At 40.7% G+C, this 288,358-nt stretch overlaps 3 protein-coding genes and 1 long non-coding RNA gene across 17 annotated transcripts in view; all 4 read left to right on the forward strand.

The window, feature by feature from the left end:
- The first annotated feature begins 17,097 nt into the window (after positions 1-17,097).
- On the forward strand, positions 17,098-47,697 carry LOC118168072 (uncharacterized protein C11orf24-like). 13 transcript variants are annotated; one of them, XM_035328169.1, is made up of 8 exons: positions 17,098-17,206; positions 18,248-18,458; positions 21,245-21,290; positions 25,481-25,571; positions 33,442-33,603; positions 40,253-40,504; positions 44,630-44,746; positions 45,870-47,697. In XM_035328169.1, the coding sequence occupies exons 6-8, from the start codon at positions 40,348-40,350 to the stop codon at positions 47,033-47,035; spliced, it is 1,440 nt and encodes a 479-aa protein (XP_035184060.1). In that variant the 5' UTR covers positions 17,098-17,206; positions 18,248-18,458; positions 21,245-21,290; positions 25,481-25,571; positions 33,442-33,603; positions 40,253-40,347; the 3' UTR covers positions 47,036-47,697. The 13 variants fall into 13 exon arrangements, with proteins under 13 accessions (XP_035184060.1, XP_035184061.1, XP_035184054.1 ...); XM_035328170.1 differs by having other exon boundaries at positions 33,473-33,603; XM_035328163.1 differs by lacking the exon at positions 33,442-33,603.
- A 17,911-nt stretch (positions 47,698-65,608) lies between these two features.
- Positions 65,609-83,111, forward strand: LOC118167743. Its single transcript, XR_004751251.1, has 3 exons — positions 65,609-65,685; positions 74,689-74,852; positions 82,404-83,111. It is a non-coding gene; the product is annotated as an uncharacterized LOC118167743 (long non-coding RNA).
- A 2,023-nt stretch (positions 83,112-85,134) lies between these two features.
- LRP5 (LDL receptor related protein 5) lies at positions 85,135-233,128 on the forward strand. 2 transcript variants are annotated; one of them, XM_035327505.1, is made up of 23 exons: positions 85,135-85,397; positions 119,960-120,356; positions 132,257-132,454; positions 137,146-137,342; positions 139,359-139,490; positions 157,238-157,634; positions 158,236-158,407; positions 196,612-196,828; positions 197,007-197,296; positions 199,293-199,519; positions 199,888-200,072; positions 203,226-203,549; positions 205,682-205,884; positions 208,056-208,267; positions 210,131-210,321; positions 214,618-214,827; positions 216,846-216,971; positions 218,827-219,063; positions 219,781-219,891; positions 222,515-222,760; positions 225,215-225,354; positions 228,149-228,246; positions 228,925-233,128. In XM_035327505.1, exons 1-23 carry the CDS (start codon positions 85,307-85,309, stop codon positions 229,184-229,186), a joined length of 4,863 nt encoding a protein of 1,620 aa, XP_035183396.1. In that variant the 5' UTR covers positions 85,135-85,306; the 3' UTR covers positions 229,187-233,128. The 2 variants fall into 2 exon arrangements, with proteins under 2 accessions (XP_035183396.1, XP_035183398.1); XM_035327507.1 differs by having other exon boundaries at positions 85,206-85,397; positions 222,515-222,751.
- A 29,317-nt stretch (positions 233,129-262,445) lies between these two features.
- Positions 262,446-288,358, forward strand: part of MUC2 (mucin 2, oligomeric mucus/gel-forming) — a 67,229-nt gene continuing 41,316 nt past the window's right edge. Inside the window, exons 1-30 of the mRNA XM_035327571.1 lie at positions 262,446-262,515; positions 264,094-264,358; positions 266,382-266,496; positions 266,917-267,007; positions 267,399-267,508; positions 267,741-267,957; positions 268,412-268,537; positions 269,071-269,188; positions 269,507-269,645; positions 270,320-270,430; positions 270,763-270,832; positions 272,684-272,821; positions 273,693-273,857; positions 274,422-274,516; positions 275,279-275,405; positions 276,059-276,314; positions 277,222-277,274; positions 277,565-277,674; positions 278,161-278,312; positions 278,768-278,906; positions 279,490-279,600; positions 279,950-280,129; positions 281,122-281,361; positions 282,050-282,206; positions 283,317-283,445; positions 284,859-285,006; positions 285,928-285,971; positions 286,553-286,813; positions 287,188-287,208; positions 287,603-288,076. Of these exons, the coding sequence (XP_035183462.1) occupies positions 262,446-262,515; positions 264,094-264,358; positions 266,382-266,496; positions 266,917-267,007; positions 267,399-267,508; positions 267,741-267,957; positions 268,412-268,537; positions 269,071-269,188; positions 269,507-269,645; positions 270,320-270,430; positions 270,763-270,832; positions 272,684-272,821; positions 273,693-273,857; positions 274,422-274,516; positions 275,279-275,405; positions 276,059-276,314; positions 277,222-277,274; positions 277,565-277,674; positions 278,161-278,312; positions 278,768-278,906; positions 279,490-279,600; positions 279,950-280,129; positions 281,122-281,361; positions 282,050-282,206; positions 283,317-283,445; positions 284,859-285,006; positions 285,928-285,971; positions 286,553-286,813; positions 287,188-287,208; positions 287,603-288,076 (4,432 nt within the window). The remainder of the gene's footprint in view (positions 262,516-264,093; positions 264,359-266,381; positions 266,497-266,916; positions 267,008-267,398; positions 267,509-267,740; positions 267,958-268,411; positions 268,538-269,070; positions 269,189-269,506; positions 269,646-270,319; positions 270,431-270,762; positions 270,833-272,683; positions 272,822-273,692; positions 273,858-274,421; positions 274,517-275,278; positions 275,406-276,058; positions 276,315-277,221; positions 277,275-277,564; positions 277,675-278,160; positions 278,313-278,767; positions 278,907-279,489; positions 279,601-279,949; positions 280,130-281,121; positions 281,362-282,049; positions 282,207-283,316; positions 283,446-284,858; positions 285,007-285,927; positions 285,972-286,552; positions 286,814-287,187; positions 287,209-287,602; positions 288,077-288,358) is intronic.

Below are 288,358 nucleotides of genomic sequence, written 5' to 3' on the forward strand. Positions count from 1 at the left end.
CCCCTTCTGCCTCCCATTTCCTTCTAACACTCTTTAAAATCTTGCAGACTCATTTATTTTCTCCCACGTGATCCTGGCAGAGACTTCCCTGCTCTCTATTTGGCTGAGGTCTGAGTGGACCCTGCACTCACCTGTCCTGCACCAGCCCTCCTTATGGTGCCAGGTGGACTTCTTCTGTCTGCAGTGCAACCTAATTTAACCATATTTGCAGCTGCTTGGTATGCTGGGCTGTACAAAACCACATCGGTGTGCAGTGGGACACATTTGATTCACATATTATTCAGCTCTAAGGCTCGTAATTCCACCAGTGGGGTCCTGCAGCAATGAATCAGTCTCTGACACAGAGGGACACCTTGCCTGCAAACTTAAGAGTAAGACGTGAATTCGTCAGGTTTGGGTATTTATATGCATATATATGTATATATAAACCAGCTAGGACTTTAGTTATTAGTTTCCAGCAAGTGGTCACATTTAAAAGGAAAAGGAGACATTTTGCCACTGATTGTAGTAATTATAAAATGAGAGAGTGATGCAGGTTTAGAGGTCCTGGTTGTTTTCTAGGAGGCAGAGAGCTAACTCTCCCTCTCATGTGTGAATACAGAACAGTCTGCAGTGAAAAAAAAAAGCAAAACCACGTTACTCTGCATATTATTCACCCATGAGGTACCTTTGTTTATGTAGAGATTACGAGCAGTAAATTGTCCTTCATAATCCCAGCAGCGAACGCTGCAGCTTAAGCTTTGTCGAAGGTTGTCTTTTGCTGTGGTTATTTCCATCAGAGAAAAAAAAAAAAAAACTGCTTAAGAGGGAGTGTGATTACCTGTGACACAGCACTAAGATGGATGGCTCCAGGAGCAACCGATTACACCTGAGAAAACTCTGCAGGCTCGAGATAAAGCGAAATAAGGGAATCTCTGACCTTGTGTGTTTTGTGCATTTTTCTGTCAGCCGATGCTAAATGCACATTAGTGAACAGCAAAGAGGGAAGAGGCTGGCTGGCAAAGGTCAGGACTCCCACTGATCTGGCTGTGCCCTTGCCTGCAAGTTTGACAGTGTTGTTGGAGCCCTTCGAGCCCTTCTGTTTCCCTTTGGCAGCCGCTGAGATCCAGCCCCGAGGAAGAGACCTTGCTAGCTGAGCTAGAACACGGTCGTATTGTAATGCTGCTGACTCAGCTAGTTTACAAGGGTCAGCTTTGAACCCAACCTACCTGCTAATTTTCCTTCGATGTCTGGGGAGTTGGAGCATGGGGACAGACCATCTGTCACGCCCGAATCAGAAGACATACTTTAAAAGTTTGCTCGGAAATTAAAATATTCGTAGGCTAGGGGTCAAACCTCGGACTCTCTTACACTTGAGTAACCCCATATGGATTGGCATTGGCAGGAACCAGCAACCTCTAGGGCACGCAGACGTGCTGCATTACACATCTGAAATGCATGGCCATGCATGAAGATTGCCAGAGTCAGGCAGAAACAGCTGCAAAAAGCAGCACCAGGTTTTGATGGAATACGTGCTGACTCCCACCGGAGCAGAAACAACACCCATGGGGAGGAGGGAGGGCTGCCCTTCAGGTGACCTAGCTTCCTATGGTCAAATGACCGCTTTTCCTGCCAGCTTTTGGCAAAAAGAGAAAAGCTTTTTGGCCTCAGCAAAGCAAGGCCGCAAAACCTAGGCCCCAGGGGCACCCGCAGGGATTTCACATGCTGGGATGAAGCGATCGGGACATGAGCTGCATGGGGGGAGAAAACATTTCTGAGAGCACACCAGAATTTGTCCGCCACTTGGATTTGGGGCTTCTAGCCCTGCTCTTACACTGCAAGTCCAGGAATTGTCAAGCTGTGGGGTGGTTCCCAAGAGACATTTGTGTGCTGATTTTTTTTTTTTTTCTAATATAGGTCTTGGATGTCCACAAGGGGGTTAATTAGGGATCAAATCACTGTTCTGCACAACCTACAATAGTTGCTGGATGCAGAGAGCAATAAAAGTCTTAGCTCTGCTGTGACTTGGTCATGAAGGACTGCTGCTTTATGTGGTGGTGGTAGGAAAATGTGGCTGGGAGGAGGTGTTTTACAAGACAGGTGAGAGCCTGGCTGGAGATTTCAATAAGCCTTAGAGGTCTGGAAGGGGCTGGGGGATGTGATGATATTCATACTAAGGGTAGCTTCCCTATGGGGCTGCTGAAGCGTGGGGAGCAGTGTCTGGTTGCACTGCCTGGAGGTACAGCGGGGCTCAATCTAGCCTGAATTTGCTGCTTTTTGTTTAGGCCTGTGGAAGGCCTTGTGTCTCTTTACTTCCCTTTCAGATGTGTTCATTTGCCTAATGCTGTGTCTTCCAACTGGCCTTGGATTGATCAATGCTAAGCAGTATAAAATACTAAGTTTTCCTCCCCTAAAATGTAGCTCTCTGCTGGTTACTGTGGGTTACAGGATACAACCTGACTTGTTCTTAGACTTTTTTTTCTCTACCCTTAAGGATCATAAATCTGTATTACTGCTAGTAGGTGACAGCTGAGATATCTAAAGACTTTTTGATTAAGGAGCTGGAAACCCACACCCCCAAAGCCCAACTGCATGACTGCAAAATAGTGGAGTTGACAAAGCTGCAGATGAGTCAGGCCCAAAGCAGCTGGGTTAATTTCCAAACGCTCCTCTCCTGCAATTCCTCCTCCTTTATATCTAAGGTTCCTGGCTGCCTTGATGAGAGTGATTTTGATTAATGGTAGAGAGCCCTGTGAGAAGACAAAATCAGTGCTGAACCCTAGAGGTATAAAGAAACAAATGCTGTTTTTTTCTGAGGTTTTTATTTATTCCAGCAGTGTTATGGTGGAAGAAAAGCTAGGGTAGGAGGGCTGGTTCTGGTGACTCCTGGAGCAACAGGCATCCCTGCTGGCATCTGGTCAGGCAGCCTCTTACCTTCTTTTTCTGTGAAGAGGGGAAGGTTTGACTCAGGATTTTTTTTTTTCCTCTCTTTTTCTCTCTCTCTCTCTCTTTTTTTTTTTTTTTAACAAATCTGTATCTCCAAGTTGGCTCCTGCAGTCTTCAACAAGAGGTAACTTCAATGAAACTTTTCAAATTTTACTATTTTGTGGGGATTCCCTTTTGTTGCATCACGGTTATATGTTTTGTGCCTCCTCTTTCTCAGTGGGGGGTACCAAAATCGTTCTTCCTTATTGACTCAGCTCATAGGAGTGTTAGAGAATAAGAGCTTTGTGTCCCACAGGCCCCATGTGTACTGGAGGGTAGGACTATAAACCTAACTTCCCGAGGAAGTCAGAGCAGCAAATATATAGCTGAGGATTAAAAGGGAGTACTTGGAATGAGAACATCTGTGTGAGCCTGCTTTGATGGGGAGGTGCAAGCTGCTTGGAGAGGCCTGGTGGATGGTGCTCATGCCATAGTAACTTAGGAGGACCTGTGAGACAAAATGATGCCCGGACTAGCTCATTCTCCCGTCTTCTATTCACAGTGCTTGAATGTGTCTCAGTGCTGGTAGAGGAAGAGAAGCAGTAAAATAGCTCGTCAGTGTGGACAATGCTCCTTTCCCTTCAGAAGATCAGACCGCCTCCTCACCTATAGGTCTAGCCTAGGAGTTTCTTTTCCCTTATCCCTCTGTGTACTGAACAAACCCTTGGACCTTCACCAATGCAACTGTGCTCTGCCCTGCTGCACCTCCCTGCCAGGAGCTGGTCTAGCCAGCCACAGCCCCATTTGTGCCCTGCTGATATTATTGCACAGACAGTGCTGCTGTTCCTCTCAGCTTCCCCAAAACCATGCTGGGAGCCTGTGATCCCAAGGCCTTCTTCTCTTGGGGCTCTGCCACCTGTGTTGAGAATGCCTCCAGTCCCGGGAATAAATGGTATGTGCATGTGATCCTTCTATAGGGAGTATATCACCTGCAGTATGCATGCAGGCAAAACTGAGATACAGGAAAAGCAACGTTACCAGTCTGTCTAGGGGAGCAGGGTCCAATGGCACTCATGCACCTCCACATTCAGACAGGTAACCCTCAGAGAATGCAGTGACATACAGCTCAAATTAAACTTAATGTGAACCAAAAAGAAAAAAGAGCAGCTTGGCTACACAAATCATTGGCAAAATGAAACCAGTTTGAAAGCCCAGCTGGGAAAATATGGCCAATAACAATTTTAATTCTCATGTGATGAGTAATGTCTCCTGGCACCTAGCAAGCAGTTGACATCAAGCTAGCAGAAGTCAGAAAGGACACTAAATAATGCCATGTTCTGCCATGACGTCAGCGGGTGATAATTCTGGAGCCTGCAAGTAGACATCAGAAGACTAAAGATAATAACTCACCCTTTCTGGTACTCCATGGGTGGGCGACTGGGGAGCTGGTCTTGGCAGCAGGGGATGCTGCCCAGTCGTGCAGTGTGACTGAAATCCCCGGGTAGTGAGAATTGTACAGTCAGCTGAGTGGAGACTTATTTGGGAATCAGATGGTTTAGGTTTATCTGGCCATCCATGGCAACAGACTGTTTTTGTTGGCTAATAGGCTCTACAACCCTTTTAAAACATTTACCTTTGTTATCGAATGTGCTAATCAGCTGAACTTCAAGTCTCCAACCTGAAGGAGGATCTTGCTGTGAAAATTCTCTCTCTTGGTAGTCCTGTGGTAGAGGTGAGATGGTGGGAAGTTGGGAGAAGTACAGAGAAGAGAGATGAGGCACAGTGAAGTGGCTCCAACATGCTTTAATTGAGCTGTGCTCATGCGTTGTGTCTGTGTTGAGTGCCTGTTTTCTGACAGCCAGGCATGTCTGAGGTATCTCAAACTGGCAGCTGAAGTCTTTCATCCTTTTGAAATGCTTGGCATGAAAGGTGAGTGGGAGATGATAAAAAGATGTCTGTAGCAGCTTTGGGAACCAATCTCGGATCTGCTGAGTCTTGAGTTGGTGTGGTGGGCAAAAATTATACCATTTGGCTGATTTCTGGAAATATTACGGGATTTACTGTGGCTGCTGTAAAGACAAGCCCACCCATGGGCCTGAGAAGGCCACAGACAATCCCCAAAACCTTGCACACAGGCAGTTATGCTCACACACAACACGGAGCAGAGCTACTTGATTGAATTTGAGTTTTAGTCCAAGTCCTGTGCATTGCTGAGGGTGTTGTGTGATAGATATTGGTATCTACTGCATCCTTTTCTCATGGTATAAAATTACACCTGAATGCAGCATTACACCATTTCAGCACTGCTGGGGCTGCAAGAAGCCTGGCGTGCTAAAGGTACACTAAGGAAAACAGTGGCTAGATTAGAGGTTGTGGGAATCTCACCATTGGGTATCCATCGCTCTGCCCTTCCCACTGCTTTCAGGGTGAAGGTAGCTTGATAAGGAAAAAAGGAAAGACCCCCAGAGTCAGAACTGCATCGTATCAGATTTATGCCCAGAACTGCTGTCTCCCAGTGGTGCTGCTTGCAAAAGATCAGCCTTCAGCAGTTGGTTGAGGTTTTGAACTGAGATCATCTCTGAATCACAACTGCTGCTCTTGCAGACTTGTAAAGGAAGGTGCATCACGGTAGTAAGCACAAGACCTGAGCAATACCTTTCTTTGTGGAAGATACTCAGTGAGCAAAGTGTTTTCCTGGTCTCTTTTAGAGACTTTTGCCCTTTCAAAAGGAAGGCTGCAATGAATACGATTCTGTGAAATGTACTTATTTCTTTGAAGGGTGCTAGCTCTCTCTTGCAGGAACTCCAACTTGCCTTTCTCATTCTGCTCTCTAGTCTATTAAACCAGAAATCATATGTAGGAAGTTAAAAACTGCAGGAAGTTAAAAACTACTAAAAATGGTTGGCAATCTATTAAAAAAAACAAGAGTTTTATCTAGCATTTTTGGTAATTGTGCAAACTTTGTGGAGTATTTTCTAACTTGCTTGGTTTGCTTAAGGTTTGATGTGGCTTGAGTGATGTACTGAAAAAAACAATTGCTGCACTTAGTCATTAATGAGTGAAGGGCTGTGTATCTCATTCTGCTAACATGCCAGCATAGACAGATTTTTTTCAGTGTGTTATGTTGTTACTCAACACATTGTGCAACCACTTGGGGTTTAGAAGGACTGCACCCAGTACCTTATTAATTCAAATAGCATGGTGCCAGCCCTGGATCAAGGGGAACTAAGGACCTCATGCAGTTTCAGTGGTTTGTTTGCATTGTTTTCTATGCCAGCAGCTGTGAACATTCTGTATGGACAAAATTAGTGATGTAATTTGCACTTTTTTTTTTCTGATGATCAAAAGACCAGAGAAGAAGTGGCATTTGTCCATGTTGCTTCATACTGATAGAGGAAAGAAGCCTTCAAGTATATTTGTTTTCTTAAGGGGTTTTCTTTCCTGATGTGATTATGCATTTTTTCCCGTGCTTTTGCAATATCACAGATGTCAGGTCCTCTCTTATTTCTCACTGTTGATGGAATACTTGGAAAGTACCAAAGAGGGGACTAACGTACAGATATGACTCAAGTCTCTAAACGTGATTGCCAGTTGCCAGCCCTGAATAATTCCCAGGTTCCTCTTCCTGTGCTCTCCCTATAGACACCTCTAGGATATACAGACCTTTGATATGAGCCCCCACGCCAGCAGCACCACCTGCTCCCACCTTACCTGCTGCCCTTTCTCTTGGCATGAAATGTCTAGCTAGTTACTGGCCCCAAGGACCTAACAGCTGCTGAACTGGATTATTAACCACAAGGAGAGGAGCTAGAGAAATAGAGACTAGTCACTTATGTGTATTTTTTCCCCTTCAACTGGGGAAAAGTCATGAGGTTAAAATGCAAGAAAACCTTTGTTTAAATTGTTGGGTTTGTGTCCTGTCTCTTCATCGCTTTAAGGTAATCAATCTACACAGCTTCTGCCAGTCCAAAGCTAGTTCTTAGTAGCTGATAAGGAGTTGTTCCTCTATACCAACAGAGAATACAGCTCTCTACAGCTGGTTAGCATCCTTTATAAAACAAGAATAGAACACACTGTAAATTTTGATCATAGATCGTGGCAGTGCTATACATGAATGACAAAATCATATCTGTAATCAATCACATATCAATCCATCTCAAAGTTGTATTAGCTGTTTTTGCTATGTCTTTTGCAAGGCTCTTTGTGTTCAGCTTGTACTTTATCACATCCACCACATCCCTGTCCAAGACACATCCAGTGCCTTTCTCCCCTCCACTTCAAACCACCTCTTGTCAGCTTGGGACAAAATCCTATATTTCTTGGTGTTTGTCCTTCCCTGTGATTGTATTGGAAAGCATTTGGATTGAATAGACCCATGGCCAAGTAACCCAGCCCATGCCATATGACTGATGGTTGTAGATACTCCCCTATAGCCTGTAAGGGGTAGAAGCACTGTTGGTGTACTGTACTGCTCTGGGCACAATTGTTAGATATTATAGTGAGATTATTATTATTACCCTCCTTTACACTCCTCTCTATCCTCTTTCTTCTTCCTAAAAACAGATTTAATTTGAGAACCACAATGTTCCCATGGACCTGGGAATATTTAGATTATTTATTAATCTAAACTAATAAATTTAATTTCTTAATAAAGATTTTTATTCTTAATAAAGAAAATTAAGAAATAAATTCTTAATAAAGAAAATTTAATTATTAATAAAGAATATTTGTTAGGGAACCATTCAACAGCTTCTGCTTAAACTCTTATTTCCTAAACTCTTCTTTCCCCTCCCCTCCTCATACCTGAACTCTTAATTCTCCCATTTGTGGTTTCCCTCTCTCCTCTAGCAAATACCTTTTGTGTAAGCCAATGTCATTTCTCAAGAGTGAGCCTGTACTACAGAAGCTTCCACGCTTCTGATTTAGGACATAAAAATTATGATAAGGATCTGCCTGGAGCACCGGACAGGAAGGTTTAGCTGTGGCAGAGATCGGTGGTCTCCAAAGCATGGTGAGCATACCCAGAGATATGCAAGATGATCCGCTGGAGTGCAGGAAGAAAATGTTAGAACTTCAGTAGTACACGTATATAATGTATAAACAAATAAATACTCATACTGGGGAGTGCATGCATTTTTTTTATGCTGATAAGGCTATGCAATCAAAAAAGATTGGAAGTGACTGGTCTATATTATTACAGCATGCCTCCCCTTCCAGGAGGGTTTTGCCTAGAGGGTTTTATCTCCATGCTGCCAGTCCAAGGAGCCCATGGGACCAGCAATTTCAAGTGTACTTTAAACCTGGATATGAACAGAAAGAGCACAGAGACAGGAGGGCCCCGCATGAATAAAGATATGACCAGAGAGAGACCTCTGATGGTCTGGTTTCTGCATATATGCAAGCTAGAAGCTATTATTTGGCCTGTGGACAAGCAAAACTCCAGGAGTTGGCATGAGTTTGCCAAGTGTTTGTTGTTTTCTATTTTGAAGGGGGTCCTATGATGTCCTCAACGCAGAGGCTGGCAGATGGTGCTCTCTCATAGAATGAATGTGTATTTAGGACTGTTTTCCAGTATAAGAACATACATTTTAGTGGCATTTAGAAAGCAACACTGAGTCTGCATATAAAAGGCAACAGATATTTTGTCCTATTAATATGGATGCTTGTATACTTTATAGTTTGCTGTTGTGTTAGACAGTACTTCTACATTCACTTTTAGTCTGTCATCTTAAAGAGAATAAAGCATGTGAGGCCAAAGAAGGCAAATGTTTGTCCAGTGATGATTTAGGGACATGGATGCATTTCTGTATGTATTTTAGGGAGTTTTTCCTAATGCTGTCTAGGTGTGTGGTTACAGGTTGGGAGAATAACGTAGCAGGTATGGTGTGCGGGCCTTCTACAGCTGAAAGCATCTTTTTGCTGTGTTTGTCATGTCTGGACGATGGCTTGAACATCTGAGCACCTTTTACAGACTGTGAGGAGCTTCATAAGCTGTGCACAACCCATTACTGCCACCCACACTGATGTGTGTTGCAAATGTGCAACAGTTTGTGGGGCCATGAGCAAGGCTCCCCTGTCCCCTCCTTCCCATCAGACACACAGCCTCATGTTTCTTAGGAGCTGCTTTGCCATGGGGGACACTGCCACTCTGGCAAGTGACACCCCACGGTGTCCCCTGAGATGTGGGGACATTGCTGCTGAGCCTGGTACCAGTGAGCAGTGCCAGCTCCCGGGCTGTGGGGTCATGGCAGAGGGGTGCATGTCTCCAAGACCCTTGCTGGCCAGGGTGGGCTCTGTGGAGCTCTGAAGGGGCAGTGCTGTGGCTGGGAGCCACAGACAAGGCCCTTATCTGTGCGACCTGGAAATCAACTGTGATGTTCTGGCAAAAAAGCCGAAACAACCTGAAATGTTAACCTGACCGTGACTGTCTGCTACCTACAAAATACAGGTGGGGCCCTGCTGTGAAGCCTGCCTCGATGGCTTGGCAGCAGGGCAGCACTGAAGTTGTCCAGCAGGCGCTGTGAAGTTGTTCTCCATCCCCTGCACTTTCTTCCTGCATCCAGCACCTCTTCCTGCCTCTGCGTGCTTAGGTTTCTCTGTCTCTGTATTGCCATCTACCGGTGAGATTTCCAAGAGACCACCGAAGATGACCCATGAGGACCACACCAACCTCCGGTGACCCACCTGAAGGTCCCTGCCTGCTGGCCGAGGTGGCAACGAGGTGGAAGGTCCTTGCAGCTGCCCTGAGGGGACAGTCAAGGCAGCAGAGGCCATGGGCAAACAGAAGTCTCTTGGTGGCTAGCTAGTCACTAGTCGAGCGGCTAGCTGGGAGGGATCTGAGGTGGCCTGCTGTAGCTGTCCTAGCCTGAAAGCCCAGGAGCACAGCCACGGAGCAGTGAGTCCAGCTGACTGATGGTGCTGAGGGCAGCTGGAAGGATGCGGTGAGCCTGGAGCAGCAGCTCGGTGTCACCTCGTCTGTCACTCGTGCAAAGGGCCACAAGGCTGTGTGCGTACAGGAGTGTGTGAGGGAGGCTCAGGCCCAGCATGGAGCGCATAGGGCACTGCAGCTTTTCTGCATGGTGGCAGGGCATGTTCTCCATCAGCAGATGCTACTGCGAAGGCAAACGCCCCTCAGTCAGTTGCTGAGCATGCTTGTGGTGTGTGAGGTGTCTCGTGTGTGACTGAACACTGTTGTTCTGCTCCTGGAATGGGGCTGAGTGTAAAAGAAGACCAAAGAAAGCCTGAAGTGGTCTGCGTGAATGTCAGTGTCAGGGCTTTAGGGATTGAGTTCAAATCTGCCCCTCCCTTAAGTTTTATTCTGCAGTAAGGACATTGCTGTTGTCAAAGTGGCATGAAGGCTGGCTTCTATCAAAAATGTTAATTTTGGCAGACATGAATGCAATAGGTTAAAAAACAGTTTAAAACAGGCTCTAATAGTAGTAGTTTTTTTTAAAAAAAAAAAAAAAAAAGTAGAAGAAGAAGCTTTAACCATTCTGTTTCCTTACAGGCTCGTGGAAGGGGAGTATGTCCCTCAGCCACTTTTGGATGTGGAAATACCCTTGTTTAGCCTGCTTTCCTATCAGTCCAGCTCTTAAAGGGTGTTCCGGCAACCTTCTTCCACCACCCCACTCCTTCTTTGACCCTTTTGGCAGTCCTGGGATTTCCTGGGTGGAGGTTGGGAAACCAACAGGGCCTCGGCAGGCCAGAGAGGAAAGTCTGTTAGGGCACCTAGCATGGCCCTCTGTAATTGCTTCCTCCTGCTGCCCTTTCCCCTGCCAGCCCCAGGGTAGTTTCTGAATCTCTCCTTGACTGGGATATATCCCCCACGTGCCAGGGGAAAATCCATAATCAGCTCAGTTAATGTTAAACAGACTGTTATTTGGGAAAGTAATCACCAGAAAGTATGTTACTGGTTAACCGCCCTCTCTTGCACTGGCTCTACCTGATCTCAGGAGAAGGGGAATAATGGCATTGTGCAATGCTGTTCTCCATCTTCTGCTGACACTACATTGCCCCCCATTTAAAAAGAGGCAAACATTCATGCTGTTGTGTTGTCATTAGAGCAGCTACCCTAGTCTTCCTCTGGTACTTCCACTGCTTAGAATGCACGTGATTTGTCTGGGTTGATTTTTCTTTAAAAACACACACAAACAAGTACTGACTCTGGCTTGTTAATGTAGTATCTCTTTCAACCTAGGAAAGCCTCAGAGCTTGTCTGAATTCAGTCAAAAGGTTTATATTAAAATCACTCATTTCTTTAGCACAACAAACCAAACACATTTATGCTCCACATGTAGTTAATTTGTGCAAATTTCTGTCCACCTCATGTTTTAATATAAAAGCTATAAACCCTGGGGTGGAACGATGCTGGGAAGAATGGTGTCTGGCAAAAATGCCACTAGACACGAGACTGAGAGCAGCACTGCCAGGCATTGCTGTAATAATTTTTGTTTTTATGTAAGTAGCTACAGAGTCTTCATTCTGTGCCTAAGGCCAGACTGCTGATGGTTCAATGGAGGCTACTGTTAAGGCAGTGTGCAGAAAGAAAACAATTCAAAATTCATCAGCAAATGCATTGTCTGCACACACTTAGACTGGAAAAAGCAAAAACTCTACAGCATTGTTTACAGAGCATTCAGCCAGTCCAGCTTCAGCAGCACATAATCTTCAGGTGTTCTTGGCATGGGATCAAGGTCCTGTTTTGTGGTGTGAGGAGGAGGGAGGGCGAGTAGGTTTGAAGCAGGAAACAGCTTCACTTGAATACACTGCACTCAAAATCAGCTGTGGTGCAGTGTGCTATTTGACTGGGGAGGCAGCATTTAAGCTAGATTTCTTATCGTGACTGACCTCTTCAAGCAGGACAAACCCAGCTTTCAGCACAAAAGATACAGGCTTAAATTCCAAGTTACAATTTTTAAGCATTCTTTAATCCCACCAAGCCAAAACTCTTCCCCAGCATGGCTCTAAGCAAAGATGAGTTTTGGTGACTATTCTCATCACTCTTTTTTCTTCTGGCTGGAGGTTACCTGTTCTCTGACACCCCTCTCAGCAACCTACTTTTTGGGCGTTTGGATTTTTGCTTATTATGCTCTTCCAGTCTCCCTTTCTGAAGGGATTGCCTCTTGTTCCACAAAACACCCTTTGCATCAGCCTGGGCTGTCCTTCAACAAAGGAAGCAGCTAGTGCAAAGCATTCTGGCATGACTCAGAAATCCTTATGGATGAGCTAAACACAGGAGAGCAGAAACCAGGTCAACAGGAGTTCTCAAGAAAATTTAGCTATACCTCCAGCATCTCTCTTCTGATCTGTTTCTCTCCCAACCCTTCTACTTCAGTGTATGGCCATACCAGCATCAGAAAGAGAGGTGTGCTTAAAATCCTCATGCAGATAAGGCAGGTTGTATTGGCTAGTTAAAGCATGTTTTGCTTTCCTTTAGGGAAAATTTATCAGTTAACATATGGAGAATATGTCCTTTCTCCTTCTCCCCTGCTATCGGTGAGGACAAAGCCTGTCTGCTTTGGGATGGAGTCTTAGGAGGGAGGACCAGCTCTTGTTCTGTGTGCATAGTACCCATCACAAGCATTCCACAGCTGTTCACCAAGAAGATTACAAAGCAGAAGTGGAAAACACCATGTGCTTCCCCTTTGTGGTGATGTTGGAGTCACTGCCATGAGAAATCCAAATGCTGGAACAACCAAGAAAGTCATATTTGAACCCTTGGGAATATGAATCAAATTATAGTGCAAGTTCCAGTTCTGGTTTGTGTGTGTGTATATATATATGCTATATATTCATATATCCCTTCCAACTCAGGATATTCTGTTCCTATGATATATCCATATATATGATGTACAGCACACCAATGGTGTGTAGCTGCCGACTGCAGCGCAGGATGAGCTGCAGCAGTGCTGCCACCCAGTCCTTGTACAGCATGATGCCTGCCATGGGTGAACAATGCATTTGTACTCACCTAAGAGACTTTCCAGGTTACTGTGTGATAGCAGGGTAAGGTGACAGGACTGTCACTAGAAACTTCTGCCTTGTGCCATAGCCCAGAAGCTATGCTGGACCAAGCCAACCACCAAGTTAAAGGTCTGGTCATATCATGGGCTCCCTGAACCTCATGTTAACAGTTTGCAGGCACCCTCAGTCTGCCCTACGTCTTGCACGGTCCATGGCAATCTTCAACCCAGGCTCCCTATGCCCTTGGCCCATATTTTCTCTTCAGCTCTATGAAGGGTGATGAGCCTAGTAAGGATCTGCAAGCAGAGGCAATGCTAGCCAGTAATGAGCATAGAAGGTTACAGCAAATTGTGCCATGGTATCAGGTATGATACTTGTCTGATAATGCACTGCTAGACATATCTTCCATGTTGCTGCTTAGCTGCGAGGGTTAATGTATGTTTTGACTTGTGCTTCAGGGGTTCCTATGGCTTCAGAGAGGCAGGATCAGAGGCAGAGCATGGCATCCATTTTTCATGATGAAGCTGCGGTAACACAATGCCAGTGGGATAACTGTGTCTGAAGAGAACTGGAGCATCCTGATGGGTTGTGAGTAATCTTATATCTGTAGTAATGTTCAGTGGATGCACAGAACCAATCTTTTTTAGCTGTTTGCACATATTTAATTCATTATAATAACTCAAAATGCAACCACTTTGATGCTCTGTCCCTGTGACCAATTCTTTAATTGGGTTAACATTGCTACAAACATGGTATTACATGAGAGTCTTGGCTTTAAAATAAGTTTATGAAGAGCACTTTGAATTTTAAGTATGACATCTGGCTTTTAGGTGACTACTGTCAATGGCTGGAATACCCCGTACTCTGATATGGGGAGTTTAGCTCACTGAAATTGAGATTTGCTTATCTGCATTTCCACTTCTAGGGACATGTGTTCCACATTTCCTTGCATACACCAAATCCATTTTAAAATGATAGTCAAAATCCTTATGCAGTGCCTTGATTGAGGAAGCTAGAAGGTTCAGAAAAGACTCATAATTGCAACATCTGCCAAGACTCACAATTCGGTGGGACTGAATTCAGAGCTGTGCAAAATGCAAGACCAGAAAGGAACTGTGGCCAAATTCCTTCACAACTGTCATGCCAAAATGAGCTATTGTACAGTTGGCTGAGGCATTAGTCTTGATGGAGAACAAAGGCTCTCCTTCCCCAACTAAAATGGCCTTTGTGTCAGCCCAGGGTTCCTCACTAGGAAAATTCAGACTCCTCCAAGAGTGTGCTGCCTCAGTTCTTTGGTGCAATAGGGCATATTCCAACATTGAAATTTTGGAGAGTGTAATTCTTAAGTAATGAGTTTCCTTATCATTTAATTTATTTTAATAAAATAGCTCTGAAGAACCAGCATGGGCTTTTTTTCCCCACAATGTAATTTTTAATAGTAATTTATTCAGCCTAGCAGATGCCAACATGCAAACTATGCAAAGAGCAAATCTCTTCCTCCAAGTGTAAATATTTACTGATCATAGTCAATGGTATTTAGTACTCTGCAAACATATTGTCAACAGTTCCATCCAGACTCTTCCCTAATTGCAGCTTGAGAGTTGGCAGAGGCATGTCCTCTGTGAAAAGATGGCTACAGGAAGGGAATAAAAAAAAAAAAAAGAAAAAAGAAAAAAAATAAATAATAATAATTTAAACAGATAGCAGGCTAAATAGGTTCTTGGCTTAATTTGATTGGAGTTATACCAGAGGTGAATATGGCCCAGCACAAGTTAAACTCTGGTGCAGAAGCCACACAGAGAGTTGGAAGTATGATCCTTGTGCCTCTAGAGGGACTACTCTCCCCCAGCAGACCATGGGCCTTTTCTTGGCACTGCTCTAAAAGGGACTTTACAGTGTAGAGTAGGCAGGTTCAACCTTCCACCTGTTTGAAGGGATGTAGTTCCACTCCTTAGATGTAGAAAGAGATGAAGGACTATTCTTTGTATTGCCTCAACTGGCTAAGTTTATTTGAGCGGTCCTAAAGAGCAAATATTTGCTATCCCAACCACCATCTGTTCTGGAAAGGAGACTTTATTTTTAAACACAGACCTGCCTTTGTTCTCTAGCTGTCAGCACAAAACCCTGCATGGGTTAATGTCTGGAACAGAGCTCGACTATACTGGATCCACTTCTGCTTAAATTAATATCCTAAAATCTCCTTTACTGCACCTCCAGCCCAATCCCCTTTGATGCCATTTCATCACATCCCATAATCTCTACTCTCCCAACAACCTCAAATAAATACAAACCAACTGAAAGATAAACAGTGGCTTAGACCTCATTTATATTCTGTGAAAGCCTCCTATTGCCTGCATGTCTTAGCACCCCAGCTTTTCACACAAGGTGTGTAAAGTTGCAAAGATCTCTAAACACCTTTCAAAACGATGTCCTCTGGGAGCCTGAACAGCAGACGTTCCCTGTGCATCACAGGGAGAGAGGTGAGCAGGGCACGTTCGTGACATCACGTTCTCTTTGTTTGGGTGATCACGGCTTTACTTTACTACCTTTATTTTCCCATTCCACATCTGGGCTTCTCCACGTGCATTTTCATTTATTTTTTGTCTCCCGAGACTGCTTCAGAAATGTGCTTGTTCCTCACCATGCCAACCCAAGGGGTGTGCGCCCTCCTGCCTCACATTATTTGCTCCATCTTTGCACTTGGTCCTGTCAGATAATCTTTTCTACAACACGCAGTCCTCCCCCCCTTTTTCAACCATCTCTTCTAATTCTCCTGAATAGCAGAGCTTCTTCCTCCCTTTCTCCTTCTCTGGAAAGGAGTGGAGGGAGCATTTCAGTAGATGTCAGTATCTTACATGAAAGATGGAATGATACATCTACACAACAGATGCAGGCAGACCCGCTTTAAATTGAGTCCTTAATGTGGAGCTCTGTCTGGCTCTGCATTTTGTCTACTTTTAATTATCTGATGGACTAGGGTATAAATTCCTCCCCCTCACTGCTCGTTTCTAAAAGCAAATTTCTGCATTCTAAAATTACATCAGCATGTGTGAATTATGTCAGCATCGCTTTCATCTATGGCCAGATGAGCAGTAGCAGCTGAGATCCTACTTGAGGTAGCAAAAGCTCCTGTTTCACCTGTTCAATGCCACAATCACTATATAAAGCATCTCACAACATGGGCTATGCCTGTGCGCGCAGTGCTGTCACCGGCACTGTTTTTTTTTTTTTTGTTTTTTTTTTTGAAGACTTCTCTGGGCCATCTGGAAATAACCCAAAGGTGCTGAATGTGTGCTTGATCTAAAATGGGTGCTTACGGCTTAAAGGAAGTTCTGCTCCTTCTGTCGTTTTGTGGAGCTGGCTGCATGTTGCAGAATGCTGCCCCGACAGACCTATTGAATATGTACCCGTACGTACTGGTACATACTGCAGTGCGTAAATGCTTCAAAGTCCCACTGCTGCGAGGGTTTCCCAGATAACACACCAGAGCAGCTGCTGACTGGGGCTCTGCAAACCTTTGGCGTTGACGGAAACACTAAAAACAGCAAAATAACCGTTGATTATTGCAGGACGCGTGTCACTGAGTTGTGGGTAACAAGGAGCTGTTAGCCTGAGTGGTTTTCTACCTGGTTTTTCCTTTCCGAGACAGCTGTGGAGGTCTCACACAACCAGCCCAGCCGCCCTTCCTTTACTCAACACAAACCCTCCTGTAACGTTTGCTTGCAGAAAGTGTGCGGAAGGCGTATTGGTAATGAATTTAGTACCCCGAAAGACGCTCCTGCGGCCACCCCCGGCTCGCAGCAGGAGTCTTCACGCTGTGGAAGGAAATTGCCCCTCTGGCTGCAACTCCTCAGCCAAGAGCCGGCCAGGGGACGAGCCTGACCTCCAGAAAACAGACAGATCGCAACGTGCGCTGCGCATCGGCGGGTAATTTACAGATGTTAACTGCAAAGGGGCGTCTGTGGCCCTGCCCGGTGCGCAAACAGGAGCCGGGCGGGAGGTGACACGACGCTCACGCAGAAGGCGGAGGGAAATGGCCACCCCCCTCTAGGCCCCTCCGCCCTCCGCTGGGCCCAGCCCCCGCGCAACGCCATTTCCGCCCTCCCCTCGCCGTTTCCGGGGTGACCGGAGAGGAGGGGGGCGTGACCGGCGGCGTGGCCTAGGCGGGGCGAGGCGGGGCGAGGCGGGGCGATCTGCGGGCGGGCCAATGGGGAGCGGAGATGGGCGGGAGGGGCGGGGTGAGGCGGCGGCACGTGGCGGGGCGCGGCGCCGCCCGGTTCCGCTCATGCCCCGCGGGGGCCGCGCCGGTACCGGGCGTGCGGCTGCCGCCTGCGCCGGGGTAAGCGCCCCGCTGCGGGCTGACAGCGCCGGGACGGACGGAGGAGGCTCGGTGCGGGCACGGGAGAGCGGAGCGGGGCCTGGCGGGGCACCGGGAGGGGGCGGGCAGCCGTACCGGGAGGGCTCTGCCGGGTCGTCGTGTTCTCCCCGCCACCTCCCCCTCCTCCCCCAAGCTCCCCGTCGCCCCCGGTCCCGGTTCCCCCCTCCTCTACCCTCCCCGGTCTGACCCCCCTCCCCTCTCTTGGTCCCGGTTCTCCTATCCTATTACCCTCCCCGGTCCCGGCTCCTCCCCCCAGCCCTTGTCCCGGTCCCGTTCCCAGCTCCGGAGGGTAACGGGGAGCAGCCGGTGCCGCTGCACGCCCCATACCGGAGGTGACCAGCCCCCCCGTGATCCCCAGGAGACCTGTGCTTTTTTTTTTTTTTCTTTTTTTTTTTTTTTTTGGGGGGGGGAGGAGGTGTTGGGAATAGCCCCCCACGGTGCCCGGGGCTTGTCCGGTGGGCTTTGTGGCAGGGGTGTCTGTCGTGGGGCTGGGGTCTGAAGTTGTGCGGCGGAGAAATCGTGGTGTGGGAGGAGCGCCGTGTTGGTAGCGCGTGTTGAATAACCCTAACTGCACCCCAGGGCTACCCGCGGCGTTCTGTGCAGCTCCTTTTATTTCCCTATGGACCCCTTCAAAGACACGGGGTCTGGGGCACTTCCTGGTGGTGTCACAGACACGCACAAAAGTCTGGTGTCTGATAAATGATGGAGGCTGCATGAAATACACGTTGCCTTTGTAAATGACATTACGCTTCACGTGGAGGAGTGAAATATTTTTCATCCTGTGCCCCGTTACTTACCCCAAGTAAATGTTTTCAGTAGGTTTAACTGTACCCTGGGCAATGTTAGCATGCTGCCACAAGACAGGAAAACAAATCCTGTTCTTTGACCAGGCTCTTAAACACAGCATCCTCTGGGGACATCCTGTTCCAGTGGTTCTTGCCCTGGTGGGTTTAGTGAATCTCTTAACTCGCCTCTCTGCTGTCTTCAAACTTTGTCTTGTAGGACTGGCAAAGAAAAATTCTGTTTCAGGATCCTATTGAGTAAGGTGCTTTGGCATCCCGTGCATTAGCTGAATGAATCCCTGCCAGGCTTGGTCATGCGACAGCACTCCTGCTTCCTGATAAAGTGAGTTAACCGACTGCTTGTTTAAGGAGCCACCATAGGAACACTGACCCTCCCTGCCTGGAGCTAATCTGTGGCCTTGCCGATCGAGGTGAACTCCCTGATACTGAGTATTTGGTGCCCTTTAGGCCTTTGAGGGTTTGTGGCTGATCAGTAGCTTTGAAAACTGGGATCTAAGATGCATGTTGAAGTCTCTCTCTCTCAAAAGTGCATGTATTTCTGTATCTTACTTACCTATCATAATCATCCACTAACATATATGTTAATGCAGTCCATTACATGGCAACAGGTAACTTGGAAGGGATCTGTCCATTTTTATTATCGTTCATGTCTATAATAGGTTGCTGTGCATGTTTGTTGCTTGGTTCTAGTTTAAGTACTTTATATGCTTGTATATGCACGTGTCCTTTTTTGTAACTTCTTGGGGAAAAGTTTGGACGACGTGCCTCTTAATGTGTAGCTGCAGACATCTTTATTTTTTTTTTGTTTGTTTGTTTTAGCTCTAAATTCCCTGCTGGGTTTATACAATCATCTGCCAGAAAACAGGCCTTGCATCTGGCTATCTGCTACTGAAATTCTAATTGGAACCTCTGTGCAACCTGTAGCCTCGGCCTCCTAAATGGAGTCTCCTGGTGCAGACTTTTCAGAGGCGATAGAAAGAATTTGCAAGCGAAATTTCAAGCTTCAGTGTTGAAAAATGCCTGTGCTGAAGGCCTTATAACTTACTTAAAGGCTCTGGCTGCATACCCTGGATTTTTAATGTAGTAGCTGACTTTTCAGGGTATGTGACTGACTAAATTTTCAAGGGATAACAGGATGTTAAGGAATGGAGACGTCTGTTTTAAGCAGTGTGTGCTGGAAACATCCAAAACTTTGCCTGAAGAAACTGCAGAATTGATTTGAGTCGAGTTTCTTGTCTTGCTTTGTTTTTTTTTTGAAGGCTTGGGTAAAACTTTTTGAGGCTTTTAGTGCACGATTCCACTGACAGCTCGTTGTGCTCTGACGCATAGCATTAACCTAGCATGTGTTCTGGGTAGCGTTATCTATGCTTGAACCACAGTTTTATAAATCAAAAGCACCATAAAGCAGGTCCAGCCGGAGTTTATGCCAGCATGTTGAAGTGAAAAATGATGAGGAAGCAGGAGGAATGAACTTGTTACTCAGCTGTGCACCCACAAACCAGATGAGCGGGTGCGTTGTCATTGCTGCTTTGTCCTGGTTGATGTGTGTGCTCTAGGCTTGGAGTGGTGCTATGCTGTTCAGAGAGTTGCACAGATGGGTGGGTGCCTTGCACGTGTTTCTTTCCTGGTCCTGATCTCCATACGGAGATCTTTGACATGGCCTGCGTGGGTGTGGGGAAGAGCCACGCTCAAATCCGTCTGCTCTGACCTGTTTCTGGCTTGGAGGCCTGCTTTTGGAGCTGGACCCCACACGTAAGCATGTTCAGACACTGCTTGTGTCTGGTTTAATTTATCCTTCCCCTTTAATTGGTACTTTACATTTGATACACGCTCCTAATAGCAAGAACAATTATGCAATAGGAAAGCTGAAGGAAAAAGCAGACAATTCACCAGTGCTTGCGTGCAGATCCTCAGCTGCAGTGAATTGTTACAGCTGCCTTGCAGAGCAGTGGCAATCCATACCAGCTGACTGTTTGTCCTTTGAAGTGCTTAAATTAAGATCAGATGCCTTTCTGAAAGATGTTCATGCTATTAACACGTAGCTGGTGCAAAGTTCATTTATGTGGTAGGTGAGGTAACTCCCCTCTGCAGGGGAATTGCTGGATGAAAATCCATGGTTTATGCTGCACAGGAAGCTGAACTGGGGGGTTCTTTGTGGCTTTTTAATTTTTTTTCCCTCCTACCCTTAAGATCTGTGACTCTCTAAACCACAAAAATGGAGTCAAGGGGAGGTAATTCTGTTGGAGAAATCTGACTCAATACTGTGTGGGTAGTGTGTGGGGGCAAATGTTGATGTTCATGTCTTTTAGCCAGGCTGCCAGGACTGAGAAGCCAGTGTGTTTTGTCTTCTGGTGCTGAGATGGGACACTGACTCACCAGCTGAAGGACTGGGAAAGCAATGTACTTCTGCTGGATGCTTTCTGATGCTGTGTGCTCTTTGCTTAGTGAGGTTGCTTCCCTTCCTGGCTTCCAGCTTGTCCTTTGTCATACCTGTACTGTCAGTGTTATCCAGTAAATTTGGATCTTGAATTACTCCCAAAGAGCTGTTGACCTTCTTGACTGGGAAGCCATGAAGTCCTCTGAAATAAACTGCTGTATTCCTTGAGCCAGTTCTGGACTCCTTGCAGTCTGCAAGCATTCATTCCGTCTCTGTGAATTCGAATCAGAGAAATTCATGGAGCTTGTGAATCTGGCAAGTTTGACAGCTGGGGTGTAAGGATGTTGCTGGAGCTGCAGGGACAGTAGTGATGCTGAAAATGAATGCAGGCAGAAGCTCAAGTGTGCTTTGGAAATGTCATTCACAGTTCCTCTAGTTCTTGCTGCTGGCAATCCAAGAAGGTTGTCACAGAGGTAAGGCCCCAGGGTGCCTGCAGTAGGTTGTCCTTTCCTGGATTGGGAACTGTCTCCTTGCAGCGTGGTGCAGGGTCCCCCTCTTGCAGGGATGTGAGGGTTTCAGGGTGACTTTTTCTTTGATTTATGACCTCAGGTCTTGGCTGTATCATCAGTGTGCCTTTCACTAGCCAGAACATGGCTTTCCAGTGAAGCGCTGCGACTTCAGGTTTCTGAATCTCTGCTCCCAGTCCCTGCAGTGCTGTTGTTTGGTGGCACAGTGGGCTGGGTTACAACAAAATATCTGCCTTCAAAACACTCCTCTCTTCTTTTCCTTCTTTCCATTACTGTGTGTTCCTGTGAACAGTTAATCCAGGCTCTACCAACGTGAGCAAGCGACAAGAACTGTGGAAGTAAGTGGGTTTTACGGCTCAGCGAAACCACCCGCTTGCCTCGCTGGTGAGAGAGGGGTGAAGGCTTAGCTGCTTGTGCTGTCTGGATTCCTTGTTGCTTCAGGTCTGTAGGCTTATTTGTGGAAACCCTGCATGTAGCTGATGGCTCTGCTGTGTCGTTACCCTGATTATCACTGAAATGAGGTTTCCTCCAGTCAGTTTCGAATGTCAGTCAGTGTAGGTGCCAATGCTTCTGGCAGTCTTCCACTACCTTTGTTTTTTCTCTGCTGTTGTGGGCTTTGCCTCCAGGATCAGATCTTGAATTCCAGCGCTGAGGAGCTGAAGTGTCGCTGTGGTGACACTGAGCTGCTGCTGCATGTCATCAGAGGGGACTGGGCTGGAACAGGCTCCTGTGGCACAGCTCTGGCCACCCCTGCGGGGACTGCCTTGCCGTGGTGGGAGAGCTCGTCTCACTTTGCGTAACGTGCTGTCTCTGTGACAAAAGACAGCCCGAGCCCAGGTTTTCCATCATGTCCTTTCCTCCAAGTTCAAGTGATAACTTGCCAACTGTTAGGAAAGCGCACTGGGGCACTTGCTAATTTTTCTTGTAGGTAAAGGTGGTGTGAAGGAAGGAGCTGAGGGCCGAGCACCAGCAGCGTGGATTCTCAGCTTGGTCCTTGTGCTGAAGAGCTGAGCAAGTCAGGTCACTTCATCTTTTCAGCAAAATTCTTCCTTCATTCCCTAGCCATACAGATAGGCCTGTGTCTGCTTTAACATATTTGAGATTGGGGTTATTCTTTGTGCACGCAGGCAGAGTTGGGCAGAAAGAGGCTGTAGGCCTCGCTGAGTCCTTTCAGTAGATTCCTGTGTAGTATGAAGAACAACCACAAACGTTTGCCTTGCTGGGTAGGTGGGAGACACATCCTTGCACCAGTGGAGAGGAGGAAATGGAGGAAAGATCATTGGGATTGCCTTCCCTAAGCGCCAGCAGAATTGGTGCTCAGCCTGGACAACTGCTGTATGCAGTAGTTCGGCAAAACACTCGAGCATGCACTCCAGACAGAGGAGGTGCAAGGGTTTTAAGTTTACTTTTTTAAAAAATATGTAGGGAGAAAAACAATTTGGTGAAATGGATGAATATTCTTGTTGAATTTTTGCACATATATTTGTGCTGGGTTTATGTTTATTGAGCTTGGGGAGAATTTGCACCACTTTAACTAAATCTGTATTTAAATCCACTTAAGTTAAACTCCCAATACAACTTGTATGTGGAGACCATGCTGAAATCTCATTAATTTTAATAGGATTAAGCATGTTCTTTTGGTGAGTCTTCTCTTTCTTTGTCTGGCTTCTCTGTATTAAAAAGCAGGATAAACCTCTCTGCTCATCCATCTCTTTGTGCGAGTGCTTTGACAGTCTCAGGGATATGGCTATGGTTGCATACAGTAATTTTTCATGCATTTTTTTCTGAGCTTTCAGCTGTAGTCCTTCTGTATCCAGGCTTTTATTAGCTTTTGCTTCCCCTAAAGGCACCAAAACTTCTAACAGAAAGTCATATTTAAGTGTTCACCTGGTAAGTTTCTACCCTCAAAATGATCTGTTTTTTCGTGCCATCTGGACAGATCTGAAACTGGTGTGGAACAAGTCCATCAGGAGAGGGAGAACTGGTTGAAGTTAGCAGGAACTGTGTGTGTCCAGATATGCTAGGACAAAATTTGTACCAATTTGTGAACTGGGAATATGCTGAAGAATGGGGAATAAAAGACCTAATGCTATGAATGCAAACAGGTTGAAGGGAAATATGGGGGATCTATTTAAAATCAAGTAAGCCATTAATTGGAAAGGAGACTGTAATGCATTTGTGCTACCTGCTTACTCTTCCTTTCCTCACTTCGCAATGTACATTTTCCTCTGAATCTAACTCTTGACTATTTTTTATCTGTATAAGTATGTAAAGAACATTATAAGAACACTCCCTTTCCCTCTCTTCAGAACAGACAAACTCTGCAGCAGGTATTTCTGCTCGTTCCTGGAATGCCCTTGATGACACTTTGTATGTATATGCTCTCATACGAAAAGTAGATCCAGGCACGAAGCTGGATGTGAAAAGACTGGATTGATTTTCGTTTCCAGGTCTGACCACTTCCTCCTATAGCTATAGGATCTACAGAAGACTCTTCGGTCTTCTCATGCCTCCTGTTCCGCCCAGTGAGATAAGGGAGGCCTGGTCTGTCTTACCTCCACTGCGCTCTTTTGAACTGATGCCCTGTTACTTTATGGACTGATGTATGTTACAAAGGTTAAGCTGCTGTATGTGTGTCAGCAAAGCTGCGTGCAAACTATTGACATCATCTGCTTGTCCTTTTGCTGGAAGAGTTAAACACTTTCCCCCTCTGACAGAAGTTACAGTGGCAGGAGCGCTTACACTTTGGTTCCTATATCTAATCAAAAAGGAGAGCATGTTGGAAAATGTCATGGAATATTTTTTTTTTCTTTTCCCAAACAACAAACAGGAGATTTACTTATTGGGCAAGTTAAGGATGGGAGTGTCTGATGGCCGAGAAGCATCCAGTGATAAGGTCAAATTCCCATTGTCAGAGCAAAGAGCATCCCTATGTACTTCCTAAATCTCTACAGTCTTCAGGATGCTAGTCTAATTGTTAATAAACAGAAAATTTTTCTGTAAACTTTTTAATGCCTTTCTCAGCTGTGCTGATCCAGGGCTTTTCCTTCTGAGACCAATTTTCTCTAAGGTTATGTCCTCTTGTTTCTAAAACTGTCCCAGCTGATCTACGAAAATAGTGTTGTCACTAGGATTTCACAATAATTTATGTGAATCTTCTTGCCTGTTTCTGTCACTCTTGGATCTGAAGAGGCTTTAATAAAGGAACTCTCTTACCCCATAAATAGTGAGCAGGTCAAGAGCCCTTGGAGCATTTCTGCGTGGCAGCTGGTTGCATGACACGATCTCCCCTTGCGTAGGGATGCCTCAGGTTAAACTTGCTGCATCCCTTATTCCTTGCTAGATTCCATACCACAACAGATCCTTGGTAAGTGATTAATAGCTTGCTAAACTTTGCAGGCTTTGCTAAGGTTATATCTTTGTGCACATCTAATCCTTAGACATAAACCATCAAACAAGCCTGGGAGTAGGAGTGGATACAGCCACATGGAGGCTCCTTACCTCTTAATCAAGTGCATTTTGCAGTCTTGAATCTCGTCACTGTCTTATTTACAGTTAACCTTAGATTGCAGTGCATCAATAAATACATGGCTGCTTCTCTCATATGAGTAAGGTGTATAGTTTTATCCACAACACCATCCTCAGAAGGAATATCTGAATGAAAGAATTTTAGAATAAAATAGAAAATGCTTGGCAGGGGAGAAGTTTTTCTTGCAGCTTCAGGTTTCGATAGTGTTAGCAAGCTGTTCTTTCTGTGTTGTGTGTTCTGCGCTTGGTCTCTGACCCCTTTGAAACTGGAAACAGATGTAATGCAGACTGTGGAGTGGGCAAGTAAGTGGTCCTCTGGGAGCTGACTGAGAACTGCAAATCCTTGTGCTAAATGAGCTCTTAGCTTATTACATGTCTTGGGGCAAATCCATTTATTTGCGGAGCAGTATTGAAATCAGCAGAGGTTCCTTCTGGATTTGAAGTACGTGTTCAAAAATTGTGATTAATGAGGTATATCCCACAGTGCACTCAAGCATTTGCATTTACAGTTGCTGCTGCTCAACATACAGTGAGTGCCATCCAGTGAACATATTTCATATGTCCAATGGCAATGATTCACCTTTGTAAAGGATATCTGGGTGAAGGAGAGAATTTGTGAAACAAAATTTATGCACAAATTTATTTTAGTAATTTAGTAGACATGTAAGAGATGGTGCAGGTGGTTTTAAAACCACAGGTGGTTTTAATGTGCCTGTGTCTGTACGTTATCTCTGTTGCCACCCTGATAGCAAGGTTGAGGTGAAGAAACTGAACGAACAAAGATGTTAGAACTGAGTGTAAACAGTTTCCTTTCCCTCTTGGCAAACTAATGTACAAATCCTGTTGTTAGATACAAATAAAAGATATTAGCATGAATGCTATCAGGAAATTTGACTGTTTCCAACACTGTACTTCTGCCCCTGTAAATGCTTCTGTTACAGTAGCTTGGAAAGAGTTTGTAATGCCAGCTTAAAGCTAACAGTTTTTTTTCTTTAAACAGTTCCAGTGAAATGCTGCATGCCCTTGACCTGTTGTTAGTACATCTGCTTTGCTCCTGCTGAAGACATCAATGGCTGAAGTCCTGTGTACAGGTGAGCGCTTGCAAAAAGGTCCTGTGTTCACTTCTGATCTTTGCCCTGCAGAGGTCCAGTGCAGAGCGAGGGCTCTGTTGTTAATGACTTGGTTCACTTTTTCTCTTGTCTCTAGGGAAGTTATTGCCACAGGGATACGGAGGAAATGTGCAGCAGCTCTAAGAATCAAAGACTAAATGGTGGGCATGCAGTTGAAGTGGTTACAGTTTCTTTGATGTTATAGTCATTAGTATGTGGAAAGAGTTTCCTATCTTTGCCTATCAGTGCTAGAGGATTTGGTAAGCAAGTTTGGAAACCTAATTCTTTCCGAGATGGTTGTTACAAAAAATAAGGTGCGAACATCTAATCCTCACTGTAGGATTCTCTTTCTGCTATGTTATCTGCTTGGGCAGATTTACCTGATAATACAATTCTAGGCAATTGAAATCTAAGTGCACTCCTGTAAAGTGGCTTGGATGCTGCAGAAACTAAGTGCTGCAAAATAAACTTGATTTTTTTTTTTTTTTTTGGTGGAGAAGCTGCTGGAGACAATCACTTCTTTCTAGGACAGAGGAAACCTTTAATTTCTCCATACCTGTGAAGATCCTAGCACTGAAGGCAAGAAGTACTGGTTACTTGACCATTCAGTTACATACCAGCTCTCAGGAACACGAGTTGTTATAAAAGCTTTGTTAAATCCTCCCGTGGATGCTTGCATACTTAACTCTAGATGCAGCTGGCAGGGCTGGTGGTGTTTCCTTGCCCTGCTAGAGCTCACGTGTCTCTGGCATCACTGCTCTGAACTGGGACCCTGAATGTGGGGTGGAGCCTCTTCTGATGGAGAACCCCTGGTGCTTTATGAAGTCTTCATGGTTACTGACATTAGGATAATTTATGTACTTCCTGCAAATGATAAGAGGTCTGATACAACACTGTCATTTCCCTCCTAAATGGCCAGAATAATTATCACCTGAATTGTTTCTTCATTCCTGCTCTGCAGGTGAATCCATTTCTTGAAGGCAAATTTAACTCCCTCAGGGTGTAGTTAAATAGCATTTTGGCATGCTGTTTGCCCTTTGCAGAAAGGTGGTTTGAGAGGAACAGAGGCTGTGTCTGACCCAGATGGTTTGCGGTAACTTCACGTGGCATTTGAGTGGTGTTTGCCTGAGCAGGGTCTGGCACAGGGGGTAGAGGACAGGAAGAAGAGAAGAGAGTTTCACAATATGGCTTTGTCATCAAGCTTAGAGATGAGTTTTTAGGTTAGTTCACGCTTTGGCTGAATGCACCACTTATGCAAATATTTTCTTGTTGATGGCTAAGGGTCATCGCTCTCTTTAGGTGCAGGCTAGCCATGCTACAGTAACAGGATATGCAACTTGGTCACAGCTTCTGGTTTCAAAGATGTTTTCTCAGTGTCACAGTTTGATTCTTGTCCAGCCCTTTCTGCATTGAAAGAAAATTCACCTTTTTTAGTACCTTGACAGGTTTTTGTAGGGTTTGATCCTTGTTAAGATTTGATGTTGAGATTTGCTCTGTTGGTTCATTTCACGTAAGCCTAAAGACAGGTTTGTGTGTGAAAGGCCAAAATACATCTTTTAAAGAAGTTAAGTGTCAGAGCTCAGTCTAGCTCGTTGTAGTACGGTTTGAGTTAGTTCTGCATGCTGGGCACAGGGCTGACTTTTGTTTGTTCATACATTAACTTTGGAATGACAGAAGAGAGCTGCAAGAGCCTGAGGGCTGTTGCCCCACAGGCAGTGGAACTGTTCCCTCTGTTTCTTCTTTGTTTATGCTTGGAAGTTCTGAGATTCACGCTGCTGAAGCCTGATGCCCTCCAGTTGCTGACAAAGGTGAGAAGTTGGTATTGGTTGTTACTTTCCTTCATAGGGCCTTGGCCCAACAATATTTTAAGGCTCAGGGAACCAACATTATCTTCCTCTTCGCCTTCTGGTGGTGAGGATTGGCATCAACATTACCAGGAACAAGCTGGGAATTTGCTTTCAGCTTCTTACTAAGACAGCCACAGCCTTCCACAAAGGACCATTTTCCCTCAAATACTGAGAAGAGATGAGGGTTCTGCAGTGAACTGACCCACAGCAGAGAGGGAACCTGAAAACAAGGCTGCTGGCCCTCTGACCCATGCATTCACTTAAAAGATGCCTCCAGAGTTTTCTCTGATCTCCTCTGCAAACTTCAAGGTTTCTGGATGATTTAAGAAGCAAACATGCTTCATAGGTATAGACAGTTATCTTCGTCTTGGGATATAATATCTTAAAAGAATAGTGATAGGTTTTTGAAGCAATTCCTTACCAGATTGGGAAGAAAGCCCAAAATAACTTGCTTATGAGGAGTGAGTGAAAGCATCCCTCCCACCCTGCAAGATAAAAGTTCTGACCATTGGGAAGGGCTTATCTTTTCATGGCTGTAGCTGTTCCTTCTGCCAGGGCAAACGTTATCACTCTGAGGTTCCTGTCCTTCTGCATGGATGACTTTGTTGTGTATGGGGCAGATCCTGGTTTACCACAAATCACATTGTACTGAATCAAGGAAATCTGAGCTGGTGCCAGTTCACTTTGTGCACTTGCCTCTCAACCTGCCCAGTTTACTGGTGTGATTCAGGGCTGCTTCATGCGTAGCTAAACAGCCTTTAGCAGGAGCAAGAGCTGCCAAGAGGGCAAGGGTGGGTTTATGGGTGGAGGCCCCAGCTCCAGCTGATAGACTGTCCATCCTGTTTGGTGGACTTGTCTGATGTGTAGTTCTGAGGATCCTAAACTTGCTTTGAGGGAGTAGGCTGAAAAAGTGCTGTTTCCTGGTGTTGGCTGCCTGTGTCCCCACTCATCAGCATTTACAGCCTCTTCTCATTCCAGGTTTGCAAAGACTCTAGCAGCAAACTGGATTTGGAGCAAAAGGTGGTGTTTGGTCAGCAGGAAGTACATGTCAATTAGAGTGTGAATTGCTTAATTCTTGACATGCCTTTTGTTTTGTGTTTGACTTCATTAAGCCACAGCCTGCTCCGCTTTTTGATTCCCGACCTTTGGGGGAATTACAGATGGTATCAGACTGGTTTGTATTGGATTAGGCTGGAGCTGAATTCTCCAAAAAATGCTGTTCAGTGTATTGAAGAGAGTGGTAAGAGTTACTACTTGTAGTGTGGCTTTCACAGACTTGTCCTTATCCTTGTTTTTGTTGTCCATGCTTGGACAGCCTCCCCCAGGGCAGTCTCTTGACTCAGGTGATCAGTGTATGCTGACCTCATTTTTGGACTGTGGTGGGCTATTCTTGTTATTCTTTTGGCATTTCTAGTCCAGTGTTCCCCTCATTACAGGTTAAGAATATTTTTGGCATAAAGTCAATAGCCAGGAGTTTCTAATGGGTTCAGTCTGTGCTGCTGCTCTTAGGACGCAACTGGAGAAGTAAGACTAACTGCTTGCTTTTGTTTTGAGCCAAGGTGTTCCAAGTTGAGGGAAGACTTGTAGCTTTGTTTTTCAAAGCAGAAATCTCTAATAAGTGAAAGGCAAAGTACCACTCAAAGGGATGTTATTCTAATAGGCGTGCAATAGTGTTGAAAATCTAGTTGAAATCTGTGTTCAGGTATGTATCATATCTCAGCCTGCTAGGTCTCTCCGTGTTTGGAAGTGAAGGGAGAAAGTAACAGCCAGTGGCAATCTCCAGGAGTCCATAGGATAAGGTTAGAAACGTGTAACATATTGAAATACTTAGCAGAGCTTCACTAAAGTCTGTGTGGGTTCGTTTAGGAAAAAGTTTGAGACATCTCTTCCAGCTGTGTTTTGCAATTGCAATTTTCCTGCTGTAAAATGTAAATTGATAAAAAGCATCTATGTTGATGAAATCCATTTGAACTGTGTTTGTCTTGGTGATTGTTTTTATGAAGATCAGACCCTCTTCTCTGGTTCTACGAAGGAGGAGGAAAAAAAGGAAGTGGACATTCTCTAAAGCTGCAGAGTTCTACTCTGTTGAGGCAAAATTTCTAAGTAATGGGAGTATCTAATTTGATCAAATAGGGTAGGTGGGAGGATAAAGCAGACCTGGTATTCAGGTCACTCTGTGAAATGGTTTTGGGGTCCTTGTTAGCAGCATCATAGGCGGATCTTCTCTATCAAGCTCAGAAGTGTTCAGAAAAACTTGTTGCTGCCTGTGCAGTCCCTTTTCTGTGAATGAAATACACTTTGTACAGAGACACTTGAACTGGGAAAGCTTTGAGGAGCTCAGTCCAAGGTTATATTACTTAGTTAATCAGTGTCAGGAATCAAAACTTAAATAGGTTCCTCTGAAACTGAAAAGGGGGAATGCGGAATGAGGTGAGTGAGCACATCAGTTGCCATGTAGGTGCCCTGCTCCCAGCCTTTGTTTCCAGCTGAGTGGTGCTGAGCTGGGCTGTACTTCTACAAGTGCTGTCTGGACAGCCACAGAAATCAGTGAGTAAGGAGAGGGAAGGATGTATTAATCACCTGTATGTTCAGATGACTGCCAGGTTTAAGTTAAGGTTGGTGTATGACTTCCAGAAGACTTCTGTTGGCTAGGAACCTCCCATGGGGAAGGCCAGCAAGGATTAGGAGAGCTGCTATTGAATTTGATTCTCCCATTGTTTAGAAAAATAGATGTGGCTAATCTTCTGCACACTCTATGCCTGGTGATTTCCACATCTTTTAAGCTGTCAAACTCAGAAAGCAGTGAGGCCTGTGGCCAGCAACCTTTATTTGTTATTGCTATGAATGTCTTCCTGGCTTGGAGATTTGGGGACGAATCCTCTGATTTGTGTCAACGTATATAAATGGTGAAAAGCTCCCCTGTGTCATGTCAGACTGGTTTGTGATAATCTGGAATGTGTGATAATGTGTTTTTGCTGCATCCCACCTGGCAGCCCTTCTGTATAAAGCTATCTTTGTCTTTTAACTAGAGTTTTATAGCTTAAAAAGATGACTCCTACATTATAGAGATTTTTGAGTTGTTTTGCTTTTCATAATAACTTACAGTGGAGGCAGGGTTTTTGAATTAAATCTTTTGATTTAACTCTGCATATTTGAGGATTTGTGCAAAGATCCTGCATCCTTAGAGAAAAGATCCAAAAATGCTCTCCTTAAACCCAATTCCTCTAGTGTTGAGCAAAAGTTCCCCTTCAGTCATTGTACTGGGACCACGCTCTGACCATTGCCATGCTGCCTGAACTTCTCTTCCTGAGCTCTCCGTGGTGTTGCCTTACGCCTTTGTAATGTAGGGTGCCATCACTTCTGAGCATGGTCCTGCTCAAAACCATGCACAGTCTTAAATTCCTGAGCAAATCTGCAGACCCTTGTGTTCTGGGTAGAGGTGTTCTTTGTTTCTAAATGCGTAAAATTAGCATTACAGCTACCTGAACCTACAGAAGAGCATAATGATTTCTCAAAAATATCTGAAGTGGAAGATGACACTGAAGCTCTTAGCTTCAGTGAAGTTTAACCTGACCCCTATTGCTAGCAAATTGTTGACTTGTAAAAATTCTGCAGGGCCAGGAGGTAGGAGAGTGACCAGGCATCTAACACGTTTGTGGTTTTATTTGTTCGAAACGTAACACCTGGTTAACTGTACCTTCAGGCTGAAATGCCTTCTTATGTCTCTCAGCTCCGGACTTGGGAGTTTCAAATTTAATAGCACCTCAGAGCAGTTCTGAGTGTGCGTGCTGTGTTTTAACATGGGAGTGCTGCTTCTGGCTTCCAGTGCCATCTATCAGGAAGCACAAAGCACTTGTACTGCAAAGTAAATGCTTCTCTAGGTACTTAGAGCCCAAAAACATGAGCTTGCCTCCTACCTGTGTAGAAGGTTATTTGATCTGTATTAGCCTGGTGGCTGCAGAGTTCTGGGGTGATTTCTTTTTGGGTGGTGGTGAAAGCTGTTTAATTTGAAACATGTAGTAGCAGATGCCCTGTGTACAGTCTCCTGTTCCAATGAGACAGCAGTCTTTGGTATCATTTTTTGGGTACAGATTATACTAGGGAAGGTTGCAGTTTGGCCATAGCACACATTTTTATTCCTTGGAAGAATTTGTGTTGACAGATTTATTGTCCAGACCCAGCTTTATGCAGTTAGCATTTGGCAGTTCATTTTTCTTTATATTAAAATGGGATTGTTTCAGATATTCCAAAACAAGCCATATTTTCACAAATGAAACAGCTGTCCAGTCCCTTTTCACAGGAAAAGTCCTGCAGAGTAGTAGTTCTCACCATCTGAAATGCAGAACTTGGCAGTGAATGTGGACGAGGAAGGACGATAGGTGGTGGTAGGTGGGGAAATTCCTGGTTCTTAGGCTTTAACATTTGTTTTGTCAGAGGTAATCTGTGATGGGCATAAAGCCTTAACAGTGCCAGCTTGGGCTTTCCTCATAAGTTAGGTAAGAACTGTGTGAGCTGCCCCATGCTCAGAGGAAGAAGTGGGGAGTGCAGGTGAGGAACTGAGGCAGAGAAAGACAGAGGCAGTCAGTGATGTAAGAGATGAGTCAAGCTGATAACACTCAAAACAAAACTAACCAGAACAGAACAACCACAAAAACCACCAGGGCTCTGTCTGCCCAAGATCGCGAGTCAGTTGTGCTGCCTTGCTTCCACGGGAAGCTGGAAGTGGAGAAGGAACCTGAGCTCTGGTTTTGTCAGCTGTCAGACATGGGCTGTAACCACAAAAACTTCCTTCCCCTCTGCGTTGCTTGTGGGGAAAGGAGTGTTGGGTGAGTCGCTGAAAATCTCGAACCTAAAGAATATAGCCCTTTATCTGTGTGAATGAGGTCTGCCATTCCGAGTCTCTGATTAATCTGCCAGTTGCATGGAAATGTCTCTGTTCCTTGTGGAACATGGTAGCTGCTGGCCTTGCACAGATGCTTCTCCCTGTTGCTGCTCCCAGTGAGCTCCGCAGAGCACAGCCTGTGGGGTACAACATTGTTTGTCAGTGTGGAGCCTGAAGGGCTTCATGCTTGGGAAATTTTCACATGTCAGCCAAGTCCCAGTTTAATCACAGAGCTTCTCGGCGAATCTTGGAGTTCCACCCCTCTTAGAGAGTCTTTAAAATGTTTGTTTTAATTATGTAGAACATTTTGGAAGTCTCATTAAACATTTGGCCATTTACAAGCAAAGTAATAGATTTTCTTGCAGGGAGTAATAAGTGGCAGCTGGACAAATACTGTAGCAGCTGCAGACTTCTTTTAAAGATCACCATTTCCACGCCAGTCTTCAGAGGTTGCAGCAGCTCAAGCAGCCTTGTCAGAGGCTGTCTGCTCAGTGGCTGTGGTTTATCCCTTGCTTTCTAGCTTAACATCCATCTAAGTTGGTCAGACGTGAATCTGGAGGGGTGTTGGTGACTCTGAACAAGGATGCTCTGTTCTTTTGAGTTTATTGTTTGCAACTGTTGGCATCTTCGGGCTCGTTCCCTGGAGCTTGCAAATGTTACTGCAAATGCTGCGGTTGCCTTTGCTGTGGGCTGTGTGCCATGCAGGTTGGTGAGGGATTCAGCCATCCATGGGGACTACACCACAGACTGACTGGGGGGGCTTATATTTAGGGGCAGAGAGGATGTATAGTCTTGTGACTGCTTAATTAATTTTCTTTCACATAGTGGTTTGCCCTTAAGAGTCCAGTATGGAGGAGTCTTTGTGGACTCATGCAAAAAAAAAAAAAAGTATATATTCTACAAAGCCATTTTTGTGGACGTGTGTAGGGAGAAACATCAGAAGAGCAGCAGCAGACCCTACTGATGTCTAACACTGTCCTACCAGCTGCAGTAAGGAGTGCCTGCTAACATAGCCAGCTGTGTGCTGTTATGCTCTGAAGAAGCTGTGTAATAGGAGAAGGAATATAAATGACATTCTTCCGGGCTTGAGCTGGCAATGTTTGCTCTTTGCATCGTATTTCAGAGGACGTGTAACTTGTGTCCTGGTGTTGCAGCATCAACATCAAGCATCAAGAGTATGCTCCTCTTCGTGGGAGTGTCTGGTTCCCTGGAGGTGCAGGGAGATGTTTGCCTACCAACCTTTTTTGCAGAAATTACTTCTTGGAACAAAAAGATGCTATTTTAGGTAAGCCTTGTAGAAAACAAGCAGTTCTTATGCATCTCTCTCCTCTCCTTGTGGCGTGCTACTAGAAATCTTGTGAGCCACTCAGGGTAGTGAAGGGTGCTTGGTACCAGCAGGGGCCTTGAGTGTGCTTCTGGGCTCATGTCAATGCCGGGTGTTGATCAGAGTCAGCTTGTTGGCCCCAAGCCTAGCCTGGCCTATGTATCCATGACTGATTTTTAGGCACAATTTTCTTCAAAACTCCCTCAGTGTAGAATTTTGCCCATCCCACCTCAGTCACCCTCCCAGTGGAGCATTTTGTTAATACTGGAGAAATGATGGGGGCACGGAGATTCTGTCCTGGAGCAGCGAGCAGACCTTTGACCAACGCGGCCTTTTCTAAGGAAGTGGGGAGCTTCACGTGTCCTGTGAAGTACAGTTACAGGAACTGTGCCCAGAGCAGGGATCCCCTCCCCAGTCATCAGTGATGCATTTGCTGCCCTGTAATCCATAACACTGTCTGCTTCACCACCTCTGGTCAGCTCTGTCTGTGTTCATGGCATGTGACATTTTGTAGAAACACCTTTGTAATCGGTCGTTAACTTTCCTTGGAGCCTAAAGGAAGTTGGTGGCTTTAAAGCCGCTGTTCAGAGCGTGGTGTGACTTCATCTGGCCATGCGCTGCTGACCACGGGTGGTGACGCAACAGGAGATGCAGGGGAGAACATTTTAACAGTGGCTTTGAACCCACAGTTCAAGCTGTATTTACTTGCTCTGGGGCAGGTTCTTTGCATAATGTAGTTAAATCATTCTCAAATGATCTAAAGGGCCAGCTATTTTTTCTCCAGCACAGTAAGAAAGCGTTGTTGTTCCTGCACATTCTCAACCTGCTTTGGGGCTGTTATAATTCATGTGTGACAGACACTGTTACAGATACAAATCATGACCAAAGTGCAGTTTTGCTGGGATAAGTAGCTTCCTGCCATTATTCTCATCCCTTTTTCTTGCCTGACTGATGCAAATGCGATTCAGAAATCAGCCTCATTTACTTCGGTGCTGCCCCTTCTGTCACCAAACCTGTACGTGTGCGCCATTTCCGAGAGAAACTTGGAAAGCTAAATGCTCCTGAAGATTGCAGCACAGATTCTTCTGCCTCCTGTGTTCTGGCCTCAATTGACAAAACGAGATGTGCAAAGCCTGGTTTAATTCTGGTTTCCAAAGAGTGAAATATAGCACTTGTTTTGAGAGCTGATGTCACATGAAATATTTAGCAGCAATTGCAAGTCGAAACCAGGCCTTATGTCTTTTCAATTTAATGGGAGAAATAGCGCTGTTATTTATGGTATGCATTCCACCCTTGTCTTCCCTGCTTTGTTGTTACCCTGAGCACCCCATGATCCTGTGCTGTGTCCTCATGTTATTTCCCTGAAGGACAAGGAGTCTTGTTCAGTTGCTTTCAGCTCTGGCCCAGCCTGTGGGAGCACGAACTGCACGGATATCTTTCTGGCAGTGAATAAGACACCACAGTACCTGCAGTTCAGTGTGCTGGGTGCTGTGGCCTTTCTCTGGATTCCTCTGTAGCAAGACTGTACTGTAGGCTGCTTTGTGCCTTCCTACCCAGAAGGATGCTAAATCTCAAGGTTTCCTTTCCACCCTCTGTCAGAAACAGGCAGAGATGCTCCGAGGGAATGGAAAACGACTTATTTGCAGCTCTCTGACCTCATTTCATGTTATTACAAGTTTTGGAGCAGTGTCTGCTGACTCTTTGACAGCTCAAGGGAGCACGTGTTGCCCTAAATGACTTGCTTTGTTTGCGTACTTGACACCTCTGATTTCTAACAGCCCCTCTCCCTTGTTCCATGTTTTTTTCTAGCTCTGCCTCTCTCCTTTTGTCATGCTGGGCTCCACCTGTGTCCAGTCACTGCATGCACCTTGCAGCTGCTTAACCAGGAGCATCTGAGGCTGGGATGGCATGGAGATGAAGGATTATATTCCAAAGGCTTTGCTCTGCTCTTGCAACATCATGCCCAATCAAGTAGATGTTGTTTGAAACAATACTTAGATTTTTTTTTCCGGATTCCTTGGCTTCAACTACAGGGAAATCAGCGAGAAGGGAGGAACACTTCTGAAACCCAGCAGGCAGTGCCTTCTGGTTGTGTGTGTACATTGCAAAGTCATCAGTCATTCAGTTGTTGACTCAAAGTTATTCTGGTTTTCCAGCGTGCTTGTTCCCCGCTGAGTTATAGCCACAGATGGTAAAAGTAAACTTTGCACTTCTCAGAGTGTAGTCTTTTCCCAGATTTTATTCGCTCACCGGCTTTTGTGGTTTAGTTTGACTTTTAATTTCCTTGGAGATGCTTTACATATGGAAAAGGTAGTGCTCAGTGTGAATTTTGCTCTGATTTCTCAAAATTGCTTCCAATAGGAATGCTAGTGTTCATCTCTTCCTTCACGTTGTCTCTGACTATACCAGAGAATGGTTTCATCTAGGGAGCAGCATGACCTGGAGGGGAAGCTTTAGCTAGTACTTTTCTGGGATGTAGCTGTGTGGGGTGAATGCTCCGTGGAGTTTGTAGGAGTGCAAATGGAGCCATATGGGACTGGTTAGAAGCGTGAGGGGAAGGGGGAAGTAAGGCCTATTGTTTGTAATTATAAAAGGCAGTGGTTATGGTGGGAAAAATGATCTGTAAGTAATTGTGATTGCTGCTATGGATGTATGAGATTGTGCAAAGGTAAAAGAGGCAAAAACACCCCCAACAACGCACTGGCTGGAGGTTCTGATACTTGATACAGCATCCCAAGTGTCATCTGGACCGCATTTAAGGTATGACTGTGTCTGATTATCTCCTTGCTGGCATCAGGGCGTCATGTAGAAAACGGCATTGTGTTCTGCAAGAGGATTATGGTTGTGGTACTGGTACTCACTTAAGCACTTCAGTTAGAAGGTGCCTTGCCTGTAGCTTTCTTTTGAGAGCTTGTGTCAAGGTGTTGACTTGGATGCCACCTCTTCCAGAGGTCATTCAGACCTGAATGAAGTTCAGCATGAATCTTGGTGACAGGAGAGTGCTAGTAAGCCATGCTCATTGTAGCAGAGCTCACAGCATGAGATTTTGGAGGGTAGGGTAGATCACCACAGGGCCCGGGGTGGCTTTGCACTTGCTTTGCTGCAGCCTGAGCTGTTGAACCTCTCACTTGAGCAAGTACAGGGTGTGCTTTTGCCAAGCACTGGATGCAGCACTTAAGGGGACAGCTGTATTGTTTGAGGTCTGAGATGCATCGTGTGTCTTTGAAAGCCTCCGTGATGGTGTCTCCTTGTTCTCTGCGTGTTTTGAGAACACCAAACATGGTCCAAATTCAGTTCTGCAGCTGGAACCCTCTGTGGTAGGTCACCATTGTGAACCAAACCCTCTGTACCACTCACAAAGTGCTCTTGAGAGCTTTGGGCTATTGCTCATTAGCTTTGGGTCTTGCAGAGCAGGGAGGGTTCAGCTTAATGCTCATGTTTTCATAACGAGCATCAGTTGGCCCCTGAGGAGACTGTGCTTACTGAGAGGGAAAGGGGAACTGCACTGAAGGCAGGCGTTTCTCACGCCTGAGCTTGATCTGTCCTCTGTTACTGGTGCTGGCCTGATCCAAAGGCATTGTACCAGTGGATGAGTTCCTGGGTCAAGGCTGGGAGTCATGCAGTGTTAACTGTGAAATGCTGCTCTATCTGCATTTTGGAAATGTAATGGGAGATTTATTCTTTTGGAATTGCTTACTGTGATTAAAAAATATTGCTAAGTGATATATCTATAATAACGAGAGAGCTTTCTGTATTTGTATTCATTTCTATTCCAATTATTTGTATAAAAAAAAGTAAATGCATACATTTATTGCACAGCCAGTTCATTCCTGTTGACACTTTGGGCTATAAAATATAATTTATTGTGTTTTTACATTGAGAAGTTTACTGCAGACATAAACAGGACTCTTTAAAATGTAAACCTTACCCTTTTGAAGATCTGTATTTTTTTCCTGTGGGCCAGGTACTGCTTGCTGAATCTGCCTGTGAACTTAAACAAAAAACCCTGTGGTTGTTTCTGCCTAGCATTGACAAATAGTGCTCTGAGTATCTTGATAAAGTACCTACAGTGTCTGTGAGGGAACCCCAGATTGCCTGCTTTAAGTTGAAGGATTCAGAGTTTAAAGCAACCTTTTTCTGGCTGTCAGCTATAGAGATCTGTTTGCTCTTGGAAAACATCTCTTGCAGGAAGAGTATTTTACATCTTCCCTTTTTCCTCCCTGTCAGCTGGAGCTTTCTATGGTTAAACTATGTGGAAGTGCCTTGCAATTCAGAGCAGTGGGGTAACTATTGAAGTTACCTTGGTGGAGTAACACAAATTGTTTCCCCTTTCAGATTCCCAGACTCAGACTTCTGAAAATGTGGAACTGCTTTCCCAAACTGCAGATGTCAGCATGCTGTGTTGCAGGGTGCTGCAGTTGTGCATCACCCAGGGCTTCTCTCCTGTGCTGATTCTGTTTCAAGTCCTTCTAGCTCACCCTTGGAAAAGCTGGAGAGCCCTTGGCCGAGCTGGGGCTGGCTGTAAAGCCAGTGCATTCCCTGGCAGGCAGGACTAGATGGGGCTGGTGAGCTGCCTTTCCCCACCAAGCTTCTCAGAAATAGTTCCAGCTGCCAGCTGGGGCTACCCAGGCCTGAACTTCTGTCTGGAGTGAGAAACCCACTCACACAAAGCAGCTGTGCTGCTGTGTGCCTTTACTCCGAGGAGAGAGCCTCGGAGCAGTGTGTGAGCTTAGTGCAAATCCTCTGCCATCCGTTCCTTTGGGGCACTCCCTGTTCTCTGCTATAGAGATCCTCCATCTATTTTCAACAAACAAAATAGCTCCTTTTTCACTGGGAGAAATAGAAGGTAGACAAGAAGAGGGTTTGGGGGAGCAAGTGGAGCTTCCTTGGGGAAGTCGTAGGGTGCCTAGGGATGCTGAATTTGATACACTGCAACTTTCTGTCAAGCTTTGTCCCTAACCTTTTGATAGTCCGTTGAAGACCTGTATGTTGTGTGTGTGTGTCCTTTGTGAAATCTGGGGGAGCAGTTTATATTTCAGCTTTTTCCAGGCAGGGGAGTTTTGAGTTTAAATGTCTGCTACCGTGTTCAGGTCTTCAGAAAGTAGAGTAAGGAGAAAACTTGGAAACAAGTTCCATTGAGAGAAGTTTCATTGGGGTATCAAGATGTCACAATCTGGGTGTAAGAGTAAATATTATCTTAGAGGCATTTTTCCCCAATAAAGACTAACTCAAATTCTAAAATTCATACAAGTAGCTGGGAGTAGGGTTCAGAGCTCAAGGCAAACCTTGCAGGAATGGCTAAGTCAGGCCTGTAGCCTGCTTCCGATGACCATTGGATATTTTTCACTATGCTATTTATACTGTTCACGCATGCTGCTCATTCCCTGAGCTGTGAACAGTGAATGTCTTCAAATGCAGCAGTCATGTAGGCCTCTGAGATGTAAGGCATAGTTAAATCTCACCACTCTTTGAAGGCCATTACGTTTCTCTTCATAACTGCACGATGAGAGCTAAAGCTTGCTTCAACAATGAGGAAGAGTTGCTCTTAAAAGCTATTTAGGGAAGAGGACGATGCTTAGTCTGGTTGAGGCTGGATTGTTTGGAAGTACCTGTTCATACAAAACTTAAGGAAAATCTTGGAAACAATAGGGTAAATCTAGATAGAAGCTGGTGATCGGCTCTGAAGTCAACAGGAGTTCCTCCAGTGACTGTCAGGGTGAGAGCTCATCCATGGAGACAGAAGTCTCTTCTGTGCATTGGGAGTGAAGAAAAGGCTTTGCCTATTTATTGTTTTATGTGGGGAAATGAAAGCTTACTGTGGGTGTGGATCTTCTTCACTAACAGCTGATGTCTGTGTAGCGCTTTGGAAGATGTGAATTATTGGCTCGTGCTTGTTTTGAATTAACATTTTTGACAATCGGCAGGGAAATTGAAGCAGGAATGAACCAAACCTGATTCTTGGTTTTCACTGACTTGGTTTAAAGGCAGGGCGTCCTGGGTATAGTCCAGGGCTGCCTATATTACCATTATTGTCATCATTATCATATAGATGCTTATAGTATCAGTGTCCTCAAGTTGGTCAAAACGCTTCTGCTGAGCCTGGGGACAACACAAAGGGTTCCAGGATGAGCCAAAAGGCATCGTGTCTGTGTTGCTGTGGGCTTTGAGTTTGGCTTTGTCTGACAGCAGTCAGATAAACTCCTCCAGCTGAAGTCAGAACAAGAGGCGGCAGGCCTCTTCCTGTTCTTGATGCTGATCTTGACTGCAAATGATAAATTCCACATTTTTCTTTAAAACTTTGCCTTGCAACTTTAGGGAAAATAAAGGAATAAAGAAAGTATAACCCACCACTTGCAGCTTTTGAGTTGAGTTGTTTTCTGTTGGTGTCTGAGAAAAAGAGAGCACAGTACTGTTTCCAAAGAAAGACACTGAATTTGGGAATAGGCTTTTTTCTTTCTGCCTCTGCTTCATTATCAGTATGTTAATACTGGTAGTGATACTTGCCTGCCTTATGCACATATTATTGTCATTCTTACTGATAGGAGTGTATTTAGTAAAACACTTCAAGTGTAGCCTTTTGATATAAATCAATCACTTTCTTTTTTTGTAGGTATGTTGCAGTGGATCTGAAGGTGATACAAGGAAGCATTCTACCGTGCTACAGGCTCCTTGAAAGAGAAGCCTCCCGGCAAGGCAACCCTGAAGATGTGGACTGCCATTGTATTCTTCCTGCTGATTTCCTTCTGTATATGTGAAAGCAGATTTCCTGTCCTGAAAGGAAGAGGAGTCCGTGTAGTGCAGATAAACAGGCTGAAAACTGAAAAGCAGTGCAGGCAGGCTTGTAAAGGCTCAGCTGCCTCAGGTGAGGTTCTCATCCTTCAGCAGGAATTCCAGCTGGATTTTCTCTTTATTAAAGGTCTCTTCTGCTCCCCTGACAACTATCTATCTTAGCTCCAGTTGTTTACAGGCATTTACAATTATGGCTTCTGTGTGCAGTCCTGTGGTGCTAAATAATTTCTGACAGCTTTGGTTAAATTGAATCCAGAGCAACCATTTCCCAGGGCCTTTCTAGCTTCCATAAGAAACAGCATTCATGTGCTCTTGGTGTGCGCTGGTAGCGTGCAAATGGTGTTAGGTCACTTGACTTGAAGGATGATTATTCCATGCTGCCAGATGTTTGCAAGTGAACTATGCTATAGTAGACAGCTGCGCTGGAGTGAGTAGTCTTGTGTGTGTTTTATCTACCTTAGAAGAAACTGGTTGTTAATTGTCCTGCAACCAAGCCCAGCATTAAGACCAGGGGAGATGAGAGCCTTCTGGTGTCTACTTCTGAGATGTCTTTAAAAAGCATTAAACTTCTAAATGAGTCTTTGAGAGGTGTCCTTATTAAGGACCCTAACTTATCTAGCCACATGTCAAAGCTTTTAGCATTTAAAAAAAAATCAGTGATGCTGTGGTTGAGATGAGATGGTAGATGACTATCTGACAGGTTGATAGGAACATCATAAGGACTTTTATTTTGATGTTTAGAGCTTATTTTATACATGAGTCTGGTCTATCCCTTCACAGTGGAAAGAAAGCACCTTTGCAAACTATTTTTTTTTTGTTGTTTAGGAGATAAAATATGAGTGGGTTTGTTTCCCCGGCACCAGAGCTTCAAAGCTCCATAGAGAGCTGACACAAAGACACTGTGCTGATACTTAGGGTGGTCTGTAACACTACATGTTTGTCTCTTCCACCCGAGAATCTCTGAATGCTATGGATACGTCATCTTAACTTCACAAGATCTTTATAAGGGTAGACAAGGTGCTACAGCTGCCTCTTCTGGAGGAGGGAGCTGAGGGACATCAAGAATTCAGTCTGTAATCAGGGTTCGGAATGGAGACTGAGCGCATACTCTGCCTGTTGCTGACTTCAGCCACTTTTTTGTACTCATCCCCTTGTTCCTTACTGGTATGGTGTTTCATAATGAACAAGTCATGTTGTGTGTAGCTGTGTTGGGCAGAGGGGGCTGAGGTTGTAAAATTAGGTGACCTGGTCCATCTTTGAGAAGCCATGCAAAAATAACTACTATGTACTGCCCTTAACAGGTTTTTCATTCTGTATTAAACCCACTGAAGCAATTTCATTCCTCTTTCTTACTTGGTGGCCAGTCTCTTGCTTTATCTTGTGTTAGTGAGGAGAAAGAAAAGATACAAACTCTTGGCATAAGTGTATAGTCAGGTGCAGAGAGATCATCTGGAGACAAAGACCTGAAATGTCCTTTTTGTCCTTTTTGTAGCTCAAGGTTTTAAGATCAACTTTACTGCTTTTCTACTCCTGCCTTTCTAGAATACCTTTTTTTGTGCTTTTTTGCCCTTTCATTACAGATGTGAGTCCTGAGACTCTTGAATATTGCAATAATTACACCTACGTAACTGTCAGTAAAGGAGCGGTGGTTGTGATTTTTAAGGTATTAGTTTTAAGCTGCAGGACAAAGTTGCACGAAGAGATGTCTTCATAATTACATTGCTTAGAGAAGTGGAAAGATCACTTTCCTAGCTGATCAGTCTCTCTTCTGTAGTTTGAATTTATATCAGCAAGGGCTCTTCTCCTGTTATAACTTCTATAACTTAGGGAAGTAGTGTAAATGTCACAAAAAGAACCACTTTTGTATGTTAACAGCTCAGATGTGTCCTGCAGAAAGGAGGGGGCTGGCTGGAAAATTCTCCAGGGCTGATAGCAGGGGTAGTAACTCTTACCCTCCGTATGTTTTCTAACATAATGGGTTCAAGCCTCCGGATGCTGCTAGGGAAAGTGTTAAAAGATGGAGAATGTGCCCATCTCAGCAAGAATATGTCAGTTGAGGATTCCCAGATTCCTGATGAGCAAGGTAAGCACATGCTGGGAAGTCAGATGAGCTTGTGCTCTTCCCTTTGCATCCCCAGCCATTATTCTAGAGCCCTCCCAAGATGCTTCTGTGGTGGCTGGTACAGGTCTGGATATCTTGTCCATCTGAACAGGCTGGTTCAGAGCAGAGCTACCTGGTCATAATTCTGGGCAGTCTTGCATGCTCTGGGGAAAATAAAGAGAAAATATCAGATGTCTGCAAGAACAAATATTCCTGCTTCCACTATACACGTGCATACTTGGCTCTTCTACTTGCATTTGGGGATCTGAGTTTTCTTTTCAGTAACAACAGGTTTAGAAATGAAATAATTCATTTCTGCATGGCAAGACCTTGATGTCTGTTGTCTACATGCTTTCCTTCCAAAATGTGTATGATCAGCTTTTGTTGTACCCCTCTAGTTTGTCTTTCTCTGCTGTCTCTTAATTAGATATGAGCAAAGAGGAGTGGCAGGGCAGCAAGTGTCTTGCAGTGGAAACAGCAGCCAGGGCCCTGGTCTGCAGCTCCAGCTCTCATCAAAGGGAGCACTCATCAGTCCAGTTCTATGGAAGCATTCAGTTCTTCTGGGATGCAGTTGGGTGCAGTTCTGATGACAGCAGAAATCAGGCTGCTGAAAATGCTGACCCCATCAAGTCTTTTTCTGACCTGACTTATTAGATATGTAGCTAATACAAGGTATGCTGCTGGCTTTTTTTCCTTTTACCCAAGCAATGAGAAGTGATGCTATTTACAGTAGTAGACAGTCTGTGATCCTCTGCTAGCATGGTTCTCAAGCAAGGAGCAGGAGGCAGGATTAGGAATCAGAGCACGTTCCAACATGGTTTCCTGTCTGAGGAAGGGACTTGAGTATAGCCTGCTCTGTGTGGCTGTTGAAGCTCTTAATTTTATTGCTTTTTAAGTACCAATTTTAAAGTGTTTGAATGGTTTAATTGACTTTCTTAACATTTTATTTGGTAAGTCAGTAAAATGCTACTTTGCTAGTTTCTTTAGGGCTGTCAAAACAGACTACAGTTGTTGGTACAGGGATTTCTCCAAGTTCATAAATTTTCCACAAGCTCTTTTAATAACTGTGGTAATGTAAATGTTTTATTGTAAAAGTTCAAGCTTCTCACAGCATTAATCCTCAGTGAGGGTAATTCTCTTTGTAGATAAGAGCTTTAAATATAGCCATGTGTACCACATGTGTCTGTTCTTTGCCCTTTCCTACACTTTTAATAAAACACAGAAATAAACTTCTACTACTGCCATACACTTGAGCTCTCTGATCTACTGATGGGTGGTCAGTTGGGTACACATCTGCTTTATCCCAAACCAAGAGCTATCTTCTGTTGCTTCTTGTTACAGCACGTGATATTTCCCAGTCCTAGAAATGCATTGCACACAAGGTAACGAGTTAGAAGGAATTCCAGGAGTGGGATTCCCTTCTGTGATGACTTATATGAGCTTATTTAACTTTGTGTTGGGATTTGATGTAGTGAAAGGCAATTTCTTTGATGGCTCCCCTGGCCAGTGGTATTATTTTTCAGCAGATGAGGAGTACATTTGTGTAACTTCAAGCACTGAGATGAGAGCCATGTCTCACGGAGACATATGAGAGATGTCACCCATCTACCATGGGTGACAGTTATCTCAACTGCAACTTACTTTTCCTTCCTCATTAAGACATCTAGGTGAATGCTAGCATATAAATGGGGCCTGTCCAAAGTCAAAGGCACATCTTGTCATTGTCTGGGTGATCAAATTGTTGTTAGATGTTGGCTCCAGAGGACAAGCAGGTGAGTAGGCTGCGGCTGCTATATGTTAACTTCAGTGACTTTTCAGTTATTTTCACTGAGGCTGAGTCAGGATCCTTTTTACACCATGCCTTCCACATATTAGTTGGTTTTTGTTTTAATTCTTCATTTACAGCCATGAAGCAGTATGTTCAGTTATGCTGTATGTAATGATCCATTTTCTTATTTTATCTGAAAGTGTGTTCTTTGGTCAGGCAAGGTTTTGAAGAGCCCGACTAAGGTCAAGTCTGTTCTGACCCATTGGATTTTAGGGGTTCTGTGTTGTAAGTGGCTAATAGTCCTGATACCTGCCTTCTGCTGTTCTTAGGTAACCATCACTGCAATTGGTCTGTGCCCTACCAGGATCGCTGCATCCTCTTGCAGTGTCACCAGCTAAGGGTGTGCCAAAATGCTGGAGAGCAAGAAATCAAAGATCTGCTTGGAGGTAATGCTATGCTTCAAACTCTTGCTAAATCGAGGATCTCATCTTTTTGCCTTAAATTTAAACCTTGACTGGCTTTCAGATAAAAGGCGATGGGTTATGAAATACTTGCTAGATGATTCTGTAACTGATTTTTTTTTTTAATGAACAGCTCTAGTACTTAAACAGCTAACAGTTTTACTAACAGCTCTGGTACTTAAATGTGTATGATATGTCTTTGGGTAACTTTTATTGGCCTCTCCATGTGAAAGGCATGATTCATTCAGCCCATGTGCACTCCACATTCTGTCCTTAGGAAAAAGAAGGCATAACAGATGTATTTATATTTTTTTAAGAGAAAGAAAAATGTCTTGGCATTGTATTTTCTGAGATAGCCAGGATTTTTGTGCTGGAGGCAGCAGGCTGCTTATATAATCAGAGCAGTCTTAGTAGCAGTTGCTCATGGTCATTTTGAGTGCTAGGGTCTTCAATTTTAATTGACTAAGTAACAGAACAGAGCTTGCTCATAATCAAGGATTCGATCTTCTAAAGTATGTTTCAAGAGTAGGCCATACACAGGCTTAAAAAAATTGTTCATTGTTCTTTTGCATTGGCAAAGGTTTCTCTGCAACATAGCAACCAGACCTCTGATAAGCAGATGGGATTCATGTCACAATAAATCTAGATCACTAGTTGTGAAGGAGGTTCTTGTGAAGTACAAAGGTATATGTGGAAATTCTCAGTTTTGAGAGGTGAAAATTAGGAATCTAAGCATGAAGGGCTTATTGAGAATGTGTAACTTCATGAAAACATAACACTGCTGCTTCAGAGTTGGTGTTTGTGATGCTGCTCCTTTAGTGAATGTTTGTGTTGTAGCTCTGTATTTCATTACCCTTCTTTCATGGAATTAATTCCCTGGTTGGGCAAATGCCAGAGGTCTGTGGCAGGAAAAAAAAAAAAGTAACCCAAAGGGATTGTATGCAATAAAGGCAGGGGTCTGGGTTTTCATGTTGTTGCTGACTTCGGGACTGATTCAGTCCAGTTGTACTGCATGTACTTCAGAATACACATTCTGGTTTACACGTGGGAGTGTGAGGTCAGATTTGGGATTCAGAGTTTTATTCTTACAACTTTTTTTTTTTTAAAGAAATCATCTTTGGGGAAAGGGAAACAGTCCAGTTTCACCACAAAAGCTATCCACAGACAACGAAGAGGATGGTGAAGGCACAGACTGAACAATACAACAGAGAGAACCTATTTTTCTCCACCATTCGGGCTCATAAGATTTACTTGAGGCAGTTGGCTGTGACTGCAGGTTATCCTGAAGCACCAAACACAGGAAAAACTGCAAGCAGTGTTACCACCAGCACCACCATCACAACTGTCAGTGCTACCACAGTTGTAACAATGGCTGGAACAAGTGCAACTGTCCACAGTGCAGCTAATGAAATAACTGCCAAAGCCTCAAATGCTTTGGGAGTGCTCCTTCCTACCACCATGTCATCCATTGTCCCTTCTCCCACTCCTAATGACACTGCTTCCACTTCGAGGAGTATCACCAAGCTCCTGACCACCGCTGAAAAATTAGGAAATGATAGCTTTGGCTCAGTATCAGCCCCCTCTTCTGCTCCTGTCACTGCCACTACTGGAGCAGATACTCAGATGAATCACACCGAGCAGTTTAGCACAGCCACCAACACAACCAGCACTTCCCACCCCAGTAGCCTCACTACTGCTGGAGCTGGCCCAAAGAAAACGAGCACAACATCAACCACACTCACCCAACAGGATGCAGTGATATCTTCCACTGCTTCTAGTCGTGCTGCTACTACGTTCAGCCCCTCAGTGAGTCCACATTCTGCGAATTCAGCACTCCCCATGTTGCCAGAAACAAGTAGAGCTCCAACATCCTCGAGTGAATCAACCTCTTCTCAGGGTTCTACAAGAGGTGCCATGGGTTTAACTAGTGGCCCTGCAGCAGAAACTACAACTGGGCATGGAACAAAGTCGGTATCTCTCACTCCTTCAATTGAACATACAACCACCACTCCAGCAAACGCACCTGGAACAACAACTTTGAACACTGCAAAGACTAAGGACACAAACAATGAGTATCTTCTCATTGCTGCTGAGCCTCTGACTCAGTACTTAGTGGATAAAAGTTCGCTTCTTGCAGTGCTTTTATTTGGTACGTTTTTTTTCATAACTGTCATAGTCCTTTTCCTTATGCAGGCTTATGAAAGTTACAAAAAGAAGGATTATACACAAGTGGATTACCTGATCAATGGAATGTATGTGGACTCGGAGATGTGAAAGGGTAGGGATAAAGCAATGGGCAGAAGAGATGGAAAGGAGATTAAAGGCCTATCTGGCTTGTTTTTCTTTCCCATTCGCCTATAACAGAAACTGAAAGTGCTTCCAAATTTAATTCTGGTGCAATTGAGGAGAAATGCCATGTACTGTATTAAGAGAAATATATATTTTTTATTCAACTGCAACAGGTTGCTGTAAATATAGTCATTTTTAAAACCTTTCCATAATGTACTATAGCTTTGATTATTATTTTTCATTGTAAATTACCTATCAAGGGATAAGCCATCATCCTCTGAAAATCATGTGGCACTTTTTCAACTGTTTACATTGCAAATTCATCATGTTTCATTAGTTTGATGTGTGCTCCTTTCTGAAAACAAAAGAGAGGATGCTCTCACCTTTTACAAAATACTCTGAAATCACGTGATGAGAAGTATGAAGTATTGCCACAATGGGGAACTTTAAATCTAATATGTATTTTATTTCGGTACGCTTCTAGCTTGTAAAAAGAGGTCTGTTTACAAGGCATTGTAAACACTGTTTACTGCTAATCCAAGATACCTTTTTCACTAGGAAGCAGATTACTGTGCATCTTCACTTACATGATCTTATTTTTGTATTCACTCAATAAATGGAACCCTGAAAGGGCATATCTTGTTGCATTTCTGTTTTCATTCCTGTTCTCGTCAGCTTAGAAGCAGACAAGTGGCCTTCTGGGGCTTGTGCCAATGAGATCTTTTTGAGTATTCCAAGTACAGGGTTTAGAGGACGGCAGTGGAGGTATCAATGTGTCACAGAAGGTGCTGGTTGTCTTTCAGGATATGGCTTCTGTTCCTTCAGAGGATTATGCTACCAGTCTCCCAGTTATGCAGAGACACCTTAGTGTGATTATTAACTTTCATGCATAGAGCATCAGGCTCTTTTCTTGCATTCAGGACCAGCACAGAGTTTGGAACCCTTATTGCACATGCACACACACAGCTGACCTCTGAAGATCTGCAGCTGAGAGGGAGTAGAAAACACTTAATCTGTGTTATATATATAAAATATAGTATTCTTCAGCAATTAATGAATTTTGAGCAGAGTGTATATACCAGTAGCAAAATGCTGGATCAAGTTGCATTGTATTTCTTTAACTGGATTGTCTTGTATCTCGCTACAAATTAGTTGGCTTCTCTTTGATCCTGCTTGCATGTAATCTTGAAGCTGGTAATAGGCAAACCTCAGAATTTGAGCTGTTGGCTTTTGGTTGTTATTTATTTAAATCCTTTGGGTGTTTAGAATTTGAATGGAGTCTGTAGCCTGGAAAAGGTTACTATGACTTGTTCATCATGAAGCTGAAAGTGCTATGAAAACAGCTGCAAATAGCACTGGCAGCAGCAGAGGTCGTTGGAAGACAGGAGGTGGAAGGTAGTTTCCTGAGCCTTTTCTGTTATAAAAGGCTTCTTAACACTGCTGTGGATTTGGGGACAACATTACGGCAAATAGAGTATCTTGAGGAAAGATGTTTACAACCTGCTTGTCTGTGTCTGACTGCATTTTACTATTTTAGAGTGTTTTTGCATAGACAGCATCTGCGTTCCGATAAGTTTGAGCATCTCTCAAAGCAAAAAGATAGTGTGGTTTTGGGAGCCACCCTCATTGGAAGGCTTGTTGTGTAAACCACAATTCACACAGCTTCCTCGAGAAAGAGTTTGAGGGGCTGACTTTTTAATTGTATTTTAAGGTTATTTTTAATCGGTGCCTCTCTAAAGAATGGAACTGAACTCTCATTTTCTCAGTCTTCTGAAAGCTGCCCATGTGCAGCATCTGATGCAGTAAAGCTCTGGGAACATCCCTTAGCGTGCTTGCACCCTGTCGAGGTGCTTGGGCCTCTCAGCAGGGTGCTTTGAGCTATTAGCAGACATCAGACAGATGCTCCACAACTGCCAACTCCAAAGACTGATCTTTATGTAGGGATCTCAGGTTTCACCTTTAATTGCATGACTTAAGCAGGTGAGTCACTAACCACAGAGCTAAGCCTGTGGTCTGCGCTGTGCTCCAGATACTGAGATAAGAGCTGTCTCAGCTCCCTGCTGTCTCCCAGGTAAGGAGTTGGGTGTTACCTTGGATTCAGTTCTCTACTTTTTCTCATTTGGGCTTCTCAAATAGAGGCTTACATTGAGGTAGGCTGAATCCAGGCAGTAGTGCTTTCTGTTTTAATTTCTCAGTGTGTAAGTGAATTTGCCTTAAGAAGTGCCTTCCTGCATAAGGAGCTGCTGTTGCAGCTATTAGCTAGTGCTCTGTAGTAATCTCTTTTTTTTTTTGTACTTTTTTTAAAAAATAAAAAATAAAAAATAAAATGTCCTGAGTCATTTTCACCAGGGCAAACTGATCATCAGACTTGTAAGGATTTTTTTTTTTTTTTTTGAATGCACCAACTGGCCTTAATTCTTTTGGTCTCCATGATTTCTTCATAGAGGAGGACCAAAAGTTGGACGCTGGATTCTGTGGAGTAGAGCAGAAGCTTGTAAAGTTGCATTCTATTTTTGTTCTCCTCTTTAAAGAAATATTAGTAAAAAGATATTAAAGCCCTGTACTGATTTATCTGAGAGAGCTGGAAAGGAGAGGAAGGGGCCGTTACTTCAGACTCTGAAAACAGTTTACTAAAAACAGACTTTCTAGGGTTTGTTTATTAAAAAACAAACAAAAAAACTTCAGGGATAATTTAAGTATATATAATATAATTATGAGAGTTGGAATTGGGTTACAACTGTATTTATAATAGTCCTAGGGAGTTTCTCATGGACAGAATGAGAATGTTACAACTGCATCATAACTAAAAGAAACCGCTACCATAAAAATCTTTGTGGCTTCTTAACAGGTTCTTACAGGAAGGTAAGTACTCATCAGAAGGTTATTGCCGTTCCCACAGCCCTATGTGTGTTTACATCTTAGTCTCCTCTTCAGATACTGGCACAGCTTGTTTTTTTTGTTCTATTTGAGTTACGGCACTTCCAGCTGTGAATTAATGTCTCAGCAGAAACTGAGATTTTTAGTGTAAGTTTGAGTGCTAGATCATGTCTTGCCTCAGTGCAATTTTGCAACAAGGTAGAGATCACCATAAGTACCATAACGATGCTCCAAGCGTGGTGCCAGCTGGAGAAAGGGCAACTGGGTATTTCTTTTCATCCCAAGGGTTTTGTGAGACAAGCTCAGTTTATGCATTAAAAATATTAGGTTGCACCCTGGCTTCTAAAAGTCAAGGTGTATTTTCTGGTTTGTATATTGAGACCGATTGTAAAGATTTGGTAGCTTTGCTCGTTCTGTAATGCTTTTGCATTTAGCTACTCAATGGGAGGGCAGTGGGACTGCAGAAGCTGGGCTGCCTATGCTGTCTTTCTAAGGGCTTTGCTCTAGCAGTGGCTTGATATGCAGGTCAGAAAGAATTAGAGCTTCTTCCCTCCTGTCCCTTTTTAGGTTGGAGGCCACCAGCAGCAACCAGTTGCTTGGTAATTTCTACCTCAAACCTTTTGTTTCTGTGTGGGTGAAAGCCTGCCTCCCAGCATGGCTTTGCTTGTTTTGGTTTCGAGTCTGCAAATGGTGGCAAAAACAATTCCATTTTCTTGGTACAGTGCTGCAGTAAGAAGCTAGTATGCTAAACAAGGAAATACAATGCCTTTTGAAGGTTTGCTTGCTGAATTCACAGTATAACAATAGATGGGGTCCTACCAAGTTATCTAGAAGACATCTGCCAAGGCGCTGCCAAAAACAACAGTGCTGCTGTGAAGCATACTATATCTGATCCACGTTTGGTTTCAACCTGTTGCATGGCCTCTTAATGAAACAGGAATATCCTGGAATTAAATTTAGGTTTGATTAATTCTAAATGCCACCTCCCTATTACTTAATTGCCTGTATTAGAAATATGATGCTCTAGACAGTGGAGAATAAAGGAAATAATGGAATACTGAAACATGGAAAAATAGGAATGAAGAACTCATAGACTGAAAATGTGTGTTTGTAATATGTCACATGGTGTCCAGAGTTGGGGAGCATAAGCAGAACTCTCAAGCATTATCTTTAGAACAGCTAACATAAGGTAGCTGGAAGACACATAGGGAGCTCTGGAAACAGAGGTATCTGTGGAATTGGTTTCTCTGGATTTGTCTGGTGGTTGTGAGTTTCTGGCATCAAAGAAAGAAACCTGAGCCAGCCCTGCCCTACTGAAGCATTTCTAAGGACTTTTTCCACTGTGGGTTCTCTGGTATGCAGTAAAGACAAGTTCATATTACAGCATCTCCCTTGACCAAGGCAACTCTACTTGTCTCCTTTCTACGGCTTCTAAGTCTCATAAAACTTCATTATCTTTGTTGCACTTGACTGAAATTGGCCCGTGGGTTCAAAAGCAAATACTTTCATGTTGCACAAAATATGGGCTTGTAAGTTCATGCTTTTCTAGAAAAAAAAAAAGCAGGTTCTGCAACAGGAAAACCTAGAGCTAGAACGATTCCTATCTGCTAGAAGGCCTAGGTCGTTTGGGGTTAGGACTCTGCTTTGACATTTTGGCAAAGCTGGTGTTTGCTCTACAGACTTTTGGGCTGATTTCCTTGTGGTTTCATGTCTTCGACCCTTACAAACCTAATCTATAACCACTCTTTATGCTGTTCGGCTTAATTGACCAGCCTGCGTCAAAATGTCATAGTCCAGCTGAGGTTCAAGAATGTGTAGCAGGCCATTATCCTTCACTGCATTCATGCTTCTTAAAATCATGTCTTCACTGTATTTAGGTTTGATCGTGTTGAGAGCACTCCTGCTTTGGCTGAGACGTGCCAGCAGGCTGTGCTCCGGTGCAGCTCTTCAGGAGCTCGCCTGTTGAGCCTCCCTCTGGCAGAGAAACCCCAAAGGTCTGGGGAAAAAAAAAAGTCTCTGCTTGATCTTGGACTTCCTGGTTAGCCTTGGGTGATGCTCAGCTTGTGCCTTGGCTAGAATCATGTTTGAATTATGAAGTAGGTTTAAAGGAGAAATCCTTTGCTCGTGCACAGAATTTGCCCAACATCCTGCTGCTCTCAATTAAAATAAAATAAAAAAAACTAACTAAAACTATTTGGACAGGAGTGTGCAGTCTGTTTGAAAAAGCAAACAAATAACTTGTCTTCATGTAAAGTGGATAAATGTTTTAACCCCTTCAAGCTGAGACAAGTGAAACCAATTATGCTAGTTTGAGGGTCATGGATTTGGGTAAGTGGTTCCTCTTCTTTAGTGGAAGCAGATGAAATTGCAAAATCCAAGCTTGTGACTGTAAACACTGTTAAATATTCCAGCATAACTCCTGTAAGACTAAGGAATAGAGAAGAAAGGGAGAGACTGAGTCAGCCTGAAAAGGCTCACGTTTAGAGGTCATGCTCACATTCATGGCTGGGTGGGAAGAAAAAGAAAGTCAAGATTTAACCAAATTCTAGTATAGAATCATAGAATATCCCAAATTGGAAGGGACCTACAAGGATCATCGAGTCCAATTCCTGGCACCACACATGTCTATCCAAAAATTCAGACCATGTGTCTAATTGCACAGTCCAAACACTTCTTCAATTCTGACACGCCTGGTACCGTGACTATGTCTGTGGGGAGCCTGTTCCAGGGTGTGATAAACCCTCTCAGTGAAAAACCTCTTTCTGCTGTCTAGCCTGAACCTCCCCTGTTGCAGCTAGACACCATTCCTGCAGGTCCTATTGCTGGTGACTAAAGAGAATAGATGGGTGCCTGCCCCTCCACTCCCCCTCGTGAGGAAGCTGTAGGCCGCGATGAGGTCTCCCCTCAGCCTCCTCTTTTCTGGGCTGAACAGACCTAGTGAACTCAGCTGCTCCTCATACATCTTCCCCTTTAGGCCCTTCACCATCTTCCTAGTCCTCCTCTGGACACTTACTAATAGTTTCATGTTCTTTTTTGTACTGTGGTGCCCAGAACTGCACACAGCACTCAAGGTGAGGCTGCACCAGCGCAGAGTAGAGCGGGACAATCACTTCCCTCGACTGACTAGCAATGCCGTGCTTGATGCACTCCAGGGTACAGTTGGCCCTCCTGAATGCCAGGGCACACTGCTGGCTCATATTCAACTTGCTATCAATCACAACCTCCAGATCCCTCTCTGTGGGGCTGCTCTCCAGCATCTCATCACCCAGTCTGTATGTATAGCCAGGGTTGCCCCATCCCAGGTGCAGGACCTGGCACTTGCTCTTGTTAAGCTTCATGTGGTTGGTGATCACCCAGCTCTCCAGTCTGTCCAGATCTCTCTGCAAGGCCTTTCCACCCTCAACAGAGTCCACAACTCCTCCAAGTTTAGTGTCATCAGCAAATTTGCTCAAAACACCTTCTAGTCCTACACCCAAATTGTTTAGAAAAACATTGAAGAGGACTGGCCCTAAAATGGAGCCTTGGGGGACCCTAACAGTGACCATCCGCCAGCCTGATGTGGCCCCATTCATTTACCACAACCCTTTGAGCCCTGCCTATCAGCCAAATGCTTACCCATCGTATGATGGTTTTTTTTAGATGTATGCTGGACATTTTGTCCAGTAGAATCCTACAGGAAACTGTGTCAAAAGCTTTACTGAAATCCAAAAAGATCACATCAGCTGGTTTCCCTTGATAGACTAGATGGGCAATCTTACCATAAAAGAAAATCAAGTTAGTCAAACAGCACCAACCCCTCATGAACCCATGTTGGCTGGGACCAATGACTGCATTGTCCCCCAGGTGCACTTAAATAACTTCAAGGATAATCTTCTCCATAATTTTACCAGGCACAGACATGAGACTGACAGGCCTGTAATTGGCAGGGTCTTCTTTCTTACTCTTCTTGAAAACTGGTACATTTGCCAGCTTCCAGTCTACCGGGACTTCTCCAGATTCCCAAGACAGTTGAAAAATAATTGAGAGAGGTCCCGCAATGACGTCAGCCAGCTCTTTAAGCACCCTGGGATGAATCCCATCTGGACCCATGGACTTGTATGGATCTAAGTGGAGCAGCAAATCCTGCACACGTTCAGGGTCGGTTGGGAGTTGATCATTCCATCATGGTTCTCCAGCTCAGGGCACCTGGGGTCCCGAAGCCCATCATTGGGCACTGAAGACAGAGGCAAAGAAGGCATTAAATGTCTCTGCTTTGCCTATGTCCTTATCTGTGAGGTGACCTTCCCCATCAAGTAACGGACCTCTGTTTTCTTTGGTCCTCCTTTTTCTGTTCACATATTAAAAAAAAACAACAAACAACAACAAAAAAACAACAACACTTTTTTATTGTCTCCCACAGACCTGGCCTGCTTCAACTTTAATTGGGCTTTGGCCGCACAAATTTTCTCCCTACAAACGTGAACAGCACCTGTATTCCTTCCACGTTGCCTGACCCTGATTCCAGCAGCCGTAAGCCGTACACTTGCTTTTTCTGCCTAAGCTCCAGTAGAAGATCACTGGTCAGCCAGGCTGGCCTTCTGCCCTGCCTACTTGACTTCTGATATTTTGGAATTGCCTGATCCTGTAGTTTTAGGAGGCAGTGCTTAAAGACTGACCAGCATTGATAGACGTCAATGCCTTCAAATCAGTTTCCCAGGGGACCTTGCTAACTAGTTCCCTGAGCAGCCTGAAGTCTTCTCTCCCCATATCCAGGGATGAAGTTTTGGTGGCAGTTTTCCTTCTGTCACCAAAAATTTTAAACTCAACCGCTTCATGGTCACTATGATCAAGATGGCCGCCAATTACCACGTTCCCCACAAGACCCTCTGTTCTCCAGCAACAGATCTAGGAGGGCACCTTTCCTAGTTGGCTCCCTTAGCACCTGCACCGAGAGGTTATCATCGAGGTGCTTTAGGAACCTCCTGGACCTGCTCACGTTGGCTGTGTGGCAATCACAGTTGACATCTGGCAAGTTGAAGTTCCCCCATAAGGACAAGGGCAGTTGATCTTGAGGCACCTCTTAGTTCCTCACAGGTGGTCATGTAGGTTCCTGTAGTCCAGCACTGCCTTGGAAATTTCTGCAAAATATTTGCACCTTCCTTTCTGTTTCTGAAAGTGGGAGACTCTGTAGGAGAGAGCAAGTAGGTCCCTGAGCAGTCTGTGACATGCAGTGAGCATCCCTTTTTGAAGGAAATGGTGAGCCTCATTAACACAGCCTCCATGCCACTCCTAGATCACACGCAGCCCTGGGGTCTGTTTGTAGCCAAACAAAGCTTTTTCAAAAGATGAGCTCATCAGTTTAAAACCACATGCATGTGAACCAAAGCAGGCAGGGGAGCAGTGGCTGAAAGGGATGGAGGGCTCCACATGGGCAGCACATGCAAGTTGCTCGCACTGGGACAACCCATGTGTTTTTCCAGCCGTAAGCCTCAGCTCTGCCATCAGTATGTGTGGGGCTGAGCAGAGTGTCCTTTTCTTTGAGTGTTTGCAGTTTTGTTAACCAGCAGGGAATTCTGGAAAATGTCAGGCTCTTAGTGAGAGCTGTCAGACTGTAATCATCTCCCAAGGAAAGGAGCGGCAGCCCCATGGGAGTTCAAAACCATGAAGGCTAATGTGGCACAGGAAAAATCCTGAAGATGAATGGGATGATTTAGTAACTCTTCTGCAAAGAGACAGTGAATGACAAAGAAATCAGATTAGCTGGAGAGAACTGTGTGCATGGTAAAGGAAAAAAAAAAAAAAAAAAAAAAAAAAAAAAACAGGCATTCCCATGAAGAATAGTATTTTCTTAACTGTATGGGGCTATTAGTCTTCATACTTCATACAAGATTGCTGGTCAGATGAAAGAGAAACACACTTCTGCATGCATTTGTACAGAACTGTCTGCAGAGGGAATTAATTCCCAGAACTGAAGCATTCTGTGAGGTACTTGATGTTAGTGCTGAAGAAATGTTGCTCCCTGGCTGACTTGAGTTGCTACCTATAAATAGTGGCTTTGCTTTGTTCCATGTAGCAGGGTCATAGAGCCCATTACTGGCCAAAGGACTGTATAAAGGTTCGCTTCATCAAGTTGTCCTTTTCCTAGCTCAGCTTTAAGGCTCTTTCTGATTGCTTCTCACTACAGACAGAGCACTGCAGCTGCAAGGTGGGACTGCCTCATCCCCTCACTAGGTTGTGTGGATACCCTATGGCTGTTCCTTCCTACCCCGCAGCATGTGCTGCATTCACATGTGCATGTGTTTGTCTAGGAATTGTCATCCCTCAACACCTTTGAAGTGTATATGCTTCACCTGTTGCCAACACAGACCTCTTGTTATATATATATATATATAAATGTGTAAGATGTCTCTTCCACATCTCTGAATCTGTTTGGCTCAAGTCCTTCATGTCTTGCCATTTCCTGCCCAAACTGACCAGCAAGGTGCCACAGGAAGGGGTAATCCTTACTTTGAGCTTTTATTACACCCACAAACCCCTCTACTACTGCTAATTAAACCTAAAGACTGCTTATCGAAGGATATACCTTTATATCATTTTGGGGGGCTTCCATGTGCTGTTTGTTTTCTCAGTGGGTTTCTTGGTCATTCCAGTGAGCTGAAGAGGTCGTAATACAGATGAGACTAATAATAAACTTGCACTAAAAGCAGCTGCATTGTAGAGCTTTAAACCTAAAAGAAAAGCAGGCAGGGACAGTTTTAACCACAAAGTTCTCTTTAATTGAAACCTGGGCTGGAACTGACCTGCCTGCCTTGTGATACTGTGTGGGTTGGGTGGGGATTCAGTCTACATTGTTAACCTACCCCTGTAATATTTACATAGACAATTTTAGCCTCAGACAACATGAAAATTATTTCCGTGTAACCTTTGGCTTAGGCCACCCACAGGCCCTGGGAGAGAGGAGGTCGTAGGAGCATGGGCATCATTGGTTCCTCAGGGTTATCATGCTTCGCAGAGGTAAAACAGTCCCTGTGCAGGAGACAGGACTAGCTCCGGGAAGAGGGATTTCAAATCATCTCACTTTTTTTTTTTTTTTTTTTTTTTTTTTTTCCCAGTGCAGTGTCGCTGAAGGCTGCTTTCCAGTACAGATTCCCCTCATTGTGTGTTTTTCTCTTGTCTAAGGAGGTTTCAAAAGAGACTTTGGCCTTAGAGTGGTGCCCCTTACAGCCAGCTTTGCACAGCACTGGCAGAGCTGGGGAAGGAGTGTGGGACAGGGGGAGCAGACTGTGCAGCAAATTGAGGCTGAGGCGGCTAGGCAGGTCGCTGGGAGTCCATTACTCTGTGAGACTATGTAGATGTGCTACAGCACGTTCTTGAGCCAGCTGAACCTAAGCAGAAATGGGTGTCTTGAGAGGAAGTCCATGCTAATGAGGACTCTGGGCTGATACTGTGTTACTGGGGCCCGATAACCACTTCTTCCCGGTATGGCCAGTGATTCAAAGCCCATGGGGCCTTAACTGGGGCCTGCCCTCAGTGTCGCTGAGTAAGCTGCCTGTGCAAGCAGCTGAAGTGGAAGGTTGGTTTGGTGTCAGGACAGGGTTTCTCCTGTTGTCTCAAAAGAGAAAGGGCTAGGAGAACTGAAAATGGGCCGAGAGGGCTGTTGCTGGCTTTTGTGACAGGTGGCAGCTCAGCAGGCAGAGAAAAGCTCTTCTTGCTCCGGGTCTTGCAGCTGCATTCACCAGAGTCTAGCAATGGTTGAAAGTGGTCCTGCTGTGCAGGCTGCAGTAAAAATAGAGAGCAGGAGGTAAAGGAGATGGGTCCCTCACATTTCTTACTGAGCTCCATGTCCGTTGCACTCAAAGGAAGAGCCCTCTGCAGACAACCTGGCTGGAGCTGGGTGGCAAGAAGATGACAAAGCCTGGCAGAACATTGCGGTGAGGGTGTGCATCTATAGGGGCACAGTACACCAGTGCCATTGCCCAAGAGGAGGGATATTTCTTCATCTTCTTAGAGCATTTATACAGCCACGTAGCTCATCTGATCTGAGGGTATGGAGGCATAAGCAGAGAGCATGGGCTGGTCGAGAGCACCAGGTACTCCTCTTGCCTGTAAGACTGCTTGGAGGCAATGAGCCAAGGCAGCTGGCAAAGCAGAGCAGTGGGATGGGTGGAAGCAGGGCTGCACCTTATTCATCCCAGCTGCAGTGCAGGGTGATCAAGTGCTCTGGTGAAACTTGCTTGCTGGATGGATCACTTGCCAGGATGTGGTGCATGGCATTGCAGCAAGATTTAGGTGTGCCTGAAAATGCCACCATTGAGCTGTGTCTCGTGATACGGTCACAGAGGGAATGCAGGCCACTTGAAGCCAGAGGAGCTCACCCCATTGACTTGGTCAGATTGGAGTCAGGGCCAGAGAGTCACTTCGCCTCTGCAGCCTTCTAACAGATTGTGTTAGTGGCACTGCTGGCTCCCTGTAGGGCAGAGGCCTGGAAATGTGTGACAAGTGCCAGCCTTGCTGTCTGTGCTCCAGGACACCTTACCAGTGGGATCCATTTTCCATCCTCCTGTGGCTGCCTCCCAAAGTTCAAAGGTACTTTTATTAAGGTCTTGGGATAGAAAGCAAGAGATTCTTCCTTAGTATTACACTGACCAGGATAACTGACACAGGAACAACTGTGAATGTACCACAAAGTATTTAGCCTTCAAGTGCATAAGAATGAGAGAAGCTGACCAAACCTCTTCTATACAATGTCACTTTTGTTAGTTGATCTTTGATTGCATTTAAATATTTTAGCCATGCTCCCTGCATTGGGCTGGAGGCTTACATACATTGAGATGCTGCTGCCCATGGGTTGAAAAGCTTGTGACTGGTACAGAGCAGACAGATTTGAGGCAGAAAGAGAATGCACAGAGAGAAATGGCAACTAACTTAAAGATGTAGAGCATGATCGTGGTGGAATCTAGAGAAGTGGCTGGGCCTCTGGTTTTCGGATTATTTCTCCCCCCATCCTCCCCTCACAATATGGCTTCTGCTGTTTTTGTACAAGAAGAACGATCTGCGGCAGGGAGGGGAGAGAACAGAAGCTGCCGTGCTCTAGAGGCAGCGTTAGTCCTGCTTCGAAGCTTTCCACAAGGCATCAGCTCACCATCAAAGATGTCAACTCCAAATAAAACTGTTCCAGGACATTTCCTCAGTGTGCTGCTCCGCAGCAGGCTGCGTTGGCTGTGACACTGAACAGACCACTCAGAGTGGTTTGGAAGAGCAACAAGCCAGCTGCCAGGAAACACGTCTTCATTTTGTGGCAGGCCAGGAGAAAATGTGCACAGGGCTGCAGTTGTTTTGCATGTAAGAAACACTGGCTATTTTGAATCGTGGAAGAGGGAATGTGGCACCAAGGCTCAGCATGCCTTGAATGGACAGAGCAGAGATGGTCTTCTAGGTAGAAGGTCTCAGAACATGCACATTTTCATAAAAATCATGTTTAATCTTGGTCTGGGGTGTGAGTAACCAGGCCAAGAAAATGGACCTTTCATTGTCTGATATCTACTCTTCTTCTGCTGGCTGGATGATAAGAGCCTTGTGTTGATCTTGTGGCTTCATGCCACAACAGCAGTGTCACCTGTAGATCCAGTTTAAGGTGTCACTTTATCAGGCATTTGTTCCCCGGGGGTTACTGCATCCTCTGTTGTGTCTGTGCAAAATGAACAGCATGGCTTGTTGGGGGTAGGAGGGTATTGCTCACTTTTTTACTGTTTCAACCAAAAAATCTTTAAAATTAATTGAAATTGATTCATTTTATGGCTGTGCATTACAGATGAGCTGTCCCCAGGGGAATCATTAGCACTAAGAGAGGAGCTTGGCAGACGAAGTGAGCAGCACAATTGTGTCCTGGAAGTGGCGTCCATGGAGGGGCACTTGGTGTTCCCTCCTGTTTTCTCTTTCACGTTGAAGTCATTGCTCAGAAGTGCTTTGGCCCTCTGAGCTCTCTGTGTAGAAGGCCAAATATTGCTCTACCCTACTACTGCCTTTTCCTGTTCCTGGTTTGGAATGATCCAACAACCAGCTCGATAATTTCCCTGCAGAGATTTGCAACAACTCACTCCTCTCAGTCCCAGTCGCTCTGTGACCAGGTGAAACCCACCCGAGCAGACAGATATTCTTTGTGGAGCCGAAGAAAGGAACCTCACCCTGTCAGATCTGCAAACCCGGGGCTGAGCTGTACCTCCTTATCCCAGGAATAGGCTGTTCTTTCCCACCACCTTTCTGTTGTCTGACATTGGATGCAACCTTTCCTTTAAACTGCCTTCCTTTGTCCTGAAGAACAAGCTCTGCAGAAAGTCTTTTCTAGCACTGAAGTGTCATGACCTCCATCACCATTACTGCTATTGAGAGATTAATGCCTGAGAGACTCATCTTTGGACTTGTTCCTGGATTTTAAGTAACGGATCCTGGGCAGGTTAGCTCAGTAGGCATTGATGTTTTTCAGCTATTTTGAGATGTGTTTTCACTGGAAAACTAACAAGTGCATGGCTGAGCCAACTTTAAAAGTTCTCTCCTCTTGCTGAAGAACAGGATTGCTCAAGATGAGTTGTCAGAACATTTATTTTAACATTTAAACGATGGCAGCAGTTGTATTTTCCCCTGCCTATTCACTGCCTTAAAACTGAAAAACATCTGAACCAAACTTTCCAAAAATATTAGGCAGAAACCAGAAGGGCAGAATTCCAGCTGAAAGGTTAAAGTTTAATGAAGTTGCCTTCAACTGAAAAAAGCCACTTGAGAACAGAAATGATTAGGTGGCCTTAAAAAGAGTTGTTCATACATGTTTCTCTTCTAATACATGCTAAGAGCCATAAAGGTAACAGATGGCCAAGGAGCATTTTATAGGTACTTCAGGTACCTAACCAGATTCCAGGAGTCTGTCATGTAGACAGGTCTTAACAGTATATGGCAGCATTGCACAACAGCTCTTCAGAAGTGGAGAAAACTGGTTCCCGGTGAAAACTGAAGTTGCCTTCAAGTATGGAAAGGGAACTATAATTACTCCAGCTGGACTGGGGCATGGCCAGCAGGCTTCTAAAATTTTGCCTGTTGCGAACTGCATCGAAAATGGTCAGTTCTGTCACTTTGCATCTGACACAGAAATGGAGCTTCCAAGAGCAAAGCTTTGCCTGGCACTGGCACTGGATGAAGATACAGAGCTCGAGCTGGGAAGGGAATCATCTAGTGAAATGCAAATGCCACCTCTGGCAGCACCAGGTATTTTATTGGCAGCTGTTTATTCAAGTGTTGACTCAGCCTAGTTTTTGAGATCTGACAAGATCAAGAGCCCTAAAGGGCTATGGCCGTGGGCATTAATAAAGTAATCGTGTTAAGAGATAATTAAGTTGCATTTATTAAATTCCTAATTAAGAAGCAAACTGTAAGTTTGTTCGGTAAGGAATGCTCAGTTGGAATTATTTGCTTTCCACACCCTTGCAAAAGGTTAAAATGGGGAAAAAATGAAAAAATCCCCCACCTTCTGAAAAATAAATTATATTTTAGGTGTGGTGCCTGTGGAGGAAGCAAAGACTTGAGCCTCTGCCCCCCTGCCTGAGATGTGCCGATTAGCACAGGGAGGGGTGGGGGCTTCATTTCCAGAGTTTTACCCTCATCCTCCTGGGGAGGATTGCACAATGTTAGCGGGTGGTACCGCAGCAGTAGCTCTGCATAGGTACCGCTCCTTGTGAAAAAGAGCAATGCAAACCTTAATATGAAAAGAGATATCTTTTACTTTCTTAGGCAGTTTGGGTTAAACTCAGCTCCACTGTGAACCCGTAGCCTCCTCAAGTCTTAACAAACCATAACCAGATCTCAGCTGCAGGATGTATGCTCTGGCCAGACAGAAAGGGCGTGGAAGAATGAGATGTTTTGCTACCTGTGTTTTACACATGGGGGAAAAACAGGACCTAAGAGTCTAAGCTAAGTCTAGCTTGAGATCTTCTTGGCAGAACCCCAAACAGATCAATCTTTCTCCATTTAAAGTGAGGGGGAAAAGTGCTGAATTGGTACTTCCATGCCTGGGAAGATGGGAATCCAGAGGAAAAAAATCTGCTGGCATTATCTTGGGTATTTTGTTTGTTTGTTTGCTTGGCTCTGCAGAGGAGGAGGATGGGAAGAGGGCTCCTCCAGCTCACGGCAACCTTTTGCAGAGCTGGCAAGGGCGCGGTGATGCTGGCGGCTTCGGCCACACCTAGGGGAGTGGATGGCACGCAGCGTTTGGCCTGAGGCTCTGGGGCAGGCTTCTGGGTGGAGCCTAATAACCTTCCCCTGCTGTTCCTCCGAGCTACCGACAGCAGTCCTGGAAGCTGAGCTTTGGTTGATAATTTGTCTCCCGAACTGTGCTTCATGCCTGAAAACTCTTGTGGAGCCTATCATTAAGACAATTTTTTTTTTTTTTTTTTTTTTTTCTACAGGATTTCCTTTCCCCCTCTGCTTTGTATTAATCTCTTGCAAGAGACATATCCACAGCCGTAGACAGCTTGTGTATTTGGACTGATCATAGACATCTCTGATACTCATTTTCTGTTACTGGTTTGGTTTAAACTCCTCTGTTCTCTAGATGGGAGATTCCTCCCCAGTCTGCCTTGTGCCCACACACATCCTAACAGCCTTGCTTTTCACACATCCCCTTGGTGAAATGCTGCCTGCAGACAGAGATCTGGCAGGAGGCCGCAGAAGCCATCCCATGGGCTGAGTGCTCGTCCCTTGATCCCCGGCCTTTCATCACAGCCAAGGGCACACAGAAGTGTTTGTTCTGCGAGCACCGTGGTCAAGATGACAAAAAGACTGTGTTAGTGGAAAGTTTAAAAGTCTGGGGCACCAACTGATGTCCAGGTTCAGCTGCTGCTAAACTGTGTTTCCACTGGGCAGTGGATCCCAGTCCAAGCTGTTCTAGCACCTGGCCTGGCTGCGAGCAGTTGTTTCTTTTGGTGGTCCTGAGAAGCATGGGGAGCCAGGAATGTGAGAATTCCAGATCCCATGAGGATTATTTTCCTTTCATGCACACACTGTGGCAGGAGATAACATTCAGAATTATCATGAATCAAAATCATGACTGAAGAATAAATGTGGTAGGCGCGTATGTACACAACAATAAGTGGTTTGTGAAGAGTTTGTACTCTTATTTTGTCTCCTCTGTCTTTCCTGGTGCCTCTGTCTTTGGCTCTCACTCTGCTATAGGTTCCTCAGTCTGTTACAGAACCTATATAGCATTAGTGACATCTTCAGCCAGAGCCAAGTCTGCTCCTTGCTGTCCTGAGTCCAAAAAAAAAAAAAAAAAAAAAAAAAAAGCCTGTCAAGTTTCAGGCTTTCTTTGGTTTGCATAATTCTGGGAGGCCTTTTGCTTCTAAAAACCTTGCACTCACAGGCTGGGTGTTTCTACTGCTTCCTCACTTGTATCCTCCAGCCACAGAACAGATAACAGGTAAGCACCAGAGGATGTTAGTCTATCTCTGGATTCATGTGCAGAGCCTCTTTTAAGGAAAAAGGGTGTGCTTTGAGGACCTGGGTGAGGGACAGAACATGGAATTAAGAGGCTGAGGCTGCACAACACAGTTTCTGAAAGGCTCTTGGTGGAGTAGGGGGGGAAGCAGCAGCCACGTGGCACCAGGTGTCACCCATGGATAGTGACACCTTGCAGGTAACAAGCAGAGCTGGATTGTGCCTTAAAGCCATTTGCTTCAAATCACTTCAGGTGTTAGTGTCATTACAAGCTGGATGAATGTTGACAAGGAGGATATCTCCTTTTGACTTCTCCCTTTTTTGCTGTGCAAGTAGCAGGACCAGCATTCAAGCAGTGTTTTCTTGAATACAGTGTCTGCATCCCATTAGTACCCCTAGTGCTTAGTTTTGTTTCAATCAGGCAGGAAAGCAATTAGCACAAAGGTGAGATCTCTGATAAGATCAATGCCTTTTCTGGCAGCTGTTCACAGTCTGAAGTCATTGTGAAGATATGAAGTGCCTACAAAATGATCCATAAGTCTTGCCTCTCCTGTTGATCTAGGTCCACAGTTTGGTAGGAAGGGACGATCTTGTGTAGTGGGCAGGGTTGTCTTTGCCACACCATGAACTCTAGCCAAAACTGAAGCCTCCCTTCATATGCACATATATTTTACTAACCCGAATTTGCACTGGCAGAGATCGAGGGATGCTTGTAACTTATGTGGTTGCACAGTCACAAACACTTCTACATAGTAATACTTTTTTTTTTTTTTTTTTTTTTAATTTCTATTAGGTTTGCCTTTCTCTGTGGGAACTCTGATTTACAGCGATACTCTTTCTGGTTATTCAGATTCATTTTCTCTACCCTCCTCCTGTTGCTTCTTTCATAGCCTAAGCCAAAATATTTGTCTACCACAAGCGATCAATGCCAGATTTGTTGTATGGGCAGGACTAACACAGTAAAGGATAACAAAACAGAGAAAATTGATGCTTTACTAAAAATAGACCTGCTGCAGAAGGTAGAAACTAGTTCCTCATGTCAAAGCTAAAGGATAATTAATTGAGCAATTGGGATGAATTTGGAAAATGGTTCTTGGTGAACCACATCCTTCCCGTGCTCAATGAGCAGGCAGTGTGTGTGCTCTGAGGGGGCAGGATGATACAATTAAGTGAGTGTAGCAGCGGTGAGAGGGGCTGTGTTTACAGCTGTCGGTGACTAAAGCTGCCTATCATTTTGTTTTTATCGCAAGAGGTTAGAGCATTATTGCCAAAGACACATGGGCAGTTCTTGAGATCTTCCTTTCTGAATGAAGAGGGATTGATGTGGAGCTCGATCTCACGTGGTGACTTGGCAGAGGGAAGGGGACATGACAAGGTTTCTGGGCCTGGCATGCCTTGAGTCTGCCCCCCAAAAATTTCCTTGCCTGCTCTCTACTGTACTTTACCTGTCACCCACAGACTGTCACTTGCCAAGGGCTCAGGCAGTGCCAAGCTCTCATTTTAGCAGGGGGGAATCCATGCTTTAGGATAGTGAACGCTACTGGTCTGACGCAGTGCTGTTGGAGGTTATTTTGACTTAATTCTGCATTCTGCACACTGGATCAAGGCCTGCAGCTTAATGCAGCTATGCTACTGGATCTACTGAAGATCACTCTGTAATTTCATCTGTTGTCCGCTAACCCATGGTCTCTGCACCATCTGACTCAAATCTCCCAAATGTAGGATGTTTTCACTATTTTGCTACAACAGATTAGAGCAGCTGATTCCTGAGGCAGCACCTGCTGTTTAATTATAGCTAATAGATTGTTAGCTATAAGCACCACAGTTGCTAGCCTGGGGAAGAAAATTGTGCCAGAAGCAAGTTGTTCATGATGTTGGGGAACTGGAGGATGTTGGAGGACATGAGGCATGCCTGGTTGAGTCTGTTGTACTTTTCTTTGAAGAAGAAAATATTAGAGTAAGTGGAAAATGACCTAAAATGTCCTGGCACAGAACAGGTGCCATGCTACTTTTGTTGAAAGTCTGCACCATTATTAAGGTCACAGATATAATGGGATGCCTGTGTGAAAAGCAGGCCCAGCCACAAGCACTGTGCCCGCTGCAATTAGTTAGAAGCTCAGCACCATCAGGCTGAAGGGGCTGAGGAAGGAAGAGCCATGAGAAGCACTGAGGTGAGCGTGTTAGTCCTTGTTGACTGTGTAACACAAGCCTGTATGAGATGTCTTCTAGAAAATCATCTAACTTTGATTCAAGAATGGCCGGTGGGGGAGAATCTGCAACTTTTTAAGCTAGGTTACAAGGTTAGTAAAGGTCCATGTTAAAAAGGTCTGCTATGTTTCTAGTCAGGATTTCGGTATGAGGCCACTTGAGCTTATTATGTCTGTGTCAGTGGTAAGAGAAGGCCCTCTTATGAAACACAGGTGCATCTAGACTGTTGTCAAGTCATTCCTTAATCTTCTATTCAGCAGGCTAAAGGAAAGATACAGCCCATTGAAACCAGTGGGTGAACTACTCACCACCTGAATCAGTTATTTCCTAGTCATCAATGACGATGAATTAGGCAGAGGTCTTTCTGCCTCAGTAGTAAAGCACCTATAAATCTAATGAAAGACCTGAGTAGGTAGAAGAGAGAAACACAAACTGGTGCCCTTACTGAGGATGAGACCAGCAAAGCTCAGCTGTGACAGTGTCTTGGCATCTGTTTTGCCAAGCAGCATGATGTGGGCTGGCCAGCTGGTGCTCTGCATAGCTGTGACTGGCTGTAAGGCATTGTTTCCTGTCTGGTGGGCATGAAACAGGGAAGCTGCAGGGTTTTGAATTGTGGAGGTGTGACAGTGAACGTGGGCCGTAAAGAAAAACTCTCTTTCCCTGGAAAGAGGATTGCTTCCATTCTCCTTTTTTTTTTTTTTTTCCACAGCTACTTATCTTCAGATGTAGCTTTACCTCCACTTTTGCTACTAAGCCTTTCTAATATAGGCTATAACATTTGTTTTGGATATTCTCACAAGGCTTTAGAAATACCCAGAGAGGTATTATTTACAAATACTCAGAGGTTGTCATCTGGGGGAAACTCTGACTCCACTTGTGCATTGCCTGGTCTGCACTTTGCACGCTTTTGTCTTCACTAGTTTTGTTCTTAGCATCTTGAATCCTTGGATGTCCTAGACATGCAGGCAGGAAAAAAAACTTAATAAATGAACGTAGTTCTTCCTTTGTCCAAAGGCAGTGTCAGGCATATCTAGGCCATCTTGTATAGAACACCTAGTCATTTTGATGAATTGTCTAAACCTGTTCCTGTATCCTACGTGAAGATGATTCCACAGTCTAACTGAAGTTGCCCACAATAGTGCTTAACTAACATTACAGTTATGAAGTTTTATTGCACTGATTAACTGAAATCTTGCTTATAATAAATTCAGAATTTCATTTTTTTTTTCAAATGGAGAAAACTTAAACCATGTTCTTTAATTTCATTTTTTACATATTTAAGATATTTTGCTATATATTTCTCAAGTCTTTCCTGTGTGAGGCAAAACGAGTATGTTCTTTCTAACTTTTTGTTGTTGATTGTAATTCCTAAACTATCAATATTACTCATTTTCCTTTAACTAGCTTGCATTTTGGGTAAGCGTGAGGCCTAGAAGAGATTAATACTCTGCTAAGGTAGGGATGAAATCTGCAGTGGTAGAAAAATACCCTAACAGCAAGTCATACACAACAGTTCAGTGCACTATAAGGTGTTTCATGCTGCTCAGTAATGAATAGGGAAAATGTAAGGATCCTACTATACTTAATCCATAAGTCTATCTCTGCTTTCAGCAATCAGTGGTTTAAAAACTTCCTGAACTGGAGGTTGCATCTGCATCATCATGTTTAATAGGCTTTGGTGGGCTACTTGGTTGAAAAAGAAGTTAGACAAATTTTATGGTTAATCTTCAAAGCATCTGGTGACACTGAGTTCCTCAATTTACGTGCTATCCACACAAAAAACATATTTCCCACAGCTTGTTTCAGATGTGCTTGCCTGGCAATTTAACCACTGCTCCCTCCCTCCCTGTTAGCTCTTGCATCATGAGAAATAGAAAATGTTCTCCATGTCCTCCTTATCACTTATGTTTGCACAGACCTGCGGCGTGCTTCTTTTCTAGTACCAAATGTGTACTGCTCCTGTAGTCCTAGAATAAGATTGACCTTTTCTAGACAAATTATAGCAATTGGTTTGCAGTCCAGGCTCCTGTTCAGTCTGTGGTTTGGTCTAGGTCCTGACCCTTTCCTTCAGGGAAGTTAGTCCCCTTTTTGAATAGGTGGATTTTTTATTTTATTTTATTTTATTTTTTTCTTTCTCATCTGTATTGTATAACTTCACACTTTGCTTTGCATTGTGAAAGACAAATTTCAGTAGACATTTATCCTGCAGGTAGGGATCACTGGAATCAGTACTGTGTGTCTTCACCAAGGGCACCAAAACTCTGTATCACAAGATGTGTTTAACCAACAGTTTGCTTTGTAGTTCTCCACTTCTACATTTATTTATTTATGTATTTATTTTTCAGGAACAAAAACCAGAGGCTTATCTTCATGAAGCTAGCTAAATTTAATCAATTGATTAGTGCCGGGGAATAAGAGTGTGCTTCTGGATGGTTAGGTGGCGTCTGGGGGTTTGATTGCCTGAACTTTGAGAATTCAGGATTACTGTCTCTGCCAGAGTAGTCTGAGAACCTTTCATCCACTTTGATTGCTGTTTCCACAACAGAAAGTAATCATTAAATGCTGGGCCCTAGTCAAACTAGTCTGCCAAATCTCACATCATATGTGGTATTTCACCTGAACAGTTCCATCCAGCTAAACAGATGAGGTGATCACTTAAGGGTCAAATTTTTCATCTTAAAGCTTACGGAGAAGCGCTGGGAGATGTGATCCCTAAAGGCAAGTAAAAATATAATTTTATATTTATATATTTTAATTGGAAATTCATGATTCCTTGAAGTCTTAGGGAGGGTGTGATGTTGAAAATTGAGTTAAGTTGCATATGACTCGCTTAAATCCCTGTTTGCTGCCAGGAGCCAGTGCCTTGGAGCTTGACCTGCTGTTTGGAGAGGCGGGTGCTAACCTGCCGCCTTCTGCCAACCTCGGGCTCGGTGTCACAGTGCTGCACCGAGCCACCAGAGGGAGACGGAGGGTAAATTTCTCGGAGGACCTGGGTTTGGCTCTCCAGCGTCTCTGCAACGTTTCCAGGTGCTGCTGTACCCTGAGGATGGCCACCGTTGACCAGAAAGGCACAGGTTCTGCTGCAGGTATTGCATGTGTGCATGCCTGTACGTGCTGGGTAAGGTTATAAAGCCCGATGAGCTAAAGCTACTGCAGTTACAAAAGATACCCAGCACAGGCTATTGCTACCTCTTACCTCTCTTCCTAATGTGGCCTGATTTAATGGCATTGATTGTGATTAAATAACCTTTGGTGCTTTGTAGAAGTGAGTTCTTGCAGCTGAAAAAATCTGCATAGCAGTCATTCAGAGAAGCAAAACAGCCTCTTCTTTCCCCTTCCTGTAAATGGTGTGTGTATTTTATCACTTGCTCTTACGTACATATTTCTAAAATATTGATTTCAGAAGCTGGAAAGCTGCTGTCTCAGCTCTGGCCCAAATGTTGTAAAGATGGCTCTCCAGGGTTTTAGTGGGACCAAAGTGACCTGCAGGTTTAACTGTTACAGGCTGCTCTGGAAGTGCCAGCATTCTGTCCAGGACGCTTCATAGACAGTGGTTGGAACAACACGACAAATATATTTTACGGGATTTTACAAGGTTTTAGGAAGGAGGTTTCTTACAGGGTAATTTATGAAGGTAATGAAAAATTCGTGAGGTCTGCTGTGATTACAGTTTGGAGCAACCAAACCTTTGTCATTTATAGAAGCTGTGACTATTCCTTGCCCCATTCTATAACTTCTTTCCCACAGAGAAATGTCCTGCACACTTTCTTTAAAATACAGCAGCAGCTGCTCCTGCCTTTCTGCAATGCCACAAATCTCCTGCTGAAACAGGGGGTGAGATGCTGCAGTTTCCTGCACAAATTAACCACAGACTTCAGCTGCTGAAGTAATTGCCTGTGGGAAGGGGACAGCATGTAATTTGAGAAAGGATTTTGCCTTCCCTACTGTGTGTAGTAGAAACCTGCTTGGTACATATGCCTGGTGCTGGGAAATCAGGAGGGCTGGGGAATATGGCTGCACCTGTACTCTGTAAATGTGTCCACATCATCCTTATACAGGCTTGCTCACTTGTCACTTCTTTCACCTCGGTCGTATCTGGAGGGTGCTGCTGTACTAAACCTTTATTCTGAGCTCTTTGTAGTCCCTCAACATTCTGTTTCAGTAATGTTACGTGTCGGGTTTAATTGAAATAAATGCTATATTTATGCCTATAAAAATAATGAAAGGGCTTTGTTCCTCTTCCTCATGCTACTTATTCTACATATCTGACCTCAGGAAAGTTACTGGGAATCTTCTGTAGAGCACAGCTGGGTGCTAGTGATGATATAAGTAGGGGGATGTGAAAAACATATGGTGGCCCTACCTCTATATTAAGGATAATATAATTATGTGTAACACAGGAAATCACAGGCCAAATGTTGACCACTGCATCCTATGTAGATTTTGCTGAGATTGGCTTTGATTGTCAACTGGTGGCCAGAAACGAGCTCTGACTCGGTTGTTCTGTAAGGCCACCCACCTGGTAGCTCAGAGGCACTGGAGTAGGCAGATTGCTTGTGGCTGCAGCTTTTGCTGCAGCCAGAGGTCAAGTGGACAGGAGATGGCATTTCCCTGCCCATGCAAAATGGGTTGTCCTGATCCCATCTTATTGGCAGTTTTGTTTTAGGCCAGCAATGAGCTGGCTCCATGTGCTGTGGTATTAAAGCTTCATATATATTTATGCGCACCCTCATACTGGAGAAGTCTAAGTATCAGATTTTGATGTTAGCCATGAAAATATGTTGGGAGGGATAGGTAGGAGGAAGTATTCACAAACTATTACTCTGGGGACTTCTGCTAACAGGCTCGCCAACCTACTGCACTGAATTGGCTGGGAACCCCTGTGGGAGGTGAACTTTGAGATGCTTGCAGATGGGGCTGGGATGGCCTTACCTGCTCAAAATATAGCTGTGAGTACAAGCTCTAGCAAGTCCCACGGATGCTGGTATTTGCTGCTATGGCCTCTAGGTACTCTGGTGAGAACGACCTTTGTGGGATACAGGAGTGATTTGCTGATCATCAGGAGTAAGGAGGGTGTGGTGGGGAGGGATTGTTCCATACACAATCTGTCTCATGCTTTCTCTGACTCCTGTAAACCACAGAAATCCCGACAGGCTTCTGTCTGGAGGGAGAAAGAGGCGAGGTGAACCTTTAGTCTGACCTATACAGCAGTCCTTATGATGTACTTGGGTGGAGAGACAGAGCCAATGAATCCCTAGAGAGGAAAAGGCAAAGGCCTAGGTGAAAAGATGTGGTAGTAGGGATTTTTTTTTTCCTTCTTTGACCTAAATCACTGAAGCCATTTCCAAAGCAGAACTGAAAGGATGGGGTCCCTTGCACACCTTCAGGCTTGTTTGGTTACAGGTGAGCCCCTCGCATCTAAGCCACCTGTTTCTGTGCATTGAAACAGCATTGTCTGCAGAAGTGACAAAAGAACTAACATTTCCCTTGTGAAAACCATTGTTTGCGTGAAATTCATGACCTTTAAAGTAAGGGGAAGAAATGTCAGCCTTTTTGTAGCCCTTCCAGCTTAGGTGAGATGGACAGGACAGCCAAATTTTGCTGTAGGTGGAGCAAGAGGAGAAATCCTGGAGGCCTGCTTCTATTTGTGTGCTCATGTTCTCCAGGAAGGCAGCTGGTCAAGCATGCTGCCCATGTAGCAATGCTGCTGGGCTGAGAAGGAGAGCAAGGTAGGGGTTAAAATGCAGGAAAACTTGTTCTTTGGCTGTCAGGCTAACAGAAAGCTTGTCTTTCTAAGCCACAAGAATCCCACTGTTAAGGAAATTAGTACCTGAAGCTAGCTTGCAGGAGAGCAAGCCTTGAGATAGTCTTAAGACATCCTAGTTATTAAAGTAGCGTCCTCAGTAAAGAAAGGTCTTGTGGGAGAAGAGCCTGCTTTTTGACCCTCCTTTACTTGGCCTCGCTTTCACATTCTCCCTCAGTTCTTTGTATAATGTTAGAACGAATTTTGATAACTTATGGTGCTGGCCTGGAGCTCAGAAAACTGGAGAAAAGATTGTCAGGAAAGGAAGTAGAGTGCCAGTGCTTCTCCCTGCCTGGTCACCGCTCCTTTTCCCTAGCTCTGGCTGCCGGTAGCTCAGGTTGCTCTTGAAATAGAGATTGCTGGGTGGGAGGAGAATTGAGCAGCAAAAAGGCAGGCGGGACCTCAGCGTTGCAGGAACTAGTATTTTCTGGGAGGGGGAAAAAAAAAAAAAAAAAAAGAAATCCCTAAGCAGCTCTGAAAGTCACCACATTACAAGAGGGTGCACTGAAATGTGCTGCTAGTGCCTGAAATCATTCAGTATGTCTTGGCTATATCAATGGCTTGCACATGTGTGTTTTTTTTTTTTTTCCTTTGAGTAGCAAAAATCGCAGATGATAGATTCCTGGGGTTGGTAGAGTGGTTCAAATCACTTTGTGTTGTCCTGGGTTCCTCAGAGTGCAATCCACCAAAAGGAATTAAATTGTTTTTGTGCCAGCAAGGGCCATATCACAACTTGACTTTCACAGCCAAACTGGAGGGGTAAAATTTTCACCAGCTTTCTGTTCAGTAGGTATGCAGCACTTTCTTCTGTACTAAAACCTAAATGCAATCACCCAGACTTCTCCAGTTTGCAGAACTGGACCTGAAATACCACATGCCCAAACCTTCTCTCTGAATTTTGCCATAATAGTTTCTGTCAGAAAGTGGGATGCAAAGTGAAACTGAGGAGAGCTGTTCATCACCTGCCTGTTTTAATCAGGATTCTACCTGGTGAGAAGTTGTAGTGAGGTTCAGTCAGATTCTTGTTGCTCTGCAGTGATTTTCCTATCTCTACTTCAAACCACTCTCTGTGGTGTTTTTTAGAGAAGGAAGAATGTGCTGCTCTGCTCCACAGAAGCTACTTATAGCAATGTTCATGGTGCTGGAGGGATGTCAGCTTTCCTAAGCTGTGGGGCAGGGGGTAAGCAGGGATTCAAGATAAGAATAGCACATGAAATCTTAAATTTGACAGGCCTGTCAGGGAGGAAATTACAGCTTGGAGGAGGAAAAGTGGTTGTCTTTTCGAATTTTCTGTAGTAAATATAAAGTCTGGGGGTTTTGGCGGTGAGGAGGCAGTTCCACCAGGAATGTGTAAGGCTTTGTTTGGGACATGCCTGCCACAGCTGTTTTCCATTATAAGAGAGCAAGAGGAGGACTTGGTGACAAGGAACACTCTATGCTGTGGTAGAGCTGGTGTAAAAGGCAGGCTAAAGGTTAGAGGCTGGAAGATGCTGGAAATCACTTAAACAGCCCAGGTGGTACTTGAATGAGCTTGGCATAGGGTTGCCGTTTCCTCCCCTTCTCCACTGAAACAAATTGCTGACCTCACCTGGCAGTAACTGCAGACTCTTTTCTCTTTATGGTCTGTGTTTAAGAATATTTTGCTTGCTTTTTAAATTATATTTTAAATTCTGTTCTCAGGCAAGCTTGAATGCCTACTGTGGAAGAAATACTGGTATTTATGGCAGCTATGCTGAGTTTCTGCAAAGACTTACGCCACAGGGAGTGGAGGGCAGAAGGAGGAGGTGAGAGGCGTGGAGAAGAGCTCTGTAGTTCCCATCTAGAAATGTGCTGGCACACATACATGCACTCCCACAGGCTGTTCACAGGTCAAGAGTTACTCTGGCCTCATCTTTGAGGCAAATTCAGTGTGTCATCCCAGTGTTTGAACAAGGTTGTCCAGTAACATTGAGACACCCCTTACCAGCTGGTTGTGCAGAAGAGTCCCACACGGGACAGAAGCTCTGTTTGTCACCACCTGTGCGGCTGCTTCTCTGGAGATCAGCCTGCGGTTGTGCCACCTTCTGTGAGCCATCCTCTCCTCAGAAGACTTGGGCTGGCTTCGTCTGTTGGCCAGACCTTCCCCAAAGGAAGAGGAGACACTTCCAAATAGTGTGAGCGTTAGTGAAGTGGGGCCAGGTATTCTGATGCTGTGAACACCCAGCAACTAGGCCTGAGTTTCTGAAGTGCCACCCTAAGGCCCAGTCTTTCCATCCTTAGCACCCCGAGATGTTTAAGAAATCCAGCCTTTTATTTCAATGCTTATATGACTGCCAGTCTACATACATGGCCTTGCATTGTGTGTGTATAAGATATCAGGATATTTCACTTTAATCTTCCTGGTCGCGCTCCTATTTTAAGGGAGGGAGGTGAATGATTTTTTTGCTTGTCCTCCAAGTAAGACTATTAGTTAACACTGATGATGTACAGGAATACCAACTTACTAATGAGTTTTGTCTTTGAATTCAAAGCTGTTTCCCACCTATTCCAGCCTGAGTTGTGCCCACAATTTGCAAACTCCTTCAGAGTCCTTTTGGATTCTTACTTAAAGAGCAAATAAATAAGAGTTCCTCTCATTTATGAGGGAAATAAGAATGTTAGAACCAAAAGCTGGCCTGTTCCCCGTAGACATGTTACTGTGATAACGGGGAGCTGATGACTAACCCGGGGCAGTGCCAGAAAGCCAGCATGATGACCACCACTCCTACCAGGGCTCTGGTGTTGGCTTCTTTCAGTGACATCACGGCGCCAGGAGCTCAGGCCAGGGACAGTCATGGAGCCAAAGAAAATACTTAAGCAAGGGCTGATGAGCACAGACTGTGTCTCTAACGTCATGTGTTTCTTGGAAATTTGAGTGTTAAGAGCTCAAACTTTTTCATTTCTGTTATAACAACCATCAACAGCTCAGACAGCCTCCTCCCCTCAATCTTTTCCCATATCTCTTCCAACTTATTTTTTATTCTCTTTTATTTTTCCCTGTGGGTCACAAATGATGATTATTAATCACTTAGAAGGTTTGAAAATAGCAGGGAGGTATGGAAACAAGGATTCAACCTCTCCCATCCAGATAGCATGGGCTGGAACACAGAGAAAGCAATGGGCTTTGTGTCCTTGCTCCTGATGAAGACAGGACAAAAATGATATGCCGGTCAAGTTGCCTAAGGAGAGGGTATCAATAAGGCATTGATGAATTTTGGAAGGATAGCTTGGTTGTTGTTTCTCTGTATTTTGTTCTTTTTGGCCCCTCAAACAGGTTACAGAACTAGAACAGGTCTGGCTCCAAATTCCACGGGATGTGGCTTCTCTGCTTTTCCTCTCCAGTCCTCCAGAGATGAGACTTTCATACTCCAAATACAACCACTTCAGAGAGGAGGCACAGGCAGACTTCCCCACACCCATTCTCTCCAAACAAGCAATGTGAGTGCTCCCCCTTTGACCAAGTAGCAATACAAAGTGCATTCCACAGCTGCTTGCTGAAATTCACTGCCATAGGTTTAGCTACCACTTGCCTTCTTTTAATTGCAATTATTCAAAGACATACCTTTTAGTTCAAGTAGGAGGAATTCTGGTATTTTATACTAAGTAGAGTCACTGTCAGATTTCAGCCTGCAGTTTTTGAAAGACTTTTTTTTTTCTTTTTTTTTTTTTTTCCCCCAAAGCCAAGCTGCTTAATAACCTGTTGCAGCCTATACTTACTAATGGTCTTAGACACAGAGCTATTGCCCCTGTATAGATTTCTTTTTCTTTCACCTGGCATGCCTTCCTGAGGTTAGTCTTTTAGTCCTGGCAGATAAAGTGCAAGCTCCTTGTTTGCAAGTAGCTGCTTTATACTTTCCACTTTGGCTTTTTATTGCCCAGTTGCTAGGGGATCTTTATTCCTGTTGTGTTTTCCCTTTATTTTCTATTTGGTTTTGGGTAGTTTCAGAAGTTATAGTGTCTTCTCAGAATAATAACAGATGTCAGGATGGCTTGTCTCATGTCATAGACTGTGTAGACCAAAACAGGATTGACCACCGTTGAACTGGGGCTCTTCATATGAGCTGGAAAGTCCTTTGGGATTTAAAGGAAGGTACAGATGTGATTTTAACGTGAGGAATCTTTTGCCTTCCTAACTGATGAATTGATGGAACCTGGTGTAGGTGTCACATAGTGTACTTTACCTATGGACTTGAAAACATTTCAGAGGAAAGTAGGATTCTTCCCCCTTTTATAGGTGGTTAAAGCAAAGCACACAGTAATGGTATTCATCAGATCATATGCTGAACTTGAGAACACAACCCAAGCATCCAGCACCTCAGACCATGCCCTCTTCATTAGGTGATGTTGCCTCTATTTTCATTACATTGCTGTCCAACTCTGCCTGCTGGTGTCAGGAGACACAGGGAAAAGTGTGTGCAGTGGCTGGGTGGTCATCTTGTTTCCCCATGAAACCACAGAGCAGCATCAGCCCTTTGCAGTGTGGCAGAGCCCCTCCTAATGCTGTGACATCTCTTTTTAATGATGTCTGAGATTACTAAAGTAAAGCAGCTCAACAGCTTTATCTACTTATTTTCTCTCTCTCTTCCCCCCCCCCCCCCCTTTCTTGGTGAGTATTCAATTTTTTTTTTCCAGCCTGGGCAAGAGAGAGAAGCTAGTCAATTTGTACTTCTGTTCATTAGCACTGGTTTACCCCTTTGTGCTACTGGGCATCCTAGTAAACTAACATAATTCTTCTCTAAGGAATTGTTAAAATCAAGGTGAAAAAGGGACCACAAGAGGTCAGTTGGCCCATGCCTCAGCCTCAGGAGAGAACTGACTGTGCGATAAATCTGAGAGGTGTTTGTCTTACTGGATTGCTTAAAACCTCTGGCAGGGCTGATTCCTCACTCTCCATTAGCATCTATTCCAGCTAACTTTATTATAATAATATTTTTCCTCTCTTCTAACCTGGACCTTCCTCTGATTTGAGCTTCTTGACCTGTTTACCAAGGGCGTAGACTTTTTTTTCTCTTTACAGAAGCTAATACTCTTCTTACTTTTCTCAGTTCTCTTTCCTATAGACCAGCCAATCCTGATGACTATTGCAGCTACTGATGCCATTTTCCAATGAATATCACAGCTACTCTGTAGCATTTTCATCCAACCCATATTTTTCTGGTTAGCTTTTGAGGTCATGTGAAACGGTGCTAAAGCCCTTAGCAGAGTTAAAGTATGTGGTTTCCTGTGCTTGTCGTCTGTCTGTATCATAAAAAGAAACTTAAACATGCTTCAAGTGATTCGTTTGTGACAGATGTATGCTGGTTGTTACTTACCTCATTATTTACATGGTGGGTGCTTCCAAATTGTTTGTCTGTGTTGGTTTCTGTTGGAATTGAAGTTGAACTAAGCAAGTCATAAGCAAGTCATGCTTCTGAGTCCTCTCTTTCCCTTTTCAAAGATGAATACCATCTTTGCATTCAAAATGTGTGGATGACTCTCCTGTCTTCCAGAAACTTTCCAGTCCTGCACAAGCTGTTGGAGATCACCTGTGATGGCTCTGAAGATTCTCCTAAATTTTCCAGGATTAATATCATCCAACTACAAATGATGTATCAAGTCTATTTTGTTCTTCCTGAATTCTATCCTGAGGTTTTCCCATATATTGCTATTAATTATGTTGACTGCCTGATCCATAGTGGTTTTTAATAGACACTGAAGCAAAAAATTATTAAAAACTATGCTGGCTTCATGACATCTAGCAAGAGACTTCACTGCCTTGTAGTAAATCAATTCCTCACTTGTTTTCCTTTCTCTGTTATTCTAACAAGGCAAGCTTTGTCATCTTTCTCCATGCTGGTTGTATTTCCCTTTCTGCCATGGCCTCCCTGATTATATCTGTATACCTGTACTGTTGTTTTATATCTACAGGCTTCCTCTCTGTGGGGAGGGCTGCTGAAGAAGTCATGATTTGGTCTCTTTGTCCCTGCAACTTCTATGTTAGGGCAGTTAGTGTCTAAGGTACCCTTTAAGGATTGGAGACTCGTATGAGCTTCTTTCCCATGGGATCTTTCCTCTGAATTCTGTTCATTTAATTCCATGTTCCTTACAACAGCTTAATCTGTTTTTCTCACTCTTTCTTAAGGCTTTGAGGTTTTGTTTGGTCACTCTTGACCAGCTTGTTTTCCTGCTTTGCTGTTTCAGTGTGTTTCAACACTGCTAGCATCAAATAGGGAGGACTTCTATCCTCTGTATGGGTTTTCAAGATTTTACATCCACAGCATTTCTCCTCAAGTATGACTGAGGAACTTGTGGAACAGCCCATTCTCTGCAATATTCATATCTCACTAGTCCCTTACTTCCCCTGGCAATTAAAGGTATTTTTATAATGAAAGTTGCCATATTTCAGTTTGGCTGGAGTTTTATAACTTGGTTTCTAAACAGTTTTCTTATGGCCTGAATTTACACCAGGTGTAAATTACACCCCTGTCAGGTTTTATTCTTGATTTACCAGCCACACTGAGGAATTTAGATGCTTACTTTACAAAATTCCTCAGGGAACACAGCAGCAAGGAAAACCCAGAAATGCTGGAGAGGTGAAAGACTGGCCTGTTTCTGCAGTGAAGTAAAACAGTAAACTGAAGATAGAGCTGGTGGAAATTTTGTGTAAAGACACCATTTTTTTTTTTTTTTTTTCCTCTGGAGTGAAGAAGTCCAAGATGTTAACACTGTCATGTCCTGCTCTTTGGCAGAGTGCTCTGATGTTTTGACTTAAGCAATTGTTCTGCTCTCATAGAAGTCCAAGTAATGAAACCCTAATACTTAACACTTCTGTTTCCTAAGCTGAACGTCAGAAGTGCTTTGTTTTAATTGATGATGTCATGCTGATACTTCATTAGTACAAGTATTAGCTTTCAAATAAATTCTTGTGCAGAAGTTCTGAACTCCTGAATGGTGCCACAGCACCACGTTCCTGTGCCTCTGTATGTGGTGGGCTGTAACAAAATGCATGTCTGTTATGTATTTGTACTGTGCAAATATTGTTTGTTTAATGCACGATCTCAGCATCAGAGAAATATCGGTGAACGAGAGCAGTGAAGAGTCCAGAATCATTAATGATTTTTAAAAAACAAACAAACAAAAAACACCCTGCTTTCCAACAGTTAAAGGTGCTACAAAAATCGTAGGTATTAGTTGAACTACCCGGAGCTGCGGTGTGGCTGGTGATGCTCACCAATGCTGCCATCTACGGGAAGTTATTCACCATTGCCGACCTTCAGGCACGTTTCACGCTGTTGCACCAGAAAGAACACTTTTCTGTTCGGAGTTTCAGTCAACTGACTTGCCACACAGCAAACTCAGTGTAGACATATTATACGTTCTTATATTTACAAAGTGCTAAGAGGATAATGTTCAAGAGAATGCTAAATGTAGGAAATGTGCATGTGTATGTATTGATGCCTGCATAAATCTTACAGAAATACAGGAAATCAGGACACTTTTCCCATTTACACCTGTCTGCAGCTTTTCCTTTACACGTCACCTTCCTTTTTTTCTCCCTTACCTTCCTTTCTTTGGCAGCCGACAGGAGCACTTGGTGCGATCCCAGCAAGAACCACTCCAAGTGCTGTCAGCAGGCAGCTAGCACATGGGGTTCACGTAACATCGCATTCGGGACCAGTTTCAACATCCACCATTTTAATATCTAAATAGTCATGGCACTGAGCCATATCGTGGAGCCTTTCCCACTGCGTACAAGAAAGATTCGCATCTTGCCAGGACAAAGCAAGTCTTGCCTGGCATCTTAACCGCCCACAAAAATTAGTCAGACAGTAACTAGTCGAGCATGGCTTCACCCCTGCTTACAACACTTTTTATTGTAAGCAGCTTTGAAAAGTCAAAGAATTTTCTTTTTACGTGCTGAAAATGTCAAAGAAATGAGCTTTGTCTGTGACCTTAGCTGTAACTTAGTTAAGGGAGCATCTTACCACCAGTTTGTTCTGAGACTATTTCTACATCTTCTAATCCTATGCTACTTGACTTGGTGATGCTTTTAATGGTTGGAGGTGAGCTTTGTCTTTTAAGGTGTGAATGAATGTGACAGGCATGTACTAGTGCTAACAGATCGTGGTGTTTTGCAATGTTTCCTCCCTACACCCAAGTGCTTGCTGAAAGGGTAATCACACTACAAATGTAGCACGTTCTGTAGCCTGTCACACACATTGTAGCAGCTTATTTTTATAGTATTATTTTATAATATTTATAGTATCATTTTAGATGTGAGTATCAACCACAGTTGGTTGGGGGTAAAGTGAGGCAGGACTTGGCTGTTGTATGAATAAATGCTGTGTCTCTGAAGACAGATGGATACCAGACTTACCTCTTCTACTACGAGAAGTGTGGGCTACTCAGTAGCTCAAGTATGACTGTGTGGAGCTTCTGTTTGCAACCACTGACTGTAATCTGCCAGCTGTAGCAAACCTACGGTGCATAGAGAAAAGAAGGCAAATACACCAACCTAAATTTGCAGTGAATTGAATGTTGTGGTGAAAAGCTGGTTACCATGGGTGGGCAGATGGGAGATGTGGAGTGATCATTCATAGACATCAATTACTGCATAATGCTTTTCTTCAAACAATGAGATTACCAGGGCTTCAGGACCCTTCAGAAGAACCTTCCCTTGCTCTGCTTGGTACAAGAATCCTGTGTAGTGCAGAGATGCTTGGAGCAGTGTAGAGGCATGTAAAGATGCCACCCTAGATCACAACACTTCTCTCTGACCCTTTTAGGATCTGTTCTTACATTCTCACTATCTCAAGCCCAGCTCTTTCCAATCAATGCTTGGAGATGCCTTGGAGAAGACATCTCAGGTTACCCTTTATCTTATGTCATGTCTGGAGCTAAGATACTCCTTGAGAAATTCCCACATGATGGACATAGCACTGGAGTAAGACTGAAGAAACCTGCCGCTGGCTGTTGTAGTAAGGCCTCAGGTGATATCTTGTGTTAATGGCTGTGCAAACCTAATGTTTTAGGTACCTGCAAGCACTGGAAAAAGGGATGCATAGCTCTATGAATGGACCTACTTGGTTATGCGGATGCAGCATAAGCTAGATTTAATGACCTTGCAGTCTGGATCAGGCAGAACATATTATGTTCAACTTTTTATCTGAATTTCTTAAAAAAAAAAAAAAAAAAAAAAAAAGGTGTTTCATTTGGGGATTTTTATAGTGCTACTTCAATATTTATTTCTTTATTTCTTCTCCTTTAATTTTTGCTGTCACTTTAGATTTCCACTGAAATACTGGAGTTGTTCATAAAAAAAAAAAAAAAAGTCTTCCACGAGGAATGTAGGGCAAAAAAATTGCAGCTTTCTGTGTCTCTCTAGGCAGAATCACTCTTCTTTCACAGTTCCCTTATTTCCTGCTAAAGGGATAATATTTTCTCACTTTGATACAGAACTTTGGTGACCAATAACGAGATGTAAAGTGCAGCTCAAATAGTTTTACAACTGGCTTTGCAAAGGTAGCTGACATGGATGTTTTAAACAGCAACTCTTGCTTGTACAGCACAGAGAAATGTGATGACTGCTGGTCTTGTAGCTGTAGCAGGGAGTTTAGTTGTGACCAGAAAAGTATTCAGAGTCCAAGAATCACCACCAAAAAAAACCACTGAACTATTTTTATATTTTCATAACTTTTATGGTGACATGCTTCTCCTCCTCAGGCCGTGTCAGCCCCTCTGTTCCTGAGGCTGCTGGCCAGCAGGAGGCTTTGGGAACAGGCTCTTTACCCTCGCCATCTCACTAACAGGACAACCTTAACTATTGTTTCAATTAATACTACCAGGACGCCTTTCATACATTTTTTAATATTAGTGTTCCTCTTGCAAACCTGACAGCCATCTCTCCTTGAGCTCACTCCTTCCAGGAAGTCTCTGTCCCATAGCACTCTGATCTCTTGACTCTCAACGTCTCCAGATTTTCCTGTATTTACATTATTGGCATGTGTATTCTCTTTGTCTCTGTTGGAGTAGAAGCTCTTGGCAGATGGGCCCTGAGTACTGTGGAAGATCTCAAGCACTGGCAAATGCTTAAAGATCGCCATTCTCAGGCTCCTTCCTTCTGTAGTCCCATCTAGATTACTTACAGCACTTCCCATCCTTAAAATATAACTATTTGACAAAATTGACTTTTTTTTTTTTTTTTTTTTTTTTTCCCAAGCCCCGTAACCTCACTGGGGTCATGATAATGGAAATGGCTGCACTAGAAATGTCAGGGTTGTAATTCCGTGCATGGCACTGGAGCCCTGCCTGGGAAGGCAAGTTCTCCAGTTTATACATGTATAATGCACAATGTTCTACAGTTATGTCTATAACGCACACATGCTCTTTTGCTTGGCTGCACAGGCCCCAAAAGAGTAGCATTTCTGATATTTAACCATAAACCTTTCCTGACCAACCTAAACCTTTTAACCTTTTTCAGTGCTTGAACCCTTAAAGCTTTCCTAATAAGCATAACAAGGCCTGTATAGAAAACTTAACATAAAGTTTGGCTTGCTTTTCGCTGTTATTTTCGTAAGTGTCTTAAAAGCATACAAACCTGAGGCTGAAAGATCACTGGCTTTAAGTTAAGTCACACATTTTTTATGTCTGTTTGACAGATTCTTGGTGGTTTAACTGTTCAGTTCATGTTATGGTTTATCTGGAGAGGGGGAAGAAATAATAAACTGGCCATATTTAAAAAAAAAATAATAATAATAAGTTGGGTTGCTGAGATATTTTGGGGAGCATTTGCTCTGAACAAGATCTGCCTTTACTACTGTGCAGTGCCAGGGAAACTGCATGATGTAAACACATCTGTATGTCTTACGGTCTTTTTTCTAGGGATTAGGAGGTAGTAATGATAATGCTCTTCTACCATGTCAGGCAGCTTAATTAGTGGCAGTGCAGCTTTTTAGTTCTAAATGTTAAGTGTCATTTAATGCTCAAGTAGTGACTTTTTTTTCAAAGCAGTGCCTAAAAGTCCTGTGCAACCTCAGACCTGGCTTGGACTGTGCTAGTATCTGCAGGGAATGATGCTCTGAACTGGCAAGACAGATAAAGGAAGAGGAAAAAAATTACCATGTGGGCAGAATATGAGCAACTGATGTTGCGGGAGCTACCAAATGGTGCCTATAGTTTGACGAATGGATGTGGAGACAAAGCCCAGGTTTTCTGAAGCATGTCATGGGGAGTCCATAACCTCAGCCATCCCTTGCAAAGATTCCTTCAGATGTCTTCTCAAGTAGGTATAATCTTAACTATGGCTGTTTTATACATGCTGTCCTTCTTGCATCTAGTTTTTGGAGGAGATGAGGGAACCTGCATCCAGATATTTTCCTGGGTTATTTCTTACTTATTCTAGATTACCTATGCACATTTTCTCTTGTGATAAAGGGTGAGAAACACTAAGAGTCCCTACACAATTTTAGTTTGAGGCTGCTTTCTGTCCAGCAGGTGGGTGAGGAAGTATGAAGAAGTGTATTTGAGACACTAGAAAAGGAAAGTGATTCTGTCCTATGGTCTTAGAAGTAGCGAAGGAAAATTTATTGTTTTTTCTGTTCACTTTGTATTCTTTTTGCAAAACACCACAGAATACCCTCAACGGATTTGGATCTAGTGACTTTGTCTTCTGTAAACAGTGCTGCCCCAGAGGAATAAAGATGCATGTCTTGGTACTGATATTCACCATAAAATAAACTCGTGTGTCATTTATAAGGCAGTAAATTCACTTTAGGGGCTTCTGCAGTTGTCATTAAGCGTTTAGCTCTACAGGAGCTCAGACAGCTCTGGCAGCTGGGAGAGAAGGATGCCGTAAACTGGGGTAGGAGAGAGAAATCCAGGAAGAGTAAATACATAGAAAGCATTTAAAGCAATTCAGTCAAGCCAAGTTTTCCAGCTGTGGTGGGATGGCTAGGCTACCCTGATGGACATCCCCCAGAGTTCACATACAGCTGGGCTCTTTGTTTTCCCTTCTGTGCCTCTGCACTTCCCTCCTTTCTCTGTCAGGGATGATCACAATGGCAGAACGCAAGAACTGGCCTGCTTGTAACTTCGAGGGGGAGTGCTGGGCTTTGCAGCCTGCATTTCTCCTCTTCCTTCTTCCTATAGACAGGCCCCAAACCTGCTGCAGCTTCCTTTACACTATGTGGACAGGATGAAAGGAAAATTATTCCCCTTGTCCCTTTCATGAAAGGAGAAACTGATGAAATGCTACCCTGTGCCTTGCCCAGGGGGTTACTCAATGCCTTGTTTCACCTACATTTTCTTGGCTCTGTTCTTGGAGTCCTACTTGGGTACTGGTTGCATACAACCTTCTCTGAAAGGAGTGCCTCTTCTATTAAGGAAAAGAAAAAAGTAACGCTATGTTGTTGCTATCCCAATGAAGTATTTTTAACCTGTTTTTTACTTCCTCACAAATGTATGTGTCTGATATTTCAGGAATGTCACAGCTTTGCTCTCCCTGGTTTTGCTGGAGGAATTCTTGCAGGGCTGGCAAAAAGGTGGGAGGTAGCTTTCTCAGCACACAGGTCAGGCTTCCTTTTGGAGTTGCCCAAATTTAATTTTCTCCTCAAACCCCAACAACTTATTAGCTGAGGTTAAAACGGCATCTTCTAGGTTGGAGGAATGCTGCATTCCTCCTGAGTCCTACTAGATTTGCCAGCACTTTAGATAACATCTTTTAGCAGAAGTGCTGTTGTCAAAGCACCCCAAAAAGCAGTCTGGTAAGACTTTTCCCTAGTTGCCTACCTCCATAGCCTGGCCTCTCTCCCCTTTAAGTCTGCCACCTAATCTGTTAATTGAAGTAGGCCAATTCAGGAAGGAAAGGGGGTACCAAGTGAGAATATTCTCTAAAAAAGAAACATTCATTTTATTCAAACATTTTATTCCAGCTCCATGCTACTGTGAAGAATGAACTTCCACACGGCATGAAACTCTGCAGTTTACGCCTGTGAATAGTTCTGTAGGGTGGCTGCATGGCTCCAATTGGTCACCAATGGATCTTTCTAGTCTCAACAGTTCTTCTTATGGCAGGTACCTTCCTTCGGAAAATGTGTTCTCTGTTGAAATTTCTGTCTAAATCCAGCCAGAGCCATCTTTATCTCTTTCAGCTTCTACTTTTGTATAACACGTTTCTGCCCCTTTCTTGTTGGTAATGTGTTTATATGATCAGGGAGCACATTTAATGGGGAAAAGCCACAAAATGTTGCTGAGAAGTACCTTTCTTTGAGAAGTAAGGTAGATGAGAAGGGTTTTCAGAAAATGTTTTGGTGAGAAGATGATAAAGGAAAATTCCCCCTCATAGAAGCAGGCACCCACCTTTTTTCCTGGAGACAGGTAAAGGAATGCGCATCTGCACTCCGAACTTCTACACCAGTTGCAGAAACGTTTCTTTTTAAACATGGTGCAAGCAACTTTTCCTGACCCTTCCTGTGTCCCCCTTGCAACCTCCCGGCTGGTTTTAGAATAAGTGTTCCAGAAAGAACAGGGAAAGAGGAAGGAGGGAAGGAGACGGGAAGAAAAGGGAAGAAGGAAGGAAAAAGTAGAGAAGAAGGAAGAAAAGAAGAATGGAAGAAAACACCCTTAACTCCCCCACCAGCAGTCTCAAAGAAAGAACCGCCCCAACAACCCCCCCAGAGCCAGGCGTCCCCCGCATCCACGGGCTCGGGGCCTGGGCCGCTCCCCCCGGCGTGGGGCGGCCGGGCTCGGGGCTCCTCCCCGGGTGCGAGCAGGAGGAGGCGGAGGAGGAGAAGGAGGAGGAGGAGGAGGGTCGTCTCCAGCGCCTCCCCCCTTGCCCGCCTCCCTCCCCGCCGAGCGCAGCGCCCCGAGCATGGAGCCTGCCTGAGACGCTCCGGCGGCTGCTGCTGCGGCACAACATGGAGGCGGCGGGGCCGCCGCCGCTCCTGCTGCTGCTGCTGCGCCTCCTGGCCGCCTCCCTGCTTCGCTGCCAGCCCGGCCCGGCCGGGGGTGAGTTCTTCTGGGCGCCGCGGGGCCCGTGGGGGCGGCGGTGGGGGGGAGCCTCAGCCCCTTTTGTTGTAGGACTTAGCCAAACTTATCCCCCCCCGGCCCCCCCGGGATGTGGACGGGATGGGGTGAATGGGGGAGAGGGGGTTTTGGTGGGGGGTACGTGGACGGGATTTGGTGTGAGAGGGGTTTTGGTGGGGGGGTGCTTGTGCCACGGGTTGCTATTCCTGCTCTTAACCCCTCTTTGCTCCCCCTGAAGGCACGTGTGTGGTGGGGAGGGGGGGGGCTTCTTTCTGCACCCCCTCGGGACACGTCCTTGGGGTCCGAGGGTATTTGCCCCCCCCCGGGGCAGAGGGGGGGAACTCTGGTGAACTTGTAGGGTTGCAAAACAAAACAACAAAAAAAACCCACAAAAGTCGTGCTCCCAGAAAAAAACTCCAACCCACCCTGCGCCGTGCTTCTTCCGCGGTCCCAGCCGCGGATTTCTGCGGGGTTTGGGGAAGCTGGTGTCGGGTGTCGCTCCCAGGCGGAATCAAACCTCTTGGCACGGCTGCCAAAGGGGGTGGGAGGAAGGCGAGGGCCCCCCCGCACTCCCCCCGGCTCCGTTTGTCAGGCTGTGGGCGGGCCGGGGGGCTGCCACGCGTGGGCCCCGGCTCTGCCGAGCCCGGTTTGCTTCCCCGTTGCGACCCAGCTTGCTGACCTGGGCACCCAGGTTGCTGGTACCTTGCTCTTTGCAGTGATCCACAACGCTACTTTGAAGTAAAAGTGCTCCCACTTTAAAAAAAAAAAAAAAAAAAAAAAAAAAAAAGCTAATATATATATGTAGATAAACGAAGGCTGTGTTCTGTCCGCAACATCCCTGGGGAAGGGTCTGGGAGTTGTTTCTTTCCTCTCCTTTTTCTCGCTGCTTCAGTCCCGCGTTCGTAACATCCTCTGCTAGGAGACTTCTGGCTTCTTGCTGCTGCATCTGGCCCTCCTGGATCCATCAGCTCCCTTGGATCCATCACCTGAGCGCTTTAGCAAGCTGAAGCCTAATTGTTGCAATTTCCTAGGCAGTTTAGAAAACTCGGCAGCGCGGCCAAAGCTGGCAGAACATCACCTCAGGGCCTTTTTTATTAGGCCACCCACCTTTAGAAACCATCTGTAATTATTAGAACTGTCATTTAGAGCAGGAGAACTGACCGTTTTCTGCTGGCATTGTTGCTCGCTGTCTTTAGTTGGAACTGTAGGCAGGTGTATGCTGTGCCTTGCTTATTCTGCCATAATTATAGGAAAAAGATGTCCTTTCCATCTCGGACTTCACCTTCTCTATCTAGACACATCACCCTGGTCTTTTAAAAATGTTTCAGAAAACCTGAAGTGTGACTTGTTCCATTCTGAGCATTGCTGTTTGTGTAAAGATGTTCAAGTTCCTACTTGAGTGAATTCAGCTATGTAGCCTTAGAAAAGGGGGGAAAAATTAACTTCTAGGGAGTCTGAAATGGTGAGAGAACAGGCTGATAGTGCTTCTCGAGGGTGTCCACACATTTGTCGATGTTACAGACTCTAATCAAAAGGAGAATTTTAAAAAAGGAGATAAGTTTGCTTTTGGAACTTTTAGGGAAGAAATGTAATGCAGTTTACAGTAAAACTAAAAAGTATGTTGTAACTTGAAGGTTGGATGTGATTCACCTCATATTAGAGCCAGTGATTCTTTTAATATAGTATATATTCTGTATCAACAGTCGCTGTCCTGAAAAATGTGTGGAAAAACTCCTCTACAAATGTGCTGGTTTTTAGCAATTAGCTGAAGAGTCTTGGTTATAAATCTTAGTGACATTGCTTTTGTTCTGAGTACTTAGTAGGAAGGTATGTGATTCTTTGTTAGGTTGGTCTAGATGGTGCTTTTAAGGACAGCTCATCTGTCCTTCTGGAAGGAGCATGAATACACTATGAGGGGCTCCCCACATTTTCAGTTGAGTAGTCTTGGTTATCAGTATGTTCTGTATTTGTAGACTGCAAAATGTCAGAGAGGTGTAATATGTCCTGTATTTCCACCTTCCAGACATGTTCATAAAGCTGTGATTCCTCCAAGTTTGAAGAATTACAGCGTGTTTTTCATGCATGTGAGACAGACCAGCTGTAAACAATCTGAAGAGGCTCGTGCTTTCTGTTTCCATTCCTGAGAATTGAAGCAGATGCCTGACTTTGAGGGACTTTTACCTCTTGAAATTATTTTGATGTGCTTATCTTACAAATATGTAAATAGATCTCTGCAAGGTGGGGGATGTGTTGGAACTTCTCTAGTGTTAAAGCTTCTGCTAAGTTTAGCGTGTTATAATAGATTCTGAATACTTTGGCCATGAAATAATTTTTGCTGTGGAGTAATGTCCTTGCTCTGTATGTGGTCTTGTCAGGAGTGGTGTTATTTATGTGGCTTGAAATAGCGATAGTCAAGATGTGTGTTATAATGGACTCTTTTCACCGAGGTGAGATAAAATGATCATTGCATTTAGCACTTCCTTGAAGGGGGTTTCATATGCCTACTGTAGTATTCAGGAACAGGATAACTATGGCAATTACATTTTTTTGTTTTTTTCCTGAAAATATTTTAAATTCTGAATGCTTGATACTGTATAGCAGATGTGTGGCTCTTGAAACCTAAAAGCATTTGAAATCTTGCTAAAAAGTTATCATAAAGAGAGAATTGTTCTTTCTTAAACTCATAGGAGCTTGGTTAGCTGTTGTTTGTGGTATACTAGAATGCTTGACAAAATTGTGAGACTATATCATAATTTTCTTTAATGGAATGATTATTTGCTGAATGTTAAGAAATGCAAGATAAGGAAAGCTGAACAGAGAAGTGTGGGGGTGATTTACAAAAGTTTGAAGCCAGGGATGCAGTGTGAAATAAAAAGTGCAGTTCAGCACAGCACTAAGATGGCTTTTAATTCATAGCGCTTTTCTTGAGATAAGCTGAAAGTAATGAAACTTATCACTCTGCTTAAGAGAACGCAGCAAGATAGAACATGTGCTACTTTTATGATGAGGGAATGTGCTACGTAGGAGTCCCTACAACTTCAGAGCCGTTTCAGTCAGTCTGTCGCTGGTTTCGGGAGCTATTTTCTTAGTAGCTACTACTAGCATGGTGTGAGGGTCTGTCACAAATTACGGTCATTAGTCCGCTGAACTAGTGAAGAAATGCTGGAACTTCAAACTAACTATGAAGTTTAAATTCATGTTCTCAGCACTGCTGCTTCTCTCCAAACACAAAGGTTTCACTCTCTTTTTGGTATGGTGTTTGAATTAATTCATTAGTTCTGGATGCTTTAAATTTACTCTTATGGTAGATGTTTACATAATACATATATCAGTTTGACACACAAGGTTAATACTGTAGAAGAGTGTGAATGTATTTCATCAAAATTTGACCAGTAATGTAAAGTTAAAAGCAGTTGTCCTCTATTTGTCAAAGCATAAACAATAATAATAAATCACTCTTCATGATGTTCAGAAATAGCTTTAGTGACACCAGTTCCATTTGTTTAGTTTCATATTAGGTCTGTATTTTTTGTGAACATAGTGTATTGTATGAAAGCAACCTGCCTTGTTGAGGTTGAGAACACTAGGTTTAGATCTATTGTTAGGAAGAAGCTGCACGTTGTAGGTAACATTTTTTTTTTGAAGAAACCGTCTTATTTTTCCCCTTACATCTTTAACCTGAGAGCTATTAAACATTCAAAATATTTGACTTTTTTTTCAGTACAGAATCTCTTCTGCGAGTTGATATGGCTGAGAAAAAGCACAGTATTGAGAATACTTGAAGGAAATTGTTATTTTTTGCTTGGGATCTCTGTGAAGAACTCAAATAGGTATCAACCTGATCCTTGAGAGATGAGTGGGAGTGGAATAAGTATCCTCCAAGTTTATGGCATAGGCCAGCAGCAATGCAATTCTACTAAGCACAGTAGAGTTGGTGTTTCATTTAGAAATTTGAGGCAAGTGGATTGTTTTCCTGTTTCATTACGTTGTTTTCTGTCAGAATGTGCCCAGCAACACTGCGAGTTCACTTAGGGCATGACCAAGTAATGAGAATATAGGCTGGGGACGCTGGCTGGCCAAAGCCCTGTGCTGTTTGGATACTTGGGATGTTGTGAAGAAGTCAAAGATGTACCATCTGACAGTACACATCTGGGACTTCCAAACTAGAAAAACACTTCTGGAGAGCCCTACGCTTGTTAAGTTAGGCCGTGGAATGTATCCTAATAGAGTTAAGGGATATTTTGAGCAGTGTTTGAGATTGTGGGTGATTAAACTGTTGTCGTGAGAGGAAGAGAGAAAATTGGAAGTATGCCCCAGAGGGTATTGTTCAGTACAGTTTTTCGTTAGGAGCTTATGGGCCAACAATTCTTTTAGTTCCTTCTCTCTCTTGGAAAAAATAGAATATGGAACTCACCAGTGTTTCATCTCTGCGGTTTCTGCTTGCTGAAGAATAGATGGAAACTATCTGTCAAGCCACAAACTTCTACTGAGATGTTCCAAGGAGTTTAAGGAATGGGTGATGTATTGGTGAGGGTGCTGAGGGTCCATGTAATAAACAGGATTTTTAATTTAGCTGTTGATTGCTCTGCTCTTTCTTAAGTTGTGCTTTACCTGCCAGGACAGGCAGATGTAAGGTTGTTGTTTTATATTAATTGTAAATCCATGGGTGACTTTTGCAAGGATACAAGTAAATTCACACGCTAAGATTAAATTGGTTAGTTTGTTGTGAATAATAAAATGGTTAAAGCAACCAAAATGACTTTTAAACAATTTCTGTGATAGTGTTGCATTAAATTAGCTGAAAGGGGACAGTCTTACATTCAGGCAGGCCTGCTGGTAATAAGAATATATCAAACAATATTTAAAAATATATCACGAGCTACAGGTATTGTTACATTTCTCACAGGTTTCAGTTCCCAGCAAGTTCCCAGTGCAGTGGTGAATGGTCTGAGACAACCAAATATTGTTATATGTATTTAAAAGTGCCCCTGCTTAATAATACAGTTTTTGAATACCATTTGGCACTTTGGGTTTCTGAAGTGCATTAGATAATTCTGAATATTCTGCTAGCATAGCATCCATTATTTATCTTTAATACATAAGGAAATCGAGCTTTCCCAGTATAATTCATCTGGGGGTTCTGTTCTTTTGTTCATAGAGGACCACCACTGGCTTGAGTTTTGTCTGAGGCAGCTGACTCGTGGTTTATGTAGCTCCATTAGGCTCAATATTTAATAACTTTTTTGTGGTGATTTCAGAGGTTCCCTGCTGCCCTTTCTTTAGGTTGTCATGAGTTTATGTTGACGTTAATTTCAGTGTTGTTGCATTAAATCTGATTCATTAATCTAAACATTCTTTTTGCAAGTGACTTACTACATACGATAATAAAGGTGATAAATTAGCCTTGAGGGACTCTAGATACTCAGTCTGTGAGAATAGGTTCAATCTGAAGTAGGAGGTGCCTGCAAGTGAAGACAGAAGCTTGGCCTCTTCTTTCTGTGATGTTTGAGGTGTGTTTTTTTTATTATTATTTATTAAAAAAAAAAAAAAGCCAGAGTGCGAAGAAAACATTGTCTACATAGTGTTTCCAAACCTCTTGGCTGTTGAGGAAGGTTTGCTGATTGAGTGGACCTGCTGAGTTAGTTTCTTTTTTTGTGTGTGTATGTTTGGGGTCCAGATAACATCTACAAAATCATGTTTTAGTGATGCTTATTTCTTTTCTACTGTTCTGTGCTGTTTTAACTAAACCAAAGAGAAAAGGAGTGGAGAATGTGAGAAAATTTGATGGTACCGTGCTGCTATAACTTATGAAATTTTGAGATGTCATTTTAGAACTTCTACAGGATGTTGTATTGAGAGTTTGTCTTCAGTCCTGTGCTCCAGGTTTTGAATTAGGCACAAGTTGTGCTGAATGGCAGGAATCCACGTAAATCCTTATCAATAACTTCAACGTACCTTCTGTGCAGATTTCAGTTTCACTTGGATTCGATTCATGAATACTTTGTCTAGTACTTGTACTTCTATTGATTTTCATTTTTCATGAGCACCTTCTTTCTGGTTGTTGTTGTTGCTCGTTTGTCCCAAATTAAAACTCCCCCAGCTGGAATTCAGAGGGTAGAAAAATGCTCAGAAGACCAGAAATGTAATTCAAAGTTATTTTTTATGCAAAATTTCATGCTATAGAGTATGGCTGTCAGGAAGGTTGTTTCCTGCAATATCATTGTAAATTGAGAGGAAAATGTAACCCTAAGCTTAACAGGTGTACTTGTCTTCATGTGAATTAAAAACAAACAAACAAAAACCAACATGAGTGCCTAGCTGACAATGTATCTTGTGGATTAGCCAAACAAATTGTCTTTGTGATAACTTGTATTGCTTCAAATTATCCAGTGCTATAGGATATCCTGACCTTAAACTTCTGTGCCCATGTACTCCACTGCATGCCCCACTTCTGCCAGGCTGTTTTCTCCAGGTGGTTCTTAAAGACGTGGGTTTGACCTTGCTGTGAGAGAAAAGGCAAAAAAAAAAAAGTGAACTTTCTGTGACAGTGGTGTTCTACAGTACCACATTTTACGTTGTTGCATGCTGCTGGAGGAAGGAGCTGGGCTGTGCCTGCTGTGGGTGTTTTGCAGGTTTCCTTCCCTGGTGCATCTCTGTGAGCTTTCTACCTTTCTGGAGTAGCTGGCATATGCCACCTAAAGCTTAATTTCTTTGTAGCATGTTGTATTTCTTTTTAGACATCTGTATTTGTATCTGTTTTTTCCTTTCATTATAAAGGAATTTAAAAAGCAAGAGTTTGGCTTTTGGATAACAAGCTGTCTGATGATGGTGAATAATTCAGAAGGAATGGAAGGTTATGAGATTTATTACCTGATGTGTAACTATAGGGGATGTCTGCATAATATACTTAAGCTAAAAGTGCTAAGACAGAACATTAATACAGAAGCCAGAATGCTGTTTCGTTAACTTTTTAAAAGAGCAGAATTTAAATAAAAAAAAAAAAATGAATCCTTTGTTTTATAGACAGTGTCACCTCTGACCACTGAATCATAAATTACCCAGTGTAATTCGTTGCAATTGATATGCATTTATTGTGCAAATTTTGCCTTGGTTTAAAGTTGCTTTGGAGGCTTTCTTTCATTTACATAACTGTAGTTATGTCAGGCAAAGTGTGGCCTATTTATGAATTTGAACCCATTTAAAGAAGGTCACTCAGGCCACAGAATTACCTGTTTTCTCTATCACACTTCAGTTTCATTTTAGTCATTGAAAATTTTCTGATTCTGGATCAATTGAGAAGTTCAGATTAGAGCTGTCTGCCTACATCAAAGAATTTTGATGCAATTTCTCATATAAATAGTGTTTTTTTTTGTTTTTTTCTTTAGATTTTTCTCGTTGCTTCCTCTGCTTGAGCATTGGAAGCTTGAAGTGTGTATTCAAACCTTTTTTTTTTAGGGGAAAATGCATTAACATCAGAAAACGGTATTGGTAACTTACCTGGATGTGTGTTTTGCAAAATCTGTGAAGGCAAATTAAACTGCTGTGTTAGAGTTCACATTCCCAAGTCAGAGCCAAGAGGATGAAAATGCACATGGGCAGCATTTTCCATATAGAGGGTCTACACAGCTGTGGATGGTTTAAAAAAGATAAATCTCTACATTTTCTGAGTCTTCAATAGTTGAGTGAAAGAAATCTGTACTATGGAGAATTTTTGTCTGTCTGGGTTTTCACAGCTTGTTTTTACCATCTGGATAAAGCTAAGACTTACTTATCCATGCTCTAAAACTCAGTTTGCAGGTGTTCAAGCGCTAGAAAGTATATACTCAGAAACAGTTCAACATCTGGACCGATTTAGGCAAACTGCATGGTGAGATTTAGGTCGGCTGTGGCTATTGCAGGCAAAACCATAGTGAAGCCTCAATAAACTGAACTTGGATCATTTGCAAGTCTTTCCCTTTTGCCTTTCTCAAAACCTGCATGAACCTGGATCTTCATCTCATCAAAACTTTCTTTATAAACCCCTTCCACCCCACCCCAAACCACAAAGCCCTGCTACACTAGATGGCAGCTCTTAGTTGAGAACTTGTGTACAGAAGGAGAATGTTTTCTATGATGCCATTAAAAGCTGTGTTTTTCAATTGCAAAAGTCAGTGATGGGGACTACGAGAAGAAACAATGTATGCCATAAGGAGACAGGAAATATTCCTGGAGATATTTTATTTTATTTTTGAACAGAGTAAATCAAACTCTAAGGGAGATGAAAATCTTGGTCAATATTGTAGCTAATGATGTGACTGGGAGAAACGCACACAGAACAGCAAAATTTAAGTGAGCATTGGATAATATTTGCAGTAAATACACCACTGTCGGGAGGTGTTACAGAAGAGTTGCAGACAAACAACTGCAAGAGTGAGCTCTGTAGCTTGCCTGCAGAACTAAGGCGTACCATTTGAACTTTGAATTGTGTGCTCTCAGGAGAAGGACCTGGGGGTGTTGGTTAATGAGAGCTCAACGTGAACCAGCAAGGTGCACTTGCAGCTCAGAAAGCCTCCCGTACCCTGGGCTGCACCAAAAGCAGCATGTGCATCAGGGTGAGGGAGGGGGCTCTCCCCCTTTGCTCTGCTCTTGTGAAACCCCATCTGGAGCCCTGTGTTCAGCTCTGGGGCCTCTGATTTTAAGAAGGACATGAATATATTAGCCTGAGTCCACAGGAGGGCCATGAGGATGTTCAGAGGGCTGGAGAAGGAAAAGGCTGGCTGTGAAGAGAGGCTGAGGGAGCTGGGGTTGTTTGGCCTGGAGGAGAGAAGGCCTTGGGGAGACCTCACAGTGGCCTGCCAGTGCCTAAAGGGGGCTGCAGGAGAGCTGGGGAGAGACTCTTTATCAGGGGATGTGGTGATAGGACAAGGGGTAGTGGTTTTAAATTAACGGAGGGTAGGTTTAGATTAGCTGTAAGGAAGAAATTCTTCAGTCAGGGTGGTGAGGTCCTGGCGCAGGCTGCCCGCAGAAGCTGTGGCTGCCCCATGCCTGAAGGTGTTCAAAGCCAGGCTGGATGGGGCTAGGGGCAGCCTGGGCTGGTGGGAGGTGTCCCTGCCCATGGCAGGGGGTTGGAACTGGATGGGCTGTAAGGTCCCTTGCCCAAACCGTTTTATCATTGAAACTTAGTGAGTATCTGAACAGTTTGCCTCTAGGTCTTAGTTGCCTGATACACTTTGACAAACACTGCAGATGGTTAGTCTTCTCAGAGGAATTGCTGTCTGTTAGTGGCCAAAGATGCGATAAACACTGTGATTAATTCTCTCTCTCAAGTGTTTTTCATGTCTCTTAATTTCCACTGGTCACTACCGTCACATCTGACTGCAAGCAAAAATGAAATGCTCAGCTCCAAAGACTTTTACTTTAAAGGGCAGGGAGTTGGCCATGAAGTTACTGCAGCTACTTCAGAACTTCCCTTCTGCTGTCAAAGCAGTAGAAGCCAACATGTTTGCTGGGGGTGAGGGGCGGTAATCCTTCTATTTGAAGGAATCCCAAATGGTTGTGACAAAACGCATGTGTCGGATGCCTGTTAACACAGAGGTCATTCTGCTGTTTGCAAATTTCAGTGTTTTAAAGAGCCTTCAAGACATTTGTGGAAAGTGAACATGTTTTGCTTGAGCCAGAGGACTGGAAAATGCTTGAATTTTGTTTACTGACTAGTAGTTACTCAGAGTTGAAATGTGCTACCAAATAACTTAATTCCCCAGAGCAGAGACAGATTTGCTCATAGTTCACGGAAGTGCTGACATAGGCAGAAGAAATCTCTTACAAGGTTCTGGCAAGCTAATGGTGAAGAACGTACGTGGGGAAGCGTGTGAGATGTTTGAGAGGGGAATGCATTCCCTATATGTATGTGTGAGTGTGTGTACAATATGTATGTTTTTATGTGCTTAAATACTTGATTAACCAGTTTCTCCTGCTCTGTTTTTTTTTCCCCTGCATTCTAATGTTTGTGTTATTCAATAACCTTCCATTTCTAAGGGGAAAAAATACTTTTTTGTGTAGACTTCAACTTCATGTTTTTATATGGGATTTTAAGGAGAAAGGTTTCACAGTTGCTAGGTGTTGCACTGGAATTCAGTACACCTGGGTTTCTTCTTGGTATTGTTACTGAAGTATGCCCTTGTGTCTGTGAACTCCAGCGTTTCATCTTAGAAAAGGTGACAGCGATATGTAAATGATCTCTCTGAATGCATCTTGCCATGCTTTACACAAGAAGCACCTCGGAGTAATCTTCTACTATACCAATGCTTTTTAAATAATGTTCTAGTAATAAACCTGCTCTATTTGACTGCGTTGTATTAGTCTCTCAGTAAATGATATTTCATTAGAGGAAAATGAAGCTGCAAGGTAGCAGAACAATAGGGAAACTGTCCCTGAAAAGGTAGGAAGATGTGTTTTATTAATCAGAATTGTATACCTGATCAATTTTGTGCAGCTAAATCTTTGATCTTGCATAACCAACACTTTCCAAACCTTTTTTGGTCTTTATTTTATAATTTCAGTATTTATTTTATATTATTTATTATTTATTTTATAATTTCTACATGGTGCATCTTTCTCCTGTGTTGGTAGTGTTTCTTCTTAGCTTGTAAGCTCTTCTAGGCAGGAATCTTCTGTATGATTTTTCTTTTTACCTGGTTGCTTTCTGCTTTTTTTCCCACTGTCTGAAGAACCACGATTGCTAAAGGCTGTAATGTGTGTAGGTGTGTAATTAAAAACAGTGGTCAAGAGAGCTCTTGGAAACTTGTTGGGTTACTTCTCTAAGTAGGATGATGAGACAGCATCATTGAATGGAAGAAAAACAAAACAAAAAACCACCACCCTCCTTTTTCTGGCAGCTTGAGGAGACTGCTTGCTGTCTCCTTAGCATGTGGTTCTGCTAACATTGTCTGCCCATGGTAGAATTGGTAAAAATGGAGAAGCTGCAACTTTCATTTGAGGATTGCTGTTTGACGTTCAGCCTTGTGCACAATGGAGAGAAGATGAGTAGGTAGAAGTACTTCACATTTCTGACCTCTGTTCCAAATCGTCTCTCAACATGCGCGGTCCAAATTAAGGTCTTCATTGTTATCTGCAAAAGATTTAAGTGATCGAGGATTAATTTACCTTGGGGATTATCACCTCAACACATCCAGCCCTTCTCTATACTGCTATAATAATTACAGCTCATGGAAAATAACTCTGGCTGCTGCTCCCCAGGGTGTGGAACTCCTGGCATCTGGAGATAGAGCACATCTGGCGCTGGTCCTCAGAGGCACAACTCAGTCAGCCAGAGCTTCAGAGCTTATTGCATGTGGGGAATGATGCAAGTGACATGTTTTCTCTGAACAATGGCTATGGGATCTTTGTAAGCATTGGCCTCTCGCCTGGTTATCCTGATTTTTTTTTTTTTTCCTGAGGAAGTCTGTGTGCAGTGAGGGAGGATGTGGAGCAGTGTTAAGTTTTTGATACAGCCAGCTCAGTACCTCCAGCCATATTCACTCCTTGGGACTGTAGTTCTTACATATGCAGAAAGTGTGAGTAAAGGCTCTGGGCCCATCCAGAAGGCAGCTGGGAGATCTTGGTAAAGATTCTGGTGTGCGTTTGTGTTTTCCTGATTCTGAGGGTTTTGTGGGGTCAGTGTTGTAGGGACATGGAGTTTTCTTTTTAAAGTTGTATACTGTAGTATGCAACTTTGAGGAATGTGCTTGGGACCTGTTTGTATGGAATATGAGGCTTTCGTAGGGTAGCAAAATGTATTCGAGATGGAATATGCATTCAAAATTTAATAGCTGATGCAGAATAAATTCCCCAGTAATGCTTTTAGTTTAGAATGGTTTCCTTACAAAGCTCTGTTTAACAATACTTTATTGTAATTCTTTCTTAGCATTAGCCTTGGAGCTTGTTTCTGCCTACAGGAATTGGGGCTGTATAACAGATTCATTTATTAAATCTGAGCATCTTCTGGTCACATCACGATATAAACTGATTCATTAGCATCGTTGTCTATAACATAACACCTGTCCATATGATTTTTGACAGCCTGTTAATACCCTCTTGTTGATGAATGCTAGTTTGTGAGGGAGGATGCCTTCTTCTATGTATCTCTTCTCTTAACACAATGCTAAGAGCCTGCGAGAACATCTTTGGGGCTACGCAGCAAGAGAAGAGCGTCTGGCCATGTTTTGCTGAGGTTTGACACTTGTTTGTCATTGGTAGGGGTAGATGGGAGGACTGCTTGAGTGGACAGCAGAAACACTAATGCTTTGCTTTGGAGTCCATGCTGTGGGACAGGTACACAAAGCGGTGAACTAGTACGTGACATGCATTTGTTCTTCTACTTGCGATCTTTACTCTGTAATTGCTGCTGAATTCTCCAGCTCTTTCTCTTTACTATAGTTCCCCAGCTATTAATTGGGAAGAAGCTGCTTTAGACTGTCTTTTCTATGCTCATTTTGGGACTAGCAGCAGTTTTTTTTTTTTTTTTTTTTTTTTTTTTAATAATAAATAAAATCTTGGTGTGTTGGAAACAAAATGGCTTCAGGTCTCTTTTCCCTACTTACTGGGTGACTGTCATTGCAGTTGCAAACCACTGTGTTGACAGAACCTCATCATTGGCTCAGTAAAACTCGAGCGATTGAGAGTCTGTGTACCAGTGCTTAGGAAATGTCTTTGTGTGCTTAACAGAGTCTTGGGCATCACCAGGCACGTGGAGAGGTTGCAGGGATAAAAATACAACTTGACAGCTGCCGTGCTTAGGATTACACCTGTACACAATGCTTTGTCCTTTATAACTTGTCAGCTGCTTCATTGTGAGGCAGAAGTAATGTGTTGGATTCTACAAGAAGCTCCTTATTTTGTCTGGGAAGTTGAACTTTGAAAACTTTTTTTTTTTAACTGGAGTCTCAGCATGCAAGTATAGCGCATTCGGGCTCAGTGGGAGATGGGAAGCATTACGTGCACGTACTTAAGACTGTAAAAAGAAGCTTTAGCACTACTTTGTTGTTATAAAAGCTGAACTAATGTTGACTGTTTATAAAAAAAAAAAAAAAAAGGAGTTTGCAGGATTATTTTCCTATTTGAATATCAGCAGGACACAAAACCAATTACTGTGAATATTTGAGCAAGTCATGTTTGCCTAGCGAGCTGGGCAATGTTTCTGTCATTGAAAGTTTTAACTTTTTATCCAAGTTCAGTTTCAAAACTTTGGCTTCAGTCAGGAAGGTGAGGTGGCTGGGAAAAAATATTTTTATTTTTATTTTTACTTCTATTTTTGGTGTGGATGTCAATTGTATTATATGGCCAGAAGTGAGTGTTTTATTATCTTTGTTGAGAAAGACTTTTTGAAACGAGCAACGGCAATTTAAGTCCAGTCATAAATATTGCTTGTTCCTAAGAGGATGATTTTTCTGGAACATTAACAAATATATCAGCCTCCAGCAGATAGTCTTCTGTGCCTGACTTTCTCCAAGGTTCTGCTGAGCATATGCCAAATGTATAATCAGGCTCTCTGCAAGATGCTACAGATCTTCCAACTTCGATTCCACTTGTTGCATTGGCTTCAGCGATGCATTGCTAAAGCAGTAAAGTTTCCAAAACACTTCTCAGTGTCTGAAATGGCATGAACGTTCTAGTCCTGACAGTGGTAAATTCATGTTAAAAACCTGATCTTAAAGCAAGAATCCCTGAAACTTGTCTATTAGCAACTTCAAAGGCCATCTTTCTGTACAGTTGTAAAATTGGCACCAACAAAAAAGGCTGTGTTTAAATTGTACGCAGAACTTTACATGCAAGCCCCAAATAGCACAGAATTTGGATTATCTGCAATTTACAGTTCAGATATTTTTTCCTTCTTCCCTGATATTTAAATTGAATTCAACAAGTGCTTCTCAAGTTGCTTCCTAAATGCAGTAGTTTTGTTTGTTTATTTTAATAAACAATTGAATCAATATTTAGGCATAGATTACTGCAAATAGGGTTGCAACAGTGTCGTGACACTCAGTTGACTAATTTTGAATGTTCTAGACCCTACTGGGAACATTTTCTTAACTAACTGTGTTGCTTTAAGCCTGAGTGAAAAGGAATTTGATTGCAAAATCTGGCATAGTTTAGGAAGAGGCTGTTTCTAAAGGAGCGTTTTGTCCAGTGGTGCTAGTTTAAGCAGCACCCAGCTTCTGTACCGTGATCCATGCAGGGGCAGTACAAAAACGTGTGGTTGCATGGCAAATCAGATTTAGAGGACTGGTTGGGCTGAAAGTAACCTCCTGTTACAAACATTACCTGCTGGTTTGTGGGATGGTTTTTCCTTGCTAGTATTTTTTTGTTGTTGTTTTTGTTTTCCTCCTAACTTTCTTCCCCTTCTCTTTCTTTCCCCAGCCAAATCATTTTCCTGTACTGGTTCACAGGAACGTGATAGCATAACATACAGCTTATGATAGCTGGGGAGCTACTGGGTGAAAGGTAGCCACACATATCTAGGTATATTTGTCCTAGTTTTGGCTAGGAAAAGAGTTAGTTGCCTCTGTAGTAGCTGTTGTGGTGCTCTGTTTTGATGAAAAGGGTGGTGATAACATGCCGATATTGTTGCTGAGAAGTTTTTACATGGGCTCAAGGGCTCTTCTGAAAACTGGGGGGTAAAGAAAGAGGATGGAGAGGATGTTTGGAGTGATGGCATTTGTCTTCCCAAGCAACTGTTAGGCACAAGGAGCCCTGCTTTTCTGGAAGGGGCTGAACATCTGCTGCCAGTGGGAAGCAGTGAGTGAATTCCTGACTTTGCTTTGCTTGCATGTGGAGCTTTAGCTTTACCTAGTCATCTCCCTTTATCTCGCCCCCGTTTTCTTATTTCTACCCTTCTGATTCTTCCCCACATTCCACCATGGGAGGAGTGAGCGAGCAGCTGTGTGGTGCTGAGCTGCCTGCCGGTGTTACACTGCAATTATATTGAACGTCCCCAGACTGCAGGTGCTTCCTTCAGCCACCCAGCCTCTCCCCAACTGACTTTATTTCTTCAGTAACAGTGTGCTGTCTGACCAAGTCCCTGTAAACTAATGCAGAACATGGGTTTTAGGGAGAGTGGAGCATGTCTCTATTTGTACGCACATAGCAAAATCAGAGTACAGAAGTGTTCTACACCTTGTTTGCTCTGCAGCTGCAGCCATACAGCTGTGATGTGTTATGTTATGTTAGTGGTGTTGCAGTCCTGTGTTCAGCTCTGGAGCCCCCAACATAAGGACAGGAACCTGTTGGAGTGAGTCCAGAGAGGAAGCCATGAGGATGGTCAGGGGGCTGGAGCACCTCTCCTAGGAAGCCAGCCTGCAGGAGTGATCCTGGGGTGGTTCAGCCTGGAGAAGAGAAGGCTCTGGGGAGACCTCCCAGTACCTAAAGGGGGCTGCAGGAGAGCTGGGGAGGGACTCTTTGTCCTCTTTGTCAGAGTTCGGGTGGTTGGAAAGCAAAAGCCGTCCTTGGACTGTGAGTGCAGTCATGAAGCCATCCATCAGAAGTAGCGTTAACAAATACCTGCTTACCAGAGAGAGGGTCTGCTTTATGACACTGGGTAAAACATGATTTAAATCAATTTTTCTCTAGTCTAATAAAATTAGTGATAGTGCAAGATCAAGGATTTGATGGGTCTAACTTATTCAGCTTTGAAGGAAGGGTAATGCCACATGTTTCCATGCAATTCAGATGTTAAGCAGCCTATGATGTTTTGTTCTCTGTTCTTTTTTTTTTTTTTTTTTTTTTTAAATCTAAACTCAATGTGTTATTTTTGCAAGTCTTTAATTGTTTGTTCTGCACCTCATTAGCGACAAGAATAGCATCTTGGAGAATCTTCTAAGGAACACAGAAATGGAGCATGTGTTTGCATTTATAGCGTGATGTTATAGAGGGTTAATTGTATGGATTAACTGTTATGCAGGAGCAGATAGACGTTCTCTTCTTTGATGTTGTGTTGTTCTGTGGTGTGCTTGGACAATTACTGCATGAGACGAAACTTCTAGTTTGAAGGCTTCAACTTAAGTAGCCTTAAGAAATGTTTGGTGTCATTTGATGTCAAGTCTTACTACCAGATGAAGTGTATACACACACGCACACACAATTTATATATATATATAAAGATAGTAGGCATTCTAGGGTTTCATAAAGGAGGCAACATAATGCTGGAATCAGCAGAGCACATGCTCTTGAGAGATTTTAGATACCCTAACTGCCTCCAAGTAAAACATAAGATGTTTTTCATGTGTTGAGAACAGAGAGGAAATAAAATGCATTTTCTTGCTTCAGTGCCTTGTGGTGCAATTATTAAGAAGAGGAAGTGGCCTGATTGTGATGACTTTAGAGTTACTGGTTCCTCAGTGACTTGTAGAAAACGAGTTGGTGGTTCTGAATCTCATTCCTGCTGAATCGGTAGGTGTTGCTCACAGTGCTGCTGTATTGTACAAGTAGTAGTAACAGCAAAGGGAACAACAACTACAACAAACAAAAACACCCAACCTGACTTGTCCTTGAAAGTGATTGACTTGTCACCTAGCTGAGGTCTGTTAATAGCAAGGTTGGCCCGCATTGCACGTGGTAATTACTAGAAGACTGACATAAACAGGGAATTCAGTGTTTCAAGTCCACTTACTAAAGGAGAAAGAAATCTTCATTTCTTTTTAAATCGTAATTGATGGATTTTTGCACTCGATGAGCTTGATAAGGGAGTTACTCCTTTTCACTTTGTACTGCTTTTGCTCTTCGTGTAATGTTGCAGTGCTTTCTGCCAGTAGAAAGTGAAGGTTGCCTGAACTCCGAGCAAGTATTTAGTTACAGATCAAGGTGCCTAAGTTTAGTATAGCAAAGGACTTCTGTCAGCTCTGCTTCAAGTTTGTGCTTGTTTGTGTGGGCTGGGATTTTTTTATTTGCTTTTTTGTTTTTGTTCTCAGGAGAAAATTGAGTTTCATAAAAAGCAAGTGCTTCTGTGGTCTAGTTTACATCTAGTTTTTGGGGAAGGTAGGTTTGTCCTTCAGTTTAGCCTTCTCTCTGACAATGCTGCAGAGGCTGAGTGAGTGCAAACACAGTGTTCAATTTTCTTGCAATTCACTAAGGAATTTTAAGGAGTCTTTGCCTTTTTTTTTTTTTTTTTTTTAATTACTCACATAAAGCTTACACTTGGGTCAAAACATTTTTAAAGATGTTTTCCCCCTTTAGTATGTAGGAAGCCCTTCTCCTCTGCATGTAAATGCGTGGGTTAAATTGGGTTCGTAAGCCCCCATTGTTTTGAGGAGGGTAGGTGTTTGCTCTGTATTTAGTCATTGAAGGTCATACCTGGAGGGAGTTACTTAAATGCAGTCATTTCTTGCGTATATTTCATGTTTATTAACAATCCACTGCAGGGGATTCTTTAGAAAAGGTAAAATGCAGTTGTTAAATGCTAATGATGTCCTAGTGTCTGGCATGGCGACTGTGCCACATGTGTCACATTTTTGGATTGGAAATGGGATTTTAGGCCTGTAGCCTTTTTTATTAAGTGGCGTGCAGTGTGTTTTAAGTTTTTTTTTAAAGTATAGTGGTGAGAGCAGAATCCATGCCATTGCAACTCCAAAACAGTCTGCAACAACTGGAAATGGAAGAAGTTTCCTGGTTTGGCTCCTGAATCGTAGCACTGTTTTGTGTTTTTTTTTTTTTCTTTTTTCTTTTCCTAAGCTATAGCGCGTAGCTGGGAATGTTTGCAGAATGGTGCTTGGTGGTTGTTTGTAAAAGTAGTGGATGTTTCCCAGACACAAAGGGAGCTTGCTTCCTGCTCCGAAAGGCATGTAGTCCAGAGTCATGTCTGCGGTGCTGAAACAGGTGTAATTGTTACGCCAGGAAAGCAATCCTGCTGTAAAAATCCAGATAGAGGGAGTCAGTGCGGCTCCACGTAGCTGACGAAATCTCAGGTGAGGAGTGACACTGGCTTTTTACTTGATGTAAAAGTTTCCTTTTCTCTGCTGGCATTTTAAAATTGAAATAGTGTCTTACTCAATGCATCTTACTCAAAGCTTATTAACTCCCTCTCAGTGTAATAATTACATCTTTAGCAAGGAGGGCACAGCCAAATAGTGAAAATGAAGGGGAGAGGAAAGGGATGCAGTGCACAAAACAGTATAATCAGATCACTGACAGCAACACATTGTTTGAGTTGGCTTCATTTTAGTATAAACAAATGCATTTTGCTCTGCCCTCCATGCTGCTGCTTCCTTGTGTAATGCTCATAGGCTTGCACCCTTCCTTCTGCAGAAATAAGGGGTAGTTAGATCATTAAATGAAAAAATAAAAAACAAATAAGCTCCCCCCCCCCCCGGGTGGGTTTTGTCACCTGTGTTCTTTGAGCAGATTCAGAATTTATATACTTAAATTATTTGTGGGGGAAACTGTGTTCCTCTCCCGATCATTCCAGCAGTGTGCTGCTTGTATCTGTGGTCTTCTGATTTTGCAGATGAGCCAGCTGTCGTTTCATTCCCAAAATGGCAGCCTGTATCTTCATTTTTCTTTGATCTGACACTGGCATTTTTACATTTTTTTCCCCTCTAATTGAAGCAACTGACTGTAGCATAGCCCCAGAGTTTTCTTTTGGCACTTAAATTTGCTGAAATTGGAGAGGAGAGAGATGGAAAAATCTTCAGTCGCATTTCTCCGGATGTTTTGTACATCAGGAGTCCAGTTCATTATTTGCAGTGCACCTTGTCTAGACTGCCAGAGGGATGGGAGAAGGGATGGGGGGTGGGGGGTATGTGCTGACTCTGTCTGGGACGAAACCCTTGGCACATTATGGTTCCCATCTCGGCTCCTCCACAGCCTGAAATGTGTAGCCACGGGCAAGACCCCTAATCCCAGTCTTCTGTGGGCTTCCTTTCTTTGTCTTGTGTGTCTAGATGGCAAGTTCTTCAGGTGCGAGTCTTTCACGACGTGTCTGCATTTTGTTTTGAGGGTGAGAATCTCAGTTCTGGCTTCTAGCTGTTAGCCTAATGGATGGTGTAAGGTTTGTGCTTTTCTCCCCTTGCATAGTTCCTTTGAAGGGAATGTACTGAATTCCTTCTCACTTTGGACCTCATCTAAGATGAACTGAAAACTTTTTGGGCATTCATTTCCTTTCTTGTTTGGGAAAGGCAGATATGTGTTGGGTTAAAACAATAATTAGGCTGGGCTGTTTATACAGGTGGGGAAGCATGTGGGCAGAAGAAAACTTCTCAGAGTGAACTAGGAAGAAAATAATATGTTTTTTTCCCTTCAACCTGCTGCTGAGGTTGAAATGCACAAGACCTTTCTAGTTGCTTTCCAGTACCTGTCCAACTTGCTGTTAGGACAACTCTGTGTTTCTGCAATAGGCGAGTATCTGACAAGCTTGGGGCAGCTCCTCCTCTTTGTGCAATAAGGATATGTAATTTATTCTGGCAGTAGTATGCCGTTGAGACTCAGATGCAAATATCAAAAGGTAAAAAAGCATAACTTAAAAAATCAAAGATGAATTGTAATTTGTAGGTCTACATTAAAATATTTTGTAATCTTAATTTTGTGTTTGTGTGGGTGGCTAGGTCTGTGTTTGGACATCAGACTTGCATTATGCATTGCTGCTCAGACACTTGAGAACAAATGCTTTAACCTCTCTCCTGACCCTGTTATACAGCTAGGCTGGTTAAATGAATATTTTGCTTACTGCTTGTTCAGATCATGTTTGTGTTGACCTGTTCTGATGTGGAATTTAAGAAATCAATGGCTTCGACTTGGAATGAGTAGTGGTGTTTATGTGCCTTTGCTAGCAAAGTCCACCCTGTTAACCTCTCTGTGCAAAGCGGTAAATTGTGCGTGGATTCCTTATAGGACTGTGTTAGACTCAGAGAGCTGCATTAGGAATGGATGTTTTTGGGGTCACGGTACTGGTAAGCCACTTGGCAGACTGTAATTTGTTTTTTATTTTACCAGACCACCTCATGCAACCGCTGTTTAAATATTGCCCCTCTTTGCATTGCTTCTAAGAAACAATTTCATACTTTGATTAAGGATTCAAGTACAAACTTGCATTTTGCCTAATACAATAGGGCGCTAGTTTAAATTCCATAGCAGTGTTTACCATTTTCAAGCCACACTGGAGCTATCTGTCAGCTGACTCAAGACAGTTTTCTTTGTGAGAATTAATATGGCATTGTGCTTGTGACCACAAAAACTGGAAACAGCCTGTCCGTTGAGATTTCTGGTATTTTCTGATTTTAGAATAAGCAGAAGTGGCATTGAAATAGTCTCTTACGTGGTATTGCAGCTGGGCTTTGCCAAAATGCTAAGTGCAAAGGCAGTGCTTAAAAATACAGATGGGGGATGTGGCAGGAGAAAACCATAGTTGGATGTTTCACATCCTATGATGCAGAGTACATGGCAATAATTTATTTCCCTGCTGTTATTTTAAATGTAGTAGGCATGGATTCCCCCACTCCCAGTGCTATGCTCAGTGCAAACTGAAAATTTGTCCTATTGACACACAAACTGGTGTGGAAAAAATGCAGACGAAGGGGTTACTTCTGTTAACACCTGAACAGTAGTTTTGTTTTAAATGAAATGGAGGGGGGAAAAAAAGGTTGTGTAGTGTCCCCTTTTAGATTCTGGATGCCAAATGTTTGTGAAGGGAGCAAGGTCCATTTCTGTTGTTTTTGCAGTGTATTTTATTCCTTCTTGGTTTGGCAGACCGCTGTCTAGCCAATAATAGTAGATTATGCAGTGATGATGGTTCCAACATCTTAATGGATAAAATAGAGGTTCTACATCATTTGGAAAATTTGGCTTTCAATTTTTCTTCAGGACTTGAACAAATATAGGCTTGACAAAGGTATGCTTGTTCCTAATCTGAATTGTTTCCAATTCCTAGTTCCAGATGTTAACTCCAAAGGGCACACATCTTAAAAAAAAAAAAAAAAAAAAAAAAAAAAAGCTGAAAACAGACTTCTTGCTTCTGTCCGTACTAAATATGTGATACCGCTAAAACTATCAAGAATTAGTGTATGCTCAATTCGATTAGCGGCAAATGTCATTCACTGGAACAAACGTATAGTTGAGTCAGATACGAAGGTCTCAAATGTAAGTTCTACAGTAAGACTCATTTTTATTCTAACTGTTACAGATCTTCCCAAATAAAACCGTTTGTTAAGTGGAACCTGCCCCATGATGCTGTGCTTTAGAAGGTATGAAGTAGGGAGAAGTTTTGAGTGACTAGTCGTGGACAGCACTCCTGTGCCAGCTGTACGGCCGTCTTCCAGACAAATATCCGATGTTTTGGTTTTGTGGTAGCTTGTTAGGAAGGAGAGCAAAAAGAAGGTAAAGTGGAAAGAATTATTTAAGATAATGAAATCTGTAATATTGTATTTGTATCAGTGATAATACTTAATTTACAACCTCTGATGTAGCACAGAACTATTGCAATCTACACTCAGCTCTGTAAATCACTCCTTGCTGGGGATGATTCTGCTTTAGCCAAGATCATTGATTAAACTAAATTTGTTTCTTATGGCTCCTTCATTTCTCTGTAAGACCAGTGTTTGTCCTGCTGCAATGACATGAAGGAATGTTTTTTCTACTGTCTTCTGTATTATTCTATGAATCTAAGTGTTGCTCAGTCTTGTGGAGTCAAACACATGACACTTCTGAAAATTTATTATTTTTTTTCCTCAAGCATCTGGTCAAAAATGGTGGTTTCCCTGGAAGAGGGGGCACGTTCAAAATTTCACTAACTCTTCTCCCACTTTGTTAGAAGTTTGCCAAGGGTCTGGAAAAAAATAAATCTGACTTTATTTTGGAGTTAAAATGTTCATAGTATGTTACAAACTGAGGGGAAAAATGCTTCCAAGATCTGTGGAGATTCCAGTGCTCCTTCAATTAAAAAAGACACCAATTCCAGTAATTTCCATCATTTGGGTGGGATTAACAATTTCTGTTACTGCTTCAAGTTTCTCCTTCTTCAGAATCAGTCCTTATATGTCCATTTATCCTACTACAGTTGCAAGAACGTATAGAATAATTTTAGGACTTAAAAATTATTGCTTGTGGTGTTGCTAATCATTAGTAGAGGCCTAAAAGCTGCCTTGCCAATAAAATGGGGAAGAAAGGGGAGGATCTATCCATTGGATTGCTTCAGGATTTGCATTTGGCAAATCTGGTAAGTGTAAAAAGATTGCAAAAAAGACTTAGTACCAAGCTAAGGTTTGGTGGCATGTCTCTGTTGGACAGAAGAGCTTGAGTGCTGTTATCTCCATGCAGTTATTTTCCTTTTCAATTGGAGTGGCTCGCTGATAATTACACTGTATCACAAATTAGTGAGGATCAGGCTTGACTCTAGACTGGAAAATTGGTTAAAAAAAAAAAAATCCTTCCAGTGTGTCAGTGCCCAAAGGGTCTCTAATAGAGAGGAATGAAGTTATGAAGTACAAATGCCAGCCTTGCTGAAGACGTATGGAGTAGTTCTGTGCTGTTTGTCCCTCCAAAATGTTGAATTTAAGGACATTTACAGGAAAACCACTTGTCATTCCCATGCCCCCAGCATAAAGTTGGCTCTCTAAATTTGGACTGTGTAGGTAATATTCGAGAGAAGGCAGAACAATCAGTCTCCTTGTACCTGTTTTTATAGTCTGGTAGGCTGTGTGTGGAGGAAGGGAAATATGTTCAGGAATTCAGCCCCAGAATATCTCCTTGGCTTTCTTGGAAAAGATTTTGAGTCTAGATGATGATTTGAAACTGAAGAAAATCTGTGAGAGAGTGGAAGTTCGGGACCTTGGACTCTTTAAAAGATGAGTTACATAGGAGCCTGTTAACGGTTTTGTTCTGTGTTGTGTTGTATTGCTTTTTTCTGTTTCTCTTTACAGCTGACTAATTACTTCTCTGCCTAATGATGTGACTGTTAACTGGTCCCTTCTTCAGTGTCTGAATTCTGGTGCTTGCAGCCTGGTGCTTGCAGTACAACACGTAGTTGAGGCTAAAGCCCAAACACAAGTGGTGTGAGAAGTCTGAGCTTCTGAAGTGGGCAGGTGGCACTGAGACTGGAAACCAGTTTTTGCCAGGGTATAATGGGCAGGAGAGGAAACTAGAAGTCCCAGGACTTTTTGGGTGAGACCTTGGCCCTGGGCTGTTGCCTTTCTTCTGTGTTTTCTCTTGTGTCCTGGTAAAACTGTGCATAGTCACGTGGTCTGAATTTTTGGGTTGACCTGTGTGTTGCCAGGAGTTGGACTCAATGATCCTCGAGTTCCTTCCAACTTGGGATATTCTATGATTCTATGAAAACAGGCAGGTTTTTCTGCAGGCACAACCAGGAGCTCATCTCTGTTGAGACTGCAGGAGGGACCTTCCCCTGGGTTTCTTCAACGCGCGGGTTCAAAGGTAAAGCTGCCTTTACCATACGGTGTTTCTAAGCGGATAGTCCCAGAAAGGAGACTAAAAACAATGAAAAAAAGCATCGATGCCCGCCTCTGGTTGAACTTCCCTGTGTGTTCCTGCCCGTCCCAGCTGCTGGCTGCTCCCCAGCCTCTCCACTGCCTTGCAGATGTTTCGGTGCCCTGAGAGCTGCCAGCATCACTGCACATGCCATTGCTTTCCTTGGGAGGATTCAGCCAGAAGGATCCAGGTTTGAAAAGGCCAGCCCAAAAACGTGTGCTACAGTGTGCTACGGCAGCTTCTTCGCCTGGCTGAGCTGCAGCTGGAGTACAAATGGAAAAATGCAGCAAATGGAAAAATGTTTTACTGTTGCAGCAGGTTTTTAAGAAACGCCCTCAGTGCTGCTGCAGTAGAGATGCAAATGGATTCACATTGAAGGGCCACAGACCTGGCCCTGAAGCAAATGCACTTGGCATCAGCAACTAGGCGTAGCAGGGACCATGGTTTGGTACAGCTGAAGGAAGCAAGATGCCGGTGCAGTGCTCTGTGTTGTCTCTGGAGCGGTTCGCTCCTTGCATTTTGAGACAGCAGCTGGTGCGGGAGGCCTGTGACAGCCCTCATTGTGTCACACTGTTCTTAATTTAACATAGAGAGGATTTGGAGGCTAGCTGCAGCTGGCTGTGGTGGGGGTCAGTGGATAGCCCTTGCATCTGCGATGGGTTTCCTTCTCCTGTCCAATTCTTTCCTTTGGACGCGATGGCAGACTCAAGCAAACCATTGCTTTTACAAACCAGGGCTGCCCGGAGTTTGCTGCTTTGCCCTTGAAGCTGTTGTCGATTCCTCCAGCGTGCAAGTAATTCTGTGAGCATGCCTTTGGGAGCACGAGACCTCGGGGTCTGGATACTACGATCCCTTGAAGACTGAGAAACTGCAGGGCAAAACTGGAAGGGAGTCAGCCTCAGAGCAGCTTAAAACAAAATTGCTGCTCGGTAGTAAAACAAACAAACCAACCCAAATGCAACATGTCCATGATGATTTAGGTAAACTGCAGCAGAGGGACTTGAGAGGTATTTTTTTAATGATAGGTTGCAGTCAGATGAATGTTGGTTTTTAAGCTAAAGCAGTTCGATCATTATTTTTCAGGGTGTCAAACATTCTTCCAGACAGCTATTGTTATCCTAACTGATTGATCAGACCTGTGAGTTACTGTTGTCCAGTTGTTCATGAAGACTAGGAAAGGTTTTTCAGCTTCCTTGACGGAGGTCTGGAATTCACTGTCTGCATTTAGAGTGGGAGCCAGGGAGCTTTGGCCTTCGTCACTGAAATTTGATGGCAATTCTGTTTAAACTCCCTTTGAATTCCGTACAAATCCAAATCTCTAACCATCACCAACCCAAGAAGTGGACTTTTGAGCCGAGCATGCTCAACTTTTCAAAATGCATAGCAATTTTCAAAGCTTGCTGTTGGTTCTCATTTGGAGGAAAAATGTCCTAATCCCAAATAGACAACATATTTGCATTTAAGCTGTCACGTGCATTGTGGTTATTGAAGTCCTATTACCCTATCACAAAGAGCTTAAATAATGATTACTTCAGAAGTACTGTGCTTAAATCACAAATTGCAGCAGGATCCTCGGAAGAACTGACAAACTGTTGTGAACAGCATACTTTTGCTTTTGGTATGTTGAAACTGGAAAATCCTATGGATGTTTTAACCTCTGTAAAATGCTCAGATGGAGAATCTGAGGTCAGGAAGGGGTGGAGGTTCAGACTGCAGAGAGATGATCTGTTAAGCATTAGCTAGTCAGGATTGCATGAGACTGCAGTCCTCACAACTGTTTGGCTGAGCACCAGCTCTGCATTACACAGAGCGCGATTGCCAAGAGCCGGGAGTTTTGCAATAATGTTTAGAAATTTCCTCTATTTAACAAAACAGAGCAGAGGAAAATTGCTCTGTACTCCAGTGAATTGTGTTCTCCTCTAAATAAAATGGTTAAAGTGGTTGTGAGTCTTATCTAATGAGTATCTGAGCAACTTCATATGCGTGTCCCCAAATCTCTGCTGATACTCTGGTTTTTGTTCCGTTATCCAGCACATCTCTAAACACGTTCTGCGTGCTGCTTGGTGGTCCGGGCCGTGTTGGCTGCTCACATGGGCTTGGCTGTCCTCCTTCCCAGCTGCTGAACTGTGTTAAGAGATGATGAAATATGCTGTTCCATGTAACCAATTTCAGTATTTGCTGCAGGGATATTAAGGACAGTCTGAGAGCTATTGCCTTGTGCACCAGGAGGGGAGTTCATGTGGCATGCTTAATGGGTGGTCTGTGGGAAAAGAAAGAAAAGTTTGAGGAACCCTCCTTAAAAATATGTCTGTAGGAAAGTGGTCTGAAAGACGCATGGAGAGCTTGTTTCCAGCCTCTGCAGAGATGGAAGTGTGCTAGGTTATGCATGCTGAATCCAGTCGTTTGCCTGTTCTGGTACACAAAGGTTTTTACTTGGAGTAGGCAATGTAATTAGAAGCAAGACAAAACAAGTAAGTTCAGAGCGTGCTGTTGGGGAGTTTTGAAACGTTTTAGTGCCATCCCAGAGAATCCCAACAAATGCTAAGCTATGAATAAGGAAGAAAAAAATAAAATTAAAAGGCAGCTTTCCTGGATTTCTTCAGAGAAACCCTTTCACATCTTTCATCCAGGTGCTATAAACCAATTCAGGCCAGTTGAGACAAAATTGAATATAACATTTTATTGTGAATAATAATGTTAGTAGGGACAAACGATAGGCTGCCAAACAAAATCTGAACTGAATCTCTTCTTCCTCGGACACTGTTATTACTGGGGGGGAAGAATCCTACGAAATACAACAAGATCTTAAAAAATAAACGTGCTTATGCTATTTAAAAGCTAAATAGCAGTTTATCGTAATATTTTATCGTATTTGAACATTAGTATTCAATGAAAGGTACTAGATACATCTGCTCTGGGAGGCTGACAGGGTCGTGACAATGATGTTTCTGGGAGAGGTGTGTGGTTTTTGGTGGCCGTGCTTATTGTATGTCTTGCATTTTGAGACACAAATGAAACTCCTTTGCTGGGGTAAGATTTAATTGAACAAAAAACTTCAGGGCGATGGCTATCCAACTGCTTTTTAAAATCACCTTTTGCAGTGAATTCTACAGTTTCTGTATCATGTTCCAGTGTCTTCGGTGCATGTGTTGCTCTGTACCTCATCCACATGGACAAAAAAGGCCCAGATCTAATTTCTGCAGTGTGCCTTTTCTCCAGGGTCTGAGAATAAATGATCTTGATCCTCTTGTAAAAGCTTTTACTGGCCGGACTGTTATTTTACTCCCACCTGTTTGACCACCTTAGCACACCTCCTAAACAAGGAGAACAAATGGTTTAATTCTTTCACTTAATGTGTTTTCTGAACCCAGTTACAACTTTTTATTTGTTAGGCTTTGCTGTTGACCCTTTCCAACTTGCTGCTGCTAAACTAGATGTTCTTTAAACTTACAGCTAATTTACACAAACCCTCCTTCCAACATACATGTAACTGAAGCTGCTTTGCTTCTTGTAGGTACATTGGTGACTGAGCAGCCTCTCTTATTCTAGCCTGATGGCAAATAGATGACTGAGCTCCTGGTTGTCTTCTAAGACTTAGCAATGATACTCAGTATAATACTTAGCATGTATAAATAAAACTGGCACCAAATAGGTTTGTATTTTGGGATACGAGTGCGGATAGGATTACTTTGCACTGATTTATGCCTAGTGTAACCATGTAAACAATTTAAAGTATAGGTTTTTAAAGAGTAAAATTTACAAAAATTGCCTAACACGCTCTGGGCATAAATGTGGGATATTCTTAGTGGTTTAAAATAACACCTCGGTTTCCGCTGAATTTCAGACCTCAATTCCACCCAAAATTAGATAAATTGCAAATGAATCCTCCTTCCATGATAACCAGAACGCTTAATTTCACATTTTGGAGGGGGAAATTGCCATCAAATGGATTTGGAGAGTTAGATGGTGTGGAGTGGGTGCAAATGGAGTGGAGAGTTAGAGGAACGGGGTGGAATGTGGGAGAAGGAACAACTTTCCTCTCAGAGGTGGGACTTTAAGCCAGCCATCACCAAATAGCTGTGTCTTTACAGCTCCTCAACCCCTATGCTCACTGCCTGATTGATTAATTTATTACAAATGGAGGGAAGAATAGGCTGCTGAAGGACCTGCCCAAGCTCACGGAGGTGGTGTATGTGGGAGAAGTGGGGAACCCTGGTTTGAGTCAGGTCCATGAACTGCTACCACCTACCTCTGGGTTGCAGCAAGAATATTCTTTAATTCAGTAATTACACTGGGAATTTACCTTATCTAGAATAATGGGTTTTGAGGATGAAAGTCATAGCCTTCTATTCTTCGGAGGACTGTATCTGGCAAGTTTAAACTCAGGCTGGATATGTGCAGTTAGTACAAGATCAACATTTAATCTCTCTTTTTGAAGTTGGTGATCAATGGATTTCAGATTCTCTGCAGCAGCAGCTGCCAGTAAAAAGGACTGGGGTCCAGAATGCAGAGCTTAGGGTTTTTAAGAAAGATTTTTTCCTGCTGAATATATAACAGTTGTGTTAAAAGAGGAAAATAAACTTGTGTTTGTGGGATCTGTGCGTGCCATTGTCTTCTTGCACAGTGAGTTGTCAGAATTTTATTTTTAGTTGTGCTTGATTTTTGGAAACGGGTCTGGCAAAACTCTTGATTCCCATGCTTTCTCTTCCACGCCTGGATCTCTTTCCTTTTTACCTTCTTTCCTGGGTCTTTATGGCTCTTGTAGCATCTGTGTGTTCTGGCATGTGAGCTTCCTGCTGCCACCAGCTGCTGGCTCACCCCCTGAGCTAAGCCGTGAAAAACAGGGCTAACACCCAAAAGGGTGACAGCATGTGGAAGAACTCCCTTCTCTGGATGTTTAAAAGCAGCCTTATGCTTCGTATCAAAGGTCTAGTCTCCTCGTGTTCCGAAAGTGTTAGAGCTGAATGAGGAAAGGGATCGCTCTGTGCTGTTGATCTGGTTTTTCTGTTGAATTTCGGGCTGGTGGGACCACAGGTACCCGGGCTGTTCCTGTGCAGCAGCTATTTTTGAGCACAGAAAGCTAGTGCATGCTGGCCCCATATCCTGCCTTAGAGTTTGCATAAGACTGTAACAAACTTGGGTGCAAAAGTTTTGACATGTTTGTTTTTACCATCTTGTGTGCCTGTGGCATCGGGTGTGGGGGTTGTTTTTGTTCCATGGTAATGAGTGTTTTTGTGGTTTGGGACATGGACTGCTGCAAGAATTAGATGCTATTCTCTCTGTCCAGCAGCACAGACAGCTTAACCACAGAGGTCTCCGATGCATTTGTCCTGTTAAGAATTGCTATAATATTTAAAATTTCAGCTGTTGCACGTACTGTTACTTTGGATAGCTGGTTTAGGTTGTGTGCTTATTAAAATGAGATCTTCATTCTGTGTTGTGAACCAGGCTCCTGTGATCCTTGGTCGTGTCTGTTAAAAGTGCAGCCAAACCTTTCTGTGACCTTTAGCCTAGTTAGCTGTGTTAAGGTTTGTTAAGTAAGGCTTTTTTCCTGGTCTATACATAGGGTTTGTGTGTCTTCTGCTCTTCCACTGCTTTCGGGAGTAAGAATCATGCATACGTCCAGTGGTGTCACGCCTTCAGCTTTCAGGGGATGCAGACAAACTGTAGGCACGTAAACAACTGTGAGCCAGTAATATAAATATCACTGCCTAAAACCTGATAGCTCAGCTCATTTTAGTAGGGCTACTACAGCTTTACAACTGACCACCAACTGGTAACATGCTCTCCTAATGTCATCTACTTGATGTCATCTTGGTCTTAATATGTCCATGAGTTGAGCAGTGTCTGACTTGTGCAGAGCTACTGCTGAAACAAGTGCAAAGCCTGTTTCTGAAGATGACGTAGTCATCTAAGTGCAGTTGGCAGTCGTTTGTCCCACACTACTTCTGTTGGGGCTAGCGGAGCGCTTCGTAAGCTTTAAGTGCTGTAACTGGGACTGGTGAAGTTAAACCCCAAATGAATGCTAATGACTGAATTCAGAAGCAGGTTGGGGAACAGGAGGCACATACTGGCCTGTTCTGCTAGAAGGCAGTTGGTTACAGCATCAACATGATGGCATCAACAGAAGATGTGCCCAAGAGCATTCAGAAGATCTAGAGCAAAGCTGGAAACCGAACCCAAGCAGGCTGATCAGGATTGTTTACTCTAGTTAACAGATGAGAAGCTGTATTTTCACACTCTCGTGCAATAAGCTTCTGTGTAGATAGCTCCCTCATAAACTCAAGGGTATGTTTTCCAATAAGCAAAAAAAAACACTGAAAAAATGGTGTTTTAAAAATATAGTATCTTTCTAGAATAAAATGTTCTTCAGGCACTGCATAATCCAGATTAGGTTGCAGAACTACTACAGGTCTGTACCTAAACTGCAGTGGTTTTTACCTGTTTAGAGTTCATTTGTTACTTTGTGGGATTTCATGTTTTTTTTTCTTTTTTTTTTTTTGTCAAGGGATTGTGATCTGCAACTATGTACAGAGGTTGTAAATGTTGCCTATTATGGAAAAATATGAACTGTTCTAATTTTACTGAAGAAAATACAACTTTTTTTTAGTAGCTACATTAAAATGTTGTCCTTTCAATTGGGTGGTAATAGGCTGCATATAAACAGTTTGTCCTCCACATTCATCATTCATCCTCTTAGTGTTTATTCTTTACTCTTTTCAAAATAGAAGCTGGTTTCCCTTTTCCAGCATTTTGCAGTTGTCAGGAGTGTTGCTGATCAAAACAGAACATAGAACCAAGTGTTTCTTTGAGTGTCTTTTAACTTGTTACCCATGAAATAACTTCTCAAGCAGGGATGTTGCATCTCGTTGTCTAACAGATAAGCTCATCTGAAGGTAAGCAGTAATCAAAATTGCTGCTGGTTTTTTGGGTCTGCTTCATGTGCCCTCACCTCTAGCCCGTCTTAGTAAAAAGGGTCAGAGGTTTCAGAAGAGTTTGCAGTAGGATGTAAAATGAGCTTGACCACAGATGGATTTCGAATATAGCCCACAATGACTGTGTTTACAGATTAATTGCTTTCACTCGGATTTCTGTAGGAACACATTGGTTGTTTGAGATAATAAAACATGACCGAGTTTATGGCGTGAAGATGGAGCAGATAATGGTAAGAGCAGAAATTGTTATTAACCGTGTTTCCAGTTTGCCTTTTTAAGAGCTGTGCAGTAGACTTAAATGCACCAAAGATGAACTGTTCTTGGAAGCTTCAAGCCCAGCTCAGGATTTGAGTGTATTAGTAAGACTTGGATGGTTTGTAAGGAGATTGATCTTCACATTTTTGGAAATGAACCTTCCATTCTACATACAGCTTGGATTAAAAATAAACAAATTAGTACTATGTGTTGATGGGATGATACTGAATCTCTCGTCGTTTTGATGATGGCACAGAAAATCAAGTTGGTTTTTTGTTTTGGTCAATCGCATTTGTTTTGTTTCTTTCTGAGCTTTCTGTGTTTTCTCATTCTAATGCCTTTAAAAAAAATAAATGGTTATAATCACATAGAGGCTGAATGTATTGTTTGAATTGCTGAACTGTTGAATTCAGTAATTCTATGAAACTAAATGCCGTGAAGCAGTTGCCAGCATATTAGAAGCCTGAGCTGAGGTATGAGGCAATTTTTTCTCCCTCTCCCATATGTCTTAAAGCCCACCTTTGTAAGTTGCAAATGACTACAGCAGCATTGCCATAGGTCATGTTAACGGACTGCTGACTGGTGGCCTTTCCCCTTCATGCCACAGACACCCCTGGATTGTCCACTTTACAATTTTGTCCACTTTACAATTCAGTGAGTTGTTCACAAGTGTGAACTGATTTTTCTTTGATCAGGTCCAAGTCTGAAAAGGCAGGTATGTTTGGCTACCAAGAGGAGTGCATCTCTTAGCTTTGAAAGTCTAATGCTATGTATAAAGGTTGCTGTTTTACCTGTCCTTCTAGACAAGCATCTGCTTTCCTGAGTGTCCCTTTCAGATTTACTTTTTACTCACTGGGAAAGTTGGAAGTTTGCAAAATTTTGTGAACTTTTCTTTGGACACCATAGAGTTTGTATTTACTTGAAAAGCTTCAGAGTTGCCAGAACTAACCTTGCCACAGCGTTAATAGTATGGACCTAATGTGTTAAGTGTCAGGCCATGGAATTTCTCTTCTGACTTCTGTGTTATTTGCAAAGTTGGTAGAGCCTGTGTTTCTTCAGCAACATTCCGAGCAAGAATCAGTGGTGAGAACCAGCTTGTTGTTTTGATTCCTGTTTTTTTCCCCTTTCCTCTCCATGCCAGCAGTGCTCTAAAAGTGCTCTGCAGTGATTTTTATAGAGCATGGTCTGCATAAAACACGCTAGTGGGGAGGAGCAGAGAAGTGAATATGATTTTTAAAATCAGAGATCTGCCATCTGTGTACATCTATGTACAAATACAGTAAAATTTTAACACAACTGCAAGCAGGGCAGTATGATTTCCCTGCTCGGTGTTCGTAGCGAAAACAACACAGCTGTACTTCAATCAGGACAACTCTGAAGCACAGAAGTGACAGTGAACACAGTGGTTAATGCGTTATCTGTATGCTGTTGCCCTACTGTGTGCATCAGTGGGGAAGAAATCTCTTGAAAAGGATGGGGAACTGGGATAATATTGATACTGATTGGATTAGACATTGTTCATGTCTGATCTTCAGTTAAGAAGCTGTTGAGTTCCTCTGATGTTGATCGGAGTTGATATTTCAGGCTCCTTTTTCCTTTGTAGCAGTATTAATGATGGCTTCAGCGTGGAAATGTCTATTTGAAAATCTGTCTATTCATATTCGTTAAAACATTTTGGGGACTATATATATACATTTAATGTTGTACATAGACCTTTTATGGCTTTCATCTTAGGTTGGATATGGGACAGGTTTGGTGAAGCAATATACATAACTGAAAAATCCTGTTCCAAAGAACTTGTGACTTAAACAGAGCCCGCTATCATCAAACTTTCCAAGTGTTCAGATGGTTTGGTACAGTGCCACTTAAAATAGACATAGTTATGGGGAAACAATGAGTTGCAGAAAAGAAAACAAGCACTTTGCATTCTAGATGTTTTTTCTTCTGTTTTCAATAACTAACCTGTTGGGCTTTCGTGATATTGCTAGTGCTTTTAAAGATGACAGGGGAGGACGTGGCAAGTTAGGAAATGAGATGGAAGTGATACTGGGACTTCATTTCTTAATAAATAATTCTCTTCAAGCTGTATAAACTTTTCTGAGTTATAAATGTTGTAGAAGAAAAATGCTTTTCAGTGAAGCATTCACGATAACAATTGTCTGTCTCTGTGCCGTTCGAGATCCTCCCCAAAACCTGCAGCTGAATTAAATTGTCCTTATTACTTTCATCAGTATAGGCTTCCTCTAAAAAGAAAAATAAAGCCATCTCTTTCTTGACTTTGGGAAAAAAGGCAGCGCAGAATGTTAATAAAAAGGCCGAGTTTTTAAGCATGTATTTAATTTCATCTGAAGTTGAGTCGTAGACTCCAACTGAGCCCTTGGCCTGCAGATAAATACATAAAGCATTGTCCTGGACATACTTTGCTTTGGCCCGTGCAGTTCCAGGTGCTCTCCAGGGTGCATGTAGTTGGAGCCAGAGGTCAGGAGCAAAGCAATAGCATGGGATCAGGCTGCCAGCATAGCAGACCTGCAACTCAGAGCTTGTATAAACTGTCATCTTTTCAAAGGATCAGAGGAACTGAGTCTGAAAGACAATATCAAGAGCTAACTTTCATATATTATGTACAGTAATGTGAATTTGAAACTGGAGGTATTTATATCACAGGCTTGAAGTAATAGACAAAATAACATATCTGTCATTGCTGCTCTGCTCTCTGTGTTGTTCCTTGAGATGAGTGGCAAGTTTATGGACCTCTTCTGGTTGTGTGTTGGAAGCAAAAGCATCAAATGAAATGATGAAGCTAGAAGTCAACAGTTGACTAGCATAGACATCTGCCAGCTGTTGTTTGAGATAGAAGAACTGGAAGAAGGGATGGGGCGAATACTGGGTTTCAAGGTGGCCAACGGTAGGGGTAAATTAAAATAGTTCTTCCTTTGATGACAAAAGATCACTACCAGAATTCCTCAGTCTGAGGAGAAGCTGAGGGAGCTCCATTACTTCCAGCAGTGAATGACTTTATCTGGAATATTGGTGTTCTCCTAACCTGCCAGTAGTGTTTGCAGCCGTGACAGGTATGGTAACACCATTGTACTTGGTTGCTGTCTCCTGAGCCATATCTGAAGATAAACAATTTTCTAGTTTACTGCTGGATGAAGAAGAAAGACTGTTTTTTTAGGGGAGAGATGAAGTAGTTAATTTGGCCATCAGTCTGATGGGCATGGTTGGGAAAGCATGTTCTGCAATATGTCTACTTAACGTCCTCTTCTGGAAGGAGCAGTGGGGCTGAATCATGCCTTTGTCTCATCTGGAGTGGGTCCTTCAGAGGACACTTACGCTTTCCCTTTCCTGGAGTTTTGTAACCTGGCTTTTTAGAATTTGTCCTAAACCTGGGTTTATGGGTTGACTGAAGGTACCTGTGCATTTGGGTTGGAGTATTCACGATTACACTGGAGGGTGTGAGTACAATCACAAAGAGCTTTTTGTTTGTTTTTCTGAACTGGCAAGGTATTTCCTGTGTTAATATTGGCATCTTGTCTATGTTAGTCTCAGTTGAATGATCTTTTACCTCAACCTACTTGCTAATATGTAAGAATGAGTTCTAGGTGAGTTTGGACTAAACTACTGAAGGGCCTCAGTCCAAACCCTTCAGCTGTGTGAAGGGCCCTATTGTAGATAAGGAATTGGGCCCAGTTGTCCCTCTGTCTTTTCTTTTACTCCTTTGTCTGACAAATAGGGGCAATAAGTTACAGGCAGCGTGCATTTTTTCTCTCACATGAAATTTCTGTGTTCCTTTTGCTGTACTGCCTGCTCTGGTGATCTGGGAAAATACATCTTCCTCTGCTGTAGTCATACTCAGCACTTGAACATCTGTAGATGCTGCTAATGCTAATACATTTTTGTTTTTTTCTTCTGTAGCATCTCCCTTCCTGCTTTTTGCCAACCGTCGGGACGTTCGACTTGTGGATGCTGGAGGCACGAAGCTGGAGTCCACTGTGGTGGTCAGTGGTTTAGAGGATGCTGCTGCGGTTGACTTCCAGTATTCGCAAGGCATCGTTTTCTGGACAGATGTGAGTGAAGAAGCCATCAAGCAAACCTACATTAACCAAACTGGGAATGTGGTGCAGAATGTCATCATTTCTGGTCTGGTTTCCCCGGATGGCCTGGCATGTGATTGGATTGGGAAAAAACTTTACTGGACAGACTCAGAAACCAATAGGATAGAAGTAGCTAATCTCAATGGAACATCTAGAAAAGTCCTCTTCTGGCAAGACCTTGATCAGCCCAGGGCAATAGCTTTGGATCCGGCTCATGGGTAAATATTAATTTGACTTAAATGCTTAAATGGGTACAGTCGTGATTTATGTTGGGTTTTCATTTCCGAACGAGAAACATGGTCTTTTGTTTCAGTTTACATTTTCCCAAGGTATTTTTCTCAAGATCCGTAGCTGAACATATGTTTAAACTTAAATATTTTGTGGCCAGAAATGAGAGTCCTGGGCCAAAAAGAAAAATACAGCTGTTCTTAAGTGCCAAGTCAAATACTTGATCAGTATGATTGCTTAACTTATTCCATAGTGCTTCTGAAATGCAATTAATTTTTCCAGCCTTTTTTATTATTATTACTCCCCTCAGTTATCTTGTCTGTTAAGTTCCTTATTTGATATATGATATCTAATGTGTCCAGTCAGCAAGGTGTGTAAACCTGTGTGAGTCAAAACAGAAATTCTCTTGCTGTGCTCTGGTAAACACAACCAGGATATTTTTAAGTGGTGACTTCAATGGTTGTGTTTGTGCTGGCAAGTGCAAGAACCCAGGTGAAATCAGGGGCTCTTAATGCTTTAAGATGACCAGGTTAGGCAGTAAAAAGAGAACAGGCTGGATTTGTTGCAATGACCAGTCAGGTGCTTGTAGTACTCTTGAAAATAGTTGTGTCTCTGTATGGTTCATCCATCCCTCCCTCTTCAATAACCCCCAGCCCTGCACATGCACTATTTGTTGTCCTCATGCACAAACTGTACTGATGTTCACTTTGTGCCCTGTATTCATTGCAGTGATGACTGAAGGGGTCGCTGCCCCTTGTGGAAATCATACTGTCAGCAGTGATGGACTGTGGATAAGGGGAATAGCAAAGAAGTACTATGCTCACAAGCAAGGCTATTTGGTGTCTTTAATTTGATGCCCTTTTTTACAACTTTTTCTGAGGATATTTATCTTCTGTATGGTATGTGCTCTTAGGTTTCTCATCTTCAAGACAATCTGACATCACCTGACAACTTCATTGAGTCTAGCCTCTTTGTAAAGGGATATTGAGTTAATGCAATGTCTCAGCGTAAACCACAGACAAAGTAATTTTATTGCTTATTGATAAAATGGAACTGACTGCTATGGGAAACCAACAGTCTCTGGAGAAATGATCTTTTTCAGGTGTGTGAGAAGTGAATCCCAAAACAGAGCAATGAAAGAGGGCAGGTTGGGATTGCCATGTCAGCAACTGCCATATACTACAGACTGAAGCTTTGGAAAGTTATTTTTGCAGTGATCTCAGGCTTTTCAGATGAGTGGGAGGTGTTGTGGGTACATGTATGATTAACATACAAAGGACACAAAAGTACTAAGTGAAAACTGTGTGCACCCAAAGAAACACAGTCCTTAGTTCTGTTGACATACCAAGCGCCAGAGCTGTCAGTGTTCTTCAGAGAACTGATAGAAGGGGAAGTAATAATTGGTAAGAAGAGAGACTGTTTTGGACCACAGGACTTTCAGGAGAGACTTTGTCCTCTTAATGCTGACTTCACTTCTGCTACTGATGCCTTCAGGTGAAAGGAAGGAGACAATTTACCTGCAGGGGCCAAGAATTTCAGTAAAATTGATTGATTAAAAAATCTTCAAAACCTGAAATCTGTAAAATTCTTCCCCTAGCAAGTTGTTGTATGCAAGTATTTTAAGTGAATTAGCAGGAATCCTATGTCTATCCTTACAGTAACTAATCTATGCTTAATTAAGAGTGTACGCTAACTTTAAATGAGTTCAGTAGTATAATTTAAAGAGAGAATATGATGTGAAATTCAGTGTTTCATAATGAAGTAGATCAGAAACAGTGTAATGGCACTGTCCAGCAATACTAATGCCAGGCTGACATCTCATAAGTGGATCCAGTTCTTCACCTTTTGACTGTTTTCTTCAGTGTAGCCTACATGTTGGTCATTTCATGCCTTATTAGGTGCTTTCTGACTGTTTTGAAGAACTGATGGGTTTCATTGGGGATTTCTGGTAACATTCCTCCTATATTATGGGAAATGCAAAATTATTATTTTTAATAAAAACTGGATTAAAACAACTGGGAGAGAAAGTGTGGCTGGTACAATAAAATGGACAGCTTTTATAAAAATCACTGGTATTGTTGGTGAAGCTGTAGTGTTCTGCAGATCTAATCCTTGGATGTGTTTGGAAGGAGGAGGAGGCACAGGCGTGGTTCATTTTGCATGACTTTGAAAGACAGTGGCGGCAATACTCTGTTCAGAACAGATGTGCAGTATTTCTTAAGCATACACAAAATTCACCGAGTGTAACAATAGAGGACTTTGTTTCCCACTTGCTTCCTGTTGCCTGGGAGTTGTACTGTGTCCAGTTTACAGCTCAATATTTTTTGGTTGTGAGCCACATTCCAAGATTAAGAATACAGTGCCAGCATGCAAGGAAGTTACCTGGCATTAGCTGCCTGGTATGTGCTAGGCATCATACCTTGGGTTTGCCTTTCTATGGGTCCTTCTCTTTCCTTCCTGGAGGACTTCTCCACTTTTAATTACCTTGCATTTACTCCTCCAGAGAAAGTATGCAAGCATGAACAATCACTGTGGAATGGGCTAATACAAGGAACAAAATGTATTTGCCAAAATGGTGGGTGTCTGCAGGTGAACTGGTCACCTTGCAACATTTTGGTTTTGATTATCATAATTACTTGAGGTGAGGTGAGAAAGATAGTTCTTCTGATTTTTACACAGATAATTTTTTCACTTGCTGGTGTGGCTTTGCTGAGCATTAGTTCAGTCTGTAGGGATTTTTTTTCCATTGGTAGCAGCAACGTTAAATGAAACACTTCCATTGTTTTTTAACTTCTGGCAGATATTTCTAATGTTTAGGTTGATTGAAGTATTAATCCAGTGCAACAAAGCAAAGTAAATTAAACCCTAAGCATTTTGTGAAAATGAAGATATATATATATATATATAGATATATAGATATATAGATATATATCCTTTATAATTAACCGATTCATCCCCATTAAGGTTTATTAAAATCAGCCTCCATAGAGCTGCTGTTCTGGTTAAAAGTGACAACATCCAACAACATCCAGTATTGCTTAATTGCACAAGAATCCTATTGAATTAAAAGCAGATTTGTCCAAATAACTATGTCTGTTAGTTTAATGCAGTGAATTTAAGTCAACAAATCACGTACATGGCATGACAAATTTGAATTTAATTTGATTTTACAACCAATTTCATGTGGTAGATCTGAAATATTTTATAAGTGTAGACATGACATTTGACTTGGGCACAGCAGGCTCTGGGTTTGAGCTCCCCTAGAAACAGTTGTTCCTTACTGACCAGTATTTCCTGGGGTAGGAAAGTGGGTTTGTCAATAATGTTATCAAATCGTATCAATATGTTAATAGAATTTCTGTCATTAGAATTTCTTTGTAATGACGTAATGTGTCCTTGTGCGGATAGGTGACACCGTTACTTCCCTTGTAGCTTCAGTGAGGCTGTTCTGCAGAGATGAATGGAAGACCCAGTTTCATGGTTGGGAGTTTACATTGGAATATTGTGCCTAGTTTGGTATTTGCATAATATATATATATTTCCATTTTGAATGCAATTCAAGACAGCCTAATTTGAGAGAATAGAGGAGAACGTGTTGAATATACAGTATTCCTGAAAACATGGCCTCTGAGGAAAGATCAGATGGTTTCATGCTCTTTGTAGAGAAGGAGGTGACAGAAGGGATGGAGAGGAACATGAGATTTGAAATACATAGAGGTTTTGACAGAAGATTAGCAAAGTTGTTCTTAAAACCTTTAGTGTTTAGTGTTAGAGACTCTGTGACCTCTCCGGGCTATCTTTTCCAGGTTTTTAAGTAGCCTTACCATTAGAAAGCTTTGTTAATAACAAGCCTAAATCCTCTTTACTCTTTTCTAGTTGTTTTTTCAAGCTCAGTACTTTCAGTCTGGTCAACTCTGGGCTTCATCATCTCTCAGGAATGTTGGAGGTGTAATTGACCATGTTGTAGGGTGTGGAGATGGACTAGATGACTTCTAGAGGTTATTTTTAAAGGCTATTTTTCTGTGATTGCCAGCTGAAATTCAAAAATTTGAATATATGAATGTGATTTTTTTTGAATGTTTTGGCAGGACTGCTAAACAGTCATTTGGTTGTTTTTGGCATAATGACATTGATAAAGACAGCGTTGTCATTTCCACATCAAACTGGCATTCCTTCTTTAAAGGTAATGCTTGTCTAAAGCTTTCTATATTATGGCAGTGGAATTTAACTGAATACTCTGAAAGTTCAATTATGTTCTTTGTAAAGGATTTGTTACCTGGAGTAGGCTAATGTTACCCGGAAATAACTTCAAACAGGGCAGCAGTACAAATTGGCGTATAACTTGAAAGAGAGGCCCTTGTCATCCACCACCTAGCCTCAAACAATCATTCAGAGCACTTCTGGAAATTATTTCTTTTAAGGTAAGCAATGAGAGACTATTTTAGATCATACGTGAGTCTTCACTCTTCACAGCACTAGTGACAAATCTTCATTTGTACAGGATTTTCTTATGCCCCGATTGTGATTAACATGCAGCTACTTAACATGTGAGATGGCATTCTTCCCTGGGCACCTTAAAGAGCAGCTCTCTTTATAACAGCACTTAAGTAAACTTTCAGTGGTGTTTACTGCTGATTCACCAGGACCGAGGTCCCACGCAACAGTGTATTGTGTGTTTAAGGTCAAGCATGTTGGCTTTCTGTGTTGAAATCAGTGGGATCAACTGTATGCTTAAGCTGATGTTTATATGTGCTGTAGTGGGCAGGTTTTTGAACATTTTAATTTAAATTATTGGGTATGGTAAAATGTATTTTGAGTGTATCTTCCAATCTTAGCTCCTTTGGAATAGTTGAGAGGAGGGGGATTACTGTTACACACTTGTGACAATTGAAAATACCAGAGAAGAAAATCATCAAACACTGTATTGGCAAAGAGTGTTTTTTTTTTAGTCATTTTTACTTTCACTTGTGGCCACCTTGTTAAAATATAGATGATGCTGTGATTTAGAGTAAAACATTATAATTGCTGTATTGAAAGCTAGAGATTAGTTTATATCCTGTGCTTCTATATAGTAATTAAGTTAAAGTATAAATATATTTTGAAGCTTTTGGTTAATTTTTTAAAATGCTGTAATGAGAATGAATGTATGAGTAGCACAGTTGTTTTCTTAAAACATAAAAAGGGTACTCAACCATAAAATTGGTTATGAGTCGCATCCAGTCTCTTGGTATGGCTGTAACTTCTGGGAGTTTGAAAGCTTTTGATATGTTATATGCCCAAGTAGCTGCAAATGGTCTCGTGCATGAGAAACCTGAAGTTCTTGTGGGAAGTGTTATTTACTATAATTTTCAAATGGGTGCCCTTGATGGTGACAGCCTTTACATAAATGTTTCATCATTCTCTTTTTTGGTGGTTTTTCCCCTTTTTCCTGCTCATAGGTATAAAGGTACAAAGGGCATAAATTGTTCTAAGACCATTTGCTTCGTTTGAGAGCAGAGCTGCCTGTTCAGAAAAGGCAGAAGGAAGTATTTTTCTTTCTTTTTCCTTTTTTTCTTTCCCTTTTACAGCTGAGATTGCATGGGAGAGAGGTGGAAGTGTGTGCATTTCCTTAATAACCCCATTGAGCTCTCTGTCCCATTAGCACTCTTTTTCACTGCAAGTTCTGTGATTCCTCATATCCTGGAAAAAGAGTGGAGGTGACTGGGAAGAAGCCGAGGCTACTTTGCCCAGTGTACACATGTAGCCTTCTTAAGTAGTTGGAAAATGATGGTATTCTGATCTTTATGATTTCTACAACATTTCTTAGGGAGCAGGAGGATGTTGATATCATATAGCAAGAGGATGGCTTCAGTGGTCTCAGTGCTGGTGTTTGAGGTGACCAGGATCGTGGTCTTCATTTTGCTGTTGGCCCTGAGCCCAAAGAGATGGTGGAAGCTGGAATTCTCTTTGATTAGAAGCCTTGATGGATGCTGGTTTTTAAAATGCACAGAAGATTGTTCTGTTCGTCGTGAATGGGTGACTTTGGTTTGACTCAAAACATGTTTTTAATTTTTTCATGTAAAATTAAGCAATGATAAAAGCTGAAGTATGACTTTTTTCACGTAACCTGTTGAATGTGAACTTAAACAGGATTGTTTGTTTAATTGTGTTTGAAGTTACAAGCTTGCAAATGAACAGGCCTTGACAAATCGTTGATGGTCATTTGAGTGTCCTGTTTTCCCAAATTTTGAGTTAGTCTGCATCAGAATGCTGAAATAGATCAAATCCGTTGGCTTGAGTCAAGCATTCAAGGGCAGTTGTGGGTAAGAGAGCAAGCAACATGTCCCTTGCAGGATTGAATTGCTGTTGTTCACTATGTTTGTTGGATCCCTGCCCTCTATTAAGTCAGTGCAATGTGTAGGTATCATTTCTTGGAGTGTCCTGACGCTGTAATCCAGTGTTCCTGTAATCCAGTGTTCCTTATGGTTCCAAAGATGATTTAGGATTGGAGCATATGCCATAGAAGGAGAAGCCAATTGAGCTGAGACTGTTTAGCCTGGAAAAGAGAAGGCTCAGGGGGATCTTACCAAAATGTATAAATACCTTGGTGAAGGGGAGTAAAGAAGATGGAGCCAAACTTATCTCAGTGCTATCCAGTGAAAGAACTAGAGGCAATGAGCACAAAGAAAGTAAGTTCATCTTACAAAAGAAAAAAATCTTACCTGTTTCGAGGGTGGTGAAACACTGGAACAGGTTGCACAGAGGGGCTGTACAGCTTCCATTCTTGGAGGTCCTCAGAACCCACTTGAATGAAGTCCTGGTTGACCTGCCCTGCTTGACTCCACTTGGAGTGGTGGGATTGGAGTAGGTGATCTTGAGGTCCCTTCCAACCTGAGCAATTCAATGTATCTGTGAAAAAGGTGCCGTTCTGGGGCAGGGCTCCTGGCCTCCCAAAGTCCTTTCCCTACCTTCTTCTCTGAGACTTCCCTGACTAACCTAGAGTGGAGGTATGTTGCTGAGTTGCTTGTGGGGTGCTGTCAATATGAAATAATTTCTTTAAATATTATATGACTTCATCCTTCCACAGAAATGTCTGGGAAGAAAATGTTATATTGCATTGTCCCTTTTGCCACCTTAACCTCATCTTCTGGCCAGGAGGAGCAGTTATAAGGGCTCATTTTAGCTTCCTATAGTGGTTTTCCTGTCTTCTGTATCTTCCCCCCCCCATATGAATGTGCTAGGCATTCTTTTAGAGGGGTAAGTGCATTACTCCCCCCCCCCCCTCCGGAAACGCTACTAGTGCGATTTGTTTTTCTTGTTTCAGAGGGTTATGCAGTAATACTGAGTTCCAAGTGGAGAATTCTCTTCCTAACCCTGCTAAGCAGTGCAGCCTTATCAGCGGATAAGCCACTGTTTCCTCTTCATTCTCAGCTGCCAAATAGCATCCTATATACATATAAAGTATTCTAAGGGTTATTAAAAGAATAAACCTTTCACAACGAAAGACGTTGTAGGGAATCTGTAGCGAAGAGAGGTGGTTCTCAGGCTTGTTTTCTTTTTTTTTTTTTTTGTTATAAATACGTGCTTTTGAATGAATAAGGTGTGATTAGTTGTAATTGTTACCTGCTGTAGCATATTCTTGGGCTGGAGCAGGAAGATACTTTTATATATATATATACTAGATACTTTAATATATATATTGTGTGTGAAGATCATCCAGATTGAAAACAGGAGGCAACCTGAGTAAGCAAAACAGCCACTCTTTTTCCTTCTGTAGATGATTGGCGCTATTTCATGTTGCAGTTGAGTTTTTGGAGCTTAAGCAGTTGGATGGGGGAAGTAGGTTTTGAAAGTGCAGGATTCTAAACTTCATGGCAATTTCCTGTATACTCCTGTTTTATGCCTTGGGCTTGTATGAGTTGGAGAACTTTGAAATTGGAGAAGTCTGTGCTGATTTACATCATCTGTACGACTGGCCCGTTTTGTGTAAGCAGGTTATGTAAGGTTTGGCAACCGTATTGCATCTGGGGAGGTGGAAAAAGTGTTCAGCCAGTGTGGCTTCTTTTTATTATGACCACGGTACCTTCCAGCTCGGATGGCTGATCGGCTGCTCTTTGAGGGCATAGCCGTGATTTCTAATCTCTTCAAAAACGATGACAATGGAGATGAAGCAGCAGGAAATAAGAAATGACCTGTGGCTTTACAACCGAGGGGAAATATGGTCTTCATCCTGTTTTTGCTCCTGCACCTGGAATTTTAAAATGAGTTAAGCTGGCAAAATGAAAGCCACTGGGGTGCGGTTCACCAATTTTATAATCAGTTTATTTTGCAAGGTGGCTTTCAGTCCCATTCTTCTGATATTACTGAAGCACCATTTAAGCCCTGATACAGCGTGGTAATCAAGTATGTGCCAAAATCCAGTGACTTGCTGGCTGTTAGATTTCTGGCTGATGTGAATTTCTTTCCCCACAACCCTGCACTTTTTGTTTTTGAAAATTCGGGGTTAAAGGCTAAAACCCAGCAAAGGAGAAGTAGTAAACGACAATTAAGATTCTCCAAAGAACTGAAGAAAGGAACCAGATAATTTATCCCAGGGTTGCTTCTCTGGTGCTCTTTGGTTTTTCTTTTTAAGAGTAACAATTTGTGATAGTTGCATAGCAGTGAGTTTTGCTCACAGTGGCTCTTTTTATTAGCTGTTCAGGAATTCATGTTTTCTTTTGCTTTCATAGCCTCACTGTTGTTATGCTTTATTTACCTGTTGTAATCCAGGTGGGATACAAAACTCCTGGGGTGCCAAATCTTAGCCCTAAGAATGCAATCTATTGAATTTGTGCTAAAATACAAGATAGCGGTTTGGTATTTTTAGCTTCCCCCAGTTGTTATGGTGTGCCCTAACCCAGGGATATTTAAAACTGTGCAACTTACACTTAACCAACCAACCAAAAGAAAAAAAAAGTTTGCAGTGCTGCTCAAGCTAAGCTTGTGTCATTCTTTCCACAATAATCGTGGATTTTTTCCAGGATTTATAACTTGCCCAGAAAATGTCTGTCTTCAGCTGAATCTCAGTGTAGCTTGTCTCAGCCAGGATACTGTTTGTGTTTGATTTGGTCCAAACTAGCTTTGTCACTCTTGCAAAACAGAGTGAAAAAAGGGAAGTTTGACACTGCATTCTTGCAAATCCCCCACAGGCATGCATTTAAAATATGGCATTTTATGGCCTTATAAATGTCTCGTGCCAAATGCTGTGTTGTGCCTTGTGTTGACCAAAAAAAGTCAGAACAGCCTGGATGCTATGGTGTGGAAGGGGGATGAAGCGGGCTGCCCTAGCTAGTGACTGCCCATTTGCTAAGGTAGCTGAGAATGTTTTCTTGTGGGGTCCTCATGTCAGAAGCAGATATGGGGACCAGGGAAGGAAGGAACTGCTTTGTTTGGCAGTGGCATGGTTTTAAATAGGTTTACACAGACCAGAGATTCTCCCTCCCTGCTGCAGGAACAGTTCAGCTGTTCTTATAATGATGTCTAAGCTCCCAGCGCAGTCTTGATGTGTTAAGAGACCCCCAAAATGGTGTTGCAGTTCCGTTACTTTGGTTTTAGACCTTTGAACGGCAGCAGCATTGATGAGGATCGAGCTTGGTCACTGCTGATGAGCTAAAAAGTAGGGATGTAGTTTTTCTGTGGCAAATTATGTGTGAAGTTGAAAGTGCTGGTTATATCCAGCAGTCTCTGTGTGGCCATATGTATGTGCCCCATGGGAAAGCACATATCAGCTATGAAATAGGGCAACAGGTTCGGGGGGCAGAGGGGGTAAGCTTTTGGAGCTTAAGCTCTGTTAATGTAGTAGAAAAGCCACGAGGGCCCTTTGGCTTGCACACTTATTTTCTTCATCTGAATGCATTGAGCTTCAGGGCAGGCTGCAAGCCTCATTTAAGAAAAGAGAATTGAGAAGAGGGAGTTTGCTCCAGGGTAATATTTTGTGTAGGTAGGATATTTTTCATCCTTTTTATTCTAGCCTGATTTTAAGATTTAATTGGACTTAGATAGTTTTGTCTCTTTTGTTTTGCTTTAAATAATTGGGATTTCTGATTCAGGTGTGAGCTACTTTTTAGTCTGTATTTATGCATTTAAGTATATAAATGAGTATGGCATTATCGTAACCATGTTAAATAACCTAATGTCACATTTTGATAGCCAGGGTTTTCTTCATTCAGCAGTCAGGTTTTTGACTGCTCTGAACTGATTCTTCACTTTGTAGTGAATTCAGAGACGTTACAAATCTGTGAGCTAGGGAAGATGCAGGAGAGAGGAATTTTTGTTTTGTGGTTTGAAATTTCAGGTGGGGATTTTAATGCAGGAATTCTGGATGACCTTTTTATTCTAGGAGCAAGAACTGTTGATGCTGGAACAGCTGTACTGGGACTTGTCTCTGTCTTCCTCCTCCTTGTTGTTCATTTTCTTCCCTGTAGAGAGCTCTCAAGGTGTCCTTTGAATACTTAAAGCTAGCATGGGTGAGCCAAATTAGAGAACTGATTTAACTGAAAAATGACTATACCGAAAATGAATATTTGCCCGGATCAGTTCCTCAGTCTGATTCACCAGCTGGTTGTATACACGGTTTCTTTTATATCTGCCCTTCTCTGGCTTCAGTTGTTTGTCAATAGCTGCCTCACCGCACAGTTTGAACTGCCACAAATTACAGCCTGACCTGTTAAGGAAAACCAAAATGAGTGGCAATTTACATTCATATGTTGGTCTGTGAGCTGTGGCAGCTCAGCTCCTGCTTCTGCGTCTTCGGGAGCAGCTGGCCTGGCCTGGCTGGGGGAGCTCAGACATTTTGGGAAGGCATTTGGGGACAAGGAGCCACTGCAGCCATCCTGAGGTGAGCCATCTCAGCTCATGAATCAGAAGCCTGAGGCCTTGCCTGTACGGAAATTTTATTAGTTCAGCTGGCAAATAGCCTGTTTTACCCTCCCACACTCAAATGTATGTTCATTGTGATACGAGTCGCTTCTTTCTCTCTGTCTGAGCTCCTGGTAGCAGGACTTAGCTTTAATGTCACATAGTTAGTGCTAATACCCAGCTGGTGCCTGTCCAGCCCTGCTGTTGATATAGCAGAAAGAACCTGGCGTGCTGGGGAGTCCAGTGCACGGACACTTAATTCACTGTGTTTGAGAGCTCACTCAGATTGAAGGCTTTCTGGCACAGACAATGGCAGAAATATCTGTCTTGGCACTGGGAAAGCAGTCAGTTTTTCTGAGCGGCCTGAGGTAGCGATGCGTAGGGTTAGCTGTGTTGTGTCTGCACCCCTGGCGTGCCTAATCTGCAATTTGGATGTCTGTCTCTGGGTAATGCTGGCTGGAAACGGACTGTCCTCTCCTAGTCAGAAAGCATCTCTCCTAACTGCACAGGCTCAGCTCACCCAGGCGCTGGAATTTGTTGCTTTCTGAACTTCTCAGAGTACCAACTTTCAAAACGAAGTACAGCAATGGTCGTTTTGGAAGTTGCCTGTTTGGGTAGTTACCGGTTGTTTCTGAATGTGATTTAAGATATCAAGTTGTAATAATTGGCCATGCAACTTGTAATAACTGGGCATACATCGGTTGTAAATGCTTGTGATGATCAGGCGGTGCCCAACATTGAAACGTGATGGCAATACGTTAAGCAGGGGCAATACTTTTGAGACCTGCTCTAATGAAGGACTTTTTTTTTTTTTGTGCTCTCTGGAATGGTGGTTTGAACTGGTAAGTGCTAATGTGTTTTGGAGATATGTATTTGTGCATATACACCACTTTAAGGTGCAACACAAAAAATAAGCAAAATCAAAACACTTAAGAACTTTATAAAAGCCACTATTCCTTCTGTTGCTGAAGCTAACAAACATGTATTGTGATATATTTTCTCCTTTCTTCTTTAGATACATGTATTGGACTGACTGGGGGGAAACACCCAGAATAGAACGGGCAGGAATGGACAGCAGCACACGAAAAATAATTGTTGATTCAGATATCTATTGGCCAAATGGACTCACAATTGATCTTGATGAGCAGAAACTTTACTGGGCTGATGCAAAATTGAGTTTCATTCACAGAGCGAATCTGGATGGCTCCTTTAGGTAAGTTTCCTTTAGTCTGTAATATGGTGTGAATTACTCCTCATCTTCTGCATTTGTTTTGCACTGAGATTTTTTTCAGTAATCTAGAATAATCTAAGTGCCTTATTGTTAATTTTAACCTCAATTGCTGATAGCCTTGCAAAAATAAAACATGCACATGCCATAAAACTGACCTGAAAATTTGGAGTATTTCTATCATTATTTCACTCTAGATAGTTTCTAGCCTTCTTGTACAGCATTTTTTTTTTAAGGCTCATACTTATCTTTAGAATAATTGGAAATGCTTTTCCGTGGCTCCAGAAAATCTAACATTTAACTAATGCTTATGGGGATTTTACAGGATTTTACTGTATTTTTTACAATCGTGTACTATATGTTGAGACACCTGTCCTTGGACCTGTCCAAATATGTACTTTGTGACATGCCTATAAAGTAACCAAATTCAGGTTATTTCAGGTTGTGAGCAAGTGTCATTTTCCTAAGGCTTGATACAAAGCACAGCATACAAGTTTTGTTTGGTGGGCTTCTGTCCAAGGGTCCCTGTTGATTTTTGGCAGAGATGCCCCCTTCAGACAGGCCAGATTTGGGCACTTGAGTTTGTAACTGAATCTCTGTGCAGTGTTCAATGGGCACGTTGCATTGGCTCTGAAGGGCAGCTGCCATCTGCCCGTGAAATGTCCTGCTGAGGATGCAGTTCTCTGCGTTTTGGTCCAGATTTGGTCTTCAGGTAGTCTTAAGTCTTACCTGTTGAGTAGGCAGTAGTGTACTCAATGCAATTAGGTTTTCGCATGAAGACTTTAGTATGTGCTTGGGTTGCGGAGATAGCAAGCTCACAGTGCAGAAGTCCTTCTGCTGATATTCTTTAAAAAGCAGCAAATTATGACACTACATTATCACTTGACTGTTAGAATAATGTAAATGAGTTGTCTTACCCTGAAACACAACTTCAGATGCTGAGATTTTGCTAATCGTTGTGAAGAAGTTTACCTTGAGGAAATAGAGAGGGATGTTGGGTTATGGTATAGTGCTCTGCCAAATTGTGCTTTGTCAGAAGGTTGCTATCCTGACGTGTCAGCAGTACCCTAAGGCAAACTGGAAATTGCAGTGACCTTTATATAATGCACATAAACGCTGTATTTTAAAACATCTAAAATTTCTTTGTTATGAAATCATTTAGTATTGATCAAAATTCGGAGTTTTGTTCTATGCCTATGTAACATGCCCCCCCCTCCAAATAACACTGCATTTTTTCATGGTGTTTTTCATTTCTTATTGCAGAGGTACATTCTGTGCCTGACTTTCACACTCATAAAAGAGGCATAACAATATTGACATGCTTTATAAAACGCTCTAAGTTCTATTGAGAGTACTATGTAAGAGCTAGATAATGGTGGCATTGTAGTCAGTGACAAGTACTAAGTGACATTCAGAAGTATAGACACGGGAAAAGGCCTTTACAGAAGCAGAGTAGAAGCTCAAAGGCTTGATACAGGTTCACGGACAGAAAGAAAATGCTGTCTGAAAATTCTAAATCTAAGAGTTTTTCGGACAATGCAATGTAAATATGTTTCTCTAGTTTGGGATGTTTCTCTAGTTTGGGGGTAGGTGGCAGAGTGTAAGATTTCCCATCTCAGTCTTGGATTTCTGCAGTTCTCTTAAACATGTGAATTTAATAAATGTTACTTCTAAGTTTGTATGAAAACTTAGAGTTGGAATTGGTAGGTCAAATTTATTTTGCTCGTGTTAAGGTAGAGAGAGACCACCTGAAAGAGAACCAGCCTTTGAATACATTAATTCCAGTAATTAGTCCAAATTACTTTGCGGTAAATTGGTGCACTACACTCCTTCCCCCCTGCCATGCGGTATTGTATCATAAAGGAAACAGTATTTTAGGAAAAATTAATGTATGTGCTATTTTGCATTTAAAAAAAAAAAAGTGTAGCTCACTGATGCACACTCTTATTTTACTATCAGCTGCTGGAGAGCTGATGTCACACTGGATGTCAGGACACTCCTCTGCAGGATGCGTTCTGTGAAATTCCTTGTCTCGAACTGCATGTGGGCTTCAGGCATTATCTAGTATAATAGCTTAAATGTCATTTAGCTGTGTATGTTTTAGATTGTAACTATGACAAAATTTCCTTCTTAAAACGTTATGCCTATTAATAAATCCAGTGAACATTGATCTTAATTTTCTTTTTCAACACTCAAAGAAAAAGTGAAATCTGTGAAGTTTCAAATGCTGCTTCTCCTCCCATCCCAGAATTGCTTCAGAATTCAAATAAAAAGGAAAAGTACCCTCTACATGGTGGATTAATTCTACTGGATCAATCTGCCTGTTACATTAGCAAGATTCAGTTTCCAAGCATGTCAGCTGGAACTTTTTCAAGGGTTGCAATTACGGGAGAGGGGGAGACTTGATATTTAAGAATGATGGAAATCGGTACACTATATAGTGGAAAACAGCTGCTACAATACTAGAATACAAGTCCAGTCACTACTGTTGCTAGTTTAAAAAAGGAAAAAGAAAGCAACAGCAAAGGTGAAAGTGGACATGGAAAGTGAAATCAGTATTTGTTTGTTCTGCAGTATTTCATGGTGAGAGAAGTGATCATTTGAAGTCCAAAAATGTTAGAGCAGTTTTAGTTTTATATCTGGAACAGGAAGAATAATATTGTTTTTCCACATTGCCTGCTTTATACATGTATATGAAAGTATTAGTTTGCATATGCCAATTGGTTTTAAACCTGTCCTTTATGGTAAAGATGTGTCTGAATATGTATGAAGAATTCTAGGGCTACTTTTTATTCCTCTCAGGAAACTGCAAATGGTAGCTATGCTGATAAAAAATAAAACAATCCTTTCCTTCCCAAGCATTATATGTTTTTATTATCATTAATCTCATCTACGGAAACAATTCAAATCTGAATAGAGGTATAAAAAAATATATTCCTTACTTTCCTTCAGGTTGATGCTGAGACTTAAGGTTTCTCCAAGTTGTATGCTGAATAAATTTGAGTACTGGTTCGCTAAATCAGAGCACCGCTTGGCATGTGGGTGCCTTTTTGTTTGTACACACATAAAATGCATGAAATTTGTGAAAACCGAGTTCGTGTTATTTTGATTGAGGAGTTGTCAAGTGTGTTTACACTGAGTGAATGCCTCCGAGACTGAATCTAAATTACAAAAATTGATTGTGATACGTATAAACTTGGGGATCCTGTGAGTTCAGAAAACATGTTGGTAATGTCATGCGTTTGGTGGCTTTCAGAGTGTGGCTGAACGAGGAGGGTGTGCTGAAAAACATCTGAAGCATTTCCAATTTATTTTCATCACAAATATTTAGTCTTAGACAAAGCATAACTGACAGGAGACAGTTTACTGCTGCTAGGAAGAGAACAGTCAAAAATAACACATCAAAACCCCCGCAAAGTGTCTAGTATTTGAGGTGATTGCGGAAAAACTGGGTGAGAAATAAGATATCCAGGCAGGACATGTTTAATTGAGAGGAGAGGTAAAATGTTGGCAGAGATCTCTCACTGGGTTTGAACCTTTTAGGGAGAGACTTAAGAGGCTCTTTGGGCTTTGCACCTCATTGGACTTTGGGAGGGACTGAGCGAGGTATTTCAGGTGGCTCCGAGATGTCATGAGCTGCTGCAGTGGAAAGGAAGCTTGTTCCAGAAGTAGGCAAGGTATTATTCCAGATGCTGTCTGGTTGTTTTCTAGGGCAAGCCTTTGCTCTACATTTCAAAAGGGATTTTTGTTTCTGCTGTTGGCCAAGTTAAGAGGGGTAATTTATAGAGACTCTTGGGTCATTTGTTTCATTTTCCAACTATAAGAAAGGACTGGGTGAAGCCGATGATCCAAAATGTGGAAATCCTGTGTAAAGATATCACATATTACAAATGGAGACCAATAAATAAAAATTAATGTGTTAATTGGAGGAACACACTACAGACCTGTGTTTCCTCCAAAAGGCAATTGTATTTGGATGTTTGCACAGCCCTGGTAAGGAACTTTGGTGTGGCCTTTCAGAGGTCAGTGTACAGCTGGATTAGATAGTGTGTTGCTATGAAACAAAGTGTATTTGTTTCCTCATTGCTATGAAGGAGCAAAGTCTAAATTTTCATTCCTGCATTTTTGCATAGCTAACTATGTATTTGGGAGGTGCTTGCCATCACACTGTGTGGGCATGCGGACATGATGTGACTCGTGGCTGCTAAAACTACCTTTTTTTTTTTTTCTTTAATTTGCAAGCTTCAAGGTTAATTGTTAAGTTTGTCCTACTGTGGCTGCTGCTAACATTGATTTATTTGAAAGCATTTTCAAATTGATGTGTGAAGAAAACTAATTTTCAAGTTATAAAGACTGGGGAAAAATGGAAAAAAGAATCTATCCTGAGTGCTTCTAACGTGCAGTAGAGGAGGATATATGTAAAACAATTTTGTAAAGATATGCAAATGAATGTGTTGGTTATGCGTCTGCTTGGCTTAAGTTCCTCTAGATTACTGTAAAAACTTACTGTACATTTCAGTGATTGTTATTTTTATCACCAGATGATTCTCTCGGTCCAATGTTTTTATTAAAAGATGACAATTCCTATATGAGTTGTTAAGAAAGCCAGATTTTTTTTTCTGAATGGCACCTACTGAAAGCAATGCATGCTAATCCTTGCCTTTTCTTTTATCTAGGCAAAAGGTTGTTGAAGGTAGTCTTACTCATCCATTTGCCCTGACGTTGTCTGGGGACACTCTGTATTGGACGGACTGGCAGACACGCTCCATTCATGCCTGCAACAAACGGACGGGAGAGAAAAGGAGAGAAATATTATCTGCCCTGTATTCGCCAATGGACATCCAGGTCTTAAGTCCTGACCGGCAGCCCTACTGTATGTTTTACTTTTCCCTGAAGCTTTTTGCATTACTTTAATTTATTTGTCAGGAATAACATTAATCATAAAAATGGTCAGTGTGGGAAGTTTTTGTGTTTTGAAAACTTTTGGGGAGATTGGTTGCCAAAGGCATAAGTACCTGAGTCCTTTACATCTCTTTGAAAAGTCCGGTCTATGTAGGTAGAATCTCATTCATCATCCCTGTTGGTAACAAAATCCAAAATCCAGGGCAGTACTTCAGTGACATCTTTTGATTTGGATAGCTCAATGAGAGGGATAAAGACTTGGCTCAGAGCTTTTTAAATGCCGTGATTTTAAAGACAAATGAAAAAGTGCATATCATGGCATTTAAAAAAAAAATCATAATAAGTACAATTACAATAAAATTATGTCATGTTCATTTTGTACTTATAAGGGTAATTTTTGAAGTCCAGACTTGATCTTGCTTATCTTCAATATGCAACAAATAATTAATGAATGTTTTCAGTATGAAAGGTATTTAGTCCTGAGCTTTTATAAGAAACATGTATGCCTATATTTTTTGTCTTTGTGTGTGGTCCTTTAAAGAAATTTGGGTGTAGAGAATGGAGTATTGAAAGAGCCTATGTGTATTTTGTATGTGATTTCATGTAGAGATCAGTCTAGGCTTTTTTAATAGGAATGTGGAAATGTAACTTTAAAATGAGTGGAAATGTGTGTAATTCAGTAGCTGTAGGAAGAATCATCTCTTGCCTAGAGGAGATACTCCTACTGTTTGGATTAACTTCTTTGTTTATGCCAACTATAATGTTAGCTTCCCTAAAGATAGCATCTGTTTTCCTAGTAAAGTTTATAGGATGTCAGTAAACAGGCTTGAAAGTAAGCAAAAGGAATTTGGAGATCATGGTGATGGAACGTGCAAATTTTCATTGAGGTTGTCAGGTACAAGCAGCACCCTGGTTTATCTCACTGCTCCAGATAAGAGTTTGGCTATACTGAATTCTTGTCATTGCTTTTAGCTAAGGTTATGGTCCCAGCCTTAGGTCACAGTATTTCTGGGTCAGTCACAAAGAAAACATGATGCACAGGGAAACAGCATCTGCTGAAAATAGCTCATATGCTGTTGACTTCATTAAGATCTGGCTCAAATTCTTCTCCATCTTCTTACTCAGTGGCTGTCAGTGGAAATACCACAAATCCAATTATATGAATTTTTTTTTAGTTTTATAATAGAGTAGTTGAGAAGCTTATTCAAAAGATGATTGATATTTGGAGAGGTCTTGCACAGCTTGCAAGATACTTTTTTTTAGCGTGGCAATATTGTCTTCATTTATGGTTACAGTTCAATCTGTTGTACTTGTTACTTGCTCCAGGTAAATGAGGTGTGTGCAGTTGCACTCCCATCCTTAACCCCCACCCTCCTTACCTATTTATTTATTTTACATTTTCAAAATAGCTGGGAGGCTGAGAGAAAAGAGTAACTATTTGTAATCTTTTTAGTATTTGAACTTTTCCTAATGTTGATGAAATATGCAAGGGACATGACATGTTCCCTTCATGCATCATTTCCTGGTGATTCAGGGATATGTCTTGCTGAAAAAGCTCTACAGCAGAAAAAGATATTTCCTAAATGTAGCAGCGCTGTAATGTAGAAACTATTCCAAGCCCCCATTTTCTTTTTCATGGTGCTTAGCAGACCCACCGTTCGGCAAAGGAACTAGTTAGTGTCTGTAGTTCTTAGCTGTATTGAGCTTGAGAAACATTGAAAGAGCTGCACAGTGAGAATGTGCAGAGCTCTCAGCTCTTGTGAAATTGGCTTTGCATGAGTCTCAAATTAGATACCCTCAGAAAGAAGTTGCTGGGGAGGTGGGGAATCAAATATTTTATTTTATGGCTCCTCTGTCTTTTAAAACTAAACTTGTGCCAGTCATTTGTGATCTGTAATTTCTTCCTCAGGGAGGGTTGGAGTGGCTTTAGGGGTTCTAGAAAAAAAGGAAAATAAAATTTATTGATTGTTTGCTCGGTTTCTTGAAGTTCACACTCCATGCGAAGAAGACAATGGTGGTTGCTCCCATCTGTGCCTGCTATCTCCCAGAGACCCCTTCTACAGCTGTGCTTGTCCCACTGGTGTGCAGCTAGAAGATGATGGCAGGACATGCAAATCAGGTAAGAGCCTGGCTTTTCTACAGTAGCAGCCTTGGCTTGGCTTGGGTTTGCTGGTTAAAAGTTGAGTCGTGAAGAAGTGGATTGTGAACTGTCTGACATGCTGAAATTTAACTGTTGCTCTGAAATTGTTGAGTTCTTGACCTAATTGCAGAAACTTTGCACCTAGTCTCTGAGAGAACAGAAATTTTGTGCCTTTTGACTGTATCACCAATCCTCTCTAGAGAGGAAGAGGCATGCAGAGGCTCTGATTTATTAGAATTAACCTACTCTAGGACCACTTTCCATCTGGACTGAGGACCATGGACAGAGAGGTTTGTTCCCTCCTGTTCATTGGCTTGTAGCTACTGATGCATACTGGTGGCCAGGTTGTTGCCTTCCAGTTGCATCTCAAAGAACAATATGCTTGAGATGCCTTCTGTATACTGAAATGCCAAAAACGTTCAAGGCACGGTCCATGCGCCCATGTACTGTTTCAGAGATAAACCTGTGTGTTGGCCCTGATTCAATTAATTTCATAATGAAATAATCTGAACAGAAAAATGCAAAGATGAGATTTAAGCTCAAAATACCATTTTTCTGTTGCTGAAGATGATTAATCCCTATCTCTTTGGGCTATTCTTTGTGAAGGTATATATGAGGAAATTACACAGGGAACTTTTTTTGCTGCATCTAGTTTGTGGTTTTGGACATTGATTTTAAGAAGTCAGCCAAGGTTTTGTGCAAAACAGCTTATAAAGTTTGCTGATTGAGGTAATGGAGGTAGAGAAAATACTGTTCTAGGTGCCTATTCCCTGTCACTGAAAAATAGATGAGGAGTCTTCTGTACTACCATAAAAAAAAAAAAAGCTGTTCAGAGAATTAAGAGCTAGAGTATATGTTTTAAATGAAGTGTATAACTAGATGCATATTCATATTGGAAAGTTGAGTGAGACAGGTGGTATACTCGGAAAACTTGGCTTTATCGCTGATCAGGAAGCTTCTTGTAGAAATTCATCTTACAAAAATGGAATTAACACTGATACGGCCATAGAGATTCTAGGGGGGAAGGTTTAAGACAAGGTTCTGCTGACAGACTGAATGACACTCCGTTGCCCATCTCCACTGCGTTATCATGAGGCTAGTCAAAGTGTATAGTCACTTTCTGATGTGCCTTGATTCCTCTGAGTACTAAAGCAAGCATAATAGACTCCTTTCATTTGTGAACTTGAAGCAGAGTTTGAACACTGAACCTCCAGGGTTTAAGGGCCAGCTTTATTAGCTCATCCTGCAGCAATTGAAAGGCTTATAAGGTAGTTCTTGCAGCTGCTGAAAGACCTTTCTCTTTCCTTCTTCCAGCTTTGGAAAGTTTCCCTTTCACAGCCTTTAAAAAACATTGCTGAATACGCAGGACAACCTTTTTAGACGTTCATATTGACCTTATGTTTCTGGCAGTGGGAATGAAGGTCAGCCTGCTTTTGGCATTTGGGCGGATAGCACAAGCAGGAGTGACTGCTTATACTGTGCTTTCACCTTTCCATTGTCAGGGCAGACAATCTGTCAAGGGTGTTCTGTCAAAGGAGGGCAAAAAAGTGGGATGGGAACAGGAAATCTGGTTTTGCATAAGAATGTGGCCTTTTGGTTCAGTTTTATGGATTATTTCTTTCCCAAGCTCCACATCTTTTGTTGTCCTGTCTGCCTTATGCCAACATCCATGTGCTTCTCTTTCCACTCTTATTAATTAACTCCTTGGTTGCAAGGAACTGACTTTTTGTTCTCTGCACGAGTCCTTTGTAGTAAAGCTGTATCAAGAACTACGGATGTAACAGTATTGACCACCTCTCCATTTTGTTCCCTATTAGCTAGAGCACTAAGTCACTTAGGCATATCAGCTTCGTTGACATGAGGCTTTTAAGGGCAAAAATTGTACCGGCATGGGGAGTTCACTGGTACAAATACAGCTATGTAATGTTACTGTATAGGTCTGTCAGAAAGTATTCTTGTGCAAAAAAAAAAAGAGATTCTTAAGCAATTTCAGCTTTCTTAAATACTGCAGAATACACACTTATAGTTCTCATATTCAAATATTCTGTATAGCTCATGGCAGAGTAAAAGTGTTGAATGGTAATGGACCATTAAGTAATTAAGAAAATATGAATTTAATAACAGACAGTACCACTATTAGTTTTGCTGTGGGTTGTGTCTTTATACGTTGGAACTTCAGAAATCTGGATTTTTAGCCTTTTTCTAAACATATAAATGTTGATATGCTGAAGCCATTGCTAACTGTATCTGTATTAAATGAATAATTCATTATTCTGCAGTCTTGGCTTTCAGCGTTCATTTCTGCTTTCTCTCTGGTGCTAAAGAGTTATTCTGCATAAATTAAAAAAGTTGTACAGTAGATATACATAACTGATAACGTTAAATATATGGACAGATTGGCAACTGGTATCAAGTACAAGGTCTTCTCTGGGAACATGTACTTACAGTGTGTAGGTAGATGCTTTGTGTTGCTTCCCTCCAGACACATGACATTAGTCTGTTCTGCTCTGTTGGTGTGTGATGTTTTCTTTGCTCATTGATAACATGAACTAGTACTTCCAAGAGGACTGCTTGTGTAGAGCCATTCTCAATCCAAGAACAGGTTTTATATATCTGTAAGGGGAATAAAAGCTAAAACTAACAGCTTAGCATGAAAACAAAACACCTGTTGCATGAACCTTAAATCAGTTGATTTATCCTCAGTCCACACCCTTACCTGGATTTGGTAGCAAAAGATGAGTGCAATATTTGAAAAGCATTAACAAGGTTGTTCTGATCTCTGCAGTGGCAGTCTTGTTGACTGGTGTCTTTGTTTGCTGAAGGTACAGGCAAGGTGAGCATTTCTCTAGCTGTTGTAGAGTCAGGTAAGTAGGTTGCAACCACATGCAGCTTATTACCTCAACAAAGTTGTTCCCTTAAGCAGTTCTGTGAGCACTCAGAAAAGTTATCTTTCAAGCCAAAATCTTCAAAATTATGTATGAATTTGTGTTGGATCACTACTGGAAGGGAGGACAAGGAGGCTTATGACCTGAGATACTGAAAACAAACCGTCCCATTTCCTGTATAAAAATATTGCCAGTTGCTGGGAACAAGATTTAGATGGTATGGGACAAAGTAGTAATTGATGTTTTGTTTTTACCTTTCAATTTTTAACTGTTCAGTAGAACAGCAGCTTGTAACAAATCGAACTTGGGGCATCTTTGCTGCTGTTCTGGTTTCAAAATGCTGTTAATTTATCTCATTACAGCTCTGGTGCGCCTTTGGTACAGTTTGTACCACTTGATGTGAATGGAGCCATGATCTTTCCATCTTGCTCTACATCATCTCAGTCTCTCATATAATACCTGTATGCATTACTCCAAGATTGAGCCCATTTCTGCAAACTGTGTTCATCAGCATACTTGTTTCTCTTACGCTTCTGGAAAATATGTAATTTCTTTATTCAGTATTCAGTGTTACTAGCATACAGCCACTGCTGCCAGCCTTCTAAAAGAATGTTTAAAACCTCATCTTTTTTTATTAGAGGTGGATATGTTTCCCAGTAAGTGGTTACCCCGATTCTTAAATCCCCTCCGTGTTGCATTCCCAAAGGATCTTACTCTCATTGTGCATCATTTTCTGATATCATGGTACTAAGTAAGTCAACTGCATATTAAGTAAAATTTATTAGCATTTTAAAACCAATCATCTGATACCACAAAACATTTTGAGTAAAAGCTCAAAATTTAGTCCCTACCTCACCCTCCAAAATTTTTAATAATTTGGATCTATGACTACAGAGAATTGAAATGAGTAGAAGAAACTAGGACTTCAGTAATGCTGTTTTTATTGCATATATTTTAAACTCAGTAGAGGTGCTCAGAGTTTCATAAGCTCAGAATTAGTCTAGGATCCATGCAGTTTCTGGAAGCTGCATACCCCAAGGTTCTAAAAGCAATATTCCATTTTTATTTTCGTTTCTCAGTAAATGTATAATGCTTAGCTGCAGAATACAGGTAAAATAGTTCAGTAAAAATACATATTTTTAATCTCTGCATTGTATAACTTAATTATTGCAATTTTACTTGGCCTGCGCATCGTTGTTTTTTGATCCATATTAATTGTTGTGTTGGTTTTGGCTGGGATGGAGTTAATTTTCTTCATGGCAGCCCATACAGTCGTATGTTTCGGATTATGGCCAAAACCATGTTGATAACACACCTACGCTGTAGCCATTGCTGGGCTGTGCTTACCCACCCTCCAGGCCCTTTCTGTTTCTCACGCTGCCCCACCAGCCTGGGGCTGCACAAGAATTTGGGAGGCAACACGACCAGGGCCGCTGACCCAAGCAGACCAAAGGGCTACTCCACACCACATGGTGTCATGTTCAGCAATAAAACTGGGGGGAAAGAATCATAGAATGATAGAATCATAGAATATCCTGAGTTGGAAGGGACCCTTAAGGATCATCAAGTCCAACTCTTGATACCGCACAGGTCTACCCAAAAGTTCAGACCATGTGACTAAGTGCACAGTCCAATCTCTTCTTAAATTCAGACAGGCTCGGTGCAGTGACAACTTCCCTGGGGAGCCTGTTCCAGTGTGCAACCACCCTCTCTGTGAAGAACCCCCTCCTGATGTCAAGCCTAAATTTCCCCTGCCTCAGCTTAACCCCGTTCCCGCGGGTCCTGTCACTGGTGTTAATGGAGAAAAGGTCTCCTCCCTCTCGACACCCCCTTACGAGGAAGTTGTAGACTGTGATGAGGTCTCCTGTATCAAAAGAAGGAGGAAGGGGGTGGCATTTGGAGTTACGGCATCTGTCTTCCCATTTAAGTTTTGCACAATGGTGAGTGTCTGGTGCTTTCCATGGAGAAAACTGTTATTTTGTTGTTTACACATTGCTCTTTTTTTCTCTTCCGCGATCATAGAATCATAGAATCATAGAATATCCTGAGTTGGAAGGGACCCTTAAGGATCATCAAGTCCAACTCTTGACACCGCACAGGTCTACCCAAAAGTTCAGACCATGTGACTAAGTGCACAGTCCAATCTCTTCTTAAATTCAGACAGGCTCGGTGCAGTGACCACTTCCCTGGGGAGCCTGTTCCAGTGTGCAACCACCCTCTCTATGAAGAACCCCCTCCTGACGTCCAGCCTAAATTTCCCCTGCCTCAGCTTAACCCCGTTCCCGCGGGTCCTGTCACTAGTGTTAATGGAGAAAAGGTCTCCTGCCTCTTGACAACCCCTTACGAGGAAGTTGTAGACTGCGATGAGGTCTCCCCTCAGCCTCCTCTTCTCCAGGCTGAACAGGCCCAGTGACCTCAGCCGTTCCTCGTACGTCTTCCCCTCCAGGCCTTTCACCATCTTCGTAGCCCTCCTCTGGACACTCTCCAACAGTTTCATGTCCTTTTTATACTGTGGTGCCCAGAACTGCACACAGTACTCGAGGTGAGAGTACTGTGTGTACGAGGTGAGAGTACTGTGAGTACTCGAGGCGATATTTTAGTTGTTTTTCTCTTCTGAGGAGCTTTTTATATTTTTATATATGAACATAGAAGGTTTTTATAAGACCCTTTTAAGGTTTAATTTCTCTTCTTAATCTAGAGATGCTTTCAGGGTGAAATTATCAGTTCAGTAAAGTATATTGAGGTGGAATTTGTACGTTTTGTGATGGGGATGGAAACCTGGCCCTGCCAAGCTCAGTTGAAGGCTCCCATTAGTTTCCCTGGGGCAAGGGATAGCATCCAAGAACCTCTGGATATTTTGTGTTGCCCTTTAATAACCCTAAAGTGTTTGCTGTTATTTTATTTTTTAATTTTCATGAATGGAGGAGGATAAGCCTTATTGTGTCCGAGGAGATTGGATTATAAGGTAGATACGAACTTTTTTGGGGAAAAAAGACACATGGTGTGTGCAATAAATGCTCAAGTGCAGAAACTTTTAGTGTTTATATGAACGTGAGTGGTTACTTGGGACGTATGCCGTATTCGCCTCAACTCATCAGAGAAGCATTTCTGCAGAATAAAGCAACTGTTACTTGCTTGAAAGTGGGAGAGCTTGGGCTTTTGAATCCATCTCATATGGTGGTAGGAGCTGTAGGGTTTCTGCTGGGAAGACAGGACAGCTGTAGTTTCTCAAATGAACTATGGAAAAAAAACATTTTCATAATTGGGGAAGAAAGCAGCAGCTTCAGGTGTTTGAATATTCATCTCCACTTTTTTATCCTTGTTTCTGTTGTTGAGGCAGTTGGTCAGGGTTGGGCACTATTCCCAAATGTGGTGTTTCTCCTTGCCCTTCTTCATAATGCAAAACAGCGGTGTTCTTGGAACCTGCTGGCTCATACTGCAGGATTATGCTATTTCCTATGCAGGAAATAGGATAGCATTGAAGGAAGAAATGTTAAGGCGTTTCTTTCTCATCTCCTCTGTGTTTCTTGGTACACATCAAATATATTAAAAATTGGTGTCTACAGTTCCTTCGCTGAGCAATCATCAACTTATTTGAGCAACTGAGTTTCCAAGCAAGACAAGCAGGAGGATGAATACCTCCATTGTAAAGTCTTTCTTCCAATGGAATTTAACCCTTGTGACTACCAGAGGAGAAGATCCCTTTGTGCACACGTCTTCCTAAAGAGAAACGGTATGGACTAATCCAGACTTCCTGATTAAATATGTCAGCTGGTAATTAAAGATGAACAGCCTCTTTGTCAAAGGGAGCAGTTAAGGAGTCGATAGTTATTGGGGGTAATTGCTGTAAATCAGCTCCCTCAAGTTCCTGAGAAGACTTCTCCTGGAATTGTGTGAATAACACACAATAACTGGCAGGAGGCTTCTGGTACTTGGAAGATGCTGGAAGATAAATCTTTCAGATTAGTAGATAAACTCTGATTGTATTCTGGTATTGATGAAGAGCTGTATTGGGAAGGAGCGTTCATGTACATATGTTTGTTGGGGGAAAATAAACAATAGAAAACATATTTTCTATAAAAAAAAAAAAGTTTGTGGAGAACAGTATTGAAGGGATGCCTGCATGCCTGTCTCCTCCCCTTGCCCTCTCTGTGATTGAAATGCAACTGTGGGAAAAACAAGATCTTTTCATTGCAAAATGCTTTCACTTCATAGGTGTCTTTCAGAAGTTCCAGAGGACTTTATCTTGTTCCCCATCTTGCATCCACCGCAATCCCAGTGGTGTTTCATGTTTCCTTCACCTACCAAGGAGTAGCTGACCCCATGTTCCCTTTGTTGGGCTGAGCCAGGGCCACCTTCAAGATCTCTGTGATGGGGTTTTTCCTTCCCTGAGTGAGGGATTTGTGTAATTGGTGTCACCCTAAATGTCTGCAGCCACTTTAGTTCTGTACTCCTAGTTGTTTTATTTCTGTGCCCCACCACCACAGCAGATCTAGTTAAAGGATCTGTGGGTGTTGTGCACCACCAGATGAGAGGGAGAGAGTTTGGAAAATAAAGCAAGCTTGCAAGTATTGTATGGTGGAGTTCCTGCCAGGTGGAGAACTAACCAAATTCCAGGCATGAAAATGAGATGCAGTAGGTTGAAAGAGAAATAGCACTTCACTCCCTACATCCAGACCCAATATTGGCCATGATACATAATACAGGAACATACCCCATTGACTCTTTCCCACTAAAACAGTGGGACGGAAGTTATTTACTACGTTAGAAATACTGTATGTGAAGCTCCATTTCACTGAGATACCTTTGCAATTAACCAGGAAGGATTGTAAAAGCTGTCCAGCAATGGGTATCGGATGATCTAGGAAATCTGGAGGCTACTCTGCGAATAAGAAATCAATGAGTGAGCCATCTGTTTTGATATAGACTCCGTACCTTATTTCTCCTAGGGTTCTTCCATGTTCTTTATTGCCAAGGATGATGACTCTTCCCTTCAGTTTTAGGAAACTTCAGCTTCTGCGTGCATCAGAAACACAACAGTGGAAAATCTGTCCATTTATGTGCTAATCATGAACCCTGTCTGCATCTATTAAGTAAAGCAATGGACTTCCCCCCCTTTTGTTTCTACTCTATTTCATAAAAATTTCATGATCAGTTTTTCATTCATTTGTAGCTATTGTTTGTTTTCAATCTGTTTTCCCCTTGCTTTTGTCAGTATGTTATGGTTATGATTTCATTTGATCTGCATGAAAAGATTACATTGCTTTCTATTCATAGCATCTTTTATCCTCCTAAATGGGGAGTACTTTGTGTAGCGAAGAAATGAAACAGCCTCTTATGGTAATGGCCGTGTTTAAAATTTCATTGGATAGAAGCCATGAGAAACACGCTGTAAGGAACAAACCTGGAGGGAGTGTGGAGCATTCTGGAAGGTCTGCCACATCTTCTAGCTCTGTTTTCAGTGAGTTTACGGGATTAATGAACGAAACTCTCCTTTCGGTCTTTGTGTTTTGGATTGATGACTACTTTGAAAGACACTGAAACACAGTCAGAGCTGGGAACTAATTCATTTTGTGTGTGTGTTTATGTGTGTATGGAAGAGAAAGCAACACTTCCCCTTCTCAGCAATGCTGAGTCTCTAGCTAGGCTTAGTTTTTATACTGCAGTAGAACTACACCTTGTGTCTGCAGTGAAAAGGTTTGTGTGTAAACTTTATCTTGCATGGACTCAGTACATGCACATGGAAAGTTACCAAGTCTCAGTGCTAAGTTGTTAAGCTGTTCTAGCTTGGCTGCATCATCGTACTGTGACCAAACTCTGTTCTACTGCATCAAAGTAGCAACAATAAGGTTGAGATTTGCAAACCCCAATTTACAGCTGTTTATAACTTTTTCCATGATGTTTACCTTCTGACAGATGATGATGATAGCTCAGATTTTTTTTTATTTTATTTTTTTTGTGGCTCCATCTTACTTGAAACATAATAATTAACACTTGAACTTCAAAGCATTGCACAGCTATCATCCTCAGAGGGGGCCCACAGCACACGAAGTATTTATTCCTAAGGAGGAAAACAGTGCAGAGAAACTAATGTATATGAGGTCTCTCTTGGTGAGTTGGAAACATTTGTGACTGGAATGCACAGGCGCGGGAATGCAGTAAAACTATTGTGTGTTTCTGTTCAGTATTTCAAAAAAGTGGTAATTACGCATTTTGCTGGGTTTTAATAGATTTTTGATGGCATGTATTTGAAGGTGTCACCACCAAAACTCTGTTTAACAGAAACTAGTTAAGTGGCTGAGACCTTTTAAAAGTTAGTGATTTCATAGTCTGAGCCAGAAGGGTGGTATGTCTCCAGGAGAGAATAGCTGCTTTAAAACTTTAAAACCATGCTTTGCAAGGAAATACTAGAATCCAAAGACTGTACCTTTTCTTTTTTTTTTTTTTTTTTTTTTTTTTTTTAATAGCAGTGGGAATGTCTGGCACACATTTTTTTCCCCCATCATATTTCCTATAGCTTGCAATGGACCGTTGTTAATCATTCTGTGTAAGGAGGTGTTAATTTTTTGGTGATAAAAAGTAGAAGCCAGGACTGATATCCATAAGATAACATTATTTAAGGCACGTACAGTACAGACAGTCAAACCTCAGGGTAAGTGTTAAGACTTAATTGTTCAAGTGCTTTTTGGATGAAGTGTCTGTGCAAGGGCAAGTTCTTTTCTTGGAACTGAGACAGACCCACAATGGTGTTGATCTTTGATTCAGTTACTACCAGTGCAGTTATGACTGTTGCAGTATTTTGAAAAGTTTTCATAAGAGTTGGCTACTCCTTTGTTAGTACTAACTAACAGAGCTTTGTGCTCACAAGTATAATATGTATGTATTGTGTATATACAAACTGTAGATGTTTCATAGATGTTTCATAGAACCTAGATCATAAATAGTTTCATAGAACATAGATGTTTCATAGAACCTAGGTCCTAAATTAGAGTAGGGTGTTAACTGTGTCTTCGGTGTTGCAACAGCTTTCTCTGGAAGAAACATTGCTCTATGTCTTAGTCAGCTGTTTTTGTGCTAATGATTTTATCAGATGTAAAGTTTAATACTCTTGAGTTTTTTTTTTTTTTGTTTTGTTGTCGTGCCGCCCCCCCCCCCCTCCTCCCCTCCTCCAGTGGTCATATGAATGTGTCATAACCCTGCCTGAAATTGTAGATCTTCTCTGGTTTAGGCAAAGTAACTATTGGAAGTCTAGAAGTCTGCTGATGATATAATGGAAGAAGCAGTGGACACCAGCTTTTCACTATAGCATGCAGGCAGATATGATGTAATTTGTGAATTACGTGAGTGCTCTGGTATTTCCTTTCTTTGTCATAAGTGTTAGTTTTCCTTATGCCTACTTACCTTTCAATTCAAATTCTGCCCAAATGTGGGCACTCTAAACATTTTTTTTCAAATAAACCTTTCTTAATTCTATTTTGTTGGTTGCTTACTCTCACTGCATGCAACGCTCAGTTATAAACTGGTAAACCTGATGTGTGCTGCATGCTTCCCCTGGTCCTCAGTGTCAAGTAGGAGGAGAGCATGTTCCCTGCTTTTCCCAACCCAGAGCCATCACCACTGCAATGTGAAGCAGTGGTCTCTTAATCTCAAACTGGTATGTAAATAAAGAACTGAACTGGGATACGCAGTAGTGTTCTTGTTCCAACTGACTCTGCTAAAATATACACACACAGGAAAAAAAAAAAAATAAAACAACAACAAGGAGAGAATGTAAAAAGAATTTCGATTTATTTCTAGGTGTTACCAAAGTTTGTTTCAACTCCTGTAAATATTTTTACATTCTGCAGGAGCTGAATAGCAAGAGTGGGGTTTGATACCAGATTTAAACATCTCATAATTTCATGACATCATTCTTCCTGTGGTGTGAAGACTGGCTAATGCTAAACACTTGTGCAAGATGTAATTGTTTTCAATATTGGCAAGATTATTAAACAGCATGGCAACATTTCCTATTTTTCATCCACTCCATACAGAATAATGAAGTTTCCCCCCCCTCCCTTATTTCAAACAGCTTGTAAAAGAGTTGCCTGCAGTCAAAGTACTTCTAATGGACTGTTTTCAAAAAGAGCTAACTGCTTTGTTCCACAAAGAACTAAAAGCTTTACGATTATTACGGTTTATCTGATTTTCCCCGCAAATACAGAGATTTCGAAAGTTGCCTTTAAATAGACTGAGTATGTATGTGCATATGCATGCACATGTGTGTACGCAGAACTGGGGGAAGAGTCCCACAATGGAGCATTGTTCTAGCCTGATTAGCAGACAGACAAATGGGAAAGGAATAGCATGGTGTTTGCTGGCACAGATTAGCAGAAGCAACCACTGCAGTCTACATTTGTTTGGATTGGACGAATAAATTGGAGCATTTGTTACTGTATTATAGATGTCTTGTCACTTGTCAAATGTGAAGTGGGCCAAGGGAAGAATAAAAAAGGCTCTTGTCAAGCTGATGAGACGGCCTGTTTCACTGCTGTCAGCTCTGATTGCAGTTAATTTTGCAAATTGAATACAGCTGCCATTTTCAGCACTGAAGCATGAATTTTTAATAACAAGTGCACAAAACAACAAAATCAAAGCAAACACTATGCCTAGCATGGGTATTAAAAATAATAGATTAGTGGGTATGGGAGGGACAGCGTCACATGTACAAACAAGAATATCTCTTAACGTGTTTCTATAGGACTTGATTGCAAAGAAAGAATATAGTCCTCAGGAAGGGAGAATAACTGCCTTGAACGGTATTATTTTTTCTGTTCTGTTTGCTTTTTAAATTGAGATATTGTTAGCATTGGTTCTGCATGTTAAGTAGAACTGTTCATGGGTATTTATGGATGTTAGGCTGTCTGAAAAGTTCTGTGGAAGGTCTACAGAAAGCTTTTGGTGAATAAAAAAAACAATGCTAGAGTAAATTAAACAGTTAAAAGTTTAAACCAGTGGGAAAAATAAAGCAGTATGTACTTGAGTCTTTTAAAATGCTTTCCAAATGGAAACTTTAGAGAGACCTCATTTCTTCTATTTTTCTGTCTGCATGGAGGACTTCTGCTGTGATACGGTAGTACCAGGAGTGGTTTGCATTCTACCCCCATGATCCTGAAAGAAAAAAAAAAAAAAAATCATTGTGTGGTGTTATATGTGACTGTGTTTTAATAGTTAGTAATTCTGCTGGGGATCTCCTAATCAGCGGTTACGTAAGTACGGTGAGAGAGGTTTGTGAAAATCAATTTAATAAAATAAATGCTGTAGCACTCTAGTACTAGCTCAGTGTAACATATTAGACAGGTTCTGGAGTTTCTAATATTACAGCAGACAAGTCACAGCATAACACTTCCATAGCTTTCAAAACATTCCTACCAACATTAATAATCAAAATGCCTACACGATACAGATAAAACTAATGAGGCAGACGAGCGTGTTTGTCCAGGTTTTTAGGGAGAACCAGCGGCAGTGCTGAGATAAGTTCTCATCTCTTTGAGCTGTGCAGAGCCCACTGCCAATTTTCTCTCTTCTTTTCTAGCAGCAATTTACTGAGAGAGGCAAATACGGTTATAACAAAAACAGTATTTTTGGACCGCACTGTAATAAAGGCCAGGATTTTTGCACCTATGGAAACCCGCCCACAATAAGGATATTTTAGCAACTTTTAAAAGTGGCTGGAGGAGGGGAGAATGTAATGAGACGTGCTGTGTTAACATTTTCTCTGGTCACATGGATTGTAATGGCTAAGGATGTAGATACACATCTGTCATGAGGTCTTGTTGTGTAATAATTTGACTTCATTTTAAGCAGCTGCATCTCTCCAATAGAAACTGCTAAGCAGCCAGAACTTTAAATCAGTCAAGTAGCTCATTTCTCTTATTATTTCTTTTTCCCATAACTCTGGGTTAGAGGCATGTTAAAAATCAGAAGAATTTTCCAAGAAGCATTCTATTCAACTACCAATAAACTGTCCCAGTTGTCAACTGGAATGAAGGATTTTTTTTTTCTGGTCAGCTGGGTCAACAGAGAAAAAAACAACCTAATCCTTAAATCTTGGGCTGCAAAGTTGTATCCTACATGTTCATTTTAGCTGTGTATGCCCATGGGGCAGAGCTGAGTTTGGGAATATTCCTCCAGTAGTGCTTGCCTGCAGAAAAAGCCTGAATGGCTGAGTACATTAGAAGCAGGGTTGTTTGTTCCCTGTGCAATGAGGTTGTAGGCATCACGCAATCGCTGATTCAAGGGGTAGCAGTTGCTGCCCTGTGCCTTCTCTCCCAGGTCAAAATATTATTTTGTATGCAAGCAAACATGTGATCATACACACAGGTGTATATAGGACAGAGGTAGATGAGATAAAGTTGAGCCTGGTTATTGCTATTGTGAGGAACTGAAGACTATTTTGGTTTTATTTGTGAATTTTAGGGGAATATTAACAGCCTGTTGTCTAGCCAGTGCCTATAGGTATAATTTGGACCTTTAACTTTGATCTACTAGTTCCTTCCTCTCGTATGTTCAACCCTGACCTTGTTCACCATGAACCAAGGTGAAGATGCAATCATTCGTGTGAAGACGCGAAACACTTGCATGTGATTTTTATCTGTCTGTTCCCATGAAACGATGCTCATAATGTTGGTAGTCCTGGAAATGCATGTAATATTTGTAATTGCTGTGTTATCAGTTGCTACGCATATTTTTGATGCTATTCTGCTTCACACTACACATAATATTAAAGATTATGATTGCAGACATTAATATAATAAAAATTTAGGAGGTAAGTGGCTGTGAAACTGAGAGTGCTGTGGGTGGCTGAACAACTGCAATGCTGCTCACTTTTTGACCCAGTTGAGCTAAAACAGTTTATTCTTACTCTTCAGGTTTTGTGGAATATTTTGATGACCAAGCACATGCCCTTTCCACATGGAGTTTTGGGGCTTAATGAATTTTTACTGAAGATCTCATGTTTAGAGCAAGTTATTTTGACTCCCTAAAGTGGAGTATTTCAGAAACAAAGAAGCAAGACGTAAGACTGTGTTACAGGAGGTTGTTTCTGCTGTAGCTTGCTGCCTGATCTCTGCAGTTGCAGATTAGGGTCTGCAGATGGTGTCTGTAGTATGGCTTTTTTTTTTTTTTTTTTTTTTTATTTTTTTTTTAAATTGTGTGTTATGGTGTAATCTTAGTTTACATAAGAAAATGAAATATTTTGTGTGTGTTTCAATGTGGTAAGAAATAGGGCCTTTGGGAACTTCCTGTAAAGAAACCCCTTGCTGGTGGTCAATTTGTACCATTTGAGGTAACGTGCAGGATTCGAGTGACCTGGGTTCTTTTTCATTTCTGTTCTTGCCAAGCTGACATGCTCTGGACAAGCAACATGCTTTCTTCCTTACTCTGTTGTGTCTGGTGACGCTGCAAGTTCTTTGGAGATGGTACTGTCAGAAAAATCTGTGTTTTTAATACTTAGCACAATGGGACCTGATACCAATTAAATGGTTAGAATGTAATTTTAGCACCCACAATTTAATGAAACAAGAGATCTAAAAGCCCTTCTGTTTGAACAGGCTCCATAAAAATGTCCTTTTAAACCGCATTAACTGGCTTTGAACACAACCCTTGGATTCAACAATATTACTTTGAAGGTCCTCCCTTTCTGTTTAAAGTGGATCCTCATCATAATGTTTGAAATGAGCATGGCTGTTTGGGGCTTGTTTTCTAATCCAGATACGTCAGCATAGCCCATGACTGTTTCTGGGGAAATCCTTGAAGTAGAGAGAAAAAAGTATCTCAAGCTATGAACTTCTTTTGTTCCCAGACAGCTTTTTAAAGTAATTTAATAACCACAGTTCTTATGCTTGTTTAAAAAAGGAAGCTGCCTTGCATTTGATATACTCAGAAGTAGGTAGAGTAGATAGGGTAGTTAACAGCGTTGCCTTTCATTCCTGCTTTCTGCCATTATATGTAGTAAATCAAAGATCATTTAGCTAAGAAACATTGTAGAAGAGAAGGTGTAAACTGTATATTTTTATTTCTTTCCAGTGTTTTTTTTTTTTTTTTTTTTTTTTTACCAAAAAAAAAGCATTTGATTTTTTTTCCACTGTTCAGAAAGGAAATTGCTGTTTCTGAGCATGATATAAAATATCAAATGATGTTTTAGGTTTTCCACTATTCTTCTCTTTCCAGGAATCTTACAAAGCTTTTGAAAATGAGTAATTTTCCTAGCAGTGCCTTCTTACGATTGCTGGTACAAGTTGTTCCCTTAACAGAAATGAAATTTGAAAAAGAAAAAAAAACAACAACAACAACAAAAAACAATGTTGCTGTGTTTACCTAAGGGAGCAATGGAGGAAAGAAGCCTTACAATTTGTCTGGTCACCTGGGACTGTTCCCTTCTCAGCTTGGACTGCAAGTTACTAGTTTTGATATGTTCAGAGAAGTAATCAGAAGTTTCAGGCACAACCGAAAACTGTTCCTGAAAACTGTTTTAATTTTGCTGCCTTTGAAGCTGGAAAATCTTAAGGGAATTAGATGGCAGATTGCTCTTTTTCTTTGCTGTCAAGAATGTATGGGTTCTCACTCCTCCCATTTCCCCACATGTTCTTAGGCTCTGAATTGTTGTTGCTTTCCTTCTGCCCAGCCTTCCTTCAAAGTCAGCTGATGCAAATGATGCTGTAGTTATCAAACCTTGTCAGCCAGTATGGACTAGAAGAAACTTCTGTGTTGGCGGCCCTCCCCCTGCCAGCACAAGTGTTCATGGAGCTCTACAGTGAATTGGGCTGGTTAAAAACTTAGCCTTCTTTCTCCTGTGTTAGTTTTTGTTTAGATCAGATCTTTTTAGGGCAGTTTGCAACACACAGCCTTGCTGCTTGTCATGCTTGCACCAGAGAAGGACTGATACAGGAGTGAGAACAAGCAGCTGATGGCAAGGAGAAGGGCAGCGCCACTTCATTCAGGAGCTGTGGTGGCTTAGGGTAGCTCAAAGTGTGCATCGATTTATGTCTCTGCAGTATAGCAAAATAGCTTGGGTGTGTTTAGATGCTTTTTTTTCTAGATCCTCCCTTGTGTTTTGGTATATCCTTGCAACCTAAGCACTGTTTCTTTTCAGCACTTCTGAGATACTATTTGGAGATTATACTCTGATTTCCAAACCCAAAAGGAGAGAGCTCTACCTCAGGAGCAGATGGCGAATATAGTGAATATAGCAGATAGTGAATATTAATTTGATTTTGAAGTGCAATAGATGAAACTTCTGAGTCTACAAAACTCCATACATATGCCTAGGTGCAATTTCCTCCTAGAAGACTCTCATAAGGATTTGAATTTCTGGTTTTGTTAGTGGTCTCAAAAAAGTGTTCCAATGTTGGCAGCTGGTGTTTTCTGGTCCGGGTGAAATGAAACAAGTGACTTTGTTCTGCTTTCCAGTTTTGGAATGTGGCTAAAAACTCCTTGTCAGTTTTGAAACTACATGCCACCGACTTAGTAACCGAGTAGGGAAAAGACTATACTTGCTCTTCATGGGCTGAAGCACGTGGGTGAATGTGGGCAAAATGTCTGAAATAGCTGGATGTTTTTCTGTGTCTTGGGTTTGTTCTGATTTAAAAAAAGAAGTTGCCAGAAAGACAACGCTGAAGACTCCATTTGTCTTTGAAGTGTGCTCCAGGTTGTTGGCTGGCACCCTTTCCACCATCAATGTAGGGTAGAGAGAGAACTGCCCTGTTGCCTTAGAGTTAGTTTTGTATCAGCTTTCACCAGATAAGAAATATTTGTTATACCTGTGATTTGCTCTTATTAGTTTGTTTAGAGCAAATCACTACTATATTTTTTTTGACATACTGAAGTCTTCTGTTAGTGCTGCCATTTATTATGCAGTGCTTGTGTGTTGAAAAACATGTCTAATGCAGTGATACAACTAGTGGGAAGTTTGGCGGAGCTGGGGAATTCTATACAACATGGTGAAATATTTGGACATAGCCCAGCAATTATTTTTTTTTTGGTTCACCCTAATGAAAGGAATGGCATTGTTCCGCATACAGCCTGGCTGATCTACACTTTCATAACTTTTTTTTCCTATTACTTCTTTCCTGATAGTGGAAAAACTAGTTTCATAAAACTTCCTTTATGTAACCAATGTTTTTTTTTTTTTTTTTTTTTTTTTAAAAAAAAATCCCAATCTTTTTTACTTGGAGGAGTGGTAGAGAGAGACACAGGTGGTATTTGATGCCAGCAGTGTTTTCGAGGCTGGCTTTATGATTATTGATTTGGAATCTTTGTTAGACTTCTGTTCCTACCAACTCTCTATTTTACCACTAGAAACAAGGTTGCCAGTGCTGTGCGGTCCTTGCTTTTTCATGGTGAATGTGGTAGGTGGTGATACTAGCTGGAAGCTGCAGCTTGGTGTTTTCAAGCTGCGCATTTGCATTGGTCAGGATGTATTGGACCTGCTTGTTGGTGTGCTCCTTGGAAATTCCACCTGCATGTAGATTTTTGTTTGGCTAATGGAGGCTGCTGATTTAAAGCATATCTGTTGTCCTCAGTTAACTACGTGCATGGATGCCCTTATTCTAGATTGAGGGTGCTATGTTCCATGTTAGTGTAGGAGGCTGGGAGAAAGATACTGTCATTGTGAATTAAGAGTGCCAGCACAAGTATTCAGTTGAGAAGAACTGTTTAGGAATAACTCCCTGTTCAGCCAAGGCTTTATTTCAGTGAAAGTGCTGTGCTATATTAAAGTGTTTATATTGATAGCAAAAGAACTCTGTTGCGGGGGTATTGAAGAGAAAAAGAAAAGGATACCATGAATGGTTTTCTTCCCAGGTGCTGAAGAAGTCTTGCTGCTTGCTAGAAGGACGGACTTGAGAAGGATTTCCTTGGACATGCCAGATTTCACTGACATTATTCTGCAGATAGACAATATCAGACATGCAATAGCCATAGATTACGATCCTGTGGAAGGCTACATCTACTGGACTGATGATGATGTCCGGGCAATTCGTCGGGCGTACCTTGATGGCTCTGGAGCACAGACTCTGGTAACCTCAGAAATCAACCATCCAGATGGTATTGCTGTGGACTGGGTGGCAAGGAACCTGTACTGGACTGACACCGGAACAGACCGCATTGAAGTGACCCGATTGAATGGGACATCAAGAAAAATCCTTATCTCAGAAAACCTAGATGAACCTAGAGCAATTGTGCTCAATCCTGTAATGGGGTAAGTTTTATTTTCGTTGTTAGCCCTGTGGTAGGTCTTCAGGTCCAGCTTTTGGTTTTATGAAACTGAAAGTCTGCAGGTTACAAGATAATTATTTGTCAAATGTTGCTTTTGTTTTAAAAATAACTTGTGTTTCTATAAAAGGTGACTACTAAATGCAGTGTTCTTTGAGTCTGTATGTTGCATGTTCAGTTGGATTTTCTTTTATCTGCATCATCAGTATTTTAACTATTAAAAATGATGCCACTGCACATTTTCATTAGTTTAATTTAGTTAACTGAGTTTAATTTAGTTATTTTTGGTGACAAAATGACTGAATGGTTGAAGTGGGAAGGAATCTCTGGAGTCATCTGGTCCAACCACTGCAGGGCCATCTAGAGCTGGTTGCTGAGGTCCATGTCCAGGCATCTTTATGAAGATCTGCAAGGAGGGAGACTCCACAGGCTCTCTGGGAAGAGAGGGTACCGTTGAAGTCAGTTGGTTTGTTTGTTGCATTTCGGGAAGCAGAAAGCTAGGATGTTTTGTCAAAAGCGGAATAGATCTTGATGCTTTTTGGCTGGAATGTTATGTGCATTGACTGTTTCTGCCCTTTTCTTTACAGCTACATGTATTGGACAGACTGGGGTGAAAGTCCAAAGATAGAGTGTGCTTTTTTGGATGGCTCAGAGAGGAAAGTTCTGGTGAACACATCCTTAGGTTGGCCTAATGGCTTGGCATTGGATCTTGAAGAGGACAAACTTTACTGGGGAGATGCAAAAACAGATAAAATTGAGGTGAGTAACAGAGCTGTCTTGTTTACATTCTTAGAAAACGTGTTGTTATATGCAGCTTTATGTCTCGGATATATTTATCTGTTTTGGGGGGGGTCTTTTGTTTCATTAATGTTTACAATAAATTTATCAAAACAAGACATTAGAGAAGAAAGGAAGTATGTCTGTATGTGGTACTGGGTCCAAAAACTTTCACATCAACTGCTATGTTAAGGGATATGCAGTCAGAAACTTCTGCATTGCTGGAAGTATAATCTAATTGCTTGAAATCTCAGGTTTGATCTGAAGCTTTTGAAACAAATTGGAACACTCAGGTACAACCTCTTCTAATAATGTTTTCCATTTCCTCTGGTACTTGGAACTAGTATCTGAAATTGCTGCATGCAAAAGACTTGATGCAAGGTTTGTGTATGGGAGAAAGTGGATCTGGAGGCCCTAGAGAGCCATGTTTCAGGACATTTATGATTATGTGGTGTCCAGACACATGGGAGAAAAGTTGTTTTCAATGTACCACAACACTTAAAAGTACCTTCTGCCTGCCTTGAAAACAATGTAGGCGTTCAGTCACACAATCTGGGGAGGGGAAATCCCTTTCATGATGTTGTAAAAGTGTTTATGGAAAATATTATATTTCTTAGTTATTGAAAGAGCCTCTGATAGAGTATGGTATGATTTCTTTTTGTTCCCCTTTCTTTGGGAAGAATTTTTTTAAATGCAAAAAATCCATCCTGTCTACCTGTTTTCAAACTCCTGTTTTTTTTTTATTATTATTATTTTTATTTTTACTTTTAATTTTTAATCAACCTGCTTTGGACATTTTTTATTCTAGACAAAGCTGGAAAAATTATCTGCTTATTTGTTACTTATATTTCAGCAGTAAGATTGTGAGGTGTCTCTGGAGATTCATTGCTTTAAATTTAAGATACGATCAAAGCAAACATCTGGTATTGGTGTAGTCATGGATGTTGACAATTGCACAAGTAAGGCCTGAGATGTTCCAGGAGATGTTCTCATAAAGGAGATGCCTTTTTTCCCCCTGTTGTTTTTGCCTCAGTATCCCATGATTAAACCTTAGTCTAAAAGAATAATTGTGAAGTGTGCTACCACAGAAATGAAACAGCTTTTAGATACAGCAAAAAAGCCCAACAACTGAGTCCTGAAGTAATTTCACTGAGAAGGTGATAAATAACTCAAAGATATAGAGTCAGGTTCTGGGGTCAGGCTATTTGGGCTCTGAAGTCATGTCCATGAGATTCTGAAGTTTCACTGAATTATTAACAGTTGACTGTTAACTCTGGCATTTTAGGCCCAATACCACTGAGATTTGGTGGCTTTTCCACCCAAAGCTCCCAGGAAATTCCAGCCTGAGAAGATATAGCTATCTTGTTTGTGCAGCTCACCAGTGTTTTCTCTTGCAGCCTGCAACTTCCAGCTCCTGATGCATATTGAGCCAACTTGATATCTTACCTAGCAAGCATAGAAATACTGTTTGGCCTAGGACAATTGTTGCTGTAGGAGCGCCAAACAGTTTAGAAGGGAGCTCACCGTAAGGTGTTTAATAAGATGTTAGTAACAGAAATACCAATTTGAGGCCGATAGGTGAAGCTTTTCACTATTTTTCTATGGCCAGCAGAAAAGGCATGACGTTAGTTAGCTAAGCGGGATGCTGCAGAGATGATTGGGAAGAGAGGAAGTTTTCCAAGAGAAAACAGAAAAATACGGATACAACCAGGTGTTGTGAGGAGGTCTGAAACATTTGATTTAGATGCTGTTTTGTTCCCCCCACTTTCAGTACATGGTTTCTTAAAAAAAAAATAGTTGTTTAGCAAGGTAACCTTATTGCTGGTGAACTTCCTAAACTTTCTTTAGCTCACATTCCTGAGAAAGAAGGAAAAATTGGATTTTGAACCTCAACCTAAAGTCATTATAGTAGGCTATAATCCAAAGGCTTAGTTGACAGCATGAGACATGACCTGAGGTCAGACAAATTTGAGAAATTTTATTCTATTATCATTAAATAATGAGATCTGTCATACCGACAAACATTCATTTTTAATGTCTTGTTCTAGTGCTCTGGGCATCTGGTGGAAACAGGTTCCTTGAGCTATCTCTGGTACCTTGTTGTTGTGAAGCAGTTGTTTATCTTCCACAAAGATGTCAGAAAAGCAGTTTGGAAATTAAAGGTGCTAAATAATTAGCTCTGAGTATTTTAATTTCAAAAGGGAATTCTCCAGGGAATTTGAAATGGCTTCAAAGTAAGATGAGGTAACCTAGCTAATTGAAATCAATTCATAAACAGAATTGCCAAACCAGAATGGGATGAAGAAGGGGATAAAACTATTGCTTTAGAGAGATTTTTTTTTCCCTATAATGTAAATTTTCTTCCTATAATGTAAGCTAGTTTGTTGAGGCTGTGTTATGACTATACTATATGTTTATTAAAAAAAAACAGTCAATTTCTGTAACAGTACTTAGTAAAAGCAGTATAGAAATTTTACCCTTGTTCTGTGAAGTCAATTGAGTTTTCATGTTACTTGGGGGAATAGTACATGCAGCATTTTAGGATAAATAAATTTTGGGGCCTTTGGTAATGTCTGTGCTCTCTAAAGTTTTTGCCCTCTGGAAGAAGTGAATCAAGACTGTCTGCTGGCTTGAGAGATACAACTGCTCTCTGGCAGTGTCTTGATGTACTGGGCTTGATGACTTGTAGCGGGGTTGTCTCCTTCCTTACCTTTCAGGCTGTAGGAAAGAACATTCTAGATTCCACCTTTTGTAGCTGGAACTGTACTAGTGAAATTGATCTCCCTGGTTTAAGCAGTCTGTTCAGTCTGACTTACTTCATTTTAAGACAGTAAAGCCAATGGTACTGTTTGATTTGGCATCTAAGTTTAGGAAAGTTGGAGAAGCCAAAGTAAGGGCTTTTTATTCCCTCAGTTTTTCTTTTGCTTTTTATACTTTTAGTGGTTCTCTTCTGTTTTCAGAAATAGAGAGAAAAGGGTATTTTACTTGGTCTCAGAAACAGAAGGTATTTTTCACATGAAGTGGATTGCAACATCTCTAGATACTTTGATTGCCGTATATCATGTAACCCAGTTATAATTGTTACTACAAAGATTTAAATATTTTTTTTTTAATCTCTGTGCCTATCAATGAGTTCTTAGGTTAAAACAGGTATAAATATTCTTGCTTTAAATCCCCCCCCAACCCCCCCCCTTTTTTTTTTTAACACTTTTCTCTTTATGCTTGGTGTTTACTTTTGCTAGTTAGCATGAACAGACTCTTGACATTTACAAATCCCTAAATAGGCCCATTTAGGACGTGATGGGGAAAAATATCATGGATGTTGTCTAGAGTTCTCAACAGTGCTGTGAAGGGGCCTGTTGTGGTCCACTGTGCAGCTGCGTGAGTTAAAAAGGCGCTGGCATGCCATCAGTAGAAATGAATGTTAAATGTCTATTGCAGAACGTCCATTAGAAAACAATTTTTCAGTTTCCATTTTGGAACACATGCCAGACATTTGTATTCTGCTCACTTGGGAAAGAACTGCATGACTTAACTGGTTATTGACACAGCTTAGGTGTTGGCTGATTCCATACTGGTCTCCAGTAGAGCTTCTTTTTATTAATACTTGTCTGCAAGATCAAAAAATTGCAGTAGGAATATATTTCAGAATAGAAACATTTATCTAATGGATTGTATTTCATATCTCTTGTTTATCTTGCTCTATTTGCAGCCTTATAATTGTTTCCTTAACCATTTCTCTGTTTGAGAACTTCCTTCAATACCCTAGGTTTGCCTAGTAAGCCCTATTTCATGCTGCTCTGCTAGCCAAAGAACATGTGAAGTCTTGTGTATGGTATATGAGGTGGGACATTACCACTTAGGGTTGAAGTTATTCTTCACTTTAACATGAATTAATTCTTCTCATGTATGTGTTCTTTTGCCAAGAGGATGCTATATAGATGGCTTGCCAGCACAGCTGGTGTCTTGGTGATTTTCTTCTGTGTGTCTGTGTATGTCTGTTGCATCCACAGTTGGTCAAAAACAAAGTCTAGCTTAGCTGCAAGTTGAGGATGCGTTTAATATTTTCTACTATTGTTGACCTAGCTGAGTATTAAGATTTACTTTTTTCTTTTCACTGTTGAGGACATAAAACTATCTAAAAGCATAGTGTTGGCTAAACTTTCCTCTAACCCTCTAGTTTCACGTGCCTCAAAATGTCCCAACTGGCTGTGTAGAAATTCCAGATTGAATTAAGCTGAAAACATTATCTCTACTACTTTGCAGAGTATAGTTGCAATTAAAGTCTGTCTGGGTGGTGGAAAAATGAGCTAAGCCTTATGCCTGATAATGTAAAAAGTGCACTATTAAAAACCTGTACACTTTTTTGTAGGTTTCTGAAGAGCTACTTGTAAAATAGACTTGCTTTCATCCTCTGCAATGTGTTCAACTGCTTTCCATTCAGGAAAAAAAAGCAGGAGCGAATTTAGCTTGTGTATATTTGTGCATCTCTCTGCTTGGTATTCTTTTTGTTAGACCTCAGGTTTGAAATGTACTGTGAATGTCTTTTTTTTTTTTTTTTTTTTTTTCCCCAATTATTATTATTTTATTTTTTTCTCGTTTGTTTTGTTTAGTTGGTTTTGGGTTTTGGTTGTGTTTTTTTGGTGTTCTTTTGGTTGTTTTTTGAAGGTGTGTCTGGCTGATTTTGATTTGGATTTTTTTTAACACATTTTGACATTGCTTTTGAGCGCGCTCTTCGAAAAACAGAAAAGGAATACTGCAGAGCTGCTCAAGGTACCAAGCAGGGTCCTGTACCAGGAGAGTATGTTCTTATTTGTGTGCCTAAAACTTCACGTGGTGCAAACAGCAGTTACTCTTTCCTGACGGAGACCTTCCCATCTGCAGCATTCAGCTGCAACACAAAGGGCCCAGTCACTTCACAAGCGGTTCGTATCCTGAAGAAACCATTTGGCAAGGCTTGTCAAACTTTGCGTGACAGCAGCCTGTGAGGCTTTCACTGCAAATTTGGCACCCCGTGGTAACATTGTTCCTAGCTTTTTAAATTTCTGCTTAGTTTGGCAGAGGCGATGGCAAGGAAAAATATATAGCAAATTTTGAGTCATGTCTGTTGAAATCATGTGTTTGTCCACACAGCTTCAGCTATGAGTAAGGGGCACGGAGTAATCCAAGGGAATTTGGGATTTTGCTGACAGAGAAAAGGTACTTTCGAGGAACAAACAATAGATTAACAAGGATTACCGAGTTCCAGCAGGGAGAGAAGCAAAGACCCAATGGCATCCACGTGTAGAATTTCCTAATTCTCCTTAAAAAACAATTTTGCGGTTAGCCAGGTTTCCCGTGTATTATTTCTTCAGTATTTGCTTAAAGTGCCTAAGGTATAATTGCATAATGAGCAATTACTGAATTCTCAGGTGCCTGTTATTATGTATGCATTTTACTTAAGTTTGTGCAGTATTCTTGGAATAAGTGTTATGCAGACTACCCCTTCTGGCAACTTCCCTTTGTCCTCCTGCTTTCCTATCTCCCCCTCGACAAATGTCCTTTGTTTATCTTTGCAGAACACTTATAATTATATATACAGTGATTCTTTGCAATTTTATAGGACGTTCAAGCTAAAGTGTAAGCATCAGATGACAGTCCTGGAACTCACCAAAAATTTTCCAAGATTCAGTTACATGGGCTGTCCTTGAAATTCAAGGAAGCAATTTTATAATTATTTTGTTGTTAACCTACTGCATAATAGGGTAAAATGTTATTTGGAACAGTTTGCTACTTAAATTGGAGTCTTTGCAGAAGTGAATTGTGGAGGGGTAGAAAAATTAATCTAATTTAAAGCTGCTTTTTCTAGACAAGGCAGAGTATACTTCACATATTACACTTTCTTTTCCACCCATTTGAGTAAAAAAAAAAAAAAAAAAGGCAATATTAGTAGATGAGTTTTAACTGATACATTTTAATGTGTTTGTTTCTTTGCTCTGGTATTTCTCACCAAGGGATTAACAAGTCCATATAGTGTAATAAACTCATTGGGAGATATTGTGTATTAATTTATTGAAATAAGATATATATTGGAATGAACAGCTGTTTTGAATTTACCTCCACATGCTAATTAGACAATTAAAAAAAAAAATCTGGTGGACACCGAGTTCAAGAGTCAGCAGTGTGCTCTTGCCACTAAGAAGGCTGATGATATTCTTGGCTGCATTACACAAAGTATTGCCAGCAGGTCAAGGGAGGTGATCCTTCCCTGCTGCTCAGCACTGGTGAGTCCACATCTGGAACTGTGTCCAGTTCTGGGCTCCCCAGTACAAGAGAGGCTGAAGAGTCTCAAATGTGGGATCACTAAGGCAATGAAGGGACTGGAGCATCTCTCCTTTGAATAGGGGCTGAGAGCTGGGCCTGGTCAGCCTGGAGAAGAGGAGGCTCAGAGGGTTTCTTATCAATGTATGTAAATACTGCCTGAGGGGAGGGTGCAGAAAGGACAGAACCAGGACCAGTGGCAACGGGCCCAAAGTGGGGCACGAGAGGTTCCCTCGAAACCCCAGGCAGCACGGCTGTGCTGTGCGGGTGCTGGAGCCCTGGCACAGGCTGCCCAGAGGCTCTGGGGTCTCCTCCTTGGGGATCTCCAAAAGCCACCTGGACGTGGGCCTGGGCACCCTGCTCTGGGTGGCCCTGCTGGAGCTGGGGGTAAACCAGATGATTCCAGAGCTCCCTTCCCATCCTGTGATTCTGTAAAGTAAACAAACCCCACACTGCATATTAGTATGAATGCATGAGAACGGAGAAGTAAAATGGATGTAGAAATAAGGAGCACAGGTTCTTTTTGATCTAAAGAACAGATGTCAGTCCAAGTAGACAGCTGCAGGAATAAAATTGCTTGAAGTGATGATAACATAGTGAATGGCCTTTATTTCAGTGAACTTAAAACTTAATGATGCTTGATTTGATTTAGAGCTATGTCTGAGAAACATCAGCTAAATATAATTGTTAGGAATGAAGTATAAATTCAAGTGCTTACAGTTTTGTCCCTAACCTGAGACATAACTTTCCTATACTTTTCACTCTTGATCCTTTTTTTTTTGTGTTGTATCCTTTCTAGATGCAAGAGCTACATATCTAAGCCAGATTAGATGTTAATCTTGAAGAGTAGATATCGGAATAGGCCTAGCAAACCCGTATACTTCCCTACTCTTTGTATTGGTCTGTTCAGCAGTGTATTCCTGTAGCCTGGGCTGACTCTTTCAATGCTGTACTTAGGGCCACTTCAAGTTTTTATTTTTCAAATTACTTCTTTTCTGTCTGGGGTCAAACTGTGTTGTTGAGGGAGTGAGGTGTACAAACCTCTCTCCATTTGTGGCCATTGGATATTTGTTGGTGTTGTATGTTTGTGTGTAGTTGGTGGTCATCAAATACTGCTATGTTTTCATTAGTTTTAAATGGCTTTTAGGCTCCTTTATTGCTATGTGTTTTGCTTGAAGAGCAAGCAAGCATGAATGCTATTGCTGATGATTTCTTGTTTTACTTGGAGGGAACCACTCAGTTCTAGGCAGCAAACATTTTCGTGTGAGCACTAGATTTGCAGCAGTGTCTGAAGAATGGGTGTATAATTATCTTTCAAGGTTCTGAAGGGGAATAATCTCTAGTACTGAGTTTGGGAACAATTTTTCTTGCCAGCAGCCAGGTAGTCATTGTAGAGTGGATAGGAGGAGTTCTTTGAGGGCAGGACTTTCTTAAAATACTGTTACAAGTTTATGTCAGTTCTTGGACTTTAAGACTGACAAATTAGTTGTGATTGCTTTTCCCAGAGGGACGTTGCTGGAATGGAACACAAGTTTTCTGGGAGGGATGACATCTGTATCTTTGACTTCAGGGCTTTAGTGATGACAACTATAAATACACATTTTGAGAGTTGCATAAAGACAGAAAGCCTAAGAAGGCTTCTTCAGTGAAAAAGCGGTGTGCATCTTTAGGAAGAAAAAAGAAATCCAGCAGCAAGGGGGACAGAGGGTCTTCTATTATTTTCTCTTCAGGGTTCCCCAGTCTCTTATCTGCCTGTTTGCAGTGTTCGGCTTGCACCATCAGATTTATCACCAGATTTGGAGTCAAGTGTAAACAACTCAGTTTAGACTGACAAGGATGTTGGTGGAGTCTCAACTTCCTCTGCTAAAAAATGTTGATTTTTTTTTGCTTAGGTATATTTGCAATGCTCTTAATAGAAATAGTATTGCAATTGTTTGAACTTTGTGCACACCAGCCTGTAGTTTGGAACAGAGACTGCTGAGATGAAATGCACTGTAATGTTCAGCAGGTCAGACCTCCGAATAGTTTCACATCCTAATACTTTATTATGAATTTAAACTCTCTGGCTGTGTTAATTTTTTCTAAGACAGGCTCTGGTTCAGGATTTCCTGGTGTGAGACTGCCTCTTTCTGGAGCACAGAAATATAGTCAGCCTCTACCTGCTGTAAGAGCATAGAGCCTTCTGACTCCTTTTTTTCTAATTACAAGACTAAGTTGTCTGTGTTTTGTTTGCTGCTTGATTAGGAATTTCCATGTATTATTTTATACTTTGCACTACACGGTCGTTGTTTTCTTTTTAAGAGGACTGTTATCAAGTGTGGCGGCTGCTGAAGCAAACGAGATCCATGTTGACAAAGTGAGAGGCTTTAGCTGATCTGAATGCAAGCACTGCACCTTCCTGCTCTAAACTATGTAATAAGAAAGTGCTCACAGAGCAGAGAAATTTATTTACCAAATAAAAGAAGACATACTTATCAACATTAATTCACTCCTCTCCCCTTTTAATGAGTCAGCTACCAGGTGAACTTGTGTCTGAGTCCCAAGTGTAGGAAAGATATGACAGTGCTGAGTGGGAAACTGTGTTGAGTGTTCGCAGCCAGTGTTTTATATAAGGGACACATCTAAAGTTTGGCCAATTCCACCTGTGTTCAAGACTGCTCTGGGAGAAGTATATTGTCTTAAGTATATTATTTTTCCATTCTTCAGCAGTCCTGAGTAAAACCTTTCTTGCCATTCTGGGTGGGATGGGGAGGTTTCTTTGCAGGTGGATGATGATCTAGCCTCAATTATTCTTGTCCTCAACACGTTCTGGCTGAAGTGCAGGGGCCCAGTGGACTGGGATGTGGAAGCTTCAGTACTCAAGGGAAATGTCCTGGACCAGTGTCTAATCAATAGCCTGTGGTGCTGTGAACACGTTCATAGTTCTTTAATCTGAAACTTCCCAGAAAACCTCAAATCATTTTCAAGACCCTAGTTCTTTTCATAAGCCCAGTATAATGAAAAGGCAGTTTACACATCTGGGGTGAAGACTGCTGTCTGAGATCCATTTGAGCATAAATGGATTTTCCACAATAAAAGCAAATCTCTTCTGTAGTAAAGATCATTTTTTCTTAAAGGTTATGCTGAGATACTGGCTTAACCTCCCCTCTTCCCCCCTTTTCCTAATTTCCAGGAACTGAAAAAAATCAAAAAGTTCGGTGCTCTCTGTTCCAAGTACAAAGTTCTTATTAGTTGACCTTGCTTTCACCATTGTAAATAACCAGAAATGTTAATCTGTAAAGGAGTATAGCAATACCAGCCTTGCAGCGAATCCCCATTCTGTGGAAGCAGTCACAGCAAGGACTTATTTTCCCAAGTAATAGATCCAGGAGATGATGTGGCCTGTGTTAGTCACGCCACCTAATGCACTACTAGAGGACTCTCAAAGAATGATTTGATTGAATGAGGAGCCTCCATACAATGTTCTTGATCAGGGATTCTCCCTAACTTTTATATGTCAAGCTTGACATTCTATCCATTAGCCTCAAAGTGAAAATCTACAAATGCTGGCAGCTACCATTTTAAATGTTCCTCTGAGTCTTTCCATGGTGGAATCCATACCACTATGAAGTTATTTTCCTCTACAACCATTTATATTTTATTACGGTTGCTGTACAGTCATAAAAACCTCTAAATCTTGTCAATTTTCCAGGGACTGTATTTTGTACTACTTTTTGTAAATGGACAACTTGAAAACTTAGCAGCTGACAGGCAGCTTCTAAATTTGGCCTTTGCAGAGTGCTTAGGAATTACTTCTGTATGTGCAGCTTTTGCTATATTTATCAAGAGGAAATCCTGAGGATGTATTAGGCTACAAAGTTGAAGAATTATTTGAGTTTTACATGCTTGAGGCTCTCCTTTCTCATTGAAGAATTATTTTAGGCTATCTGATATCAAATCACCCTTTTCCGCTTTGCTAGGGAGAGAATTCTGCTTTGCTTCCCTTGCTGGGATCACCTTTCTGTATTTAAAAGATTTTGTATTTAGCTGTACAAAGGCTTCTATACCTATGAAGTGCTGTAATGGCTCCACTTTTAGGAGAGCCTAATGCATTTTTGGGCACAGAGTAAGTATAGTATTCCAGATGCTAAGGAAAAGGTTGGTTCTGTGTTACATGTAAATTTGATTCCCTTTATCAGACAAGCACGTACGATGCTTAAAGTTTTTAACTGTCACCTGTTTGCCAGTAGCTGTGAGGAATTTTCTGTAGTACTCTTCTCTATTTTGCTTTTGCTTTTTTCACAGTCTCTCTTCCAAGAATAATAGAGAGCATTGTCATACAGCTCACCTCTGGCCTAGGAGGAAGATGAGGAGCAGCTGCCCAGGAGTTGTGACCATATGAATATTGTCTTATCACAGGGTCGAGAGACAGTTGTTTCTGTCTATGTGTATAACTGTGTCAATATGCACAGTGCACTCTGTCAGATTTGTCACCACGGTCTGGGCACTAAGTTTTCACTGGTAAGAAGTCTTTCCCCAGCTATTATTTTTCTATTGTTGTTTTGGAAGGAAAGTATTGAATATAGTTGACCTTTCAGTGCCTGGAACTCTCCTTCTCCTATGTAATCCTTTGAAACCACTGGGGAGGACACCGCACCCTTTTGGTGTTTATTGACAATAGGTGTGAGCTTTTAAAATGAAGAATACAGAGTAAAGTGCCATGAACACAAAATTTAGCATTCTTCTTGGTATTTTTTTTTTTTTTTTTTACAGATTCAGCTTAATGATAGTATTTCACAGTACTATACAGGAGAGAGAATATTGCAAAGCACAAGCTGGACTGTCTTTAGCTCCTCTAATACTGTCGCACACTAGTGATTGCTCTGCTCTGCCTCATTTTCCGTGATACAGGGCTGAGGGATCTTGTTCCTTCTGCTGGAATATTTCTCCAAAGCCTCTCACTCTCACACCTCCGTTCATCTCAGTTAGACTCTTTTCTGTTCAGCTTAATTTTTCCCTTTTTTTTTTTTTCTTCCCATAAGTTTCACGGTAATTTGGCACTAAACGTCCTCTCCTTCCATTGTGTTACATCAGTGAGCCCACAGTGCAGCTGCTGGGAGGGCAGAAGGTACCAAATCTGCCCATCACTGAATTTCTGGAACCTTACATTGTAAAACGTGCAAACCTGGTTACTGTTAGAAACAGGAGTCCTGTCGTCATGGGCTGCCCTGATGCAGAATAGGGATTCCTGTGTTTCTAAGGAATGCAATGCTAAAAATAGGGGTGAAGAACTTTTGCTTTTCGTGCCACATGTTGTTAATGAAATTTTGAAAGTTTTGAGCACCATTTTTAGACTCCTATGTTCTGGCCCTAATAAGAAAGAAATCTAGTGGACATACATGATGGCCATCACCAGCCTACCCTAGGACTCCCAAGGTTGCCTGCAACGGTGGGAAATTTTTCTTATAAATGTCTGTAGTGTAGATGAGACCAAAGGTTTTTGTGTCTATTTAGCCTTTCTAAAAATTCTTCAGTGTGCTGATGGGATAGCAGTCACTCAAAGGAAGACTTCCTTTGCTGGCTTGATTGACCAGAGTCATTCTGTGGGAAAGGAAGCTAACTTATTCTAAACTGAAGGTGACCCTTGCCTTTTTGTGAGCAATAAAGACATAATAGAAGCCCAGTTAGGGTTCAGTGGAACCCCCACAGCCATCTGCACACTTCATTGGCAGAAGTGGCTTTCACTTGAACTTGCATTTGACAAGTGTTTTCTGTCTCTTTCTCATTCAGAAGGGTCCTTCAAAGCCAAGTAATTGAAATGCTCTCACCCCTCGCTCCTTTTCCTCCTTCCCCCAGACTCCCTTAAATTGCAGCGCACTGGTATTCAGTGTTAATGAGTAAAAATGCATGCGCCTCCAAAGCTCGCACGTTTTTTCCTTCCCATAGGGAAGTTTCTGAAAAACTCTTTTCCACACTCTCTAGCACCAGCCTCATAAAGGAAAAAAAAAATGAAAAAGTGTTTCTGTTGCCTGTTGCCATTGCTGTTTCTCTCTCCCCCCCCTCCCCCTCTTTTTTTCTTCTGTAGTGCTGGACTTTTGAAATGAAACACAAATCAGGTCTCTGGAATAAAAGGTTGTGAGTATGCCTTGTGGCATTTGGAATGAGACTATTCACTGCCTGAATAACTATAAATAGAAAGCTAGGAGCTGTGTATTTCTCAGTTCAGACTCCCTGCAAAGAAGCGCCCTTCCCAGTAAAGGGTGACTTTTGAAAGAAACCTTGTTCCTCGCGTTGAATTGAATTGCTCCAGGAATTCTTCTTCGCGCAGCTCGCATAAAAGGCGTTAATCTCTAATTTATTTCTCCTTTTAAAGGCAGTGTTCTCCGTACTAAATGTATATTCTCAGCCATGTAGCCAGAGATGCCTGTCTTGTCTGGGCAGAGTTTGGTGTAGGGTTCTGAGCGCAGAACAAACATTGTTCTCTGCGTTTTGCTCCTGAAAGCTTTCCTTTGGCTCCCTTCCAGCTGTCGGCTTCTTTTTATCTGGCATTCATTCTTCAGTAAGAAGGCTAAATTAGTGGCACTCAGGTTTTTAGGGTTTGAGGAACAGAATGGGAATTGTGATTGATTTTTTTATAATAAAAGATTTGATTCTCCCAACAGGCTTCTGATGTTACCGACATAAGAACCCCGATAGCTTACTGTTGCATTTCTGCAGACAATTTGTTTGGCTGATTTGGCTGTTAGAAATGCTAACTCCTGTGTTGTGCAGTTATGCAAATTTAGGACAATCATTTTTCTTCTTGCTCCCCTTTTCAGAAGTACTGTAGTATTGAAGGAAGAAGCATAGTGGACAGGAAGAAAATGTTTGACAGGTTTGTGAGTTGGCTTTGCTAAATATGCTAGCACTCAAGAAGTGTTCGTGGCTTATTTTTTCCCCCATTCTTTCTCCCTTTTTTCCACCTTTTCCCCCCCTCCTTTCTTTTCCCCCCCTTTTCCCTCCTAACACACTGGAGTTTTGTGCAGTGTTATTTTGAAAGCTGCTTCTAATTTTCTCCTCAGACCTTTTGTTTCACTTCTTTTTTTCTGCCATCTGAAAGCTAGCAAGGGTAGCCTTCTTCACAGAACCTTTTTTTCCCCTGTTCAAAATTTTTCATAGAACGGATCCATATATTCATTGCATTTCTGCTTCCATTCCCGCTGGATTCCTAGCTGTGTTGTGGTTTGGGGTTTGTTTATTTGTTTTTTTTTCTTCTTACCTCTTCTTTGTTTAACAAAGGAATTAAAAGTTTGGCAAACACCCACCTTCATTTCTTAAACCTTGGTCTCTGTGTAATTTGTAGTTCTTTTTTTCAGTAGTGTTAATACAAAAATGAGAGCAATGGTGAACAAGTGAAAAATCAGGTGGCTGTTTGCATAAGGGGTTTCTACAAAAAGGGAAAAACAAGCAGAAAAGTAAGTATGCTCTTCAGTGAGCTCAGGAAAGCAGATTATAAGGAGTATCCAAGGAGTAAGGAAAGAAGAGATTCTAGAATACAAAACTAAAAAAGATATTATATAAATTATAATTTCCTTATTGACCCACAGTCAATGTGACTATAATAGGACTTTTCATAGCTGGACGCATGAATGATAAACTTTGTAGACAAATATATTCAAGGTGGATACTTCCTTCTCTTGATCCTGACCATCGGAACATCTTGATCATCCCTGTCATTTCACACTTTGTCTGTGCTCTGTTTTCTGTCTGGAGTGCCATCTGTTTTCCTTGTCACCTTTTATTGAGGTGACTTCCTTCACCTAAGATGGGCCCCTTTCGTCCTTTAAGGCTGCTTTTGTCGATGACACCTACCATCCGTTCATAGCTAGGAATAGTGGCAGGAAAATTATACATCTTAACTCCTTGTATGATGTGCTTTTTCTGTGATTTTTATTTGCCTTGTAATTGGAAGTGACTTTGCTTCATGGATGTGTTTTAACTTTATAAATATACTTGAGCAAAGATCTTAGTTTAAAAATCAAACAATTGCTTAGGTTATATTTTGCCACATATTCATTTGAGTTGCCCTTGAGTTCTTTGCTTTACTTATGGTCACTTTCTAGGTAAAAATAAATAAATACTAAAAATGCAGTTTTTCTTAGGTCAAATATTGCATTGGCTTATTTTTAATTACGTTGCACACTATTTCAATTTAAAATTTTGGACCATGATCTTTTTTAATTGACTTAGTGTATACACATGATATATTTAATAATGACGTATGTATATAATGTTGAAAAGTACAACATTATGATTTGTAAAAGGGCTGGTAAGCACAGAGTGCCCCTTTCTTCTAGCTATGTGTCTGGTTTTATTCCTTGTTAAAACATGAAGCACGTTTGGCAAATTTACAACAAGAATAAACTTGCTGAAAATGGCATCATTAGAACCCAGGTAGTTGCTTGTAACATAAACCTCCTTTCTGTCATATGCATTATTGGTATTTTAGTCTTAGGATGCCTGAAAACCCCATTGCTCTCACTGAGCAGGTAAAGCATGGGAGAGTCCCTCAGGTTTAGAAACCAACAGCATGAAAGCTGTGCCCTTGGAGAGAAGGAGAGTGAAGTTTCTCTAGGAAAACAAATCTGGTTTTGTTTCCCTCTCTTGGGGTTCTTCCTATCAAGCTGGTTAAAGGGACATGGCTGTAGACCAGCTGCACTTTCATCATCTTCTGTTCCTATTGTGAGTCCTGATTTAGCCCCAAGCAGTGAGCATAAACCTACATGAGGAAAGTCCCTTATTTCACGAAAACATCTCAGAATTGGATCTTCAATTCACCGGATTATCAGCAAGACTTAGCAAACATTTGTTATCTTATGTCTTTGAGATGATCTTAAAACATCTTGAGAGCGGAGCTGAACACAGCCATTTTTGTCGTCATAGCTTCCTAGTATTAATCTGAATGACTGAATGCATACAGGTCACTTTAGAATAGCATCTTCTTCTAGGCATGATTTTTGTTGGTATAAACAGTGTGATTTAACCACTGTGGGCTTATCCCATCTGGTCCTCTCACTGAGAGGCATGTGTACAGTTCAATGTGCGTAGCAGAGCTTATTCTCCAATTTGAATGCATCGTAAAATGTGTGCAATGAAAGATCTAGTTTTGTTCCCTCATTCAGATAGCAATAGAGACTTTTACAAATTTGCTCGTAGGTTTTACAAATTGTACCTGGATACTCGATCTTCTAATTTACCTCCTCAAGTTCCTTTCTGTTCTGGTCGTGTTGAGGTTTTCCTAAGCCAGAAGCAATGGATGTTTAAATCTCATCCAAATTCTGTGCTGTCATACATACTGCTGACAGACTTGCAGTTTGAACTTCAGCTGTCAGGGGAATGGTACAAGGCTTAGAACAGTAACAACTATGGAACCGCCTTTGCCAGTGATGTAAGATAATAAAAATGTTGGGTTTGCTTTAATAGTGTTTCTGCTGGGTACGTCTGTGTGTTCTTTTTTTATTTATTTGATTTACTTCAGTCTAACCTTGCAAGGTAGCATTGTTATCAGCTCTCATGGCTCAGAGCTTCAGCTGTATGCCTGTAGGAGTCAGAGGATTTCTATCTCTCACGTATATCTGAAAAGATGTATTCAGCTTGACTGCACCTGGAGGCAAGACATTGAATGAGATCTGTGGTCTGAGGTGATGCAGAAAATCCATTTTTAATATGTACTTCGTGTGCCTTATTTGCATGTGCAGTCATAAGGATAACTTGATCCAAGGTTAGGAAGGAATATACTCTAGGTGGCTGAGAACTTGCTGGTAATAATATAACTATCCAAGTCATTTGTCAGAGCAAGGCCCCTTCCTGAACTTTGATAGATGGCATATGTTTAAAACAAGTCTAGTTACTTGAAAAAGAAGCTACAACCAGTTTGAATGTAGAGCTGCTACTGCCTGCGTGTAGCAACGTGAAGCAGGACCTGGACTGAAGGCAGAGAAATAAGTGTCTCTGTTAAAGTGTAAGTTAAATATTTGTCATGAGCATTAAAAAGAGAAATCCTTGGTTTTATTTGCACAAAATTACCAACTTCAGCAAATTTTTGACACCCAACTTGTCACTACCTGTGACAGCTTGTGTATAAATCATTTCAGCTGGAAAATCTTATGCCTGTGAGTTTATGCTTATAAAGGAGGTTACTCCTGAAGATACTGCCATGATTTGGAGGTACTGTTTTTGCTAGTGCCAAACTAATGCAATAGACGTTAGTTGTCCTGCTGAACACCCACTCCAAAATGGCAAGGCTCAGCCTAAGATGTGATACCACTTTAGTGATTCTGAAACATTAGGCGCCAGAAGAATGAACAATTAATGCCAGGGTACATAGGGAATCTGGGAGCATCAGACATCAGAACCAGGATTGTCTGAAGATCCTTCTGGAGTAGTAATACGTAACTCTTGTTTTTACTCTTAACAGCTGGTTGGATTCTGTTGGCCCAAAAGAGATTTAATAGAGTCCTGTCTTGTTTTTGTCCCTGATATCTTCTTATTGAGACCTGTATCTGCCTACTAGGTAGTATTCTGTATTTTGCAGTGACTTTTCAAGAGCATCCTGTAAGGCAGTGAAACATAAGTACTTTCCTTTTAGAAAGATGAATCGTCCCTGCCCTCCGCTTCTACGAATGTGAAGAGCTCTGTATGTAGGGACCATCATTACCCTTCATGTTACAGATGATTAAATTGACACCTGTTTCAGGTTAAGTGAATCATCTGGAGGCAGTTAGGTCTGGGACTCAGGCCAGGTCCAAGAGTTTAGCTGGTTACGAGTGTGAAAAATGTCATGCCCTTCATCCTAATGCTAGAGCTCAGAAGGTTGTTTGCTCGCAGTGCTTCTGTCATTCAGAGAGCACCAGCACACCTCCTGTTGGTGTGAGATGTTTCTCTGCTACTGGGTGTTTCGGGCTGAGTAGTACTGGTGAAATCTTCTAGCACAAAGTAGTTCCCCAGGTGGCAAAAATAGGTGGTACTTCCACTGACTTACCCAGTGCGAGGTTTTGCAGCATTTCACTGTCACGTGCACCTGCAGTGGAGTATTTTGCAGCTTATTGAAGCCTTACTGATTAGTTTTAGAATGCTATGTAAATGCAAATTTAGTGATGCAGAGAAATTAGGAGAAGCAAGTCATCTTTGAGTGCCTTTTGAGTGCCACTGCTTCTCCTTTGGCCTGCTCTTTCTTAACTGTGGTTTGTCTAGTTTTAATGTTCTGTTCATGTAAACCCTCTCTTGAGGATTCAGTAGGACACCAAATGTCAAAATTCTTAGTTTCAAGCATTTGTCTTTCATCTTGTTTTACCCCTTGGTTTCTGGCATTGCCATACAGGCAGCAAAACGAATGTCTTCTCTTGGTCTTTGACAGTTTGCAGTGGTGGCATTAGGGAATATGAGACTGGAGCATTTGTTACGGTGCTTATGTGGGACCACCTTTTGTTGTGAGCCTTACACCCTAGCAAGAGTTCTGCCTTACCTGTCACCTGGTTGTTTCTGCTATTGAGACAATCTTCCAAGGAAGTCAGGAGCTTCTTACCTGTGTTTTTTTTTTTCCTCTTTTTTTTTGGTCTTCTGAGATGGGAAGGATCTACAAGACAACTAGCCTTTTTCCTCCACTTTCATAGTCACCAGTAACCTGTTGCTTGTGCTGCATTGTATAGAAATCAATGCTGGCTGCTGCTGGCTAACTGTAAGAACCAAGTAAAGGATGCATCAGTTTGTCTCCATCATCTGTTTCCTAACTTTTGAAAGTTGGAACTTCCAATTCTAGTACTGTACCTGATTGCACAGGACAGCTTTGTAAAGGCAAAGTTAAAGTTTTTTGTTTGCAACTATCCCAGCTTGCTTAGGTCTTTTGGAAGGAATTGAAAACTCATAGCAAATAATCCTCAAAAGTGGAAAGATTGCCCATGAGAACTGGGAGGGAGGAGACGGTCTGAGATCAAAGATCAGTTGTTGCTACAGACTGACAGTAAAATGTAAATCATTTGGTTTTGGAGTAACAAACTAAGTTCTTAAATAGGTCAGATCATTCCCGTCTCTGAAATGGAATGGGATGCCTTATGCTATGAGCAACTGCTGGAATAGTTAAGACAATAGATTTTTCTCCAAATCAAGCTGTAGCAGAACTTCAAATGAATGTGCTTTGTCTTTCTTTCTTTTTTTTTTTTTTTTTTTTTTCTATGCTGTAACGAAAGATTGTGGCAAAGGCATAGACACAGTGAGGAGGTTTTATACATCTATATACCATTCATCCTATTTGAAAAGTCGTGGCAGTCCAGTGAAGTTCCCATTGACTGGAAGAGGGGAAACATAACCCCTATTTTGAAAAAGGGAAAAAAGCAATATCCAAGGAACTACAGGCCAGTCAGTCTCACCTCTGTGCCCAGCATGATCATACAGCAGATCTTCCTGGAAACTCTGCTAAGGCACATGGAAAATAAGGAGGTGACTGGTGATGCCCAACATGGCTTCACTAATGGCAGATAGTGCCTGACAAATCGGGTGGCCTTCTACAGCGGGGTTACAGCATTGCTGGATAGGCAAAAAGTGACTGACATCATGTACCTGGACTTGGACAGCATAAGATGCTTTGCACCCCATGATATCCTTGTCTCTAAATAGGAGACACTTGGACCTGATGGAGGGACCACTCCATGGGCAAAGACTTGGCTGAATGGTTGAGCTGGGGTTGTTCAGCCCGGAGAAGAGAAGGCTCCAGGGAGATAGCTCTCATTGCAGCCTTACAGGGGCTACAGGAAAGGTGAAGAGGGACTCTTTGTCAGGGAGTGTGGTAATAGGAGAAGGGGAGATGGTTTTACACTAAAAGAGGGTAGAATTTTAGATTAGATATTAATATGGATGAAATTCTTTACTATGAGGGTGGTGAGGCATTGGCATAGGTTGCCCAGAAGAAGCTGTGGATGACCCATTCCTGGAGGTGTTCAAGGCCAGGCTGGATGGGGCTTTGGGCAACCTGATGTAGTGGGAGGTGTCCCTGCCCATGGCAGGGGGTTGGAATTAGATCCTTTGAGCATCTGATTGTAGTTTACTATGTAACAGCATCATAGTTGAGGTGTTTCCAAAATTTGAAATATTTTTCATGTGGAAATGATTGGGCTTGGGTGTACTGAACAAATTCACCACTAGCAGTGGTTGAATAAATGATTTATTTATTTTTTTAACTCCTAATCAGCATAAAACTAACAAATATAAACAGTGTGACCCAGATCAGGAAACAGCCTTATCCCTAACACAAACAAACAAACAACCCTTCCCTCTACCCAGAGAAACCTCTCAGATGATAAACCATCAAATCCAACTATGCACCCAAATTTAAACAGGAAACTAATATTTTTGTAGTCATAGTGGCTGCCTCCTTCCATATCCTCAGGCTCAAAACGAAAAGCATATGTTTCCAGTACATGCGTGGAACAGTAATTTCTTTTATGTCAAATCAGTAACTTAGAGTAGAAAATCAATTACTTCGGTTTGTGATTCTGTTTAGGTTATCCTCTCTCGTTTTCAGACTTACTGAGTAAAAACATGGGGGAAAGGTTTAAGAACTTTTATCCAGAACTGAGGATCTGGAGTTTCCTGTACCTTATGTACCAATCCTTGAAGTAGCCAAAATTAGACAGTGCTGGAGTGAGGCAGCCTCTTAATGATAAGATGAGAGGATCAGTGCCATCTCCCAGGTAAACCATCAAACTAGTCTTGGGAGAGCTAGATTCCTCTCCTGAGTCGGACACTGCAGATACAGTGATTTTTAAAGATCCTCATGTTAAAAGTGTTCAAATGAAGCTAAGAGAAGTTTGTGAAAATAAAACAATAAAAATTGCTGCAGCACTCTAAAAATGACAACTGGAGGGTAAACCTCACTTTGGCTAGACAGATTTACTTTCCAGGCTTCCATACAGTTAAGACCTGGTATTCAGGCTTTAGTGTACATGGAACTGAGCTCATCCAGAAATTTCATTTAATGATTTTTTATTATTATTTTTAAATGGTCATCTCCATCTTGGGTACTAAGTACTTGACGTTGGATATTGGCAATGAGATGTCATTTTCCTGCTTCATTCAGTTGGATTTGCATTCTTGATTCTGGCATAAATGCCGATTTTCAAGATAATTATAATTTGTTGATAATAGTTTGTAAGTGGACTTTGAACTTCTGGAGGGAGAAAAATATTATGTTGTAGTTTGTGGACTTGATGGTTGTCTCTCATTATTATCTGTGCACAAAGCTTTGCAGCATTGGGAAGTCAGAGGAGCGACAAGAGCCATATGTACACCCCCAGTTAAATTTTTTGTATTCCTTTTAAACATTTCATCAACCAAAACCTTCCCTTCAAATTTGTTCTTCCTGGCCTGTCATGTACTGCCTGTTAGGGATGTGAGAACTGTGGATACTTATTTCTGGTGCTTCCTGTGTTTTCCAAAATGTGGGGATGACAGTGTCAGTCTGGAGGCAGCAGTGCATCTTGTGACTCTACTGGCTGCAGCTGCCTGACCTGCAGCACTGTGTGTAGTTTCCTGACTCAGTTTCCCTGCTTGCAGCGCTGAGGTAACTTGTAGCTTTTTGTATGAAGTGCTTGAATCTGAGGATGGAAAGAACCGTGAAAGAGGCTAAGCGCTCTAGCTTGAGTGGAAAACTGACCTCTAGCTGTACCTCCCCCCCTTCAAAGTATATGTTGTGTTTGGTTGATAGTGGAAATCTAATCCTTTGGGAATCAGAAATTCCTATAATGGTTCTGATACGTATAAATAAAAACATATTCCTCATTACAAACAACTTCAAAGCAATCGCAATATGGATTAAAATACACAGCCCCCATCCTCCGTACTTATATCCAGCAATGTGAAGTTCAAATGAAGCCATTAGCGGTATCTCCAAATATTTGGCAAAAGCAACCACACTTGTGTAGCTACAGGCAATGAAAGTCCCTACTACAAAAAGGAAGAGGGGGAGAGGGGGAGTAGCCTGCATTGATCTAATTAGTCAATGAGGCACAAAGTATGTAAAATCTCATTATATATCACCAGGAAAATTTGGCTTGAGAAGTGAAGAATATGTAACTGATTTGTCTATGGGTGGGTTATTCATGTCTTTGAATCTTCCAACAGGAAACAGGATTTCTGAAAACATTAAAAGCACACACACGTCCTGCTGGACACACACATACATATGTGTGCTTATACACACATGCACACATACATGTCACCAGGTCCCGAAACGCTCAGCCCTTACTCAGGGTAGGCTTTCATGAGAAAGCTCCTGATAGGGACAAAGTGAAGGTATTTTTTTGTTTCCTAATGAAGTCTGAATTTGGCTAATGCCAGTCACAGCCCGAAAACACAGTGTGTGGCTGCTACAGTATTACTAAACCCAGACGCTGGGTTTGTCCCATTGCCCCAGGCAGTACAGCTCATGCATGAAACAGCTCTTCTCCCTAAAGATTTGCTAAAAAATGGGGACTTAAATTGACTTCTTATAACTTGCCTTTTGCCCTTTTCTTTCAAGCCTTTCAGGGATTCATGTTACATTTTTTAAATTTCTCCAAAACCAAGAACACTTGAAACATTTATATTAGAAATTAAGCCAAGATTCCCACCCAATCAGTTTGTCTCAAGAGCTGAAGATTTAAGTACAATGCCAAATATGTTACAACACCCCTCAGCACCATCCCCCCCCCCCAAAAAAACAAAACAAAACAAAACAAAAAAAAAAAAACCACCCACCCACCAAGCCCTAAAGCTAAACAGACAAAACAAAAGGGGAGAGGAGAGACAGAGGCACTGAAAGGAAGAGACTAGCTCAGTCTTGTAGGTAGCCAGTGGCAGGTAAAGGAAGAACTCTTCCCAGCCTAGCATTGGAAGGAGGGATGGGATTTTGAGAAAGTGCCGAGTGTTACCAGTGCAGGTACAATTAGTGATTTAGTTCTTGTTTGCAAATTAAATATTAATAAATACTTAATTTTGGCTATGCTCCAACCAGTCTGTTCTGACCATTCCCCTTTTCTTTTTTTCCACACTGGCAAGATCATTTGTTTAATCTTGCTCTCAAAGAGGTTGTTCCCGTTCTTTGATTTAGATGTTAAAATTTGTTTTGACCTGATCAGGTTCTCCTTTATCAAAACAAAGTGAGGGTCATTCTCCTTCCTTGTTTGCTTTCTCAGCTTTCTCCTAAATATGGAGAATTTGGATTTATCTTACATGCTTCCCCTTTTGACATCCATTTCTACCTACCCCACTTCAATAAACAAACATCATTCTGGAGCTAGCATTCCAGGAGATCAGGTTTTCTCTTCCCTCTTTGATAAGTGAAGACAAACTGTCCCCCGCTAATAGGTAGGTACAGCACTGATCATTTCTGTAACCTGTTAAAAGATCTGAAGGGATATTAATGGTCTTAGCAGCCCTGAATGCAGGCTTCCTTGAAATAAAACAGGGAGTTCTGTGTGTTTGGAATGAATTTCATATGAACTTACGGAAGAATTCTTAGAGAATCATAAATATTATCAGTTCCCTGCTATGTGAAACCTACATCCCTACCTAGTGAATGCTCAGACTTCTGTTATGAGCAAACAAGAGCCTTCCAACATTACAAAGTATGTACAACCTGTGTTACACTGATATATGCATCCTTGTGAATCAAAGGTGGCCTTATCTTTCCTATCAAGTCAATGAACTATTTTCATAGAAGTAGTCCTTCTTTGTCCTATTTTACAGCTCGTTCTTGAGGAGATGGCAGTTTCTGAAAGGCAGGTTCTTTAGGTCTACTGCTCCCTCAGCCAGACAGAACTGCAGCTGCTAAGCATATGGCAGCCTGTGTCTTCCCCTTTTCTGCCCCAGACAGACGGGTCGATTTATTTTTGTTAGACATCTTTGCCTCTGTCACACTAGTTCTGGTTTGCTTCCCTCCATTGAACTCTGCTGGGACACAAGTTTTCCGTCTAACTCTTCCTTTCACTCTGGTTGAGGAGGTGATGTGGGTCCCGGTCATATCAGAAGTGACTTGGTGAAGAGGAGAAAGATCTTGTGACTTTCAGAAGTCAACGTGAGCACAGTTGGACCCTAAAGTTCTGCTTGGATGCTGCTGGCTAAACTGACAAACAGAAATCACAGGAAGCACATACCTGCTGTCTCCTCTCAGAGACTGGAAACTAGCCAGATCCCATCTTGTGCTCTTCCTGAGCAAAGTCTTGTGGCTTTCTTTTTTTTTTTTTTAATTGGTTGGAAACAGAAGTGCTGAGGTGCTAATAGGCCAAGTCCTGTTCTTACCCCTTCCATCAGAGTGGTTCTTACCAGTTTATCAATCTGGTAATGGATGTTTTAAATATATACATTTATATATATATATGAATTCCTACAACTTATCATGTTAGAACAGAATCTGTAAAACAACAAAACCATGTTGCGAAGTGTTTAAATTTGAGCTTGCATCTGTGAAAAAAAAAAAAATATATGCATATGTGCCACTGACATTGGCACCAAATTACCCAAGTAATCACCGAAGTGTCTGCTCACGCACATAAATGTGATTATTTGCTTCTGAACACACAGGTGTGTTCCTCTTCCAAAACTTGGATGAGTAGAGTTGAATATCACAGCTGAAATTTCTCATGTTCTTTTAGTCTGTGTTAGACTACGAGTCTGTTAGGTGGTCTTTGGCCTGTAGTTCCCTATTGACATTGTTTTATCAGTGGTGGTGAGGCACTAGGATGCCTCAGCAGAACCTGTTGCATCAGATAAATTTACTTGCTGGAAGGCTACAGGGTATAAGTTTCTCCTTTTTTAAGAAGAAAATCTTATGTTGATGTGTATCACAGTTGAAGCTCACATCACAGATTAATTATTAATACTTGTTTTCTCTCTATAAATAGTGCTGAGCGGGAGTATTGGTTGACAGTCGGCTGAATATGAGCCAGCAGTGTGCTCAGGCGGCCAAGAAGGCCAACAGCATCCTGGCTTGCGTAAGAAACAGCATGGCCAGCAGATCGAGGGAAGTGATTGTCCCCCTGTACTCGGCTCTGGTGAGGCCACACCTCAAGTACTGCATTCAGTTTTGGGCCCCTCGCTGCAAGAAGGACATGGAGGTGCTCGAGAGAGTCCAGAGAAGGGCTATGAAGCTGGTGAAGGGTCTGGAGAACAAGTCTTACGAGGAGCGGCTGAGGGAGCTGGGACTGTTCAGCCAGGAGAAAATGAGGTTCGGGGGTGACCTTATTGCACTCTACAGGTACCTGAAAGGAGGCTGTAGTGAGGTGGGGGTTGGTCTATTCTCCCACGTGCCTGGTGACAGGACGAGGGGGAATGGGCTAAAGTTGCGCCAGGAGAGGTTTAGTTTGGATATTAGGAAGAACTTCTTTACTGAAAGGGTTGTTAGTCACTGGAATGGGCTGCCCAGGGAAGAGGTTGAGTCACCATCCCTGGAGGTCTTTAAAAGACATTTAGGTGTAGAGCTTAGTGATATGATTTAGTGGAGGACTTGTTAGCGTTAGGTCAGAGGTTGGACTCGGTGATCTTGGAGGTCTCTTCCAATCTAGACTATTTTGTGATTCTGTGATTAAGAGGTAGCTAGCTGTAGGTTTTTTCTTCCCACAGATAATGGCTGCCTTAAAAATTGTATTTAATCCTTCTCTGTTTAGAGATGTCTTTATTTTTTTTTTTTCTTTTTCTCATCCCCAGAGAGCCTTCTGAAAGGTTTGTCTGATGGGAGAATGCCTTCAGGGCCACTTTATTGCCATTAAGAGTGTATGGCTTTGTTTATACAGCTATTTGTTTTTTCTCACTATTTTGGCATGTTTTACAAGAGAGTTGTAAACCACTTCTGGTGAGTGGTGTATAGAAGTGAAACCTTTGCAGGTAATTATAACTGAAAAAGAAACAGATGTGCAGGTGGACATCCATGAATGTACATTTTTGATGAGGTCAGTCTGATCCCAGAAAATGATGTATCCTTTCGTTCTGTGCCTTCCAATGAATAATACAGCAACCTTAAAGCTAAAAGTGCTGTGTGAGGTATTAGCTCAGAAGTATAGCTGGATCTAATGAAGGAATGCTGAGCCCGTTTTGGAACAAAGATAGGGTGCCTCACAAGTGTTGAGGCCCTGCATGTTGAGCCAAAGTTTAAATCTAACTTTAGAAAAGAAGTTGAATATTTGCGGCCGTGAAAACTGAAACTTTGTCTCCTTGCAGATCTGCAAATTTGGTGGAGATTGCACTGGGGGAAAAAAAATTGTCAATTGTTGAGTTCATTAAATGAACGATTACTTCTATGTGAGGTTGGCAGAAATCTCTGGTAAAGCAGGGGCTCCATTAATGTACTTCAGCTGGTACTGGGAGTCTTCTACCTACAGCCCCACAGGAGGGAAGTTTCCAGAGGTGGAAGTCAGCCAACATTCTCTGGATCTGGATTTGACCCTTGAGTGAGATGCTGGAGGGAATGATTTATACACGTGGAGTATGAATGCAGCACAGTGTCTCATTTTAAATAGCTCGTGTGCTTTTTGTGGCAGACTTCTTAAATGAAAAGGCAGAAGGTAGCTAAAACAGACTGTCTAGCCTTTTTATGAGCTGCTTTGTTTTAATGTTTTAAAACTGGCTAAAGGAATGAGGAGAATAATAGCTGTGGTATGTTTAGGAAGACTGTGTCTTGACTAAACGGTCAGAAGAGCTTGGATGCTTACTGGGTAAAGCTTACAAAGAGAACGTGGCAAGTTAACCTAAAATTCAGATGCTCTATATTTTTAATATGTTTGTTCCCTTATAAAAATAGACCTTTTTCAGGGGAAAAGTACACTTGCATTGTCCACAAATGTAGGGATAAATGAGGTGCGTCAACCTGCAAAGAGGGGGGAAAATGAGTCCTGCAGTGCAGTGAACGGTGCGCTGGGAGTTGGTGAAACTATGGTCTTGAGTTAGGCACATTCCACCCCCGTACTGCCCTAATAAAATAGTGTATTTTTTTATAATTTGGATTACAGAGCACCTAAGTCCTTTGCTTTCTTTAACCACAAGCTCTAGAAAATACAGAGTTAGAGTATGCAGGTTCTTTCCTGAAGTTAACAAATAAATGCTAAGAGGGCAGTAGTGACATACCTGAGAATTACTTGATAACTATTAGTCTCTTATCTTTCAAAAGCTAAATCTGATACCCAGTGTCTCAAACTAGGATTACAAGAGCCTTCTGAGCCCCCACAATACCCAGCGAGACACAATTCTTTTTCTCTTTGGTACCAGTCTGTTGAGGTGTTGTTTCTTTTCATCACAAGGGCAAAATTACTTTTAGTTCAGGACGTCCTTGGCATGAGGTATCCTGATAATTTGACATACAGCACGCAGATTTGCCTGCTATGTCAACAATTCCTCAAATATTTCTAAAGTGATTTCTAAAGTGGTAGGTGAACTTTTGAATTGAATGGAATCACACAGATGTGACAAAAAGGAAGTCCGATGAAATATGTGATAATACTGCACGGGTACTTTGTCTTCTACTATTAAATGGTTTATCAACTGTGTGAAGAGCAGTGATACTGTGAAAGGAAATAAAATTTCAAGAGCAAGTCTGTCATCTATTACAGTATTATTACTTAAAAATATTCTTACAAGCCCTATCTTTCTAGGTGTAGCTTCCGGCTACACCTAGAAAGATAGGTGTATATGTATATGTACATATACACCTTTGGAACAGTTACAACTCTGGAGATGGCAAAACAAAATGGGAATTTTATATAGTTAACAGTATGTATGTTTTTAAAAAATGCCTGGAAATATATCAAAATATAAGGATTTTGACTCCTACTGTATGAAACTAGGTTTTAAAGGACTACTTTGGATTTAGAAGGAGAAACTTAAAAGTTCTGTAACAAATTACCAACGTGCAGATTCAACCCCCGCCCCCGGACTGAAGCTTCTTGTTTTATAATGGTTCCCAGTCTCTATCAGAACTGATGGATTGACTGCAGTCCATTCCGTACGTGCTGGAGAACACAACATGTAGGAGTTTACAGGGTACAAGGTAGAGTGCAAATAATGGAGATGGGAAATGTTCATCTCTAATCTCTCATCTCTCTCTCTCTTTTTTTTTTTTTTTTTTAAACCATTTATAACCCTTTTTGTGGTACAAACACTGAATGAATGTCTGAACAAATTTCAGCTAAGGAATCACAATATTGGTAGAAGGTATTCACCAAACTGTAGACTATGTTAGGCTTTAGACACATTGCCACATTGTACGTAAAGCGAGAGTGACAGTGTTGACAATAAAACAGAAAATACATCAATGAAAATGTTGTATTATATTTGCTTCCAGTTCTATGTGACTGATCTGTCTAAGGGTAATCAAAGAAAAGGTATTTATATGATGTAATGTGCATTACGCCCCCCAAAAGAAGCTGGTGGTCATTATATATAGTTCTTTACTATAATTGTGTCATTTTAAGCATTTGACAATATCCAGATATTTTGCAAGGCTGGAACTGGAATGCACTTTAATCACACAGCCCACCTGATAGCATACATTCTAGGTCAGACAAGAGTGTTTCAGATGTGTCACCCAGAGTCTAGACCTTCAAAACTGGTGGGAAAGAAATTTCTAAGAGCATTTTGCTTCAGGTCACCATAGAGACAAGAGCCTTCAAACCAGATTTACGCCAAAGCTTTGAGACTGGTTTAAGTCAACAATGTAGCTGAAAGAGAGCAGGATCACAGAATCATAGGATATCCTGAGTTTGAAGGGACCCATAAGAACCATCAAGTCCAACTGCTGGCACCGCACAGGCCTACCCAAAATTTTAGACCATGTGACTAAGTGTGCAGTCCAAACGCTTCTTAAATTTAGACAGGCTCAGTGCAATGACTGCTTCACTGGGGAGCCTGTGCCAGTGTGCAACCACCCTCTCAGTGAAGAACCTCTTCCTGATGTCTAGCCTAATTTTACCCTGAATCAAATCCTTGATCTAGTTGACTGAACAGCCACATAAATGCATGTAATGGCATAGAAGGACATGAGAATGAGCTGCAAAGGCTGGTGTGTAGGTAGAGGGTCTTGGACCATCCTTTCCAGTAGCTGTGTCAGTTTAAACTGATCATGAAATAACAGTGCTGTTGCGTCATAAAACTCTAGCCTCAGCTTATGTGAATCTGTTGAGAGAGATAAACAAGCATCCTAAACCCTTACCTCTGGCTTAAGTTTTAAAAGTTTGTGCAGCAAAGAGTTGACCTGAGAATAGGAAAGGCCTAGCCCTTCTCATAGGTACCTGTCAAACTCCGCTGGCTTTTGTAGCTCTTAATTCAGAGCCACAAGCAAAGGGAGAATGAGACTGAAGAACTTTTTCCTAGGAAGCATATCAAAAAGTTTCATACTGGTAGCAGTGAGAGCCAGGAGAACCAGTTTCATGCCTTCACATAGCTCTGAAAGAAAGAAGAAAAGGGATTTTGAAATCTAATACACATTTCCAATGGTACTCTCTTGAGAGAAAATACTATTGGAATTACTATGCTTCTACTTTTCTTGGCTGGAAGATAGTAACATTTCTTTTCCTTTTCCACAAAAAACATTTTAAGCAAACATTCTTTGATTATTTAACAGTTTTCAAAGGAGCAGCTTCTAAATTCATTTTCCTGTAGAATTTTTTTCCTAAAGTTAGATATGTGATTCCTAAATGGACTTATGTGAACATTTTGCATTGTAACATTGACTTCTTTCATTGCCAGAAGTCTTCAGGATATCAGGTTAAATAGCAAAATTGACATGAACGCCTCTCTCTACCACCACCTCCAGAGCCCATTTTATATCTTGTTAAAATACTCTGTCGGGCTCCATCAATCCTCAATGAATCTGTGAAATAGGAGAGCGTAGGTAATTTCTGAGCTGAGAATAGGCTTCTCTTTAATTCATTGTATAAAAAAATTGGGAAGAAAAAAAAAAGTTTGTATTGCTTTCATTCTCTCTACTGAAATGAACTGTTGCTTTTTTCTGAAACCTTAATTTGGGCAAGGCTGACATCGCTAGATTAGAACAAAATAAAGGAGAAGTGAATAGTTATGTGTTGCTTGAGCAAAATTAGGAGTAATCCAGCCCTCCTCATAGGATGACTGAAGTTATGGTGTCCATCTCCCCAAAACAAATTGATGTTTTAAAATTCTAGGAGCTAGCCTTGGAGTTAAGTTAGCTGGGGATCTCGATGAAATATTAGTAAGGGCTGTCATTTCCAATTAAAGCTAAATCCCTAGCAGCATGTGTGTTAATGGATTAGGCCAGTGAAGGAGACTGAGTTTAAAATGGACTTACGGTTTATTGCTGTTACAGTTTACAGCTTTTAAATGTGTAAAATTTGACTATTTTAACAAGGTTAAAATAATTGTCTGTGATGTGTGTTGATTAAATTAGCCTTAGCATAAAATTAAATGAGCATGTTTTGTTTGCAAAATTAAGTATTCATAGCTCAAATCTGTGTTCGGAAGTAAGCATTGTTAGGTGATTGCTCATTGGTTTTTTGTTTGTTTGAAACTAAATGCTTATTTCAGGTATTTCATGCGGAGTTTTAGATTTTTTTTATTTTTTTTTGTAGGCAACTTTCCAATTATTTCTTTAATCTTCTTTTTTGTTGTTGTTGCTGTCAGAAATTCCAGCAGGTTTAAATAAAGCTTAAACATGTGTTTCTGATTAATTTGTAAGCTTTCTATAGGGATACTTGGAAATAGACCAGTAATAGGACTGCAAATATTTTTGTTTAATTTAGAATGCATGCTTTATTGCTGCTTTAAAAACAAACAAACAAACAAAGCCAGCAGTGTTACACCATGTACAAACAAGTGCTGAGGTAAGGTTATGCCTGTATGGTATGTTAGCAGATAAAGTTGCATTCAGGGTGAATGCTGTACTCACTGCTATATGTGCATATAAATAATATTTGGCAGAGTTTTTTTTTTTTTTTTTTTTTTTTTAATTCTGTTTTGTATAATTTAGTTCAGGTCTTTAATATTCTACGCTATTTGTTTTTGTCTCCAGTTCACCCTTCCTTTTCACCTCCTTATTTGTCTATCTGTTGCAAGCATTATGAACCACAAGTGCCACATCCAGTCTAGATGTGAACTCAGCCTACCTCTACTAAGAGAAACAGCTTTGGCTTTGCATTAATCAGTTACAACTCTGCATCATCTTCTACTTGAGTTGAGCTGTTTGAAAGAGACATTAATAAGATCCTGGCAAAGAGGTGGGTGCAGCTGATACCTCCTGTGATCCTTCACACTAAGCAACTGAAGAGTTAAACTGTGTATCTGAGAGCATTTAGCAAACGCTTCTTGAGCACCAACAGGCTTGGGGCCATGACTACTTCCCTGGGGAGCCTGTTCCTGTCCATGACCCCAGTCCCAGCAAAGAACCTTTTCCTAATAACCAATCTGACCCTCCCATAATGCAGCCTCATGTTCTGCCCTCGGGTTCTACTACCAGAGAGAAGCGGTCAGCACCTGTGTCTTTACTCCCCCCTTTGAGGAAGCTGTAGGATGCCGTGAGGTCACCCTTCTGCCATGTGTATTCTAAGCTGAACAAACCAAGTGACTTCAGCCACTCCTCATAAGTCATGCCCTCTAGTCCTTTTACCATTTTGTTGCTGTCCTTTAGACACGTTCTAATATTGTTAGATTCTTCTTATGATGCAGAGCCCCAAACCGCACATCGTACTTGAGGTGAGGCTACACCAATGCTCAACGTGGTGAGACAGTCACTGCTTTTGACCTGTTAACTGAGCTGTGCTTGATGCAATCCCAGGATATGGGCGCTAGGGCGTGTTGCCGACTCATGTTGAGCTCACCATCAGCCAAAACCCACAGATTCCTAACTTATATCTACATCCAGGATTGCACTGTCCCAGCAGCAGAACTCTGCACCTCAACAGTGTTTGCAAAGTTGAGGGAATATGGGGCAGACAGAAATCTTGGCTTGTAAGCAGGTGGAATCCTTGACTTGTCTGCAAGTTCAGGGTGAAAAAACAGTGCTCTTTTCCTCCTGTCATCAGGTTCCTCACTTCCTCACTTTTCACATTGAAGATAAGTGTGGAGTTTTGAATTTTATTGCAGGAGAGAATCATCAGTGGGCAGATGAGAGGTGCGAGGAGGTGTTTGGTCAGTTTTTTATTGCTTGTCTTTACAAACATGCCCTGTGGGTCACTCGTTTACATGCAGAGTTTTAACTGATTGTATTTTATCCCTTTTATCTGAGATAAAGTGTATTCAAATACTGCTGGATTCACATTCAATATGAGCTTTTTGGACATTTGCTAGAATAACAGGAGTGTAAGTTTATGATTTGTTTATAAGACTATCAGTGCTCTCAGCTACAGTTATCAACTATAATCTACAGTTCTTCAATTCTTTAATGTATTTATTATTTTAAAATAATTGTGAGATATATTACCTATAAAATCACTCCTACTCACTCAATCAAAAAACTCCTCTTGTTACCCAGTGAGGCATGCTATAAAGAGGCATTTTTCCCATTAGTCCTATATTACATCTCTGAAGATGGTGTTTCACAAGTAAGTTCTTTGCATTAGTGCCTGCAGGCAGTCACCTGCCCTCCCTATCTGACATTGTGTTTCTGCCCCGTTTGGTGTGGAAAGTACACTGCTTCTGTAGCCATGATTTTCCGAAGATGTACTGTGTGTGCCTCAGACTGTGAGGTGTCCTCCCACCTTTGAGATTTTTGCTGGTACTGTTCTTTATCTACTGTCTGTAAATGGGGTATTTGAATTTAGGAAGTTGATTTGTCTTGCCAAGTAATTTGTGGCTGAGTTGAATTAGAAATGACACGAATGAACCACAAGGGCCTGTTTTGTGGAACTCAAAAATGTAAATGAAGGGAATGTGAGCAGTGGTTGCTGCTGTCCCCAAAGGTGACAATGATGGATGGTCAGAATGGGAAATGCTTTTGAACACTTGAATTTTGTTGGCAGCTAGATCTTTGGACAGTGTTGTCAATACAGTCTTTGACTTAATTTTAAATCCTGACTGATGAATGGGTCTCACAATGGGAGGCAGTTTTCAGGACAGGCTTCTTTCTGATACCTGGAAAGGTTGCCTGAGCCTAAGTGTCGAAGCATTGATCACCTCCTCCTCAAAAAGATAATGGGATCTTTCCTGATTTCAGACAGGGGTTGAAAGACTAGCACTCAAGCGAAATAAACCGCAGGTGACAAAGCTTCCATCAGCTCCAGTCTCTGTTTTTGCTGGGTAGACAGTTGATTGCTCCTGTGGAAAAGTTTTGGGCCTGTAGGTAACTAGATTCTAGCGATCTACCACACAGACCAGGACATAACTCATTTAAACTTAAAAAAAAAACACAAAACAAAACAAAACAAAAAAACTCGTAGAGGGAAAGAGAGAGGATTAATAAAACTTGTCAGTTGCATGTGACTGAAAAATACATGAGGAGGGCTCTTACAGATGGCTTAAGTTTAGTGGTATGCACTTCACTTTGCTTATCTGTACCAACATGGATTTTTGAAGAGAGTTTGCCATTATTGCCGTGCTTTAGCTTGAGTAGGATTGTAAGAGGGCCTGTGAGGTAAGGCTGTCAAAAAAGAGTAATGTCATTTGGTAATCCTACTTGGGATTCTCTTCCATGAGCATCTCAAACTGGTTTTTGTGTCATGAGTAAAGATACGACATGTGTGGTCATAGAGAAGTATCTTTTCCTGCTATATCCTCAGTGAGCTAAAATGGCATGGTCTGTAGAGAAAAATGATGACATTTCTCTTGGAGAAAAAAAAAATCCATATGTAAAGGCTGGTATTGTGTCACTACTTATATTTGCTGATACCTAAGCATCTGACAGTTCAGAAAATAATAATAAAAACGTATGTCTACGTCAAAACTTGCACGAAATGAGAATGACAGGAAAGAAGAGCCACAGTAGGATGTACAGGATTAATCCATTAAACATAATGACAATAAAAACTTACTGAATTTTATTTATGGTGCAGTTTTTACCAGGCTGTCTAAGTATTGTAAAGGTGGACTGAAATTATTGACAACAGTGAGGAGTGCTTTCTAAATTACCAAGACTCACTGAAGTGTTTGATCCAACAGATTGCAGAGAGGTTCAAATTTTGTGTGTGTGTGTGTGTGTGTGCATATGTGGAAAATGGCCAGATATCTCTGTCATCCAACCACCCCCCCCAACCTTTTTTGATACTGTTCTGGTACTGTTTGTTTTAATTCTATTTTCTTTTCTGTTTGTCAGTGTCTGCCAACACATGCCTGGCATTAAACCCCTTCAGAATGAAAAAGGAGGAGTCCACTTTTATCCTGAAGCATTGATGAAAGGTGGTTTTATTTCAGCTGTTGGAAATGTTAATGAATGGCTTAAACTCAGCTGAATATAGACTGCTCACAGCTGCCTTACTCTTCTCTTTTTGGGGCAGGCTTTTTGACCCTCTGGAGTTTTCTGCTTCTCTCCATTTTTTTTTGTCTTTTTCTTTCCCTGTTGACTGCCACCCACATGGTTGCTCCCTCAGGTTCTTTCTCTAGCCATGGAAAACTGGGCATGATCCCCTTGAGGGGATGATTCCCCTCTTCTGGGGTCTTTTGAGGAGAACTGATATAAGCCATTCAAGGAGCTTTCCTTTCCCACAGGCTAACATCATGCTCTGGATAAAACGACATGGACCTGCAAGTCTACCAACCTAATAGTATGGCAATCATGTCATTTTATCAGGGCCAACCTACTATGTCTGCTTACTGCTCATGTAGTGATTTAGCTTAACCCAAGAATTGGTTTCCATTTCTCTCAGCTTTGTGTGTAGTAATTGAAAAAAATTTGTTTTCTCTTAATGAATTAAATAGAGGAGCAAGGTGCCTCAGTTCTCTCTCTCTCTCTCTCTTTTTTTTTTTTTTTTTTTTCTTTTTTTTTTTCTCCTGTCAGAAGACTTGCTATATATGATCTCTTCTCTCTGGTGACCAGTGGCAGGATCCAAGGAAATGGTTTGAAGCTGCAACAGGGGCAGTTCAGGCTGGATATCAGAAAAAGGTTCTTCACTGAGAGGATGGTCAGGCACTGGGACAGGCTCCCCAGGGCAGTGGTCACAGCACCGAGCCTGCCAGAGTTCAAGAAACATTTGAACAATGCTCTGTCTGATTTTTGGGTGTTTCTTTGGGGACCCACGAGTTGGACTCAATGATTCTTGTGGGTCCCTTCCAACTTAGGGTATTCTATGGTTCTATATGTGCTGAATAGCTGTTGTTTTTCACAGATGCACCTGAAATATAACTTGACTACATGAATCACAATGATGCATAGAATTTAATTGCGTTGTTTACTTTAATCTTCTTCAAAGAGCCAAGAGCTTTTGAGCGTTATATTTGGAAATATTCGTTAAATCATTCTGCATATAGTGCAGCAGCATCCAAAAAAAGAAAAGAAAAAGCACACCTTATCACCTTATCATGGTTTTTGTGTAATTCAGTTCATTAGAGTGTTTGATGTTGATTTCATTTTGCCCACAACAGATTTTGGATGAGCTTGTCTATGCCTCATTAAGAGATTGTCATTGAAGTCTAAAGACTAATCAGGGGCTTTTAGTGCATGCCTCTGTTCAAGGGGACCTTTTGGTGTTTCATGTGGAAAGCACAGCAGATTTAGTGTTGCATTTGTCCTTTGACCCAAGTCGAGATCAATTTATCAGTTATAGGAAGAGGATGAAAACACTGAGTAGAAAAAAGCCTGTTCTGTTTCCACCTTCAAGGTGTTTTGAAGAAAAGTTTTGTATAATGAGGAAAAAAGAAAAGCTATGTCACAAAATAGTCCACCTGTTACCTAGGAACCGGCTTAAAAGTCCAGGGTACCATTTTCCTGCTCCATCTCATAAACCTTTGTATCTTTCTATTAGTGCTTGTTCAGTCAGACATTGAATCATTTCAAGACGTTGACTGCCTTAAAGCCCTCCCCAGAAATACTGTTTGTTTTCACAGATCATCTCTCTGAGCAGCTTCAACATGCAAGAATTCAATTTCTTGCACTTCAGTAGTGCAAGAAAGGGAATGGTAACGCAGCTGCCTCATCTGCACTGAAGTTGTGATTCTTTAACACGTATTTCTTTGAATATACATTCAGTATGAGGCTGTCCTTAGGTAATAGAACTTGAAAAGTACTTCTTAGTGTATTGTTAGATTTCTGTTAATAGCATTATTTTTACACTAAAATCTGTATGCACCGTTACAGCTTCCCTTTGGCTGCAGCTGGCAAGCTGCACACAACTTGAGACATTAAATGATGGGATAATAGGGTATTTTATTAGCTGTGCAGTTTTAGTGAAAGGAGTTTTGTTTCTGGCCATATTGTGAAACCCATTTACAGGTGTGTTTTTTTCTGCATCCTCGGGGTTTAGGTTAATGCTCTAGAGTAGAGGTGAATCTCAAGGAAGATAAATGACAGCAAAATCCAAAAGACAGAACGTGTCTGTACCTTTACCGAACTGCACGTGACAGCTTACTGTGTTCAAGCTTTGCCCTGCTTGCTACTGCAAGATAGTCTTAATTAGCACTTAGTTATCACTTCCTGCCTATTGCCATGGATTAGCTACCGCCAGGAAGGCTCAGCAGCCCATCACACAAAAACCTAAAGCTGCCCTTCTGCATCCAAGGGAAACCTGCTTGGGTTCATAGGCATTCTGCTGCCTGGATGGGGAGGGAGAGGTGTTCGAGACAGAGAGGGAAAGAGAGGGGAACACTTACTCCATCTCCTTCTTAGCCAAAACATAAGCCATTAAACACTTTTTTTTTTCCTTCTTTTCCTTTTTGTCTGATTCAACATTTTTGATCTCCATTCCCTCTATGCTTGATCAGTCATATAATTTAGGAGTCCTTCTTTACTCGGACAGGAAGGGACTAGATTGCCTAACAGGCTTTTCACTTAGTAATTTCATTGGAGATTGTGTTTTTTGACAACATGCACAGGTGTGCATGGATATAAATAATGTATGTTTCTGCATCTTTGGATCCAATCTTAGCCCTTGTGTATTTTAGTCAACAGGTAGATTATTTGAACCGTACATTTACTGCCCAGATCTGTAAACTTTGAAATGTGCTAGTTTGATCCTCATCCTGCTGATGCAGTGGAGTGTTTGTATGGGAAATGGGTCTTGTTTACTGAAAGTTCCACCAGTTTGTCTCTGGCACCTGAGTATGTGTGATGAACTTTTGAACCTGCAGTAGTGCCTGTGGGATTGATACTGTTTTAAATAAGTGAGCATTTGGGGTTTGCCTGGACATGATGTAATGAGATAATTGCAGAACCATTTGGCTTTTAACCACAGACAAACTTTTTTTTTTAATGTGCTCTATTTTGCGTAACAAAATAAAAAGACATTAATCTTATGTCTGCTACTTCATCGAATAGTAGGTTGGTTGACACAAAACTCCCTCAAATCTTACTTTGAAGGAAAGTCAGTGTTATTTTTAACTGTCCCCAGCAGGAGGCTTTTTGGCTGGAAGGAATCCCCGGATTTACCCCCTTCTCATAGTTCCCGTGTGGCTGGGAAATTTCTGTCTCCTTGCAAACAGTGCTTTTGCACTACTTCTTCAATTTTTAGTTAATTAAAGAAGGTTTAAGGAAGAAAAGTCTGTGCACTTTCTTTTGCAGAGCGAATAAAAAAAGGAGAAAGGTGTTCTGATTCTTAAAGAACCTTTCTGCTGCCGATTCCTTGACTGTGCAGAGATTTCTGTATCGTGACTTTGTAACATTGCAAAGATTGAATGTTTTCTTGTTCTGCTATCATATTTGCTGTCTCTCCCAAAAGGTTATGTTCTAGCATGTGTTCAAATTCACATAAGCTGTTAGTCTTAAAGATCTTAAGAAGTTTTTTTAATCTGCATTTGAAGACACCTGCAGTATAGTAATGCAAGACAGACTGTGTTATAGTGATGTTTTTTTGTGTGTATAATGCCAATAAATATAGGGTGCAGCAAATGACTGCTTACCCCTGCTGTTGGGCTGGTGGTAGCTGGAAAATCTAGGTTGCCCCATGTGTGCTACCATTTACCATTTCTTTCAGATAACATTCACATAGTAGAATTGGTGACAGTATTATTTGCATTTCTCTGAAGTGGGAATGTGCCCAAATTAACTGTGTAATCAAAGAGAGATGCACGTTGCGTTCCCAAATTTACAAAGTATTACACAACTAACTGTAATAGAAACATCAGGTTTCGAATTAGAGATTTCTTTTATTACTAACTGGATACCTACCACAGGTGTGCATGCACATATTAAAAGTCAAATACAAATTTAATAAGATGTGATTGTCATTAGTCACATAAAAAGTGTGCTCCCTCTGTCTACCATGTATGGCTAGAGCCTTACAACGTACTATTTTTATGGTTTCTGTAAGAAATCGAGGTAAAACTGATTGTTGATTTTGAGTGCCCATTGGATTGTTAAGCATTTTAAAGGATTAATGTTACATAGCCTTTAATTATGGATGTTTTTAATATGAAATAAATATCAGTTAACAATTTACAAGTTGGGGAATATGGTGTTGAATACTTGGCTTTAAGCCACAAGAAAATAAAAACATTGTACAGTGAAGACAACTTAATTTCCTACGAGGTACAGGTTTAATATCTTGATTCTAAATAAAGAAATAATACCTGAATGATAGAAAAGAGATTATTTAAATTTCTACCTCAATGCATAGCCTAGATTAAAGCACAGGTTGTCCACCTGTGAAGTGTTTCTAGCAGCAAATGGAAGATTGGATTGCATTGGAAAAGGAAAGTTACAGTCTTTTGATTTAAATATGTTACTGAACTTCATGCTGTCCATAGTGAAAATTTTCAAATAGCACTTATTTATTCCTTTTTTCTTATGTGTCCTACAGGTCATAAATGTTGATGGAACAATGAGGAAAACCCTCCTAGAAGATAAACTTCCACATATATTTGGGTTCACACTGCTAGGAGATTACATCTACTGGACTGACTGGCAGAGGCGAAGCATTGAAAGAGTTCACAAGATAAGGGCTAGCAGAGACATTATTATTGATCAGCTGCCGGACTTAATGGGCCTTAAAGCAACAAGTGTTGCCAAAGTGTTTGGTAAGCCTGGGCTGGGTGGATCCAGTGTTGAATGGCTCTTCAATGTCCCTGTTGACAACCCACAGTTAACTTATTCTGAAGACTGGTACATTGCACTTCCTCTCAGCCTTCCCCTTCACACTGTCTCCATAATACACTAATATCTGTTTTGTTTTTGTTGTTTTGTTTTGTTTTTAAGGAACTAATCCATGTGCAGAGAACAATGGAGGCTGCAGCCACCTATGTTTCTTTACACCCCAGGAGACCAGGTGTGCCTGTCCCATTGGCCTTGAGCTGTTGAGTGACATGAAGACTTGCATCATTCCTGAAGCCTTCTTGGTTTTCACAAGCAGAGCAGCCATTCATAGGATTTCCCTTGAAACCAATAATAATGATGTTGCTATTCCTCTTACTGGAGTCAAGGAGGCATCTGCTCTGGATTTTGATGTCTCTGATAACAGAATCTATTGGACTGATGTTAGTTTGAAGGTATTACTGACATGTGAATTCCCTGAATATAATGCCACAGAGTAGTTCCTTTGATCTAACAAAGGTCTCTGTTACATGATCTATCCTGCAGTTGCTAGTGTTGTCATTGAATTGCATCCAAGGAGACTCTTGGAGATGAAGACAGTTGCATTGTTGAATGCACAGTTGGGTGACAGGCATGTTCCTGCTTCAAATAAAAATCAAAAGTGGTGTTTGCTCATACTGACTGCTGAAGTCTCAGATGCTGCATGGGCTGCATCCGTATATGTCCTTATGCTAGAAATACCATTTTCATGTCACGTAGTAATTTAAGCACCAGACTTGGCAACCCCCCAAGCTTTCTACCCCCTTACAGTTTTGACTTGGAAAGCAATCTTATTTAATATTAACAATAGGCAAGAGAGCTTTGTATTGGTTGTTGTTAGCCTATGACTCAAGCTTGTCACAGAGCGGGCCAGGGAACTGGTCTAGTCCTCTCCATGCCGTGTTAATTGCCCCCTGCCAGCCCCCACCTCTGTGTCATTGTGTTCCCCAACAGTTTGAAATTTCAGTTTGATGTGTTCTGGTTTGTATCCAGGTGCATGCTGAAGTGAACATTGTGGTGTTCATCAGTGTTACTTAACTTCTTGAAGCTAATTAAGTAATGGTAGAAAATGACACAGTCACTTCACTGGAGCTGAATTCCTCTGTTCAGCCTTTTAATGTTTTTTTCCAAGAACAGTTGAAGTTTCCTTGCCAATGTGCCTAAGCCATAATAGGAAAAAACTCACTTGTAGTGATGGCAGGGCTAGTGCAATTTTCATAGCCTCTCTGGGAAGACTAATGAGGGTTGTGCTTCAGCATTAACAGTGCTGCTTGTGGTGTGGATACCTTCCTAGGAACAGTGCCAGTGTAACAAATTAGTGTGCTGCAGACACGGTTACTAAATAAATCTCATGCAAGCATGTGGAGAGCTGGGGCTACGGTTGTCTTAACCATTTGTAGTGGAAAATACATTACTTCAGCTGCATCAGTCAGGTCCCACTCTTACTGTGCAGAACTGGACAACATTTTACATGTCTGTGGTCTCCTGAATTATCCAGGAATGCTGTGTTTTCACATACATATCAACATAGATTTCAGCATGCCTGGGCTTTCTCTTCCCTCTGTCCCCCCACTTTCTGCAGTTTGGCAGTAGGCAGTGTAAGTTCAGAGCCCTCTTACTGTTTCCATAGACAGCTCCCCTTGATGACCACTGCGTCCCTAAAAATATAGCACATGAACTCTGGTTTTGACATTTACCTTTAAAAATGTAAAACATCTCTTATTCTCATGTGTTCATTTATCAAATGAGTAAGAAATTAATACCTGAAATTTTAGCAGGCAGTTAGGAATAAATTAAAATGTTCAGTGTTAACGTGATAAAAAGGGAGGGTAATTGTACATAGGTCCTGGATGTTCCCAAAGGTTTATTTGGGCATTTTTCATTGGTAGGAGGAGCTTATTTATATGTACACAGTCCTTACTCTATGGCTTGTTTAGCTGACTGTATATAACCAAAATGTAAATGAGAGCAATTAACTTGCTCAAGGTGACTGACCATGAGAGAAAAATGAATTCAGGTTTTGTTGAACTGTGATGCGTTCCTGAGAATTAAAACATTAGAGAGAATTAAATACTTAAAAAAAAAATACTTTTATATGCAAATGGCAGAGAGGAAGACGGGTCAAAGAAGAATCTGCAGATATACAGTGCTTTCTGAAAGTCACGTCCTCTTAAGATGCTTTGAACTGGTCATCAGAAGCTGTACTGTTAACTTTTCTGAATATTCAGGTCTTTTTATCCTGTGAATTCCTATTTAGTTTTCTTTTAAACAGACATTTATTTTAAAAATGTAATACTGACTGATTGTTGTTTTTACTACTAACCTCTTTTTGTATGCCAGACTTTATAATAACTACTTATTTTGTTTTAGTATCCATAAATACTGAAATATTTTTACACGATTGTTTTCCAGACCATAAGCCGAGCTTTCATGAACGGGAGCTCTGTTGAACATGTGATTGAATTTGGGCTAGATTATCCTGAGGGAATGGCTGTAGACTGGATGGGAAAGAACCTGTACTGGGCAGATACTGGAACCAACCGAATTGAAGTAGCCCGCCTGGATGGACAGTATAGGCAGGTCCTTGTGTGGAAGGACTTGGACAACCCACGATCTTTGGCTCTTGATCCTACCAAAGGGTAAGGGATAGTGTTGGTTTTCTAAGTTTTGTGTGCTCATACTCTTACATGACAATACTTGGCAGTTTATATAGCTTAATTTCTTCAGGGTCTTTGAAAACACAATGAAGGCTTTGTAAGCTTCACAACCCTACCGGTTTCAATGAAAATTTGGGAGTTGTTGGTCATGTTTTTCTGTCTATGTTTAAAAAAGGGGTGCTCTAATATACACTGATTAACTGCCCATAACCACATGGGTTATTCCATTTTTTTTTTTTTATTTAAAAAAGAAAACACGTAAACTTGAAAGCAATGAAATGAAAAATCAAAACAGAGACAAACTCAAATCTCACCTAGTTGTAATCTTTTTGTTCCGCTTCTCATTTCAGGTACATGTACTGGACAGAATGGGGAGGTAAACCTAGGATTGTTCGAGCATATATGGATGGAACAAACAGCATCACTTTGGTGGATAAAGTGGGTCGTGCCAATGACCTCACTATTGATTATGCAGACCAAAGGCTGTATTGGACTGACTTAGACACCAGCATGATCGAATCGTCAAATATGCTAGGTATTCTGGGTTTAAATTACATCAGTGTTACTCCATCCAGTACAGAAATATGCATTGGCCACAGTAAAACAACTGAGTAGATTTTTAGAGTGTTTTAATTAAATCCTTGAAATGATTATCTCCAAACTAACCCTGATTTTTTTTGAGTGATGATTTCATAATGAACTGTTAAATCACATATCTTTTTCTCTAAAATGCTGAGTATGTTAAATTTATTAGACTTAAAGCATGTATGTTACTAATTTGTGGTAAGTAGTAACTTGAAAGATTGAAATAATATGATTTATATTAAATCTGCATGTATATTTTTTCTTGTGAGAGTAAGTAGAGTTAAATGCTTGAGGGGATGATAATGATAATAATAATAATGAAAGCTTCCTAAATTAATAACCGTGTGGTAGTTTTAATAACGATAGTGAAATATAATACCATTTTAACCTTGTTTCTCTGTATTGTCATGAAATTACGTGCACTTTACGAAATTAGAGATATGACCCCTGAGAAAGTGAACACAGCTAACAGGTTCATTATAAACCAGCTCTGACTTTTCAGTCTTGACACTGATTTTCTGTCAAACTATTATACAGGTCTCTTTCCAGCTTCAGACTAATTTTATTAGTTCAAAATCCAAACCAAGGTACTGCTTGGCATTCCATCAGAGATGGAATCCAGAAGCTTGTGACCTGACATCATATGTCCCATTTCCAAAGAGAGGCCATTGTGAGATGGGAATTAACTAACACCTCTGGGATTCCAATGTAAAAAGCAGGGTTTGTGTGGCAAAACATACAATATTTAAGCAAACTCATACAGGATTGTTGCCGCAATGCTCTGGCTGATGACACACACGGTTTCCCTGCAACTCACTCACTTTTACTTTAAAATCTTCTGTGAAAAGCTAGCCTTACAATGAGATTTTTTTCAGGCATCAATGTGTGTGCATATCTTCAGAGTATGGAGAATCTACTACAAGATTTTATATGCTTTTTTATATGCTTTTATTTGAAGATCTTATGCTATAGTTGAGAGAGAGAAAAAAAAGAAACATGGAAAAATCTGTTAATGGAGAAAAGGCTTTCTCACATGTTCTGAATGAACATAAAAATGAGTTGTATCAGCATTTTGACTTAACCTTTGCACCTTCTTATGCTTCTGTACACATATACTGAGCTGCAGGACTTCAGTTTTAGCCGATGACCTAAATGAGTTGAAGTAATTGTTTTGATAGCTTTTTAGTAGGCCACTGTGTATGTCCAAGAAAAAGAAGCATTAGAAAGAATCACATACTATTCTGGTGATGTGACTGTATGTCAGTTTTGGCTTATGTATGCTCTCCATCTACAGTAAAAAAATTAATGTTTATTCACAAGCTGGCATTAGAGCAGGATGTTTAGGAAAAGGACATTCTGAAAAGCCATAACAAAAAATTGATTAAATCTCTGGAAAACAAAGCCATGCAGTTTTGGATTCCAAGGCTAGCAGTGATTTTGCATCACTTGTATTCATTGTTTTGGGATAAGTACTGCTGAATGGATGTTACTAGTTAGAAATTGCATGAAGGTTTCTTTTTGTTTGTTTATTTTCATCTACTTCATGAAGCTAAGCTTCTGCATTATACTTGGAGAAACAAAATAGCCAGAGGCAAATTTGGATTAGAAACTGATTGTGGTATTGAGAGGAAACACAATATTCAAATAATCTGTGGTACATTAAACTAGTTCTAAAGCTGAACCTATGGTTAACATTAATTTGTGGTGAGAAAGTAGGAGAGAAGGACTGCTGAAGCTAACAACATTCTATGCTTGTCCTTTAAGTTAGCAGATTGTAGGGTAGGCTTCTAGCAAGTGGGCTTATTGGTTAAGGAAATGTTATTAGACTAGAACTTGACTTGCATTATGCACTGCTGGCCTCCTGGCCAGGATGGATCTGCATGGGAGCTGGTGCTAGAAGCACCTACCCTACCAGCAATAAATAATGTACTCTCAAGTGGATGATTGAATGCTGTCCCAGCTTATTCTTGGGCATTATAAATGTTACTCAGCAGGCCAAAATCACTGTTTTGGGAGATTTTTCTCCATCTACTGCCTAGTAAAATTCAGGTAGTTTATTTGCTTCCCTCAAAAGAACCTCTACCCTGAATTCATCACTATAGACCAGGATTGGTCAAAGTATCTGAGAGTGTTCGGGATATCTGTGCCCTTAACTTGGACACTTTAGATGCCTAAAAGTAGTTGGGAAGTAGTTGCCTCTATACTTAGTTCTAGTATTTTATAGAAAAAAATGGCTTATTTTTGTTTGTTTGTTTGATTGTTTTTGTTTTCCATTCCTTCTCCAGTGTTGGCTGAATGAGAGAGGGTGAAAGGTAAAGTGAGGTAGGGGAAAAAGGTGATGTTCTGTAAAATAGAGCATTGAATATTTATTTGTTTGAGGCAAGGAGAGATGATGCTGATGAAGGCTACATCTTCACTTGATATAAAGTGGTAGAGATTCGGGGAGTTTTGTGCTTGAAAATATTTAGGAGGCTGATTTATAAGAAGACCTTAATTTAGTAGTGAATCTCTGGCAGAGGCCATCTAATGCTCTAGAGGTGTTAAATCTGTTTTAAATGTTGCTAACTGAACCACTGAGTGTGAGAGTGCTGGGATTTCTGCCAAACAAATGGTTTCCAAATCCTTCGGGGTACCTGTATGTTGAATTGCACTGCAAATAATTTGTTTCTTGAGTGAAACACTGTAATTTCTTATAGCTTGTTCTCTTTGAATCCCAAGTTTGCTATATGTTGATGTTGTACATATTATTTTATTATTATTATTATTGGCCTAAGTCTTGGAGCTGATAACATTCTTGAATATGTCTTCCAGTATTTATTTGGGATGTTAAGTGTAAGACAGAGCAAAATTTATTTAAATGGAAGCACATTGGCACAGTTTCGGATTGCTCTATAGGCAAGAAGTTACCAGGATAACGTTTTTGAGTGCTAGTGTTTAGGTTACTTCTTCAGCAGGTAGTGCTTAATAATGAATCCTGTGATGCCGACTGGCAAAATAAGGTTTTATTTTAAAAAGGGGAAGAAAGAACTTTTTCTTAATGTCCATCACACTCTGTTTCATGACTTGGGAATTGTGTTCTAGTTGATTATCTTTATTTTTGCAGGACAAGAACGAGAAATCATAGCAGATGATCTACCTCATCCATTTGGATTAACCCAATACAGTGACTACATCTACTGGACAGACTGGAATCTTCACAGCATAGAAAGAGCAGATAAGACCAGTGGGAAGAACCGGACTCTTATTCAGGGACATCTGGATTTTGTGATGGATATTTTGGTCTTTCATTCTTCACGTCAGGATGGCTTGAATGATTGTGTGCAAAATAATGGCCATTGCGGTCACTTGTGCCTTGCCATACCAAACGGATTTAGGTGTGGCTGTGCTGCTCACTATACCTTGGATCCCAACAGCAGGAACTGTAGTTGTAAGCCTTTTTTTTTTTTTTTTTCTAGTATATTCCTCGTTCCTTGTGTATGCCATGTGCTTGTGATTCCTTTCAGTATAGGAAAGTGTTGTGGGTTAACGCTGGTAGGTAGCTAAATACCACCCAGCTCCTCTCTCACTCACCCCTGAGGAAGAGTCAGAAGGATAAAATGGAGAAAACTTTTGGGGTGAGATGAAGACAGTTTAATAGCTAAAGAAAAAGCTGTGCAAAGCAAAGTAAGGAATTCATTCACTACTTCCCATTGGCAGACAGATGGTTAGCCATTTACGAGAAAGCAGGGCTCATCACATTTAATAGTTAAATGGGGTGGCATTTGGAGTTATGACAACTGTCTTCCCCTTGCTCCTTCCTTCCCCCAGTTTCATTGGGCATGACATCACGTGGTATGGAGTAGCCCTTTGGTCTGCTTGGGTCAGCAGTCCTGGTGGTGTTGCCTTGCTTGGGTCCAATAGTGTCTAATACGTCTCCATTAACCACCATCTCCCGTTCTGTCCTTTAATTTTCATACATAGATATTATTCCCTTAGTCTACAGGCTTTGCACATAAAGATGTCCATAAAATGTCCAATTAGTTCATTTAGTCCATGACTTGGGTTCTGTGTGTTAAGGTGGTCACTCAGGACAGGAGAAACAGTGTTGTGTGGAGTTCTTGAACATCAAACCCAGCTCATCTCATGTCACTGCTGCATTTGTGCTGCTTCTTTGAGGCTTGTCCTCCATCGGTTGGAGTGGTTCCTGCTGTATTTCCTGTAACATGCAACTCAAATTGTGGGTTACAACCGTTTAAAAGTATATAGAATCTCTATCCCTGGTCTGTTTGGACCAGAGTATAGGGCTTAACATTGCAATGTACTCCTGCGCTTACTCCTTTTCTGGCATGGGTAGAGGTGGAGCTGTTCCTGTATGGTCTTGTTCGTGGACTGCAATCCCTTGAAGGGCACATTCCTGCATCATAGTCTTATCCACAGCCACTTGAGGTGATCTAGGATGGCCTTATCCATAGCCATAGATGCTTTGAGGTATACCTGCACCAGTGTGGACTTACCCACATCCACAAAAGCTTTGGGGTGCACCTGCCTCACTTGTGGGCTTACCCACAGGTCACAGTCCCTCTGACTCAAAGTCACCCTGGAATTCCAGCCTGTCCAGTACAGCAGCACGGGAACAGCAGCAGTTCCCTGGCCGCCTTCCAGCCCAGGCGCATGGCTGTTGCTGTTATCAAAATGTTCCCAGGCACACCAGAGTAAGATGGTAAGGACTGCAGCAAATAGCAAAAGCCACTGACTACCAAGCACTCCAATATACAGTAAGCAAGCAAGTCCTGTGGCAACCACAGTAGCCTGCCAATTAGTAGCTGAACAGCTATAAGAGCTATAAAATTCAGTTTAGCCCACTCCACTCAAATTTGTTATCGCAAGCCCTTCAAGCCCCCATGCTGGGTACCAGAAAGAACTGTTGCGGGTTAATCCCAGTAAGCAGCTAAGCACCCTGCAGCTGCTTAGTCATTCCCCATTATGGGATGGGGAAGAGAATGGAAGGGTAAAGGTGAGAAAACTCTTTGGTTGAAATGAAGACTGTTTAATAGGTAAAACAAAAGCAGTTCATGCAAGCTATTCCAGACTAAACCAGTATGAAAGGGAAGGGGTAGCACAAATCCATTTCAAAGGTTCTGGCTTTAAAAGTAATCTGAAATATGAGGACAGAATGTGGAGTTTTACGTCCATTTTTGCGACATGGATTAGGGATGAAGATTTGTATTTAAAGTCTTAGAAATAACAGCACTGTCAAGTCTGGTCCTACGTGTTTTGCTGGAAGTGCTTTCCAGGTGATTCAACTGTGTGATTGAAGCTTTCCCAGTCTTTAAGTGTATAGGTGGGTGGAAGAGAAATTATTTTTGTCTTAAATGTTGTTAAAGTCAACAAAGATAGCACCCAAAAAACAGCTTTCTTGGTAGTCTGAAGAGCAGCACGCACATGCACTTGAAGTTTGTGCAAGTTTATGCATAGTTATGTAAGTTTAACTAGATAAGAGGATAATGTAGGAAAATCTGTGCAACTTTGTATTTCTCAATATTGCTGGTATTACTTATACTCTTTTTTGACTTGTTTCAGCCCCTACCAGTTTCCTGTTATTTAGTCAGAAGTCTGCAATCAGCCGAATGATACCAGATGATCAGCAAAGTCCAGATATCATCCTGCCTATGCATGGTCTGAGGAATGTGAAGGCTATTGATTATGATCCCTTAGATAAATTGATCTACTGGGTAGATGGACGTCAGAATATTATAAAAAGAGCCAAAGATGATGGCACTCAGGCAAGTTTACATGGTGTACATGCTTTATTTCGGAGGGGGGGGGGGGGTCTTTCTTTGCACTTTATGCTTGACTTTCCCCTCCTGTCCCCTGCACTGGGGAATCATCAGTTTAAACTTTACTCTTGCTAGCACTTACATATATTCTCTTTATATGTAACAAACTTAAGTTCTTTTGTTATTTTTTAGGATTGTGATTTTAAGCTATACACTAAGAAGTGTGATAGTCTATGTATATCATATGTACCTGAAACAATGAGCCTTAGAATCCTAAAATCATTAGGGTTGGAAAAGACCTCCAAGATTATCTGGTCGAACTGTCCCCCTACCACTATCGCCCACTAAACCATGCCCTAAGCACCAGGTCCAACCTTTCCTTAAACACCCCCAGGGACGGTGACTCCACCACCTCCCCAGGCAACTCGTTCCAATGCCTGACTGCTCTTTCTGAGAATAAATGTCTCCTAATTTCCAACTTGACTGTGAACCCTTAAACTGATATTTAGCTAAGGGTGGGCAATGAAGTGAGGCAGGCTCACTATCTCTGAATTATACTAGAGACAGAAATTGTATTCTAAAATCAATACTGTGCATGACAGTTTTGTGATCACATTGTCATCATTGTAAAGCTGTCACAAAATGAAAACTCTCACAGCTATCCAAGCTGTAGTTAAAACCCTTACTGAATGTAAAGCTGACTGTTGTGTCACATAGGGGTGGACTTATGTGCATACACAATTGTTTTACTGAATTAGGTGCATAAATGTTTTTCTCTGCTAGTTATTCATACAACAATGGAAAGAAGTGTGCTGTTCTTCTGGGCAGTGTTATGCATTAATATTGCTTAACTCCTGGGACAGAAGAACAGATTCTTTAAAAGCTGTAGTTCGAATAAGAGTACAAAAGGAAATGGAGAATGGGCGAGGTATATTTTCTTAGCTTTGGGTAGTCATATCTAAACAATGTAATGTGTTTTCAGTGGAACTGAGCTGGTCTTTTCATGTGCCTGGGGAATCAGTGATCTTACAGTGCCCTTTAAAGAAAGAGATGATGGTTTTATTTTTTGGCAATTTCTTTTAAGATTGGAAGAGGTATCTTAGGATAAGCAGCTAGCTGGGTTGTGGATGAATTTTGAAGGAGTGTTTCTTTTGCTCTTTTGGATTGTACTAGGTGCTAATTGTTGCAGTCTAGCTTCTCTTTGGTACTCGCTAGGTGCAAATTGCAATGGAGATTTGTCTGCTCTGTGTTTTCCACTACCTTGGCCGCACAGCTTTGAAGATGCAGATCCCCTGCAAATTTTGACTTTCCAATTTTCACTAACTATTTTTACTGAATTTTGCTAACACTAGTTTTTTTGCAAACAATGCACGTGACACACGTGGGTAACATTATCATCAATTTCAAGATAAGAATTATTTCTTTATATTTCTGGGCACACTGACAAGAAAAGGTAGGGATAAAGATTTAAATAAAAAGAAAACATGACTTCACTGTGTAGAACTTGGTGGTTTAAAACCAAATTGTGAAAATATATTGTAACTTTCTCAAGTAATTCCGTTCTGAGTAATTTATTTCACTTAAGGTGAGTGTGGAATAGTCTATTCATCTTTCTTGACCCATACAACCTTTTTTTTTTTTTTTTTTTTTTTTTTTTTGCTGCTGTTTTTGTTTTTGGACTGAGAATACCGTATCAGGACGCTTTAAAGAAGACACCACTTTCCTGTGACCACTGTGATGTGACCAAAACCAGTCACCTTTGAAAACTACTTTGATGCTGGGAGTCCTGCCAGTGGTATTAGTATCCCAAAGGCACTGGGATTAGCAATACGCTAGTGGAGCCTCTGTAATGTCAAACTGAAAGGTTATTTTCCTTTTGGGACTCCTTATATGCTCAAGTACTCTAGAGTGGCTGAGGGAGCTGGAGTTATTTAGTCTGGAGGAAAGGAGCCTCGGGAGACCTTACTGTGTTCTACAATTACCTTACAGATTTTCTTTAGATATTTTCACTCTAATCTACAGTTTGAATCAAATGTATTTTGTTACATTTGTTCTACTTGCTTCCTTGTAGTTTTAGGTATCTCTGGACCTTTCACATAGATAAGCCGTGCTTTTTGTGCCATCAGAGTTCGTACAGAACAGTTATTAGAAGTCATTCCCTATATGTTGTCTTACAGCCTTTTACTGTCATGAGTGCTCCAAACCAAAGCCAGAATCCCGAGAAGCAGCCACATGACCTCAGCATTGATATATACAGCCATACCTTATACTGGACCTGTGAGGCCACAAATTCAGTCAATGTCCATAGACTGAACGGCGAGTCGATTGGAATGGTGCTGCGAGGAGATCACGACAAGCCCAGAGCTATTGTGGTGAATGCAGAGCGAGGGTGAGATTCCCTTCTGTTCTTCACACAGAGCACATCTGGGATATATCAGCTGTGTGCAAAGCTTGTGATGCATCTGTGTATTTTAAAAAGGAGAAATTTTGCGTATTTAATCACTCAGGTTATAGGTGATTGATAGCCTGATTCTGGGTTTTAAAGGTATCCAACTTTCTCTTCCTGTTCTTTCCTTTTCTGCCTCCTCTGGTGTGCCAACTTAGATGTTCCTACAGCCATGTGGTAGGTTACAGTGGGGAACTAAACCGGGTGGGGATTACCAACCTTATTCTGTTCACTGTGTGAGTGCACAGGCAACAACCTCGCCACCAAATCCAGAAAAAACAGGAACTGCTATAAACTGTGTTTTAAGCAGCTGAGGATCCACCTCATAAATGTTCAGTTATCATAAAACAATTGTTTCTAGAAAAAAAAAAGGGGGGGATCTTTCATATGATACAACTATTCCTGCTAACGTGATAGTATAAAGGTTGAAAAATAATCAAAATAACCTTACATTCTAGACATTATAAAGTCAGTTCTGTCTTGATGTTTATCTCAAAAAATGCTATAATGAATTAAGACAGGTAAAGGCAGTGCAGTGATTTCCCACCGGAAGAAAATTTGTTGTTTTGCTGTAAAGCAGTTCTGTTTAGATTCAGCAGACCACATCTCCACTTTAAGTGGCTGGTAATTTTATACTTAGAGGTCAAAGATGGCCCTCTTGCTGTTCTTTCTAATAAGTTAGATGCTTAAACCCCAGTTTACTCTTAGGTGGCTTTGACATGTGTTTGACAGATGTTGGATGACAATATTTCATAACTGTGGATACAGTAGTACTCAGAGACCCTATGTGGAACATTTATGGGACTGTTATTTTGTACAATGCTCACTGCACGGTTCAAAAGTTGCTGCGGGAAGAGGGGGATTAGAGGAAAGATTCTAATCTGATTGGGATTAACTCACTTGGACATACTTTGTATTTATTAAAGTTTTCCTGCATTCTCCATTAAAATGGGAGTTTGGGTTTGTTGATCACTAAAAGACTTGACTTTTCAAGTCAGGTTTTAAAATGAATTAAAGATAAACCTGCTTTTAAATTAAAAGAGGTAAAAATGGAAGAGAGACAATGTAGAAGAACACTGTGACTACCTGGGAGGGCTGAATCAGTGATCTGTGCACTGTCCTGCCTTAGATCCAGAAATCCTTCCCTCCCACTCTCCCTTGGCTTGCTTGTTCTCACTGCTGCGTCTCCTCATTTATGAAACAGGAATGCCTATGCAGCAGTGAATCTGCCCAAGTTATTTATTACTGAAGAAATGGTAGATTTTTCCCATGAGGGAATTCTCAGTTCACCATGTGGATGCGCAAGCCGTTCTTTAATTATTCAGGGGAGAGCAGAAACTGCTCCTGTTTGCAGCTGAGCTGGCTTAGGCAGATATAAACTATTCATGGAACTATGTCATCAGGAACACAACATTCTCAGTTATTTCTTCTATGATCTTTGTTCCTCTTAAGTTTAGTAGGAACTTATACTTGCTGAGAAAAAAAGTCTTCTGCTCTTACAATCCCTACCTCCACTGCAGGGATATTGCAGGGCAGCAGCGCTGAATGCTGAAGCATTTTATGGCCTGGTATATTCAGGAGAAATTGAGTTATTTTTAGGCTGTCTCAATATGCCGTTTAGCAAACGTTAGAGCTTCTGAGCTTCTGCAGCTGCGTAGATCGGAATCTTTGCAGTTGGGAGCAATAGTCACCAGTCATCCCTGTCTAAACCATCCCCACTTACAACTGAGAACCTGTGTGCAAGGGTGAGCTGCTTCCCTTGACTCCTGAAGCTTTTAGTTAATCAGCTGGTGGCTTTGTTCTCAGGTACATGTACTTCACCAACATGCAAGAGCGAGCTCCCAAGATTGAGCGTGCAGCCCTCGATGGCACGGAGAGAGAAGTGCTTTTTACCACTGGGTTGATCCGCCCCGTGGCACTGGTGATTGACAACAAACTTGGAAAGCTTTTCTGGGTGGATGCAGATCTGAAGCGCATCGAAAGCTGTGACTTGTCAGGTATGTGGTATGCAGTTAAACATTTGGAGCAGCGTCTGTGATGTATAGGACATCATTCCCTCTTTGATACTGACCCCAGTAACTTCTTCCACAGTTGCCAGTTCTGTGCAGGCAGGCACAGCGAACAATTGCTGATGGACTTCTGTCTTTGATGTGATTGGAATAAATGTGTCTGTAATGACTGCCATCCTCCAAGAGGGATGTTTGATTTTTGATATGTTCTGAAAGCAACTTTTGGAAGATCAGATTTAAATAGGTGTTGCTAGTCATAGCACCTCTAAATCACTCCTGCTTTTTATTTTCTTGTGGCTTGAAAAGTTTGCATAACTCTTCAATATTTTTTTTCTCTGGAGGTTACAGCCTACTAAATCAAGGTAACTAGAAGAACAAATGGAAGGGGTAGCCACTTTTTTCTAAGAAAAGGCAGTTCACCTGGAACGCCAGTGTTGCAAAACAGTGGAGAGATGTCAAGTCATTGCACTTTTTCCATATTAATAAAATAAGGCATTACTCCAGATCTATAGCAGCAGCACCACATGCTTCTTACAGAGCATTGTTCACTGAATTCTCAAAGCAGTTGGCTGTGCTAAAAAATGGAGAAATGTGCAGTATAGCACAGAGGATCCAATGTCTTGTCTTGTCTGTCACTTGTGATTCATCCTCTCTTCATTTGTGTGAAGAAATTAAACTCCTAAAGGAAGTACAGAGAGAAGTGATTGAGTGTCAGGGAGTAGAAGTAGTTTGTATATTTTACAGTCTTGTATCACAACATCAGAAAAAAAATGACAGGCAAAGTTAAGTTGGGTTGAATTAGTTCCTCTAAAAAGTAATTCTTGAGCTGTCACTTCATACGCTAGAAATCCTTTTGCTAGCATAAACTGAGGCTACTGAAAAAAATGGACCGAAGTTGTATGTGGTGTCCTTCCTGCCAATTAGTTCCAAGCCATCTTAATCCCTCACAGACTTGGGGAGATTCCATGTTTCTGGAGGTTTCTGAAGCTTTCCCTACATCCAGATAGTTAATAACAGCCTGCTAAATGCTCAGGTGACCAATACTCGACTTATTAACTTCAGAGCGGGATGAAAGAACTACAAACCTGTCCATAGAGTGAACACTTTTATTTGCAAAGTTGTTGGATTTTTCAGCTGGAGCTATTGATGCTTTTCAGACATTCATAAAACATTTGCAAATAACCTGTCTGCCATACCAGTCAATTGAAAAGTAGCATTTTTATATTATTAAGTCACTGGAAAAATCTATAAAAACGCTTTAATTTCAAATAGACTTTAAATACAGCAATTGGTGTCCTCACACCTTAATGTGATTTACATTTAATTACTAATTTCAGCCTTGAAAAGGCTACACGTTTCATTTTGGTAACTAAAGTACTTAATTACTATGGAAATTCAACACTTTACTTATAACATGTTTTCCTTTTTTTAAGCATATCTGTTGAAAATATCCTTCTCTTCACTCTGTTTTTCATTTTATTCATTCTTCTAAACAACAATTTAATGGCGTCATCCAGTGCTATCTGTGCTCTTTGCCTCTCCTTTTAGAATAACTATTCGGACTGTCATTTACTTAAGATCAAATCCAGCATAAGTCAGTATAAATCAATCACCATCTCCAGTGCTATCTCCAGAGCTTCCCAAATCACCAATGTTCAGCTTTTCATAGATGAGGGAGGAAAAAGATGGTGCTTGAAGGTATATCCCCAAAACCATTAAATGTAGCCTGTTGGAGGCTGTTCAAAGAGGCTTGTGTTGTAGCAGGACTGCTAGCTTGCGAGTGTCACCAGGCACCTCATATCTTCACAGTTTTGGGATGTCCTCAGGATACCAGCTTGCCTTTTATTTCTAAATGGATGTGACCAACTTAGCACTTAAAAAACATGAAAACGAAAGGAGGTTTTCATTATATCAATTTGTAAATGAGGCTTTCCCATTCTTGATGTATTTTAAATACAGCTGAAACTTGTGCTTTTTCAAAATTTAACCCCAGAATCTGACAAAAGAACAGTTATCGTTGATGGTCCAACATTGCTGAAGTCCGTAGGGACTAAGGGTGCTCACAGACTGCAGAGCAAATGAACAAAGTGCCCTGTGTTTCTTTCACTGTATGCCTTCTTTTGTCAAAATGTTTTATGTTTCACAGTATTTCTAATTTTTAAGATCTGTACATTTAGGAGAAGACAAAGGACATGCCAGGAATTGCACTGCTAGAGAGTAGTACTAAGGGTCTGATTTAGTGACGCCAGTGCAAGTGTGTCTGTTCTGTTCTACATATGTCCTTACAAGAGCAAAATCCAGTGGAAGCTTGTACAATAATAGATGCATCAAATTACAACCAGGACTGTGCTATCATACACGCTTCCTGAGTGTTCCTTCTGAAAATTAAACAAAACAGGTGTCTTATTCATTGGTTTGAAAGCAAAATATATTAAGGGATAAAGAACTAAAACCCCAGCTGCAAGAATTTCTGACCTCTCTATGTTCTGTTTTCTAAATTTCATTTGAATGTATGCTGGGCAGTGTTCATCATGGTAGTCAAGCAAGAGTTGTGGGCAGTAAGTTTATGTGCAAAATTAATAGAATCTATAATTAAAATAAATGTTATATTCTTATGCTTGGCTGAGCTCCACCTAATTTATGCAGCAAATTAGTTGAATCTAGTGCTCATTAGCATTTTTATTATGTATCCAGATTCAATAATCTCATTTTGAGTAGATACTTAAAACTTCCATATTTTGTAAATGCAAGCAGGCATAAGGCCTTTATTCCAAAATGAAACATCAGATCAGAGGCAGCACCAAGTTATAATTCTGTTTTGTATTCTTCATTTTTGAAATCAAATATGTTTGGTATACACTAAAAATGTTTTCTGTGAGTTAATAGAATAATCTGGGACCTCTTCTTCACCCTAGGCAAGCATAACAAAAGCAACAATTAAATGCCACTAACTGTAGTGCAGCACATTATAGAAGTCTGAAAACAATCAAAAGCAGTCAAAAATGCATTTTTGTTTAACCTGATTTTTACACCTTGATTGAGACTTACTTTGTAGAGCAGTAAATCTGAGTATTTGATGATGATCCTGCTTAAAAGCATCTTGAGTTACATTTCACTTTTGCTAAACATGGAACTTGGGTTTTCTGTTTGGTTACTGAAGAAAGAAAGAAATTGAAGAAAGAAGTATGCTTGTTGGAATATAAGGTGTTTTGTTTTTTTTTTCCTGTGATCATTATCTCTGAGGACGTGATACAGCGTATGACAGGATTTGAGTGCTTGATTCTTGTTTTGTGTGATTACTCTGGTTTGTGTTTTATGAGAGGAATGGCAGTAGAGCTAGTTACTTCTATTTCACTCTTGCTTGTACATTCCAACAAAGCTTACTGCTAGGTGTGTGAATGTATTGTTTTTTAAAAAAATAAATGTCCCAAGAGAAGAGGCCCCCTGCTACCCAGTGGGATAGGGGAGAGAACTGAAAAAAGCAAAAACTCATACGTTGAGATAAGGACATTTTAATAGGAAAGAAAAAGGGAAAGCAAAATTATTAAAAATAATAAAAATAAAAGCAATGCACAATGTGACTGCTTACTGCCTGCTGAATGATGCCCAGCGAGTCCCCAAGCAGGCCAGAGCCCCACTTTGATGGCTGAGCATGATGCACATGGTATGGAATATCCCTTTGGCCAGTTTGGGTCAGCAATGCTGGTTCTGTCCCCTTCCAGCTCCCTGTGCACCCCAGCCTTCTCCCTGGCAGGGCAGCATGAGAAGCCAAGAAGTCCTTGACTTAGTATAAGCACTGTTCTGCAACAACTAAAACATGGGTGTGTAATCAACATATTTTCATCCTAAATCCAAAACATTCCACTTACTATGAAGAAAATTAACTCTATCCCAGCCAAAACCATAACAGAACTGCTCACAGTTACTTATAACAGAATATGCCATTGTGAGGCTCTTCATGGCTGGCTGATGAGCCAGTGTAGCCAAGGATGAGCTGTGCTTCATACTGGATCTGCTTGCCCTTGTAATAATATGTTGCACTTACCTGAAATGAAACTTAACAAGTACTGCCATAGTCTGCCAAGACAAATGGAGCCGGTAACCTAAGAGCTCCTTCTGAAATGAATGTACTGGAGCTGGTTTTAGAAACCCCCAAAATTATGTCAGAGCATGTTTGAAACTGTAGTGTTTTTTTTTTTCCTTTGTGTGTTTGTTTTGTTTTGGTTGGTTGGTTTGGTTTTGTTGTTGTTGAAATGAGTTAAAAGTTGTTTCTGTTGATCTCAGGTGCTAACCGCGTGACCCTGGAGGACTCCAACATCCTTCAGCCGATGGGACTGACGGTGCTGGGGAATCACCTGTACTGGATTGATCGTCAGCAGCAGATGATTGAGAGAGTGGAGAAAACTAACGGGTACAAAAGGACTAGAATTCAAGGCCGAATCGCTCACCTAACAGGCATTCATGCTGTGGAAGAACTCGATATGGAGGAATTCTGTGAGCTTATTTAAATATCTCTCTGTGACTCTTGGCCACTGTCTCTGAAATTCCTCATCCAGCTGTGTGTTTTAATAATATTGCCCTGTGGGCTTTAAGTTAAGACATGGAGTGCTTTCAACTTGGAGGGCTGGGACTCGAGAACAGAAAGATAAACAAGTTTCTCACTCTTGTCCAGAGGAGTCCTGCTCAGCTAGACTGTGCAATTTCACAACACCTTAGTTAGTTGCTTTGTACAAACTCACGATACTGAATTCACTCTAAAAGCTGATTGAAATTATGGTTTTTAAGTACAACCAAGTAACAAAGTTAAAAAATAAAAAAAAAAAAAAAAAAAACTTTAAAAAGAAAGGAGAGGATAGTACTTGCCTTTTCTTGAGGCATTTCAGACCCATTTGTAAAACGTGACTGGTTTGACTCAGCACAACTGATAACATAAAAGTCTCCAGTAAGGGGGGGGAATGGGCGGGAAGCTCCTAAAATGAACTTCAGTGGATGTGGAATTTCTCTCCTATCAGAGGTGGAGCTGATGCCTTCTGAAAGGGGTCAGTGATGGTTGGACCTTATTTTTCTGGCTTGTTGCCTCAGCTCCAGCGCCCTGAGGGAGAGTGTAGAATCCCCTTGAAGCAGTTGCTCCTCAGGGTGGCAACCTGCAGCTCCTCCTGCTTTTTCCAAGCCTGCTGAGAATGTAAAAGCACAAGATGTGGGAAACAGAAGGCCAGAAGGCCTCTTTAGACTTTGTGGCCTGTGATGAGTTGAACTTGTATGGTGACCCTGTGTAGGATTAATCTGTAAAGGGCACTTGGAGGACATTTTTTTTTTTTTTTTTAAAAAAAAAAGAGGAGTTTTTATCCATGTGTTTTTTACGATGTCTATTTTCTTATGGGAAGAGTAATATTTATTCAGAGATGCACTAAAGCAAATCACTTTTTACATCTGAAATGTATCCAATACAGGTGACTTCTGTTACAAGGGAGTAAAAATACATGTGCACGTGTGCATGCCCACACAAGTATATGCGTGCACTTTTTCTGCTAGCAGAAAACCTGCTAACCTGTGCCTCACACAGTAACATTTCCATCACTATGTTAAATTGATGAATTTATTAAGCGTGAAAGCAGACTGCTGAGAAGCCTGAACAGATGGAAAACAACTTTGGTACAGAAATAATGATATTTATACCGTTTCTTCCCTGTGGAAATTCTTGGTCCTCACTAGTAGTAAAGAATGCATTGTTTGGTGGCATCATGAATAACAGAGGCTCCTGCTCCACAGATCACTCCAGCAGATGCTCAGCACACTTAGGACATGAGATAAGCAGGCAGGAGACTGCCTGTGTTCTCACTCAGCTGGGCTGGGGTCTTTAGACAGTGACTTCACCTCTCTGTGCCTGTTTCTCATCCAACTAATGTTAATTTAGTTTGATTCCATTAGAAGCTCTTGGGTACTCAGTGCTTCTGAATAACTGATTTGGGAACACAGCCATGTGCCTTCCGCCAAGTGTGTGTTCTTACACTGCAGTTCTGTGAGTAACAGGGAAGTGGCGAGGGCTTGTTGGGGGGGAACAGGAGCTGAGTGGTAGGGCTGGATATTAGGTCTCTGAAATTAGAGGAGAATTCCTGAGGGTTTTGGGGAGGGTGGCATTCAGCAGTAATATACGTTAATTCTTGATGCCTGACTACCCTAGAAGTACAGATGGAATATGTAAGTACATCTTAAATGTGACCTTCTCAAATCTGCTTTCTCACTTCTCTTCACCTGAGCTCCCAAATTCATTTTAGAAGTTCTTTAAAGATCTCCATATCGCTGTGTCTGGGAGAAATGTAGTCCTTGTGTAGCAGTAAATCAGCTTTTGAGCACAGATCTGAAAAATCCTGCAATTATCTTCCTATGAATTTTAGTGGAATCTTACTAAAAACAGAAGTGCTTTATGAGTGGTTTTGTGAGCTTGCCTTAGCTAGCAGTTAGGATTTTTTTTTTTAATACTGTCTACTATTCCTTTCTGTATGTTTCTGCAGCTGCACATCCATGCTCCCGTGACAATGGTGGGTGTTCACACATCTGCATTGCCAAAGGGGATGGGACTCCAAGATGCTCATGTCCAGAGCACCTTGTGCTTCTACAGAATCTCTTAACTTGTGGAGGTGAGTTATGTAAACTTAGAAGAACTGTTAAACTTTAAAAGTAAAAAATAATAATAAAAAAAGGTGGGGGTTGAGGAGATGTAATCTTAGAACCATTGGAAAATTGGTCTTGACTATGTCACAAGCTGATACGCTGATAGGTCTTGAGAACTGTCTTTCTGGAATAAGATATTATCAAAAATAACTAAATGAATGAAGTCAGAGTGACCAAAATCAGTTGGTAACTGATCATCAGTTGATACCCACAAGGGCATTTGTGACTTGTATGTGGTATAAAATTATATGAACTTTCTGCAGGAGGTTGCATTCGAATCCAGAATCTGAATTTACACACAGTGTTTTCTTAGATATGATATCTTGCATTATGTCTTAAATGTGACCTTTGATTTCTGCTAGCTTTTATCTGCTTAGGTTTTTGGATGTGTGACTTTTCATTGCCTGCAGAATACTTGTGTTAGACCTTAAAATAGTTGCATCTTCCACTGAGATTTTCCTACGGTTGTATAATGTGACAGCTTTGTGCTATAAACAACTGCTTATAACATGATGTTGAATCAACCCATGATAACCTAGTAGCAGAAACTGTGCATGTGATTCCCACACCACTCCAGTCTTTCAAATGAATTTGGTCTGATAACATGAAACACTTTCTGTCTAGTTAATGAGAGGCCAAAAACTCAGTTGTCGTCCTTTTTAATTAAGGTAGCTTTTGTCTTTCCATGGTAGACTTTCCTTTTAGACTTCGATCTCCCAGTCCCAGGATTTTTGAAAATTGTTACCTTATTCTTGTAGAGGGGATTTAAAATGGGGAAAAATATTTATTTTTTGGGTGGTATCCTGTGTTCAATCATCTGTCTCTTGGTTGTCTTGTTTTTTTATGTACGCATTTTGCTGTGGATTTCATTCTTCTGGCTGAGCTCTGATCTCCCGTGGGACAGTCCTTTCTATTATAAACTGTTTTCTTTCCCATGACCACAACATGCTATGTGGTTTCAGAGTAGTGGCAGTTACATCTGCAGGAGGGAAAATAAAACAGTCTACTTATATTTGTTGCTGTACTTTTGTTTAAAAACAAAAACATGGCCTATGGGAGATTATATCCCACTACTTTATCGTCTATAAATGTAAAAATTAAGGGGCCTTCCTTTCAGTCTCTGGTTTTTGTTTGTTTGTTTTTATTCTAATCCTTCTGTATGCCTACAACAGCTTTTTGATCTATCTGGTGTGCAGTAGTAGCAGCCCATAGCAAGTATTTCCAAACAGATTTGTAGCTATTTGACTGGAGAATATTTGTCCATGTACACTCATGAACACTCCTGTCATGCTTTTAAATGCAAACTTGTGCCTGCCAAATGAAGCCATATTGCAGCAAATCATAGAATCATATGTGGCTCTTGATTCAGACAGAACTAGTAATCTGGCTGTTGAATTATCTGAACAGGACGTTCCTATCAAAATTAATTCAAGAGCTACCTTGACGTGTATATCTGGGATCTTTATCTTACCTGCAGCTGCTAGGTCACTGGTTGTATTTGCAGTCCTCAGTATTGCTACACCAAATAATCATAACTCAGAAATTTACAAATCATAAGATTTTGAAAAATCATGCACATTTGGATTTTTACTTGCATTTTTGCTTTTCAAGCTCTCGATTATACTTCGTCTCATTCTTGAACATTTCTCCTTAATGAAGGAGGATAGCAGCACTTTAAAAATAGCTTGTGTTTTTAAAGAAGAACTTCAGTGAATGCATAAGCATGATTTTCTCCATCTGTGGAAAAAGTCCATCTCATTTTACTCTGTCAAAAGAACTAAAAGTGAATGCACACATGTGCTTTGTTTTCTCTTTCTCCAGAACCTCCAACTTGTTCTCCAGACCAATTTACCTGTGCAACCGGAGAAATTGACTGTATCCCAATGGCGTGGCGATGTGATGGATTTCCAGAGTGCGATGACCAGAGTGATGAAGATAGTTGCCCCATATGCTCTGCATCCCAGTTCCAGTGTGAGAAAGGACAATGTATTGATGCACATTTGCGGTGTAATGGAGAAATTGACTGCCAAGATAAATCTGATGAAGTGGATTGTGATAGTAAGATTAATTTTCCTTACCTCTTGGCTCTAACATAAGCACCTACTTGGGATTCTAAATATTCCTGATGTACATTTATGTTTTTTAGTTTCAAATGGGGAAAAAAAGCATTACCTGTAAGCCTAGCTAAGCTATAAAATGATTCTGTTTTTCTATACAGTTAACCTTCCAGGGGTGCAGGTTACTAGCTCTCATAAGAACTTTCTTTACTGATCATTTAATATGCTTTGACATCACAGAGATTCCAAAGTTAATTAACAAGTCCTTTTTACTGAAATGGAGGCTTCTGTATATAGATAAGAAATTGAACAGTTACTTACCTGAGTAAGAGTTGATAGGGTGGCATAAGATAGCATAGAGTATATAAGGTGTGATAATATATTGAGTTACTACATTTTGTAAATGTCACGTGATCTGTTACACTTTGTTAATTATTGTAAAAGATCCTAGCTGATTTATTCCCAGTTTTGCCCCAACAGGACCAAACTGACAAAGGATGTGGTGTTACTGGGATCAGAATTTTATTTTTGTCCCACTAAGTAGGATGTGTAAGAAAGAAGAATCAGAGAAATGCAGACTTGCATTTTACCTACTGCAGCAAAATAGGTGTTCTGGTGCCTACCTGTTTGTATTTGTGGCTTGACATGTCTCTCGTTTTGGTTTTCTTAAGGTGCTGCCATGCCAGTAGTGCTTAATCTTTTCTTTCTTTTTGTGTAGCACTTTGCCTGCCCAATCAGTTCCGATGTGCCAGTGGCCAGTGCATCCTCCTGAAGCAACAGTGTGACTCCTTTCCAGATTGCATCGATGGATCTGATGAGCTCATTTGTGGTGAGATGTCTTTGCTTCGGATTCAAGAGCTCTGTTTTGAGGCGTAATACCTTGCAACCATATGCAGAACCTCAGGCTCTGCGTAGGAATATTCTTTCAGGGAAACCCAGTGAGTCTTGGCCCTATACTCTCTCCGTTGTATTTGGCTGCTAAACATACCCACACTCTTCCATTGATCTGTGTGGCAAAAGAGTGTGAGGTTGCAGCATGGCCCAGCATGTCTGCAGTTCCGTTATTCAAGGTAATGCAATAACCGCAGTAGTGAAGATAAACAGAAATCCCAATGTTACTTCAGGCTAGTTCTAAAAACCAGTATGGGATGGTGCTGCCTTGTTTGGATATGCCTTCAGATCTACACCCAGAATGACCTGATTCCACTATGTGCTATTCCACTGAGTTCTTTGGAACATGCACAGCTGCTGCTAAGCTTGGGGTAGCTTTTAAAAATATGCAGCCCTATCCACTGCAATTACAGTCTCAAGCTGGAGGCTAATTATGTGGAGCAATTAACATGCAAGCATCCGCAAAGACCACAAGCTGGTCTCTTAAAGTGCAGGTAGGAAAAGAATATAAGGAGAAACCTTGATTTTTCTAGACAAAGTTACTTGGGCAGTAGGAGGTATATGCAATTTACAGGCATGCTGACAGCAGTTGCTGTATTAGCCCTTAGCTGGGTCTTATTTTGCAGTCTGGAGTTAACAGTAAAATGTACCTATTTCTGCTCTGCTTGCATATTCTCTTTTTTTTTGTGTTATCTGGGTGACTAGTACATGAATTTTCATGCAGTGGGGCAGATTAAGGGAGCATATGATGGTAGCTTCTTGAGTGGTTTAGGAAAATACTTGGAACATGGCACTTTAGAACAAAAGTAAACAGACGTGCTGATCTGTCTGTAACTCATTCTGAACCTTTTGTTGGATTTGTGTATACGAATGCTGCACATTGCGTAATAGTGTTGCCCGCAGGACCCTGGCTAATTATGAGGTTTTTAATATTGTGGAGTTTTGACAGATTTTGAAGTATGGAAGGCAATTTTCAGAAGCTGTGACACTGTTAGGTCAGAGGAGGGATCACCAGTTCTGGTTGGGGTACCCTGGTGTCTTCCTTCCATCTTCTGGTTGGGTAAAGCAAGAAAAAGTGTAGTCCGTGAGCAAGAGTACTGAAAAGAGCCCAGGTGGTGAGCAGAAAAAAGGTGGAAAGAATGGTGACAAAAAATATATATCTGTTTTGGAATTCTTGTTTCCAACTCCTGTTGGAAATTTCAGACTGACCACATTTCTTTTCATTCTCCAATATCTTTCATTTACCTGACAGCCCTCACCCAGTTCCTTGGATATTGTAAAGCCACTTTTTTTTGTTTTGTTTTGTGTGTTCACACATGCACTTGGCAAACTTTTGTGCTGCCAAGTTAATGCAGCTGTTTCGTGTTTGCACTTTGGGTCCAGTCCTACAATTAGGTCTTAACTGATTAAAATGAGTCTTTTTGTAGACGTAAGACTGTCTCTTCTGGAGACTCTTTGTGACAGAGCACATTCTGTGGTTTCTTGCTTGAGTGAAGGAAAGAAGTCAAGTAGGTAATAAAAATGATTGCTACTTTCAGGATAAGGATCTTGCATTTAAAAAAAACCAAACAAACAAAAACAAAAAACAAAAAAAATTAGAATTGAGAATTTTGTGCTTTAAATTAGCTAATTTAGGAATATGTTTTAATTTTGTCTTTGCTTTTTTCTGGTATCGTATATGAACTAATCTGCCTATTTAAAGGTTACATCCTTAGCTGACATAAAAGCTGTTATGCACTAATAAGTATAACAGAAATGAATTCTTGTTGAGCTGTTAGAAGTTTATTGATAGATCTTTGCATTTCCTGTATCTTCCTTCTCAAATTTCAGTTCTTTTGCATTTCTTTCAACTGAAAGGCAAGAATTTGGGAATAATTTGGAATGTGTTGACCATGGGAGATAAGGTACAAAACTCATCTCAAATACTGCAGCACTTTTTATTATTTAACACTAGGCTGTATATGAGGAAAAGAAATAAAACTAGAAAGTATTAAAGATATTTTGAGTTGCACTTTTCCTCCAATTTGTAAGGTTCCTTTTAGAAAACAAGCTACTTAATGACATTTTAAGAAGGAAGTGTTCTGTTTAAGGGATATTTGAGGTAGGAAGAGATCCACCATAGCTTCCCCACCAGTGAAGACTTTTATTTTTTTAATGGTATTGCTAGTCCAAATGGCTTTTGGGAGACCAGATTCCTCTTGGATAAGGAACTGTTTATGAGCATCCTCTATCCTTAACAGATTTCGAGGGTGCAGAGTAAAGAAAACTGTATGGGCTGTTATTATATCAAGATGATAAGGAATCCTGTTACAAGATGAATTGCTAGACAGAAAGGAGAGTAGCTTGCTATGACTTCTTTAAGTACATGGAGGGTAAGGAAAGGCATGGTGTCTTGTGTGTTAAGTCAGAATACATAAAGTTATGTCTGAGTTTGGTGCAGAGACTTTCAAAGACACTGTGTGAATGACTGGGAGCTGACTGATGTGCTGCACGTGCTCTGGGACAGCATCATACGTACTGCCATGTTTAATAACTTCCTTGTTTTTTCCTTCTCTTTCCAGAAAAAACAAAGCCAGCCTCAGATGAACCACAACCCCACAGCAGTGCCATCGGTCCTGTCATCGGGATAATACTGTCCCTATTTGTCATGGGAGGAATGTACTTTGTTTGCCAGCGAGTGGTGTGTCAGCGCTATGCCGGGCCCAATAGCCCCTTTCCACATGAGTATGTCAGTGGAACCCCTCATGTCCCTCTTAATTTTATTGCTCCAGGAAGTTCTCAGCATGGCACTTTTACTGGTAAGGATGGTAAGAACCCTAATGAGTATCATTACATGGTCTGGATATATATATATATATATTTACAGGCTTTGCAGGTTAAGAGTCCTAGAGGCAGGGATTTCAAAGAGCAGAAATGGTGGTGTTGATCTGCTCTGTGGTTTTGGTGTAAATCTGTGATTTGGATCAGATTTGCAAAAAGTACTAGATGCAGTTCACTAGGGACCTAGAAAATCACTAGATTTTCAAGTACAATTTTTTCCCTAGACTGCATCTACACATTTATCTAAAAAGACAAACTGTAAAAATATTTTGCCTGTGAAAACATCCCTTTGACTTTCTGGTGTATGTAATGGAGTCTGTGTTTTGCATAATACTTCTTACTTGAGGCCTGCAAAACACTATGAAGAGTAGTGAACCATGCACAGTATTGGAAACTAAGAATGCTTTGTGCCATTCAGGGTTTCAGTGAGAGCTCTGTTCTGTTCTTTGTGCCTTGTACTCCGATGTCCTTGTTTCTGTCCTGTACATTCAAAGGTCTTCACACAGCTTTCCCTGTGTGCTCAGGGTGGATAAGTTCTTTTGCAGTGGAAAGAATCAGAGAAAAGAAGTGAAGAAGCTTAGGCTAATGTAATACATAAAAGCAGGGGCTAAACATCCCCCCCCCCACTCCCCCGAAGTTACAACAACAAATGTGGAAGAACATAAGCAGTCTGGGTGTGGTTTTGCAGTTGGGCTGCTCAGTGCCTGAAATGTAATGAAAACATCTCCTCTGGTTCAGTCCATCTCTGAGATAAATTTCCTGTTTGTTTTGGACAAAGTATTTATATTCTCTCTGCGTCTCAGTCCTCCATCTGTAAAACAGCAAAACTTCTCTACCTTGCAAAGTAATCAAAACACTGATCCAGAGACTTGTATGCAGATACTAAGTTGAGATTGAAGGACCTAAAAAGACTGGGATATTCAGCTAAAAGATAACAGACCAGAGTAAACACTTAAGTGATGTATTTTAAATGATTTTACAAATATAAAATATACTTTTCATAGAGGAAATAATAAATTCCTAACTATAAAGCCTGAGAAGAAATAATACTTACTTCTTATTCAGGAAGCTGTAAAGTAAATGGTCACCTGTAAACCTACCAGACAGGGTCAGAATGCAAGAAATCCATATTTCAGAGTGCTTTGAGTCTGTTTTTCCTGTCAGCTGAAAATCAGATAAATGATAAACTTACAGACCAGTGAAAAGATGTGGCATTTCTTCATATAAACAAGATTTTGAGATGTGCTAACTGTTGGTTTCTTCTAGCCATGATTTTGAAGACAACCAGATATTCTTTCTTGATTTTTAATGACTGTGGTCAGCTGTTCCTGCTTAAACTATGCTTTTATGGTTATCAAGAGGTTTTGTGGAAGGAAATAAAATTTGAGGATGAAATCATTGCAGGTGAAATCTTTGCAGTGGTGTTCTGAATCAGACTTCATATAAAAGCTTCTTTAATTAAAGAAAGTAGTAGTGGTTTTTAATCTGTAGCACTGTGGGTGCTGATCTAAGCTGTTGTTGTGATCCCTGTTCGTATTTGTTGGGTTTATTTCCTAATCCTGCTGCCATAGATTTTTGTCTCGGTATTGTTGTGACAAATTACAACAGCTGAAAAATCTTACCATTGATGTTAATTCTAAAGAGAAGACATAATTTTTGAAATGCCATGCTATTAATAAAGCTAAGTGGCCATAAATGATGTTCACAAACAGTCACTCTGCTTCTAATATATATGTACCATGTCTCAAAAATTTCTGAAAACTTCCAAACAAAACTCTTTCATTAGCACTGGATATTCTGACAGTAAGAAGCTGAAAATCTATTGCCTGATTTAAGTGCATCATGAAATTAAACAGATCGGAGGATGTTTTCTTCCCCTTTTCCCGTCACCCAGACTTCCTTCCTTTTTCTTCTGTTGATTTTCAGTTTAAGCAGTGATTTTTTTTTTCTTCAGTCAGAATAATTATTTTTTGCTCTTGTTCGTGAATTTGCAGTTGAATTTCTTTGGATGGAAATGAATAAAATGAAAACTTTGTAGGTCTCTACCTTGTTTCTCTTGGGCAATGTATAATGTTTTGTTTTTTGTTTTGATTGTTTTTTGCAAATGCATGAGTTTGATTAATTGGAAAATTTCTTAATTAATGATTTTGTGGAAAGTTTGGATCTAGAGATTCTGTCCTCAGCAGGCTGTGAGAGTTGTTTGTGAGGAGTTCGCTGCTGCAGAGACACAATAGGTGGTCTGGGGATGAGATGTTTTCTTTACATAATATAAAATTGAAAATATGTTGTTCCTTGTGATCCTGAAGTTTTTATATAAAAGATCATCCCAAAAGTTGACAACTGAGTTGCATGGATTTGCCAAGCTGTGGACTTTTCTGTTTTGCATCGGTAGATGAAATGGTGGTTCACCTAACCTTGCTTTTGTCTCTGTTTTGCTACAGGCATCTCTTGTGGAAAGTCTATGATTAGCTCCATGAGCTTCATGGGAGGAAGCAGTGGTGCCCCCTTGTATGACAGAAATCACGTGACTGGAGCTTCTTCTAGTAGCTCATCCAGCACTAAAGCCACTTTCTACCCTCAGGTATGTCTTGAAAATATAGACGTGAATTAGATCTACTTCAAGAAAACGAAGATGAAAATTTTTGCTACTACATAGGAAGTTAATAACAGTTGTTCTTGGGTGGTACTGTTTATGAAAAATACAGGCCGAGTCCAACACCTGCTGAACTTCACAAAAGGGCTTTGTTGTATTTCACCAAGGTTACACAATGCTATGTGATGTCTAAAATGTTTTGTTATTAGAGTGACACTCAGTTGGGTTGTTCCTAGGCACTTCTGTTCTTCTGTCTTGACTCCCTTGGGAGATACCTTTGCACCTCTTTTGCTCTTTGTGACCTTTGATGTCAGTGGCCCAATGACATTTTCTGCTGTATAATACAGCAGGCACACGTGGAATGAAAAGATAAACAAGGAGTAGAATGAAAATGCATAAGAAATAAGCTCAGCTTGCTCTTTACCTAAAGCATTGATCATTGATTCAAAGAATCAAGTGTTCACACTGGAGAAAATGCTGGTACCAGAAGAGGTGGTTATATTTGTGTTTTTTTCCAGCTATAACTTACCCATTTCTGGCTTTTAACTGTTGGAAGTGACAGAAATTTAGTCTCCAAATCAATTTCCTGAGTTCAAAGATGTATAATATGAACAGAAAAGAAGCTCTAAGAATACATAGGAGAGATCAAAGTTTACAGATTGCCAGTATTTTGTCATATGACAGTTTTTTCCTTAGTGCTTTTGAGCAGTAAATTCATTCACCTTTCTGTTTGCACAAGCTTGTAAAATTAATCTTCTAGCTACTGAGGTGGTTTTTCATTAGTGTTTAATTGGGAGCCCACATATTGTGTGGGTGTATGTGCCTTTGTGTTTACATGTAAACTGTTAGATTAAGTATGGGCATTTTGATTTATAGTGTTATGCCTAGTGACAAGTATGTCCTCTCCCCTTTAAGAAGGATAAAGATGGAGGAGAGACAACTGTCAGGTTATTGAGAAGGTAAAACTGGTTACTTATTTTCTACATTACCTTCTCAGTGAAGCCAAGCTAGCCATGGCTAGCAGATACTGGAATTCAGCAGGCCTCCTAATTTAGTTTATCTCATGCTTCACCAGCATCTGTGAACTTGCTGAACAATTTCACTCTAGTACATGGTTGTTGTGTCATTGCCACACTAAAAAGGATGAATAGAAAAAACATAGGTGGATTTATTTAAAAGAAAAAATCTTAAATCTTGAAAGACCAAAAACTGATCCTGGCTCTGCCATTATATAGTATCTACATTTGGCCCAGACTGTTCCATTAAGCTGCTGGCCTAAACTAACCTGATTGCTACTGGGAGTTCTTCCATCCTTTCAGTTCAGGGCTTTGTGAGCCAGGACTTTCAGGGACAATATCAGCCTTTTGTTTAGGAAAGGTGGGGTGCCAGATTCTTATACAGAGGCTGTTGTGAAGGCTTTGTTGTGTACTGCTGATCCAAATGTTTTGGTCAGTTCTACCTGGTAACTAATTACCTAGCTTTATCTTAACAACAAAAACAAGTGGTCTGAACATCTAGATGTCTTGGCTTCCCCCTCACTGCCCTATATTTGTTTAATACACTTTAGTAGCACTTATGGATAGTCCGATACAGACGAGGGAAGAATTGGCAATTGTCAGTTCGTATATCTGAGCACCTGGCCATGGGCATGCTGGCTGACATTTTTTGCTGTATTTTATCTGAATGTGGAGTGGTGTTGATGCAGATCAGGATAGATCAAGAGGATTCAGAAGCAGAATTCTGGAAGAGATTCTTGGGGCAATTAGTTATCGTCCCCCCCAGCTGGCAATGTGTGGTATTCAAGCTTGTCTGCCTTCACATGAAGTCTGGATGCAGAGCTTGACATTATTAGTCACATTATCACCATTATTGTAGGTGCTGATGAGCTCAGCTCAATGGCCAGGAGTCATTTTGATAGACATCACACAGTGAAGACCTAAAGGATGATCTCTACTCCAGTGATCTTACAGTATTACTACAAGAGAAGGACAGAGACTGAGGAAGGATGCTGTCACAGTTACTGTGGCAGGCTGTAGTTCAGCAGAATGCCCTAGAAAGGCTGCTCAGAAGATGCTCAACAGTAGCGAGGCCTTGCCATCAGTAGCGATGCAATGGTTTTCTGCATTGGAAGGAATGAAGCATTCTCCTTAGTTCTAGACCACTGCCCTGCTGGCCATGTCACAGGCTAGAGGGGTAAGAACCCTAAAGGGGTTATATTTATCCTGAATCATAACAAGCTGTTTCTATAGATTAAGGGTTATCAACAATCATGTACATGCACACACACAGGCTAGGGCAGGCTGTAACTATTTCTTAGCTCATAGGTTCTTTGCATTGTGAACTGTGCCAAACTGGGCCTTGTGACCCTACTATTGTGGGGTGGTAAGTTTAAGATCTGGGGGTGGAACAGGCTTGATTTCCTAATAGCATTTGCTGAGGATGATGTCAGTCCTTACGTCCAGGGAACTGCACTGAGATTCAGAAAAACTGGGTCTAGTTTCCAGCTTTACGTCAACCTTTCAGCAGCACAATGAGCATTGCAAGGGAGAAAATTCCCTTTACCATGAGAACACAGAAGACCTGAAGTGTACCTAAGCCCAGAGTAATCTCTCATAGTGAATTTAGGTGACCTTTAAAAAAACGCATTAATCTACCCAAACGGCAAGGAGAGGAAACTAAAATAACTTAAAGTGAATTGTTGAAGACATGAGTAAGATAAGTAGAAAGTAAGTAGAGTTGTATAATGTACTCAAACTTACATATTGCTTTTTATTTTTCCTAGATCTTGAACCCACCTCCGTCCCCAGCTACTGATCGCTCCCTGTATAATGCAGAGATGTTTTATTCCTCAAACATTCCTTCAACCACGAGATCTTACAGGTACAGCTCAGATGAAAAGACTTGATAAATTTTCTGTTGACTTGTCCTTTAGTTTTGGATCTTAAGCAAAATGTTCTTGTTCGGACTTTTTTTTTTTTTTTTTTTTTTTTTTTTTTTTTTTTTTTTAATCAAGGTAAAAATGCCACCTTTCCCTCTGCTCATAAATGACCATTCAAATTGAGATTATGCCAGGTGTGACCTTAAACAATGGATTCGCATCTTATTTTGACATAACAGGGTTTAACACCTTTCAACATGATGTTGTTGATTAAGAATAAAACATGTGCAATGTATATATTGCTTCGTTATAGTGCCTTAGCATCCTGTGTAGAGAATTTTGGTGTTTTCTGTTAAAACTCTTTGATAGATTGACCTATTTGTTAGTGACTGGATTACATGGTCATGGTGGTCTTCTCTGGCTGTCCAGATCTATAGATCCATCTGGTCTGGGGCTGTCATAATGCTCTGCTGGCTGAGGGTGACTGTGCCATTCAAATTCAGCACAGTTCAAGTATATCTTGTTTGGTTTCTATGAAAGTCAGAGTTATGGCTCATACAGGATGAATGAACAGCTCTCTTGACTGGGAACACAAAGGCACTCATTTTTAATCTCTTTGTTTCCCTTTTCCCTAAATTACAACTAATACCTGTGCAATTTCTTTTTCATTTTCTTTGCAGGCCTTACCTTATACGAGGGATAGCTCCACCCACAACCCCATGCAGCACAGATGTGTGTGACAGTGACTATACTACCAGCCGATGGAAGGCCAACAAATACTATATAGATTTAAATTCAGACTCAGACCCTTATCCCCCTCCACCCACACCTCGCAGCCAGTATATGTCGGCAGAAGAAAGTTGCCCTCCGTCTCCTGCCACAGAACGAAGCTACTTTCACCTCTACCCCCCTCCACCCTCTCCTTGTACAGACTCCTCATGACCTCAACAGAAGGAACTTTTCCTGTAAATATTTTTAAATATGAACAGATTTAAAATATATATTTTATGATTTAAAGTTAAATAGGGGGTGGGAATTTTTTTAAAAAAATGTGAATAAAAATGGGCGGGAGGGATGGGGCTGTGAAAATTGTACAGAGGAAGAATATTTATAAAATTGATTTTTTTAACTTAATTTCCATTCTTTTGTGCCATATTTGCCTTTTGAAATCACGAAACTGACTTAATACCCAAAGGACTGGAGGGTTGGGGGGGGGGATGTTGAGCTTTTTTGAATTTTGTCACCTTTTTATATGCAAAATGTGTGTAATTATTTTTACTAATGTGAGAAAAGAAAGTTAAATGGCTTGTGGGAGGAGGACACTAAAGAAAGACTAATGTTCTTGGAGAAGACATGCTTAAATAGTATTTTTTGTCAGTATCTCATCCTTTCTCTACCACTGGGACAAAACATACAAAGAGTACCATCGTCAGATGCTCCTATTTCAAGTGAGCTGAATGCTTCCCAGCAGAACTTGTATACGGAGACTTGGATTTTGAACCTCACTCTCCATTTGCTCAGCACTGAACTAAAAGAACCCTTCTTTTAGCCAAACTTTCCAGCTTAATTATGCCTACAGTTATGTCTTAACTCATGCCAGCAGTGCATGTTGCCAGTTCTGGAACTGATTCTAGCTAAAAAGATATCCAGCCCCAAAAAGCGTATTTTAGCTCCAGTCAGTTCCCCACTTTGAATGCGTGGTAGTAGAAGCAGTTACACTGACCTGTCACAGAGATCAAGGGGCTCTTAATGTAGTTTTTAAGCAGAGAGAAATGCCTGACGAGCTGCAGCTTTGCTCAGATTTGCCCTTTTAATGGTGATGAAACCAAGCTCCTTCATCCTTTTCTAGCAGCCACTTCATTGTGAGGCTTTGGTGACTTGTCTGAGAAGGAGCTGTGATAGTCAGCTGCTTCTCAAGAACCAGTGGTACTTCAGTTTTTACACAAAAGTCCAGTAATTCACCATGCTGCGTCTCTGAGGTGTTTACCTGTGCTGAACTGATCAGAGAATTGCTTTGTCTTTGATGTTCGTTTCACAAAGTGGGATGATTTAGTGACCTGTGTTCATTTAAATGAGAAAGCTGTTGCTTATTAACCTCTGTTTGTAGAAAATGTTACCTGCCTAGCTCAAAAACAAAACGCCTGCCATTTGAACAATTTAGTCATGTCATCAGAATTTTCCACCAAATTAGTTCAGGTTTAGAAACATAAAAAGCACAGGAATTAGAGAAGACATACTTCTAATTCTCTTAAAATAATAATAATAAAACAACAAAACTCTCCAACAAACTGCTGTATCCTCAGGACACCACAATCAGTGAAGTTCTCATGCTTCCAGCTCCTACCAATAAAACCCTTTGTGAATGGGGGGCTAGAATCCGTGCCTTTCACAATATAGAAGTGTTTTTTTTGTTTTGTTTTGTTTTGCTTTGATTCTTCTCTTGCTGTAACAGGAAAGATGATTGGGTATTGTCACTCACAAACCCAGCTCTGATGATGATAATGTGAGTGCCTACCTGGACACCTGAGGGAAGATCTGAATATGCAGACCTGCACCTGTTCCTGCAGCTCCTGAATAACAGATGTGTTGGGTCTTTGACAGCCTTAATATTGGTGGCAACAATGAAATTTTTTTCTTTTTTGAACTTAATTCATATTTGGTTTGGGGTCTTAGGGGCTGGGACCACAGTGTTCTGATCCAGTTTGTGTTTCCAGATTTGTTAGTCCAGATCTGTCTTCCAACCTACGTTGCTCGAGGATAGTATTTGTGCTAGCACTGGTGTATTACTGAAACTTTTTAAGTAGCTTTTATTACCTTCATGGCTAAACTTTCACTTCTGAGATTCACTTTTGGCACAAAGATGATGCCCACCGTTTTCTTTGTGGAGAAAAATACAGAATTGGAGAATACAGCATTGGAGCTTGGAGTTTAAGAATGGATTATCTTCTCCCATCCCCTGTCAACATTAGTAACTATAGCATGTCAGGAGAGACAAGGTCATAGCTCGTTACTCTTAGGATGACTTGGCAGATCTCTGAAAAAGTGTCAGCGATTTGGTAAAACAAAAGAGCACTTTCATGTGATCATGTTTCAGTGAACTAAATTATGACTTTAGATCCACAGATATTTTATGTATCACATCAATCTTATAAAGGAATACTTGTCCTGCATTACAGCAGTTGGTCTCATTTCACATCATCTGTAGTTTTGTGCATAACCATTTGCCACCTGTAATGAATGCATTGTTTCATGTTACAGTTCTAGCTTAGAACCACATCATGTTAATTTTCCTGTGTTCCTGTGATGACACTGGATGAAAAATTACTTTTTTAATTTTAATTAAACCACTGGTCATTTTAAAGAGCCACAACTGTAGCAGTCCTAACCACTTCATCTGGTATCCTAGTACAAAGTTTGGAGTTGAGTCCAAGAAAATTAGCAGTCTTGCTGAGAGTTAAACTGTCTTAAGGGTCAAATTCTTTTGGACCTTAGGTATTCAGTAGGAAGCAATCACTTTCTGAATGGAATGAATTAAGCATGAATGAATGAAGTCTTTTATTTCAGTTGGACATTCAGATCCTCTTGCTGCTGATATTTGCTGAGAAATTATTTCATCTAGGGACTTGAGGTTTTGTGATCAGTCTAAGTCCCACTCTGTTCCATACTATTGATTAAAAGTCTTTCTAAAAAGAACTTGTATGCAAAGTTAGCATCAAAACATTTAAATACTAAAATATTATTTTTGATTGCTGTAGGCTATCTACTATAAAAGGATTAAGGCTCTCCTGGTGTCAGAAAATATGCCATTATGGAATGAGAGGAGCTACTTCTCCCCAGAAGTATCTCCCAACGAGTTTTTAGTAAAGCGTGGTTTCCATCCTGTGAACTTTCAGGCTAAAACTTTGAAAACAGATGCTAGTTTCTTCTAGATCAGCACAAGGGAAAGAGTTGCATGGAATTATTGAATGCATATGATGAATTGTAGCATTTCAGGGCTAAACAGGAAATAAGTGGGGAAGAGCTGTCTAACTGAGGTTTAAGCATAATTCTACTACTGTAAAAATGTAGTCTGAGAAAGCAGGTTGAAATATCCCAGGAGTTCTGCCCTGAGAACCTGCAGGGGGTTGCATGCAACTAGACTATCTGTGTGAACTTGTGAGTACTTGTATCAGTTTATTCAAATGTTTTCCAAGCCCCTTATGACTACATATCACCACTTAAAGCAGATGAGGATGTAATATAGAACAGTGTCTGGATGGCAGCTAGTGATAGGCAAATGATCTGGTTGATTCTGTGTCACATGGAAAGGACAGATGTCCTAGCAGCTGATTTGCCTTCCAGGGCAGTCATAAAAGCTGCTACTAGGGACATCTTCTCTTTATCCTGTATGCAGAGCAGATGTAGCAGCAGTGTGATGTATACACTGTAAGTGTATACAAAGTAAGGTAAATAGGCAGACTTAAAATTAAATCATGGTCTTCAGTACTGAAGTATTCTTTAATTTCAAGCAAAGGATTTGTATAAAGTATGGATGGACTTCAGCTGGACTGATCAACAGACACTGCACCCTGAGATTTACAATGGGTGTCATTGACATGTTCGCTGCTGGATTATTTTTAGGAAATGTTGTTAGCACTGCCTAGTTGTTTTAGTGTTTCAATTTGCCTGCTTGGACAGATAGCTAGAGAGCGCTCAAGCTAAGATGAAGTCTGTATGTACCACAAACTGTGTTTTCTTCAGGGTAATGTCAGAGTACAAAATGTCCCCAAAATGAAGTTACGCCATTATCATCATGATCTAAAGAGGAAAGGTGAAATTGAAAAAATTCTTCTATTTCAATAATGGATTTGACTTTTTGGTAATAAAGTTTGATCACTCTGGTTTGCAAAGAGTGCAAGCACTTCCCTAAAAGTTCTGATTCTTCTCAAAGTAACAACAAAATGGACTCTCTCTCTTCAACACGTTCCACACACCTGGGATAGGCTTTCTGGAGATCTCCAGGTCCAAGCCCATTTACCCTGGACCTATATTTAGTCTGATGTTTAGAAGGTCATATGCTACATATAGGACTCATCATATTCTCCCATTTTTATGGGGGCCAACTCATCGTAGTTGGGTTCTGGTGTGTTTGAAACTCTTTAAGTGTCTGGGCACAGCAATGAACAAGGATTTGGAGGCTGCAGCACTCAATAGGGGCTGGCCATGCTGGGTCGATGTCAATCACACGAACATTTCTCCATTGCCTGCAGGGTAGATCCTTTTACTAGAGAGAACTCCGGTGCTGCCCTTCATCAGAGCCTGTGGAGATGTTGTAGTACTTTATGAGTGTGGTCAGTCAGACTTCACAAAAGTTGTGTGTATCTTGTTTGCTTCAAGCATTATCAGAAGCAGATCTTTTCTGATGTCAGTCATTTAGTTGGGTTATGTGTTGAGTCACTCCAAATGAGTAGCTGTGCTTATAATTGTACTACAAGTGATATCCATTAATGTCAGGAAATGAAAACAGAAGGCAGGCATGTTCCCAATAATTAATAACACACAAGAGTGCCTGGCATGGAGCCCTGAATTAGAAATAACATGTTTGCTGCTACAGTGCTGAGGGACATTTTATAAACTTCGATGTTTGGACTGAGCCTTAGACAAGCCACAGTCAAAGATGACAGTCGTTTACAGATCACATATTCAGTTGTTTCCATGTTCAGTTATGAGTGCATTATGAATGTTGAGTGCAGTCCTTACCAGAAGTTTGACTTCTCTGTAAAAGACTCAGGGAAAGCTGTGTCCTAAACGCTCAAAGTGCCTGCTGGTTCTGTTACTCCTCCATGACGCATTGCAATGCTTTCTGTTCATCATTAAATGTAAAATGCCCTTTCTTCATTTATTAGGAGTTTAGCTAAACAGCTCAAGGTATTTACCAAATCTTAAAAAAAAATGGTCATATACATAGGTATTTTCAGTGCTGTCATGTCTGCTAGCTCTCCCTCCAGAGAACAATTTACAAAAGTTGTTTTTGTTGTTGTTTTGTTTTTGTAAAGGGGATCTTTTCTTTACCACGTTTTGCAGTTGGCCAACTATGCTGTGGTCTCTTCACATAAAATGTAACCGCTGGGCAAGGGGTTGGGAGTGGGGGAAAGGAGAAATTGATTTTAAATGAGCCTACTGATAGGAATGATGGAAACCAGTCTGATACAAGCGGCTTCTGCATTCTACAACAAAATCCCTCGTGTGCCACGTGCTGACCATGCTCTCGGCTGCCCGAGGCAGCAAGTCACCCTACCAGCACAACCCACAGCTCTCCTTGCAGCCCACCTCAGGAGTCAGGGACTTGGTTCTCTCCAGAATCCTGGTGGCTAAAAGACCACAATCCCCATTCCTAAACGGGACATTTTATATTCACAAAATACATGCAGAGAACATGCCTTGAAGGAGTTATCAGAGGAGAAAAGCGACTTTGACAGCTACAGTAAGTGACAGCCCAATTCACCAGCATTCACGTCTTTGAAAAGCGAGTACTCCCACTGATGCCCATTTCTCTAAGAAAAGAGTAATGCTGCTCTTGTGACAGCATTCCCAGGGTAGCTCCATTTGACAAAGGGAGTGATGTTCCAGTTTGGTTTGTATAGAGATCCTGCAGCGTGTAAATAAGTGTTTTAATTGCAACTACAGCTGCAATAGTTGTAAATGGAATTAATCAGCCTAAAGAGATAAAAACAAAAGCTGTTGAAAACAGGACTGCTTTGCTGTTGGATGTGAAATTTGGAGGGCATCATAAAGAAAAACTCCAACCCAGACTGCTTTCTTACTTACCTAATTGTATTGTAATTGCTGCTATTGTAAATGTACATGAATATATAAAGACTACCAAGAATTTTTATGATAAACCCACACAATCTTTTTTTATATTTATATTAAAATGTGTATTCTGCAAAAAGCCTAATAATTCCAGCTTTATGTGTGTATCATTTTGTAGAATTTGTTACTACAAAGGACAGCCAAACCCAATACTTAAGTGCCTTGTTCATTTTAAACAGCTCAAGCATTGACTGGGGAAAGAAGTAAAGCCTTAAATCACAAATGTCCCCACAATCATACGTTGATTGTACTCCCCTGGTTCTAATACAGCATCATGTTACTGGCAGGCTTCTCCTCCGTTAAAATACATACAGCCCCAAGTGGAAGTGAAAGCTGACAACTTTTGATTTTTTTTTTTTGAGCATATTTATCTTAAGTTTGTAATATGTCGGAATTTTGTCTCAAATGCATTATTTCAAGTGGACTTTTATATATTCATTTCTGTTTCAACAGCAATCTTGACACCTGTTAAATACATAACATTAAAAAGAAATGTCACCAAGTGATACTTACGTATTTGGGGATTAAATTGACATTGTTTTCAGATTGTCACTGCAGTATTGTTCATTAAAGCCATTTATTGTGTTACAGAAAGTCTTTACCAATTGTTTTTCTAAATATGGCCTTCCAGCATACAAATGAACCTAGTGGTAAAGTCTTAAGAAAAATTTTTTTTGAGGCTTTCCTCACTCAAGATGATTACACATTAACAATTTTCTGGTCATGAAACTGCAATGTTTCTTTCTGTTAACAAAACTGAAGTTTTGTTTGAAGTAACTGATATTTTGTATAAATATATGTAAGGATAACAGATTCTGCATTTGTACTATAGATTTTGTGGATTTTGTTTTATAATAAATACTTTTAAAAGATTCAATTAGCAGCCCTTTTTATGAACAATGATGTTTCATCATCTACAGTAGAGACGACTAACCAGTATCACAATTGTTTTAGGTACTGTTTGGTAAAGATAATGTTGCTCTCTCCTTGTTTTTATTTTAAAATATATAGAGCAAGGAGGTGAAGAGGTTGTTTGGAAAATTGATTGTCTTTAAGATCACAATGGCTATCACACTATAGAGTCTACCACAACATTGTCAGCATCATTACTTCGTAAAAAAAAAAGTCACACTTCATAGCAATAACCTCTGTGGTTTTGCTAGACTGGGTGAGATCTGTTTTTTTTGTTGTTGTTGTTTGTTTTTTACGTATTTTTTTCAGCAGGTGTAGTTAAAATGAAAGCAAAACTGAACAGAAGCCCACTTCTTGTTAATAAACTTACTTAGAGGGTCAGACCTAGAGACTCAGGAGCTGGTGTTGGGTTGAAAAAGGTAGAGTAATGTGCTCTTGGGAGCCCACTGTCCTGACATGGGCATTGTGAGAAATAGTGTTCACTGGAAATGCTTAGAATCGCTCAGACCATCTGCAATCAGACCCCAGAATTGCTTTTCAGAGCTCAGGCACTGTCAAATGACCAACAGGTGTAGGGACAAACGTTCCACAGTCTTAAAACAGAGAGGATTGGATTTCCTTGCTGTAACCTCAGTGAGATGTAACTGCAGCTAAGGTTAGGGAAGGAAACTTGAAGAGGCATAGGCTGACGTTCCACCTTGTTCATAAAACTATGGAGAGGGCTGCTGGCAAAAGAGCATCTTCTCTTCCAATTTTGCTAAAGGGTTACCTCTGGCTGAAGAAGGTAAGTGGCGGTCATTTTAAAAGGAATTCTCTCTTCTTTTCTATGTTCTGCATCATTTAAAGTAGTTTCAAATGCTTTGAATTACTTCTTTTGAAAACGGATTAGTGATTTGTTTGGTTGGTTTTTGGTTTATAATTGGAGTAGCATGTTCTCTCACATCATAGCAACCGCTTTTGTTTTTAGGAATCTGTCTAATTATATTTCTTAATATTTAAAACTAGACAGGATTATTATATGGTATTTTCTCTGCATGGGGGGATACTCTGTAGCATGCAATGTAAGAGCTCAGACAATTCATAGTTCTCTCCTACATGAACGAACAGAAATCCAGAAACGCTTTATACTTGTACTATCTTCCAAACCTCAGGAACTCAGGTGTCTAGGAAGACTGAAATCCTCAGCATTACCAGCATTTTCTCTCATTCACATGAAATAATTTAGCTACTATCAACTTAAATTCTATGTAATATTTGACCTATAGCCTGATAGGTCCTTTTTCTGTCTATAAAACAAGTTTCTATCTGTGATGTTTACATAAATGTAAGTGAAACTCAGTGTGTCTGCTAAGCTTTGACGAAGCTTAATTATCAGCATTGTCTGTTTTTCCACAGGTCTCAGTGTATCTGTGATTTCACAGAAAGTAGATTGAGGATTTATAAGAATAAGCAGTTCTGTTAGTTTGTAACTGTGGAGTGAGGGAGAATTGACTGTGAAACAAAGACTAGGTAGAAGACAAAAATCAAAAAGGATAAGGAAAGACTCCAGGTATCCATGAGAAAGGATACTCAAAGACATGTCATGTACATCAACAGGCTAGAGAGAGCAGTCAGTCCCCCCAGATATGCAAAGAACCTCCATCAGAGATCAAAGCCTGCAGTTATGGCAGAATTGTTCTGCTAACACTGACATAACTTATCCCATTTCACAGACATATCCTATCACAAGGTAATAGTTCTAACAACAAATGACATATTTGTAAAGCTGTATATATCTGTGTGTCAGCAATACTTGGAGCTGCAGAGAAATTTAAAATGACAACGTGTATTTGGATTTCAAAAATCTCTAGCATCACAGCGTCTGAAACCCATGCTTGAAGACGGAAAAGCTTTTTTTTTTTTCTTTTTTTTTTTCTTTTTTTTTCGAAGTAACTTAAGGCTGGGGGGGAGATAAAGCATGAGTAGGAAAGGACAGTGATATGTATATACTAACAAAATCATGTTACAAGGGTCTAAAGTGCAAAGCCAGTCTAGGATAGAAACCCATAACCAATCACCAATGGACCAAATGTGATAGCTCAGCAGGTGTGCCATGTACAGGCACACAAAGGCTTAATGTTTTACCTAAGATGGGGTAAAAGGAAGATCCAGGAACAGAATACAATTTTCAGGGTCCTGATGCAGAACCCAGATTATTTCCCTATTTGCTTTAAGGCTGCATCGGCCTTGTTAAAAGGACCATTGGGCATACAGGCAGATTAATACGGGAAGATAACTTTACAACTGTTGTTCCTGCCACAGCTGACTCTTGAATCCTACAATGAGCCTTCATTGCAGTAATACTACATATATGTGTATATATATATATTTTGTATGTGTGTGCACTGAAGAACACAGCATCTCTGGTAAGCAACTTTGTGTAGCTATAGCAGCAATTAATTTGGTGCCCGGTCCAGTAACTACGAGGCAGAATCTCATCCAATGTGATGGAGAATGGGAGAGGTTGACAACTTCCCTAACTATAGCTCATCAATGGGTGAGATTAATCATTAAAGGAGCCAGTTCTTATCAATTTGACATGTGCTTTTTTCCCAGCTTTATTATGCTTTGGTATGCTTATACTTAAAGTTTTTTGCATTTCATTTAGTACACTCATGTTTGGATTGTTTGCATGTTGCTTAGGATGCTCATGCTTAAATCATTTATGTTTTGCTTAGATATAGATGTTTGTGTGTTAAGGCTCGCTGCTACAACAAAATCGCTGCCCTTTGGCACTCAGTTCATTGCCACTTTGTTGTCTAGTATCCAAAGAACCCTGTTGTGCTGTGTCATTTTTGGCATAGTGGGAAGGATACCAGGCACAACATGACTAATGATAAATGGAATGCCTTGGAGGAGATGTCTAAAGGGATGTTGGAAGGGACCGTCCTGTAGTCAGGACTGGACCTGATCAAATTGCTCTGACCCTGCTAATGTTTGGGGACAATCTGTGGGCTGACATTAATGCCAGAAAAATAAATTAGGCAAATAAAAAGGAAGGTCTGATCAAACTTCTATGTTGCTGTTAGATGCTGTCTGAGAATGATAAAGATGATTTACAAAGAAAAATTGAACAATTAGAATCTGATTTCCACATTTAATGAAACAATATCAGAACAGGAAAATGGATGTGAAAAATCTCATGACCACTATACAGTTTGGGGGAGGTCAGATTGAAAACCATATCATTGAAAAATCCTTATAAGAAGGATGAACATCCCCAATCCTCCATTTTAGTGGCAGTTTATGTTGATCTGGAAGGTGGGGACGGGAATATTTGGTCATCCAGTGACAATGGGGGTGGGGGAGGGGTGGTTCTACTGGCAAGTAGATAGTCTGGTATCCAAAGAACCCTGTTGTCCTGTGACCCTTGTGTTTCACTATCGTGAGACTGGTTTGGCTTTTTAGAACTAAGTTAATCACTCATACATTTTCTTCTTTGGAGGTAAACACAGAAGGTTTGCAAATCCAGAGATGAGAATCGGGAAAATGCAAATGCCCAGGAGGATCAAAGGATCTTATATAACACAAATGCTGTCCTTGTATCTCTTATTTGCAGACATCTGCATGGTGCCAGGGCAAGGGCATGGGGATGATTTAGCATTTCAGGGAGAAGAGACACAGTAAAGTGAATCCTCAACATGTCTTTCCTTCTATCCTTGTCATCAACCACAGCGTAAGTGCAGGCACTTTGGGCTGCTTTTGTTACAGTGATGTTTGACAGCAGCTGGGAATAATTTCTCCCACTTAGACTGTTTGTCTCTAACAGGAAGTATGCAAGCACCTGACTTGCCTGCAGATAGCATGGTCCTTTGGCCTGGAGCGGCCTGTGTTTGTCTCTTCATTTCTAACAGAAAGGCATTAGTTTACCCAGTGATGTGACTCCTGCATACTGCTCGGTGTTTAAAAAGTTCTGACAACTGATTCTTTGGTGTTGCTGAAAACAGTGTCTATCTATATTTATCTATGCTTATATATACACATGGACTTCCCTGTCTCTCACTTCTGTACTGTCCTTTTTTTGAGAATACACATAGAGAATCATAGAATAGTTTGGGTTGGATGGGACCTTAAAGATCATCTAATTCCAACCCCCTGCCATGGGCAGGGACACCTCCCACCAGCCCAGGTTACTTCAAGCCCCATCCAGCCTGGCCTTGGGCATTTCCAGGCACGGGGCCTCCACAGCCTCTGTGGGCAGCCTGGGACAGGGTCAAACCACCCTCTGAGTGAAGACTGTCAACCTAATATCTAATCTAAACCTACCTACCTTTTAGTTTAAAGGCATTACTGCTTGTCCTATCACTACGCCCCCTGACAAAGAGTCCCTCCCCAGCTTTCCTGCAGCCCCCTTTAGGCACTGGCAGGCTGCTGTAAGGTCTCCCCATGGCCTTCTCTTCTCCAGGCTGAACAACCCCAGCTCCCTCAGCCTGTCTTCATAGGAGAGGTGCTCCAGCCCTTTGATCATCTTAATGGCCCTCCTCTGGACTTGCTCTACTATGTCCATATTTCTACATGTATTTTATCTCTCTATTTATAACTGCTACATATGCTTAGATGTGAATGCTTGATTATCTCGGAATTAACTCTACTTGACCCTGCCCCATTGAAATCAACGCCTACACATACAACCAAGCCAAGCCAGATTCCCAGAAAGAAAATATACATTTATTGCCCAGTTGTTCATTTCTGTACTGTCCCTTTTTTGAGCTTTGTTCCTTGCCACAGGCTTAAATGGCTGTGATGAGCCTCGTGTCCTTTATGAAGGCTTCAGACATGAGACAGATTAGGCTTAAGCTGCACTGGTAAAATGCTGTGGGGAGCAAAGGCTGCTGCAGGACCTGGATAAAGCCAGGGCTGGGAGCTTGCAAATAGCCTGTCCAGGTAAGGCCTGCTCTAAACTGTGCTGTTCATCATGAGGTTGCATAAACCCAGGGTGTATTTCAGTAAGAATGAGATCAATTTTCTGGAGATACTTTTGCCTCTCCTGTCCAGGAGGATGGCCTTTGTTCTTCTCATTAATGAAATAATTTGGGTCCTCTCCTGGAATAGAAAATCAGAAACATTAAATGTCTGTAATCTCAGACCCTGCATATGAGTGATGTGAGGAAGTAGTGTCTAACTCATTACTCAAGTGAGAACACATAAGTAATTACAGCCTAGTGTCCACTCCTAGCTCCTCTTATTATTTCTTTCTGTACATTGTGTAGGCTCTCTCCATCACACCTCAACAAAGGTCTAGAAAATATCAGCTGTGGCAACCCCCAGTTGCAAAATAGATATATTCCCACTCCACCCCATGGGCAGGTGCTGAGGAATCTGAGCACCTTCACCTGGCTGCTGCAAGGGGAAATGTTACCCTTTCCCTCCAGATGGACTAGCATTAATGAGAGATAGAGGAGCTGCCCGTCTAGAATTTAACTTTTTTTTTTGTGCAAGATTGAGTTTATGATGGAAAATTAGCGAGAGAGCATCTTAATGCATTATTTCTTTCCCACTTCCTGTGCTCCTTCCCCTGTCCCCACCCCTCCGCCACCACTGAGACAATGCACCTACATTTCTTATCCAAACATGCCACCTACTGTTGGCATGGGATGTATGGTATAGTCAGCAAAGGCAGTGCATACATTAACCAAACTAGATGCAGTGTTTATTTGCATTGCAAAAACAAGCAAAGGCCCTGGGTATCACAGGTTAGTCTGCTCTCTGCCGTCGTGGAACAATCATACCATGTAAATGCCATGGAATAGCAAGGCCCAAACCTCGACAAACTTACAGCCTACCACGATGTTATTCAGAGCTGCAGCATTTAATAGACACTGCCTGAACAATCCCTTTTCAGCCTCCTGCTGAGTTTCCAACAGAGCAGGGGTGGAGTCAGTGGAGGTAGGAAAAAAATGGTGTTCAAATGATACTGGAAGTGCAAAGCAACACTCAATGGCTGCTTAGTAAGAGTAGTGATAGCAAAGAAGGACTAGAGGAAACGGCTTCTTTTCACAAGAATGAAATAATTATTTCTAACGTTTTTTTAGTGAACAGAGTAGTGTTTAGATGAGTGTATACTGCAGAGAAAGTGTTAAACCTCATAGAGAAGAAAAGACAGGTTTAGAAGCAATGCAGAAACGAATCCTTCCTGCCCACCTCACTCCCCCACGTGGCTGAAAGTGAATCAGACTTCCCTTTGCTTCTCCCTCCTGTCAGTTTCCCAATAGCTGGATGAGAAAAGGGAAGAGGGGATTCCTCAGAGGTAGTTGAGGGAGAAAGCTGTCTCCTACCATTGGAAATGCAGGCCCAGGAGGAAGGTGGGTGGTCCTTGAGGTTGAAGGAGGATAGCAGGAGCATCAGAGTTTAAGCAGGAAGTTAAAGCATGTAAGGTTAATTTGGGGGGAATGAATAAGTGGGGTGAGGTGAACAAAAAAGGAACGAGTTAGAGGGAGAGGCTAACAAGAAGCTTGTTGATCTGTCCTAGGCAGACTTTTCTGCCTCTTTCTGTAACATAATTTTACATTAAGACCTATTTTATGTAAGTCTAAGTCATCTTTTTTTCTCCATATTTTAGACAGTCAGTTGTTCTACAGCAATGTTAAGTCTGAGTACTGGGACTTGGGGAAAATAAAGGCAGACAAAAGTAGTGATTAAAAACCCTCTCTGTAATCTTTCTGTAGTTTGGTTCAATGTGTTTTCAGTATGTTAAACTGACAATACAGTTACGGTACCGTTACTGTAATTGAAAACCTTACATAGACAGTACTCTTATTTTCTTGTGGTTACTTTAAGGTTACTCTTATTTTCTATTTTCTCGCCTTCCCAATGGGGCACAGCTGTTTTGTACTGGTGCTTTTCACTGAGATTTGTTCAGTGTGTTTTCCCATTCATGCAAAGATAAGCTTATTGACACTTACTATGAATTTACTGTAGATGAGTGACCTTAATGTGAAGTCTAATGGAGATTAGTTTTTCTGTGTGCATGTAGATGGGATCTTTCCAGCTTTAAGCTGTGGTAATACCTATTAGAGTAGCAATAACGTCAGTGAGGTTAAGAACTACAAGCTCATCGTGCAAATTCCCCATATTATTTTTTTGAAGACAGACTCTTTTGGGAAACACCCAAAATGTCTTAAAATGAATGAATGACGCACAAATCTTATTCCATGTCTTCCTGTATTTTATTTTGTTTCAAGCCAGGTTATAATGGCTAAGCTTTTGGCTGCATTTTTTTTTTTTTTTCCTGTTTTGTCCTTGAAAGGCATACCTCTTGGATAATGCTATCAATTTTCCTTATGTTGTTTAAGCAAGTCTATTATGAGTTAGCCAGTCTGCTTTAGCTAGAACTTGAGTACTATTTCTCGTGTCTTTTATAAGTGAGTCCATAACTGATATCAGCAGAACATGTATGTGTGTGGACTTGTTGCATATGTTTAGAAGACACTACTTCAATTATGGCATCCTTATTATCGTCTACACTGCTAAAACAGCGTGGGGACTGGTTATCACTTCAGTGCAATGTTAGAAATGGTTCTTCTTGGCAGGCCAGCAAAGAGACTTATTCTCTTCATTGGAAATGCTGCAATTGTTGGAATGTTGTACCTAGGGAGCTTATATGGTGAACTGCAGCCCAGTGATACCTCTGCTGAGGTTTGTTGTCATGTTATAAAATGGCATTAGAAGGTTGAGGATGAACTCTAAAATAGCACACAGGCCTCTAAAAGATGTCAGGCTGACAAGTCCTGCCTAAAATGCTGTGTTGTGCCTGAGATATCCAGCAGAACTTACCCCATACCTAATGATGTGTTAATGTACATGCTTCATAATCAGTGACTTTTCTTTAAGCTATCCCATCTCCTGCCTTTGTACTATAAATTCAGGAACTAAGTGACCTTACATTTAAACTCCCAGATGAGACTGGTATGCTTGGCATGCTCTGAACACACCTAACTCCTCCTGCCTGTGCAGAGTTGGACTCAGGCCAACACTGACTCTGAAAACGTTGGGCTGATGTTGTAGGTCTGCTGCAGCCCAAGAAGACTTAAAAATAAGTGTTTAGAGTGTGCATTCATAACCAGAGTTGTGGGCACATGTGTGGGGTGTGTATGTGCTCATATCTGTGCATGTGGGGGGAGCATGCGTGTGTATGTAAATATATATGTACAGAAATACAACTTTACTAGCTGACTTCCTTACAGTTATTTAGCCTCAGCAGAAACTAAATGCTGTGCACAAATACCTATGTTTATGTGTTGTCTCTTGCAATATAAATACTTGTGTATAACATTTCACTCCTGCTGAAGCTAATTTACATAGCTACCCCCACCCCCCTATTTTTTTATTTTTATTTTTTTTTGGAGAGGTGGTGGTGTTAATTACACTGCATATGAACACTCTGGACTTTAATTCTCTGTTATGCTACCGAAGCCGAAGTCTATAAAAGAGTGTTTTGAAGTTGGCAATCACAGTTTTTTTTTTTTTTTTTTTTTTTTTAAAGTGGTGAAATGTGTATGGCTTGTCAAGAGAACCTTTTTGATGACAAAAATCGGTCCTCCTCCAAATGACAGATACTTACTCTTTTTCATAAAAGCTATGAGGAGTTCCAAAATATTCTGTGTATTTGTTAGGGATATTTCTACCACAACTCCTTACATGGCCTTACATTTCCAATTTTATTCTCTTGCTATATTCATCCTGAATCTTTTATGAAGTTTCAGCTGTCAGCCATGGCCACAGCAGCTAAACTGCCCTAGGTACATCCAAATAAAATGCAGTGTACATTCAAACCTAAGCAAAATAGTTTCTTCTACAAAAAAAGAAAAGTTATTTATTTATTTATTTATTTATTTCAGAATACTTGGAATATACCGAAATTCATTTTTATTCACATGTATCAGTTGCTCTAGAATTCATGAATTCATCCTTAGAATGGGAAAGGTACCTCTGTATGAATGCTATTAACTTCAACATTGAAGTTAAAGATTTAAAGTACTTTTAAAGTTTTGCTCTAAGTCTGTCCCCAACAAATGTAGTGACAAAGTGTTCATTAAAAAATAATGGCAAACCTCCTGTAAACTTAGGAATGAGTTTAACAGCAATAGGGCACATAGATTAAAATGCTGGAAAATAAAATGTACTTAAGCAATTAAATATATTAAATAACATCTTTAAGTGGACCTTATATTGTACAATACAGCCTAAATTTAGGAACATAGACTAAATAATACTATTTTTTTTTCCACATTTTCAAGTTCTGTTTTTAGTCTTGCTTTCAATCCCCGTTTTAGCAGTCATCTCATTCAGCTAACAAGATACTCTGTGCAACCAAATGTGTGGCATTTTAACCTGGAGTCCTGTTCAAAACGCATTGACGTGCTCTGTTACATGGAAAGATGGCATAGATACACTATGTTATTGTGTGTGACAACTGTCTAATTCATGGTACAGCAAAAGCTGATTTTTTTAGGAAATGGTAAGTAGAGTCCTGTATTCATATAGTTATAAGGAGGGCATTGTTTACAAAACCGGAACTCCCATCCCTTGCACCAGGAACTTGCCATAAATCTCATCACAAACATGGAGATGGGTGCAAACTCCATTGTAGGCAGTGTCACAGTCATTATATTTTTATCATCTGTGGCAAACAGCTGTTGGTGGTTCTTCAGAACACTTGGAAGATTTATTGCTTAGGCCCTTAAGAAACTAGACAGAGATTAAATAATGACTTTCTTTACTAGCTGTTAATCTTGGGCCAGGCAGCTATTTCAATGTGAATGTTGTTTTCACCCCATGGCAAAAAGAGTTTTCGTTTTCACTATCTCAGTATTGTTGCAGTGTTCTGAGAACTGAAACCTGCTTCTAGAAAACTGCCAGTTTCTTTTCGGTCTTCTCCCCCAGAGCCTGAGTTTTTTCTGCACCAAATGATACAATTTCAGAGATGCTTCTCTCCACAAAGAGTTTGATGACTGTTAATGGCCTTATCTTTTGACTGAGAATCCAATCAATGAAAATAGGTGTTTTGTCCAATAGATAGAAAGTGTGTATGTGTGTTACGGTGAATGAAATATCATTCACCTGTTGAGTTGTATGCTATTGCAGATTATTGAAGTCCAATTCTGGAAGGCAGAAATACTTTGAGAAGGACAGAGTTGTGGTGTTTGATTTTGTGACTGTACAAGCAGCAAGCTGTACTTGTGGAACTGGAAGAACATGCTCTGTGCGCAGTTAGTAATTATTTTCTAATTTTTATTTATTTATTTTTAAATTAATGCATGCAAACGTGTGAATCATAAAACTATTAAGATTGGAAAAGACCTCTAGGATCATCTGGTCCAACAGTCCCCCATCCACCAATATTATTAAGGAATAGACTAAATTGCTACAACTAGGTGCTTAAATAATTTAATATAACCACAGAGTTGATATATTATAGTCAGTACCAGTTTATGCTTCTTCATACTTCCTAATTATAGTTTTGTGATGCAGAGTGACCACTGGCAGTAATGAAAAATATCTGAAATACTACTACATTTGATTATGATTTAAGTCAGACGAATACCTGTCTACAGAAGCTAGGAAGAATAGCACATTCCTATGCAGAGCAGTAAAGCTGGAATGATTTAACTTCAGCACTATTATCTAAGTGGGTTTTGAAGTTCTGTCCAAGATATAAAAAGGCTCTAAATCTCAGTAACAATTATTAACAAGATTAGTGGTCTATAGTGACGGAACTGTGCTAACCGTGATATCTGTTCCAGGCCTCATACCTATGCCTCCTATGCACAACCTTTCTAGGTACTCATCTTTTAACCTTTTCTCCCATCACGTTTGTTTTTTTTGTGCAATCACTACAAGAGTTGCCGTACTTGCTGATTTCTTTTTAAACAGGGTGTGAATGAAGTTTGAAGTGCATTTGAGCTAATGTTCTTTTGCTGTGTCTTTAAGATGATATATAGAAGGAAAAGGCCAAGTTGTAAAGACATGTTCTATTATTACCCCTCAGCTCTAATTCCATCTCAGTTGTTGCTTTAAAAAACTGAAATCAGTATAAAGTGATAGGAGATTTGTGGTGCTATTGGTTCCAAATTTGAAGGGACTATACTATATACTCATATAAATGAATATATAATAATTAAAAGTTTATTTTCCCAAATAATTGCCATCCTGTTGTATTTCAGTCATCAATATCATGTATTCTTCTCTTTTTGCTGAAGAATATTAGGTTGTTCTTAACAAACTGTTGTAATACTGTTATCAACAATATATGTTACTACTGCTACTGTCAAAATTTGTATGCTTATTACATCCTAGAGCGGGCCATATATTTAGAAAGGACATAATGATCCAGTGTACCAGGACAATTAAGGAAAAAATGGAGCTGTAGATTTGTAAAGGAAATTTGCTCACACTTGCTGAAAGTCTAAAGGTGCCAAGAAGTAGAATGTAAATTATTTCTGGAATTCAGAAATAAGGAAACCATACAGTGGAAGGTCCTGGAAATGTCAACACTTGAGTCATTTGCAGCTAGAATTAAGGAAATAAAAAATGTATTTCAGAAAGCAAGCATGTTTGCATAAAAAAACAGTGGCAATAAAAAGAAGTGTGTCTTTGCATTCAAATTAATTGGCCAATATCTTTCAATCAGTCAGTATTCTTGATATGAAAAAAAATATGTATATGACCGATTAAGTACAGTTTTATATTGACTTTTGTTTAATGTGACATTTTTTTTTTTTTTTCACTAGCTTGAATTAACTTTTATGACGTAAGAAGGAACTAGCACTAGTGTCTATAAAACTGTTGTGTACATAAGCAGCTTAGTTTGTAAAAAGGATACATTTACTAAGTAGGTAAGTAGAAGCGAAGTGGCAAGTCTTGTCTAAGAAATGAAACTTGTAAAAGAAGGCTACCAAGGTACATGCTAATTATATAAAACCTCACTGCAGAGGAAGAGACAGGAATAATCTGTCAAGCACTCAGATTGAGAGGACTGGTTGGTAGCCTCAAGCACATGTATTTATTATGGGGCAAATAGGGGCTTTTATTTCACAAGTCCAGTCTTGCCAGAAAGTGCTAAATATTGCTGCATCTTTTTCTTCCTACATAATGCATTTTTTTCTGATAATCACAAAGAAGAGTTCAGCACTTTTTCTTCAAAGAGTGAAATCTAGAAATGAGCAGAAATCATGGTACTAACAGCAGGCACAGAATCAGATCCTACTTTATGTAAGATGCTGGTTGGATGTTAGGACTATGTTCATGTGCTTTTGATTATACATGCAGCATAGGAAAAGGCAGAAATGGAGGAAGGAATCAGAAGCGAGAAAGTGGATATGACTGAGAGAGTATGTGCTTGCTTAGTAGTGTATGTGCACAGCAGTTATGTGTTCAAAAGAACTGGCACTGCTTTTTCTCATTTTTTTTTTTCCAAAGATGGGGAAATGAACTCTTGATAACATACACCTGCAAAATCCCCCCCTAGCCCCCCCCCCCCCCCCCCCCAAAAAAAAGGCCCACAACCTTTTCAATGATTTTTGAAAATGAATTACTGAATAAACATACTTTCTGTAGACTGTTCATCTTATTCTGTGAGTTCTCAAGCCAGCCCTTTTCTACTTGTGATCAACTATTTCCTACTTTTTTAGCATAGAAAGGAAAGGTTAATTATTACTTGCATAGTCTTCTTTTATCCTGCACATGACTTCTGAATGTCTCTCCTGCATAACCAATGCTTCATGGCAGTGCGCTTTTTTTTTGCCTTTTGTGTGTGTGTGTGTGTGTGTGTGTGTGTGTGTGTGTGTGTGTTGTTTGTTTGTTTGTTTTTTAAATCAGAAAATCCAGTCAGACTGCATGCCTGTGCTGCAGTCGTTACAATGCTGAATCCTGCCTTGCTGACAAGAAGTCTTGATGAAAGGAATACCTATCAAAAATGGTTTGTGAAATAAGACTGTCCTAATTAGTATATTACCATGTTAGGGTGTTTGAATACCTCACCGCATTCATAGAAAGGCGGTGGGAATTGCATAAATTGAAATGGCTGAGACAGAGTATTTAAAGAGTGTTAGATTGCATGGATTCTTGCAATCCGTGGTTCTTCATGTGCAAGTGGCAGTGCATCACTCTCAAACCTTCCTTCAGAAAGAATACTGTGTAGAGACAAGTCACACATTCTTAAAGCCTTTGAGTGCAGCGTGGTGTGGAACACCATAGGTCCAATGAGCTTTACCGTTATACTCCAGTTGAGATTTCAGTCCCACACCTCCATCAGTGAGGAGCTTGTGTTCGATTCCTGCAGTACAGAAACTTGCAGAACACATTTGCCTGGGTGGGATTTTCTTTTCAGCACCATGGGCAGGGCCCAAAGCTGGGAATGTGGAACAAAACCAACCAGAATATTCAAATCATTAGGAATAATAATAATAAAAAATAATAATAATGTCATTGATATGGTGCTGGCTGTACTTCCCATGGATGATCAGTACTGTATGGTCAGATAGATTTGCCAGGCACAAATCTGCTTGATTTTTGTTCCCTCCTCGTGATAGTCAACAGTACGTCTCTCCTGTAAATCAGAGCTGTGAGCAAGTAAGGTGAATTGCAGCAGCATTCATGACCTCTTTATCTGAAGGGAAAGATGGTATTGATTTTTCAGGACTATAAATAGGCCCAAAGGGAACTACAGTAGCGGTCTCTTCACTGGTGTTTTGTTTAGTTTCTTCCTAAGCGCCACAAGTCGGGAGTTCAGATGTTTATCCTAGGAAATCTGTTCCAAGTTTGAGAACACAGTGAGCATAAGAAACTCAAAGTTGAATCTGAAGGTGTAGTTCAGCTTCAGGAAGTGAATAAAGAATATGAACCATGTGCATGCCGGTGCTTTCTTTCTGCTTCAGAGTTGCAAGTTCAATAATGGTCTCTTTAACTCAGCTTGCTCCACAGATTGGTTTTTAATCACTCTGCAGGAAATTTTATACAATAAAATGTAGTATCTTGGAAAAGACAGGCTGTACTTGTTTACAAAATCTCTAAATGAGTTTATTTTATCCTCTTACATTCATATTCTTCTGAATTTCACTCATTTCACCTCACTCACCTACATAGTTGCAAGCATTAAACTTGGGAAACTAAGTATGGTCAGGTTGGACCAGGTGTGCAAAGTAGACAAGAGACACTGCTGTCCAGTCCCTATTGCATTTCTGGATTTATTCTTGATTGGTGATGACAAACTGCTTTGGACAGATCTGTATATCCTTTTGGAATTATTGGCTGTTAAGATGTGGTCCTTTCCATAGAATATGGCTGCTTTCAGCTTTCCTAAATCTTATATCTGATTAATGTTCATTGTTTTTCTTCATTTGGATTACGTCTTTAGCCAGTTTGCTTGGTAAACTAGCAGGAAAATTAGTGGTCTATGTTACATGTTGCTGCTTCATTGTCAGCCTCCTGAAAGCAGGATGCGGCATCTTTGCTGTTAACCTCTGCTGTGGTCTTAGCAGAGTGCAGGCCTTTTTTCTTGAAGTAAACAATGCTCTTCTGCTTTATGCTTGGGAGTAGTATCTTGGGAACAGTGTTCTTCGTTAGCATTGTTCTATTGTTTCTTCCCCTGCTTAAACACGTATACATTTCCATTTGTATTTCATTCATGTTCAAATCACTCTTAATATTTCTTTCACATGTCCTTACAGTTCCCCCCCAAATCATGTCATGAGTTCTAAAATTTTTTTAAAGGCTGCCATGGGCCATTGCATTTATCTGTCATCTTGGTCTTTTTTTTTTTTTTTTTTTTTTTTTTTTTTTTTTTCCCGTCATAACTAGCGTTGACTGAACAGACATTTCTGTTTTGGTTGGGCTGTAGAATTCATCTGTGACTCACACATTGTTTTAATGTTGGCTGTCCGTGGCCAGCAGAGGCAAAAAGCCATGTGAATACATGCGGTGTCACAAATGCAGGAGCAAGTCTGAGGAATTTGCTATGCTTTTATGATACCTTTCAGGACAGATCATTTAAACATCTCAGGAGTATTCAACAGGAGATACTGTTGTTCATGGTGAGCAAGTCAGGCACATAATAAGATTTTTCTAAAGCTCAGTGTTTTTGTCTTGCCCGTTTTAAATAAATTGTTCAGTGCATTTCTTGTCCTGGTGCTGTTACATGGTGAATTAGTATTTCTGTGTCAAATGCATGACAAGGGATAAAATACACTTCTCTCTACTAGCCCGCTGTGTGCTACACTGAGCTGAATTTATTCTGTTTTAAATTTCTTTAAGAAAACAATCTTTAAAGACAAATGCAGTGGTTTTAGAATTGACTATCAGGACATTAGTCACCATTATCTAGCTCATTGCCTTTTAATGGTGTAACCCATACTCACTGGCACTTAATAATATATAACATATACACTTAGCAAGGGGAAAATGGTGTAGAAGAAGACAAGCAGCCATAGCTATTCAGTCCATTCAGTGTTCTTACAAGCAGTTCACATATTAAAACCTGAATGTTACAGGGCAACTTTTTTGACACTTTTGGGAATGTATCCCATCCTGACTCTTGTTTTCCTTCTCTACTTTTTCTAGTTTTAAGATACACTTTCTGGGATGGACTGATTAGAATGATCATTATATTAACATTTTGACTGTCGCTGGTCACTTAGATTATATTTGTCACGTTGGTTTACTGATCATTTTCCTGAGAGTTGATAACTAATATTGTGCCTGCATGTGCACGGGCATCCACGCACACAGAGAAGATAGGAAGACAGTATGAACAAACTGGAATTCTTTTGTTGCATGCATTGCTATACACAAGTAGTCACTGATTTTTATCTGTCATTTTTTCCTTTCTCAATGTTGCAGGATAATTCTTCAATTCTCTTTTAGCTTATTTTTGTCTATTCTGGATAATCTGGGATTTTAACAAACTGTGTAACTTCACAGTTCTCTCTTAAACCTTGATGAAACCCATCAGTTATTTCTCTCCATTGTGAAATTTCCTACAGTTTGTATAAATCTCATAAGAAGGTTGCTAATCCAATAGAGAACAGGCTTTTCTATGTGAGCTTGAGCTTGTCCATTAAGAGCTTTTATTGAATTTTAGCAGTTTTATACTTCAGCTTCTTTAGAACATTTAAGGAATGCCATCTAGCCTTGGCAGTTTGTTACATTTGGTATTAATGGCCTTACTAATCCTGTATGTGTTGAATTATTTACTTTAAAGTGTTATTACAGCATCTCGTATCTCCATTCCTACCTAGACAAGTCCCCATATAGAGCTCATTGGCATTACAAACACAGCTCTGTATTTGGTAATCAGATTCCCAACACTGCAGCTCTGCCAGTCTCTGCCTTATTGAAAATACTGTTCCTAGCTGATGTTCATGTGCAAAAAATATATAAAAAAAAGAAAAATCAAACCAAACCACCCTGCTTCCTGAAATCTAGACAAAAAATAAATTAATAGGGTTGAAAATGTGCTACGTAGTAGAATTTTTTAATCTACCCAGAAAAAAAGTTGTCTGTGAAAAGACATGTTGCTTATATACATAAAAATGACTCTTTGCCTCAAAACTATTTCTGTTTTAGTACCTGAAAAATTGACATTCCATGAGGATGAGCCATAAACCTGAAACAGAAAGAGGATATTCTTCAACTTCCTGAAGTAGGTATATAGCATATACATAGAGGTATAGGCTTCTAGGTGTTATAGATCTATCTGCCTTTTCTTATACTGCATGACTTATATTATAAAAGAACATATACAAACTAAATAGTGGTAGATCTGGGTAGGGACAGGCTGTGTCTCCAGAAATATGTCTGCAACTAGCAATGCTCAGGATCATTTGAATGTCTTCGCTAGGTTTTCCCTGGAATCAAGAGAAAAGTTCCTGGGAAACGCAGCTTCAGTGCTGTGTGCTTCATGGCATTATATAGTGCTGACCAGACTTTTTTTTTCTTTCCTCACGCTCTCATTTTTTTGTTGTTTTGTTTAATTTTTGTTATTGCTCTTTTGCAATTTTTGGCTCATATTTTTAGTGGTGTTTGTATTTCAGGCAGGTCCAGACATGAATTATCTGTGAGATTTTGTGAGAAGATGAATGATAGCAAAGACAATTTTGTAGGAACTAAAATCCAGTGCATTTTCCTGTCCAATGACAATACTTAGACAATCATTGTTCTGATATATCTGTCTTGTTCTCTGATTTGTATTAAATACAAATACATGCTTACAGATTGTATAGAAAATTAGAAACTGAAATCTTTTTGTTCATTTTCACTATGTATCGTGATCTCTCTTTTGTTGTCTTCTCTTTCAGCTAATCAAATAAGAAAGCTTCTTCCTAAGACTCACGTAGACTGTACATACCCAACTTGCGTACACTCAGTGACTCAGTAATACACACTAATCTTCTGTTCACATCAGTCTACTTTTATAGTTTTTAATTTCACTTTGAAAAATGGGAGTTACCAGTTTGTATGGTAGTTTCTCAGGATTCACACAAAGAGGATACACCTTCTTAGTCAATTAGAAAGCTTATAATAAAGGTAAATGCCATAGGTTAAGCATCCATTACTTCCATGGTCACTTTGTTTACCAGCTTGTTATAGCCTGATTTATATAGCAGGATTCAAGATAATATAGAAGATTATACAAATATTGTTTAACTTTGGAAAACCAAATTCTGTTAGTTCAAAATTAGTCTGCACTGTTCATGCAGATCTTGTTTATGCATCCCATCTTGGGATGAGATGAACCACTCTTTCCAAATTCATTGAATTCCCCTGTAATGACAATGAAAGTGAAGAGAATAAAGAATTGACAACAGGGTTTTTTTTCGACATATATAGATTCCCACAAATTTCTTGGAGAAAAAAAAGGGGGAAAAGTTTACGTCAAAATACACATGACATTAACCGGACTTTTTTTTTTCATATGACAGAAGTATGATTTACATGTCGTTTTATTAAAATAGTCTTCAAGAGCTCATGTTCTTGTGTCTTAGTTTTTCTGTTTCCATGGCATCCAAAGTTACCTTGAACACTTTGTTCAAAGTAACGGTCAAATCTGCCTTAAGGTCTGATCATTTTCAAACATTTTTCTTGTTTTAAACAACTTCTGAGTGATGGCTAAGTACAGAGGAATGTTCTGCTGTTGTCAGACAATGCTAGCATTTGGATTCAATACCTGAAGAGTAAAAGTCTAAAAAAAAAAAAAAAAGATCCTATCCTTTTTGAAACCTGTGGCTCTCTGAGCTGGTAAAGAGATGTTTATATGGCAAGGTTTAGGTAGTGGAGACAACTACCCACAACAGACCCACCACAAGCTGCAGCTGAGCTCGTTGGTGAATTTGGTGGTACCTGTGTGAAAATATATTTCAGAAAGACTAAAATGTTATGCAGTGATGTGTGAGAGAGAGAAGTGAGGAGAAAAATGTATGAGAAACAATACTGCAGACCCCAACACGAGAGAAGACAGAAAGGGAGGAGGTACTCCAAGTGCTGAGCAGATACCCCTCTGCAGCTCTTGGAGACAACCATGGTGGAGCAACCTTCAGAGAAGGCCACCTCAGAGCAGCTATGATGGAGCAAGTGGCTGTGTTCTGAAGGAAATTGCAGCCCGTGGGAAGTAACCATGCTGGAGCAGGCTCCTGATAAGAACTGTGACCTGTGGAGAGGAGGCCACACTTGAGCAGGTTTTGCTCAAGCCTGTGAAAGTTCCACACTGGAGCAGGTTGCAAAGGAATGCTGCTTGTGGGAAGGACCCATGCTGAAGCAGGGGAAAATTGAGGAGGAAGGACTGTCAGAGAGGAGCTGACCACCACTCCTCATTCTCCAACGCACCTATGCTGCTCAGGGTTAGGGAGGAGGTAGAAAAGTCAGGAATGAAGGAAGGAAATTGAGCCTGGAAAGAAGGTGGGTAGTGTGGGAAGTTGTTTTTAGTTTCTGTCTTTGTCACCATCCTACTCTTACTTTTTAATTCGCAATAAATATACATATTTTTGTCAAGTCTGTTTTGCCCATGACAGTAACTTCTAAGTGTTTTTATTGCACAGTTCTTCTTTTAAACCCATGAGTTTTTTCATCCTATTTCCTCCCCCCACCCCTCTAATGAGGGGGAGTGAGACTGTTGCTGGGTGGGTGTCTGGTAGCCAGCCAAGATTATCCCACCACATCCAGAAAAATTAAGAAGATTTTTATCTAATTGTAGGTTTGCTTGACTACAGCAGTGATATTGATGAGGTACTACTCTGAACTTTACTCTGCTCTGTCTTGGAAAAGTACAGAGAAGATATTATCATCTATCTCCTGGACATGCTTTTGATTTAGCATTTTTATTAAGCTATTTGCTTACAGCAAACATCTCTTACCGGGTTGTTATGAAATACTTTTCACTGTAATGCTTCTAACATACGGAAGCATTGCCAAAAATAACTGTTCTACAAACTCTGCAGATAAAGTTGATTTTGATTTATTTACATTCAGTTTGTTATTTGCACATTCTCTTACACATGTCACAGTGCATCAACAACAGTCTGCTGTGGTGTATTCGAATAAGTCTTACTGTTTAGGTCAAGATACAAATTTAAGTATTTTTGTATAATCTTTCTCTTTGCATAAACTCAGAAACATCTCTGTAAACAATCTTAAACAATCTGATCCATACCAAAGCTGCTATTCCCGGGACGTGACCAGTTTTTTATACCAAATGTTTGGATTAACCGAGGCCAATCCCCTCTTCCCTCTAGTCATGGGCAAGTCCCTCTAAATTTCTGCCTTGTAGTTATCCTCACTCCTGCTTTCCTGGTCTTCAGAACAATGAAACTCCTACATATTCTGTGCAAAGCTGAACAGTTTCAAAAGAAAGAGGGAGCCTTAGAGCCCAGGAATATAGGTATTCTTACAGATGTGAGCAGGAGTCCCCAATAGAGATTTAGGTACATCATTCTTTTCTGAAAGAGTACTCAGGTAAGCTGTAGGATGAAAGAAGGGTTCTCCTCTGGCATTGCTTTGAAGAAACGCCTCTGTTCCTTGAAACTCATGAAGCAGCTGTCACAAAACCACAGGATGGATGAGGTGGGAAAGCAGTTCTGGGTCTATCTGGTCCCACCCCTGCTCCAGCAGGGCCACCCAGAACGAGGTGCCCAGGAGCACATTCAGGTGGCTTTTGGAGATTTCCAAGGAGGAGCCCCCACAGCCTCTGGGCAGCCTGTGCCAGGGCTCCATCACCCACTCAGTAAAGAAATGTTGTGTTCATGAAGCTCATGTCTATGAAACTATTAGTCATGGTCAACAGGAAAAAAACTAGGATTTAGACACTTTTTTATTTTTTTGCCTTTTTTTTTTTTTTTTTTTTTTTTTTTTGGCAGGGGGGAGGGTGGATTTGCCAGGCAGCAACTTGTTCAGGATGCTGGCTATGTAAATCTGATTTTGAGTCCATCCTGTAGATTGCCTAAGTACTTCTGTTGCTCTGTATCTCTGTTTGTGTTTAATTCTGCAGCTGTAAATATTGGGACAGGAGTTTTGTGGAGACACGTACTGTGATCCAATTTAAATCCTGCAAATGCATCCAAAATAAATACAAACAGGGCAAGATATTGTGGATGTCTGTGAAGGAAAATGTTAGGTTGCCTAACATTTCCTTCATTTGCTGCGGTGGAGGCAGCAGCTCACAGTGTTCTTCAATGTATACCTGTATATTCACTATGTTTCCATGATACTGCACTCTGTTATTCACAATATTGCCTTTCTGGTGATTCAAAAGTTAATTATAAAGTAATGTTATTAAAAAATGTGCATGGCAGCTGGAAGACTTGGATATGGATCAGATATATTCTTGCATTTGACGTAGTTTTTCCCCTGACACGCAATAGAAGGTGCTATAAATTATGTAACTGCTGCTTATATAACAGAGGAAGTTAAAGTTTACTGTAGCTATGGCAAGTGTAGTATACTGTACCAGCTGGACTGTAATACGTGGTAGTGGGAGGAGGAAGACTACAAATTTTTAGCTGAAATGCAGCTTTCATGCAGGTGAACTCAAGTTTCCATAGCTTCCTGTGAAAGCTTCCTGTGAAACCATCACCACACTCGTATTTTTTTGTATATTTTTGCATTTTTTTTTTTTATTTTTTGTGTAGCTCTGGTATTTGATATTAAATCTTACCTGCTCACTTTGTTTCATATTCAAACTCCTAACCTCTCCTTGATGCAAGTTGCAGACTCCATTCAGAGTACACAGGTTTCAGTGCACATGCTTTGCATATAACATTTCCCAGCTTCCTAGCAAGTTGCATTTTCAAGGGGAAAAAAAAGCACTTCTTAAGAGGATGGAAGAAAAAAAAATGCATATTTTGCCATCATTTTTCTTTCCAATGTTTCCTAGAGAGAGAATAAAAGGTTTGGAAAATCCCACTCCACTGAGACAAAATTTGCCAGGGTGAAGGGAATGATGAGTGTGATTCACTTTATGCCATTTCTAAGTCATCCCTTCTTGGCACTGTGTCTAGTTCCCTATAGTAAATCCCACTCATGCTCAAGCAAAGAGGAACCATTCTAATATTTTTTGAATGCTCAATTATTATTCCATGTGTATTGCTATAGAAGCTGTCATGCTGAGACTTCTCCCAGACATACCTTTTTCTAGAAGGGAAGTGTTAGCAGGAAAGTTTACTAATTGAGGTTATTACTTACTACTTCCACTCCTAGTCCCCAGTAATTGTGTCACACATTTATCCCAATTTGTACCTAGTTGGAAGAGAATGAAAGGTTTTGCAACATCTCTCTGAAATAGACTATGGGCTACTGACTAGAAGAAGGAAGTATTATGAGTGGAAAGTAGATGCTAATCTTAAAATTTCTGTGCAAAACCATTTAAGGAAGGGCATGTGAAAATATTATATTCCAGTTAGCATCAGTAGATACCTTGCACAACTGTATTTGTTTGAATAAAAGGATGCCAAGAACTAAAGACTTGCTCAAGGTTGCAGTGAGTAAATTAGTGGTAGTGCAGCAATTAGTCCAACCAGACATTAAACAGTCTAGGATAAAATTAAAAGAATTAATTACATTATATGAGGTCACAGAAGGAAGCTAGGATCAGTCAAAGGTATGTGTTGTTTTGTAACATCTCCTTTGCTCTTTTGACATAGAAGTCTGCCTGTTAGTTGAGTATGTTTAAGTGGGCATTCTGTGCTTTAAAGTTGTTTGTAAAAATAGTAACTAGTGATCTCCCCATTAGAATGTCTGAGAGGGCAGAAAGTTGATTACAGGCACATTTTTGCCATTTATTTTTAATTATTTAGTAACATGCAAAACATAAATCTACAGTGATTTTATAAGAATTATACCTCCGTATAAAGACAGGCCATTTCCTGTTCATAATTTTAGGTTAATCTGTTGACAACTTGCATATCAAAATGAAATGCATCCTTATTACTTCTGCTTCATCACTTTAACTCTCTTTTTCACCCACTATTCAGCATTCTGCTGCTTTTCTCTGTTTTCCTTTTGTCAAGGTGCACTGTAGAGTACTTGCTGGTGCCTCAGTCGAGGAAGCACTGTGATTGCTTGTCAGGCATCTCTTAATTCATACTCTGCCTGTATTTTGCTGTTTCAGGATGGCTGACAGGGAATTCGGATAACCCATCTCTGCACTTGAGACAAATGGAGTGCAGTGTATGTCGTGCAGTCAGATGGGCATGTGGAAGCCTTTGTGTGCTCTGGTAAAGCTGGCAGATGGGAGAGTGGCAGAACAAACTTCCCGTGACTGCTCCTGCAGGGTAACCTCACTGATGGGACGATGCTTGACAGCCTGTGATGGGCAGCAAGTCAGAAACGCAAAACCAAATACGGAACAAATTTCAGTGACCAGATATAGTTGTAATGAACATAAACATGAGCCAACAGTGAGTCCTTGCCTCTAAGAAGGCTAACTGTATTCTTGGCTGCATTAGGCAGAACATTGCCAGCAGGAAAAAGGATATTTGCTTCAGCACTGGAATTTTTTTTAAACTTTGACTTTGATTGTTGCCTGTTGTTATTGTTGCTGTTGAGGCACTGGTGTTGGGGCTACTAGTTCAGGCATATAGGTGAAGATTGTGGAAACTTGCATTTTTATTCATGGACTTGAGGAACTTTTAAGAAACTATTTGTGTTGAGGCTTGAGAGTGGGACCTAAATATGAAAAGACCACTGCTCATAACTTGTTCTGGTGATGCCACTTGCATTAGTAGTTTTTGTCCAGTTAGGATTACTGTATGTTCTCAGTTATTGTGTCCCTAATGGGAGAGAATTGGAGTGCAATGCTGAATTATAAGAAATATCATTGACATTAAAGGCAAATGAACAGCTGGTCCTGGAAAGAGGAAAGATGACTTCTGATTAAGATGACCAGAAGCAAGGAACAGCACAAAATTTTACAGACAGGTCAACTCAGCTGTGAGGCAATAACATGTGGGTTAGCAGTAGAGAACCCAGATAAGCTTTAAGCAAAGATGCTACTGGTAGAGCAGTTATCTCCATTCTAAAATGGTTTGATTACTTTAGATTATCAAACAGTTTATAATAAAATATGGATGCACTTTATCTGTGCATTACCAATAAGATTCATCTGGATTAAAATGCGTAAAGCAAGTTAGTTGATCATGACATAAAACAAGCTATGATTGTGTATCTCAAATATTGTTATTTCTGAGAGGCATATAAAGCAGCTGGTAGACAGGAGCGTTACCTTTCTGACAATAAGGAAACAGAGATGGTATAGTTTAGCTCACTTCCCAATGCTAGCAAAAGTATGGATGCTTACAATTTATGAAGAAAAAGAGCTGTACTCAATTCTCAGATTGTCATAGCTATGCTGGCTTAAGTACAAATTGTGTACGAGTGGTCTTGGTTCAAAAAGCATTCCTTTATTCTCCAGGTTGGGATGGCACAGTGAGCCACTGCTTCCTATGTGTCAAAAGGAGGGGCAATGAGAAGTTGTTCACGCTGAGAAGAAAAGATTGGAGGAGGGAAGTAGTGTTGTTCTATCTGTATAGTCCAAAATGGGATCATGCCTCTTGTACAGACAGGTGAGAGCTTGAGCAGAGAAAATCAGTCACTAAAATCCAGTAGTGCTTCGCTCAGAGCAGCTCTTCAGGGAGCTCGACCTATCCATACAACCCAAGGAAAAGTGCATCTGTCACCATGCATAGGAGGAAAAAAACACCAGAATATTGAATTGGGGCATGGTGAATTTTGTGAAAGATGATTACCTTTCACAGTCTTAGCAAATAAATGATGCAGGTTCCACATCAGGAATTTTTGTGGCAAAGAAACTTGAAAATATGCAAGTTTGCAGTTCATAGACCCTATTTAATGTAAAAATGTCAGCTCTGCTGTGTATGTGGAGTTTCTGCTAAAGTTGCCAGACTGTATATGAATTTAGTCATTGAGACCTATTTGTTTCTGGGACAACGGCAATTCCAGACAGGAGTTTATCTGGTAAAGAAAAGCTGAGAATAAAGGCCTTCAGGAATCTCCTAAGTTTTTAGAAAACATTTCTAAACTGAGAACTTTGGTGGCATAAAAGAAAGAAAATTCCAAGACAGAGGATGCCTCTGAGGTGGCATAGGAAGTTAGACCAGCTAAAATAACCATCAAGGAGAAATTGCTATAGGGTTACTTCTTTTTTCTTTGAATGTTTTATTCTAACTGACTATTGCTGCATTTATTTTTATTTTCCATGAGGGAAAATCAATTCTATGTTCTTCTAGTGATAGACTCCCACAGGAGAGAAGGGTAGCTACTAAAATTCAGTTAGCCCTGTTAAGTGAATGATACCCTGCATATGGGTGAGAGAAGTGCAAATCTGCATCCTCAGATAGGAAAAGCAGAATGCCTAAGATCTTTTGAGGGAAAACAGTAAGATGTTAGGAGTGAGTCTAGGCCGTCTGTGTGTCAAAAATTGTAAATAAAAGGAAACAACAGCTAAAAACCATGCTTCCATGACAAAGGGGTGTTCCCACTTGACTTGAGAAGCCAAAAGGGCTAACTGAAGAGTTTCCTTGTGTTTTACAAAATACAGAAGTTCTACTTAGTTGTAATTTGAGCAATGAAAGTAAGGAACACTCTGAACAATTAAGAGGATTAGAGATTTCATGACACTGCAATGAGAAACTTATGACAAGAAAATTGAGCCTGGCCTGGAAGCTGGAAGAAGTAAACTTTTAGTGCTCTGAAGCAACTATGTTTAAAGATCTGATGAAATAAATATATTGTATCTCAAGGAACGTGTGTTATATCTTCTGAAGAGAGTTGCAGAAACATCCCCCCTGAGGAATTTTTCAGAGCAAAGTACAATGCATGTGAAATCTTTTATTTCTGAAGCAGCATTCTGCACTGGTTCCTGCTTCCATCTTCTGCTTTTTTCTTCTCCCAAGGATCCTCTACATATTTCTCTGCACAAAGCAAAGCTGAGCCTATAGCTTTTTGTAGGATCTGGAATGGAACAGTAGACTGGATATTTATTGTTCATGTAGAAGGTAAGCAAGAATGAACTGTTCAGGGGGATTCTATCTGAAAACAAACATGAAATTTTATTCATTATAGACAGTAATGTTTTCCCATTTTTCCTTTTTTTTTTTTTTTTTTTTTTTTTTTCTAAAGCTTAATATTTTGTGAGATACTTTACCAGTTTTAAATGGACTTACTGTTTGTTGTATTGCAGCAATGCTCAGCAGAGCATCTCTTGTACTGTGAATTTCTTTAACTTTTCTTGATACCCATTTTTAGTTGTTTGGGGCACAATATGATGACATATGGGCTGTATATTGTTTTAGATGCATCCCAAAGCTCTAAAAATCCAACAGAAGTCCAACAGTTATCTGCAAAATAATTTTACCATGCATAGTGTGTCATAATTTTTATTTATAAGGGTTACATTTGTCTAATAGGAGCTTCACAAGATGTATTTCATATTTAGGGAAATCATTCTATGTGATGGTGAAAAATGAAAGTCCCTTGGCTTTGAAGCTGTTCTTTAAAGGTATCTCACTTTAATCTTCATTCAAGGGATTTCCTTTCTCAGCCACTCCAAAATTCAGTGTTTGTTATAGGAGTTACTGAAGGTTAAACTTGGCATGAGCATTAGAAGGATTTAAAAGCATAGCATCCTGTAGGAGAAAGAAATAGAGCAATAAAAATCTTAATGATTAATGAATCAATATTATGCCATTTCCTGTATACTAAATTCTTTCATTTACAGTGAAAAATACCTGTCTGTTTACTTCTTATCTTCTGTAAATATCACACCTATTTTTTTTTTACCCCTCCTCTTTCCTCCTCCCTTTGCATCTCCTCCCCTGTGATAGAATCAATTGCATCAGTGGATATTATATAAAGAAAAGTTTTCAGTGGAGTTCACAGTTCACCCACCTTAGCCGCCATGGGGCTAAGAATTGCCAGCCTCTTTATGCTCTGGCTGGCTCTTTCCAACACAAATGAAATAAGAAAAGGTAAGCTCTGGAAATGATATGGTGGTAGATCACTTCCTGGAAAAGAGAGAGGAGAGAATTAATATATTACTGCAAAGGTAGAAGGAGACAGTGTATTTAAATATCGCAGTGGAGTTTTAAGGTGTCTTGAATTTCCTTAGCTTTCAAATACTGAGGCTGCATGGCTCATCCCAACATAGGTAGATAATGTTCTCTTCGGAGAGGTTGATGCCTATATCTACAGCATTAATCTCTTATATGATGTGCTTGGAAAATATTTTCAATATTACTTTTCTTTCCATGTGTTGAGAGTTTCTTACGCATTGCAACTACCTGTCAGAAAGGAAGTACAAAATTTTGTTAGGTTCATTGTTACACAATGAAGAAAGCATATGATTGTGCATTACATGGTTACTTTGGAACAATGTAAATGCTTTCTTCAGAAGTGACTGACATTGGACAAAGCTCATTTTGTCATTCAGGAGATGAATAATCCTTCTCTACAAACTCCAATTTATATGTTATCAACTTTGAAGTGTTGAAATTGAATGCTCGTACTGATAATTATTTTATAGAAATAGGTGATGAATTTTGTGCAGTGTGAGAATTTGGGATATTGATCTTGGTTTGCTGTGTCTTGAGTTTAGCAAAAGGGGGAAAGCAGTATCTTGCATTTTGGATCCTAGTTGTGAGCTGTGGGCAAACCTCTGTGTAGCCTTCATTCTGGGGAGAGAAGAATGCCAGCTTGGTCAGTACCATCATGGCTGGATGCATCTGGTATGATCGATACCATCAAAGTACAGTAACTTTGAGGTACCCACGGTAGTTCTGCTTTCTCAGATTAAACACTGCAAGAAAACCCTGTGGAAGTGAGTGGCAAGTGTGCTCTTGGCAAACTGCCCAAATACGCTCAGCTTCTATGCTCACCTCTAATCTGCAGCATCTTGAGATTTACCATGGCAGGAAAGGGAATAAATTTCAGAGCATCAGCTTTATCTGTTTTTTCTTTTCCTTTTTTTGGCTGCTACTACCACAGTTACTTTCTACCCTATCTTCTGCAGAGAAATCACTAGTTCAGTTAGGAAAACAAAGAATTCTTTAAAAATTCCTGCTATGCACAGATTTTACCTATTTGTCCTCCAGAGTAGTAGTGGCACTTGCTTGACTTCTTAACTGTTTCCTTTCTAGTGCATGTTGCACCAAGGAAGGAAATAACCCTTAGAAATACTAAATACTGCTAATATATCACTGTGATTCAGAATAAATTCATATGTTTGGCAAAGCAACCTCTATTGTACTTATGCTCCAGCTTGTTAGTGGTCAGAGGGTTAAGTTTCTCCACCTCACAGATTTCTTCACCTCAGTGAGGATTGCAGGATATACCCAGGTCCCAGCAATATTTGTTAATGCCTTGTTTTTCATCAGATACTCACATCTCTTCTGCCTAATAGGCAGATACTTGATTAGGCTTGAGATACGGAGTCACCATGCATTTAATTGCAAATGGCTTCTACTGTATACTGCAGCACTTGACTTTTCTTGACTCTAGTTCATTCATTTCACTTTTTTCCTGACTACTTCTTCTTCATAACTTAACAGGAAGGACAAGAAATCACGGACACTATGTCTGCAGCACTTGGGGAAACAACCACTTCAAAACTTTTGATGGAGACATCTATCAATTTCCTGGCATTTGCGAGTATAATTTTGTTTCCGACTGCCAAGAGACTTACAAGGAGTTCTCTGTCCACATTCAGCGTGGTCTGAACAGCAATAACCACCCTGAGATCCAGTATATTCTATTAACAATCAAGGATTTCACGGTGTACCTCCAACCAAAACTGACTGTGGTGGATGGGCGGATGTAAGTACCTTTAGTGTAATACTGCTGGGAAGCTGAAAGCAAGATTGATCTGTCTGTATACCTCTTAAGTTAATAGCTAAAAACATTTCTACAAGCCAAAAAAGTCATTGAAAATCTAGCATAAAAGTTGCTTTGTGGAGGGACTTTACCATGATAAAAATCTGTTCAAAGATAGAAAATAGCATACTGTTTTCCAGGGATCATACCAGAATAACAAAATAATGTGAAGTTACACAAAATGCGTTCTTGCCCCAAACTGAAAAAGCCCCTCACCATGTACTCAGGTCTTAAAAAGAACTCCATGAAAAACATGTTTAGAAATCCTTTAAAAATTGTTTTTCTGGAACCAGGCCTCTTTTTATCTCAAGTATTGTTCATAAAACAATAGATCCTTTCTGAACAGAGGCTTGTAGAACAGGTTTTTGCTGCATGCAGGATTTAGTTTTTGTAGAACTTAATTTCCCATATTGCTCTTTAAATGGGTATGATCCATTTCCATATACAATACTATTTCACACCACTGAAGTGAGACATGCAAAGCTGATAAATCTTTGAATTTGCCTTTTGGTGCCTGATCCGCTGCTTAATTGAATGTTATAGTATTAGAAGAAATAGGAATATTCCATGCTGTTATATCTAAGAGGTAAAAAGCTGCCCAATGTTTTATAATCCTCTCTAAAAACATGATCAAGTAAGGCTTCATTGTGAAGGACAAACAATGCAGCCAGAAGTAGAAATCATGGCCTCTGAGTTCCTGCCTAGTATTTAGATGTGTGAGTCATATGGCCATATTAAAAATACCTGAGGTAAACAGTTGGAAAGATCCCAGTGACAGGAGATAAGGAGATAAAATTCTCCCTGTCAGGACACTAGTTAAGTAGAGACATTCATAGACATATAAATCTTAATAGATAACAATTACCACTGGCAAATCTATAGAAAATGTATGGGTTATTTTGACTGGACTCCAGCGTACACTCCTTTTGTTTGAGTGGACTCAGCCTTTTCAATTTTATAGGATGCGGCTACTTGCCACAATCCCTTTATTGCTGAATGAATTTCAGCAGTGTGACTTGTTCCATAGTGCACCGTAAGACAGATATACACAAATAAGAGAGATGTCTCATGAATTGATTCCTTATCAGACAAAAAAATCTACACTCAGCCTTGTGCAAAATATCCTGTCACATTAACATGCATTACTGTCACCATTAATAAGCTCAGTCCTGCCAGCTGAAAACTACTGGACTAACTACTGAAACAAACTACTGAATTTCTTTTAACATGGTCCCTTCTCTACACATTTTTCTAAAAATTTTGTTGTCAGTCCCCATACCTGCCTGTGTTTTTTGAATTCTCTCTTGAAGTGGAAAATCCGTTCAAAAGAACATTCGTTCTTTCTGAAATGGTTACCAGAGTTTTAAACAGAGAAGCTTCTATTTATGCTGTTATTTCTTTGGTAAAAGTAAATGATTAGTGAGCATTTGAATATCCTGTATTAATACCACAATGATGATGTTGTTGAAGAGATCTGGATATTTTTTTTTGCCTTTTTTTTTCTTTTTTTTTTTTCTTTTTCTTTTTTTTTTTTTTTTAATTAAAGAACCTATGCTTTCAAGGAGCCTTTTGCCACTGAAGTTGCTTTACAACTTAAGGGCAATGAGTTTTCTTGTCAAGTATCAGAGAAGGAGTTTTTTATGCCTCATTAAAACCAGGCATCCTGTGCAGGTAGGATCAGATAGATAGAAATATCAAATACAGAATAGAATAAAACAGAATAGTTCAATTGGAAGGGACGTTCAAAGGTCATCAAGTCTAACAGCATGATCACTTCAGGGCTAACCAAAAATTAAAGCATATCATTAAGGCAGTATCCAAATGCCTCTTCAACACCGACAGGCCTGAAGCCTTGGTTTCTCTAGAGGCTGGTTTATCCATTCATTAGGGTATTTGGCTTATTACAGATATTCGCACCACCCTTTATATTTCTGTACTAATTCAAATCTGTGATTTTTTTTCCTAGAGTCAAAACACCTTACTACAGCTCTGGTTTGCTTATTGAGAGCAGTGACATTTACACCAAGGTTTATGCCAAGTTAGGCCTGATTCTGATATGGAATCAGGAAGATGCACTGATGGTATGTATAATCCATTTCTTTTTAATTAGCATTTCCTGGGTTTAACAGACTACTATAGACTGAACAGAAGTAGAATTTGATGGACTGAACAGAGCTAGAGTATTAGGCTGACTCATCCAACTGGCTCTTAGTGTACCTTATTTTAAAAAGGTAAAGTTCCTTTCTCTGCAATGTGACAGAGGTAGTAGTATGGCATGCAGATAATCTTACTAGTCAAAAGAAAGGGAACAGGAGCTTTCTGAGAAACAGCTAAAGTTTTTGCCGTAACACCTCACAATCTGATCTGCATTTTCCTTTATTTGCCTTTTAAAGGATCACCATCATCAATTTACCTAATTTCCAGCAAGACTTAAATCTTATGCATATAGGGAAAAAAAATATAATTCTTTTCTGTTTTCCCCTTTTCTTTCCATTACCTAGGTGGAGCTGGACAGCAAGTTTAGCAATCAGACATGTGGTCTTTGCGGGGATTACAATGGAATTCCAATCTACAATGAGTTTATCAGTGGAAGTGAGTCATCATACCACACTGACAGTTATCCCACAAGTTAGGCTTATAAACATTGTGTATAGGAGCATCATAAGAGATCAAATTTTACCTCTGATATCTCTGTGTTTGTCCCAAAGTAAGCATTATGCTCCAGTGCTGCATTCCTGATCTAAGCCTGCTTTATTCCAGGTTCATCATCTTTTTCTCTTCTCTGCTGGCCTTCTTTTCTTGTTACCTGTTTAAATTTTTAAGGACACTTCAAATAGAGATAATTCAGAACAGAGATCCACATTTGACAGACCTAGTTTGTATTATAGTAACTGCTTTTCTTAATCAGTAGAGTCACAGGAATCAGATGTTCCTTGTCAATTTTTTGGTCTTAGCAAAACCTCTTGTTAATTTTTTCTCACAGTTGCAAGCTACAATGCAATTACCTATGGGAATTTACAGAAGATCAGCAAACCCAATGACAAATGTGAAGACCCCGATGAAACTCTGGCTCTTCCAAGCTGTAATGAGCATGTGAGTAATCCTATTTGTGACCTTTGCTTTCATGGGCACATGGAGACATCCTGGCACTATGGAGAGTTTGTGAATGAGGAGATGGGACATTCCAGGGCAAATGGTTTCTTCTTCCTTGCTTGAGTAATTGTTGCTGTTCAGGAGAAATTTTTTTTTTTTTGACCAGGAAAGGAAGTGTCTAGGAGGTCAGGTGCTTACAAATCTCTTAAATAATTTTACTCTTCCTCCTTAGCGTGATGAGTGTGAGAGGCTGCTGACCTCCTCTGCATTTGATGACTGTCAGTCACGCCTTAATTTGGAAATGTACATCCAAGCCTGCATGCAGGACAAGTGTGCATGTAATAGAAATGAGGACTCCTTCTGCCTCTGCAGCACCATCTCGGAGTATTCTCGTCAGTGTTCGCATGCAGGTGGCCGGCCGGGTGAATGGAGGACACAGTCCTTTTGCTGTAAGCAGCTATATCAATTTTACAAAAACAAATGTCTCATGAATAGCACTGTGAAACATTTAAATTAATTTCTCCTCTACAAAGTTATAGCCATACACAATGAATTGAATAACAGTAGTGCAATAAACTAAATACTATGGTTTTGCTGTTTTCTTCTTCTATTACCTTTATTATAAAGAAATCATTTTCAGCAGTAGAAATTCTGTTCCCATTAAAAAGCTCAAGATCTGATACTGTAGGTGAGAGAGATAACTTGATTTATTCAAGACTGAAATGAGAAAATAAAAAAGGCAGGGATAGCAATTCAGAAACAAGCATTAAACATGCTTTGCAAAATGGAGGCTGTCTTGGGACACCACCAGCTTGAGGGGAGTGGGTCATATGATCCGTATTTTTTTGAGGAATAATGTACTGCTCACTCAAGTAACTGGTGGTGTCTTTCTCATTTTTTCAGCCAAGACCTGTCCTGGCAACATGATCTATAGAGAAAGTGGCTCACCCTGCATGGATACTTGCTCACACTTGGAGATCAGCAGCCTTTGTGAGGAGCACTACATGGATGGTTGTTTCTGCCCTGAAGGCAAGTGTATTTCTAGTTCCTGTATGTGCATGCGTATGTATTATTTTTACTTATCTTTGTATTAGAAAGCAAAACAAGAAAACAAACTAGGAGCTCTAGCAAAGGAGGTAAAATTAAAATATTAAATTGTATCTTAAAATTATTATTGCAAGTCATTATTTTGAGTTATATTCTAGGACTTGTTGTCAAATTTAGAAAAAAAAAATTACAATGACAGTATAGGTTGTATGCCAGAAAGTCTGAAAAGCTGAAGAGGTAAAATTTTTAGATTGTTATTTGATATTTTTATTAATCTGTTCATTTGTATATAGTTGTGCAAATGGCTAGGCTAAGATTTTCAAAGCTGGATGAAAGTGTTTTCCATAGGTCTTAGATTACAAAAAATCAGAAACACTTTTCTTCAGTTTTGCTAACCTCAGCCTCTGTTTTCTGTGCCAAGTTGAGAATGTCCCCACTCTCAGATTTTCTTCTTTGCAGAAATTACTCATTTCAGAATGAGCTGTAATGGTTTGTTTAAATGTTGTGCTTTATAGGAACTGTGTATGATGATATTACTGAAAAAGGCTGCATACCTGTTAGCCAGTGCCACTGCAGACTCCATGGAAAGGGATATTCCCCTGGAGAAAGCATTACCAATGAATGTGAAGAATGGTAAAGATCATGGTTATACACATTTTTTCAAATGATTGTATATGGGTCTGTCCTTTTCAATATTCCAATTAGTTGTAAAATTGCTGGAAACATTCTGAACTTATGTGTATGTTGACGGTCTATACGGCCAGTTTTCTGAAAAAGTTGTCTTGTATCTATAGCTTATGAGAGGGGGAAATCTTAAGGAAATGTTCAAATAAACAGTTTTAAAACACCTGGGGATGTGTTGCTGTTTGCTAGCTATAAAGATGCTTTCAGTGCTCTCAGCTGCTACAATACCAACATGCATTTCTGGATTATTTATTTCTCTGTTTATAGCACCTGTGATTCAGGCAGATGGACATGCAAAGATTTACCCTGTCCAGGCACGTGTTCAGTGGAAGGAGGTTCCCATATTACTACCTTTGATGGGAAGAAATATACCTTCCATGGAGACTGTTACTATGTGTTGGCCAAGGTACTGTGTACAGTAAGGCTTTACTCTCATAGAGTAAAGGCAAGTAAGTGTCTGCACACTCATGTAACAGCTGTAAATTGTTTTATTCCACTTTTATGGGATGAGGGAAGAAGAAATGCTAAAAGACTCAGTGAAGATTTCAGGATGGGCTATAACAGCCCCATGGGAGGACTCGGACCCTTGCTGCAATGGGTGGCTTACTTAGCAGAATACATATGCTGTAATTACCCAGCGGAGTCCTTCATGTATTAAAAAAAATCAAAGCAGCATGCTGGCTACCCGGATAGGTATAGTGCAAAAAATTGGCAGTTGTCAGGATTAAAATGTCTCAGCCAGATCTTTATAGCTGCTTCTGTGTTTGAGTGTCAAAACCAGCTAGGGAAAAGGGCTTGGCAGCTATTTCATTCATTTGTCCCTAAAATATCTAGTGCCTGTTTTTCCAGAGAATGACAAAGATCTTGTTGAACTAGAAACCATACCACTGTTGTTTTGTTGTTGTTGCTTGTTTGTTTTTCTGAAAGTATTCCTCATCTTATGGAGATAGCTATAAAACCTCAGTTTTAGCACTAAGTTCCACAGTAATCATTACTGTGACTGATGAGTTTAGTCATTGTTTTGGAAATCATCTTGTATGTGAGATGTTTGATTGGACATTTATTTCCCTGTCATTGTAGGGTACTGTAAATGATACTCATGCCCTCCTGGCAGAGCTGGCTCCTTGTGGCTCGACAGATGGACAGACCTGTTTGAAGACTGTTGTGCTGTTAGTAGATGCCAAAAAAAATGTAAGTGTTGCATGGGTTCTCCTGAATGTTTTGAAAATTAGCATATTTCCTATACTGTGGAGCAATAACCAACTCTTTTTGTTACTGCCATGGATTATTGTAGGCAAGTGTAACTGAAACACTGAACAGCGAGACCAAGCTTCGCTCATATTATACAGGCCCATTTGCACTTTAATTTTAAGACAGATTCTTCCTGTCCTAGATTTCAAGTTCTAGCCACGGTCTAAATGTGCAAAATGTTGGCTCTTCTCTCTCCCCTCATATAAAGTTGTTATCAATTTATGTTCCTCTTAGTACCTGGAACCTCATTGATCCTATTTGCTTTGGTACAGGTGGTGGTTTTCAAATCAGATGGCAGCGTGTTACTGAATGAGATGACAGTGAATGTGCCTCATGTATCAGGTAAGGGATACAGCCTTAAGTGTTGTCACACAGCTTACTACTCATCTAGGGTTGTAATTTTTTCAGAGACAAAAGTTGGAGAGAGGCATGTGAAATATGTTTAAATGTTGAAAAAAGAACTGAATGTGTTCTGAATGATTTTGAGGTGAATGTGATTTGATAGTTGTCACTGAAAATTTCATGGACAGATTCAATATGTATGCAGAGATTTACTAAAAAAAAATGTCCCTTAACTTTCTTCATACAGCTTGAATATATTTTGGTATATAACTTGGGAAGAGGAATTGTCATGGCTTAAACTTAAAGTAGACAATTAATTTACTTATAAAGAGCAGCATTTAGCACTTTAAAAGTCTGGGTATGTGGTGTTGGAATGTCCCAGCTCTCAGTCATCATAAGGCTTAGGCATGTGGACCCCATCCCACCACTTCCCCATGCCCTTTTGTCTGTGGAAAGAAAGCCTGGCACAAGATAACTGCCATATTTTATGATCAACCAAGGCAGGAAAGAGAGATGTGCTATGTAGCGCCCTTTTATCTTCCTAGCTCACTTGAGACACCAACATATTTTTATATAATCAGTGGACATAGACACTTCCAGAGACTGACTCAGATGACCTAATTTAGGACCCTAACTTCTGGTGGGATGTAATTATCAAACAGCAGCTGTGAGGTCCTGGAGTAACTTCTGAAAGCAATTTAGAACTTCTCTTTATCACTCCTTTTTATATATGCTCAGGCAGCACAATGACACAGTATGTGTTGCTTCTTATTTACCAGCCTATCTGCAGATGATAAAATACTTGCAAGGAAGTAATTCTATATCTGAAAGGACAAGCATTCCTGGGAAGAGACAGTTGTGAATATTTTATTTATAAACAATTACAGTGTCTAGCTGAAAGTTTAGAGAAATTAAACTGTTCTAGGCAATAAAGTAGACCATCTAATAAATGGATTAAATAGATAAATATAGCATATAATAATTGATTTGCTATAAGAAATTATTTATCAGGAATTAGGAAGCCAAGTTCCTCTACTATGCTGATTTTATACATAATTCTTCTGGGTTTTCTGTAATGGCTTGATTATGTTATATTGTCTGTGTAAAATATAAGAAAATCCAGAGCCTTTTTTTTCAAGTACCTTGTGACTAAAACAGCATTTAGAATTAAGTGGTTTTATTTTGATAATATTATTGTGTGTGCAGTTTTTAAAATAGGGCAAAGCAGTCTTACCCCACTGGATCAGGGCATAAGTGGATTGCTAGCTGAACAATGACATTCTCTTGGATAGTATTGCATGTTGCAGGGGCTTGTTATATATTGCATATTATAGGGTTTATAATATTGCATATTATGCAGCTTTAATTTCCTTTCCAGAAGTATGCAGCAACAGCTTATGAGAGAATTTGACTGGAAGGACAACTGGTCTATATCTTTCCCATATTTTGCTCAGGAAAGAGTATCTAAGATTTTATTAGCAGCAGTATATAGCTTTGTATCTCTTGTAGAGACACATCCATTACTCAGTGCATACAGCAGTGATGGGATAATACTTTCTCAAAAAATCTCTTCCTTTACAGATTTCTCATCATAAATGAGTTTGTATTGAATCTGCCTTTCAGAAAATCTGAACTTGGTTCTGATCTTAGGGCTGAGTCATTTTAGGTGATTAACTCGTTAAGTTAGTAAGTCTGTTGTATCTAGCTGGCCAATGACAATGATTTTTACAGGAAAAAAAATGATTCTGATCATGTTCTCTGGAGTTTTTATGATATCTCAGAAGCTAGTAAGAAATGTTTCTTTCAGCAACCTATGTGTGCTTACTACACAGTTCATGTTTTGTTTTTCAGCCAGCTTCTCAGTTTTCAAGCCATCTTCCTACTACCTCATTGTACAAACTTCTTTTGGGCTTCAACTGCAGATCCAGTTGTTTCCGATCATGCAGCTGTTTGTGACTGTTGATCAATCAGTCCAAGGAAATCTTCAAGGTGAGTGTCCACTCAAATGGGAAGCAAAGCCATGCTGTTCCACAGCTGAATAGTCCTATATTCTTTACATGGGTGGTAAATCATAGAATTGTAGAATGGTTTAGGTTGAAAGGGGCCTTAAAAATCACTTAGTTGCCACACCCCTGCCACGGGCAGGGATACCTCCCAATAGATCAGCTTGCCCAAAGCTCCATGCAGCCCAGCCTTAAACACCTTTAGGGATGAGGCATCCACAGGTTCCCTGGGCACCCTCTTCCAGTGCCTCACCACCCTCATAATGAATAATTTCTTCCTAATATCCAATCTGAATCTACTCTCTTTTAGTTTAAAACCATTTTTCAGTTTAAAACTGCTACTACCCCTTGTCCTGTCATGCTATTTATTGAATTCAGAAGAGTCAAGACAGAAACCAGAATACTAGAAAAGAATTGACTCAAGCAAACTAGAAATATGTTATTATTTCATACTGAATTTCACTTATCATTCCTGTGCCAGTGAATGAAAGTTTCTTAGAATATTCCTTATTTCTTTATTCAGTTTAATCTATCCACCAAATTTAAACTATCCACCAAACCAGGAACTCAGTAGACTTTGTGGTTTTAAATTCACCAAAAAGCATTTAAAAAACACAGATTTTGGGGGTGATCTCCTGAGGCAGAGATATCTTTAAGAAGATTATTCTTCTCAGAGATTTAACATTTAAAACAGAGCTCCTAAATTTTGAGTACTTACAGTATGCATTAATACTGAGGTAGAAGAATCAGCTGTATGAGCTTCTGTCTCCAGTGTTTGAGATTGGTTGTCCCTTTTCCTTTGACCTTTCAGAATGAGAATGAGTAATAACTAGGGAAAATGTTTCCTTTTTCAACAGGTCTTTGTGGAAATTTTAACGGAATGGAAGGTGATGACTTTAAAACAACCAGTGGGTTGGTAGAAGCTACAGGATCTGCCTTTGCTAACACATGGAAAGCTCAGTCTGTCTGTGCAGACCAGGCAGAAAGACTGGAAGATCCCTGCAGTCTCAGCATTGAAAGTGGTAAGCACACTAATGTCAGATGGTTGGCTCCTGCCAGGAAGAGCAGCCTGCAGCAGGCATGTAGGCATGCTGCATTGTGGCATTGATGTGTTTTAGAGGACCATTAAATTAATAATTAATTTTTGCAAGTATGTATACATAACAGCACTGATTTCACAACAAATTGGAATGAAAGTTTAAGGAGAGTGGTAGAGGAATCCTGAGCTGGAAGACAGGGAAGCAATGACATTAATTTATATTACCTGCAAGGGCATCACGTAATTTCTAGTATTATTTCTTATTATATTCAACTTAGCTTTATGGTCCCCAGATGGAAAGGGCTGTCATGATTCTATGTAGACAACTTGCAAGCAGCAAGATTATTTATTTTGTGATTGTGTGTCTACTGCTAGATAACTGAATCATAGAACAGAAATACATCTGCAGTGGCTGCATGTAGTTTCTCCACTCCCCAGAATGTTTGTATTGTTGCATTGCATTTATTGATGTGACAGCACGAGGAAGATAAGTGAATGTAATGAATATGATTATGTAATGTCATTTTCCTCCTTTTTTTTTTTGCAGCAAATTATGCTGAGCATTGGTGTTCTTTGCTGAAAAACTCAGAGGGCCCTTTTGCAAGATGTCACTCAGTCATTGATCCTTCAGAATACTATAAGGTATTGCAATCTTGCACTCTTTTTAGTAGTGCTTTATTTCAGGTGGATGATACAGACATCATTGCTCAAATGTTTTAAACATTACTGAATGGCTTGGCCGTAAGAGCTGGTGAAGTTTTTGCAGTAATTAACTGAGGCAGCATAGTGTGTATTCAAAGTATTTTCTATAACAAGATTCTCATGGTGTGCTCCGTTAGAAAAGGGTAACTTTATTCTTCTGCTTTATTTATGATTTGTATTTAATGTACAATTTTAGTGGATTGGATTTCTGAACTGGAAAGAAAATTCAACAGATGCAGGTATATACAGAAGTGTAATTGAAGGTTACCTGAGCAAAAAAGAAGAAATTCCTAAGTCTTAACATATACTTGGAACTCAATCTGAGCTCAAATTTTGTGAAGATCTTCATTAATCTTTGCCATTATGATTTTTTGTAGTTGTGGATCTCTGGCTTTCTAAGTTGTAACCAAGAAAGAGTGGTATCAAAATCCTTTATGGAAGGTGTTGTTAGGGAGCTGGCTGCTTTTTAAAGATTGAAGAGGCTTTGCTTAGGTTAGGATAAGCATACAAACATTTTTATTCTGGATGAAATGAAGCAGCACTTTCAGTCCCTGAGATTTGTCCATTCCATCTATTGTTTGCTGATCATGAGAATTAATAAAAATGACATGAGAGAAAGGGTGCAGAATATTTCATAGCAACTGAATTGGAATAGCTAATTGTTCTCCTATGGGCTTATTGACCCCTTCATTCCTTCTTCAGAGATGTAAATATGACACCTGCCTCTGCAAGGACAATGAAGAATGCTTGTGTGCTGCCCTGTCCTCTTACTCAAGAGCCTGTGCTTTCAAAGGGATCATACTGGGAGGCTGGAGACAAGGCATCTGCAGTAAGTAGTGGAACTGTAATCCCCATGAAATTAATTAGCCACCAGAAATGAGTAGGTTTTTTCTGAGTTTGGTTGTCAATGATCTTAATGTTAACAGATGTGGAGTATTTTAGAAATGACTAATGGAATGAAAATAGACAATGCTTATAGTGCTATGCTATATGTTCAATGCTATGTTCTTTAGATCTCATTTGTTTATGACACACGTTTCAAACTCAGAAAGCAGTATTTTTCACTTTCACCTTCTTTCCCGACTTGAATCTTTGACTAAGGGAGTCCCAGCCATCGTGGCTTTTATGTTGTCTTTGCCTATCAGTGTCTTTTTTTTTATCATTGCCTTTCCTTTTAATCAACAGTATAGCATTGTTGGGAATAAGAGTTTGTTATAACATGTTCTCTCTCTGTTTATCTGTATGTGAAACATATGGCTATGAAAGTACCAACTATTAGTAGCAGTTAAAATGAAATCTTCAACTGATAAATAAAATTAGGCTTGCACTTCTCATGAGTTATGATATTTTTCACTTTAGTAAAATCTAAGGGAGTATTTTTACCATTAGTTGCTGCACAGCCAAAGAAACCAAAATAGAAACATGAAGATTAAATTGTCTATTCTGCATTTGTTGTATATCAGTTTGCTACTTTCCTTCCAGCTGGTGAACTGTCTACCTGCCCAGGAAATCAAATCTTCCTTTACAATCTTACAATGTGTCAGCAAACCTGTCGTTCCATTGCTGATGGTGAAAAGCACTGCTTGCAAGACTTTGCTCCTGTGGATGGCTGTGGCTGCCCAGATAATACATACTTGGATAACCAGGATACATGTGTGCCTGTCTCCAAATGCCCGTGTTATTACAAGGGGTCATACCTGGAACCAGGGGAATATGTCAGAAAAGATGGAGAGCGTTGGTATGTTTCATTGTAGCTTCTCATTCATGGGGATAAAAGCCCTTTTTAAATTTACGTATTAAGTGTAACCAATTAGGCTACTAATGGTGCTTTAATGAACATTTATAATGTTTCACACCATCTTCATGCTGAGCAAAATATCTTCCTGTTGCAATGTAATTCTTTAATAAGAGATGTACAGCTTTTGTCTGGAGTTGTGACTACCAGCCTTCACAAGTAATGTGCCCCTGAAGTTGCCCTGTCATTAGGATTTTGTTAAACAAAGGGAAAAAATAAGGTAATAAAAGGCCAGCTATTATGTTTTTTTTTTTTTTTTTTTTATATTTTCTGACAGAAACTGATTGCTCATGTTTTCCACTGGAGGAAGGTCCACTTGATAGGTATTTTAGGTATTTGCTATACCATAGACTTTTGAAAGCAGTTTTCATGAGTCTAGTGGTTTTTATCATGAACACTCTGACAACTGTTTGCTGCAAACATAAGTGCAAACTCTGAAATACTTCCTTCTCTCCCAAGGGAGGACTGAACTGGGAGAAGTGTACAGGCCAACAGATTTACAGCATATGACATGAATGGGCACGAAAATTCATTGTGTATGCTTTGATTTAAATGATCATTACTATCTCTTTACTGAGTTATTATGAGGCATAGTATTAAGGATTAATAGATTAACATTCATTCATTAAAACGTAATATTTCTGTGCATTATGACTAAAATCTCCCCACACCTTTTCCCCAAGTGAATATTCATAAGTGCACCTTAATAGTTTACCTTGAAATATCAGTAGAAATTATTCATGATGTCTATGATACATACTTTCTTTTTTTATTTTAAAATCCTTAAATTTAAATTAAAGATACTGAGATTACATATTTCTGAATTTGTCTTATTTTAATTCTTTCCCAGTGTTTGCCGAAATGCAAAGGTCCAGTGTACTTCAGTGTTCATGAGAATGAAAAGTAAGTGGCATTCAGTAAAGAACAAAAACAAAAACAAACAACCCAAGCCTCCTAGCCCCACAATGTACTTTCAACTTGAATCCTCCATTTATTTTGCTTGTTTTTTTTTTTTTTTTTTTTCTCTTTCTGGAAAAGAGTTACACATTTTCACTTTGTTCTGTCTTCTCTGAGTCTCTTTTTTTTCGTAAGGATAGACATTCTTTGGGGTTTCTGTCTCAGTGACTACCACCCTTCACACACATTTCTTTTGCCTTTTCTCAGTTAACCTAAACCAAAAATGTACCTTTCAGGTATAACAGAATGCCCTTCTAACAAAACGTACTTTGACTGCAACACCTCCCCGAACTGGTCTTCACAAACGCCTATACAACTTCGCTGTGGTACTCCTCAAACCGATCATGTATGTGCTTACTTTTTCTCCACGCCATCTTCTTTATACTCTATTTTATAAATGACACAGTGCAACACTGAATTTCAGAGAAAGTAATTGTAACTAAAATTTTTTGTTTCCCTTTCTTATTTATCTTCCTTTATTTTTCCACAGTGATTTTAATCTGTTGCCAAAGTAATATTGATTCTACTCTTGTTTAGCCTCTCATTTTTGTTTTCATTAAGTATTCTGTAGAGATGTACCTCCCAGGCAAATACAATTCAAGTTCTCAGACAATCAAACTAGAGAATGAAAAATGTTAGGAACCTAGAAAGAAAAATTGTTTAAAAAACATTTTGTTTAATGTTTTGTTTAATTGTTTGTAATGTTTTGTTTAATTGTTTAAAAACAAATAAATGTGAGGCTTGTTTGTACCAGAGTGAAGTGAAGAAAAAAAAGTGGAAGAAAAATTTAATACTTTTTAATAAGGTAGCAATTTCTCCTTCTATTCCTCAGTACCAAGCAGAGTGTGTCTCAGGCTGTGTGTGTCCTGAAGGTTTGTTTGATGATGGCAGAGGGGGCTGCGTTAAGGAAGAAGACTGCCCATGTTTTCATAACAATGAGTGGTATAATCATGGACGGAGCATAGCAGTGGACTGCAACACCTGGTAAGTTGTTATTTTGTGTTCTCTTCTAGAATATATTCCACTTGTTAACTGAAAGTCATGTCTAGGCTTAAGTACTATAGTAGCTATGATAGCTGCAAGTATATAGTCTTTATTTTCTGACATACTTTTTGCTGTCTGTTCAGTACAGAGATTGTACTGAAAATACTGGGGTAACTAGCTACTTCTGTTTTCAGTAGGCATCTCTTATGGGGGGAAGTGCACTCATTTTTTAGGCATAATTACTAACCGATCTAAAAAAAGTATCTAGTCAGAGCTAAAAAACGTTATAAACTTAAAAATAGGCTAAACTATTGAAGCTGAGACTTATGACACTCAGTAAAACCAAAGTGGGTATTGTGAAATTGTATCAGGTAGCTGCTTGGTTTGTTCTGCAGTTTTCCAAAGAACACACTGATGGTGAGATCTGAAAAGTCAACTTTTCTGCTCTCTTCTAGTACCTGTCAGAAAGGAGTCTGGAGCTGCACTGAAACAACGTGCTATGGGACTTGTATGATCTATGGCAGTGGCCACTATATCACATTTGATGGAAAATTCTATGACTTTGATGGGAGTTGTGAATATGTGGCTACTCAGGTAATGCTCATCTGCACTGAACTGGCATCTTGCAGTGCCTTCCAATTGCCTTGAAGATCTCATTTCATTTTTGGTTTTGCCATTTCTTATTGGCTGTCATCACTGTTTTGAGATGTGTGCAGATTATGCCAAAATAAATTTTTAGCGCAGGCAAGCTGTGTGAATGTTTTCTTCTAATACAGTGTACATAAATTGTATGTAAGAGGAGTAGTTTATAGTGAGACCTAACAGCTCATCATCATCATAATCTGAAATAAGTGAAAATCCTGAGTTTACAAAACAAAAATATTTTTTATTTAAAGGTAATTGCTTATTTTGTTTCATTGCACTACTTCTTTCCCAGGTCAATCATGAGACTCTGCATGCTGTATTTATGCTCAAACATATACACATATATTTTTGTATACATAAAATGTGTTTGTTAGTGCATCTGTAAAAATATAGGTATGTAGGTTCTTTATATATGTAGTAGGAACAATTTATACATTGTGGAGATTTAAGTGTTTGCAATTATTGTTAGATCGAAATAAAAATTAAATATCCTACTCAATTTTCTTATGCTCATTTATTTCCTTTCCCATAGGATTACTGTGGTGACAAAAATTCTGTCGGCTCGTTCAGTATCATCACAGAGAATGTCCCTTGTGGAACTACAGGTGTCACTTGCTCAAAGGCTATTAAAATGTTTCTGGGGGTGAGTAGTGATATTCATGAGTGTATATCAATATTCAAGTATTTCAAAAAAAAGTAATGCTTTGAATATATACAGATACAAAGCCACATCTAGTCACTAAAGACAGCTGTAATAAATAAAGGTTAGAAACCCTATCAAATGTGTAAAGGTATAGATTCTTAGGTACTGAAATCTTTTCTAGTTATCTCAAGGAAAGGTGCTACACCACTTTCTGTCATCCTGGAAAGTCATTCAACAGTCTTTGAGTTCTTAGTTTCAGACTAAGTTACAAGTCAGTACTGTCACAAATGTCTAATATTTCATCTCATCAGTAAAGTTTTATAATATTTCTCATCTTTTTAACTTTCAGAAAACTGAGCTGAAGTTGGAGAACAAAGATTATAAAGAAATTCAGCGAGATGTTGGTGATGATGTGTATTACTGGAACAAGACAGTAGGCCTCTACCTCGTTATTGAGGCTAGCAATGGTGTGATGCTTATCTGGGATAAGAAGACCACAGTTTTCATCAAGCTGACCCCTGATTACAAAGTTAGGATCTCTCTGTCTTTTTCTGAAATAGTATTATGAATAGACAAATGAGATAAGAAAACATGGATAATCTTTTATTCTGACTCTGAATTTAATCCTGTATCTTCTACACATGAATGATTAGCTTATGTTATTACTATCACAGCTTGCAGATTATGATTGCAATAAAGCTACGTGTCTAAGACATTCAGAGTTTGCAAATGTTAAGAGCCAGTCATCCAGAGTGCTTTAGGGGATGTTAATCGACTTTATATGAACTTGGAAACCTGCACAGAGTCTCAGCCCCGAGTCAAAACCATGCTCCCTATGCAATGTCAGGAGATGGTTCAGTTTTCTGAAAATCAGGGCACTGAATTATAGAGTACTAACCTCGCTGGGCTGAATGAGGAGGTGCAGGGTTAAGTAACAGGATCATAATTCTTCATGGGTCTGTTATACCTTAGTATATATATCATTACCAAAATTTCACTACTGTGGGTAGGTTGCTAATTTTTTTATTTCCAGAAAAATGAGTGCCTGGCTTTTTTGTTTCATGGATAAAGAAATGATGCTGTACATCAGATGCTTTTAATGAAAAAAAAAAATTTTTTTTGAGCTGAATTCAATTATCTCAGGTTTACATTAATAATATTCATTCAACTGAGTTACAATAAATTAAGAATGGAAAATAAATTCATTCTTCTCAGCTGAAAGAAGCTTAGCCACTCTTCAGTGTTATAAGTGGGATGAAGGGGCATAGGCATGGAGATATGGTGGATATAATTGGTTTCAAAGAGGGAAGACATGGCAGCTGAGTACCTTGCTGAGTACACAGACAAATGAAAGTTTAATTTCTGTACAAATGAGTTGGAAGTAAAGGTGAAAATACATCATTTACAGGGAGAATCAATTGTCCTTTTTAATGCCAATGTTTTGTTTTTACTGTATGTGAGTCTGCTTCTCACTTCCATGGTGTGGTTAAAAACTGTGGATATGTTCATTTCCCTTTCCAGGGCAAAGTGTGCGGTCTGTGTGGCAACTTTGATGACAAGTCTAACAATGATTTTACAACCAGGAGTGGGCTGCAGGAGACTAACGCTCTGACATTTGGGAATTCCTGGAAACAGTCTTCTATGTGTCCAGATGTCACAGAAGAGGTTAAGCCCTGTGATTTGAAACCACATCGCAAGTCCTGGGCAGAGAAAGAATGCAGCCTCATCCTGGGTGAAGTCTTCAAAATTTGTCACTCCAAGGTTTGTAGAGAGCAGTAAGCGATGGGATTGCACGGTGCATCTCTGTTACTGTAGGAACAGTGAGATATCAGAAATGAATGAAGAGAATTAAGTAGACTGATGTTCAGCTAAGTCTTCAGTTCAGCTAGAGGTGTTAGCACAATTCAACTAGCCTTAGCTTTTATATTGATTCCTTCAGGAGCTAAAATCCAATCCAATTTTCTCCTCTTCTAGTCCCAAGCAAAAACATTGAAATGTGTGATGAGATAAACTCCAAAAACTGGCAAGCACAAAATTTTTTGCTTTGTATTTCCTGTTGAGTGCAGCCTTTTTGATATTGGTCACAACTTGGCTGGCAAAGCTTGCTGAAAAACAAACAAACAAACAAAAAACTCACCAACTTCACTGGCATTAATTCAACTCATTATTGAAGGCAATAGAACAGAACTCAGAAGATGTGAGCACTGCAAAAGACTTGTATTTTTTTTTTTTTTAATCCTAACACTTTATAAAGGTGCTATATTACTTTCAGTCCATTTTTATACAAAATACATTAGCAGTTTCTAGCCTACAATGTTAGGTAATTCTTAGAAACAGCCTCATTCCTGTCCAGCTCAGTTCCCAGATCTCAAGAGGTATCTCAAGCTTATTAGTTTGGATGGCTTATTAGTTTGGATATGAACTGGGGCATCATTCCTTTCTCCAACAGGTGAACCCAACTCCTTTCTACGATGCCTGTGTTCATGACGCCTGCTCTTGTGACAGTGGTGGAGACTGCGATTGCTTCTGTTCTGCAGTTGCTGCATATGCTCAAGAATGTACCAAGGCTCAGGCCTGTGTTTTCTGGAGAACTCCTGACATATGCCGTGAGTAACAGTTAAACACAACTGTGTCTTTCTGGCTGCTGTCAGAAAGCCTATTAAATCAACTATGAATACTGTCCTCTGCAGGGTTGTGCTGGCTGTGCAGTGTGATTTATTTTCACAGCACATAAGGGAACAAATAGAACTAGTAAATTAGTAAATTTGTGTATATCAATTATCTTTTATCTAGCCTAGCTTTTTTATTTTTATTTTTTTATTTTTTTATTATTTTTTTTTCCTGGGGTGGGATAGTTTTAAGGCTAGGTGTTAAGTGATCCTTCCATTTTGCTTGATAATTGGTGAACTGCAAGTCCTGTTTCCTTTCTTCTTGTTCCTTTTTGCAAATTATTCAGAATTTGGTTTTAATAAAAGTACATAGAAGTACCCCTGTGTACATTAACTTAATCAGTATTGACTGTATTAAGCAGTTTCCACTAGCGGTGCTAATTCTCATACTATTATGAGTAAAATAACATTTAAATCCATATTCCCTTCTCAAAAAAGTGCCAGAAATGTTAAATTTTTGAATTTTAAAAATTCATTCTGATTCAGAATTAAGACTAGTTTAGGTTTCCAAGTGTAAGAAGTTATAAATTTCACTCAGCTCTTATTTCTAGGTTTATAAAAGCTCCTACCTCTGTCCATAGTCAACTAACCTGAATACCATTACATTGTATTCATAATGTCTCATACGCTTGTTCATGGTCTGCTGGAGGTCACTGTCTATGTGATATGCCAAGTAGAACTGTTTTGAATATATACTGCAAGAGATTTTTGAAGCTTGCTAGTAGCTATGGAAAAAAAAAACTCAGAATTTCACCCTTCATTTTAAATTTAAATAAATACTAATTCTTACATTTTGTGTGGTTTCAATCAAACATTTTCCCCCTCAGCTTAAGTGTTTAATATCAAAATCTTAGGCCTCAGAGTTTTGACCCCAAATTTTGAGGGTATTCTGTGTTTATGTGTAGTAGAAAAAATCCAGGTCCTGTACCTTAAACAAAATTTTGCTAGCTTAACTTGTAGATTCATTTAGCTTTTACCTTTAAACATCTGGGCTGAGCTGCATTCTTGCAACTGTATTTTTAATCAACTTTATTTTTTTCACATCAGCAATATTTTGTGACTACTATAACCCTCGTGATGTGTGTGAATGGCACTATGAGCCTTGTGGCAGCGATGTCATGACCTGCAGGATGATTAATAATGTCAGCACCAATTTTTCAGTACCATACCTGGAAGGTAATAATTTTCTTGCAATTTTGGTCTTCTATTTCATAAAGCTTTGTCCAAGTATGTTTAACAACTATGGACAAGATATTCCTAAATATGTTATGTTGAATTTGTGTCTCCAGTCACATGTAAATGTTTCATGTAATGTAATTTATCATTTATTAACACCAGTGGATGTTAGTTACATTACTAAGAGCCCCAAAATTAAGACTCTGCTTGGATAATATCCTGAAACATGTAAAATTATTACACCATTATAATTTTTAACAACATTCTAAGAACATTTCAAGAAATGGAAAACCTATTACATGATAAAGAAGCAAGTTACTGATAGTTGTTTCTTTTTATTTTTATTTTTTAATCTTATCATTGCTTGATAACTATGATATAACTTGGTAACTGTCAAGTTATATGCTTGATAACTCAAAATGATTTCATGTTATGGAAACTGCAATGATCCAAAAATGTGAATGGGGTTACAAGTATTTTCTGTTTTACTGGATCATAAAGGAGGAGAAAACAGGCATGTTTTTGTCCACACAGTCATTTTAGTCTGAACTGGAAGCAGTTATCTGCAGTTCAGGTGTTGCAAATAAATGCCCAGAGTTTGACTTTGTTATTTTACTGCTTGAACTGATGGGACAAAATTAAAAAAGGCAAAACCAAAAATAAAATATAAAAAGAAAATTGATCCTATAGTTTGGAATGCTTGTCTTAGGTTATTAAAAAGTAGGGCAGATTTACCTCTGTTAGAACATTTTTAGTGCAGTCTTGCAGTGTGAAGTGACAGTGTAAGGGGGTCTTTGTGTAACCATGACTTGAATTTTATGAGAGTTTATTGGAAGCAGAACATAATTCTTAAAGTGTATTTACATGAGAAATGCAATGGGGATTGACAGATAATTAACCCCTTGCAGGTGAAGCTTGTGTCACTGGCAGAGGACACAGAAAAATGCAGATAAATGACTGATTGTGGTGGAGACGTCTGGTCTACTAAGGGCACATAAATAAGACCTAGTATTCCAATAAATGTAGTAAAAGCCTGTTCATTACTGAATCCACTTCCATATTCTTCCCCAAAGTATTATTGAGATAGTGATGACATTTTAATATCTGTAGAAAGATCAGTATGTTTCTTTGTCTTAAAATTACTAGCTACCCATAGAATATAAGGGTTTCTCTGATATTTTGAACTAGGAAAAAATACACTTCCCTTGTTTTCATGAGTAGACTCTTCTTTAGTTCTCCTTACATTAGTATTATAAAGGAAAACTGATTGATATTTAAGTCTTTTGGAGAGGCTAATTTTTGATTTCTTTCACTATTCAGCAAGAATCATTTACCTTCAGAAGATATCCTGTTATTGAATTAACTTTTTATACTTTTCTTCACGCTGTTTTCTGTGCTACTTGTCATCAACAGGTTGCTACCCCAGATGCCCTGAGAAGACACCCATTTATAATGAAGAGACAAAGGAATGTGTGACTTCAGATAAATGTTGGTGTTATGTCAATGGTAGTCCTGTTCGCCCCGGCGAAGAAATACCTACAGAAGACAACTGTACAAAATGGTGTGTAAAAATGCAAAAATATTTGCAATAATTCAGGAAATAATTTATGTATGCTGAGCACCTCATTTACTTTACTGGGCCTCAAGCATGTATTTTAATAAGCAGAGATACAACTTCAACTGAAGAACTGATATATTCTAGCATCTATTAATACAAGTCAGAGTAACAATGCAATTTATTCTAGATGAGACATAAACTTAAGAAATGCTGCACTTCCAATATACCCAGATTCAGAATTTTTCATCTATAATTTTATAGACCCATAATAATACAGATTTCAAGTTGCTGGTGTCTTTCCAATAGGTCTATTAGGAAAACAAACAAAAAACCTTTAAATATACTCTTAGAAGTGTCATAAGTGATACAGTGACATGAAGCCTGGTTGTGTCACTAGAACAACCTTTTGATTTTCATGGCTCTTCGGTAAGAGAGGGGCTAGTTTGCCTTGCATTCTCATTTAAGACTAGGATTTCAAAGTTACTGTAGTCTGAAATGATCTGTACTAGCCCTGAAGGAGGTAGCTGAGACTTAACTGTTCATTCCTAGAACCTTATTAATGGTAGAATTGCCATCTATGACTCCACATGATGACCAGAGACAAAAAAAATAAAAAACAACAAAACCCACTGATTTAGCTGAACATTTACCACTCAGAAGAATGTCTTTCATTACTGCTGTATTGCAAATTGCAACGTAAAGCAGTTTATGATAGCTTAAGATGTTGCACTTAAAGAATGCAAGTAATGACTTAGTTTGAATGAAATAATGATAGGCAATATTGAAAAATGTTATACAGAAAAATATCCAGTAGTATGAATGAAGACTAAGTAACAAAATTGTACACTTCTGTATTCTTGGCTCTGCTAGCAGAGCACCATAAAACATCTTTAACACTTTAATTTTTGAAATTTTTGCTTTTAGTGTCTGTGGCCCCTCAGGATCCATTGATTGTACACCGATCCCAGGTAAATAATGTCTATTTCTTTTTAGAAAAACAGAAAGAAAAAAATTGATAGAACTGCTGTCTGTCTCTACAAAGGCTTGGTACTGATTTGGAATAATTCTTTCCAGTGCAAGTGAAAGTTGTGGCCAAAGAAATCTGGGCAACACTTTTGCTGAACCTTGCTGTTAGTACTTGTTGTTCAATCTTTTTCTCATGTCCCTGTATTCTTTTTTCCCATGTCCCACATCCAAATTAATGGATTTCACTACAAGAGTTTGCACTTTCAGACCATGCAGTATTATTAAAAAGTGTCAGAGAGTAAACCTAAGTTTCAGTTTCTCTCAATGTATTTTTAAGCCTGGTTTGTAAGTCTGTTCTTCCAAGTCACTTTAAATAGGGCTTTGTTAGATATGTTTTAACATTCCTCTAAATGTAAAGATAAATCAGTACATTAGATCTAACCTTTAGGTATAGCTATGAGATGAGCATGCATGACACAGCATTTAAATACTTATTTGTATCCTTGGCAGGTCCATAAGTATTTTGCCTTTGTCTTCTGATAGTATTAGTAGAAAAACTGCATACAAAAGCTCTTTCTTGCAGCATGTCCTTGTGTCATCAATGGAACGAGATACGAAGTGGGAGAGACTGTGGCAGTAATAGAGGATGGCGGCATATGCACTATATATGTTTGTGCAGAAAATAGTTCTGTAGTTCCTGCAAACACTACTTCTTGTCCATGGACTACTCCACCTTCAACACCTACAATACCTTCAACACCTACAATACCTTCAACACCTTCGACACCTTCTTCAACTTCAACCATTATAACCAGCACTGGTACAGCTACAATTACAACCATAGGTAAATCTTCAACAGAGATCCACATCTATAAATTACTTTCTTTAAGGAAAATATTTTAAAGAAAGAATGTGCAAGTATCATACTTAGCATAGTTGCTTACCATAGTTGACACAGCTAGAGCAATACTTATGAATAGTTTTATCACACTGCACTAAGAAAGATTTTTAACACTTTTAGTTGATTTACATTTTGTGGAAGACATTGTGATTACAAATTTACAGGATTTCCTCCTTTCAGTATCTGAGAACCTGCTGAGATTATAGAAATTGTCTCAGTAGTCACAGCAAAAAACTGTAATTAGAATATTTTAAACTAGTATTATATGTTTTTCTAACACTTGCAGATGATGAAGTATTTTTTTTTTTCTATTTCAGTTACTACTTCAGGAACTACAAGTAAGTTTTTTAAAAAAAGTTACTATAAAATGTCAAAGGAACTTCTAGTAAGTTGAAGATGACTACTCCAGAAAAACATTTTAAAAAATGTTTAAAAAACATTTGGTTTTAAAACCAAAAAAATATATATGTTTAAAGACCTGAAATTGTAAAAATGTGATAAGTATGTTGAGAAGAAAGACCTTTAAAGCCTCCAGGTTAGTGATTTTATTTTTATGCAAAGCTTCCTGTTGAAGAAACTGGTAACATTGTACCAATTTTAGAATTCTTTTGTCTTGCAAAAATGACAAATTCCAATGCATCACTTTAATCATTAATGGAGTAGAATACAAAATGAACCTACTCAGAATTTCCTCTGTGAGCTCAGATGCCAAAACTCTGTCTTTTCTTGCAGCTCCATGCCTTGGATTCATCTGTGATTGGTCTCAGTGGTATGATGTTAGTAAACCTGAAGAAGGTGGTGGTGACTATGAAACCTATTATGAAATAAATAAACATGGACATAAAATATGTGACCTTCCTGAAAACATTGAATGCAGGGCTAAAAATCAGCCTGATTTAAGCTTAGAGCAACTTGGCCAGAAAGTGGAGTGTAATGTTACATATGGACTCATCTGTAAAAATGAGGAGCAAGACACAAGTATCTGGCATCTTTGCTATAATTATGAAATCAGAGTAAACTGTTGTGAGTGGCAGGAAATTCCTTGTGAGACTCCAACTACAAGCCCAGTCACCATCAGAACAACAATACCCACAAGTACTGCAACCCTGCCGACAAAATCAACTACCAGCCCACCAATACCCACTCCAGCCACCATAAGCCAAACCACGCCATCAGTTACCAGCCCAGTAACTTCGGCCTCCACAGGTATTTAGCAGACCAATACTCTTTTCTTGCCTTGCCATAGGATAAATAGCAGGTTGTCAGCTACATAAGGCATGCCATCTCTGTGACAGATACTGAGCTGGCACGAAATCTTACTTTGCTGATTTTGAGCTGTATCCTTCCACTGGAGAGAACATTCTCAGAAGGACCCATTGTGTGAGATTAGAATAGACCGTGATTTGGAGTACCATCATTTTAAACATTATCTGTGCAGGGCTGTGCAGAATTTCTTCCCCTTCTCCTGCTTTCCCTCTGTCAATACTG

This window comes from Oxyura jamaicensis, chromosome 5, assembly GCF_011077185.1.
Source record: "Oxyura jamaicensis isolate SHBP4307 breed ruddy duck chromosome 5, BPBGC_Ojam_1.0, whole genome shotgun sequence".
NCBI classification, from domain to species: Eukaryota; Metazoa; Chordata; class Aves; order Anseriformes; family Anatidae; genus Oxyura; species Oxyura jamaicensis.

Excerpts from the sequence above, each read along its gene's own strand:
- LRP5 (XM_035327505.1), top strand. The coding sequence starts at position 85,307 with ATGGAGGCGGCGGGGCCGCCGCCGCTCCTGCTGCTGCTGCTGCGCCTC. Across the intron at positions 158,408-196,611 it reads CAAAAACAGATAAAATTGAG|GTCATAAATGTTGATGGAAC; the intron begins GTGAGTAACAGA and ends TGTGTCCTACAG. Across the intron at positions 222,761-225,214 it reads CACTTTTACTGGTAAGGATG|GCATCTCTTGTGGAAAGTCT; the intron begins GTAAGAACCCTA and ends GTTTTGCTACAG.
- LOC118168072 (XM_035328169.1), top strand. The coding sequence starts at position 40,348 with ATGTGGACTGCCATTGTATTCTTCCTGCTGATTTCCTTCTGTATATGT. Across the intron at positions 40,505-44,629 it reads TAAAGGCTCAGCTGCCTCAG|GTAACCATCACTGCAATTGG; the intron begins GTGAGGTTCTCA and ends TGCTGTTCTTAG. Across the intron at positions 44,747-45,869 it reads AATCAAAGATCTGCTTGGAG|AAATCATCTTTGGGGAAAGG; the intron begins GTAATGCTATGC and ends TTTTTTTTAAAG.